The 261,750-nt window shown below is 43.5% G+C and overlaps 2 protein-coding genes and 1 pseudogene across 4 annotated transcripts; 1 reads left to right on the plus strand and 2 right to left on the minus strand.

The window, feature by feature from the left end:
* Positions 1-25,545: 25,545 nt before the first annotated feature.
* Positions 25,546-26,060, minus strand: LOC147367639 (large ribosomal subunit protein uL23 pseudogene; annotated as a pseudogene).
* Positions 26,061-37,643: 11,583 nt separating this feature from the next.
* On the plus strand, positions 37,644-220,850 carry SHC3 (SHC adaptor protein 3). Of its 2 annotated transcripts, XM_086414508.1 has the most exons (14): positions 37,723-38,330; positions 91,922-91,992; positions 97,340-97,430; positions 97,777-97,856; positions 143,653-143,716; positions 146,186-146,305; positions 149,799-149,852; positions 158,885-158,936; positions 174,281-174,407; positions 191,924-192,074; positions 193,062-193,161; positions 195,600-195,758; positions 199,712-200,007; positions 220,506-220,850. In XM_086414508.1, the coding sequence occupies exons 1-14, from the start codon at positions 37,875-37,877 to the stop codon at positions 220,632-220,634; spliced, it is 1,950 nt and encodes a 649-aa protein (XP_086270634.1). In that variant the 5' UTR covers positions 37,723-37,874; the 3' UTR covers positions 220,635-220,850. The 2 variants fall into 2 exon arrangements, with proteins under 2 accessions (XP_086270633.1, XP_086270634.1); XM_086414507.1 differs by lacking the exons at positions 97,340-97,430; positions 97,777-97,856 and having other exon boundaries at positions 37,644-38,330.
* A 9,259-nt stretch (positions 220,851-230,109) lies between these two features.
* On the minus strand, positions 230,110-243,453 carry S1PR3 (sphingosine-1-phosphate receptor 3). Of its 2 annotated transcripts, none has more exons than XM_086414510.1 (2): positions 243,300-243,453; positions 230,110-233,794 (listed from the first exon to the last, which is right to left on the minus strand). In XM_086414510.1, the coding sequence occupies exon 2, from the start codon at positions 233,649-233,651 to the stop codon at positions 232,515-232,517; it is 1,137 nt and encodes a 378-aa protein (XP_086270636.1). In that variant the 5' UTR covers positions 233,652-233,794; positions 243,300-243,453; the 3' UTR covers positions 230,110-232,514. The 2 variants fall into 2 exon arrangements, with proteins under 2 accessions (XP_086270636.1, XP_086270635.1); XM_086414509.1 differs by lacking the exon at positions 243,300-243,453 and adding an exon at positions 242,786-243,106.
* Positions 243,454-261,750: the final 18,297 nt, after the last annotated feature.

The following is a 261,750-nucleotide window of genomic DNA, read 5'->3' on the forward strand; positions in this document are numbered from 1 at the left end:
CAGTCAATTGTCTGGTTTCTTTTTCCACACTTGACCAGCCCTAAGACTCTCCCCGGGGTGTGCAACTTTTTCCAAGATGGATTCCAGCACAGGGGCATATGGGATGGCCTTGGCATCACATATTATAGGGTGATGCCCACTACTTTTTACCCCCAAGGAATGCTTTTGCACATGTGAAATGTCTGCCTTTCCCCAAGGATGGAAAATACATGATGTCTTGATCTTTTACTCAAGCAGCGTTTAGCCCTTCTGTTTCTCCCATGACTATTATCTTAAAGTGTCCTCAGGAGACAAAGCCTGGTTATCTACCCCATTTCTACTGTTACTTCTTTTTCAAAGTGCAAATAGTAGGTTGTAAACATCTAACCTGGAGCCCACCTATCTCTTGTCTCAGGAAATGCAAACAGGAGGCAAGTTGTAAATGCCTAGCCCAGAACCCATCTATCTCCTGACTCACAAGGACATTCCAGGTGGAGGGAATGATATGATTACTATGATCTGCTTCATAATTTCAAAGGACTCATTCTGGCTGCCATTTTTGGAAAGTGAAGAATTGGAAGCGGAGAGGAGCAGTGGAGACAAAGGGATGTAGACAACCATCAGGACCCATGCTGGGATGGACGTGGAAGGTGACGGAAAGTCAGGAAGCAAGGACGCACTGGTTTTCTGCTTGCTAGTGGGTGTGATTAGTAAGATGAATGGAGTGAGCTAACCTGAGGAGATGCCACTTGGGAGTGGGCAGTGAGCATCCATGATTGTTGACATCTTATTTTTGTGGGAATCTAGGTAAAATGGGAGGCACAGCCTGGCTGCTGACTGGATGGACATACAGGTGTGTGAGTCCAGGTGTGGCATCCTGCCAGGGTGACATAGGGCACAGAACTGCCATGGAAATAGCTGATCAGAGGTCTGAACCTGATGTCCTTGTGTAACAGAGTATCCGACGTTAACAGCACCTTAAAGCTGTTCTTCCTGGGAAGGGTCTTGGCTCTGCTTTGCCTCCCTGGGTTTCCACCCAAGCCTGGTCCTAAAGCCCAGATACCACCATCTGCTCAAGTGATCCAGAATCACTGTGTGTGCTTGGTAACCAGAGAGGCTAATTGTATTAGTTTTTTTGTGGTTGCTATAATAAATTACCTTAAGCCAGGTGGTTTAAAACAATTAAAACTTATCTTCTTATAACTCTGGAGACCAGAAGTCTGAAATCAAGGTGTCAGCAGGACCACACTCCATCAGAAGGCCCTAGGGGGAGCCCTGTACTTTGCCCCTCCCAGCTTCTGCAGGCTGCTGAGTCTCCTTGACTTGTGGACACATCACTCTGGGCTTAGCTTTCCTCTTCCCATGGCTTCTTCTTCTATGTGTCTCTCCTCTGTGTGTCTCTTATAAGGACACTTGACATTGGAGGGCACCGGATAATCCAGGATGATCTCACTTCAGGATCCTTAACGTTATACATTTTCCAAGACTCCTTTTTCCAAACAAAGTCACGTTCTCAGGTTCCAGAAATGTGACATAGACATGTCTTTTGGGGGAACACAATTCAACCCACAGGAGTTGAACTTTGGCCCTGTTAAGTGTGAGATGCATATGGCATGTGTGAGTGGAGATGACCTAGTGAGCCAATGGAAGTGTATGTCTGGACCAAAAAAGGAAAGATCATCATCACAGGAATGGGATTTTAGGAAATGGAGCTGGATAGGCTCACCATAGGGAGAGTATGGCTGGAGATAGGGCTTGGGGTGAAGCCCTGAGCAGCAACTGCCCATTGGGCAGGATTCCCAGGTTGCACTGCTGCATAACAAATCATTATAAAACTCAGTGACTTAAAACAACAGTTTATTATTATTATCTTTCTTGATTCTGAGGTTCAGGAATTTGGACAGGGCACAGAGGGTATGCTTCATCCCCATTCCACCAATTGGGAACCTCAATTGAGAAGACTCAAGTGCTGGGGCTTGGGGACTTCCCTGGCAGTCCAGTGGCTAAGAACCTGTCTTCCAATGCAGGGGACTTAGGCTTGATCCCTGGTTGGGGAAGTAAGATCTCACATACCTCAGAACAAATAAGCCCACACCCTATAACTATGAGAAAGCGTGGAGGAACAAAATATCCCACATGCCACAACTAAGAGCAGATGCAGCTAAATAAATAAATAAAAATACTGGGGCTTGACTGGGCCTCTTTCTTTTCTCTCTCTATCCACACATTGTCTCTACAAGGTTAACTTGAGCTTCCCTATGATATGGTGGCTTCCAGGTGGTCAGACCAATGGATGGTGACACAGAACACTAGAGATCAAGGCAGAAGCTGCAAGTCCAGTTGCAGAACTGGCATGGCACCATTTTTACCATATTTGATAGGTTAAAGCCAGCCCACTGTTGAGAGGGGAGGAGGGACCAAGGAGTAAAGGAAGACTTGCAGCCATCTTTACTCTGCTTCAGGCAGATTAAGAGAGTTGGAGGAAAACCCATCCTGGCCTTGTGTGTGTGTGTATGTGTGTGTGTGTGCACTCAATCACCCAGTCATGTCTGACTCTTTGTGACCCCATGGACTGTAGCCTGCTGTGTCCATAGCATTTCCCAGGCAAGAATACTGGAGTGGGTTGCCATTTCCTCCTCCAGGGGATCTTTCCAACCCAGGGGTCAAAGCTGTATGTCCAGTGTCTCCTGCATTGGCAGGCAGATTCTTTGCCACTACACACCTGGGAAGCCTTGCTGCTACTGCTGCTGCTAAGTTGCTTCAGTCGTGTCCGACTCCGCACGACCCCATAGACGGCAGCCCACCAGGCTCCTCCGTCCCTGGGACTCTCCAGGCAAGAACACTGGAGTGGGTTGCCATTTCCTTCTCCAATGCATGAAAGTGAAAAGTGAAAGTGAAGTCGTTCAGTCGTGCCCGACTCTTAGTGACCTCGTGGACTGGAGCCTACCAGGCTCCTCCATCCATGGGATTTTCCAGGCAAGAGTACTGGAGCGGGGTGCCATTGCCCTTACAGCAAAATTTGGGAAGAGCCTCTACAGCTCCCCAGTAATAATCTTCCTAGAATCTGGCTTATCTGAGACTGGGTGGTCTATCTGTACCATCCTGAGGATTGTGTTGGGGCAGAACTTTCTTCTGAAACTCCACCCTCTCGTTGAATATGTCTACATTGTTCAGAGGCAGGAATCCCAGAAATCCCATTTCAAGGTATGCATGGTGTGTGTGTGTGTGTGGTGTGGTGTCTGTGCAGTATGTGTGTGTGATGCACACAGCTTTGTGACTCACTTTATGAAGTTGTTTCTAGATTTAGGCTGGGGTCCTAGGTTGTTTCTTTAGGCAGGGCAGGTGAGTAGTGTGAATGTGGACTGGTTGGGTGACAGTGAGTGCTTGTTGTCTTTATGTTCTCTGAATATTGATGGAAATGGCATCATGCGTCATGACCCTCTCTCTAGTCCAGGTCAGCACTCCAGAGCTTTCGGCCTTTCAAGAGCTGACATATTCATTTTGAGGTAGTTACCCCGAGGGTGACTTCTGGGTTCAGGAACCTCCCTCAGAGCAAGAGTTAAAGTCAAGGAGCCTGATTTCACATGTTGGCCTCACTCACTAGGTGCTCCGCAGCTAGACCATGAAATGGGGGTAACAACTTGAAAACATTTTCCTTTCACATGTGAAAGGGCCATTGAATTACAGGGGAAGCACATGGGCAGTCCATTCTCACTCATTTATAAAATCCGTGCTGTGTCCTGAGGTGATGCCTCGAGTGGAACAGAAGGGACAGCAGAGCTGGGAAGGGAGCTTGGCTGATGGCACAGTTGACAGTTCCTCCAGGCATGCATTCACCAGCAGGAAAACTGGAGGTGTGTCCAGAAGGAACGGAGACTCAGAGCAGACTGGGATGGTTGGTCACTGTAAGGGCAGATGCCCTGACAAAGTTGCTTCTCTTTTCCAAACCCTCTTTACCTGTCAAATGTTGAGAGTGTTAGTATGGGTCCTGCCATGGACTGAGGGTCTGTGTTCCCCAAATTAATGTGTTGAAGGCCTAACCCATAATGAGATGATGTCTGGCCTTTGGAAGGTAATTAGGTTTAGATGAAATCATTAGAGCGGGACCCCTGTATGGGATTGTTGTTGTTCGGTCACTAAGTTATGTCAGCTCTTTGTGACCCCATGGACTGCAGCATGCTAGGCTTCCCTGTCCTTTACCATCTCCTGAAGTTTGCGCAAATTCATGTCCTCTGAGTGGGTGATGCTGTCTAACCATCTCATCCTCTGTCACCTTCCTTCCTTCTGCCCTCAGTCTTTCCCAGCATCAGGTTTTTTTTTCCCAATGAGTCAGCTCTTACATCAGGTAGCCACAGTATTGGAGCTTCAGCTTCAGTCCTTCCAATGAATATTCAGGATTAATTTCCTTTAATATTGATGTGTTTGATCTCCTTGCTGTCTAAGGGACTCTCAAGAGTCTCCTCCAGCACCACAGTTTGAAAGCATCAGTTTTTAAGTGTTCAGCCTTCCTTATGGTCCAACTCTCACATTAGTACATGAATACTGGAAAAACCACAGCTTTGACTAGATAGACCTTTGTTGGCAGAGTGATGTCTCTGCTTTTTAGTATGTTGTCTAGGTTTGTCATAGCTTTTCTTCCAAGCAGCAAGCGTCTTTTGGTTTCATGGCTGCAGTCACTGTCTGCAGTGATTTTGGAGCCCGCTCACGCCCTTATAAGAAGAAACACCACAGATCTTGTTCCCCTTTTCTATACCATGTGGGAACAGTGCGAAGATGGCTGTCTGTGAGCCCAGGAGGGTTTTCCTGGATCCCCACCCATGCTGGCCTCCAGAACGCATCTTCCTCTATCATTTAGCAAGTGGTGGAGAGTAGAGGCTGAGGTTCAGCATGATTGTTCCCATGTACTGAGGGCCCGGCAGCCAGGACTCCTTTCCATCTCTCCCGTTCACTCTGGGCCAGGAGTTACATCATGTTCTCAGTCCCTGTTTTGGCCAAGGACAACCACCTCGTTGCCATAAGAAAGGTCCTCCTTCATGCAAAGCTCAGGAGCTGAAAAAATGGAATCAGGAAACTTGGGCCACTTTAAGGAATTATCACTTACAACAATAAAACTTATCCCCAACAAAGAAAACATTTAATAAAAATTGGCTTGATGGAAGATGCTGGATTTCAATCAGGATTCTGATGAAATGTTACAATCTGTTTGCCAAAATATGATTTTCAAAGACATTGAAAGGGAAACTTCAAAAATATTTTGATTTGCTTCATTTGGGGCTTTCTAAATATTTAATGTCTAAAACCTTTCAGATTATTGATTCAAAATGATGTTTATTTCCAACAACTTATGTTTAGTTTTTGCCATTTATAAACATTCAACAAAATTAGCCTCATGTGGTATTTAATATTGTTGGTAATTGCTGTGAGTGTTTTTTCCTTAGAATTCTAGCATTAAGTCATAAGAGGATGATGAAAAGGAAGGCTAATGTAATCCAAAGGGCGTAAAACCTCAGAGTTGATCCTAGGAAGTTTTTATACTTCTTCCTCCCATGGGGAAGCCCTCTAACAGTTTCTGCTGAATTCATTGTGAAGCTATGGAGGGGAATGAACCTAAATTCAATCTCAGTATTCCATCCAGCCTGGCCGCTCAGGCTAACAGCATCTCAAAGTGCAGATAACACGCTGATGCTCATGGGTCCCCCTTAGCAACAGGATTACCATGGAAACACATTGTAACTCACTGAGAGGAAACAAGCAAGAGTAGGAGGGGTGAGGAATTTCTCATTGAAATAATTACAGTGGGCCTCAGTGTGTTTAAGAAATGAATACACAATGACTTTTCAAAAAGAATTTCCTTTTCATAGCATGTTTGTGACAAGTCTTGCTTCCAAACAGTTTAGCTCAAATGCTTACTATGTTAAATCTAAATAATACTATATTTATGAAAAACATGTTTGGAGAGCTCTTGGTGGTAGATTATCTCTTTTAGGATACGGAGTGTCACGTGCATTTAGAAGTTTGTCCAGGCATGAACTTCCTATGAAGGGGACTGGTTATCTAAGTAAGAGGCAGAAAAGATGTATGTGAAATCTATTTTTTACAGAATTGAGGATTTGATAGGATTTTATATTAATTGAATGTGTGCTGTTTATGCTTTTTATTCAATATTCTTTATAACGAATTATCACTTTTTTGAGTTGGATTATATCAGCACTGTAACTAGCTCTGAGCCTTCTGAATATCTGATCATTTGAGATGTTCTTGGACTGCTATGAAAGATTTTGTTTCTATTTAGAAAACATTACATGCTTCTCTGAATCATAACTAAAAGAATAAGAAATGTATTTAATAAATCTTCCTAAAGATTCTTTGTAGTGAAGACCTGATTTTTATTTTAAAAATTAGCCTTTTATTCTGGTGAAAAATGTGTATGTGTTCATGGTAAAACTTTTAGAAATTATTTAATAGCACAAAGACAAAGATGAAGATTTCCCAGAAATCTCCTAGTAAGAGACACTCATCCTTAAGGTTAAGCACTCTTCCTTGAATTCTTTATTTTTAGGTGTATGCATTTTTTATTTTAATAATTGTGGTCAGGACAGTACTTAGGAGAACTGCATTTAACATACAAAGCATTCATGGGAAGTTCTTCAGCTAAGGAAAACTAAAGCACAAAGCATGCAGATTGTTTGACATACAGAGAGGTTAATTCTTCTCTCAAGAAAGATGATACTCCATGGAGAAATTAATTAACGTGCTCACTATGGAAACTTCGTTTTAAAATTGATTCTGGCTGTGATGTTAACTTCTGAAGGTGATTTTCCAAGGATCCTGCACCTGGGGAGGTGCTTGCAGGTTGGAACTGCTCAGTTGGCTGGGGCAGGTTTTCCACTCTGCTAACCTGGGTGAGCACTGAATTAGGTGCCCTGATACATCTCTATTATTGTCTATTGAGTTGTAGTTTTCATCTATTTTGATGTAACAATGTCCGGAGTTTTCTAAGACCCAGGACCTTAGAACCAATACATTATATTAAGACAGTAATGAGGAAAACATCTAGCAATATAACTCTCTGAAATAATAACATTGTTTACATACTGTGAAGAAAATACAGTGAAATCTAAATCCTTCCACGTCTAGGGATCCTGGATGTGGGCTTTTTTTGTTGTTGTTGTTCTTCACTGCATTAACCACAGCAATGCTTTAGTAGAGCGGAGAACCACGAGAGGGGGCATTCTGGAGGCCCCAGGGTGCCATGCCCATGGCTTCTGGGAGCTTCTACGAGCTGTCATCAGAATATAGAATACTGAGACCTCAATCTAGAAACTAAGGGCTGGGCTAGAGTCTGCAAATCAGGTAGTGATGGAATTTTCACTAGATTAATCGGTGGTTGGATTCCTTTTTCTTTGAAAAGAATTTGGAAGCAGGTTGCATTATTATAGACATTTTATAGGAGACGAAAATTACTCGAATATCACTATGTGTAGCAAAGAAAGTGCTTGAGGCAATTTATTCTCCCCCCGTGTTTGCCAGCAACAAGGCAAAGGAGCACTTTTTCCAGAAACCTTTTTACTGTGGTAAAATACACCTAGCACAAAGTTTGTCATTTTAACCATTTTTAAGTGTACAATGAAGTGGCAGTAAGTATATTCACAATGTTCTCTACAGATCACCACCATCCATTTATAGAACATTTTTATCACCCAAACCTAACCTCCAACCCATTAATCATTAACTCTTCGTTCCCCTCCTCCTAGGCTCTGGTGGCCACCATTCTAATCTTTGTCTCTGGGAATTCGACTACTCTCAGTACCTCATTTAAGTGAAATCATAGAATATTTGTCCTTTTTGTGACTGGTTTATTTTACTTAAAGGAGTGTCTTTAAGGTTCATCCATATTGTAGTATGTGTTAAAGTTTCTTTCCTTCTTAAGGTTGCATAATATTTCATTTTATAGATATACTGTATTTTGTTTATCCATTTATCCATTAATGCTCATATGGTTGCTTCTACCCTTTGGCTATAATGATACTATTGTGAACACAGGTGTACAAATATCAGTTCAAACTTCAGCTTTTATTTATTTTTATTTTTTGGCATATACCCAGGAGTGGAATTGCTGCACCATATGTAGTTCTGTACTGTGCTTAGTCACTCAGTCCTGTCCAACCCTTTGCAACCCCATGGACTGTAGCCCGCCAGGTTCCTCTGTCCAGGGGGATTCTCCAGGCAAGAATACTGGAGTGTGTTGCTATGCCCTCCTCCAGGTGATTTCCCCAACCCAGGGGTCAAACCCAGGTCTCCTGCATTGCAGGGCAGATTCTTTACTGACTGAGCCACTGGGAAACCCAAGAATACTGGAGTGGGTAGCTTATCCCTTCTGCATGGTATCTTCCTGATCCATAGAACTGGGATCTCCTGCATTGCAGGTGGGTTCTTTACCAGTTGAGCTACCAGGGAAGCCCCATATAGAGTTGTTCTGTTGAATTTTTTGAGGAGCCAAGCTACTTATTCCCAAAGCAGCTGTACCATTTTTATTCCCACCAGCAATGCATAAGGGTTCCAATTTCTCCACATCCCTGTCAACAATTGCTATGTTCTCTTTTTTGTTTTTGATAGTAGCCATCCTAATGGGTGTGCAGTGGAGGATGGATGTAGTTTAAGAGAAGGTGGTGGGAGCTGGGGCAGAGAAACAATCACCAGTGTGACTTTGCTCCCAGGACCAGCTCTTGCTCCTTCTCCTGGGAACTGTGCTCCCTGGAGGGTGATGACAGCTGCTGCTCTGAGGATGCGGGTCCCTCCCACCCTACCCTCAGTGCCTTGGAAAAGACATCCCACCTTCTCTTTGTGAACTTCCCCTTGACCTTCACACGTTATTGTCCTGAATCAGAGAGAGCAGGGCAGCAAATTGCAGTTTGCGACTAGGTTAATCCGCACAGTGAATTAATAATTTAAAAAAAAAAGCGTTTGTATAGAAAAATGTAACTTTCAGGGAAAAAGAAAGTGAAAAGCCTAAATCAAGTGGGCGTACCCTCTGCAAGAGAATTCCAGAAAAACATCTATTTCTGTTTTATTGACTATGCCAAAGCCTTTGACTGGATCACAAGAAACTGTGGGAAACTCTGAAAGAGATGGGAATACCAGACCACCTGACCTGCCTCTTGAGAAACCTGTATGCAGGTCAGGAAGCATCAGTTAGAACTGGACATGGAACAACAGACTGGTTCCAAATAGGAAAAGGAGTACGTCAAGGCTGTATATCATCACCTTGCTTATTTAACTTATATGCAGAGTACATCATGAGAAACACTTGGCTGGAGGAAGCACAAGCTAGAATCAAAATTGCCAGGAGAAATATCAATAATCTCAGATATGCAGATGATACCACCCTTATGGCAGAATGTAAAGAACTAAAGAGCCTCTTGATGAAAGTGAAAGAGAAGAGTGAAAAAGTTGGTTTAAAGCTCAACATTCAGAAAACTAAGACCATGGCATCTGGTCCAATCACTTCATGGGAAATAGACGGGGAAGCAGTGGAAACAGTGGCAGACTTTATTTTTAGGGGGCTCCAAAATCACTGCAGATGGTGATTGCAGCCATGAAATTAAAAGACGCTTGCTCCTTGGAAGGAAAGTTATGACCAACCTAGACAGCATATTAAAACAGAGACATTACTTTGCCAACAAAGATCCGTCTAGTCAAGGCTATGGTTTTTCTAGTAGTCATGTATGGATGTGAGATTTGGACTGTGAAGAAGGCTGAGCGCTGAGGAATTGATGCTTTTGAACTGTGGTGTTGGAGAAGATTCTTGAGAGTCCCTTGGACTGCAAGGAGATCCAACCAGTCCATTCTAAAGGAGATCAGTCCTGGGTGTTCATTGGAAGGACTGATGCTGAAGCTGAAACTCCAATACTTGATCACCTGATGCAAAGAACTGACTCCTTTGAAAAGACCCTGATGCTGGGAAAGATTGAGGGCAGGAGGAGAAGGGGACGACAGAGGATGAGATGGTTGGACGGCATCATCGACTCAACGGACATGAGTTTGGGTGAACTCAGGGAGTTGGTGATGGACAGGGAGGCTGGTGTGCTGCTGTTCATGGGTTCGCAAAGAGTCAAGCATGACAGAGTGACTGAACTGAACTGAACCCTCTGGAGTGTACCTAGGTGGAAACTTCCACCATCCCAGCTCCTGCCAGATTCCCCCACTGTTGCCATCTGCTCCTATTAACCCCAAAGACCCAGGACTAATGCTTAGGGACTAACAAGAGTGGTGACTTAGTTCCTGAGTCTTTTTCCAGGACCTTGGTCAGTGTAGGTCATTTCATTTCTAATATCATAATCGTTTAAAGGAAAGAATCCCTTGGAATCTTTCCATAAAGCTATTTGTAGTCCAGTTCAGATGCCACCCACTGGATCTGTCACAACCTTCCTGACTTTCTGCAAGTTCTGGGCTGCAAATCAACTGTTCTGCTTTAGAGAATGGAAATTGATCACTGTGGGAGTCATTATGGAACATCCAGGTCTTTGCTGGTCTGGGCTGAGAGGGGAAAGCTCTGACTAAAAGTGCTGTCCTGGGGTCGGCAGAATTATTATTTGATTTGATTTCAGAAATTATTCATCCTGCATAACAGACTTTGTACCCTTTGACCAACATCTCCACATTTCTCCTACCCGCAAGCCTCTGGAAACCATCAATTCACTCTTTTTCTATGAGTTTCATTATATAGATTTCATGTATAAGTGAGATCTCACACTAATTGTCTTTTTGCCTTTGGCTTATTTCACTTAGCATAATGTCCTACTGGTTTACCTGTGTTGTTACAAATGGCATGGTTTTCTTCTTTATCCATTCTTCTGTTAGTGGACACTAAGATTGTTTCCATATCTTGGCTATTGGGATCATACTGCAGTGACTATGAGAGTATAGATATCTCTTTGAGATCCTGATTTCATTTCCTTTGAGTATATACTGAGAAGTAGAATTTCTGGGTTATATGGTCCTCCAATTTTTTAAAATTCTTTTTAAAAAACATTGTTATTTTTATTTATTTATTTTTGGTTGCGCTGGGTCTTCATTGCTGCACATGGGCTTTCTCTTGTTGTAGCAAGTGGGACTATTCTTGGTTAACATTTTTGAGGGGCTGCTCCCTTTGGTGGAAATAATCTGATTGGGAGCAACTGTGTACTTGTGAACAAGTGGAGATCTTACCTCTCTAGAGCAACATGGGGGTGGTCACATGGGGAAAATTTGGTAGCCTAGTGGCTGTGGATCCCACTTCCTAGAGTGGATTCAGGCTTGCCCCACCACTTGGCCTTAAGGCCAGAGGATCTAATTAGTGACTCCTAGTGAGCATTCAGCTCATGTCTGCAAAGAACCCAGGAAATGGAAAGAGGGCTGTAGACTTTCCTGTGCTTTTGTATTGGTCTTCCCTGGTTGCCGGGGACCAGCCCCGGCTGATCCAGGGTATTCGAAGCGGGGACGGCGTCGGCGACCTATTTATTTAAATATTTTATCAAAGATATAAACAGTAATAGGATGAGGATGGCTCAGTAGGAAAATTCAGTGGAGAAAAGAGGCTGAGTAGCTTGGTTTACGCGGGAGACCAATAAAACTTCAAGACAAGAAGTTTGCACCACTTACGTAGGCCGCAGGCATCCTTCCATTCTCCCGAAGGAGAGGAGACACTGAGGCCTCCCCGGTTGGATCTTAGAAGCCCAGGCATAATTAGCAAGCATGGCAGGTTCCGCGCTCCAGATGGAGACTCAGCCAGAATTTGGGAGAGAGAGCGACATGGGGAGACCAAGTTTCGGTGAACAAGGCCCGCACTTTATTTTCCAAAGTAGTTTTTATACCTTAAGTTGTGCATAGAGGATAATGGGGGAAGGGGTGGAGTCATGCAAGGACAGCAGTTCCTGGTCCTAATCGAAGCCAGGCTTTCAAACTTATCATATGCAAAAGTTCAGGTGAATTACATCATCTTCTGGCCAGGAGGCCTGTTAACATTTTAAGAAACTTATCTTTCTCTAAAGGTGATTATTCCAAAGTCAGGCACCAGCCTCCAAAAAAGCATTGGACAAAGCTGCATTCCTATAGGGCAAAGGTGAGGTGGGCTCAATCAAGAAAAGAATTAACTCAAGGGTCCAAGGTTACAAACATTGAGGCTACTACTTACATTTCTATACACCCATTATATCAATCAATACACTGCCAAGGACACAGTGGGTAAGGAGTATGGAGACTTAGCAGCAAACATTGGCCCAATAAGTGAAAAACCCTTCACCAATACAATTTCTAATCAATCTTTTAACTACTCAAAGGAATCTGTGTTTAGACAGTTTAGAACATCTCCTGCCTCTCACAGTTGGGAGGCTCTGAACAATCACATGTGACCGGAAAAACCTATTCAGGCAGGCTAGAGGATTTCCAAAGGAGTCTGTAGGTTAAACACTGTCACACCCAGGAATTATTAACTGGAGCTGTAAGCTAACTCTTTTTTCAGAGAGAGGTAGTGGGAGACAGCCCCCCGTAAAGTCAGAGGTGTAGGTGAAAGCACAAAGCAGAAAGTAGGCAGACTCTGGTTTTGGGGGTAGATGCTCAAGAATTTCCAGGGAGACTCCTGAGGCTTGATTCCACCTTTGCGTATGCCAAGCCTCCTTCCTCATGACCTTTGCCACGGGCAGAGCTCGCTCCCCGCACCTGGTGGCTCAGACTGTAAAGAATCTGCCTGTAATGCAGGTGACCCGGGTTCAATCCCTGGGCCTGGAAGAACATAGCTTGCCTTGACTTTCCTCGTGAAGGAATGGGCACAAATTTGACAATCTTTGATTTAAATTTAAAACCAAGGGTATGAACACTGAAAAGAGAGAAAGAAAGAAAGAAAGAAAGGAAGTTGAAATGAAATTTCTGGTACCACAAGACATAGGAAGGCAGGGATATTCTTGCATATATTAAGAACTAGGGTGTGAGGGTATAAAGAATGCAGATATTTGCCTATTGTTATGTAATTTATTGTGTGCCTGCTTAGTCATGTCCGACTCTTTCTCAACCCCATGGACTGTAGCCCACCAGGCTCCTCTGTCCATGGGATTCCTCGGGCAAGAATATTGGAATGGATTGCCATTCCCTTTTCCAAGGCGTCTTCCTGACCCAGGGATTGAACCCAGGTCTCCTGCATGGCAGGTGGATTTTTTTTTTTACCATCTGAGCCAACAAGGAAGCCACTTTCACATTCACTGTTCTCACTTAGAAAAAATGATTTTTTTGGGTATGAATTATGATTCCTATTTTGTGAATAGAGGACAAATAATTGGAATGGTGAAGAAACTGACAAACCCACCTGGGAAGTAGCAGATGGGCATCAGGATGGGGCTAAATCTTTAACAATTAGCTTTCTGGAACACAACGAACAAATAAACCTTGATCAATGTTTGCCGATTTCTATGGTGTCAGTGCTCCATCATGGCCAATTTTAAATTACTAAAGACTTCACATCAGGCTCACAAAATCAGGCTTAAAATATCAGGCTCTGGTGGTCAGATGGTAAAGAATCTGCCTGCAATGCAGGAGACCTGGGTTCGATTCCTGGGTCAGAAAAATCCCCTGGAGGGGTAAATGGCAACTTGCTCCAGTATTATTACCTAGAAAATCCCAAGGACGGAGGAGCCTGGTAGGCTACAGTCCCTGGGGCCACAAAGAATCAGGCAGGACTGAGTGACTCTTTATTTCTAACAAGCTCTTGTGAGCTGGCACCAGCTGGCTCTGCTTGGTAAAGAAACTGAGTGCATGGCCATCTTTTTACTGATCCTGAGTACTTCCTTGCTTCCAGGGGATATTTAGGAATAATAATTTGCCTCTGCAGGAAGCAATAGGACAGGAAATTTTGCATTAAATATAATACTGCATGGATGAGTATGTCTTGAGGCTAGACACACTAGATCCTACTTCCTACTGACATCCTAAAAAGGTCATTTCCTTGAGTTGTGTTTTTCCTGCCAATAATACTTCTACTAGCTTTTGTGGTAGAGACTTGCAGTCTAACTCTCTGTATCAAATTTCTGTAAGTCCCCCTGCAGTCCTGGGAGGTGAAGGAAAATGGCTGGACCTCTTAGAGGAGCCCTCGGGCACTGAGCTGAGCTGCTGTCTGTCCCTGTTTGAGGTCTATGGGCTGCGTGGGGAGCATGTTATTAGGGAGACAGGGCCAACCTGAGGGGAGGCAGTGGGAAGCCTTTTGCAGAATCTTGGAGCTGGAGCTGGTTGCCGTTCCTGTGACTAGAGGGTCTTCTGCCCACGGTGTTGCAGTGGGAGCTACCGGGCCGCCTGACGGATGAGTGACTGCCATGACTTTGTCAGCCCTGCTGCACTGATGACATAAGACCTTCCCTGAATGCTCTGTCAGGGCACCAGTGTGGGAGATACAGTGTGGCATCTCTCAGGATTTGGCCTTCATCACTTATTTTAAAGCCATTCTCAACCTGCCTCTGCCATTTTTATTTTATTTTTGGCTGTTGCACCTGGCTTGGGGGGATCTTAGTTCCCTGATCAGAGATGGAACCTGAGGCCCCTGCAGTGGAAGCCTGGAGTCTTTACAGCTGGATCCTCAGGGAAGTCCCCCATCTCTTCCATTTTAAGAAGAACATACAGGGGCTTCATTGCTGTGCATCACTGACATTTCCAGTTAACTTGCATGCAGAGTTTGGCTTCCTGACTCGTTATACATCTGCAGGGTTTCTTTAGAAAAAAGAAAGTGTTGTTTCAGGCTTTCTCTCTGACACCACAGAACAGGACTGAGTCCCAGAGTCAGCACTGCAGGAACGCAGTGGTCCTGAGTTTCACCACTCCCCGCCCTCCACTCCAACCTCCCCATTCCATCATTGCTTCTGGGATGCCTAATTTCTCTCTTTTCATTTCTGCATCTTCCCAGGTGGCGCTAGTAGTAAAGAACCCGTATGCCAATTCAGGAGACTTAAGAGACATGGGTCTGATCCCTGGGTTGGGAAGATCCCCTAGAGAAGGGCATAAAAAGAGAAAAGTACAGACAATACTTCTAATCTTGTAGGACTTTGGTGTAAAAATTAATGAATTACTCCAAAGAAAATATTTCTCATGGTTCCTGTCTTCTAGAAGCATTGTGTAAATGCGGGTGCAGCCTCCCAACCAAATTGCCAGTAGCTGTTTGCCAGTAGCTGTCAGCTTGTGTAGATTCGCTGTTAAGGATCCAATCCCCACACACTCGTCCTCATCTTTTGTCAAATTGATCCATCCCACGTGTCTCTCTCTCCTGCCTCTCTACCCTAGGGATCCCAGCCCAATCTTTCTGCAACATTTCAATTGATTAAAATCCATCGTTCGTCTACATGATGATACATTTTAAAAAACTGAAATGAAAACTTCCAGTTATAAAATAAATAAGTCGTGGGAATGCAATGTTCATCATAGTGATTATAGTTAACATAACTATACTGTATATTTCAAAGCTGCTAAGACAGTAGATCTTCAAAGATCTCATCCAAGAAAAAAGAATTGTGACTGTATGTGGTGACGGATGTTAACAAGACTTATTGTGATGATTATTTCGCAAGGTAGACATATGTCAAATCACTACATTGTACACCTGAACCTAATGTGCTATATGTCAATCATATCTCAAAACTTAAAAAAACTCAAGTTATTTAAATTGATTTCATTTGCGAATTTGACAATTTTTGAAGCCTCGTTGGAAAAACTTAGAGGCATGTCAGACTATGCAGATACAATTGTCAGTGCAACTTGAAGAACAATGTTACTCTGGACAAAACATAGACTAACTATATCAGAGCAATTACTAATGCACAACCACACTGTCATCTGAGGAAGAGAAACATGAGGAGCCCATCCCCGGGACATGAAGAACCCTCGTTGGCCTTTGGATTGAGTTTGGAAGACAATGTTTTAAGGACCAGTCTCCAGTGCAGTGGCACTGTTTTGATAAACTCACATGGCAAGCTAGTATTCCAGGTCACCAAGAAGATTGTCACTTGGAAGAGATAGTATTGCTAGGACAAAATTTGCTCTACTTGGCAGTATCCTGCATGTTTGCCCAAGTAATCGTCAATTATTAGAGGTATAAAACAAGTTTCAAGTGTGTCTCTGTTCTTGGCCTGGGACACAGAGGAGGGTCAGTTCATGCTGGCACACTGAGTGTGTGCCACTGACTGTGGAGACCTCCAACTGCATGGGAGTAGGGAGGCATGCTTTTGTTCTTTATGCGCTCACAAAAGTGGGCCTGAGGCAGGAGGTAGATGGGTTCCACCATCTACTAGGGTAAAGCAATTGCAGATTCATTTCCTGTGGACCGAAACTCCAAAATATCCATAGCAGGACAATTGAGAGAGGAGGCTGGGCCCTGCCTCAGAAGAAGATAAGAGACCCTATGTTCTCCTTTTGAAGTCAGGAGACCTCCAGACCACACATGTGCACAAAGGCTCCATGGAGATCAAAGGGGAGTGATGCTAAGTGATGCTAACTACCCATAAGCCTTTGCAGTAGAATTCATCTAGACTAAGAAATCCTGAGGAGGATCTCTTGGGAGATCACACACTTGGGAGGATCCTGAGGTACACTAAGTATGGACTCTGAACCAGGCAGATCAAAATGATTGGTCAAAAGCAAGCCAGAAGAAATGTCCCATGAAAGTAATTCAAACTATCACAAGTCGCAACTCAGCAGTTCCCTTCCTGAGTTTGCTTGTGTATCTATCCACATGTACTGTACTTGTTTTTCCTCCTAATAAATTCTTGTTTCACTACTTTCCATCTTTGTGGCAGTTCTTTTTCTGCAAAACCAAAAGGCCAAGGCCTTGTCACTGACCACTGGTCTAGTGACTAGGATTCCGTGCTCTCACTTCCGTGACCTGGCCTCAATTTGGCCAGGGAACTGAAGGCCTGCTTCAAACCACTGCAGGCTGAAGCCACCCGAGATCAGGCCCTAGAAAGGGGCTCAAAGACAAGCTGAGCATCCATATGGGAAAGCACAGAACTCAGCACAGGTTCGAGGGTGTCACAGCAGGTTTTTGTGAACCTTCATTCTGAGCTCTTCATTTAGCTGGCTGGTTTCCTGACTCAGCCATACTCTCCTTGGTTCAGATTTTTTGAGAGAGCATCTGATTGGCCATAGGGCATTGGGTCGCCTGTGGATTGGTTCCCTCTGGTCTAGTCATCTGTTGCCGGGTGGAGTGGTAGTGTGGGGAATGAGGAACGAACATCTTGCTGGTATCGCTCTGTCCTCCCAGAACTGCTCACTGCAAATACCTCAGCTGTTCTGGTTGCCCTTGAAATGAGGTCATGCTCCTTCACCTGCTTTGCAAGGTCTTTCTAGACCTGTTCACTCCCCACTCACTGGCTTCATCACACACATTCTCCCTCCAGAGTTGGCCGCAAAATGTGTGAGCCCAGATCACAGTGAAAATATGGGATCCCTTGTTAAAGAAGCAGGGGAAAATATGCCTTAAAGATATTTTGAAAGCCTTTATTTTCCTCATGCATGTTCCTTCTTCACTTCTAGTGGTGTTTTTTTCTTTTATATTTAATGATCTAAAGAAAAAGAATTAAGTTATCATGAAGTCTATTGTTCATCTTTATACTGTGCAATGCCAATTTTAAGTGCAAACAGTAGAGCATTTGACTTGCATGCAGCCACTGAAATGACACAGTTCATGTTTCCTGGCTGGTCCTGAGAGGTTTCTTCAAGGTGGCTGGCAGAATCAGGCTCGGAGACTTGCTCAAGAAGGGAAGGAGGGGGACAGGACTCCAGGCACAAAACTGGCTCAGGGAGTGCTCCTAGCTGAGGGCTGTTCACAAATACCTGGGGACCCTGACTGTGACCTGGGGTATCCTGGCATTGGCTCGACCATAGTGCTGCTGGGATCCCCCTTGCCAGTGTCAGAACAGATGTGCTGTGCTCCAGGTTAGGGAAGCAGAGCCTCCCATATTCTCATGGGACCATTCTGTGTGGGCTGACACCCCATTGCCTGGGTCAGGAATGGGCCAGAGCCTTGCCCCCAGCTAATAGGTGATCTTCCACTGGCTATCTCCAGGTGTGCAGTGTGGAGCTGGGGAAGCTGGATGGGTCCAGGTCATCCCACCTTAGATGCTTCAGGCATGCCTACCTGAGCCTGGGCCTCTGATGAGGGAGGAGGACAGCAGAGGTCACAGCATGGGGACAGGGAAACATGAGCCAGACCCGGGCAAAGGGAAGTCAGAAGCAAGCAGCTGATAACTCATCCTGGGAGAAGGATGAGAGAATGAAGTGGGACCACATGAGCCAGCCTCCTGGGACATGCTCCACCATTCCACCATCTCTGCTTACAAAATGCAAATCAAAGATAAAATCACAGTATTAAGAATTTTGAGATGGTGATGGTGGACCACAGATTTGGTCTCTATCAGAAGGTGGGCCCCGCCTCCCTCCTTAAAAAAAATTTTTATCGAAATATTAAGAACATATAGCTTATATCTTTAAAAAATTAATTTTTTTATTTGGCTGTGCTGTCTTAGCTGCTGCGCAAAGGATATTCACTCTTCATTACAGCAAAATCTTTTAATTGCAACATATGGGATCCAGTTCTCTGACCAGGGATTGAACCCGGACCTCCTGCATTGAAATCATGGAGTCTTAGCTGCTGGGCCACAAAGGAAGTCTCCCCCCTCCTTGTTGCTCCTTCTGTGGACAGGCCTCACCTCAGCTCCCAGCTGTCATACATGCCTACCCTCTACTTGGGGGAAACCTCCTGCAGCCCCTTTGCCACCTTCTGGTTCTTGCTAAAATGTCACTTTGTGCGGGAGTCTCTCCCTGCCCCACCCAGGCTAAAGCAGGGGCTCCTCAGACCCCTAGATCCCTGAGACATGGATGATGTAATTGCTCGTTTCCTGAGTGGTGTACAGGGTCTGTTTCTGGCTTCCTGATCACTGTGTGCCAGTAAGTCACAGGCACACATGAACACCCAATAGATACTTGCTGAATGAATAAATGAGTGAATGAATGAAGGAGCTATCAGAGGATGAAATATGCCCTTTATGTCTGCATTTCTTTTTTATTTTTTAAAAAAGTATTTATTTGACTGCAATGGGTCTCAGTTGCTTGTTATGGACTTAGTAGTTATGGGCATTAATTGTAGTTTTATGCAGTAGTTATGCAGCTTAATTGCCCTGTGGCATGTGGGATCTTACTTCCTGAACCAGGGATCGAACCCATGTCCCCTGCATTGGAAGGCGGAGTCTTAACCACTGGACTATCAGGGAAATCCCCTGCCTCTATGGCTGGAATGGTCTGGAAGTAGATATAGGAAAGTGAATCTGAAGAAATGGCTCACTGTCCTTGACATTCCAGGAATGTGGGGTCCATGACCCTCTGATTGACCCATAACCCATGGAAACAAATTATCAAAACGTTTTCTTTTCTGCTTGGGGTGATGAACTCCTCTATGCTATTAGTGAATAAGAATATTGTATCTTTATCTTTGGGAAACCACTGATATCTAAACACTTTAAATTATTAGGAAACATCAAGAGCTTGGGCAAAGTGCGTTTATGTCGAAATGGTAACAGAAAGTCCAAGAAGTTGGATTCTGTGGTGGTGTTTTTGATGTTCTGTACATCGCTTAAATCTTTACTTATTAACTTTTCATTATGGAAAATTTCAAACCACAAAAACGCAGAAAGAACCATATAATGACCCCCTTGCCTTCCCATGGCACATTCCTGCTTATCGGCATTTTGCCAGTCTTGTTTCCTGTATCCCTCAGCTTTTTTTTTTTTCCTGGAGCATTTTAAAGTAAATCTCAGAAATATCTGTAAGACCACTGCTCTCTGCCCCTGCACCTGGAATATTGAGTGCCATTCTAGTGATGGCACTTTGGGGATGTCACAGAAGCACAGATGAAGCAATAAGGAGGAGGGGAGGCTGGGTTGCTAGCAGTAGCATTGAAAAGCCTCTGTTCAGTCTGAAACAGACAAAGGCAGGAGGGAAGGGACCTTGCTCCAGGAAACATGAGTGGCATGAAAAGGAACACCACCAGCTGCTGCCACGCCTAGGACTGGAAAAACTGCTTAAAACGGGGGGTAAGAGAGGACTGTGTAGCTGACAGAGAGAACTGCAACTTGCATGCCCTCCAGTGTGGAGTTCCCTGGCTCAACAACTCCTCTTCCTGTAGGAAAACAGCACAGCTATCCACATGGTGAGAAGAACATGATGGGTGACCTGGGCAGTGAGGGGAGCCCCATGGCCCATGGCAGAGGCTCTGGAAACAGACATATCCAGGAAGATAGCTCAGGGTCCTGGGTCTAGGGTTTCCAGATAAAATACAGGACACCAAGGTAAACTTGAATCTCAGATAAACAACAAATGATTTGGGGGTGTAATTATGACTCAAATATTACATGGGATATACTTATGCTGAAAAATAAAAAATGACTTATGCAAGGTTCAGATTTAAGTGGGTGTCCTAAATATTTTTCTTTTTCTCCTGAATATGGTCCCGCTACTTTGCTGTTGTTTAGTTGCTAAGTCATGTCTGGCTCTTTGGGACCCCATGAACTGTAGCCCACCAGGCTCCTCTATCCATGGTATTTCCCAGGCAAGAATACTGGAAATGGGTAACCATTTCCTTCTCCAGGAGATCTTCCCCACCCAGAGATCAAACTGGCATCTCCTGCATTGGCAGGAGGATTCTTTACCACTGAGCCACCTGGGCCACTTCACACCTAACTCCTTTTTCTGTTCTTCTATAAAGGCTCCTTGTTTTAGTGGGCATATAGTGAAAAAAAAATTTTTTTTAAGTTTATTTTTGGAGCAGGTTTAGGTTTACAGCAAAAAACTGAAAGAAAAGTACAGAGGTTTCCCATATGCCCCTTGCCCTCACATACACATAACCTCTCCTATTATCAATATGGCCCCTCACAGTTGTGCATTTGTAACAACTGAGGTCATATAGTTTTTTTTTTTTTTAATATTTATTTGTTAAACACTGTGATAAAATACACATAACATAAAATTTACCCTTTTAATCATTTTTTAGTGTATTTTTCGGTAATGCTGCTGCTGCTGCTAAGTCGCTTCAGTCGTGTCTGACTCTGTGCGACCCCAGAGATGGCAGCCCACCAGGCTCCCCCATCCCTGGGATTCTCCAGCCAAGAACACTGGAGTGGGTTGCCATTTCCTTCTCCAATGCATGCAAGTGAAAAGTGAAAGTGAAGTCGCTCAGTCGTGTCCGACCCTCAGCGACCCCATGGACCCTCAGCGACCCCATGGACTGCAGCCTTCCAGGCTTCTCCATCCATGGGATTTTCCAGGCAAGAGTACTGGAGTGGGGTGCCATCGCCTTCTCCCTCGGTAATGTTAATTACATTCAAATTTTTGGACACTCACCCTCCAGAGTTTCTTTCATCTTATAAGGCCAAAACTTAGTACCCATTAAACAAAGTGTCCCATTTCTCCCTCCCCTGGCCCCTGGCAACCTCCAATCTCTTTTCTGTCTCTATGAATCTAACTACTCTAGCGACTTCACATGAGCAAAATCACACAGTGCTTATCCTCTTGTGACTGGTTTATTTCACTTAGCAGAATGTCCTCAAGATTCATGCTGTTTTAGTACATGGGGGAAGGGAGAATTAGGGAGTTTGCGATGGATATGTACACACTGCTATATTTTAATTGGGTAACTAACAAGGACCTACTATATAGCACATGGAACTCCGCTCGCTGTTGTGTGGCAGCCTGGATGGGAAAGTTGTTCACTACTCATTTCTCCACTCTCTCCAGGAAGACTGAATAGCATCATCATGTACAACCCAGGCATGGCCCCGTGACTTACCCTGGCCAGTGAAATGTAAGCAGAGTTACGGTGTCACTTTTGGAGAGAAATTTGAAATGTGATCATTGCCAGCAGTGTTCTGTCTGCACAGGACCGTGGACACAAGAGGCTGCTCTGCTAGCTACGTCCCCAAGAAAAGACAACAGGGAGCAAAGAACAGCTGACTCAGGGTTGATGTGGAGATAAAGTAATAAATGTGCCACAAGATGCTGGGTCTTCTGTTACCACAGTATAGTCACATCTATCCTGTCAGTACTGTACCAATCATGCAGATCTACATAGTAACAGAGGCAAAATCTCCGAGTCTTCTGGAACTAACAATTTCATTTATTTTTCTTGGTCTTGACCTGACTTTCTGATGGAACTGGCCTGATATGCCTAAATACACAAACTCCTTTTATTAAGGTGTAACTATCGCTCAGATGTCTAATTCAAGACATTATAGTGTTTTGAATTTTATATGTTCTATGCTCCAGTCAATTAACATTACTGTTATAGGAGGTGTGAATGCTTAGCATCAAATAATGGTTACTCTTAACTCTCATTTGGAAAATCTAAATTTGAAAAGCTATTTCCTCTTGACCACACCTCTAAGTAAGTAATTCAATAGGGAAATACAGGGAAAAGCTAACCTATAATCACAAGTAAATAGTACAGAATGGTGGCTGGTAGACTCAGGGTAAGGAAATAGTCACATATAGTATTGTAAATTATTATACATTATTCACGTGTTATTATTCATTTATAGTAGTATACATTATATAACATTAAAGATTATTATCAGTCAGTCCTCCAATATTCTCTATCCTTGAAAGGGAGGTATTAGGCCAAGCTAGAGGTAGTCATATTCCTTCTAAGTCCATGCTAACTCTTTAAACCTAGTATGCTTTGATGGTTTGATAAAAACTGCAAAGAAAGCCAAATGGAAGCAATAAAACTTGCAGTTTTGAAAGGTTCACACAATAATAATCCAACTTTTAAAACAAAATTTTAAAAAGTGACTCAGTAGTAGATCATAGTAGATTAATATTGGGCACCAGCTTTCACTAGCTGCTGATAGGATTATTTTACTGTATACATTTGTGAGTATCATTTCAGATTTACATCAGCACTCTCTCTGGATGGGACCCAGTACCATCACCCTGTGGTGGTGGTGGTTTAGTTACTCAGTCCTGTCAACTCTTGCGATCCCATGTACTGTAGCCCACCAGGCTCCTCTGTCCATGGGATTTCCCAGGCAAGAATACTGGAGTGGGTTGCCATTTCCTTCTCCAGAGGATCTTCCTGACCCAGGGGTTAAGGCTGGATCTTCTGCATTGCAGGCAGATTCTTTACCAACTGAGCCACCAAGGAAGCATCTTTGATTAGCAGTTCATGTTGAAAAGTGCCCTAAGAGAAGATCTTCTACTTCAAAATGTAATGTCATAGGCATACAACTCCTCAGAGAAAATTCAAATATAGTGCACCCACATTTTAAAAGCTGAAAAATATTATCTCACTTTGACTATAATTGAAGATCCTTTATTTTGCTAGATATGTCTCTCTTCATCTCATCCCATCCTGCCCTAAGCATCTTTGCTGTTGGTGAGGTGCAGAGCAGTTGACTTCATGTAACATCTTGTATAAGAAGTACAGGATCTGAAGGAAGGCTTAAGCTGTAATATCACTAGGTGAATCAGAATGGAAATGGTTTTACACAAAATACTGTCTTAGTTTTCATTTTTTTAAATAAAGAAGTATTTCCAAATATTTTTCTTAAAACAAATTTTTTTTGTATACCATAAAATCCACCCATTCAAAAATTAATTAATTTTTAGTAAATTGTCTTTATGATTTAGTAATTTTTAGTAAATTTACAGGATTTTATAAGCATCACTACAATGTAGTTCTAAAATGTTTCTAGCACCTTAAAAAACTTCAAACTTCCTTGTGAGATTTCCCTGGTGATCCAGTGGCTAAAACTCTGAGCTCCCAAAGTAGGGGGTCCAGATTCGATCCCTGGTCAGGGAACTGGATCCCACATGTTACAACTAACATTTTGCATGCTGCGACTAAAGATCTTGCATGCCAGAATGAAGGTTGGAGATCCCACGTGCCACAACTAAGAACCATCACAGTCCAACAAATAGATAAATGTTTTAAAAAATCATTAAAAAATAAATAAAAATATTCCTTGTGCCCATTGGAGTTAATCCCCGGTCCTTGCTGCTTTCCCCACAGGCATCAACTGATCTGCTTTCTTTCTCAATAGATTTGCTTTGTCTGAACATTTCATATAAATAGGACCATGCCACCAGAGAAGACCCAAAATAGAATCATACTGGTGGTCTACTGTGTCTGGCTTCTTTCTCACAGCACGACAATTTTGGGTTCATCTATGTTGTAGTGTGTATCAATAGTTTGTTCCTTCAGAGTAGTCTTGCATTCACCAGGTGATGGACATCTCCATTGTTTCCGCTCCCTGGCTATGATGAGTAATGATGTTATGGACATTTGTGTACAAGTCTTTTGTGGACGTATATTTTCCTTTCTCTTGGGTAGATTCTAAGGAGTAGATTTGCTGGGTGGATGAATAAGTCTATGTCTAAACTTTTAAGAATCTGCCAAACTGCTTTCCAAAGTGGTGGCACTGTTTTGCATTCCCACTAGATTAGATTTTTATAAAAAGTGCGCTTCATGCCCTCATAGCAAATGGTGACACCCTGCCCTGAGGATAGATGAATCTTTGAGGCCCCCAGCAGGAGTGGCCCAAAGATCAGCCAAACTGTAGGTCACATGACTGGCAGAACCACTTAGTATGAATTTCTATAAAATAAGCCATCCGTCTTGGCAGTCTCTCACCATGCATCCTGACAACCATAAGAACCTTCACCCAATGCATCAATTCACTTAGACTTGTAGAAATATACTTTACAGCCAGTTCCTCCTGGCAAGACCACTAAGACACAAAACTGCCAAAATCAGAGGCTTAAGGGAGAACAGTTTTTTTTCCTGGTTGGGTATCGGATCATAGTACTTGATCTACAAACCTCCGGTCTAAAGTTATGTATGCACGTCATCTGCATGGTCCATCTGCTGTATAAGACATGTTGGGAGAAATGGCAGCCCTCATCCATTGTTTTCCCAGCAGTAACGAGTTTCCATTATTTCTTGGAATCAATTGGTTATTCAAAATTTATAAAACATTCACACCATAAATTCACTTCCCAGACCACAATTCTCCCTGTACAAATACAGTGTATTTTGACTAGATTAACATTCAGTATTTACATTATTTTGAACATGGGAATATTACTGAGAACTGAGCCATGTATTACATGGCAATTATTTTTCCTTTTCTGCACCAATTTCTTACATTCCTTGGAGTTGAAAGGTTGCCTTTTTAATTTGTTTCAGATTCTTTGTACTTATCATGAGTAGTATCCCAAGTTCCATCAGGAGTCTGAACTGCCTCTCTCTGTGTCCAGTTTTGCATTCCTGAAACATGCTTTCCTGTCACCCTCTGCCTGCTCTTGCAAGGCCATCTTGGAAGTCCCCTCATTATCACCCCTGAATTTCCCTTCCCCTCTGTCTGGGATTGGGTCCCATTTCTTGCATCCTATGGCTTCCTCTTTTAAATATTTGCCCTGATGGGTAAGGGGAAGTACATCTCATAGTAGCTGCCTGAGGAAAAATGCAGAATTTTTTTTGAGATTTTTTTTTTTTTTATGCATAGTGAAAACTTTTATATTTGGAATTAGCCAGCTAGACTCAGTTTAGATGATCCCAGTTTTGTTGGTAATGTCCGAAGCATCATAGTCAGGAGCCAGTCGTACATATACCTTCTTCTCTCCATCAGGCCTGATCAGAGTATTGACCTGACATGTCAATGGGATAGAGGTTCTTCACAGCCTGTTTAATTTGGTGCTTGTTGGCCTTGACATCCACAATGAATACCAGTGTGTTATTATCTTCTGTTTTCTTCATGGCTGACTCGGTGGTGAGGGGGAGTTTGATGATGGCATAGTGGTCAAGTCTGTTTCTCCTAGGGGTGCTCTTCCGAGGATATTTGGGCTGCCTCCTGAGCCACAGTGTTTAGGGCCGCCAGGAAGTGGGTGACGTCCAGATTTTTTGTGTGTATGTGGGTGTGGGCGCCTTTCAACACTACTTTCTTGGCCTTCAAAGCCTTTGCTTTGGCTTTGGCTTTAGGAGGGGCAGGGGCTTCCTTCTTTGCCTTCAGTGCCATCTTCATGAAAAGGCTTTTTTGAGACTTGGAATATCTAAAACTGTCTTTGTTCTACCTTCACCTTTGTTGATTATTTGGCTGGGTATAAAACTCTAATCAGAAATAATTACCCCCTCATTATTTTGAGGGCATGGCTCTAGGGACGTCTGCTTTCCAGTGTTTCTGATCCTGATTCTTTATATGTGACCTGCTTTTCTTTTTCTGTCTCTCTCTGTGTGTCTCCCACTGAGGCTTTTCAACATAGAAAGATCTCATTGTGCCCCAATCTTGGTCAATCTCAGTATTCATGTGCTTCAGTTCAAGGAAATTTTGCTATTATTTTATTATTTCCTCTTCTCATTTTCCATCCCTTCCTTATCTCCTTTCCTTTCTCCCTCCCCTCCCACCTCTATCTTTATTTTTTCTTCCTGCAATTCCTACAATTTGCTTGATGAATTTTCTGATATGGTGTTCTAATTTCATCTTTTCTTCTTTCCATCTTTTTGTAATTTTGTTCAGCTTTCTAGATATCCTCAAAAATTTCTGTTGGGTTTTAATTATCAGAAAGGAAGAGCAGGGGCCCTTTGTGGTGGATTTACTGTGGCAACATTTGCCAGCCCAGCCTCTCCCTGGCGGTGCTTACTCTTGTCTGCATGGGGTGTGTCAGGACAGATGCCTCCATCCCACTTTCTCCAAAGCAAAAACAACTTATCTTCAGCAGGGTGGGCAGGAAGCTACAGCCTGGATGTGGATGGTTGGGGAAAGACTTTGGAAACTACCTCTAAACAGACTTTCAAGTAAGCCTGCTTACTTCAGCTCTTACTCTTTACATGCTAGTCCCCAGGTACCTGGTGTTGCTAACTCCTAAGACTGTAGGTCAGTCAACAGCCTGGTTGACCAGAGCTGCCAAAGCCAAGGCCTGGCTCTAGCTTGTGACTGTGAACCATTATTTAAGCTCTCTGTGCCTCAGTTTCTCCATCTATAAAACAAAGACAGTGTGGTGTATATGTAATTTGGGAATTTGCAAAAATGAAAGACCATTTAGAGTACTTAGAAAAGTATTTGGCACATCTTTTTCACTATTATTATTTTGGAGGTTCTTGGTTTAAATTTCTGGTTTCTTTGACAAGGAAGTTCTCGAGATTTCCAATGTGCAGCCAGCATTGGGAACTCTGTTGCAGAGGAATTTCACATTGTGAAGTTCACCAAGAGTTCTACTGAACTCCTTGAAGATGCTGTGTAAGGAATTTGCCAAGATTTTGTCTTATCGGGCTTCTCAAGGTTGACCACCTTGATGTCCTGAGATGTTGGCAGGTGGAACCATTTCAGTCTGTTGGGTACTGTGTGGCTGGAACATATCCAGGGGGTGTGCTTTCAGTTTGGGATCACTGACCTGATTTGCACATTTACTGTGTGGTCAATGGACATTGTTCATGTGGGAAGTAATTGGGTAGCATAACTGGGAACCATCAACATCTACTAAATCCAGGAATGCCAGGTGATGCCAGCCTTCTTCATGGTGACATATCCACCAGGGAATCCTTGTCTGAGAACCATGACAACACAGAGGGGCTGCTGGTGGCTGCAGTGGGAAAACATACAGAATTTTTATTCTCAGTCTTACTAAGTGCATCAAAGACAGTGAAGTCCTTTCTAGTGTACCAGTGTCAGCATATTGATGCCCCAGCATTGTTGCTTCTGACTCCACACATGAAGAATAAATAATATGTATAATTAATATACATAAATATTATGTTGACAAAGATTGTATAAGTAGGTCAGTATATATGCATGCATGCTTAGTCACTCAGTTGTGTCCAACTCTTTGTGAACCCCATGGACTGCAGCTGGCTAAAATTCTGCCCATGGAATTTTCCAGGCAAGAATATTGAAATGGGTTTTCATTTCCTTCTCCAGGGGATCTTCCTGATCCAGGAATTGAACCTGTGTCTTCTATATTGGCAGGTGGATTCTTTATCACTGAGCTACCTGGGAAGCTCCTATGTTGGTATGTATTTTTTCTTTCTAAGTCACTTCAGTCATGTCCGACTCTGTGTGACCCCATAGACAGCAGCCCACCAGCCTCCCCCGTCCCTGGGATTCTCCAGGCAAGAACACTGGAGTGGGTTGCCGTTTCCTTCTCCAGTGCATGAAAGTGAAAAGTGAAAGTGAAGTCACTCAGTCGTGTCTGACTCTTTGAGACCCCATGGACTGCAGCCTACCAGGCTCCTCTGTCCATGGGATTTTCCAGGCAAGAGTACTGGAGTAGGGTGCCATCACCTTCTCCAGAAAGTATGTATAATTATGTGTAAATCATAAGACATAATACATGCATATGAAAGAGCAATAATACATATAATTAATACACATAAAGATGTATAAATGTAGGTTATATAAGTATATTAATATATATGGCTGTGTATTATAGAAATCATAACACATATTCATATGAAAGAGAAATAATACTTTAATATTAATATATAGGTATATTAATATACAAAATTATGTGTAAATAATAATGCATAATATATAATCTGTAAACAATTATATAACAATGTAACTATATTATACATAATTATATATATAATAAAATATTTTTTGAAAAAGCTAAAAGTGATAAACATTTGACTATAGGGAGAACCCACACAGAGTCTAGAAGAAATAATCTAAATTAGAAATAGCCAAAACAATGCTGTGAGTCCAGAAAGATAAGTGTGAGATTCAAAACAGGCCCTCTGTTTGATGGAAAGATGTAGGTAAGGGTCTGTACAAGTTCAAGTCCACAGGTAGACCGGTTCCCACCACCCTACTTCCTTATCCAAATCTGGGCAAATCTTGTTAATTTTGGTTTGGAGCCAACCAGTTCCTATGAAGGCAGAGTTATGGCATCCCTTCCACCAATCAAGAGCCCAGACTCGAATAACCATCTTGAAAACTATTAAATAAGAAAAAGAATTTGTTACTATGAAAACCAGAAAAACAACAAAAACCCAAAACTGGTGAGGTTGCAGAAACACAGGTCTACCGATTGCTGTCAGAAGTGAAAACATAAAGAATTTCAGGAAAGGCACTTGGCAATGGCAATCAAGAGGTATGGAAGTTTGTTTTTCCCTGTGATTTATACTGAGAGATTACCCAATGATACAGAGGAAGCTGGGTGTGTGAAGTCTCTCCTTATGTCACTGTTTATGGCGTTGATAAATTAGAAACAACCAGTGGCCAGTGATGGGGAAAGCCTAAAGGAATTGTGTTTTCTCAATTCCATGAAACATGAAATGTATTTGTGGAGATTATATTATTAACTAGAACATCCCTGAAAATAGATTCTTTAGAGGAGAATGAGGAACACGAAATTGTTTCTACATAAAACTAAACACGCATATGATCAAGGAATTGATGGGAATATAGAATTCACTAAATTGTTTTCTGAATAAATTAATTCTTCAGTAAAAGCTATAATTTATTTTACAAAGGAATATAAGGAAAATTATGACACTGATGAAAGAAATTGAAGATGACACAACAGATGGAAAGATACACAGTCTTCACAGATAGGCAGAATTTATATTGTTAAAATGACCATACTACCCAAGAGACTCAGTGCAATCCCTATCAAAATACCAATGGCATTTTTACAGAACTGGAACAAATAATTCTAAAATTTGTATAGAAATATCAATACAAAAGTCCCCAGATGGCCAAACAATTTTGAGAAAGAAGAAGAAGGCTGGAGGTATGACGCTACCTGATTTCAAACTATATTGCAAAGCTATAGTGATCAAAATAATATGGTATGGCACAAAAACGGACACATTGATTAATGACACGGAATAGAAGGCCCAGAAATTAACCCACATATAGATGAACAATCAACACATATATATCTGTGTGTGTTTGTATGTACGTGTGTGTGTGTGTATAGGAATATTACTCAGCCATGAAAACAAATAATATTTTGCCATTTGCAACAACATGGATAGATCTGGAGGGTATTATGTTAAGTGAAATAAGACAGAGAGAAAGACAAATACTGTATGTTATCACTTATATGTGGAATCTAAAAAGTAAAACAAACCAGCAAATATAACAAAAATGAAACAGAGTCACAGATATGCAGAACAAATTTGTGGTTACAAGCTGGGAGAGGAAAGGGAGTGTGGAGTAAGATAAGAATAGGGGATTAAGAGAATCAAACTACTATGTATAAAATAAATAAGATACAAAGATATATTGTACAGCACAGGGAACATAAGCCAAGATTTTATAATAAGTAGAAATGGAATATGATTCTAAAAATTGTGAATCACTCAGTTGTACACCTGAAACTTTTGTAATATTGTTAATCAGCTATACCTCAATTTAAAAATTAAATTAAAAAAAAAAAAACTGTTGGGGCTTTCCTGGTGCTCTAGTGCTTAAGAATCTGCCTGCCAGTGCAGGGGACACAGGTTCAATCCCCGGTCTGGGAAGATGACACATACCACAGGGCAACTAAGCCCACGCACTGCGACCACTGAGCTTGCGCTCTAGAGCCTGTGCTTTGCAAGAGAAGCCACCACAATGAGAAATCCCCACACCTCAACGGAGAGTGGTGCTGGCTCACTATGCCTAGGGAAAGTACTTGTGTGGCAATGAAGACCCAGAGTAGCTAAAAATAAGTTAATCTTTAAAAAAAAAAATAGAAAAAATAAAAAGGATGTCCCTGATGCTGAACTGTTAGGCACACCCAGTTTTCAGCAGCCAGGTTTGTCGCCCCCGGGTGACTTGTTACAGAGGATTCCTGTACCACAGACAGTCCTACCTTCAGGCACCTTAGGAGCCCTACAGAGAAGACATCTGCCCACCTCAGTCTGGGAACCTCTCTCCACGGTCAGGTCTGGGTTTGCCTCACATTTCTTCCTGTCTAAACACCCTGTATTCTCGTGCTGTCTTCCCTAGTGCCCATCCCTTCCCACCTTGTGGGAAATGAGTTTTCTTTTGTTCCCCAGCCTGCCCCCAGGATGACTCGAACCTCTGGTTTTAGTGAACCTGTCACCCCTGACCCTGCTTTGCCCTCCTGTGAGGCAGCTCCTATGCTTCAGGGGCATAGTTAAGGGCTTTCTGCTCCCTCCCACCTCCCTTGGATATGCATCCCAAAGGATCCAAGCAGCCACCTCCCCAGTGCTTCTCCTCGATACCACTGTGCTGCACTTGCTGCTGCTTCCACAGCCACTTCCATCTCTGTGCTTCTTCTCCCCACTGCCCATCTCCCGCTCCTGCTAGTCTGCCTTCTCTCCTTCCCGCCTCTACCTGCATCCTCGAATGAACCTTCTACCTAATGATATGCTATCTTCCAGCTCATATGTCAGCAGATGAACCTTTAGAAAATCACACCTCTGCCCTCATATAGTTATGGTGGATTCATAATGCAGAACAGGAACATCTTTGCTTTTCCTCATTTGTCAGCAGCATCATCTCTTTTCCTCAGCAGGCTCTGTACGCGTTCATCCTCACTTCAGTTTTCTTACTTAAATGGACTACCTTAACTTTTTAAGTACAATCTTGGTCTTTGTGTTACAGAGATCAGGTATAACTCCACATTAGGCATCAAAGTCTTTTGGCTTCCTACCATGAGCGCAGATAGATTTATCTGCGGACACAGTCACGGTGACAGCCGCGGTCCACCTCCCTTTACTCTTCCTTGCCTGCTACGTTCCTGGGAGGCTGGTCCCTCACTCCCCACCACCAAGTTCCCTGAACCTCTGGCTTCTTGTGAATTTGGCTAATGGAAGGTGCTAACAGGAGTCAGAGACTGGGAAGAGAGAAGCTGGGGTATTTATTCTCTGTTTCCTCCCATCATTGGTTCTACTTCTCCATCAGTAACTGTATTCCTTTAAAACTACAGCTCCTCCCAGTGGCCCTACCTCTAAAATTCCCTCTGAAACTCCACTGGTTCTAGAAATTCAGTTGTTTTCCCATTCCTTCAGCCCTAAAGGTGGGAATGACTTTTGGCTCTTAGGAATCCCTGGTGTGTCACATTGACCGAAGAAAAGTGTACAACCTAAATTTGCAAGTTAAGATTTATTTGGGAATCTTTTTGAGGACTATACTGGACTTAGCAGGAGGTGCTAGTGATAAAGAACCCACCTGCCAATGCAGGAGACGTAAGAAAAACGAGTTTGATCTGAGTTGGGAAGATCCCCTGGAGAAGGGTATGGCAACTCACTCCAGTATTCTTGCCTGGAGAATCCCCATGGACAGAGGAGCCTGGCGGGCTACAGTCCATAGGGCACACAGAGTTGGACACGACTGAAGCAACTTAGAATGTATGCACTGAGGACTGTACTCAGGAGACAGCCTCTCAGGTTGCTCTGAATGAACTGTTCTGAAGAAGTAAGGGAAGAGACAGGATATACACAAGTTTCTTTTGCTGGGGGGGGAAAAAAACATGTAGTTGAACATCATAAGATTACTGCTAATCACAAAAATCCAGACATCTCAACTTAATGATTTCAGTGCTTTTCTGTATGTATAAGAAGATGCAAGAATCTGAGTCCAATGAAATTATTCCTTGATATATGTGTCTTACGGGCTTCCCTGGTAGCTCAGCTAGTAAAGAATCTGCCTGCAATGCAGGAGACTCTGGTTTGATTCCTGGGTTGGTAAGTGCCCCTGGAGAAGGGATAGGCTACCCACTCCAGTATTCTTGAGCTTCATGGGTGGCTCAGATGGTAAAGAATCCACCTGCAATACAAGAGACCTTGTTCAATCCCTGGGTGGAAAAGATCCCCTAGAGGAGGGTGTGGCAATCCACTCCAGTTCTTGCCTGGAGAATTCGCAGGGACAGAGGAGCCTGGTGGGCTACCGTCCACGGAGTCATAAAGAGTGGGACATGACTGAGCGACTAAGCATATATATGTCTTACCTATTTAGGGCCAATATCCAAAGCACAGAATATTTTCTGTTTTCCTCCATCCTGAATTCCCTTCAGGGTGCACTGTTGGGCAGTTACAGTGGCTAATGACTTGATGCTAATAGAACTGGTATATTCCTTGTTTACAGTCACTATCCTTTGGAATTTCTTAACCTCTTCTCTGAAAACGGGTCTCCTCCTTGGAACCACCTATTTCCTGCTCAACCCCAAATGACCTGCTCCCCAGTTCCTCCATCTCTCCCACTGTCCTTTCTAGGGTGATAGCTCCACCTATCCTCTTGACCCCCACCTCTTTCCTGGATCTCCATTTCTTCCATTCTGATCTAATCTAAAGCCCTCACCTGTATTCTTTTTTTTTTTGTTTTTGCACAAGGTGGGATGTAGGATCTTAGTTCCTTGACCAGGGATAGAAACCCCAGCCCCATGCATTGGAAGGCAGAGTCTTAGCCACTGGGCCGTCAGGGAAGTCCTGCCCTCATCTTTCTTCTAAACATACCCCCAACTCTTCTATTATCTGTTCTAAACTCCCTGCTGTACCTCCAGCCATTGCCCTATATTCTCCCTTTCATGGCAATTAGTCTTCTGGAAAGTATGACTGCTTTCATCCATTTCATCATCTCTCATTCAGTTGGCACCACCCCGTGACCTAAATGACAGTCCCTCTGTTACACTGCAAAGGTGTTGTCTTGGGGAACCACCACCTCCATAGTTGATTCTCAGTAGGTCCTTACTCAAGCTTGCTGAGGCCGTGGTCATGAACATAGATTTGGAGTCAGACAGAATGGCCAGTTCCTAACCCTGTGTGTCCTGGGCAGATCTCATAACCCCTCTGATCCTGTTTCTTTCTGTGCAGAATGGAGTCTCTGCTGTTTGGCTGGAGGCCATTACTCCTGGGGCAGCTGAGGGAGTGAGTAGTGAAGGAGAAAGGAAAGCCCACCAGGCCCCAGGGGGACCCTCAGTGGGGAGCCCACCAGGCTGGGGTATGTGTGGCTTCACAAAGGCCCACTTCTCCCTCTGCCCATACCTCTAGCCTCCTCCTGCCTCCCATGGAGTTTGGTCCTTAACAAGCATCTTGCACCCCAAACTCCATCTCAGCTTTGCCTCCAGATAAGCCAACCTGGCCCACTTTTTCTCACCCATCTTTGTCATCCAGGTCATTTTATTGTCTCTTGTTCAGCCCACTGCTTTGGTCTTCCTTCAAGACTCCATCACTTTTCATTTGTTCTGTAAACAACTCAAGGCCACCCCACCTCACTGTCAAGGTGCCCACATAAAATATAGACCTGACTGTGTCACCTCTCTCAAGCCACTGCAAACCTGCTCAAGCATCTCAAGGAAGTCATTGGTTATTCCTAGATGCTCTGGGTCAGGCCATCTTAGTGGCTTGGCTTCCCAATACTATGCATCAGCCCAACCAATCTACACAGGATTCTGGAAGTCTTGAACTCGCTCAAGACTTGAGCTGTTCCCTACCCAGCATCTCCTCTCGAGGTACCTTTTTTCCTCAGCCTATCTGGAAGATCCCAGTAGTGCCTCAAATATTTTCTTGGGGGGTCATCTGCCTGCTGAAGTCAACCCTGACATCCTTAGTTCACGCTACTTCCGTATGGTACCCTATGGATACGTTTTGTATATCACACATACTACAGCATTCACATAGCATACTGCATAGTAATATTAATTTTCAATTTTCTGCCTCTCTATTTGGAATGAAATCTATGGGCAAAGCCACGCTCCCCAGGGTCCAACTTATGGCCCATTCTCAGGAGCACAGGTTCAGACAGCCTCTGGAAGCAGGAGAAGGCACAGAGAAGGCAATTCTTCTCTAGAAATCCCAGAGGAATGAGCCTTGCTCACACCTTCACTTAATCTGCTTGTGAGCCATTTTGGACTTCTGATCTACAGCACTGGGAGATAAATTTGCATTGCTTTAAACCACTGATTTTGTGGTTATGGCAGCAATAGGAAATCAATACACTTTTAAATGAACAGATTTAAAAAGAAAAGCAGATATTCTGGAAAGGCCCTAGGCTGCCTGGCTTTCTTGAGGCTGACTTAATAATGGTTTCATTTTTTCTGTTTTGTTGTTGTTGTTGTCTGTGTCACCAGACTATGAAAATTTCATCCATTATCCATCTTTATATTGTCACAGGCTGATAAATCTGATACTTGGGCTTCTGGGATAATGTTTAAAATAAGCAATAACAGCCCCCAGTGAGGGCCCACAGGGCTGTCCTGGGAAGGAAGGTGGAGGCGGGGAGTGCTTCTTGGCTGGGTTGCAGCTTCTATTTTGGTGCTGAGAAAGCTTTGGGATCCTCTTTTTGCTTTTCTCCTAAGTCCCCAAATGCTAATACCATCTCCCTGATAAGTGAGGTTTTACTGTCCTATTGTATTCTTAAAATATTAATCTCCCTCTTAGATTATATCTTCTTCACATGTAGTACATTTATATTGCTATTTACTTTTTTAAAGTGGTCAATTTCCCTTTACTTGCCTCATTATAACAAAAGAAACGAATGTCTCCTGTTGGCTAAAGGGTTAACGTTGTAGCTTCGGGTTTTTTCCCTCTCCTTGGGGACTCAGAACGTGCATGCCTGTTCTATATTCCTTTCACAAAAAGGATCAAGGGCGAGGAGCCTGGGTATTGAATGTGCATTCACTGTACATTCATAATAAATGCTGAACAGAATGGCACATTCATGATTGCTCTTGATGTAAATGAATGGCTGAATGAAAGTTTTAGGGCATAGCTCACCTCCAAGAGGGCAGTCCTATTCGCACTCATACCTGTCCAGTGGATCTTGAATTTCCTTGGAAAAACTAGTTTTTCCTCTCATCATAACAGCCGTCTCCTTCCTCCCTACATCTTTGTAATCAGGCTTTTTTTTTTTTTTTTCCCACACTGCTGTTGGATGAAAGATCCCGCCTTTGATTGAAATGGAATCTTCCACTATTGAGCAAGCTTTTGTTGAATGAGTCATCGGGGCGGCTGCTCATTGGCTGAGGCCGCTGGAACCAGGGGATTGCCTGGCGCCGGCTGCAAGGCCCGGCTTCATTCACAGAAACGCTGGCTCGCTCGCTAGCCCTTTCATTCACACAAACAGCATTTCATTCACATTTTGCTGTTTTTGTCTGCTTCTAATGAAGATCACGGTTTGGGAATGATAGGGAAGTTTTGCTTTAGATCTGGGGGGACTTGGATACCCATCACCACCATCTCTGGAGTGTGCATTTGCTGTTGCTATGCCAGCAAGGGGAAGAAAAAAAATGAGTGCCATGCGGCTGCTCGGCTAGGCCTGCGGCCCTGGGAGGGGAGCTGCCGCTTCTCCACGCTCCTGCGTCCCCGCAGCGGGCCTCACCTGGCCCACCTTGAGTGGCACTCGTCACACCCTGTTCCATAAAGCTTTTCAAGGCTGGGTGCCTCAAGTGTCACATGTCTAGCAGTGGGTGTGAGAAGACTAAGGCTAATCTGATAACGTGCTAGAGGTAAATTCATTTTTTGCATAGAAGTAGACGGGAAACTTGGACAGGGAGCGAAAGCGTTCCACTGTGAAGGGCAGCTTCTCTCAATAGACCGATGAAGACCGATGAAGACCGGCAGAGCCCGTGGTGACAGGGGTCAGTGGGTTTGCGTCTCCGCAGACCTTCTGGGGTGGGGTGGAGGGGGTCAGTGCTCTGTTCCGCGGACAGCAAGGAGGCCTGTGTGTTTCACTTGCAGCCGGTGTCTGACTCCTGAAAACAAGGCATCTTTCGGCGGGCTTGATCAGTGTACTGACAGCAGCTGCATTTTTTCTCTTTCTTTCTGCAGGGTTGCAAGCAGCAACCAAAGGGATATTGAAATGTATCTGTAGCGTTTCTTAGGCATTTCTCCAGAGCTTGAACACATTCAGTTGGAATAAAGCTTCAAGCACAGCCCCCCTTTTGGAATGGATTTCTGGAGCTTGTTGCCATTCATCAAAAGAAACACTCTTCTTTTTCAGAAGTAGGTTTTCAGCTTAACCCTGGCTGAGAAAGACTGCTGTAAATTATCAGGGAAGAGACCCTCAGTGGCTCTGGGCAGAAGTTCATACGCAGATTTTTTTTTTTCCTGGGAGGGGGAGGAACTGCATCGCCACAAAGACTCTTGTCATGGCTGCTCTGTTGACTTGAAAAAAACCTTGGAGATTGATATTTTATGTTCACCTGGGAATGAATATTTTCTTTTTGGCTATTTAAGAATTCCTGCTGCTTTCCAAATCAAAATTCATGAGGATCCGCTGAAGATCTTATTCTTAAAAATCCTTCGTCACATTTTAACGCTGCACCGTCAGACACTTTTCTAGGCTCACAGATGGGCTGAACAGGGAAGAAAAAACCCTAGCTTAGAATAATGGGTTTCAGAAAGTTCATTTGAAAGAACAGTATTTACCTCTGGCATAGATGCTGAGAGGGGGCAGGGAAAGGGGAGGTGAAAAACCAAAGGTTGGAAGGAAATGTCTGGGAAGGTAGAGAAAGGAAATTTGAGAATTGATTGGCTCTAGTGTGCTGTCAGTGGGTGTATGTGGTTTTTTTTCTTCTTCTTTTTTTTTTTTTTTGCTACAGGAAGTGATTTGCAGTGCTCACCGAGCCTTTGTTGAGAAGGGTCTCCTCTCGGAGTGAGTCATGCTTTTGCTGTGAGCAGCCCCAAGCAGCTGGGCGCGCAGCAGAGGAAACTATGACTTTTGCAAAGCGAACGTACCGCCCTCAGCAGCCGAGTCCGGGGCCGGGGCTGCGCGGCCGCGGCCGTGCGGGGTGTTAGCGGTGGGAGGCCGGCGCCGCTGCTCGCGCCCCCCAGCCTGCTGTCCCGGCCGCTCCGTCCCGCCCCGGGGACCGCGGCTCGCCTGCTATGCGCGGCAGCCTGCGCCGGGGCCGGCACCTGCAGCGCCCGGGCGGATGCGGCGAGCCCACGGAGGGGCATGCTTCCACGCACCAAGTACAACCGCTTCAGGAATGACTCGGTGACATCGGTCGATGACCTTCTGCACAACCTGTCGGTGAGCGGCGGTGGCAAGGTCTCGGCGGCGCGCGCGGCCCCGGCGGCGGCCCCCTACCTGGTGTCCGGAGAAGCGCTGCGCAGGGCGCCCGACGATGGGCCGGGCAGCCTGGGCCACCTGCTCCACAAGGTGTCCCACCTGAAACTCTCCAGCTCGGGCCTCCGCGGCCTGTCGGCGGCCAGGGAGCGGGCGGGCGCGCGGCTCTCGGGCAGCTGCAGCGCGCCCAGCCTGGCCGCCCCGGACGGCAGCGCGCCCCCCGGCCCCCGCGCCCCGGCCATGCGCGCCGCCAGGAAGGGCCGACCCGGCGACGAGCCGCCGCCCCGCGCCCCGCACGCCAACGACCAGGTGCTGGGGGCAGGAGTCACCTACGTCGTCAAGGTGGGTGCGGGCGCCGGCCGCCGGGTGGGAAAGCCCGGGCGCAGAGGCGTCCGGCACAGTGGGTCGCCTTGGAGGCCCGGGGGTGCGCACTTTTTCGCAGCCAGTTCGTTTGGCAGAGGGGACCCAGCTCAGAAAACGCACCCATTGCGCATCCAGTGGGAGAAGCTTTGAAATTGGTGACCTCACTGTCCTGGTTTCCCCTGGCTCCGCTCCTTTGGCATGCCTTTGCCACCGAGCTTTGCCATGTGTCCGGCCAGTACCCCTCTCGGCATGGCCCACTCTCCCTGGGAACTGTGCATCAGGTCTGCCTAGGGTACACACTTGGAAGAACTGGGCAGTCCCTGCGATGAGAAAGGCAGGTGGAGTCACTACTTCTGTGTTTGCCCCAGGCGGCAGGGTAGATGGTTTCATTTCTTCCCTCAGCAAGAATTTCCAGCTTCTTGCAGTGCAGCCCAAGTACTGTCTTTTATACGAGATAGGTAGCAATTTCTTAGCCAGCAAGGTTTTCTTTGGTTTCTGCCTTTCCTTCTATACCTCCTTTGGTTTACAGCAGCAGAAGGAAATTTGGGACTGTTTTTCCCTGGGGACTGGCCTTCCCTTTAAATAGGCTAAAGGAAGCTGAGCCACAGGCTGGAAAGTAGATTTTTTTTTTCCTCCAACACAGAGAATTATACAACCATGCCTGATGTAGTCCACAAAATTCTTCTCTTATGCAAGTATTCTATGATATTTAAAGAACAAATACTTGGCAGTATTCCACTGGCCTGCCACATGCTTATCACATCCTTCTGGTCGTTGGGCAGCAGAGGATCACCACAGTGCTCTTCCAGCTGGGCAGACAGCCTCCAGACAGTGGAAAGGGGCCAAAATGACATTATTTCAGACTGGTCACTCCAAGACATGACTTTTTGTTTTAAGAGAAATGAAATGCACACTGTCCCCACGGTGCTGTCAATCACACTGAGAAACCTGCAGGCTCTTAGTGGATATTAATACTTACTGGCTACAGATCCAGTTTCAAAATTCTACAGACCACATCCCCTGGCAAAATATATCTTGATAATTTTGAACCAAATATTAAAGGAAACAGTTGACTTTGTGGATTATCTTTAACTATCTCAAAAGTACTAACAAAAGGAATGAGATCATCAGCATTAAAAATGGACCTGTTCTCCTTTTGAGTCTCCTTTTTAATTTAATCTTCATTCTTAGCTTCTGAGAGTGAATTAATCATGTATATTACAAAAGGGATGAAGATCAACATACAGTATGCACAGCTGGTTGAGTTTATTGTAAAAGAAAAGGAATATTCCTCTTGTATGCCTTCTTTAAGTTATATAACCAGGAGCCGAAAACAAAAGGAAAAAAGAAGAAACAAAACCAAACAAGAAAACCCCTGACAACGCTGAGGTTAAGAAGTGATGCCAGAGTATATTACTTGTGGCATGTGTAATATAGTATAATTGCTATCTGAAGAAAAAAAAGAACCATGTTAGACAGATGTTGGCAAAGGTTTTTATACCTGTCATGTTGAACATAGAGGGTAGTTTCCAAATGGAGGGAGAATTTTAGAAACTTAAGTCTCTAAAGTTTCCTTTAAAAAAATAACTTGCTTTGCTTAGGGCTTTACTCTTGCTTTTTGAAGGATGAAGGCTGACATCCAGTTCTAAATGTCAGTTGTGGCCGAAGAAAACTAGTCTACTGTGCTGGGCTATTAGGTTGTGACATCCGGTTCCCTCAACCCCAAAGCAAGAGCAGCACTCAAATAAGTGAAAGGCTGGGTCTGCCTAGAGCCTTCTGGATTTGGGGTCATTTTGCTGTGCCAAAGGATTGTAGTGACCTGGGGGCACATAGCATGCCTGGTTAGTGCTCCTTGCTGTCGCCTGGTCCATCTTCAGTGGTGAATGGTGGCGTCACAGGAATATAAGCTCAGGTTTCCCTGGAGAAGTTTGAAATCACACAGCAAAGGAGTCCAGACACTAAAGGACAGTTTCTTCTGCGCACGTTTGATTCACAGCATCACATGGCCTTCTGTCAGTGCACATTTCTGAATTGCCCTTGTTGAGTTTAGAACCGTGAGTTTATTTTCTTGAAAGATCACAAAACTAAAAAAAGAAAAGAAAGAAAGAAACCTGGTATTATTGGCTGATTTGCAAATAGTTTTATTGGTGTCCTTACTTTGAAAGATCTCTGGTAGATAGAAAAGAGGTAGTCTTTATAACTTGCTTGTACATCAACAGCAGAATCGAAAGGCTTGGAGTTTGGGAGAGAACTTGTTATTATTCTCTTTGATTTAAATGTATGTCTAAATTAAGGAAAACCCCAAATGTTTTCTAGTTTCCTGGAAGACTCATCTGCTGTATAATTATAGATTTCCTGCCTCACAGACATATCTACCTAAAGACAATATTAGGATATTGCACACAGATTTATTCTTTAAAAACATTTCAATGTAATCTACTTACATAAAAATGGACATTGTAAAATATAGATGTCTGGTGTATCAATTAGGAAACACCAAATTGTTTGAAGAGCAGGTTGTAATATTAATTAATGAAGGATTTGAAATTTAAAAATAGTAATACCTGAGCAGCAGTAGAATTCCAGGCTCAGAGCACGTTTAATTTGTCCTTCGTGCCTTCACTTGAATCTGATGTTAATAACAGCATGAGATTATGCAAATGAGCAAGGGTTCAGGTTTGTGTTTGTTTACTTCAGGACACCCATTGGTGGTACCTTTGTACCTGCCTAAGTATGCCTGACACTGGGTTTTGTTTTGTGTGTGTGTGTGTGTGTGTGTGTGTGTGTTTCTTTTTTGGTGACACAAAAGGAAAAGAACAAGAAAGTATGTCCTTGAGATAAAGGAAAATCATAACAGCAAAGAGCAATGGATATTTTCATTATAATTCTATTTTAAAACTATTTTACATTTGGGCTTAAAAGGCCTAGAGACAAGTATGGAGGACACTGCTGCCCACTTTCAAATTCTATTGCCTAGAAATCCAAGCTGGCGAGGAGCCTGAGTGCCCGTGGGGGCTGCTACTGATGTTTAGCAGGTCCCAAAGGCAATATTGGGATGCTCTACACACAGATCCGCAGGGCGAACAGTTTAGGAAGGAAAGATAGCCAAGAACAGTTGGGGGTCAGTTCTTTAAAATAGCCACTGGCTGTTGTGAAAGAGTCATTTGAAGCAAGCTTGTCTTGAGGTTCAGCCTCGACCACCCCTGATGGAAGGCAATACTGTGTGGGCTACACCTGAGTTAGCTGTTGTCCCTCAGTGGGAGGGTTCTGTAGAAGAAGAGTTCGCTTTACAGCACATGACACCACAGGCTCAAAACAGGATCAGGATAAGAAGTGGCCACATTCAGGGCTGACCCGAGTGCCCACAGCAAGAATCAGGAGGTCAAGATGCTTGCTGATCACCAGCAACCCAGTGAGAATGTAGGTTGTACTTCGTCACTCAGTCATGTCCAACTGTTTGCAACCCCACGGACTGTAGCCCGCCAGACTCCTTTGTCCATGGGATTCTCCAGGCAAGAATACTGGAGTGGATTGCCATGCCCTCTGACAAGGGAACTTCCCAACCCAGGAATCGAACCCAGGTCTCCTGTATTGCAAGCAGATTCTTTACCGACTGAGCCAATAGGAAAGCCACCAGAGAAAGTAGGTTATTCACCCTTAAATCCTGTGACAGCCCCCTCAGACAGCCAAGGTTTTGGTCTGCAAAGAGTGGTGCTGGGTCTTTACTGACAATAGCTTCACATTATGAGCTGTTTATAGGAGATTTTAATAATCAGAGAACTGCTGAATTATTTCCTGAAGTGCTGGATTGTTTTTCTTTTGGGATGAAGCCTTGTTTTTACAGAAGCTCTTTAAAAATTATTTTGTTTCTCCCATTTGTGACTCTGATGATATTTAGGGTGTATGAATTATTCATTTTATTTATAAATGTTCTATTGCTTTTTATAGGTGGTCTTTATTAACTGTTCTTACTCTAAAATTTATTCTTAATTGGTATTTTTTTCTCACTTGCCTCACTGTCTTTAAAAGTATTTTAAATTTATTCTTAGAAAAAGTATCTACAATCTTTTTTCTTTTATTAGCACTGTATTCTTTTGATAACTATGAGCTAAGTAAGGTCATATTAAACAGTCACCAACAAAGTTATTTCATGTATAGCCATGATATAGTATTGTGGTGGGATTGATCGAATTTTGTTTTAATTCTAGATTAGTAAGTTGTTCCTTGATATAGAACACAATTTTAAAAGTTGATTTTTTTCTTAAAATTGTTGAAAAATCTCATGAATGCATGGCTTATATGTAAACTGTCAAAATGATTTGAAAAACAGTTTAAGAAATTTTTGTGAGATTAGACAAAATTATTTATTTGATCTGGAAAGCATGACACCTCTTTTTTTTTTTATGTGACACAAGTATAGCAGATGTGTGAAATGTGTGTATGTATACACACACCACATCACACATAAACACATATACACATATCCCACACCACACACACATACACACACATACACACATACTGAGTAGACAACTTGTAATGACTTCAGACAGGGTCATTAGAAAATAGTAAATGTTATATTTCCAGAAATGCCTGATTATTTCATTCATTACTTTTACATTCACATTTAAGAGAAAATAATTCTGAAAGATAAGCTTTTGGTGAAACTTAAATCTTACAAAGAGTGGACTTCTTGCTCCTTTACGTTCCCACTCGGTTTTATTTTTGAATATATGTCATATTTGTCATATATGAGAAATATCTTTTAAGGAAAGTTGTGATAATGGGACACTTGGGCAACAGACATGTAAGACATGTAAGAGGCTGATTTTCCAGCCAACTGGCTTGTTCTGAAGGGTGTGTGAAGCCTGCCGCCCCTCACTTGGTTGTGGTGTCTCCGAGCAGGAACATGGCCTGGATGTGGAGAATCTGCAGGGTGCCTGGACACCAGGACCCCAGATCCATTTGGCCACCTCAGAGTGTGGGGCTCAAGAGGTCAGCCTGTCATGGCTGGGGCAGGTCTTTGCTCCTGAACCTCGTGCATTTGGAAGAAAGGGGCCTCCGGCTTGCACCATGGTGTCGGGCTGTGCTTCCCCAGGTCACGTGCCTTCTGGGTGGCTGCGGCCAAGACCAGACCCCATGGTGCTACTGCCCAGAAAGTTGCATAGGGTTCAGGGGGAAGAACAGTGAGGATTCAACACTTCAAACGAAAATACCCAAAGACAAATAAAGTTACATGGAATTAATTCAGAAAAAGATAGTTTCAGATGAAATGCAAAAAAATGATCAATTGGGCATATTTCCTGGGTAAAGGACAAGAAAAAAATTGAATTTAACATAAAAAATTTACAATGTGTAGTGGATGAAGAATGTCTTTATGGTGGGAGGAATTAAGTGTAAGAATGTCCTGCTGAGTGGGTGGATGTTGGCTTTGTGTGTGTGTGTGTGTGTGTGTGTGTGCACATGCAGCTGCGCAAGTTGCTTTTGGTCCTGCAAATTCATAAGCATTGATTTTCAGTTGAGGTTAAAAAAAAAACCACCAAAAAACAACAAATCATTCTGTCCCCATGTGGTTTAGCCACTTCCCTAACCACCACCAGCGTGGAGACAATAACCCGTTGATATGTGTCAGTCTGGGGTTCCCACGTGGCTCAACGGTAAAGGCTCAGCAATAAAGAATCTGCCTGCCAGTACAGGAGACACAGGAGATACGGGTTCAGTCCCTGGATTGGGAAGATCCCCTGAAGGAGGAAATGGCAACCCAATCCAGTATTCTTGCCTGGAAAATCCCATGGACAGAGCAGTCTGGTGGGCTCTCGACCATGGAGTTGCAAAGAGTCAGACATGACTGAGCAACTAATCACACACAAATACAGACACACACACACAGACACACATAGACACACACACACACACACACACACACACACACACACACACACACACACACAGAGGCATCAGTCTGTGCCTCCCAGCGCTAGGATTGGTGCTGTTTTCCTAAAATAAACAGAAAGACACTAGTTAAACTTGGAGGGCCAGGGCCAGGAATCTCCACGAGAACCACTGAATTCCAACAAGATGCTGGGTCAAAGGCTGAGTTTCCATGGTTCACGCAGGGCTGTTCTCTTCACCTTGGTGGGGAGAAGGTGCCATGCATACCTGTGATGCACTTGGGAGGAGAGGACCAGTTGCTGCTGTCCTTGGGGAACTGGTTTCCTCGAGCATCTTCTTGACTCTGCAGTGCCTCAGGCTGGGATCAGCCTCTGCCCTTGCTCTGGTAGGTGATAGCAACTCAGGGCATCCTTGGTCTTTGGCCCTCAGACTCTGGGCTCACACTTGCCTTGCCTCTCGATAAGAGAGGTCTGGCAAGTTCCACCACCTTCCAGCTGAGATCTCCATTTCTAGCCACGGTCTCATCTCCTGCAGGAGCTGTCGGGAAACCTGGGTGCCGGAAGAGAAGCTGCAGAAATGGGAGAGTTGAAGGGGAGGAGACTCACCTTATTACTGGTGTTTCTGACGCTCAGCAGCTTCAAAGTACCTGAAACCTTCCAAGCCATGACTTTCTGAGGAAGAATGTTCAAAGAGCTTGTTGTTATGATGCTCCTTGCTTTCTATATTTATTTATTGGCCACACCACCTGGCATGAAGGGTCTTACTTCCCTGACCAGGGATTGAACTATCGTCCCCTGCAGTGGAAGTGTAGAATCTTAATCAGGGAGGTCCCAGCTGCTTACTTTCAAGCTGACTTGAAGCCATCCTAGTTTTTCTGAAATGTGTTGTTTTGCTAAAGTAAAAGCCCCTCAGAAGAACCTTTCCTCACTTCTGTCTATTGAATGGGCAAAAAATCTGCAAAGATTTGATTTCAAATTTTAAGAAATTTAAATTTGTACCAACTCCACAGACTCAGTGGGACTTAGCCTTCACCCAGCCTCTCTGCTGGGACCCTTCTGACAAACTTTATTTTATCAAATTCCATTAAGCATAATTGTTTGGCAGTCTAAACAGCCTCACAGACCAGGTTCAATCCTATTGCATTTGCAAATATTCAGCATTTCTAATACCGCTTGCCCATATAAAAATCTTCTGTTTAAAATTTTTTTGAAAAACCACAGCACAGCTCTAGCTCTGTTGAGGGAAAACTAGCCCCTAACCTGTTTTCAGCAGAAACACTATAAAATCAGGGTCTCTTATGCTCTCCCCCAAAGAGGGAGAAACAACGTTTTTATCTCTGGTGATGAAACCATGAAAAGGTGACTGTTTTTTGAGTGTTCTTCATGGTGAAGAACCAGCCCTTTCATTGGCCCTCCTGGAGGTGGACTCAGTGTGTATGCACAGTTCGGGTTCTGCTGCGACCACTGTGCTGCACCAGGTCAGATCCTGAAGACCCCTTTCCCTCCTAGGACTTGGCACATACTCCTTACTTCCTTTCCCTCCGGGCCTCGGTTTGGACACTGATGTTACCGAGCAGAGACCTGTTCAAGCAGAAGTCCCCACAGCCTGCTCAGCAGGAGAGGACCTTTGCCCTCCCCCAACCCCGGGGAGGAGGGCGTATGGGGGGAGAGATGGTTGTCCCCTAATGCTGAATCTGTAAGGCAGCAATAATGAGAAAGGCAGCCTCTGGGGCCTGGAACCCATTATCTGATGGGTCCCAGGGCCCGCAGAGAAACACGGTCATGGACTCTAAGCCCAGACACTGATGGGCCACTTTCTGTTGCTGGCAGTCCTGCAGCCTTGTGATGTCTCTCACCTGCTTCTTTTGTACACCTTTCTTTTTTTTTTTTCTAAATGTATGTTATTACTGTTTGGCTGCTCCCAGGTCTTATTTGCAGCATGTGGGATCTTTAGCTGTAGCATTCGGACTTTCAGTTGTCATAAGTGGAACCTGATTTCCTGACCAGGGACTGAACCCAGTCCCCCTGCACTGGGAGGGTAGAGTCTTAGAAGTCCCATCAACCTTTCTTTATAAAATGTAAACATGTGCTGTGGAGATTTTCAAACACACACTGAGCATACAAAACATCAACATAAAAAAAAGAGAGGATGGTCTGATGAGCCCTCAGGTACCCGAGTCAGCTTCTCCAGCTGCCAGCTCATGGCCTCCCCCACTTCCTGAATGGTGCAGGGCTGGGGCGCTCAGACAGAACTCGAGGTTCTGATGAATAAGTTGCAGGATTGGGTTTCATTGTGCTTCCACATCTGGCGGAGCATGTTCAGGGTCACAGGCCCTGGGACACCCTTGCATTCGACTCTGCGGTCCCCAGCACAGAGACAGTAGGGCAGCCCTTGTGGTTTCTTCTTTAAAGGTGCTGACTTTGGGCTCCAAGAGGCACTGCTGATGGGCACCCCCAGGGGATGGGGTGGGAGCTGTACCTCGCTACCGACCCTGCTCGGGCTCCCCTGGACCACCCCTCTTCTGACTCTTTAGTAACCAGATGACCGTTTGAGGAACGGGTTTTCTCCCAAACTGTTTTTATAGCAGTGTATTAGTCCAGGGTCTCCAGAGATAGAGAACCAGTAGGATGTACGTATAGGAGGAGATTTGTGACAAGACATTGGCGTATGTGATTACTGAGAAGTCCGCAGGGTGAGTCAGCAGGCTTATGACCCAGGAAGAGACAATGTTTCAGTGTGAGTCCAAAGGCGGGAGAAAGCCATTATCCCAGTTTGAAGGCCCTCAGGTGGGAGGAATTACCTCTTATCCTAGGGGAGTGTCTGTCTTTTGTTCTATTCAGGCCTTCAGTTGATTGGATGAGACGCACCCACATTGGGAAAGGCAGTCTGCTTTACTCAGTCTATCCATTTAAATGTTAAAGTCATCCATAAACACCTTCACAGAAACACCCAGAATCACTGTTGGTCCCTCTTTGGGCACCCGGTGGCCTAGCCAAGTTAACACACAAATTCACCATCACAGGCATAGCCACAAACTTTTGGAGTCTCATCTAGGATGGCCATTAGTTCACCCAAACAGTTAGAGAGATTCATGTGCCCTGGAAGAATGGAGATGAAAGATAAGAAACACCTAAGTAAATCTCCTGGAAGAATCTCAGGTTTTCTTACCATTTCTCTGGGCACCAAATGGAGACACCTTTAAAAATTCCTCAAGCAGGACCTCAAACCAAAACCCTGGAGTATTAGACAGATGAACTATGACCCCTGCACACCAGGAGAGCTGTGGAACTTTTGAGACCAGTGGCAAGAGTGTGTCTGTGGTTTGACACTTGCTCAGAGTGGAGGCCGGATACGTGAGGTGTCACACCTAACATTATCACCAGAGGCCAGAACAAGTTCACTGGTGGAAATACAGCCCCCTTGTGTGTCTGTGTACAGGCTCTCAACCAGGGACAGACGCTCTAGGAGGGAAACAGGTGTTTCTAGATCCGTGCGTTATTGTTGTTGTATAGTCACTAAGTCATGTCCAGTTCCTTTTGTGACCCCATGGTCTGAAGTCTGCTAGGCTCCTCTGTCCATTGGATTCTCCAGGCAAGAGTACTGGAGTGGGTTGCCATTTCCTTCTCCAGGGGATCTTTCTGACTCAGGGATCAAACTCATGTCTCCTGCGTCTCCCGCCTTGGCAAGTGGATTCTTTACCGGTGAGCCACTTGGGAAGCCCCACTGGGAGTCATTACTAAAATGGAAAAACTGTGCATTTTCTTTATGATTTGCAAATAATAATAGTAATTTATAGGCCTAGTTTTCTCAATTTAAGAGTTGCTCTCATAGATTTTTAAAAAGTCGTTTCATGTGAGCTTCTGTTTGTAGCCTTGAGCAAATTAGAGAATGAAGAGTATATATTACCAGACAGTGGAAGTAGCTAGGGCTGGTCCCTTTCAGAAACTGGGCTTTGTGTGAAAAGCTGATTATCACATGAGCAAGCTGGCCTGAGTCCTGGGCCAGAGGAAGCACTGTTAGACACTTGGGACTTTCCTGAGCTCACGTTCTGAGAAGCTCCTATCTTTTGTCCATGTTCTTGTAACTGATGGAAGCTGGGGCACAGTCTAGAAGTCCTGATTCTCGCACGTGTCAGCCTTGTTTGTCCTTGTCTGGTTCTGCTGGCTTCAGTCCTTCAGGAGCCCCTCCTTTAGACTCTCCTCCTGGTCTCTGGGCTAGAGACATTGTTTTAAAATTTTTAAATTATTATTATTATTTTGGGGCCTCACAGTGTGGCATGCAGGATCTTCCCTGACCAGGGATAGAACCTGTGTCCCCGGCACTGAAGTCCGGAGTCTTAACCACTGGACCACCAGGGGAGTCCAAACACTGCTTTTTAAAAAGTTGTCTTATTTATTTATTTGGCTGCACCCAGTCGTAGTTGCAGCACTCAGCATCTTGAATCTTCATACAGCACAAGAACTCTTATTTGCAACATGTGGGATCTAGTTCCCTGACCAGGGATCGAACCAGGACCCCCTGCATTGGGAACATGGAGTCTTAGGCACTAAACCACAGAGAAGTCCCCAAACACTGCTTTTTTTTTAAGGATGGTTATTTGTGAGGTGGTGGTGGCTGCACTCTCTAAAGGACTGAGCTGTGAATTTGTTCACTGGAAGTAGCAACTCCTATAATAGATAATAATCTTGTTTGCAGAGTGACTTAGTTACTTATTCACTAACATGGGAGAAGAAAATAAAAATCATCAAATGATGGCTAAGAGGAGGGGGGTTCCGATGTTCCAGTGTGATCCACAAACTCCTGTCCTTTAATTGCATTCCCCATTTCTGTTGCACCCTGCCGCCCACCCCACCCTCTCTCACTCCTGCACTATCTGTTGGTTAAGACTCCCAGGGCAGGGATTTGCTGAGAAAAGTTAACACCTGGCTTTCTGGACAAAAGCATGATTTATGTGCTGTGTATGTTCGTGCATGTTCAGTTGTGTCCAACTTTTTGAGATCCCATGAACTGTAGCCCACTAAGCTTCTCTGTCCATGGATTTTTCAGTTAAGAATACTGGAGTGGCTTGCCATTTCCTGCTCCAGGGGATCTTCCCAGAGTTTGCCAATTCTTGGGGTGTAAATAGTTATGGGATGTGGGAAAAGATGTGTAGTAACACAGCTTTGCAGACTCTTAACTTTAAGGGTGTGGATGATATTGACATGTCATACAATACTTAGAAGTGCTGAGTTTTGAGTATTACTTTTTATAAAATATAACTGATTGGACCTCCTCCTTAGGCTGTGCCATGCTTAGTCACTCAGTCATATCTGACTCTTTGCGACTCCAGGGACTATAGCTCTCTGGGCTCCTCTGTCCATGGGATTCTCCAGGCAAGAATACTGGAGTGGGTTACCATGTCCTCCTCCCTCCTTAGGCTGCTTGCACCTAAAACAAATTCCCCTCCAAGTATCCCTTCTTCCCTTGCTACTCCACCTTCCTCATTTCACTTTCTTTCACCTAATTCATGCCAACATGAGACAATTGACTTCTTCTGACCTGTGGACAGTGTCTGGAAAAGGTTCCTGGATGACCCCCTAATTATAAAATCAAAAACCCACTTCATCTGGTGCTGACACCTCACAGCCTGTCTCCCAGATTCCTGGCATCTGGTGTGAAGGTTCTTCTTCTTTGCTTTTTCTCCTCATTTTTATTCCTGGATTATTTATAAACAGTCTTACCCTCTCTGTTCCTCTTCTCATTCATTAACTCCTCCATCAATCTACTAACCAATTGTTTTATTCAGTTCAGTTCAGTTCAGTCATCCAGTCGTGTCTGACTCTTTGCAACCCCACGAATCTCAGGACGCCAGGCCTCCCTCTCCATCACCAACTCCCAGAGTTCACTGAGACTCACGTCCATCGAGTCGGTGATGCCATCCAGCCATCTCATCCTCTGTCGTCCCCTTCTCCTCCTGCCCCGAATCCCTCCCAGCATCAGAGTCTCTTCCAATGAGTCAACTCTTTGAATGAGGTGGCCAAAGTACTGGAGTTTCAGCTTTAGCATCATTCCTTCCAAAGAACACCCAGGACTGATCCCCTTTAGAATGGACTGGTTGGATCTCCTTGCAGTCCAAGGGACTCTCAAGAGTCTTCTCCAACTAAGTTCCCATCCTGGGGTAATGTGTTGGGGATAAAGAGGTGATTGCTGCTGCTGCTGCTAAGTTGCTTCAGTCGTGTCCGACTCTGTGCGACCCCATAGATGGCAGCCCACCAGGCTCCCCTGTCCCTGGTATTCTCCAAGCAAGAACACTGGACTGGGTTGCCATTTCCTTCTCCAATGCATGAAAGTAAAAAGCGAAAGTGAAGTCTCTCAGTCATGTCCAACTCTTAGCGATCCCATGGACTGCAGCCTACCAGGCTCCTCTGTCCGTGGGATTTTCCAGGCATGAGTACTGGAGTGGGGTGCCATTGCCTTCTCCAAAAGAGGGGATTAAATAAGCATAATTCCTGCTCTTTTGGTGCCAGTGGTGGAGACAGAGGAGAGAAAGTACCAGGAGATCACATTGGTGGTGAGGATGTGGAGATCAAGGGTGGCTTCTCAGAGGAGGTGATATGGAAGTGGAGCCCTAGATATCCAGGAAGATGGATGGAATTGGTATGCAGATGTGTTCAAGCATGAGTGAGTGTGTGTGTGCATGCATGTTCCATTCTAGGAGGAGATGGAAACTGACAGTAGCCAATGTAATTAGTGTATTGAGTCAGGGGAGGGTCCCTAGGGGCTGGCCAGCACTAGGCAAGTACAGTGGGAAACCACTGGAGATTTTCTGAAAGACTATTCTATCTTCTGTGTGGAGAACAGATTGGAAAGTCAGGAATAAAAGTAGAGACAGTTGAGAGGTAATAAGGAGGAGTGATGGTGGCTTGGACCCGTGTCATAGGTCAAAGGCCAGTGGCATATGTTGGGCGCAGGTCCGTATTGTTCACTGTCCATGTAACATGCACATCCTCTCTTTCAGGGCCCCTTAAATGAAACAAATCTCAAACTGAATTCATAACCTTTCCCACCTCAGTTAAGGGTTTCATTGCTCACGTGCTTCTCAAATTCAAGACCTCAAAGCCATCCTTGAATGCCTCCTTTTCCTAAACTCATTGTATCCGTTCAAACACTGAGCTATCATTTCTATTCCACAGGGTTTCAAATCTTTTTTTCTTTTCCTTTTGCCCTGATTCATACCCTCATCATTTCTTGCTGTGACTATTACAATGTACTAACCAGTCTTCGATGATTGCTTTGGGAAGGACTCTTCTTTTTTAAATTAAATAAAAAAGATGATATAGTCTTACTTAGATGTTTCAGAGTGTCCTCTCAACAGCCTTCCCTTCAAATTTTCTTCCTTTCATAGATAATCACCATCACCTGTTTGCTATTTGTGTTTCCAGACACACATATGCACACTTTTTTACCTTCCTTTCTTGTATCTTTTCTTTTCCCTTTCTGTTTCACAAAGCAAAATATCCTACATACACTTTTCTGTGACTTGCTTTTTTAAAAAATTTAATATGCCTTGGAAATCGTTCAGCATTAGTATTTATAATTCTGCTTCCTTCTTTTTGGCATTTGCTTAACATTCATGCACATGTTACATGCACAGTATACCTGCATGCATGTATGTGTGCATGCGTGTGTGCTAAGTCGCTTCAGTCGTGTCTGACTCTTTGCGACCCCATGGGCTGTAGCCCACCAGGCTTCTCTGTCCATGGGATAATCCAGGCAAGAGCACTGGAATAGGTTGCCATATTCTCCAGGGGATTTTCTCTACTCAGGGACTGAATCCATGTTTCTTATGTCTCATGCATTGGCAGGCAGTTCTTTACTACTAAGCCACCTGGGAAGCCAAATATCCACCTGAGAGGCCAAATATTCATGTATATGGAGGTGCTAATACTTATTTAGTCAGTTCTCTATTGTTAGACTGGAGAAGGCAATGGCACCCCACTCCGTACTCTTGCCTGGAAAATCCCATGGATGGAGGAGCCTGGTAGGCTGCAGTCCATGGGGTCGCGAAGAATCGGATACAACTGAGTGACTTCACTTTCACTTTTCACTTTCATGCGTTGGAGAAGGAAATGGCAACTCCGTCCAGTGTTCTTGCCTGGAGAATCCCAGGGACTGGGGAGCCTTGTGGGCTGCCGTCTCTGGGCTTGCACAGATTCGGACATGACTGAAGAGACTTAGCAGCAGCAGCAGCTATTGTTAGACATGTAGATATTTTCCAATTTATCCCAGTAAAATAATGAACATTCTTCTACACACGTGTTTCCATTTGGGCAAATATTTTTGCCTGTGAGTACAGTAAGTTTTAGCTAATATTAATCTTTTCCTATGATACATGTGGGACCTAGAGAACAGTGATCAATTCTATTGATGAAGGTGACTTTTTCACTCCTGGCTACAAAGTGAGTCCTCTTACTTAACTATAAAGGAGGACATTTACTGTCATATACCCTTTTACAAGTTAAGAAACATTTCTTATAATCTTAGTTTCAAAAACTTTCAAGTTAGTTTCCAGCATCTAGTGAGTAAATATATATTTTTTGTATTCTTCTCTTAATGTGGTGAGTCATTTATCTTTGTAAAATGCATATCTCATCTTCTTAATTAAAATCTCTCTGTCGCTTGATTTGGCTTATGGAATTTAATCCAAATGAATTCCATATGACACCCAGACTTTTACAATTTGGCTTCAGTTTAGTTCTTGAGCTTCAACTCTTGCCCCTCCAGTTTCCAGCCTCATAAAACAACTTGTTTTCCTCAAACAAGTTGCAACTCTGGCCTTAGTTCCAAGGCCATTTTCCCACTCTGGGCCTCCTCTGTCCACTCCATCTTGGCCTGGAATAACTCGGTTGTTGTTCAGTCGCTCAGTTGTGCCTGACTCTGTGACTCCATGGACTGCAACATGCCAGGCTACTCTGTCCTCCACTGTCTCCTAGAGTTTTCTCAAAATCATATCCCTTGAGATGGAGAGTCCATTAACTCTGCTAGCTTTCAAGAGCTTCGGGCAGCTGTTCCCTCCTGTCTCTCTGGTGAGGCAGAGTTAGTGTCACTCCTCAGGGTCTCCACAGCCCTGTAGGCCTGTCTTTGTGTTCATCAGTTCAATCCATGCTGAGTGAGAACCTGCCAGATTCATGTTGCTGGAGCTCCTGCAAACCTAACATGAATTCAATGGTCCCTGCTTTCAAGAAATCACTCTCCAGAGAAGGTTTACATGGCCATGCACTGTGGAAAAGGAGGTCAGCTGGCTCTCCCCAAAATGTCCCTGGGTAAAGAGCCTGTGACAAACATTTATTATGTGAAAATGGAGGAATCAAGGTGGCTGGAGGCCACTGGGGTGTATGACAGAGCAACAGAGACTGGTTAGGAGGGTGACCTGTGGTCCTGTCATATATGGTTGGTGATTAAGAATGTGACTTAAGAGAGGCACATTTTGAACTCTGTTCTGTTTAAAAGTCCCTTGATGATTGTTCTTTCTGTGAACTGGCATGTATGAAATAGCCCATCCAAAGTCTTTACAGGGTGTTCCCTAGATCAGAGGGACCCATGAATTCTGTTTTATATTGCTTTTTCTCTAACACTAATTGCAGAAAGATTTCAATAAGAGAATCAACTTTAATGAGAGCCATGAATAATTATTATTAAGTTAAAATATTGTATAACCAAATGTCACCAGGACATTTCCAAACAGAAAGCTAAACTGAACACTTCCACATGCTCCCACCTCTAATTAAAGCAAGTGGATTTATGAAAAAGAATGAGGGAAAATGAATGTATCAACAAGTATTTTCTGAGGACTCAATTACTTGCCTTGTCCTGTGGAAGGTATTGTGGATTGTGAAAGAGGTACAGGGTGATTTTACAAAAGGAACTTGTGATCCAGTTGAGAAGGAAAAGCAGCTTCATTTTAAAAAGAAAGAAAAAAAAAATCATGTTCAATAAGGTTCTAATGGCATAGTGAGAGATTAGTGGTGGCTGGAGTTATCAAGAAAGGCTTCACAGAAGGTGTGGGATTTTTTTTTTCTGAGTCCTGAAAGACTGTCCAGATCTGGGTAGGTGGAAGAGTGGAGGGTGTTCAAGCAAGAGAGCCAGGGTGAGAAACACTTTAAAGGTGGGAGGAGGCATGGTGTTTGACTAGGGGTTGGCCAGAGTCAGAGGGACGGTGAGAGGTCAGCTGCCATCTCTAGCCTCTTAGAGTCAGGATGCCCCCTATTTAATGGAGGGACCATTCTAACGCTGGTCCTTGTTGGATTACACTGGATGGCTTCCCCCCATGTGGTTGACGTTTGCAGGTCTGATCTTCATTATTAGGTTACAGAGCCTGAGAGAGCTGGAGGAATGTTTCCCTTACTTTCTTCTCTCCAAGTTAAACATTTCTCACTCAATCAACAGTCCCAATCTCATGATATCCTGGATTCTATTTGTTTATGTATTAGTTTGTTAATTACTTTTGAGAGACGTTGCTCGTGTGAAAAATTTGGTGGAATTGTTTGGATTAGTGTATATTATATTTTTAGAGTTTTGTCCTGTTCTCATCTCACATGCTAGTAAAGTAATGCTCAAAATTCTCCAAGTCAGGCTTCAGCAATATGTGAACCGTGAACTTCCTGATGTTCAAGCTGGTTTTAGAAAAGGAAGAGGAACCAGAGATCAAATTGCCAACATCCGCTGGATCATGGAAAAAGCAAGAGAGTTCCAGAAAAGCATCTATTTCTGCTTTATTGACTATGCCAAAGCCTTTGACTGTGTGGATCACAAGAAACTGTGGAAAATTCTTCAAGAGATGGGAATACCAGACCACCTGATCTGCCTCCTGAGAAATCTGTATGCGGGTCAGGAAGCAACAGTTAGAACTGGACATGGAACAACAGACTGGTTCCAAATAGGAAAAGGAGTACCGCAAGGCAGTATATTGTCACCCTGTTTATTTAACTTATGTGCAGAGTACATCATGAGAAACGCTGGACTGGAAGAAACACAAGCTGGAATCAAGATTGCCGGGAGAAATATCAATAACCTCAGATATGCAGATGACACCACCCTTATGGCAGAAAGTGAAGAGGAACTCAAAAGCCTCTTGATGAAAGTGAAAGAGGAGAGTGAAAAAGTTGGCTTAAAGCTCAACATTCAGAAAATGAAGATCATGGCATCCGGTCCCACCACTTCATGGGAAATAGATGGGGAAACAGTGGAAACAGTGTCAGACTTTATTTTTCTGGGCTCCAAAATCACTACAGATGGTGACTGCAGCCATGAAATTAAAAGACGCTTACTCCTTGGAAGGAAAGTTATGACCAACCTAGATAGGACATTCAAAAGCAGAGACATTACTTTGCCAACAAAGGTTCATCTAGTCAAGGCTATGGTTTTTCCAGTGGTCATGTATGGATGTGAGAGTTGGACTGTGAAGAAGCCTGAGCACCGAAGAATTGATGCTTTTGAACTGTGGTGTTGGAGAAGACTCTTGAGAGTCCCTTGGATGACAAGGAGATCCAACCAGTCCATTCTGAAGGAGATCAGCCCTGGGATTTCTTTGGAAGGAATGATGCTAAAGCTGGAATTCCAGTACTTTGGCCACCTCATGCGAAGAGTTGACTCCTTGGAAAAGACTCTAATGCTGGGAGGGATTGGGGGCAAGAGGAGAAGGGGACGACAGAGGATGAGATGGCTGGATGGCATCACTGACTCGATGGACGTGAGTCTCAGTGAACTCTGGGAGTTGGTGATGGACAGGGAGGTCTGGTGTGCTGCGATTCATGGGGTCGCAAAGAGTCGGACACGACTGAGCAACTGATCTGATCTGATCTGATCTGAAGGATAATTTAGAAGTGGATACCTGTGGCGGATTCATGTTGATATATGGCAAAACCAATACAATATTGTAAAGTTAAAAAAGTAAAATAAAATATTAAAAAAATAAAGAAGTGGACATTTAGAACTGGATAAGTTAGAACTAGAAATGAAACAACAGACTGGTTCCAAATCAGGAAAGGAGTACGTTAAGGCTGTATATTGTCACTCTGCTTATTTAACTTACATGCAGAGTACATCATGAGAAATGCTGGACTGGATGAAGCACAAGCTGGAATCAAGATTGATGGGAGAAATATCAATAACCTCAGATATGCAGATGACACCACCCTTATGGCAGAAAGTGAAGAACTAAAGAGCCTCTGGATGAAAGTGAAAGAAGAGAGTGAAAAAGTTGGCTTAAAATTCAATATTCAGAAAACTAAAATCATGGCATCCAGTCCCATCACTTCATGGCAAATAGATGGCGAAACCATGGAAATGGTGACAGACTTTATTTTTGGGGCTCCAAAATCACTGCAGATGGTGATTGCAGCCATGAAATTAAAAGACGCTTGGTTCTTAGAAGAAAAGTTATGACCAACCTAGATAGCTCATTAAAAAGCAAAGACATTACTTTGCCAACAAAGGTCCATCTAGTCAAAGCTATGGTTTTTCCAGTGGTCATGTATGGGTGTGAGAGTTGGACTATAAAGAAAGCTGAGCACCAAAGAATGGATACTTCTGAGCTGGTGTTGGAGAAGACTCTTGAGAGTCCCTTGGACAGCGAAGACACCCAACCAGTCCATTCTAAAGGAAATCAGTCCTGATTATTCATTGGAAGGACTGATGCTGAAGCTGAAAGTCCAATACTTTGGCCACCTGATTTAAAGAATTTTCTCATTGGAAAAGATCCTGATGCTGGGAAAGATTGAAGGCGGGAGGAGAAGGGGACAACAGAGGATGAGATGGTTTATGGCATCATTGACTCAATGGACATGAATTTGAGTAGACTCCGGGAGTTGGTGATGGACAGGGAGGTCTGGAGCGCTGCAGTCCATGGGGTTGCAAAGAATCAGACATGACTGAGCGACTGAACTGAACTGAAGGATAATTTGGGCCTTAGTTCATATGCTGCCATGACAGAGGTAAATTCACATTTGTCTAAGATACAGCTGCTCTGTTTTCCAAGAAAGGATGATAGGGCTTTCTTTGTGGATTATTCATTATAATCTACAAACAGATGATTTTCAGAGTCACAGTTCCTTTTATCAAAAGACTCAGTTCAGATTCATCTGTGCCCTCTTATCCTCCTCCTATAGGCCATACAACTACTGTGAACTTCCAACCATCAACCTCGGTCATCAAAACTCAGAATCACAATTAAGAAGGACAGCGGAATCATCACTGAAAATAACGCTACCCATAAAATAAAGCAAATGTCCCCCAGCAGAATGGTGGAATAAGTTGTGGTGTATTAACACCACACAGTAACATGCAGACGTTTAAAACAGTGAGTTAGAGTTTTATAGTTGATTGGATTTCACAAGGCATTGTTGGATGAGAAGAGCATAGTTTAGCTACATGTGTATTATGAATTAATTCTTGTAACAGAAGCAAGTACAGGAATGCTTGTATATACCTACAGTTATAGATGGAGGTTTCTACAGCTCACCCCAAGCAATGGATAGGTTACTGTGCTGAAAATCAGCTGCTGCAGCTGCTGCTAAGTCACTTCAATAAATGGTGCTGGGAAAACTGGACAGCTACATGTAAAAGAATGAAATTAGAACTCTTCCTAACAGCATGCTGCTGCTGCTGCTGCTGCTAAGTCACTTCAGTCATGTCTGACTCTGTACGACCCCAGAGACGGCAGTCCACCAGGCTCCCCGTCCCTGGGATTCTCCAGGCAAGAACACTGGAGTGGGTTACCATTTCCTTCTCCAGTGCATGAAAGTGAAAAGTGAAATTGAAGTCTCTCAGTCATGTCCAACTCTTCTCGACCCCATGGACTGCAGCCTACCAGGCTCCTCCATCCATGAGATTTATCAGGCAAGAGTACTAGAGTGGGGTGCCATTGCCTTCTGCAGAAAATCAGCAAAGATATACACAACTGAGCAACATAATCAACTATAGGGGCGGATAGACATCTGTAGAGTCCTCTATGAAACCACAACAAACTAAACATTCTTATCAAGTACTCATGGAATATCTACTAAGATAGACCACAGTTCAAGCCATAAAGCAAGCAAACCTAACCAAGTTTAAAATAATTGAAATTATACAAAGTATGTTCTCTGACCACAATGAATTCAAGTTAGAAATTGATAAGGAAAGACAACAGAAAAATATACAAACACTTGAAAATTAAGCAATATGCCTATAAATAATCCCTGGACAAAGGACAAATTGCAAAGGAAGTTCAAAAATACATAGAAGGGAATGAAAATGAAACTACATCATATCAAAATATGTGGGACACAGCTAGAATAGTACCAAGAGGGAAATTTATAGCAACAAATGCTTACTTTGGAAAAGAGAAAATTTCTCCAAGCAGTGACCCAAGTATCTAGCTCAAGACACTAAAAAAGAACAAAATAAAGCCAAATCAAGTAGCAGGAAGGAAATAACAAAGATAAAAGCAGAAATCAATGTAATGAAAAACAAAATCAATAGAAAAAAAAATCATGAAACAAAAATCTGATTCTGTGGAAAAAATAATAAGATGGATAAGCCTAACAAGACTGACAAGTATCAAAAGAAAGAAGATACAAGTCACCATCCCTAGGAATGTGAAGGGGCTGATTCAAGAGATCCGGTTGCCATGACAAGGCTTCTAAGATAGCTTGGCCAGGTTCTCAGTTGTCAGCGTCCAGATGCTGGGCTGGCAGCCGCTCACTAAGAGCCAGGACAGTGAGGCAGGCTCTAGGCAAAAGGGAGTGTGGCAAGGAATGGAAGACAAAGCCAGGCATCAAGATACAGTCTGATTCAATAGTACGGAGGCCCAGTGCTGAGATTGGAGCTCAAGGCCCAGTGGGTCCACAGAAGAAGCCTGGCTGGGCTGAGAATGTGGCTGTTGACACTACACCTATAAAGGTTCAACTACACAGAGAGGAGCTAAGGAGACTTCAGGGGCCATCTTGTCCAATAATCTTTTTATTTATTTTTTTCAGGTGGGGTTGGGAAGTAAAGAAAACCAATTCTACAGGCAAGAGAATGTATCTTCTGAGACCAAACAGCTAGTTCAGTGTCAGAGTGAATGGAGTCTTTGTAGGCTAAAGAGGGCCGGTCAGCTTCGCCTCCTTCATACATTAGCTATAACGTGGCTTTAGCTGTCACACCCATAGGTATTTTGGGAATATTTCTTCCCTCTTTTCCTTTGGCTTTGAATAGCAGATGTGGCCTATTGCGTTGCCTGTGATTTTCAGATGAAATGAAGCACAGTGGTTTACTTTTAACCAAACCCCAGTCATACTTCCTCTCTCTGACTCAGCTTCCTCGTCGTAAATGAGATGGATGACACACGCCACCAGCTAACATTTACAAAGACATCCTGGCTTTTTTTTTTTTTTTTGATGAAAGCCTATATGGCATTTGTATTAATATAATTTTCTCTGTTAGATGAAAGATTAAACGAGAATTGTCACACTAGCTAAGGAAACGTAGACGTAGGATGCCTATGGAACCAAATGGCTAATTTCTTCCTTGTGTAGGAGCTGAAAAAAATCTAATAAAGAAAACAGGGAGACTGAAAGTGGGTCATCACCTCTCTCAACACTCAACCCTTTCATTCCCACCAGACCGTCCTGCAGCGTGCTCCTCTTCATGTGCACTTTTTTTTTTTTTAACTGCACCGGAAACATATTTTCTGGCTTTATTCTTAACAACAGATACCCTGAGTTCTCTGGACTTAACAACAGGTACCCCCGGTGGCTCAGATGGTGAAGAAACTGCCTGCAATACAGGAGACCTGGGTTCAATCCCTGGGTCAGGAAGATCCCCTAAAGAAGGAAATGGCAACCCATTCCAGTATTCTTGCCTAGAGAATTCCATAGACAGAGAAGCCTGGTGGGCTACAATCCATGGGGTCGCAAAGAGTCAGACACGACTGAGTGACTAAACTAACATTTTCACTTGCACTTTATTACTCCAAGTTCTCTGAACAGGTGACAACTTTACTTAACTCTTAGTTGTCCATTCCCCAGGGTGATGCCCACCAGGAGGAGGTGCATCAGAGCCTCAAGTCTGAAGTGGGGATGACTACAGCACCATCTCATAGGGCTGGTCAGAAAGAGTGCAGTCAATGAACATTAGTAGGGCAATTGGCTCAGCGCCTAGCAGGTGATAGAGGCTTCCTGAAAGCTTGCTATTTGAGCCATCCGTGTCCCTATTATTGAATCCGGAGCTCACCTCTCCAAAGTTTTATGAGTCAGGGACGACCTCTGTCTTCAGTCAAAGAGATTGATTATTCATTTACTTTATTCAAGAAAGAGTACTGTCATATCACAAGATTGTGACTCCAGCTCTGTGTCAGCTCAGCCTCCTAACTCATGTGGATCTGTTCCAGGAGGCAGATGTGATGGTACAGTGCTGTTCTACATGCCCCTGAGGGGAGCTGAGGTTGAGATTTGATGGGATGAAAGCTGGGGAGTGATCACTTGCTCTTCCTGGTCCCCATTTTGGGTTGTCAGCTTCCCAACTTCTGCAGATTTTCTTTGGGGCTACAATATGAACAGCATGGGTTTGTCATGGAGGGTGAGTAGCAAGGTAATTACCAGCAACTGGTTTTTGCTCCTGGAAAGAAGCAGTGTGGATATTGGAAACAGGTTTCATTGTGGGTGAGTGATGTCTATGTGGCTGCAGTGCCCAGCACCAGTGTTGAAGTTGATAGGTGTTGGTACAGAACTTGCTAGCTGCCCTATAAGCCAGTACACAGAAGCTGAGTTGTCATAGGGCTTCAGACAACACGTATCATAATGCCAAGTTATTTTGGTGGGTGGATTAGAAATGATTTTCATTTTTTGATGCTTGTCTGTATTTTCCAAATTTTGCTACAAGGAACTTACATTGTCAGAAGAAAATGAGCATTAAAAATAAAGTGATTTGAGGATTTTTTTTAAAAAGCAATGATCTTTTGTTCTTTTTATTGACCACATAGTAGACTATGTGACCTTGAGTGTTTAGCTCAACGAACATCATATATATATAGAAACACATTACACCTACAGAGCACCTGACAAAGATCTAAAGGACATTCCCAGGCTTTCTGTGTCCCAGCCAGTCAGGAACCTCCCAAATGTACCCATTCTTCTGACTTCTGCCACCATTGATTAGTTTATGTCCATAAACTTTTTTTCCCAACCTTGAAACTTCTTATTTTGTATTGGGGTATAGCTGATTAATGGAAAAGGCAATGGCACCCCACTCCAGTACTCTTGCCTGGAAAATCCCATGGACGGAGAAGTCTGGTAGGCTGCAGTCCATGGGGTCACGAAGAGTTGGACACGACTGAGCGACTTCACTTTCACTTTTCACTTTCATACATTGGAGAAGGAAATGGCAACCCACTCCAGTGTTCTTGCCTGGAGAATCCCAGGGACGGGGGAGCCTGGTGGGCTGCCGTCTATGGGGTCGCACAGAGTCGGACATGACTGAAGTGACTTAGCATAGCATAGCATAGCTGATTAACAATGTTGTGGTAGTTTCAGATGAACTGCAAAGGGCCTTAGCCATAAAAATACATGTATCCTTTCTCCCCCCCCAAAGCCCCCTTCCATCCAGGCTGGCGCATAATATTGAACAGAGTTCCAGTGTTATAAACAGGTCTTTGTTATCCATTTAAAATATAGCAGTGTGTACATGACCTTCCCAAAGTTCCTAGCTATCCCTTCTTTCCCAGCAGCAATAAGTTCATTTTCTAAGTCTATGTGTCTCTTTCTGTTTTGTAAGTTCATTTCTATCATTTCTTTTTAGATTCGGCATATGAGGGATGTCATATGCTATTTCTCCTTCTCTGTCTGAGTTCACTCAGTATGACCCTCTCTAGGTCCATCCATGTTGCTGCAAATGGCACTATTTCATTCTTTTTAACGGCTGAGTAATATTCCGTTGTATATGCACCACACCTTTATCCATTCCTCTGTTGATGTACATTTAGGTTGCTTCCATGTCTTGACTATTGTAAGCAGTGCTGCAATGAACATTAGGGTGCATGTATCCTTTCCGGTCATGTTTTTCTCTGGTTACATGCCCAGCAGTAAGATTGTTGGCTCATATGTAGCTCTAGTTTTAGCTTTTGAAGGAACCTCCATACCGTTTTACACAGTGGCTGTACCAATTTACATTCCCATCAACAGTAAGAGGGTCCCCTTTTCTTCACACTGTCTGCAGATTTGTTCTTTGTAGAGAAGTTACTCTTGAACACAAATGTTTGTGGTTGATTTGGTAAGATGGTTGGGCCACAGCTAACTTCAGCAATTCTAAAGAATTTTTCAAACCTAAAATTTCTGGAACAGAATTTTGCTTGAATTTAAAGTTGTCACACATTCTGTAAGTCTGTGACATTTGAATTCTAATTGATTGTAGGTGTGTAGTGAAGTGACCTGGAATATTAGGCACTCAGTCACTTTCGACTCTTTGCAGTCCCATGGACTATAGCCCACCAGGCTCCTCCATCCACAGAGTTCTCCAGGCAAGAGTACTGGAATGGGTTGCCATGCCCTTCTCCAGGGGATCTTCTTCACCCAGGGATTGAACCTGGGTCTCCTGCATTGCAGGCAGCTTCTTTACCATGTGAGCCACCAGGGAAGCCAGTTGGTTAGCCCTTGTCTGTGCTCAGGTGCAATGGTCACCACTGGGGATTTGGATGAAAGAGATGAAGTTCACAGCCTGCCCTGGGCCTTTGGGTTCCCACAGGTTATCGAGTGATGGTTGACCAGGTCACAGATGAGACTCAGGCAGGAGCTTGTTTATAGTATATCTTATATGCCTCACATCTTTAACTCGAATTTCCCAGAGAACACATCAAAAGTGCCAGTTTCCCTATAGAACCTGAAACCCTTTAAGTCACTAGCGATCTGTACCACTAACAACTAAAATCTTAAAAACAGAACCATTGACTATTATTGCAAATCTGAAAGTCTATAGACAACCTTACCAAATATGGATACTTTTAGTTAATAATGTTATCTTTCTCTTATGAAGGCAATGCAAGAAAATTGCAGGAAAAGTAGAAACTAAGGTATAAAGAAGAAAATTAAAATTACCTGTAATCACAATTTTCCATAATAATTGCTATTAAGATTTCCATGATTGTTTTAGCCCTTATTTTCACTTATGCAGAATTGAGATCGAGTTCAATGATTCTCTGAATTATTAAATATTCTTAGAAGGCATTTGTTTTTTTTGTTTTTTTTTTTTTTGGCCATGCCATGCCATGCAGTTTGCAGGATCTTATTTCCCTGATCAGGGATTGAACCCAGGAGTTTGGCATTGGAAGGGAGCCTTAACCACTGAACTGCCAAGGAATTCCCTAGAAAATATGTTTTGCTTTTGGCTGTGCTGTGGGGCTTGTGGGATCTTAGTTTCCTGCTCAGGGATAGAATCTGGGGCCCTGCCAGTGAAAGCACCAAGTCCCAACCCCTGGATCACCAGGGAATTCCTGAAGATATGGTTTTTAATGATTGCATAATATTCTATCTCATTAATTCATTATAACTTAAACACTTTCTTATTTTTTAATATTTATGCTATTTCCAATATTTTTTTGCTATAAAAACTTGGATATTCAATCATTCATTCATTTACTCAATAAATCACACTGAGTTTACACTCGGGCCCTGTACAGGTGCCAAGGGTAGAAACTGGGAATTAAAGAAAAGTAGATGTGGTCTCTTACTTCATAGAGCTTACATTTCAGTGAGGAATCAGAAACTAATACAATAAACAAGCTAACAAAATAGAGAATTTAAAAATTAATTAAATAATTTAAAAATGCAATCATGCTCAGAAGAGCCAAAATGGTCTTGATAGGAAAAAGTTAGAAGACTCAAAGTTTTTGATTTCAAGACAGTATGATACTGGCCTAAGTGTAGACATATAGATCAATGAATATAGATCATACAGAATTGAGAATCCATACATTTATGGCCAATTTATTTTTGATAAGGATTCCAACACTGTGTCTTTTTAGCAGATGGTGCTCAGACAACTGGATATCCACAGGCAAAGAATGAAGTTGGACCCCCTCCCACATCATATATCAAAATAAATTCACAGTGAATCAAAAACTTAAATATAAGGGCTAAAACCATGCAATGCATAGAGAACACATTGCGGTACATTTTTGTGACCCTGGATCAGGCAATGGTCTCTTAGCTGTATTACCAAAAGCACAAACAACAAAAGAAAAGTGGGTAAATTTAGCTTCATTAAAATGAAAGAACTTTGTGCTTCAAAGGACACTGTCAAAAAAGTGAAAAGACAACCACAGAATGGGAGAAAATATTTGTGAATCATGTCTGATAAGGGACTGACATCTAGAATACATAAGGAATTATTATAATTCAATAATAGAGATGAAAATAACTCAATTTAAAAAAATGAGCAAAGGATTTGAACAGACATTTCTCCAGAAAAGACATACAGATGGTCAGTAATCACATGAAGAGATGCTCAACATCTTTAGTCATTCAGTTCAGTTCAGTTGCTCAGTCGTGGCCGACTCTTTGCGACCCCATGAATTGCAGCACACCAGGCCTCCCTGTCCATCACCAACTCCTGGAGTCTACCCAAACACATATCCATTGAGTCGATGATGCCATCCAACCATCTTGTCCTCTGTCATCCCCTTCTCCTCCTGCCCTCAATTTTTCCCAGCATCAGGGTCTTTTCCAATGAGTCAGCTCCTCACATCAGGTGGCCAAAGTATTGGAGTTTCAGCCTCAACATCAGTCCTTCCAATGAACACTCAGGACTGATCTCCTTTAGGATGGACTGGTTGGATCTCCTTGCAGTCCAAGGAACTCTCAACAACACTACAGTTCAAAAGCATTAATTCTTTGGTGCTCAGCTTTCTTTATAGTCCAACTCTCACATCCATACATGACCACTGGAAAAACCATAGCCTTGACTACACAGACCTATGTTGGCAAAGTAATGTCTCTGCTTTTTAATATGCTGTCTAGGTTGGTCATAACTTTCCTTCCAAGGAGTAAGCATCTTTTAATTTCATGGCTGCAGTCACCATCTGCAGTGATTTCGGAGCCCAGAAAAACAAAGTCAGCCACTGTTTACATTGTTTCCCCATCTATCTGCCATGAAGTGATGGGACCAGATGCTATGATCTTAGTTTTCTGAATGTTGAGCTTTAAGCCAACTTTTTCATTCTCCTCTTTCACTTTCATCAAGAGGCTCTTTAGTTCTTCTTCACTTTCTGCCATAAGGGTGGTGTCATCTGCATATCTGAGGTTATTGATATTTCTCCCAGCAATCTTGATTCCAGCTTGTGCTTCCTCCAGCCCAGCGTTTCTCATGATGTACTCTGCATACAACTTAAATAAGGGAAATACAAATCAAAAATCACAATAAGATATCACTTTATGCCCACTAGAATAGCTGAAATAAAAAAGACAGACAATAAGAAGTGTTGTTGGTCAGGATGTGGAGGAATTGAAACTCATGTTGCTGATGGGAATGTAAAATGCTATACCTGCTTTGGAAAAAGTTTTGGTGGTTCTTCAAAATGTTAAATATAGAGTTACCACGTGGCCCAGCAATTCCACTCCTAGGTATACGCCCAGGAGAACTGAAATCATATGTTCATGTGAAAACTTGTACATGAATGTTCATGGTAGTTTTCTTCATAATAGCCCCAAAGTGGAAATAACCCAAATACCCATCAACTGCTGAGTGGATGGATTCAGCTGTAAAAATGAATGAAATACTGACACGTGCTATAACTTGGAAGAGCCTTGAAAACATGCTAAGTGAAAGAACCCAGGCACAAAAGGGCACATATTGTATAATTCCATTTTTATGGAATGTCCAGAATTGGTCATTTTTAGAAATAAAAATTAGATTAGTGGTTGCCAAGAGGTGTGGTGGGGAGAAGGTAGAGACTGCTAATGAGTCCCTTACCCAGATTTATTTTGGGAATGATGAAAGTGTTCTGGAATTAAATAGTGGGGATGGTTGTACAATATAGTGCATATACTAAAAATGACTGAACTGTAAATATTGACAGGATGGATGACTTTTCATAGCAGGTGAATTTTTTTTTTAGACAAGGCTTCAACTTCTTTCTTTTAAAAGCTATGTATGTATTTATTTGGTTGTGCTGGGTCTTTGTTGCACGAGGGCTTTCTCTAGTTGCAGTGAGTGGGGGGCTGCTTTTCCTTGCAGTGCTCAGGCTTCTCACTGTGGTGGCACCCCCGTTGCGGAACACAAGCTCTAAGCCCATGGGCTTCTGTAGTTCTGGCCCTTGGGCTCAGTAGTTGCAGCTTTCTGGCTCCAGAGTGCAGACTGACACATGGACATTGCAGTTGCCTCGCAGCATATGGGATATTCCTGGAGCAGGGATTGAACCCGCATATCCTGAACTGGCAGGCAGATTCTTAACCACTGGACCACCAAGGAAGCCCACATCTCACTTCTGAAACAATAAAATTCATTGTAAAAATTATTTTTCAGGTAAATAACAAAATGAAGATAAATCACAGCCTGCAGACGTGGCAAAGAGGAAGGGGAAGGGTGCTCTCACATACCATGAATGGATGTATAAATCGGTACAAGTTTATGAAAAGCCAATTGAAATCCTTATCACAGGAGCCTGATGTGGATGAATCGTCAGTATTCTGAGTATAGTACATGTAGCTTTCACAGCTTAATTAATGCCACTCTTCTACAACCTGTGCTGTCTGGTGTATTTTTCACAGTAATTCCATTTTATAGATGAGAAAAAATAAACTCAGAAAGGCCTGCAGCAAAAAAGTTTGCTGCAGTTCACACAGCCACAAGGTGGGTCTGTGACGTAGGGCTGTGTGAGTCCAAAGTCTGCTCTTGTCTGACTATCAAGATGAATGCAGGAATATATGCAGGTTTTGCAGGGCTTTGTCATTTGCCATTCAGCAAAAGTGATATGTCGACAAAGGTCCCTCTAGTCAAAGCTATGGTTTTTCCAGTAGTTGTGCATGGATGTGAGAATTGGACCATAAAGAAAGCTGAGCACTAAAGAATGGATGCTTTTGAACTGTGGTGTTGGAGAAGACTCTTGAGAGTCCCTTGGACTGCAAGGAGATCAAACCAGTCCATCCTAAAGGAAATCAATCCTGGATATTCATTGGAAGGACTGATGCTGAAGCTGAAGCTCCAGCTCTGGCCGCCTGATACGAAGACCTGACTCATCAGAAAAGACCCTGGTGCTGGGAAAGATTGAAGGCAGGAGGAGATGGGGACAACAGAGGATAAGATGGTTGGATGGCATCCCTGACTCGATGGACATAAATTTTGAGCTAGCTCTGGGAGTTGGTGATGGACAGGGAAGCCTGGCATGCTGCAGTCCATGGGGTCTCAGAATCAGATAAGACTGAATGACTGAACTGAACTAACAGGTGGCGCTAGTGGTAAAGAACCCACCTGCAGTGCAGGAGCCACAGAGATGTGGGTTGATCCCTGGGTCGGGAAGATGCCCTGGAGAAGGAAATCACAACCACTCTGGTATTCTTGCCTGGAGAATCCCATGGACAGAGGAGCCTGGTGGGCTATAGTCCATAGGGTCGCAAAGAGTCAGATACGACTGAAGTGACTTAGAACAATACATAAAAGTGATTTGCCTTTTGTAGAACAGTCTTCTTATGCTTTTAAAAGAACAGAAGACAGAGGAGTGAAATTTGAGATCAATGATTTTTCTTGTTCATTTTTGTATTGTAGTGGTTGGCATATAGAAACATTAAATACTTGTTGAATTGTGTAATTATGGCATACTCAACAGAAAAACACACATGCCAGTTAACATATAGACTTAGAGAGAAGGTAGTTGACTCATAGAAAATGTATTTATTTAAAAATTATAATTAGTCACTGGGAAACTCTAAGCATGTAATTCATTTGGAAAACTACCAACTACTGACCTTTTAGAAAATGCACCTGTTATACCAAATGAATGTTACCTGTATCAATTTCCAGGATACTGCTCCATATGGGGAAAAACTGGCACGGAGGTAAACTGAGAGAAAATGTTGAAGTTTATAGCAATAGTGTTATAGTCTGCTTTTTTCTATTCCTGAATTTTTAAGCATCTTTTTATTTTGAAATAATTACAGAATATTGTTGCAAATATTTATTGTGCTTTTTACTCTTCTCCTCCTTTGCTAGGATCAGCATTCCCATCTCCTACTGTGTTTTCCTTATTGTTCTTTAACTTAAAATACACACTCTCAGACACTCACTTGGATTAATATAGCTAAGTGAAAAGGCCTATTTAACAGTTAAATATCTAAATTCCAGAATAATTTCAGGGAAACACAATCAGAGAATGTTTGAGTATGTTACATATCACAAACCAGGGTAAATTGCTGCTAATAAGTGAAATAAAAAGTTAATGAAAAAATTATGATTCATGAGATTCCCACATTATCAAATGAAGTGTTATAAGCTTTCTGGGTCTATTGCTGGAGAGATGCTGAAAGCATCTTTAACTTCATTAGCCTTTAGTGAATATATTCACCAAATGTTTACTTTGTACCCATTTCATTGAGGCATTAGGAATGCAAAGAGGAATAAAGACACAGGCCTGTGGATTCTTCCAGCTGACAAAGTGTGTGAGTGGGTGCTGGAGCCTGCACTGGGTTTGGGGATGAGGGTGCAGGGCGAAAACGGGATATTTTGGAGACAAGCTGAGATATTGGGGAATTGAGAGGGAGGGAGGGCATGGAAATGTCAGAGAAACTTAAAGGTTTAAATTTTCTTCATTTTGAATTTTGGCAGCATCACTTTGTTACATTCTCTGTGTAAAGCATCATGCCACACTAAAATGGTGAAAAAGGATCATGCAAACAGGCAGAGGTCATGGCTGCAGAACACAAGAAGTGCTCTTGCAAGATAAGGGATATTACCACTTGAGGAGGGAGGGCACTTTCTGGGTGTCTGATATTTGACACAAATCATGAAGGATTGGAAGTCATCTGAGAAGGGGAAGTGGGGAGGGAGGAAAGGAAAGAAGGAGTTGCAGGGAGGAGGATATTGCCTCTATGGACACAAGAGGTGTGACGAGATGGGATGCACGAGGTAGAGATGAAAGATTTGGTTTGGTAGGAGTATGGGTGTGGAGGTGGTGTGTGAAACCCAAAAGGCAGGCGAAGGATAAAATCATGCTTTATTTATATGTATTACCTACTTTCCTGACTAGCATGGACCTTCAGTCAGAGCATGCTCTCGTCTATGCTGTTCGCTGGTGTCCTTTCATCTGTCTAGACCAGTTCTGGCACAGAGTAGGGGCTCCATCAACATTTACGGAATGAATGATGTGTTGGAAGGATCTCCTTTTTCAATTACAGAGAGAAGCTATTGCATATCGTTGAGGTTCTTCCAATTTTCACTGCTGCATCATCACCTTGTTTTGTGAATATACTGCTATGTATTATTAATTACACCATTGATGAGTATTTGGTTTTCCTTCAGTTAGGGACTACTATGCATAGTGCTACTGTGAATATTTTCATACATTTATTTTGGTGGGCAGATGGATTTATTTCTCTTGGAGTGGAATTGCTGTATCACAGGGTATGAACATATTCAGTTTCAGAAGAAAATGCCAGTTTTCCCAAGTGTTTTCCACAATTTATATACCTACCAGCAGTGCAAGAGTTCCTGTTGCTCCACCCCCTACTCTTGATATTGTATTTTCCACTTTACCAACCAGGTGGGTGTGTAGTGTGTGCACTGTGGTTCAATGAGCAGTTACCTGATGACTAATGAAACTGATCACCTTTTGTTCATGTATTTGCCACTTGAAGTTACCTTAAAATGTAATGCACAATTTAAACTGGTATATTTCTAATACCAGCTTTAGTATCTGATGTTAGTATTCTAGTCCAAAGGAGACAAGAGCCTCACTATCTTATCTTTCATTTCTCTTCATTCCCTATCTTCCCTCTGCTATGCTCCTTCTATCTTCCATGTCATTGTAGAACCTTCAGTTCAGTTCAGTTCAGTTTCTCAGTCGTGTCCCACTCTTTGCCACCCCATGAATTGCAGCACACCGGGCCTCCCTGTCCATCACCAACTCCCAGAGTTCAGCCAAACTCATGTCCATCAAGTCAGTGATGCCTTCCAGCCGTATCATCCTCTGTCGTCCCCTTCTCCTCCTGCCCCCAATCCCTCCCAGCATCAGGGTCTTTTCCAATGAATCAACTCTTTGCATGAGGTGGCCAAAGTATTGGAGTTTGAAACTTTAGCATCAGTCCTTCCAAAGAACACCCAGGACTGATCTCCTTTAGAATGGACTGGTTGGATCTCCTTGTCGTCCAAGGGACTCTCAAGAGTCTTCTCCAACACCACAGTTCAAAAGCATCAATTCTTCGGCGCTCACCCTTCTTCACAGTCCAACTCTCACATCCATACATGACCACTGGAAAAACCATAGCCTTGACTAGACGGACCTTTGTTGGCAAAGTAATGTCTCTGCTTTTTAATATGCTGTCTAGATTGGTCATAACTTTCCTTCCAAGGAGTAAGCGTCTTTTAATTTCATGGCTGCAATCACCATCTGCAGTGATTTTGGAGCCCAGAAAAATAAAGTCTGACACTGTTTCCACTGTTTCCCCATCTATCTGCCATGAAGTGATGGGACCAGATGCTATGATCTTAGTTTTCTGAATGTTGAGCTTTAAGCCAACTTTTTCACTCTCCTCTTTCACTTTCATCAAGAGGCTTTTGAGTTCCTCTTCACTTTATTTGCATATCTGAGGTTATTGATATTTCTCCCAGCAATCTTGATTCCAGCTTGTGCTTCCTACAGCCCAGCGTTTCTCATGATGTACTCTGCATATAACTTAAATAAGCAGGGTGACAATATACAGCCTTGATGTACTCCTTTTCCTATTTGGAACCACTCTGTTGTTCCATGTCCAGTTCTAACTGTTGCTTCCTGACCTGCATATAGGTTTCTCAAGAGGCAAGTCAGGTGGTCTGGTATTCCCATCTCTTTCAGAATTTTCCACAGTTTATTGTGATCCACACAGTCAAAGGCTTTCGCATAGTCAATAATGCAGAAATAGATGTTTTTCTGCAATTCTCTTGCTTTTTCTATGAGCCAGTGGATGTTGGCAATTTGATCTCTGGCTCCTCTGCCTTTTCTAAAACCAGCTTGAACATCAGGAAGTTCACGGTTCTCGTATTGCTGAAGCCTGGTTTGGAGAATTTTGAGCATTACTTTACTAGCGTGAGATGAGTGCAATTGTGTGGTAATTTGAGCATTCTTTGGCATTGCCTTTCTTTGGGATTGGAATGAAAACTGACCTTTTCCAGTCCTGTGGCCACTGCTGAGTTTTCCAAATTTGCTGGCATATTGAGTGCAGCACTTTCACAGCATCATCTTTCAGGATTTGAAATAGCTCAACCGGAATTCCATCACCTCCACTAGCTTTGTTCCTAGTGATGCTTTCTAAGGCCTACTTGACTTCACATTCCAGGATGTCTGTCTCTAGGTCAGTGATCACACCATTGTTGATTATCTTGGTCATGAAGCTCTTTTTTGTACAGTTCTTCTGTGTATTCTTGCCATCTCTTCTTAATATCTTCTGCTTCTGTTAGGTCCATACCATTTCTGTCCTTTATCGAGCCCATCTTAGAACCTTAGTTCCAGATTATTGTTATTATATTAAGACACAACCACAAGACATTTAGACTTAACAGTTAATTTCATTGATTATTAAATATTGTGTTTTATTTACCATTTCTTTTTCTAGGATTTAATTCTCACTGAATGCAACATCAGGTAATTCTTTCAGAGAGTTTCCATACAGTAAACTTTCTGAATCTATGTGTATCTGCAAATGTTTTCGACCTGTTCCCCTGCACAGTATAGTTTAGCTGGGTGTTGAAGTCTATGTTCAAAAATTATCTTCCTTCAGAATTTTGAAGATGTTGCTCTATTATCTTTTTTTGTGTCTGAAGTTGCTGGTGAGAGGTTGCTATCCATATGCTTGTTCTTTTATCTATGTATTTATGTATGTATGTATATTAAATTGTGCTAAAATATATACAAACATAAAATTCCCCATTTTAACCATTTTAAGTATATAGTTCAGAGGCATCAAGTACATTCACATTTTTTGTGTTTAACTCTTTTTTTTTTTTTTTTTAAAGTAACTGAATACTCTTATCCAACACCCAAACTTTTGAGGATTTCTTCTTTCATTGTTCTGACATTTTATCAAGACATGGGAGCTTTTGTTCATTTGTTCTTTTAATCTTTTTTTGATTGCACTGTACAGCTTGTAAGATCTTAATTTGCCGACCCAGGATTGAACCTGTGCCCCCTGCAGTGGAAGTGAGGAATCCTAACCAACTGGACCACCAGAGAATTCCCTGTTCTTGGTGGAACATTTCAAAGGAGAAATTGGATCTTCTCTATTATCTTTTCTCTATATTCTTATGCCTGCATCTTATATTTGATGGGTACTGAAATATCTGAATCTATCTTCAATGTCTATATTCAATGTCTTTTAAATTTTCTTTTACTCATCCCAATTCTTTGTTCTTTTATGGTGTTTAGTATGGTTGATCCCAGTCTCCTTTTGCTCTTTTCATGTGTGTAGCCGCAGTGGGTTTTAGGAATTGTGTCCATCTCTAGGTGTGGTCTTGAATACGCTGTCAATCATTGTAATCGCATCCTCCTGTAAGCACTTAGTTCAGGAACCAGGATGAAGCCTCAGCAAGGCATTCTCTTGGCAACATCCTCTTGATGCTGTCTGCGCATCAGTGCTCCAGCGTCAGTCCCATGCTTCATGCATGACTGTGACTTCCTTCTTCAGCCCTACTCTGATCGGCTTTCCTCTTTCAGGGATGCCTTAATGTGGCCGGTCCGCTGATACACCCCTTCTTCTGCTTCCCATTGTAATTAGGGATTCACCTATTCTTTCTAACTCTTCTGCCAGTACTGGGGATTTAAGTGGAAGTGAGAGGCTGCAGTGTGCATGCAAACAGCCAACATCATCCAAAGACTTTATCAATTTTTAAACAGAAAAGTTTTTCCCTCATTCATAGTATGAATGCATTTCCTTTTTAACTTCCCTAGTTTCATTAAGCCTAGTTGTATTTTGGGGTGATGCCCACTGTTAGGGAAAGGATATGTGTTGCCAGCTCTGTACTTGTCTCCCACCCTGGAGAGCTAAGTCCTGCTTGGAGCTCAGCTCAGGTTCACACCAGGAAGTCCCTGCCTCAGGCAGATGCTTTACTGAGCAAAGGGTATGTTATGTTATTACATAACAAAGTTATGTAATTTTTAAAAATTTACCAAAGCATTGCATACTTATGAACTTTGGAAAATGCAGAAAATACAGTTTAAGGATTTTCAAGATGAGTTGATATTATACTTAAACGTCCAATAAGTATATTTTAAAAAATAGTCAAAAAACAAATCCTCTTTAATCCCACCACACAAAGAAGATAACTCTGGGCAGCAGGTGGTTGAGGTCAAGATTTAGGGTCTGATATGAGGTGGCTGGGGTTCAAATTTGGACTCCTCCTGTGATCCTGTAAGCTCAGCATTTCACCTTTCTAAGGACTGAGTGTGGCTTCTTCCAAGTGTGACTTCTGACCAGATATTCGCATCAGGCCCCTTACAGACCACTGAGTCAAACTCTGGGGTGGAGAGGGCTTAGCACTCTGGGCTCAACAAGGCCTTCGGGTGCTTCTGATGTGTGCTCAATTTTAAGAGCCATTATTCTAAGCATGGTTTCCTTCATGTGCCTTTTAAAGTGAAAGTGAAGTCACTCAGTTGTGTCCGACTCTTTGCAACCCCATGGACTGTAGCCTACCACGCTCCTCTGTCCATGGGGTTTTCCAGGCAAGAGTACTGGAATGGGTTGCCATTTCCTTCCCCAGAGGATCCTCCTAACCCAGGGATTGAACCTGAGTCTCCCGCATTGTAGGTAGACGCTTTACCATCTGAGCCAGCAGGGAAGTCCTCATGTGCCCTTAGCTATTAATTATTTGTAATTGCATAAGTAATATGTGGGTACATTCTTGTTGAAAAACATCATGTCACACAGAATGAAAAAGCAGAAGTCTCTCTTCATTACCGTCAGGTATTGAATTCCTTTCCACCGGTCACTGCAGCTACCAGTTTGCTGCCTGTTCTTGTAGATTTTTTTTTTTTCCTGTGGATATATTTGTATCTTTGCAGACATATATGTCACTAGGAATAAGTAGTTTTGTGGGTTTTTTTTTTTTGCTTTTAATTTAAATGGTATCATAGCATGCATACTTTCCCAAAGTTAGCTTTATTATTGTTATTTATTTGCTTGCCTTGAAAAAAGTTTCAAAAACAGAGCCATATTTTTTTTTTAATTACTGCTTGATCAACCATGATTAAATTTCTTTCTGATATAAGCACACAGTAAAAATCTTTGCATGTGCCCCCTCTTAAAATGTATGAGAATCTCCACAAGTACTTTCTCATGGGAGAAGTTTTGGGTCAAAAGGGAGAAGTGCTTTTAAATTAAAAAAATTTAAATTTTTGAGCCACTCTCTGAAATGCTTGTATCAGTTGTGGTTCCACCAGTAGTAAATACAGACTTTCATCTCATCTCCAGCAACACTGATGTGGCTGAATTTTTCAAAATTTTTCCCCCAATTTTCAATTTCTCATTTTGCTCTAACTACATAGGTTTGCGTGCTAATGAAATTACATAGGTTTGATCACTGCTCATAATGGTCAGCACCATGTCTGTCACATAGTGATTGTTTAATAAAAGTTAGCTTTTAACGATTAACATTTTGGTATAGTCCTTCTGATTTTTTATATATAGCTTTTGAAAGACCTAGTTATTATCATACTATAGATAGTTTGAAAAAACTGACTGCACTGCATTCCTTTTTACTAACTTATTTATTTTAAAAATATTTAAATATTTATTTATTTGGCTATGTCGGGTCTTATTTGCAGCACATGGGCTTCTCTCCAGCTGTGGCTTGTATAGCACAGGGTTAGTTGCCCCACAGCTTGTGGGAGCTTAGTTCTCTGACCAGTGATTGAAACCATGTCCCTTGCAGATTCTAATAAGGCAGGTTCTTAACCACTAGACCACCAGGGAAGTCCCTATTGCATTCTTTCCTCAGTATTTATGTAGTCTTTATAAATATGTAATGATGACATAACTCCTCTGATAGCTTCGCCACACTGACCCTCATCTCCTGAGGAGCACTTAGTTTGTGTCTTTGTTGTTTTTGTAACAAATAATAGTTGATAGGGCTTCCCAGGGGGCTCAGTGGGAAAGAATCCACCTGCCAATGCGGGAGACACAGTTTCAATCCCTGCAAAGATCTCCTGGAGGAGGAAATAGCAAACCACTCCAGTATTCTTGCCTGGAGAATCCCATGGATAGAGGAGCTTGGTGGGCTACAGTCCATGGGGTTGAAAAGTGTTGGACATGACTGAACAACAAAACAACACAACTAAACAGCAAGAGGATCTTTATGCATAATGGCTTTTTTAAGAGTAGGGATCATTAAGATCCATTCCTTATGTTAAAATTTCAGAGATGGAATTTCTGGAACAAAAGAACAGTGTTGAGCCTCTTATATGTGTAGAAAAAATATTTTCTGTGTGGTTATATAAATTAAAAATATTTTTATTACGAGTAATGCATTTACTCTTATTGCACTTATTACACACACACGTGAAAATCCAACAGTCCTAATGTGTGAAATCAAAATGCGAGGGTACTTCTCTCCCTCAGCATACTCCTGGTGGCATACCAAGTATATATCTTGTCAGATATCCTTTATCTATATAAACACACACACAGAAATGTGGATATATGTTTGATTAGGCAGAGAAAACTTGAGAAAAAAGAATGCATTTGTTCAGATTATAATGATTATTTTAAATAAAAGACAATATTGCCCTGCTTTTTTTTTTTTAGCATTTGCAGATGTCTTTTATTGTGATTTGTGTTGGGAAGATCCCCTGGAGAAGGGAAAGGTTACCCACTCCAGTATTCTGGCCTGGAAATTCCATACACTGTATAGTCTATGGGGTTGTGAAGAGTTGGACACGGCTGAGCGACTTTCGCATTTCACTTTCATGCTTCCATTTCTTAGGTTCGTGGAATTTCAAGCTAAACTTTATCTTTCTTTAAATATGATCCATTGCAGATGGATCCTCAAGGTGAAAACTCAGATCTGGTCTGAAGAGCAAGCACTAAGGGCTCAGGACACAACCCTAGAGCCTGCTGAAGGCCCAAGAAGGGGCCTTTGGAAGTGTGGATATTTCTCCATGCCCTGAGAGTGGGCACATAATTATTTTCTCTCCATGAAGAGAGAGGTTGGAAGAAAAGTTATGACCAACCTAGACAGCATATTAAAAAGCAGAGACATTACTTTGCCAACAAAAGTCCATCTAGTCAAGGCTATGGTTTTTCCAGTGGTCATGTATGGATGTGAGAGTTGGACTGTGAAGAAGGCTGAGCACCTAAGAATTGATGCTTTTGAATTGTGGTGTTGGAGAAGACTCTTGAGAGTCCCTTGGACAGCAAAGAGATCTAACCAGTCCATCCTAAAGGAAATCAGTCCTGAATATTCATTGGAAGGACTGATGCTGAAGCTGAAACTCCAATACTTTGGCCATCTCATGCGAAGAACTGACTCATTTGAAGAGACCCTGATGCTGGGAATAATTGAAGGTGGGAGGAGAAGGGGACAACACAAGATGAGATGATTGGATGGCATCACCAACTCAATGGACGTGAGTTTGAGTAAGCTCTGGGAGTTGGTGATGGACAGGGAAGCCTGGCATACTGCAGTCCATGGAGTTGCAAAGAGTCAGACATGACTGTGCCACTGAACTAAACTGAACTGCAGAGTGAAGGGCGTGTTTGTAGCTCAAGTTTTGCTTGCCAGTTTGTGAAGCCCACCGACACTAACTAACCATATAAGAGGCCCTACCCCTCAGGTTCTGGAGGGTCCAAGCAGCTGGCAAGAGTGGAATGAATTTGGGGGCCTGGGAGTTATTGGTTCAAGGTGGCAGGTTTCAGTGAGCACTGTAAACCTTTCCTGGCATCCCGGCCCTCCTGTGAGTCCTGAGCTCCTGGCAGTTTTTGGTTGTTCTAGGACCTGAGTCTCTCTGTCCGTGAATTCCTGCATCCCATGGGGAACTTTTAAGGGCTTCCCTGATGGCTCAAATGGTAAAGAATCCACCTGCAATGCAGGAGACCTGGGTTCAATCCCTGGGTTGGGAAGATCCCCTGGAGAATGGAATGGCTATCCACTCCAGTATTCTTGCCTGGTGAATTCCATGGACAGAGGAGCCTGGCGGGCTACAGTCCATGGGGTTGCAAAGAGTTGGCCACGACTGAGCAACTAACACACACACGTTGGGGAACTTTTACAATTCTGGCTCCAGCAATATGTCCCTGACCCCCAGTCTCCTTCACTTCCTAAAACACTTGGTGGGGCAGGGGAAAACGCAGCTACTAAGATAATTCTGACGTCACCTTCATCCTCAGGCACTCAGGGCCAGTGCTGTATCTCCAGGTAGACTTCTGAGATGGCAGTCCCAGTCCTTGGGGTGAAGCGAGAGTCGGTGGAGGGTGACAGATCTGTGGCTAATCTTTTCCCAACCTTTTTTTTTTTTTGGCTCCCTGCCCTTTCCATTCATTTGTAACTGGCTCAGGCACACAGCTGCTGAGAAACGTCTTTATCAAGACCCTCTTTTACAAAATGATGACTTCTGTCTTAGTGCTATTGGCGGTTATCGCTCTTTTCTTCTGTATTGAAGGAACATTTCCCCTTATTTTCCTCCTGCTCTGGATGAATTGTTTTCTTTCAGAATCATTGTAAGTTGCAGTTGTTTTTCTAAGGGCTCTGGATTCTTGCCTACACACCCTATTATTTCTTTGAATCCTTTAAAAATTTTTCTTTGAATTCTTGAACAAGCTGGCTCAGTTTATTCTCACTGACACTCACTTCTGTTACAGGAACTCTGTCTCCAACCCCAGATGTTTTTGCTTTGAACGCTTCTCATCCAGAAAGCTGATTTTATTCTGTGCCCTTGAGTTATTATTTTTAATAATAGTGTTGTTTGCCTGTATTCCTCTGTTTCCTGAAGAAAGTCTTCGGACACAATTGGAAATTCTTTATTTTAATATCATGAACTTGGGTTTTCACAGAGTCCATTTACCAATGTTATGCCATCAGTTTCCCAAGATTTGGCATGTTTGGACGCCCTACCTGGGGGCTATTACCAGGTTTACTTCAGAAAGCAGGAGAAGCCAAAAGCTACAAAACTCTGAAACACCCAAGGTTAGCTGGAGAATGAAAAAAAAATAAAACACACGGAAACATATGCCATTTTTAACTAAATATAAACTGTAGTTGAACCCTCAGCCACATTCTTATGAAGATACCCTTAGGAACTTGGCCTGAAGTGTACAAAATAATAATATTACTGGTATCTTAAGCCATGTATATGCCAGGAGTTATGTGAAATATTTTACAGGTGAGTTTTATACTCACAGCAAATCCAGGAGACATGTTATCACCACTGTTCTGATTTAAGGAAAGTAAGGCTGTAGCTGTGCACTTGTATGCTCGCTCAGTCGCTCAGTCCTATCTGAGTCTTTGTGACCCCATGGACTGTAGCACTCCAGGCTCCTCTGTCCATGGAATTTCCCAGGCAAGGATACTGGAGTGGGTTGCCATGCCCTCCTCCAGGGGATCTTCCTGATCCAGGGATCAAACCTGCGACTCTTACACTTCCTGCATTGGCAGGCAGATTCTTTACTACTGTGCCACGTGGGAAGCCCAAGGCTCTGGGAGAATTAACTAAAAAGCAAGCAAACCTAGGTTTCAAGTATTAAATGGAAAAACCAATATTTGAACTTGCATAGCCTTAGACACGGAGAAGGCAATGGCACCCCACTCTAGTACTCTTGCCTGGAAAATCCCATGGACAGAGGAGCCTGGTAGTCTGCAGTCCATGGGGTCTCAAAGAGTCGGACACGACTGAGCAACTTCACTTTCACTTTTCACTTTCATGCACTGGAGAAGGAAATGGCAACCCACTCCAGTATTCTTGCTTGGAGAATCCCAGGGACAGAGGAGCCTGTTGGGCTGCCGTCTATGGGGTTGCACAGAGTCGGACACGACTGATGCGACTTAGCAGCAGCAGCAGCAACAGCCTTTGTACAACATTGATCAGATAAAGAAAGGTTGGAATGTTAAATCAGTACTATATAGACAAATCTCAGACTTGAGTGGACATCAGAATCCCTGGAGAGCTTGCAGGACTTTCTAACAGGTTCTGAGATGCTGCTGCTGGCCAGGGGACCGCACTTTGAAATTCACTGCCTCGTATACATAGTACATTTGGACATTGCTTCATGGTCTCTTCTTTGATTTCCCAACAATTTGTCTTTCATCCTGGTTCTGACACATTTCTTTTGCTGCCCCATGATGTAGCTGTCAAAGAATGACCAGTAAACTGTGAGTTCTTCAAAGGCATGATGCCTGTTCAAGTTCTTTCTATGTGAGCCTCCTAACAGGTGCAGATAAGTGTTCATTAACACTTATGATGAGAATGGTGTAGGGTCTTCTTACATGTAGTTAGTAAACAATGGGCTTCCCAGACGTGTTAGTGGTAAAGAACCTGCCTGCCAATGCAGGAGATATAAGAGATGCAGGTTCGATCCCTGGGTCAGGAAGATCCCCTGGAGAAGCAATTCACTTAGAATTTAAGTAAATAGCAATTCACAATAGCAATTCACTTCAGTATTCTTGCCTGGAGAATCCCATGGGCAGAGGAGCCTAGCAAGCTACAGTGCATAGGGTTGCACAGAGTCAGACATGATTGAAGTGACTTAGCACATATGCAGTAAGCAAATGCTTATATTCAGTTCAGTTCAGTTGCTCAGTCTTGTCCAACTCTTTGTGACCCCATGAGCTGCAGCACTCCAGGCCTCCCTGTCCAACAGCAACTCCTGGAGCCTGCCCAAACTCATGTCCATTGAGTCGGTGGTGCCATCCAACCATCTTATCCTTTGTCATCCCCTTCTCCTCCTGCCCCCAATCTTTCCCAGCATCAGGGTCTTTTCAAATGAGTCAGCTCTTTGCATCAGGTGGCCAAAGTATTGGCATTTCAGCTTCAACTTCAGACCTTCCAATGAACACCCAGGACTGATCTCCTTTAGGATGGACTGGTTGGATCTCCTTGCCGTCCAAGGGACTCTCAAAAGTCTTCTCCAACACCACAGTTCAAAAGCATCAATTCTTCAGCGCTCAGGCCTCTTCACGGTCCAACTCTCACATCCATACGTGACTACTGGAAAAACCATAGCCTTGACTAGATGGACTTTGTTGGCAAAGTAATGTCTCTGCTTTTTAATATGCTGTCTAGGTTGGTCATAACTTTCCTTCCAAGGAGTAAGCGTCTTTTAATTTCATGGCTGCAATCATCATCTGCAGTGATTTTGGAGCCCAGAAAAATAAGTTCTCACACTGTTTCCACTGTTTCCCCATCTATTTGCCATGAAGTGATGGGACCAGATGCCATGATCTTTGTTTTCTGAATGCTGAGCTTTAAGCCAACTTTTTCACTCTCCTCTTTCACTTTCATCAAGAGGCTCTTTAGTTCTTCTTCACTTTCTGCCATAAGGGTGGTGTCATCCGCATATCTGAGGTTATTGACATTTCTCATGGCAATCTTGATTCCAGCTTGTGCTTCATCCAGCTCAGCGTTTTTCATGATGTACTTACTCTGCATATAAGTTAAATAAGCAGGGTGACAATATACAGTCTTGAGGTACTCCTCTTCCTATTTGGAACCAGTCTGTTGTTCCATGTCAAGTTCTAATTGTTGCTTCCTGACCTGCATACAGGTTTCTCTAGAGGCAGGTCAGGTTGTCTGGTATTCCCATCTCTTGAAGAATTTTCCAAAGTTTGTTGTGATCCACACAGTCAAACACTTTGGCATAGTCAATGAAACAGAAGTAGATGTTTTTCTGGAACTCTCTTGCTTTTTTGATGATCCAACAGATGTTGGCAGTTTGATCTCTGATTCCTTGCCTTTTCTAAATCCAGCTTGAACATCTGGAAGTTTAAGATTTGCATATTGTTGAAGCCTGGCTTGGAGAATTTTGAGCATTACTTTACTAGCGTGTGAGATGAGTGCAATTGGGTGGAGTTTGAGCATTCTTGGAGAAGGCAATGGCACCCCACTCCAGTACTCTTGCTTGGAAAATCCCATGGATGGAGGAGCCTGTTAGGCTGCAATCCATGGGGTTGCTAAGAGTCGGACACGACTGAACGACTTCACTTTCACTTTTCACTTTCATGCGTTGGAGATGGAAATGGCAACCCACTCCAGTGTCTTGCCTGGAGAATCCCAGGGACAGGGGAGCCTGGTGGGCTGCTGTCTATGGGGTCGCACAGAGTCGGACACGACTGAAGTGACTTAGCATAGCATAGCATTGAGCATTCTTTGGCATTGCCTTTCTTTGGGATTGGAATGAAAACTGACCCTTTCCAATCCTATGGCCATTGCTGAGTTTTCCAAATTTGCTGGCATACTGAGTGCAGCACTTTCACAGCATCATCTTTTAGGATTTGAAATAGCTTAACTGAAATTCCATCACTTCCACTAGCTTTGTTTGTAGTGATGCTTCCTAAGGCCCACTTGACTTGACATTCCAAGATGTCTGGCTCTAGGTGAATGATCACACCATGATGATTATTTGGATCATTATGATCTTTTTTGTATAGTTCTTCTGTGTATTCTTGCCACCTCTTCTTAATATCTTCTGCTGCTGTTAGGTCCATACCGTTTCTGTCCTTTATTGTGCCCATCTTTACATGAAATGGTCCCTTGGTATCTCTAATTTTCTTGAAGAGAGCTCTAGTTTTTCCCATTCTATTGTTTTCCTCTATTTCTTTGCATTGATTACTGAGAAAGGTTTTTTTTTTAAATCTCTCCTTGCTATTCTTTAGAACTCTGCATTCAAATGGGTATACATTTCCTTTTCTCCTTTGCCTTTCACTTTTCTTCTTTTCTCAGCTATTTGTAAGGCCTCCTCAGACAACCATTTTGTCTTTTTGCATTTGTTTTTCTTGGGAATGGTCTTGATCACTGTCTCCTGTACAATGTCACGAATCTTTGTTCATAGTTCTTCAGGCACTCTATCAGATCTAATCCCTTGGATCTATTTGTCACTTCCACTGTATAATCATAAGGTTTTGATTTAGGTCATACCTGAATGGTCTAGTGATTTTCCCTACTTTATTTGATTTAAATCTGAATTTTGCAATAAGGAGTTCATGCAACATGGATGACATTCCCATTTAGGGGCCATGCTTGAAAATTATAAGCCTAGGTTTACCATCATTCCAAATGAAATTGGAATGGGGCCTCTTATAGGCAATGAAGCTAGAAGTCACCAGGGTTAGTTATTCATAAACTCTTCTAACCTCTGGAAGTAAAGGTATGGGGACTGAGGAACAGTTATTAATTGGACGGAAGAGCCTGGCGGGCTATAGTCCATGGGGTCACAAGAGTTGGACATGACTTAGTGAGTAAACCACCACCACCACAGCTCTCAGAAGCTGCTCTGGTCCAGACAGTTCCACCAAAACCCCCAGGACTCTGACTTGTTGGCCTGGATGGGATCACACACACATCCTTGACCAACTCTGAGGCTGGAGTTCAAAGACACCCATCATAGAAGTAGCTTACCTGAGAGGTGTGGCTGGTTTCATGGATCACTTCCCTCACTATTGCATCATCAGAACAAGGTAGCTCTCTAGAAGTTCTGGGAGGGCTGCTTAAGATCCTTTGTCATTTGAGACACCAAGATGACCTTAATAACTTTTTGGTCCATCTGCATCTTGGCTTGGAGGTCCAATTTTATTAAGCATGGTCTGTTTCTTTTGGTGGAAAATATTTTTCATTTTTCCTCATTTTGTAATTGTATGAGTAATAAACGAACATGTTCTTGCTATGTAAAATGTCTATAAACAACACAGAAGGATTCAGAGCTAATACTCCTTCTGAATCATTCCTCCTCCCACTCTTCTTCCCAGCAATACCCACACTGTCTGTGTCTCCTCTCTGTGCCCCAGGTCTCTGAAGGTCGACCCAGTGAACTAAGCATCCTCATGTTCATACGCTTATGTGGTCCAGTCTTCTTTAGCAAGTTTCCCTTATCCTCCTCAACCACTTTTTTTCTTTGTCCCCTACCAGCCATACTGAGATCATCTGAGATTTCAGTTTCCCGTCAGTATAAAAAAAAACTTAGAGTTATGCATCAATAATTGCTTAGGTATAAAGTGTACCTGTAAATTTTGTTGATTCTTTTCTTATCATTGTTTCTTGCAGCCCACATCCTTCTCTTTTTTGTAGTCCTTCTTTTCCTGAAATGCTTCTTTCATAGAACGTCTGTGGGTGGTTAACTTTCTGAGTCTTTGCTTTGCCCTCCTATTTGAATGCTAGTTTGGGTGGATATAAGATTCTTGGCTAAATACTCTTCTTCATCCTTTCTATGGTATTTGTTTTCATATATCTGGTGCGGAAAGAGAACTTTCCCTCTACTTTTTTCTTTTATTTTCCTGGAATTCCCATGAAGCTAATGTGGAAACTTCTGCATCTAAATTTCATGACTTTACACTGTGTTTTATGTTTCAGTCTCTTTGGTGGTAGGAGGTTGTCTTCAATTTTGGGAGGTTTTCTGGGCTCCATTGTCCAGGTTTGCACAGTTCTTCAATTTTGTACATCTCTGGAGCCCAGTGATTGAATTTTCTATGTAGTAAAAACCAGGTAGACACATGATGGAAAAATCAAACTCTCATTCCTTGTGGTTACCAAAATTTATACAAAAATGCCTTCAGTTCAGTCACTCAGTCATGTCTGAATCTTTGCGACACCATGAACCACAGAATGCCAGGCCTCCCTGTCCATTACCAACTCCTGGAGTTTATTCAAACTCATGTCCATTGAGTCCCTGATGCCATCTAACCATCTAATTCTCTGTTGCCCCTCCTCCCACCCTTAATCTTTCCCAGCATCAGGGTCTTTTCCAATGAATCAGGTCTTTGCATCAGGTGGCCAAAGTTTTGGAACTTCAGCTTCAACATCAGTCCTTCCAGTGAACACCCAGGACTGATCTCCTTTAGGATGGACTGGTGGGATCTCCTTGTAGTCCAAGGGACTCTCAAGAGTCTTCTCCAAAACCACAGTTGAAAAGCATCAATTCTTCTGTGCTCAGCTTTCTTTATAGTCCAACTCTCACATCCATACATGACTACTGGAAAAACCATAGCCCTGACTAGATGGACCTTTGCTGACAATGTAATGTCTCTGCTTTTTAATATGCTATCTAGGTTGGTCATAACTTTCCTTTCAAGGAGTAAGCAACTTTTAATTTCATGGCTGCAATCACCATCGGCAGTGATTTTGGAGCCCAAAAATGCCTTGGAATACACCAAAGAAAAGTATGAGATTTATATAATAAAAACTGCAAAGTCTTATTAAAGACAGTAAATAATATCTGAATTTGAGACAACTCTCATGTTTGTGGATAAAAAACTTAATAATAAATGTAAATTCTTTTCAAGGTAGCATATGAAATTTCAATGGAATTCTAATGGTTTTTTAGATGTGGGAGAATGTCATTAAATAATCTTAAAGTTCTTAAGGAAAAATATGCACAAGAGACTCATAAATTGACCAATGACATATAAGAGAGTTCAGATAAAGGTCCATACAGAAATAGGAATTTAACATACCACAAAGTTGGCACATTAATCCAGCAAGACATGAATGAATGATTAAATCAGTGATATTCATATAAATTCTTACTTAAGTACTTGTATAAGCCTTACAAATAGCTTAGAAGAGAAGAGAAAGGCTAAGAAGAAAGGGAAAGATATACCCAACTGAATGCAGAGTTCCAGAGAATAGTAAGGAGAGATAAGAACACTTTCTTAGGTGAACAATGCAAAGAAATAGAGGAAAAAAATAGAATGGGAAAGATGAGAGATCTCTTCAAGAAATTTGAGATACCAAGGGAACATTTCATACAAAGTTGGGCACAATAAAGGACAGAAATGGCATGGACCTACCAGAAGCAGAAGATAATAAGAAGTGGCAAGAATACACAGAAGAACTATACACAAAAGCTCTTAATGACCTGAGTAATCATAATGGTGTGGTCACTAACCTAGAGCCAGACATCCTGGAGTGTGAAGCCGAGTGGACCTTAGGAAACTTTACTACAAAAAAGCTAGTGGAGGTGATGGAATTCCTGCTGAGCTATTTCAAATCCTGAAAGATGATGCTGTTAGGATCAAGTGCTACACTCAATATCCCAGCAAATTTGGAAAACTCAGCAATGGCCACAGGACTGGAAAAGGCTAGCTTTTGTTCTAATTCCAAAGAAAGGCAGTGCTGAAGAATATTCAAACTACTGCACAATTTCACTCATTTCACATTCTAGCAAGGTCGTGCTCAAAATCCTTCGAGCTAGGCTTTTACAGTACATGAACCAAGAACTTCCAGATGTACAAGCTGGATTTAGAAGAGGTAGAGGAGCTAGAGATCAAATTGTCAACATCTGTTGGGTCATAGAGAAAGCAAAGGAATTCTGAAAACCTCTACTTCTGCTTCACTGACTATGCTAAAACCTTTGACTGTGTGAAGTGAGTGAAAGTCGCTCAGTCATGTCCAACTGTTTGTGACCCCATGGACTGTAGTCCATGGAATTCTCCAGGCCAGACTACTGGAGTAGTTAGCCTTTCACTTCTCCAGGGGATCTTCCCAACCCAGGGATTGAACCCAGGTCTCCCGCATTGCAGGTGGATTCTTTACCGGCTGAGCCACCAGGGAAGCCCAAGAATACTGGAGTGGGTAGCCTGTCCCTTCTCCTGTGGATCTTTCCAACCCAGGAATTGAACTGGGGTCTCCTGCTTTGCAGGCAGATTCTTTACCAATTGAGCTATCCTGTGTGGATCACAACAAACTGTGGAAAATTCTTAAAGAGATGGGAATATTAGAGTACTTTACCTGTCTCCTGAGAAACCTGTATGCAGGTCAAGAAGCAGAGCTAGAACTGGACATGAATCAACTGGCTGGTTCAAAATTGGGAAAGGTGTACATCAAGGCTGTATATTGTCACCCTGCTTATTTAACTTATATGTAGGGAGAAAAGTGAAAGTTAGTCCCTCAGTTGTGTCCCAGTCTTTGCAACCCTATGGACTATAGCCTGCCAGGCTCCTCTGTCCATGAAATTCTCCAGGCAAGAATAGCAGAGTGTGTAGCCATTCTGTTCTCCGGGGGATCTTTCCCACCCAAGGATTGAACCTGGGTCTCCTGCATTGCAGGTGGATTCTTTACCATCTGAGTCACTAGGGAAGCCCCAGAGTCATTATGTGAAATGCTGGGCTGGATGGCTCACAAGCTGAAATCAAGATTGCCGGGAGAAATATCAACAACCTCAGATATGCAGATGATTCCACTCTAATGGCAAAAAGCAAAGAAGAAATAAAGAGCCTCTTTATAGGTGAAAGAGGAGAGTGAAAAAGCTGGCTTGAAACTCAGCTTTCTAAAAACTAAGATCATGGTATCTAGTCCCATCACTTCATGGCAAACAGATAGGGAAAAAGTGGAAACAGTGGAAGATTTTATTCTCTTTGGCTCCAAAATCAATGTGGATGGTGACTGCAGAGATGAAATTAAAAGATGCTTTCTCCTTGGAAGAAAAGCTATGGAAAACCTAGACAGCATATTCAAAAGCAGAGAAATCACTTTTCCGATCAAGGTCTGTATAGTCAAAGCTGTTGTTTTTCTGGTAATCATTTATTATGGATGTGAGAGTTGAACCATAAAGCAGGCTGATGCTGAAGAATTGATGCTTTCAAACTGTGGTGCCGGAGAAGACTCTTGAGAGCCTCTTGGACAGCAAGGAGATCAAATCAGTCAATCCCAAAGGAAATCAACCATGGATATTCATTGGGAGGACTGCTGCTGAAGTTGAAGCTCCAAAACTTTGGCTACCTGATGCAAAGAGCTGACTCATTGGAAAAGACCTGATGCTGGGAAAGACTGAGGGCAGGAGGAGAAGGGGAACACAGAGGATGAGATGATTGGATGCCATCACTGACTCAGTGGACATGCGTTTGAGGAAACTCTCAGAGATAGTGAAAGACAGGGTAGCCTGGCATGCTGTATTCCATGGGGTTGCAAAGATTTGGACATGACTTAGCAACTGAACAACAACAACTCATATAAGTAGTAGTCCATTTGGAGGCTAGCATTATAATTCATGCCATAGCCTATATAGACAAATAAATCCCAAATAGATTTAAAAGCTAAATGAAAACCATTAAATAAAGTGAAAGCATAGATAGGTAAATAATAAATAAATATTCTTAAAATAAAATTTGGAAGATTATTATGAAGACCTGTGGACACAAGATCTTCTCATGCAAGATAAGGCATTCCAAAGCCACACCAGAAAGGATAGGCATGTAATCACAGGAATTATTACTATATTACTATGGTAACAAGTTCTTTTAGGTAAAATGTAGAAACTGACCATCAAAAGATTAACATCACATTAATCTAGAAGAAAAAGATGAAGAACCTAATAGAAAACTGGACCAAAGATATGAACAGTCAGTTAACAGAAAAAGAAGTGCAAATAGCCAATAAACAATAGAAAACTACACAATCTAATTAGATGACAGGGAGATTCAAATGAAAACAACAACAGAAAAGAAATACTTTTGCCCACGAGAGGCAAAGTTTCAAAAGATTGATGTTGTCCACTGTTATGTATGGATGTGAGAGCTGGACTGTGAAGAAAGCTGAGCGCCAAAGAATTGATGCTTTTGAACTGTGGTGTTGGAGAAGACTCTTGAGAGTCCCTTGGACTGCAAGGAGATCCAACCAGTCCATTCTGAAGGAGATCAGCCCTGGGATTTCTTTGGAAGGAATGATGCTAAAGCTGAAACTCCAGTACTTTGGCCACCTCATGCGAAGAGTTGACTCATTGGAAAAGACTCTAATGCTGGGAGGGATTGGGGGCAGGAGGAGAAGGGGCCGACAGAGGATGAGATGGCTGGATGGCATCACTGACTCGATGGACGTGAGTCTGAGTGAACTCTGGGAGTTGGTGATGGACAGGGAGGCCTGGCGTGCTGCGATTCATGGGGTCGCAAAGAGTCGAACACGACTGAGTGACTGAACTGAACTGAACTGTTACAAAGGGTAGAGAAGTAAACTTGCTTAGACATTGGTGGGGACAGGACAAATTGCTACAGACCCTCGGGAGGGTAATTCCACTTGGCAGTGTTGGTGGTGATGTTTATGTAGTGCCGCGAGTGTGGCAGTGTTTGTCATCTTATATGATTCCCTGAAGTTGGACATGGTCTTCATATAACTGTGACAGCAGTGGAGGTACTGGCATACCTGTGAAGGTTGTGGTGGTGGTAATAACAACTCTGAGAAGTTAGTCTACATGTTATTCTGCACATTCGTCAAGGAATTCACATAGCTTTGCATTAGTGTTGGTGGTGGTATTCACAAGAATCTGTGATGTTGGTTGTGGTCATATTCATATAACTGCAGAGTTGGTGGCTGTGGTATTCATGTGACTGTGCAAGGATCTAAGTGGTAGTGTTCATCTACCTCTGTAGTGGTGAGCATGTTATGGGTTTTTCTGTGGAATGGGTGTAGACGGTCTTCATATAAATCTGCTGTGGGGGACATGATATTCATATATCTGCAGTGTTGCTGATAGCACTGAAATGATGTTGGATGTTGTTTATGGTGTTTACACAACCTGTGGTGTTGGTTGTGGTAATCACATAACTCAGTGGTTGTGTTGGTGATAGTCTTCTCATAACCTCACCATTGGCTGTCTGTTCCCATAGCTCCCACGGCTCCCATAGCTGTGATGTTGGTCATGGTATCCACACAGCCCTATCATGGTGGTGGTATTTGCATACACATAATGTGCCACCATGATAGGTGCATTCATATGACTTTATGATGTTGCTGATGTTATTTCCATGGCCTTTTGAGGTTGGCCAGGTGTTTGCATTTCACATATCATCATTGTCAGGGCAGAGGTGGTGGATGATCCGGCCACCCAGGATGGCTGTTTTCTTGCTCTCTGTACATCCCCTGCTTGACCAGTGCCAGCTATACCTACACCCTACTCACATGACTGACCTTCCCACATCCTTGCCCCCGGCCCCAGCCAGTGATCATTCTAAGCTTTGGTTTAGAGCATCTCCACCATGATACCTTATCAAATGGGCCATTATGGACATGCTCACTTGCTGGTTTTCCCTGGTAACTGATAGCCAACCTGATGTCAGTTCCCCCTATAACTGGTAACCTCCCTCTCCCCCTAGGAGCGAAGACTACTGCCCTGTTCTGCCCGCTGTCTGCTGCACATGGTGGGTTGTTGCTCCGGGACCTTGCTTCAGACATGTGAGATTCCCCCCATCCATTAAGCCATTGATATCTCTGTTGCTGACACCAGCTCTTTCTTGGGTCTTGAAGCGGGGCAAATGCAGGGCTTGCAGGCCTGTAGGGTTCAGCCCAACAGGTGATATTCAAATAACTGTGTGGCAGAGGTCTTGTATTCACATGACCCCGCATCACTGGGGAAGGTTGTGTTCATAGACACTGCAGTTCATCACAGTATTCATAATCCTAAGATGTTATTTTGTCATGGCATAATTGTGTGGCATTGATATTGTTATTCACAGATCTTGTGAGGTTGGTGATGGTGTAATTCAGATAACATCAGGACTTGGGCGTGGAATTCACACAGCTCTACAATGATGGTCGTGTTGGCATTAGCATGGCACTGTGGGGTAGTGATATTCCCATAACTGAGAGAGCATTCACAGAATTCACATTTTGCTATGGTTGTGTGGGTGGTATCATATAATTCTGCAGTGTTATAAAATGGTCTTCAATAGCTCTCTGATGATGGGCATAGTAACTATCTGACCTGCAGTGATTATGTCATATTCACACATCTGCAGTGGTGGGCATGGAGGTTTCCATAACTGCAGTGGTGGTAGGAATGGTCGTCACACATTTTAGAGTTATTGACCAACTTTGCCACTTTGGTTGAAGTAATTACTTCACTTTGTAATGTTGCTGGTGATGGTGTTCACATACCTCTGGGATGTGGTTGTGATGTTCACATAACTGTGACAGTGCTGGTCTTGACAATCCTGTAACTCAGCAAAGGGGGTCGTGGTCTGCACATATCTTAGTGACAGTGGTCATCATCTAACCCTGCTGTGGCGATGATGGCATCCACACAAGTCTATAATAGCGATAGTGGTAGTCACGTGATCATGCACTGTTGTTTACTGTTTTCCTGTGACTTGCGACCTCGTTGTAGTATACATAACTCTGCAATGTTGGTCATGGTACTCATGTACGTTTGTGATAATGGATGTGGTATTCGCGTAAGTCTTCGACTTTGGTGGTGGAGGAGGTAGTTATATAATCCTGTGATGCTGGTCTCAGCATTCACGTGATTCTGTGATATTGTCCCTTTAATCATATGACTCTGCAGGGTTGGTGGTCATCTTATTCATATGTCTCTGTGACCGTTCATGGTACCCACTTAACTGATGGAGGTGGTGGTATTTAAATAACTCTGTGACTGTGCAGTGGTTGGAGTAATAGTCACATTTCAGAGAAGTTTGAAGTTTTGCTTGAGGTTATGTAAGATGATATGACAGAGCCAGGCTCAAATTCAGTTTTTCTGTATAATTTAAATGCAGTCTTTCTGTACTACACCATGAGGTCCCTTCCTGCTATGTCTAAATTTAAAGTCATTAGTATAAAACATCTGTACCTTCAAACTCCCCCAAGGGCTTTGGAACACGAATATTCTATCTCTTCCATTCTAGTTGTTTGTCTGTAGCTTTAACTGTGGCCATATATTCACATGTACACATACATTCTCATGTATAAAACTGATAAACAAATGTAGCTACAAATTTAGATGTTAAGTTGAAATTCTGGAAATTTATGTTAAATAATTCAGAAGAGGTCTTTCTGGTAAACCAAAATAAAACACCGTTGGGGATACTCTGTAGTTTGTTCAAAGCCCAAAATGTATTTACTAAATAGTGAAGTGTAAAGTTGGCCAAAATGTTGGTATTATAGTGTTTTCATTCTTTCTTTAAATATTATAAACTTCTGGAAATTTAGTAAAGGACTGGAAATGGGATGCTGGGATGTTGGGTGGTGGTTACATGACAGGTGCATGTTTAAATGATCATTGAGTTGTACATTTATGATTTCTGCATTTTATGACATACAAGTTATACCTCAACAAAAGCTTTTGAAGGTGTATTGCTAAAGAAAGTGAACATCCTTATGGGTTTCGTGAAAGTTAAGTATAGTGCCAAATGTAAGCACTCAGGATATTTTCTGATGGGTGTGAGTTATTACTTCTATAGAAACAGAACGAAGTGTCACCATGAATAAAAAGTTACAATGTGGTTGAAAAATTGTGTATGGCTTCCCCAAATGACTTTGCTTTGGTTAGGAATCATCTCTTCATCTTAGTTTTCTGACTCATGACTTACATTTTCTCTCCTTGCAGTATCTGGGGTGCATTGAAGTTCTTCGCTCCATGAGGTCTCTTGACTTCAGTACAAGGACGCAAATTACCAGGTAAGCCCTCTTGAAAATGGACTCCTGTGATTTTACTTGAGAAAGGAATGATTTCTGAAGTAAACCACTAGAAATTTCCAGAGGGAAAGTCTGCCCCTTGAGTGCTGGTGACCAGGGACAGGGAGTCAGGACTCACTGTCTCAAGTCTCCTGAGTGTTCTATGTTTGTGACATGTATGTCTTGACACAAGCCTCCTGAAGAACACTCCTCACTTCCAAACTCTTTTTATAATTAAGTTGCAGACAAATGGAGTGTTTATGTTTGTTTCTTTAATAAAAGAAACTCTTAGACCAGACTGATATTTTAAATCTCTGTTATTTCTTTTTTTTTTTAAAATCAAGATGTCAAGAGAGAATTTCCAATGGTATACACAGAAATTAAAATGCACAGAGTTGGAAGTAGAAATCTTAATGGGAGTAATAATTTAGAAAGCAGACTGATTCTTTTAAGGCTTCAGTGATTTTGAGCAGGTTTATATGTTTTAAACCAGATTTTAAACTTGAGGGCCAATTCTGTTTTTAAGCATGTTTTTATAAAATTCATAGCCTAGTAGAACTTGTATCTTTAGAAAAATGCCAATTTCAAGTCATCTTGAAGAAGAGAACCAGAAAGCTAGGACTAGGTCTGTGAAATAGCTACATTTCAGAAGGCGATGAGCTTATATTGCTTTGGCAGTAGTGGCATTGTTTAATTTAAACAGTGACCTCAGAAAATGCCTCAATTTTATTTCGTTCAAATTTGTCTATTGGATATCTTTGCATTAGCAAGCCAAAAACTAAAGATTGAGCTTTAGAAAGCAATTATTTATGGTAATTAGCTGCTCAGTAATTTACATACCTCAGTTCTACGTTTTAAGCATCACAATGAAACCTCTTCTTGCTCATTGAAGAAATTCATGTTCAAAAGAGTTGATGTCTTCCTTCTCTCTCAAGCAACTCAAGACACACTTATTGTGAACACAGTAGTAATCTACGCCAAGGGGAGAATCCATCTCCACATATTTGTAGAAAATGGTTTATGGATATTGCCAAGGCAAAAGAATGGTATTTTGAAGTGAGAGCAGTTAGAATAAAAGTCTGAGTGTTTAGTCAATCACTCATTCATCCCAGCTGTGAGAAGGCAGTGCTGTGTAGGGGGTGTGGGCAGAATGCTTAACCATGGACCTAGGGACACTGGAACCCCTGACTCTGGTCACCTGCTCATGGGGGGTGGTAGTTGTTGTGTTTTTTTAACTTCAAAACCCTGAAGTATATTTGATTTACAATGTTGTGTATGGTGCCGTTGTTTTTTAAAGAGAATTGTCAGCCATTTCTATTGAATTTTCTTTATAGGTCCTAGAACTTCCGAGATAATTTATGTCATTTTAATTCTTCTGATATATTTTTTGAGTCTTTACCATGGCTGCTGTCCTGCTTTGCCAGACCCCCTGTTTTGGGGGAGAAAGACACACATGCAAATGGCCAAGTCCTGCTTTTCAGGAATGGAGGTGGGCAGGACGGCCAGTAGCAATCCCGGTGTGCCTTTGGATCAAGGTCTGGGCATTCTTTGGGTGCCAAATGGCCAGATAAAATCATGGTAGTGGTAGAAAAAAGCTGTGGAGCAGACATCCGATTCCACTCTATTTAGATTCTAGCAGCGGTGCAGCATTGTAATGGGCCAAGTGAAGTGCCATTCCTTGACTCAGGAAACTCGGTGTTGTACTTTGATTATATCAGAATTGCCTTGGGTTTATTAGACTTAAAAAATATCAATATATTTATTTTAATTGAAATATAGTTGATTTATGATATCATGTTAACTTCTGTTGTACTGCAAAGTGATTCAGTTATACATACATATATATATATGTATACATTGTTCTCGATTTATTAGACTTTTTGAAAACTGTTTGCTTTTCTCTGTGATGCTTTTTGTCTTTTGCCTCATTTTTATCATGTGACCTGTTTCTTATTTTGTTATGAGCCAGACAGCACTTGTAGGAAACGGTTTGACAAATCAACATCAGAAAGCAGCCTTCACACCCAGGACAAGAATGCTCAATGGTGTCCTGTGGATGTGGCACGATTTCAAGTCTGTGTGGCAGCTGAGTGTTAAACATACCTGTGATTAAATTCTCCCATCTTGATGTGCTTTATATGCTAAAGGCATTCTTGAAAGGTTGTAGGGAAACCTAATGCTGTAGTTAAGTTCTATTGTTGATGTTGTCTCTAAGTCATGTCCAACTCTTGCAACCTTATGGATTGTAGCCCGCCAGGCTCCTCTGTCCATGGGGATCTCCAGGCAAGAAGGGTGTAAGTGCATTGGCATTTCCTTCTTCAGGGGGTCTTCCTGACCCAGGGATTGAACCTGTGTCTCCTGTATTGGCAGGGAGATTCTTTACCATTGAGCCACCTAGGAAGCCCAGCTATATAGTACTATACTGTAAAAAATTTAAAATACTTTTCATACAAATAATATATAAAAAAGCAAACAAAAAATAAATAAAACATTTTTAATCTTACAGGATAGTACCTTGAAAAGTACAGGAGTACCTGCTACATCACTGCTGCTGTAATGCTTGCTTCCAGGCATCCTGAACTTGAAATAAAGATACTGTACCTCTATACTCTAGACAATACTGTAGTAAAGTACCCAAAAGCACAACCCCTGGAAGAGGGTGCACCCATGTGACAGTGTGTGCCACACGTGTGAACTCATTTATGTGATTTGGACATGTGAACCATGTTCACATCTTAGCAAGTTTGCAACTTGAAGGCTTGGGCTTCCCTGATGGCTCAGCAGTAGAGAATCTGCCTGCAGTGCAGGAGATGCATGAGACCTGAGTTTGATTCCTGGGTTGGGAAGATCCCCTGGAGAAGGGCATGGCAACCCACTCCAGTATTCTTGCTTGCAGAATCCCATGGACAGAGGAGCCTAGCAGGCTACAGTCCACGGGGTCACAGAGTCAGACATGACTGAAGCGACTGAGCGTGCACGCGAGCGTGCGCGCACACACACACACACACAACTTGAAGGATCATATGTGGGGACTTACTGTATTTATGAAAGTCTGCTCAGGGGACAGAGACGCTTGACAGATGAAGAAAAAACTTTTGCAGAAGAACTAGTTGGTGGTGGACAGGGAAGCCTGTTGTGCTGCAGTCCATGGGGTCGTAAAGAGTCGGACACAACTGAGCGACTGAACTGAACTGAACTGAGAAGAACTAGCTTCCCAATGTTCCCCTGGTCCCTGCACCTGCATGGCCTTGAAGAGGGTGACTCCCTTTAGTTCCGACCCCACAACGTGACCCCTGTCAGCACGCCTCCCCACACCCTTATAACTCAGCACTATTAAGGCCATACAGGAACCCCACAGCAGAAGCTGGGCCACTCAAGAGCTTGAGGAAACTGCCTTCTGTTGTCTCCCCCATCACCAGCGCCACCTCATGGTCTGTGAAACCTGAAACCCACGTGGGGAACCAACTTTCTCCCTGCATGGATTTCCCTGTGCTGTGCAGCCCCGGAGGACTGTGGGGAGGGTCTCAGCTTGGTGTCACCCTGAGGAAGGTGGGGGCTTGAAGCAGGGAGGACCCAGCTCCCCAGCTGGAAGTCAAATCAGAGACCTACGCTTTCATCTGCGTTAAGCTACTGGGTCTTCACATGAGGAGACTGTGGCAGAATGCTGATGGCCACTGCTGTGGCTTCCTGCCACTCTGCCCATGGGGACCACACCCTGTGCCTCGGGGGATGGTTTGGACTGAGTTACTGTACTTCCTGTCAGAGCATGACGTGCCTCATTAGATGGGGTGGACTGGGATAGGGTAGCGAGTGTGCTTTTGGTCTGACTCGGCGAGCAGCCTGTCAGGCCACCCTGCAGGGTGACAGGAAGCGCCCATGTGCCATGGTCACGGGAAAAGCAAGGCCTTACTTTCTTTCCCCTTCCCATCTGCTAATTTGATTTGCCGTGTTCAATTTGATTTATTATTGGAAATCACCTTAAGCTGTTTTTATGGCATGGAAGGCTATAAATATATATGCGGTTAGACCCAGAGCACTCAGCAAGCTGGTCCTTCTCCAACAGTAACTGAGATGGTCTGACGTGTATTTTTGGTTCTAAGCGACCCCAGCTGACCTCCTGCAGTGCTTGGATTCATCCAATAACCATCAAGTTTGCTTTCCACTCAGCCTCGCATAGACACATGAGCTCAATGTGCATGGCTTTGCTACACTTTCTGTAAATGAAGGTGAGGGTGAATTCCTGTAAATGTACAAAATGTTGAGCAGAGACCAACACAAACTTGCTTTTTTCAAACTGTAGAGAGAAAACAGTTGAATCTAGTTTAGGTTTTTCGTCTCCCTTATTTTATTAACCATGCTCTAACCAACTGAGCTAACTGGCCCCTTTCCCTTATTTTAAAGCTGTCATAGTTTCAATGGGCCCTGAAGATGCAGGTTTAGCCCAGACCTTGACCAGCACGGCCCATGGACGAGATTGCTCCCTAGCACTCCACTTAGCATCCACTTGCTGGAGGGTTCTGCTTCAGAGTCCAGGTGTTTTGAAAATTCCCCAGGAACATGTATGAAATATTTTTGGTTTGAAACCAAACTCAAAGTTTGTGTAAGGACAACATCCTTCTTTGAGGAAGGCATTTCCTTTTGTTCTTTTAAAAAATATATTTCATTTATTTGGCTGCACCAAGTTATAGTTGCAGTACACCAACCACCAGCTCTTAGTCGTGGCATGTGGGATCTAGTTCCCTGACTAGGGATCGAACCCCGTCCCCCTGCATTGGGAACACCGAGTCTTAGCTGGACCACTAAGGAAGTCCCTCCTTGTGTTCTGATTCAACCTATCAATGGGGGTCTCTGAAGACTTGTATCATGGATGCTAGCATGAGTTGAAGTTCAGAGTCACCTGGCCACAACTTTCTCACATTACTACAGCCTGAGGGGGCAGAGTGTAATGGACACAGAATCCGCCATGAGCTGGTGAGTCAGACTGAACGTTGTGATGCTGGGATCTTTTATGTCCAACGTTTCCCTCAGGGAGTTTGGTTAGATGGTAGATGTGTGACTGTGTGGAATGGGTCTGACAGTGCTGGGCACTGTGATGGCTACAGGGCCATGATTTTGAACAAAATAACCAGCACGCCCTGGCGGCCAGAAGGAGAAGGGAACCCGCAGACGAGGTGTTAAAGATCTATCGCAGATGCTCCTGATACAGCCTGATACAGCGAGAATGGCGGCCTGGCTTGCGGGGGTCTATTGCCAGTTAGGAGCATGGAGGGGTCAATCCTCAGCCTGAAAGACGGCTAGCTGGATGGCCTAAGTCCAGTTTCTTCTCTCCATCCACCCTCTCTTCCCCGAGTCGACCTGGCAGCCTTGGTAACGCTCACTTGTCCAGTCACTTCTGGCTTCCAACATTCTCTCAGTGCTCTCAAAAAAAGAAAAAGGCCAAGGTAAAACCTTTCACCACATAGTCCTTCAGTTCCATCGACTCCCCCAGCATCCTCATCTGTGTGCATCCATCCCAGCTGTGGTGTCTCTCCTCACGTGCATGAAGGCCTCCCGCCACCGCGTGCCCTCGTTGGACTTCCCGCGAGAGAGGGACCGACCAGGCTGCGGGGCTAGGCACCCTGGCCTCCTCCACCCCCGCGACGTCCACCACAGCCCTTTGCCATCTCACATCAAACTTCTGTGACACGTGGCCATTTCATCACCAGCTCATGGGGGAGTGGATCAGTGCCCGGGCTGAGGTTTGGGGTAAGGCCACATTTACTAATGAGCTATTTGTGTTGTTTGTAGAAGATTTCCCATCCTCAGGGTGGCGTTCAGCCTGTGAGGAGCTGTGGGGAGAGGAGATGGACGCAGAGGAAGAAGGGCAGGTAAGGCGCTGTGCAGCTCTGCCTCTGGGAGAACTGTACACGGTCTGGGGATGACCTGGGGTCTGATCACATATCCTGACCAGGAGGAAGCTGGAAACACCCAGGCAGGGAGGGGCTCTGAACATCTTCTGTTCAGCTTTGAGGTGATCGCTTCCTCTTGGACCATGGCATGGATTCCACATGCTGCACGAAATGGGCAGGACTTTGATTCTGTAGCTTTCTCACCTAGCAGATCCAGAGGATGAATTTGGAAGGGCCCTGGCTTCCCTGGTAGCTCAGCTGGTCAAGAATCTACCTGCAATGCAGGAGACCCCGGTTCAATTCCTGGGTAGGGAAGATCCCCTGGAGAAGGGATAGGCTACCCACTCCAGTTTTTTGGGGCTTCCCTGATGGCTCAGACGGTAAAGAATCTGCCTGCAATGTGGGAAATCTGGGTTCAATCACTGGGTTGGGAAGTCCCTGGAAGAGGGAATGGGCTACCCACTCCAGTATTCTGGCCTGGAGAATTCCGTGGACAGAGGAGCCTGGCAGGCTACAGTCCATGAGGTCCTAAAGCATGGGACACGACTGAGTGACTTTCACTCTTATTTATCTGCAAACCCATTGTATCAAAGGTGTTAAGATGTGTGCTTGATACTTGGCAGGTGACATGAAAAACGAGACTGACTTTTGGTCAGGTGCCTTCAGGCTCCAGGATCTTATCTCGCCAATTAGACTCCTCCCCAATCATATTGGAGAATTCCTTTTTCGCTACAAAAGAAACACGGCTAATGTCGATTTAAGTTCAACACGCCAGGAAAAGGAAGAAATCTGTAAAAATCTTTCCCGAGGCTGGTTGACTCTCAGAATTAGAAAGGGGAGCAGTGGGTGTGAACAGCCTGCCTGCCCATCCCTGTGTACATCCTGCCGGCACAGGATGGCTAACTTATGATTTCAGCCTTACGGCTCGCTCTAAATTTATTTGTTCGGAACACGTTTCTCAGGCTGAGCCTTTCGAAGACTTCCACCCCCAGAGGGGCGAGGCCTGGCAGGGAGGGAGTTAGTGTTTTCTCAGTTTAGAATTCTTTTTGAAAACACCAGCTTGCCTGCGTGCAAACGCATCCGGGCTTTGGATGTAGCGGGCTGAGTCCTTCCGCTTTCCTTCTACGTTGTTACTCAGGGCTTACCACCAACCGAAGTAGTTTTGTGCTTTGCGCTTCATTCGTCATTATTTGCGTGCGAGAATGTGATAGATGGGGGTGTGTGCATCACAGGTGCCCAAAAAGCCACGACTAGGGAAAGAGGGCCAGAGTCACGAGGCAGTGGGTCAGGTGACAGCAAGCGCATAAAAAGTACCACAGGAAAACGGAAGAGGCTTGGACGAATCTGGGAGGACTTCCTGGGGAAGGAAGCGTTTAACCCTGGGGTGAATTTCCCTGACCACGTGGCAGACCGGAAGAAAGCAAGAAACTGAGGCAGCTGCTCCCACTTGGGCCTCTCAAGGTTTCTACCTGTCTGCCTCTGGGCAGTAATGCTAATACCCGCCAGAGGCTGGGGCCTGATTCGGATGAAGGAACACAGGCACACCCTGTACCTGTCTGAGTCCTGGGCCCAAGCCCGGCTGCCTTTAGGACAGAAAAAGAGTTCTGGGGCTGAGGGATATAGGCATCTGCTTTCTGATTGGCCGCAGTTTGGTGTTCCATCTCATCTTGCTAATATATGTTGATGCATTCACCCACTTTGTGAGGAATAAATGAGAGGTTACATCATCTGGCACAAGCTGTGTACAGGTAAAGTCTCAAGGCCATTCCATTGACCAGACCCACACATGTGCATTCATCTGTCCCCTAGAGGACCCTGAGACTTAGTGTGAGGAGCCTACTGGGGAGCGTGTTGCAGGGAGCAGAGGGTGGGAATGGGGCCACTGGTGCTGGTGAAGCCCCTATCAGAGCAATGGAGGCCAGACTCTGGCCCTGGAGGGAGCATAGCCATTTTTATGGGGATGTCCATGGAGCCCAGGGTGGACTAGGGGCTGCAAAATGACAGCTCTAGCTGAAGGCTCACAGCATGACTTGGTCTCCAGGCTTGTCTCTGTGAATCCTCTCCAAATCAAATTTTTCTCTTGGGGCTCTCTGAGCAGCCGTCCTAGCCTGATCTTTGGACAGCAATCTCCTGACCCAAGCAGCAGAGCCTTATTTACAGGTGGGGTTCCTAACCTAGCAGGTGAGTAAAGGGATCCATAGGTACCAGCTCATAATTACCTCTCACCAGAGAGGAGCATCCTAGGTTCTCATTACTTCTCAGGGTTGGCTCCTCACCTGTGGAATAGGGATGGAATCCCTACAAATGGCTTGTTTAGAGTCTTAAACCTACAAAGTGCTGGGGCTGCACCTGGTTTGCCAGGTTACACATAGTATGTGTTCAGCAAATCTGGATAGGGTCTTTATCATGGATTTAATTTTGCAGTTCACTCACTCTTTCCAAATTTCTGTATATGATAATATCGACTGTTGATTGACATTATTCTAATTATCAATATCAACCAGTTCCATTCAGGACAGGTTTTCTAGCTGAAAAGAAACACTGGTTTGATGCAACAAACTAAAGTTACTGAAAATTGAAATTTATGGTAATGTAGCATTGATTTTCACTTACGCCAATATTATCTGGTATTTCATTCTATCTTCTTGCTTTGCTAATTGCAGCTGTTGCTGATAATAATAATGATGATAATAATAATACCAACACTATTATTGAATACTTGCTATATTGCTCTAAACATGTCATTCATTCATTCAACAAATTTTTATTGATCACATGTCGTGTTCAGTCACTATTTAGATATTAGGAACAGGACACTAAATAAAAACTAAACTTCTATTGCAGGGAGAGAGAATAAGCACATAGACATATCAAAAGAAGGATGAACTTATAGTTTTCTTAGTTGACAATAGTCAATTTTCAGCAGTTTCATGTTATTTGGCATAATAATTTCAGATAGCGATGAGAGCATGTGGTTTCTTGTCTCAGAATCCCTGGGAGGTGGACTGTGTACATTTTGGAGATGAGGAAACCAAGGATCAGAATGTTTACAAAAACTGTCAAAGATCACAGTGCCAGGAAGTGGTGAAGTTGAGACTGGAACCAGAGCAAGTCTGAATCTAGAGTCAGGAGTCACCCACTGCTACTTGAACAAGAGGGTTGCATCCTTAGGGAAGCCACAAATGCTGGCAAACTCCAGACACACACTGGGCAGGGGGGCACCATTGGCAGATGGAAATTCCTTGTTAATTAACAATTCCTTTCCCAAACACAGTGACATGATGGCCTTGAGCAGGCCATGGAGAAAATGAGGCACTTGCAGTCTGGTTGGGATGAATGGGGCAAATACACATAAGGAAAAGGGTCAGCTGTGGGGCAGAGTGGGCTCTTCAAAGACTGTGCTGCTTGCCTTCTACTTGCTTTATTCATCCTGGGAGTGCTTGTCCTGTGCTTCAGCAACTCTTCATTGAATGTCACTAAATTATAGAAGTAAATATAATACAAGTGTTTTTTTTTTTTTTTAACTTTTCATGTAAATAGTTTGTAGAAAGGATGAGACTCTTGCCACCTTAACTAGCTCAAAGTGAGTAGGGTAGGTTAGAATGGGGAGAGGTGGGGTGGAAAGGGGGTGATTGAGAGGTGATAGGATAGATGAGTTGAGGAAGGGTGGCTAGGTGGGGGTTTTGGAATGGGAAACGCTGAGTAGGGGTGGGGAGGGATAGGGCGGGCTGGGTAAGGTGGAGGGGGCTGGGAGGAAAGGATGAGATGCCATCTTTCTCTCCAAAGGGTTTTAAGTGAGTCGTCTTTTCTCACCTTGACCATTGGGATAAACTAGAATCAAAATTGCTGGGAGAAATATCAATCACCTCAGATATGCAGATGACACCACCCTTATGGCAGAAAGTGAAGAAGAACTAAAGAGCCTTTTGATGAAAGTGAAAGAGGAGAGTGAAAAAGTTGGCTTAAAGCTCAACATTCAGAAAACAAAGATCATGGCATCCGGTCCCATCACTTCATGGCAAATAGATGGAGAAACAGTGGAAACAGTAGCAGACTCTTTTTTTTGGCTCCAAAATCACTGCAGATGGTGACTGCAGCCATGAAATTAAAAGACGCTTACTCCTTGGAAGAAAAGTTACAACCAACCTAGACAGCATATTAAAAAGCAGAGACATTACTTTGCCAACAAAGGTCCATCTAGTCAAGGCTATGGTTTTTCCAGTAGTCATGTATGGATGTGAGAGTTGGACTATAAGGAAAGCTGAGTGTCGAATAATTGATGCTTTTGAACTGTGGTGTTGGAGAAGACTCTTGAGAGTCCCTTGGACTGCAAGGAGACCCAACCAGTCCATCCTAAAGGAAATCAGTCCTGAATGTTCGTTGGAAGGACTGATTTTGAAGCTGAAACTCTAATACTTTGGCCACCTGATGCGAAGAACTGACTCATTTGAAAAAACCCTGATGCTGGGCAAGATTGAAGGTGAGAGAAGGGGACAACAGAGAATGAGATGGTTGGATGGTATCACTGACTCGATGGACATGAGTTTGAGTAAACTTCGTAAGTTTGTGATGGAGAGGGAGGCCTGGCGTGTTGCAGCCCATGGGGTCGCAAAGACTCAGACACGACTGAGCTACTGAACTGAACTGAACTGAGTCTGATTCTTGGTGTTTTTTTTCCCCCCCCAACTGGAAAATATGACATTATTCTACTTCCTCATTTCTACTTTCATTTCAGACAGTGGTCAACACGTTGTCAGGATGACCTTATCACCGTAATTTTCTGACAAGATGCTTAGGAGATCAGCTTCAAGATAAGTAGCTGTCTCTCCCAGTGAGGGCATAGTGCCCAAGAGCATGTAAACCTCCAACCATGGGACCTGTTCCTGGGAACCTGGGTGGAGAGATCTTTCTACTGACAGTCTGCTGGGTGGGAGTGTCAGTGTCCGCTGGACTTGCATGGCATGGGCTTGGACAGCCAGTTGGCTGCACACATGAGCCAGGATCTCATGGGATGTGGGGCTAGGAAGGGTGAGTGGCTAGAATAAGTTCAGATGTCACTGAAACACAGAGAAAGGGGTTAGACACAATGTCTAAGAGTTTAATGCTGAACTAGTTGAGGACTTGGCAGAGCCTCACTTTCCAAGCCTCGAGTTTTTTTTTTTTTTTTTTTTTGGTTACTTATTTACTTCTTTAGCAACTAGCTCTGTCTCCTAGCGAAACGTTTGTTTAGTAAAGACATATCACTCTTTGAAGGGAAGACAGAGAAAACAGGAAAATTGTCAATTACCATAATCTCCTCCCATGGAGAGAATTCTGCTGCAGTTGGCTGGGGCGAGGCCTGGGTGATTCCCAGGGTGGCCTGATAATATCTCTGGATGACAGCAATAGGAACGGAAGATCTTTTTCTCTTCTTTACCATATTACACCACCTGGAAAGGACTCTTCACCTAACCCGGGCTCCACTGTACTCTGGATTTCTTGAAGAATCTAGCAAGCTGGAATACAGGGGCCCCACAGATATGTTCTGACCTGGGACAGGGTCCCCAGAGATTTAATGACACATACACATATCATCTCATTTTCTAGAGTGGTTCTCAAACTCAAACATACATCAAAATTACCTGGAAAGTTTTGTTACAACAGATGGTGGGACCTCACCCTCAGAGTTTCTGATGCAATAGGTCTGGGGTAGGGGCTGAAAATGTGTATTTCTACCAAGTTTTCAGAGGCGGATGCTGAGGCTGCCAACTCAGGTACCACATTTTGAGAAGCAACATTCCAGAGTTCTATTTTTCACTTCTGAACCATTTGCAACTACCATATATGAAACCACAGCTTTGAAAATAGGTCTATTTATTTTTTTTCCAGTGTTTCCACTCATCCAACAATTACAAAAATGGAGAGCATTCTCGAGTTCATGGTTTAGAATGGTTTAAATAGAATCCATAAGATGAATGTGTGGCATTCATTCCATACTCTCCTTAAGGACCATCTGGTATAGTGTATATTTATAATCCTCATGCCAGAAGCACGTTTGTGTAAGAATGTACCCCCCTGATTGCTCCTTTTCTGTCTCTTTCTCTGAGTTCACTTACCCCCAAGTATATCATTCCATAAGGAACTTTTTGCTCTTGCAGAGAGACACTAGTGTTGGAGGTTCTGGAGTCAGATTTGGCTTCTATTAGGCTGAGTAACTTTCCAGCTTGTGATCTTGTGCAAATAGCTTATGTTCTCTGTGTCTCAGTTTCTCTGTCTTTAAAATGGGAATCATCATGGTGCCTCTTTCATAGGACTGAGAAGAAATTGCGTTGATATCTGGAAAGCACTTAACGTGTTGTCTTGTACACGGAAGGGCTTAAGGCATGTGAATATCATACTGATATTTTCATTTTTATTATATCCCCTCTTTGTTGGTAATCTCACTGCCTTAAATAACACTTCTAGGTGTATAAGCCACAAATCTGTATCTGTACCTCTGGATCTTCTCTTAGGTACAGCCCTGTATTTTTAGCAACTGATGGACCTGTGTCTTCTTGCTCAGTAAGTTGCCAAGTCCTAAGCAACCTATCTCTGACTCTCTGTTCTGTTTATGTCTCTCCATTCTCATCTCTATTACCATAGTTGGGTCCAGCTCACAACTCGCTGAATGTTTGTCACAACTACAACCCACACATTCTCTCAAAGTAGGAACCAGGGAGTCAGTCTAATATCATCTCTCTTCCCTGTACAGTTACCAATGCTGTGGTACCAATGCTTATCCTTTGGAAGCCTCCCTAGTAATTTCTCTCCTTTTTTCTAGTCTCTCTTGCCTTCAGTTTTATTTGTATTTGCTAATCCATTAATGTGCCTAAAACATATTACTTCCTATTAAGTTTCATTGTCTTACCCACTACCTGCAGAATACAATGAAAAAAAATTTAACTTAATATTCAATGTTCTATTTGAGCTGCCCCAGCATACCTTTCCAAATATATTTCTTATACTCCCCATTATGCTTCCTTTGCACAACCACACCAACCTACACACTGCTCCATTCTCCTGGTCCACTGTGACACCTTGAAGTGGAATATTCAGCCATAAGAAGTATTCATTTTTAGCCTGAGCTATAAGACCACTTTGTCTGAATTGCTTTGTAGGCTTTTACCTTATGCACATTGTATTAGACTTTTAAAGACACAGGCCATATTTCATCTATTCAAATATCATCTATATATAAAACACTTCTTTTTTTTATAACCACTAAAAAAGTCACTGTCAATATATGACGCAATGCTTTCACATCACTTAGATTCAATTTACATATATTGAAAAAGCTATTTGGATATTTTGCAGACACAGATTTATATCATTGTAATACTTGTACATTTGTTAGAAGGAAAATATAAGTAATATGAAAAAAGATGTTCCTAGAAATTTCTTCTAATTCAGAGTCTGAATAAGGTGAATCATTTTTTTTTGACTCCAAGTCTTGTTGTCTATGTTTTTCTAAATTTTATTGTCCTTTAGGTTATTTCAAGAGCATTAGAAGGCAATAAAATTAGAATCAGGAAAAGAATAGAAAACAAGTTTGAAACTGAAAAGGTAGTTTTTTAAAAGGCACTAAAACTGATAAACTACTTCCTAGATTGGTCAAGGAAAGAGAGAGAAAATTCAGTTTACCAATAACAGGAAGGAAGAAGGGAACATTACTATAGATACTACAGACACTGCCACGATAGGAAGGGAATATTATGGACAATTTATGTCGACAAATTGAATAACTTAGATAAAATGGTACAACTGCCAAAGTGGCTTAAGGGAAAAATAGATAAACATAATAGGTCTGTATCTATTAAAGAAATTAAATACATGGTAAAAGCAATAAGCAAATCTTTCCATAGAGAAAACTCCAGGGACACATGATTCCATTGGTAAATTCTACCAAACATTAATGTTTAAACAATAAATATAGTTTATTGTTATCTTTTTGATACATTGTACATATATGATACATATATGATACATTGGAGGGGTTATCTAAGGCTTGTAAGGTTGGTTCAACATTTAAAAAAATCCATGTAATTACACATATCAGCAGACTGAAAAAGAAAAAGAAATATGAAAATCTCAATAGAGGAAGAAAAGCCTTTGATGAAATTTAAGACACATTTGTGATAAAAACTCTCAGCACACTACCAATAGAAGGAAACTTCCTTAATCTGATAAGACATCCACAAAAACCCGATAGCCCATACCACAATTAGTGATGAAAAATTAAATATTTTCCCTCTAATATCAGGAACAAGACAGGAATATCTACTTTCACAACTCATATAACATTGTACTAGAGATTTTAGTAAGATAATAAAAAAGGAAAAGGAAAAATCATACAAATTAGGAAGAAATAAAGCTGCCTTTATTTGCAGATTATATAATCATTCATAAAAATTCCTGAAGACTCTATACATAGAAGCTACTAGAACTAATAAATGAGTTTAGCAAATTTGCAGAATACAATTGATATAAATATCAGTTGTATCCTGTATTTTTACATACTAACAAGAATTAGTTGAAAACTGAAATTTAAAAAGAACCATTTACAATAGCACAAGACATGAAATAGTGTTAAATTAGGAAAATATGTTAGATTTATATGCAAAAACTTTTAAACATTGATGAGAGAAATTTTAAAAGATCTAAATAAGAGGAGAAATGTACTGGGTTCATGGTTTGGAAGACAGAATGCTTAAAATACCACATCTTTATATGTAGTCGCTTGATATATTTTAATACAATTCTAATCAAAGTCTCATTAAGCTTTTTGTAGAGAGCAACAAGCTGATTCTTCAGTATATATAGGATAATCAAAGACCTAGAATAGTCAAAACAATTTTGAAAAAGCCATACAAAGAGAACTTGCACAAATTTGCAGTAACCAATATAGCACAATGTTAGCATAAGGACACAAGGACAGACATGTAGAGTTCAGAAACATATGCACACATATGGTCAATTTGTTTTTGACAAAGGTGTCAAGGTAACTCAATGGAGAAAGGATGGTCTTTTCAATAATGCTGCTGAGACAACTGCATATCTACATGCAAAAACCAAGAACAACACAAACAACAATGGCCTTCTATCACCACTTACAACAAACTCCCTCACACATATACAAAAATTAACTTGGAAACACAAAAGGTGAAATGCCTTGTAGTCCTAAATCCAAATGCTAAAACCACATAACTTCTGGAATGAAACAGTTGAAATAGTCTTTGTAATCTTGGATTAGGGAAAGACTTCTTAGAACATGAAAAACACAAATCACAAAAAGGATAAATTTGCTTCATCAAATTAAAAATTTTCTCTTTGAAAAACATAGTTAAAAGAATGAAAGACAAACCACTGACTGGGCAAAAATATTTACAAAACATGTATCTGGTAAAGATGTGTATCTGCAACACAGGAAGAAGTTTTGCAACAAACCAGTTTTTAAAAATGAGCAGGTGATGTGACTAGCACTTCACCAAAGAAGAAATATGGAAGACAAATAAACACATGGAAAGATGGTCAACATTGTTAGTCATTGGTAGTGGTGGTTTAGTCGCTAAGTTGTGTCCAACTTCTGAGACCAGGCCTGATGGACTGTGGCCTGCCAGACTTCTTTATCCATGGGATTCTCCAGGCAGGAATACCTGGGGTGGATAGCTATTTTCTGCTCCAGGGGATCTTCTCCATCCAGGAATTGAACCCAGGTCTCCTGCATTGCAGGCTGATTGTTTACCCACTGAGCAATGAGGGAATTAGCGAAATGCAAATTGGGGCTTCCCCAGTGGCTCAACACTAAAGAATCCACCAGCAATGCAGGATCTGCCAGAGATGCACGTTCGATGCCTGGGTCAGGAAGATCCCCTGGAGGAGGGCATGGCAACCCACTCCAGAATTCTTGCCTGGAGAATCCTGTGGACAGAGGAGCCTAGCGGGCTGTAGTCCATAGGGTCACAAAGAGTTGGACACAACTGAATTGACTTAACATGCACACAAATGCAAGTTAAAAATGTGTTGAGTTACCACTACACACCTACTGAAATACCAAACAACTCAAAACAAAACAAAGCACCCTGACAATACCAAGGGCTGGCTACGATACGGAGGAGCAGCTGTAACTTTCAACAGGGCTGCTGGGCATGCAAAGTATTGTTACTTTGGGAAAAAGTATGGCAACTTCTTATACAGTTAGTCACTTACCATATGACCCCGCAATCCCACTTCTTTTTATTTTAAAGAGAAGTGAAAGCATATCCATGTAACACACAAAACCCTGTATGAAGGTTTATAACAACTTTATTTGCAATTGTCTCAAATTGGGAAAAGCTCAAATATCTATCTACTGGATAATGGGCAGACCAAATTGTATGTCAACATAATGGAATGAAAGTGAAAGTCGCTCAGTCATGTCCCACGATACAGTCCATGGAATTCTCTAGGCCAGAATACTGGAGTGGGTGGCTTTTCGCTTCTCCAGGGGATCTTCCCAACCCAGGGTTAGAACCGAGGTATCTCACATAATGGAATACTACTGAGTGATAAAGAGGAACAAAATCTTAAAAAATTTTATAGTCAGCATGCTGTACATTGTATCCCCAGAACTTAGTTACAGCTACAAGTTTGTATCTTTTGACTGCTTTCACCTATTTCCCTCAACCTCTCCCCTCACTTCTGGCCACCACCAATCTGTTCCCTGTTTTTATGAGTTTAATTTTTTAGATATTACAAATAAGTAATATTATAGAATATTTGTCTTTCTCTGTCTGACTTATTCAGTTAGCATGATGCCCTCAAGATCCATCCATGTTGTCATAAATGGCAGGATTTCCTTTTTTTTATGGCTGAATAATGTTTGATTGGATATATGTCCCCTGTTTTTTTAATCCATTCATTTATTGATGGACATTTAGGTTGTTTCCAAGTCTTGGCTGTTGTAAATAATGCTACAGTGAATAAGGGGGTACAGATGGCTCTTTGAGATAGTTATTTTATTGTCTTTGGATATATACTCATAAGTGGAATTATTGAATCACATAGTAGTTCTCACAGTCATGTCCATTGAGTCAATGATGCCATCCAATCATCTCATCAGACTCCGGGAGATAGTGGAGAACAGGTAAGCCTGATGTGCTGCAGTCAACGTGGTCTCAAAGAGTCAGACACGACTGAGCAACTGAACAATAACAACATGCTAGTCTATTTTTAATTTTTTGAGGAATCGCCACACTGGTTTCCATAGTGACTGAACTAATTTACATTTCCAGCAACAGTGCACGAGGATTCCCTTTGTCCACATTCTCAAAAACTCTTACCTTTTCTGTTTCTGATAAGAGCCACTCTAACAGGTTGGCACCTGATATCTTACTATGGTTTTGATTTGCGCTGCTGTAATGATTAGTACTGTTGATCACCTTTTGATGTCCCTATTGGCCACTTGTATGTCTTCTTTGAAAAATGTCCATTCAGTTCCTCTGTCCATTTTTTAATCGTATTGGGTTTTTCTTTGGCTATTGAGTTGTGTGAGTGCTTTATATATTTTAGATACTAACCTTTTATCAGATAGATGATTTGCAAATACTTTCTCCGATTCTGTATTCTGCTTTTTCATTTCGTTGATGGTTTCTTTTGCTGTGCAGAAGCTTTTTAGTTTGAGGAAGTCCCACTTGTTTACTTTTGCTTTTGTTACCTTTTATTTTGGTGTCAAACCCAAAAAATCATTGACAAGACCTATGTCAAGGAGCTTATCCTCTGTTTTTTTTCTTTTAGAAAATTCAGGTCTTACGCTCAAATCTTCAATCCATTTGAGTTTATTTTTGTGTATTGTGTGAGATGGTCCAATTTCTTTTACATGTGACTGTCCAGTTTTCCCAACACCATTTATTGAATATGTTTTCCTTATTGTATATTCTTGGCTCGTTTGTTGTAAATCAGTTGACTATATATGAATGGGTTCATTTCTATGCTATCCATTCCATTTTTATGACTATGGCTTAGAAGTCAGGAAACATTGTTTCCAGCTTTGTTCTTTCTTAAGATTGCTCTGGAAACTCTGGGTGTGTCATGGTTCCATACAAAGTTTAAGATTGTCTGTTCTTTTTCTGTGAGAAATGCTCCTGGAATTTTGATAGAAATTGCATTGAATCTGTATAATGCTTTCGATAGTACAGATATTTTAATAGTATTAATTCCTTCAGTCCATGAGCATGGAATATCTTCTTTTATTTGTGTCTTTGATTACTTTCATCAGTGTCTTACAGTTTTCAGTGTACAGATCTTGCACCTTCTTGGTTAAATTTATTCATACCTATTTTATTCTTTTTGATGCAATTGTAAATGGGATTGTTTTCTTAATTTCTTTCTGATAGTTCGTTGTGCTTTTTGTGTATTGATTTTGTTTCCTGCAGCTTTACTGAATCTGTTTATCAGTTCTAACAGTTGTTTTTTCTTTTTTTTGGTGGAGTCTTTAGAGTTTTCTATACATAATATGTATGTATTTAGAGTTTTCTATACATAATATGTATGTATATTTCGGACATATACATAATATGTCACTTGCAAATAGAGACAGTTTTAGTTCTTCCTTTCCAATCCAATTCGGATGCTTTTTATATCCTTTTCTTGCCTAATTGCTCTGGTTACAGCTTCCAGTACTCCGTGGTATAAAAGTAGTGAGAATGGGCATCCTTGTCTTGTTCCTGATCTTGGAGCTTCAGGCTTTTGCAATTAAGTATGATGTTAGCTGTGGGCTTGTTACATATGTCTTTTATTATGTTGAGGTATTTTAATTTTTTTGGTGAGAATTTGTTGAGGGTTTTTGTCATAATTGGATACTGAATATTGTCAAGGTTTTTTCTATGTCTACTGATATGAACATTACAATTTTTATCATTCTTTTTCTTAATGTGTATCACATTGATTGATTTGCAGATGTTGCTGCTGCTAAGTCGCCTCAATCGTGTCCGACTCTGTGCGACCCCATAGACGGCAGCCCACAGGCTCCCCCGTCCCTGGGATTCTCCAGGCAAGAACACTGGAGTGGGTTGCCATTTCCTTCTCCAATGCCTGAAAGTGAAAAGTGAAAGTGAAGCCACTCAGTCGTGTCCGACTCTGATCGACCCCATGGACTGCAGCCCACCAGGCTCTTCCGTCCATGGGATTTTCCAGGCAAGAGTACTGGAGTGGGGTGCCATTGCCGTTGAACCATCCTTATATCTCTAGAGTAACTCCAACTTGATCATGGTGTATATCCTTCTTTTAATGGTTGTTGAATTTAGTTTGCTAATATCATGTTGAGGATTTTTGCATCTATGTTCATCAGGGGTACTGGCCTAGGCTTGCTTTTCTTATGTTGTCCTGGTCTGGTTTTGGTGTCTGGATAATGCTAGCCTCATAAGATGAGTTTGAAACTTTCCCCTCCTCTCCTGATTTTTTGGAAAACTTTGAAAAGAATTAGTTTTAATTCTTCTTTAAATATTTTAAAGCTGATTCATTACATCTAAGAGTTGAAATGTGGTATTTTAAAATATTTAACAATGTTGAGTTTATGGGTAGGAGTTTACACTGCTTCTATACACTCCAATGAAGCCATTTGATCCTGGGATTTTCTATATTACAAGTTTTTGTTTTTTTAATTTTTATTGGAGTGTAGTTGCTTTGTTGTGTTAGTTTCTGCTGTACAGCAAAGTGAATCAGCTATATGTATCCATATATCCCCTCTTTTTCAGATTTTCTTCCCATTTAGGTCACCACAGAGCACTGAGTACGGTCCCCTGTGCTAGACAGTAGATTCTCATTAGTTACCTATTTCATACACAGTAGTGTATCTATGTCAATCCCAATCTCCCAATTCATTTCATCTTTCTTCCCCCTTTGGTGTGTTGGGAAGTTTTAAATTACTGATTCTATATTACTAATGGTCTGATCAAGAAAATCTTCTTACATGCAATAATAGAGATAAATCTCAAAAGCACTGTGCTGAGTGAAAGAAGTCAGACACAAAAGGCTACATGCTGTATGATTGATTTATATGATAATCTGGAAAAGGTGAAGTTAAAAGCAGAGTTCAGCTCCCTAGTTGCCAAGGTCTGGAGGAGGGAGAAAAGGAATGACCACAGAAGGGACATATGGACCCCTTTCAGGGATAATGAAAATAGTCTCTCTCTTGATTTTATTATGGTTACGTAAGTGTACATACTTTTCAAAATCCATAAAACTGAACATCTAAAAGAGTGAATTTTACCTTATGTAAATTTTATTTCAAGAGATCTGTCTTTCCACTATTGTCTTAAAATTTTTTTTGTCTTGAAATTGTTTTTTTTTTTTCAAACTAATGATACTTATTCTGCAAATTATGATGCGTATATGCAGGAAATGGTAACTACATCATAAATGCTGCCTGGCCCACAGAAGTTTTGGAAACATTAAAATATGAAAAAAATATGCCTTTTAGAATCAATGCATTGGGATTCCTTCTCTTCCCTAGGGAAGGGAACACTTGAAGCTTCTAAGACCCTTCATGGCATCTTTGGAGACTGGCTTTTCCTTACACTTCACAATCTTTGGTTAATAATTATTGAGTCATTTAATGCTTTTTACATTAGAGAGGCTTCTTAAACCTGAACTAATAGGTAGGGAATTTTGTGCCTTTGGAGACAAAGAGAATGCACAAATAATAATCAGGCATAAGATTTTCATGAAATAGCTCTATTCTGTGGATCAAAATGTATTCTTTTTTCTGAGTATAAAAATAACACCCCAAATTAATGTATGTCTATTGGTACAACATTGGAATGCATAGAAGCAGTATAACCTCCTACCCATACACCCAACACCGTTAAATATTTTAAAATACCACATTTCAACTCTCAGATGCACTCTTTTCACATATTAACATCTCTGAAATCTGGATACATTTATACTGAGTCATATCTGAACCTCTTTCAGTTCAGTGGACTGAAGTTGTATCAGTTCAGTTCAGTTGCTCAATCGTGTCTGACTCTTTGCAATCCCATGGACAGCAGCATGCGAGGCCTCCCTGTCCATCAGCAACTCCCGGAGTTTATTCAAATTCATGTCCATTGAATCAGTGATGCCATCCAACCATCTCATCCTCTGTCGTCCCTTTCTCCTCCCACCTTCAATCTTTCCCAGCATCATGGTCTTTTCCAATGAGTCTGTTCTTCGCATCAGGTGGCCAAAATAGTGGAGTTTCAGCTTCAGCATCAGTCCTTCCAATGAATATTCAGGACTGATTTCCTTTAGGATGGACTGGTTGGATCTCTTTGCTGTCCAAGGGACTCTCAAGAGTCTTCTCCAATACCACAGTTCAAAAGCATCAATTCTTTGACACTCAGCTTTCTTTATAGTCTAAATCTCACATCCATACACGACTACTGGAAAAACCATAGCCTTGACTAGAGGGACCTTTGTTGGCAGATTAATGCCTCTGCTTTTTAATATGCTGTCTAGGTTGGTAATAACTTTTCTTCCAAGGAGTGTTTTTTAATTTCATGGCTGTAATCACCATCTGCAGTGATTTTGGAGCCCTCCAAAATAAAATCTGTCACTGTTTCCATTGTCTCTCCATCTATTTGCCACGAAGTGATGGGACCAGATGCCATGATCTTAGTTTTCTGAATGTTGAGTTTTAAACCAACATTTTCACTCTCCTCTTTCACTTTCATCAAGAGGCTCTTTAGTTCTTCACTTTCTGCCATAAGGGTAGTGTCATCTGCATATCTGAGGTTATTGATATTTCTCCTGTGAATCTTGATTTAAGCTTGTGCTTCATCCAGTCCAGCATTTCTCATGATGCACCCTGCATATAAGTTAAATAAGCAGAGTGACAATATACAGCCTTGATGTACTCCTTTCCCTATTTGGAACCAGTCTGTTGTTCCATGTCCAGTTCTAATTGTTGCTTCCTGACCTGCATACAGATTTCTCAAGAGGCAGATCATGTGGTCTGGTATTCCCATCGTTTTCAGAATTTTCCAAAGTTTGTTGCGATCCACACAGTCAAAGGCTTCACACAGTCAAAGGCTTTGGCATAGTCAATGAAGCAGAAATAGATGTTTCTCTGGAACCCTCTTGTTTTATGATCCAGCAAATGTTGGCAGTTTGATCTCTGGTTCCTCTGCCTTTTCTAAATCTAGCTTAAACATCTGGAAGCTCACCGTTCACATATTGTTGAAGCTGGCTTGGAGAATTTTGAGTAGTATTTTACTAGCGTGTGAGACGAGTGCAGTTGTGTGGTAGATTGAACATTCTTTGGCATTGCCTTTCTTTGGGATTGGAATGAAAACTGAGCTTTTCCAGTCCTGTGGCCACTGCCGAGTTTTCCAAATTTGCTGGCATATTGAGTGCAGCACTTTCACAGCATCATCTTTTAGGATTTGAAATAGCTCAACTGGAATTCCGTCATGTCCACTAGCTTTGTTCGTAGTGATGTTTCCGAAGACCCATTTGATTTCACATTCCAGGATGTCTGGCTCTAGGTGAGTGATCACACCATTGTGATTATCTGGGTCATGAACATCTTTTTGTATAGTTCTTCTGTGTATTCTTGCCACCTCTTCTTAATATCTTCTTCTGTTAGGTCCATACCATTTCTGTCCTTTATTGTGCCCGTCTATACATGAAATGTTTCCTTTGAATCTCTAATTTTCTTGAAGAGATCTTTAGTCTTTCCCATTCTATTGCTTTCCTCTATTTCTTTGCATTGATCACTGAGGAAGGCTTTCTTATCTCTCCTTGCTATTCTTTGGAACTCTGCATTCAAATGGGTGTACCTTTCCTTTCTGCTTTGCTTTTCACTTCTCTTCTTTTCACAGCTATTTGTAAGGCCTCCTCAGGCAGCCATTTTGCTTTTTTGCATTTCTTTTTCTTGGGGATGGTCTTGATCCCTGTCTCCTGAACAATGTTACAAACCTCTGTCCATAGTTCTTCAGGCACTCTATCAGATCTAATCCCTTGATTGTATTTGTCCGTTCCACTGTATAATCGTAAGTGATTTGATTTAGGTCCTACCTGAATGGTCCAGTGGTTTTCCCTACTTTCTTCAATTTAAATCTGAATTTCGCAATAAGAAGTTCATGATCTGAGCCATAGTCAGCTCCCCATCTTGTTTTTACTGACTGTATAGAGTTTCTTCATCTTTGGCTGCAAAGAATATAATCAATCTGATTTTGGTATTGACCATCTGGTGATGTCCATGTGTAGAGTCTTCTCTTGTGTTGTTGGAAGAGGGTGTTTCTTATGACCAGTGCATTCTCTTGGCACAACTCAGTTAGCCTTTGTCCTGCTTCATTCTGTACTCCAAGGTCAAATTTGCCTGGTACTCCAGGTATCTCTCGACTTCTTACTTTTGCATTCCAGTCCCCTATAATGAAAAGAACATCTTTTTGGGTGTTCGTTCTAGAAGGTCTTAAAGGTCTTCATAGAACCATTCAACCTAAGCTTCTTCAGCATTACTGGTTGGGGCATAGACTTGGATTACTGTGATATTGAATGATTTGCCTTGGAAACCAACAGAGATCATTCTGTCATTTTTGAGACTGATTCCAAGTACTACATCTCAGACTCTTTCATTGACTATGATGGCTACTCCATTTCTTCTAAGGGATTCTTGCCCACAGTAGTAGATATAATGGTCATCTGAGTTAAATTCACCCATTCCAGTTCATTTTAATTCACTGATTCCTAAAATGATGTTCACTCTTGCCATCCTGTTTGACCACTTCCAGTTTGCCTTGATTCATGGACCTAACATTCCAGGTTCCTATGCAATATTGCTCTTACAGCGTCGGACTTAGCTCCCATCACCAGTCACATCCACAACTGGGTGTTGTTTTTGCCTTGGCTCTGTCTTTTCATTCTTTCTGGAGTTATTTCTCCACTGATCTCCAGTAGCATATTGGGCAGCTACCAACCTGTGGAGTTCATCTTTCAGTATCTTACTTTTTGCCTTTTCATAGTGTTCATGAGGTTCTCAAGGCAAGAATACTGAAGTGGTTTGCCATTCCCTTCTCCCATGCGTCACATTTTCTCAGAACTCTCCACCATGACCCGTCTGTCTTGAGTGGCCCTACACAGCGTGGCTCATAGTTTCATTGAGCTAGACAAGGCTGTGGTCCATGTGATCAGATTGGTTAGTTTTCTGTGATTGTGGTTTTCAGTCTGTGCTCTCTGCTGGAGAATGATAAAAGGCTTATGGAATCTTCTTGATGACAGAGACTGACTGAGGGGGAAACTGGGTCTTGTTCTGATGGGCCGGGCCATGCTCAGTAAATCTTTAATCCAGTTTTCCGTTGATGGTTGGAGCTGTGTTCCATCCCCATTATTTACCTGGGGCCAAACTAAGTGGAGGCAATGAAGATAATGGTGACCTCCTTCAAAAGGTCCCATGCATGCACTGCTACACTCAGTGCCCCCAACCCTGCAGCAGGCCACCACCGACCCATGCCTCCACTGGAGACTCCTAGACACTCCTGGGCAAGTCTTGGTCAGTGTCTTATGGGTCACTGCTCCTTTCTTCTGGTCCTGGTGCTCACAAGGTTTGTGTGAGCCCTCTGAGCATCTCTGGTGGGAATGGGGTTTGATTCTAAATGCAAATTCGCCCCTCCTAGCGTCTTGCAGGGGCTTCTCCTTTGCCCTTGCTGTCATTGCTGAGCATGTGAATATCTGCTGATTGCTCATGTCAGCTCAAGTAGACAACTTTGACCCTCGATGGTCAGTTCACCAACCATTCAAGGGAATGTAAGTCTTCAAAATGGGTCAAAATCCTTCCCCTAAGACCTTTTGGAAAGGCCAAGCATTAACTCTTGCATAATAGGCCTCAGTGGCTTGGAAGAAAATACCAAAATAGTAACAGAGCATTCATTTAAAAATTGCTGTCTCACCTGCATTCTGGATGGCTCAGAGGATGATGTTGCATAGAAATGCACAGATACCAACAACTGAATCATAACATGATTCAGAAGTGTTGAAACCACAATGGCAACCCACTCCAGTGTTCTTGCCTGGAGAATCCCAGGGATGGGGGAGCCTGGTGGGCTGCTGTCTATGGGGTCACAGAGAGTCGGACACGACTGAAGTGACTTAGCAGTAGCATGCATCAATAAGTCTAAAAAAGTTCTCTAAAAGTATGAAAGACAAATTCTAAGGGATGAAGTATTGTGTCACAGTTTTCTCTTTAGTTGTGGGACATACAATGAGCATTTTTTATTTCTGAGACATACCATGTGATGTCTTTTGCAATTGGGTTCATCTTCAATTTGACTAAGGATAACATTTCCTTCATCTTTTCTGTGCATTTTAAAACATTTTTGTTTGTGATTTTAAGCAGAAAATGTGTAAGAATAGGACAAAAGATCCCTGCCAATCTTTAATTTTTTTTTCTGAACCATTCAAAGCTACATAAGAGTGTCTTTCCTCAGGACGATAACATTTCCTTACATACCTGGAGTACAGTGATCAAATCTGGAACTGTAACACTGATAGGACAGCCCATCTAATCTACAGCCCATCTCCGCATTTCATCAATTGTCCCAGTAATGTCTTCCACAGCTGTTTTTGCCCAGTCTAGAATTCCATCCAGGATCTCACATTATATTTAGTCATCATGTTTCTTTGGACTCTTTTAATTTGGAACAGTTACCTAGCCTTTCTTTGTCTTTATTGACGCTGACATTTATTAAGAGTACATGCCAGTTACTTTGTAGAATTTACCACACTTTTAATTTTCCTGTTGCTTTCCCATGATTCATTTTGGGTTATATTTGGCAGCGAACAGTACGAATTATTGTTTCCTTCTCAGTGCATGACCTTAGGAGATACATGATGTAACTTTTTCCATATTGGTGACATCAACTTTGATGAGTTAGTTTGATACAACTATGATGGTTTACTTTTCTTATACATTGTTGATAGAGTAGTGTTCAGACTGTATATGAAAGGTTTGTTCATCTTTCCTCCCTTAGAATCATAAACATATGTCATTATTAAAAACTCTCAGTGTATGTTATTATGCAAAAAGAACAAAGTCTAAAATGCCTGAATGCAGTCAGGGTTGAGCCAAGTTATCTTGGAAGTTGGGTTTGAGTTTCCTTGATGAGTTCACAGGGAGGCATTTTCATGGCCCACAAAGCCAGCAGACTGTCCCTAGTAGAGACTTAGGCCCTGAGCCAGTACATGCTGCTGCTGCTGCTAAGTCGCTTCAGTCGTGTCCGACTCTGTGCGACCCCATAGATGGCAGCCCACCAGGCTCTCCCATTCCTGGGATTCTCCAGGCAAGAACACTGGAGTGGGTTGCCATGTCCTTCTCCAATGCATGAAAGTGAAAAGTGAAAGTGAAGTCGCCCAGTCCTGTCTGACTCTTCGCGACCCCATGGACTGCAGCCTACCAGGCTCCTCCTTCCATGGGATTTTCCAGGCAAGAGCACTGGAGTGGGGTGCCATTGCCTTACATAGTAGGTGCTCAATCAATGTCAGTTGAAATCTTAAGTTTTCACGAATCCTGGGAAATAACTACAAATGAAGCATCGGATAAAAGCAAATTGCAGATAGTGGCAGCCCATCTGAAGATGTGATTAATAAGACAAACTCTGAGTAGAAAGAGTGATTTAAATTTTTTCCTTCCTTTTGCCCCCAGGACCTTTTCTGTGAAAATGAGTACAGCTACATCTGCTGAGCAGAATGGAAGTCACTTATTTTTAGAAGACCAGGCTTCCTTTGTTTGAATATAATATTGTGGGATAGTGTCCTTTCTCTTCACATTTTCATTTTCTACTTATGACCTGGAAAAATGAAGACTTGTTGGATAATTTCCAGATTAGCAGCTTATAGCTCCTTTTGTAGTAAAGCCTTTAAGCACTGGGAAGTGAATTCAATTAGCTAATCTGTTATTTCCTGTAATTTAGTTTAATGCACTTTAATACCTAAAATATCTATTGGAGGTAGACATATTGTTGAGCGGTGAGTCTGATCCTGACTTCTCTGGGGGACACGACAGGGTCTGTGGTTGGTTGTTCTTTTAAGCGAATGAGCTCCTCATACTGCTTGCTGGAACCTGGCCTGGGAAGCATCTACTCTGGTGCATTCCATCCAGCATCCAGGGTCTCTACAGCGCCCCCTCTGGTGGAACTTCTAACTCCGCTTGTCACCTGGTCTGGGGGCACCTGTCCTAGAGGGCTCCCCCAGAAGGGCTGGGGTGACTGGTTCCTGCTGCCTAATGCAGTTTCCTCCACTCTCTTACTGGGCCCTGGTCGCTCCTTGTGCTGTCTTTTGTTTCAGCAAAGCAATCTTCACTTCCTCAGACCCTGAGTTTCGCAGGACCAGCCTCGCATAGGTGGCTGCTGAACTTGTCCACTCCACTCTGTCCAGAGCCCAAGACCCCTCACCCTGGGGAAGGCAGCTGGCAGGCAGATCCTGGGGGTCTGGTTTTCAGACCCTTGAAGGAGCATCTGAAGCACTATCAAACTCTGCCTGCTGCCTGTGAACATCAAAGGCCCCGGCTGTCCTCACCCTTGTTCCCTCTTGACCTGCAGGTACCTGCAGGACAGCCAGGTGATGGTGAAGATGAAGGTGCTGCAGCCTGCACACTGGGTCACCCCTGAGTGTGCACCGGGAGGGTGGGGGCAGCCCTTTCAGTGGCTTTCATACTGAGTCTACCTTCCTTGGACATCTTTCTCTCCTGTAAAAGGGGCATCCATGAACTCCTCCTGGGAGAACACACACATACACACACACACACAAGCACAGCTGGTACTGCTGCTGGCCTGGGGAGTGGGATCCAGGGCACTGTGATCCCTTACGGAAAACAAAAACTAGGCTTCATCCCAGGGTTTCTCAGCCTCGGCATCCTTTAATTTTGGAGTCAGATCACGCTTTGTTGGGGGGACTGTTGTGTGTATTTTAGGACATTTAAAAGCCCCTCTGAGCTCTACCTACTAGACAACCCCTCCCACAATGTCCAAACTGTCTTCAGACTCTGCCCAATGTCCCTTGGATTAAAACTGCTGCTTTATACTAACCTACACGCATGCTAAGTAGCTTCAGTCGTGTCCGACTCTGTGCGACCCTATGGACTGTACCCCTTAGGCTCCTCTGTCCACGGGAATCTCCAGGCGAGAATACTGCAGTGGGTTGCTGTGTCCTCCTCCAGGGAATCTTCCTGACCCAGGGATTGAACTCACATCTCTTAATTCTCCTGCACTGGCAGGTGGATTCTTTACCGCTAGCGCCACCTGCCTACCTTAAAACTAAATTTGATTTCATCATAAAATTACATATACATGCCCACCAGAAAAATTTTAGAAAACAAAGAAACGTACCCCCCAAAAGAAGGGGGATGTTTTCCTGTAATCTTTCACATTTGTTCAATCACACTATGCAAAGTTCTGTGCCCTTCATTTTTTTGTCCAATATAACATTAAGTAACATCAGGTTCAGATTATTAATTTAATCTTATGTTATGTACATATATTATCTCCAGCTCACTCCCTCCAGTCTACTCACTTAGTCTAGATGGAAATTAACTCAGCCCTTCATGCCTGGTGGGAGGTGAGTCTGAGTGCAAACCTCACTTGGGGGTGGATGGGATCAAGTCTGCCCCACAGTCTCCATCCAGCTTCCTGAATCCAGGACACAAGCAAATACTGATGCCCTGGTTCTCGGGGGATCAAGAATCATTTCATGCCCATTTATTAGCCAGTAACATTTTATGTGTTTGACAGAATTCTTGTTTTTATCTGACTGTGATTCTCTTATCCATCCATATTCAACATTAGTGTGTGTAGTAGAGTAGACCCTGATCCTCTGAAATGTATGTGCCTAAATATACGTTATTTATTATTTTTTAGCTGTGGTTTGTTTGTATCTGAGGCAGTGCTTTCTGACATGTGGCCAGACGCCCACAAAGCCTTTTAATAGCTGCAGAGCACAGGCTGTGCCGAAGGATGTCCCACGAGAAGCATATTATCATTTAAGTTTGAAAAGGCCTTACTTAGTTCAATTATTTATAGCCTCAGGCAGGAATTCTATCTTTATGGGCATAAAAATATATTGAAGAATGATGATGCATTTGACAGGAAATGCTGAAGGTTTAATTATACCCAAGATGAAGGACACGGTTAAAATCGATGAATATCGGTCAGTGGCCTGTGGCCCCGTGGGTTAGCCTGTAGGTGTGAGACATACTACGCTTTTATGCCAGGCTGCTGTCATGGCCCTCGTGGGGGTACACACGGCCCTTGGTGTCTGGCTCTGACAGCAGTGATTGTTTTTTATTTTTATTTTGGTTAAACATAAAATTCACCGTTTTAACCATTAGCCATTTTTAACTGGTTAAGTGACATCAAGTACTTTTACCTTGTAGTGTAGCCATCACCACCGTCCATCTGTAGGTAGATTCTGTCTTCCCAAATGCAATTCTTCCCCATTAAATCATCACTTCCTATTCCTTTCTCCTCCTAGCCCCTGGCAACTTCCATCCTACTTTCTGTCTCTCTGAGTTTCACTTCTCCTCCATATAGGAGGCATCATGCAGTGTTTGTCTTTTTATAGACTGGCTGATTTCACTTAGCAGAATGCCCTCCAAGTTCATCCATGTTGTAGCATGTGTCAAATTCCTGCTTTTTAAGGGCCAAGTAGTATTCCACTTGGAGAAGGAAATGGCAACCCACTCCAGTACTCTTGCCTGGAGAATCCCAGGGACAGAGGAGCCTGGTGGGCTGCAGTCTATGGGGTCCCACAGAGCTGGACACGACTGAAGCAACTTAGCAGCAGCAGCAGCAGCAGCATTCCATTTAGGTATATTTCACATTGGTGTATCCATTTGCCTGATCAATGGATACTTGAGTTGTTACCACCTTTTGGATATTGTGAATAATGCTGCTATGAATATGGGTGTACAAATATGTGAATCCCTACATATGATATATATATATATGTATTTGTACACACACACACACACACACACACACATATATATATATATATATATATATATATACATCCTGGAATGTGAAGTCAAGTGGGCCTTAGAAAGCATCACTACAAACAAAGCTAGTGGAGGTGATGGAATTCCAGTTGAGCTATTCCAAATCTTGAAAGATGATGCTGTGAAAGTACTGCACTCAATATGCCCACAAATTTGGAAAACTCAGCAGTGGCCACAGGACTGGAAAAGGTCAATTTTCATTCCGATCCCAAAGAAAGGCAATGCCAAAGAATGCTCAAACTACCACACAATTGCACTCATCTCACATGCTAGTAAAGTAATGCTCAAAATTCTCCAAGCCAGGCTTCAGCAATATGTGAACTGTGAACTTCCTGATGTTCAAGCTGGTTTTAGAAAAGGCAGAAGAACCAGAGATCAAATTGCCAACATCCGCTGGATCATGGAAAAAGCAAGAGAGTTCCAGAAAATCATCTATTTCTGCTTTATTGACTATGCCAAAGCCTTTGACTGTGTGGATCACAAGAAACTGTGGAAAATTCTTCAAGAGATGGGAATACCAGACCACCTGATCTGCCTCTTGAGAAATTTGTATGCAGGTCAGGAAGCAACAGTTAGAACTGGACATGGAACAACAGACTGGTTCCAAATAGGAAAAGGAGTTCGTCAAGGCTGTATATTGTCATCCTGTTTATTTAACTTATATGCAGAGTACATCATGAGAAACACTGGACTGGAAGAAACACAAGCTGGAATCAAGATTGCTGGGAGAAATATCAATAACCTCAGATATGCAGATGACACCACCCTTATGGCAGAAAGTGAAGAAGAACTCAAAAGCCTCTTGATGAAAGTGAAAGTGGAGAGTGAAAAAGTGGGCTTAAAGCTCAACATTCAGAAAACGAAGATCATGGCATCCAGTCCCACCACTTCATGGGAAATAGATGGGGAAACAGTGGAAACAGTGTCAGACTATTTTTCTGGGCTCCAAATTCGCTACAGATGGTGACTGCAGCCATGAAATTAAAAGACACTTACTCCTTGGAAGGAAAGTCATGACCAACCTAGATAGCATATTCAAAAGCAGAGACATTACTTTGCCAACAAAGGTCCGTCTAGTCAAGGCTATGGTTTTTCCTGTGGTCATGTATGGATGTGAGAGTTGGACTGTGAAGAAGGCTGAGCACCGAAGAATTGATGCTTTTGAACTGTGGTGTTAGAGAAGACTCTTGAGAGTCCCTTGGACTGCAAGGAGATCCAACCAGTCCATTCTGAAGGAGATCAGCCCTGGGATTTCTTTGGAAGGAATGATGCTAAAGCTGAAATTCCAGTACTTTGGCCACCTCATGCGAAGAGTTGATTCATTGGAAAAGACCCTGATGCTGGGAGGGATTGGGGGCAGGAGGAGAAGGGGACGACAGAGGATGAGATGGCTGGATGACATCACTGACTCGATGGACGTGAGTCTGAGTGAACTCCGGGAGTTGGTGATGGACAGGGAGGCCTGGCGTGCTGCGATTCATGGGGTCGTAAAGAGTCGGACACGACTGAGCGACTGAACTGAACTGATCTGATATATATGTGTGTGTGTGTGTGTGTGTGTATATATATATGTGTGTGTGTGTGTGTGTGTGTATAATTTTTTGGATATACACCCAAAAATGGAATTGCTGTATCATATGGTCAGTTTTAGGTGTTCTCGGTGGCTCAGATGGTAAAGAATCTTCCTGCAATGCAGGAGACCCAGAGCATCCCCTGGAGAAGGAAATGGCAGCCCACTCCAGCATTCTGGCTTGGAAAATCCCATGGACAGAGGACCCTGATGGGCTAGAGTCCATGGGGTCGCAAAGAATCAGACATGATTGAGCGATTAACATTTTCACAGTTTTCATGGTCAGTCTGTGCTTAATTTTTTGAGGAACTTTCATGCCACTTCCCACCGCAGCACCATTTTACTTTCCTACCAGCAATGAACAAGTGTTCCAGTTTCTCCACATCTTTGCCAACACTTACTATTTTCAGTTTACTTAAAATTTTTATTTTAATCATAGTCATCTTGATAGGTATGACTTGGCATCTCATTGTGGCTTCTCTATTTCTTTTTTTTTATTGGAGGACAATTGCTTTACAATATTGTGTTGGCCTCCGCCATACAATAACATCACTGTGGCTTTAACAGAAATGATTATTTACAGTGTTTTGCTTTTTTATCTCAAAGTCCTTTCGCATGTGAGTTCACCTTTGATCCCTTCATAGGTAATGGATGTTCACTGTGACTCTGAATGCCAGGTGCCCCAGTCTGAACTTGTCAAATTTCTTCCCACATCCAGGGCTTATGATGCAAACTAGATCCATTCCCCACCGCCACCTCCCAGTTGTGTGACCTCAGATGGGCCATTTAACCTCTCTGGTCTTAGGTTCTCACCTGTAGAATGGGAATCATAATATTAAAATATTCATATGCTCAAAATAAATAGAACAGGGCCAGTCACTGAACAAACACTCCATAAGTATTAGTTGTGGATATTATTACTTTTTCAATCTTCCTACCTTGATAATAACATTACCCTGTCACCAGACTCAGAGTCAGTGTCTTCAGCCTGTGTGTGCTCTGCTTGAAAACACCTCTTATATTCTCACTTTCCTTTCATCCCACCTCAGCTCTCCCCAGGATTCTTTAGCCGCAGAGACTCACTTTCACATTTGACCCCTAAATATTTGCCCAGCAACACTTCCTCCTCCAATTTCTCCTTTAAAAAGATCACATCCCTGTTCCAAAATTTTCATCACTTTTTTCTCTGGCTTCAAAAGCTACAGTGGGTCCTAATGACAGTGGGTCCTAATGTAGCAGAATACATTCCAGTCCTGCTGACTGGTTTTGTTGTTTGAATTTTCATTTTTGTTGGTGTTTAACAATGAATTCATTGAGATATTAATATAACATTCCTCCTGTAGAGTGTCCAAATATTCAGCGTATAACTCACTGGAATTTTACACACGCATACACTGAACAGCTGACACCCAGATCAAGACTTAGAACGTTCCCAGACCCCAGAACTCCCTCTGTGGCTTCCCAAGCCAGTAAACCCCGACCCTGTTCTTGAACTTCTTATAAATGGAAGCATATACCCTGTCCTTGTGCCAGTCTTTTTCCTTTCTCTCATCGTTTCCTGTTTCCTCTTCGACGTTCATTCTTGCTGTTTGTTGTTTTCTACTGATGAATGGTACCCAGGGACTGTGATGCCACAGGCTGCTATGCATGGCTTCGTGCATCTCTTCCAGGGAACGTACGCATGCGTTTCTCTTGGATATGCACCTTAGTGTGCACCAAGTGTAGGCCATGTTTCTTATTTCATTAGAAATTTTTGTTGTTATAAATGTTCCCCTTGGTTCATTGAGGTCTGACTTACACAGATAGAATCCACCTATTGTAAGTGTACAGTTTGAGGAGTGATGGCAGTTGTATACAGTCATTTAATTGCAGAAGATTTTTGTCCCCTCTTCCAAATTCCCTATGCTTTTTGTAGTTGATAGCCATCCCCAAGTCTGCCCCACGCAACTATAGTACTTTCTGGTCCTTTAATGTTGCCTTTTCTAGAATTTCACGTGAACGAAATCATGCCGAATGAGGTTTTCTGTGTCTGCCTTCCTCCATTCCCCACAATGCTTTGAGGGCCCCAGCAACGTGATTGTGTCATTGCTGTTAAGGATGCAAAATGGCACAACACTTTGGAAAGTAGCTGAACAGTTTCTTTTCTAAAAAGTTATTTAAATGTATTTATTTTATTTATTTGGCTGTACCAGGTCTTAGTTGCAGCACTCAAGATCTGTAGTTGCAGCATGTGGGATCTAATTTCCTGACCAGGGATCAAACCTGACCAGAGGCCCCCTGCATTGGGAGTGTGAAATCCTGGCCATGAACTACTAAGGAAGTTCTTGGACAGTTTTTAAAATGAAATTGATATAAACTTACCAGATAAGCCAGCAAAACATATATGCACAGCAGGTGGATGTTCACAGGATTATAATTCATAATAGACCCAAGCTAGAAACAGCCCAACCCCATTGATCAGCCAGTAAATAAATAAACAAATTCTGGTATGTACCTGCTATAAATACCATTTAGCAGTAAAAAAGAGGAATTACTGATGTATGTGACCACATAGACTGATTTCTTGTTCTATTAAACATGTTTTTCTTTAAAAATTTCATTAATACAGTAGGTGCTTATTATAATGAGTTAAAAAGGATAGAAGTACAGAAAGAAAAGGTAAAGTTTCTCTGCTCCAGTCATAGCCACTTGAGGTGAGGTAACAGGTAATCACATTTTCTTTTTTGCACTCACACACTGCACACACATGCACGCACCACACATCACACACCACATATATATAGCACACACACACACACATGCATGCACCACACATCACACACCACATATATATAGCACACATACACACACACGCATGCACCACACATCACACACCACATATATATAGCACACACACACACACACACAAGCATGCACCACACATCACACACCACATATATATAGCACACATACACACACGCATAGTAACTCCCCACTCTTTTTGTTAAAAATAAATTGATACTACACTGATTTCCACAATTTGCCTTCTTCATGAACAAATCAGTAGATTTGGGTCTGACTCCTTCATTTTTTAATGGCTGCAAGTCATTATGGCTATGGGCCAATTTAGTCAGCTCCTCCCGTATCTGTTGTTTTCTGGACAAAGCCACCCTGTAAGGTCACAGGGAACTCTGTCCTTGGTGCTGAAGCTCAGGTTTTCATAGGATTCCTTGACATGGGGCTGCTGCAGGGTCGCTTCTCAAGTTCACACCATTTTGAGCAATTTATAAATACAGCCCCCACTCATTTTTTTTTTTATACATTTGAGCACTGAGTCTTAATGTTAATTTTACCAGTTTTATGGTCAAAACAATGTTGCTTTTGTTTTCCTTTAAGGTTTTTGTGCACCAGAAAGGTGGCACCTTCTCACACATATTTGCCAGCTGGTTTCCTTTCCTTTTTAATGAATCACTTTTACATCACCTGCCTATTTTTCTGTTGGGTTCTTTTTCATTTTCTTGTCAATTTGGGGGAGCTTTTTGCACACACAATTGTAGTTTGCAACACAATGTTTCCCTCACTGTAAGATCACACTAATGATTATTAATATTTTACTTTATTTTTTGCATCTGGATTTTTTAGTTCACCTCTCATAAGGTACAAGTGCCCAAACGGCATCTCAAGCTGAGTTGAATTCCACCTTGTGTGTATGTGCTTAGTCGCTTAGTTGTGTCCAACTCTTTTGAACTGTGGTGTTGCAGAAGACTCTTGAGAGTCCCTTGGACTGCAAGGAAATCCAACCAGTCCATCCTAAAGGAGATCAGTCCTGAGTGTTCATTGGAAGGACTGATGTTGAAGCTGAAACTCCAATACTTTGGCCACCTGATGCGAAGGGCTGACTCATTTGAAAAGACCCTGATGCTGGGAAAGATTGAGGGTGGGAAGAGAAGGGGATGACAGATGATGAGATGGTTGGATGGCATCACCGACTTGATGAGATGAGTTTGAGTAAACTCTGGGAGCTGGTGATGGACAGGGAGGCCTGGCATGCTGTGGTCCATGGGGTCGTGAAGAGTCGGACATGACTGATGAACTGAATTGAACTGAACTGTGTCCAACTCTTTGCGACACCATGGACAGTAGCCCACCAAGTTCCTCTGTCCATGGGATTCTCCAGGCAAAATTACTGGAGTGGGTTGCCATTCCCTTCTTCAGGGGATCTTCCTGACCCAGGGATTAAACCCACATCTCCTGCACTGGCAGGCGGATTCTTTACCACTGAGCCACCAGGAAAGCCCAAATTCCACTTTTTCATCTACTAAATTCCCTATACCCTTGGCTCTGTTTCTGTGTCCTATATTAGTCTACTTACAGATTTGTCTTCTGTGTACCAATAACCTACAGTTCTTGATCTTGGTGGTGGTATAGCCATGTTCCTGATCTTGTAGGAGGCATTGCTCCTCATTAGTCTTTCTTGTTGTTTAAAGCCTTTTCTTCTCAAGTTTTGAACTTTCTTGTGCATTCTAACATCATACTGTTGAGTACAAAAAGATCTCATTAGGATACAATTATAATCAAATTAATTTGTTGTATTGGGGAGAAGTTGCATGTCTATGATGTCTTTGTATCTGGGGACATTCATTCAGACCTCGTTATGTCCTGTGATGACGTTTTATGTTTGTCTTCATACAGGTGCTGCCCCACGTGTTACACTCCACCCTGTGTCTTGTCATCCATATGTGTAGGGCTCCCCACCCTTCACCCCACCATTCCCCTTTCTATATGCTCACTGCTATCAGAACGAAGAGTCTTTCTTATTTGTCTCTACATTACCAGACTTTCATCTTTCTTCCCAGTAATTTTTCCTTTACATCTCTTCAACAACATAATTTCTCCCATGATGTTCACAACACCACCCTTGTGGGTAACTTGCCTGTTTCTTTGTTTCCTGTCCAAGGTCCCACTCCAGACCAGCCCTCTGGGCTCTGTAGCTGCCTTCCAGGCTCCTCCTGGTCCACTAGGGCCCACCCTCCCTTCTCTCTATTTCTACATCTTTGCTTGTCCTCCCCTTTCCTGCATGGCATTTGGCACCCTTCTCAACAGAGAGCCCACCAAAACCCCTAGAGGGTCAGCCTGTGCCCAGTAGCAAAGGACTTCCCTGCTCTGACCCTGCACTTGAAGGCCCATGGTCTTTCCTTTCTCTGAGGCCTTTGTCATGTCACACAGTGTGAGGTTGGATGTGGCCCTTCCTCCTCCACACTCCACGCGTTTGGTCTCACTTCTTGTATCAGCTCTGAATAGATCCCACGCAGGTGGCTCTTCTTTGTTTCTGTCCCCACTGCCCACTGGGTCTGGCTACTCTGCACACGCTCCACCCTCAAGTGGGAAGGGCTGGTCCAGGCCTACCCTAGTGCCAGTGCTGGCCTTGTGGTCTCACATGATCTGCTTGGTCTCCCCACACCCCAAGAGGAGAGTGAAATGAACAGGAGTTTGAATGTCTGCCCCCCTGCCTCTTGTGATCTAAGTGAGATGCTGGGTCTAAAGGTTCTCTTCTTACCTGACCTGGCTCATCAATGCTGAGTGCCCACCCATTGTGTGGGTTCCTGGGATTGTGTGTGGACCCAATGGTGTGCTTGAGTAGCTTTTGAAGTGCAGAGCTCAACTCTGGAATGCTGAGCATCCTTGCAAGAGATGAAAGCTTGGAACTCTGGGGCCATGCTCAGCCTCACCTAGCAGTGCTACATACCCAGTGGTGTTGCCTCTGGTCATTGTGGGCTGTGGCGACGGGGCAGGATCTCACACCAGAGCCGGGGGTCCCGTCTTCCTGTGTGACCATGGAGGTGCCTGTTTCCTTGCTCACAGTGGCTGATGGCAGGCAGTCCCTGGGTCACTGAGTGCATCAGGTGAATTAAGGTGGCCAGGGCTTCCCCACCATCACCTCTAAGGAGGCTCAGGGCTGTGGAGCCCCAAGGATCTAATTCAGATTTTGACTCTTCTAATATAATGTGATTCTGGGAAGAATTAAGTACCTTCTCTGAACTGAATTCATTTTGAAAGTGAAAATGAAAGTCATTCAGTCGTGTCTGACTCTTTGAGACCCCATGGACTGTGGCCTGCCAGGCTCCTCTGTCCATGGAATTCTCCAGGCAGGAATACTGGAGTGGGTAGCTATTCCCTTCTCCAGGGGACCTTCCCAACCTCGGGATCGAACCCAGGTCTCCCAAATAGCATTCAGATTCTTTACCGTCTGAGCCACAGGGAAGCCCAAGAAAACTGGAGTGGGTAGCCTATCCCTTCCCCAGTGGGTCTTCCAGACCCAGGAATTGAACTGGGGTCTCCTGCTTTGCAGGTGGATTCTTTACCAGCTGAGCTCCCAGGGAATTCGTTTTATCTTAGTTCATTTTTCCCAAAGGGGAAAGATGCTGGATACATCTCAGGGGTGGTAACTCAGGGAGATGAGGGGTGTGAAGGCACACAGCAGAGGCCAATTTCCTTACTCTTGGGGTGCTGGCTCCCATGGAATGAGCATATATGTGTATGTGTGTGTGTGTGTGTTCGTGTGAGGCCCCCTCCTACAGCTTAGAGTCCTTGTTTGCAGGGAGCCTGAAGATCTACCCTCTGGGTCCCAGGCCCCCAGTCCACTCTCGCTCTGCCCCTTAAATTGAGAATTACCTCCACACACAGGCAGCTGCTCAAGCATATTTTTTTGAAAGTTTATTTATTGTTTTCTAATGTTTCCCTCAAGCCCCATCTCCTTCCCTCTTCCTTTCTTTTCTGCAAAATCAATCAGAGGGACTTGTTTTCACACTACATAGAAACAGCCAAATACAGACAGAAAGTCAGACAAGAGGGCTAAGAAGGGAACTCTCTCCAAATGGAACAGCCTGTGATGCACAGAGTTTGTTGAATGATCAGAGAAGGGAAATGTCGCTTGTTTAAATAAACACCCACATGATGGGTACCTCCCATAGGAAGGGGTGAGATTAACACCATTTGTACATGAGGAAGAATCAAACCAGATTTTCTCTCTTGCTTTCCAGATGTACTGTCTGTCTGAAAGGCACTTTCTGAGGACTTGCGGAGGGGGACCTTCACACCCTTGGAGCGCCCTGGCCACCTTGGGTCTAGCCAGGTGCTGTATCCTGAGCTCTGAATTCTCTGTTCTCCACAGTGAGGCTCCTGCCCTGCCCACTCCCCTAATCCTGCACTTCCCCACCTCTCTGGGGTCTCCGCCTCCTTACCCACAGGGCGCTGTAATCACCCTTTTGATTGACCGCCTTGTAGTTCTTGCCTGATATTAAACATCTTTTTGAGAAAAACAACCCATTGTGTCTATGTGGTCTTTATTTCTAGGAATTTGTACTTTGGCTTCCTATATTCCATGCTGCTCATCTTCTGGAGTTTGTTTATATAAGAATCTGTTGCTGTTCTATTATTAATAAAATGGTGACAGAAAGGATGTTTGGGGACCAATGAAGTAGGTCCTCGAAAGAGACGGGAGCGTGGGGAGTTGCTTGCCTCTCCCTCCCCTCCCCTTCTCTGACCCCTGGGCTCCCCAGGGCTCCTCCTCACTCCTCCTTCGACCTCCAGTGGCTGCTCTGAAAGGGGGAGCTCACTGTGGTGGCCCCCACAAGAGAAGAGAAGAGGAGGTGTTCAGACTGAGACAGCGCCTGAGTTTCTGTGAGGCTGGCATGAGCTCCCCCCGCCCTGATGTCAGGAGGCACAGGAGGGAGCAGGAGGCAGAGGCCAGGAGGGAAGAGGTTTAGGCCAGAGTATCTGCTCGGGTTTCCATGGGAAAGGCAAGACAGGGCGGTGTGTGCAGTCCAGCCTAGCTAGCTTGAATAACTCCTGTGGGTTCTGAGCTATAGCAGTCGCCTGGCACCCAGTCCGGTGATGAGAGAGGCAGAGGAATGCTGCCTCTGGGGTGCAGGGGCCTGAGAGAGGAGGCCTGGCTCTGAATTTGTTCATTGGCATGTCACTGGTGCTCCACTGGCCCCTTTTCTGTCTCTAAAGAATCAGCTAATCCCAGAGGAGTGGTCTGTCCCCAGCTAGAAAGTTTCTTTAAGATGTCAAAATGTCATGATGTACAGAAAATAATGACAGAGGACATGTCTGTGCGAGGCTCAGGACTGTTAAATAGGGCTGCATTGGAGATCCTCCTGTTGGCTAAACCTATTTTTAGCTGCTGCCTCTGAGAACTGCATCCATCCACCCACAGGATCCTAAAGGGTAAGATCTCATTGGGCAATGGCTTCTGGGTCTGCAGTGCAGTACAGAGCACAGCACGGGAGCCAGCCCAGCCTAGTGTCTGAGCTGTCTGGCCAAAGGGACACCCACAATGCTGTAGCTGCCATTTTACAAAGGAAAGTGAACGCAGAGGACGGAGTGAAGGAAGAGCAGGTGTCTGTTCCAGGTTTAGGCAGTGCAGCCAAGACTAGAGCCACAGAGAGGCTTGATGATGGAAACCTGTCCTGACTTGACCAGACGTGGTTGGGAATCTTGGACTCAGGCTTCTCCCAGGGAGTATGGGAACAGGCTCGTTCCTCCTGTGGTCTCCCAGTCACACACAGAGCACCATCACATATAGATTGGTGTACATTTCCTGGAATTTTTATATATGTGGAATCAGGTAGCACTTACTCTCTTTTGTCTGACCTCCCTCATGCATATAACTTTGTTCACACTCATTCATGTTCTGTGTGGATCTGTAGTCTGCTCTTTTTCACTTCTGGCACAATTTTACTCAAATATGGTTTATTTATCCATTCCATAGGTTTTGGATATTATGGCACCTGTTTTTTTTACTCACAGCCCTCATCTTTCCCACCACTCAAGGTCCCCAGTGGGTTAGAAATGGTGTTGAGGACTTCCAAGGCCTTATGTAGTTCTGAGGTGGTGAGGATGCTAAGATTCTGAGTCAGTTGCTGGTGACCTTGCTGAGGAACATGTGGGTGGGCTCTCCCGAGGTCCAGAGAGAGACAGATTCAAAATATGCACCATCTCTGTGGATGTGATCTGGTCTTGGAGCTGAGGGTTCAGTCCCAGGACTCCAAGCAGGCTCAAAAGCTTGCTGGCTGTGTGATCTCAGACACTTTGCTTAACTACTCTGTGTCTTCATCTCCTCAACTATAAAACCAGAATCAGTGGTCCTATCTGCCAAGGATGTGTGAGGATTAAATGATGCCATACCTTGAAAGAGACGCGGATTCGGTCCTTGGGTCAGGAAGATCCCCTGGAGAAGGAAATGGCATCCCACTCCAGTATTCTTGCCTGGAGAATCCCCATGGACAGAGGAGCCTGGCAGGCTATGGTCCATAGGGTTGCAAAGAGTCAGACATGACTGAAGTGACTGAGCACGCACACATACCTTGAAAGCATGTAGAACAGAGCCTGGAAAATGTCAGGTCTCCTTTTGCTTTTGGTGGCTGTTCAGTTGCTCAGTCGTGTCTGATTCTTTGTGACCCTGTGGATTGCAGCACACCAGGCCTCCTTGTCCTTCACTCTCTCCCCGAGTTTGCCCAAGTTCATGTCCACTGAATCAGTGATGCCTTCCAACCATCTCATCCTCTGTCACCCTCTTCTCCTTTTGCCTTTAATCTTTCCCAGCATCAGGGTTTTCTCTGATGAGTTAGCTGTTCATGTCAGGTGGCCAAAGTACTAGAGTTTCAACCTTGGCAATAGTACTTCCAATTGAATATGCAGGGTTGATTTCCTTTAGAATTGACTGGTTTGCTTTTGGTATGTGTATCCAAAGGGTCAGAGATTTTGAGGTCAGGTTTGCTTGCTTCTTCTATATTTCTGCTGTGCTATAAGGGAGCAGGTTTCAGTGGCATTGGGTTCTTTAGAGCCTGTGGTATTTGATCTCAGAAGATGAATCTCTCTTAAAAGCTGGCATTAAAGATAGATATAGGCAGGGTTTCCAAGGTCTGTGGATTCCACGCTTCTTTGGGCAGCCCCATTTAATCTCCTGGTGGCTGGCATTCAGAGGGAAGTGGGACTGCCTTGCCTGTAGCACAGTGTGGGTCGTGGACTCATCCTGATTACCTGAGAATTTGGCTTTTTATAAACTTGTGCCTGTCCAAAAAGAGCAATTATGAGGTATACCTTTCTCTTTGATTGGCTTATTAGCATCTTGAAACAGTTGAATTGGGAGCACTTTTTCTAACCCACCAATGAGAATGTTAAAGGGGAAAAGAAAATGCAGTGGAAGTACTCATAAGAATAAATAAGGCAAGGGTTTGAACTCTCAGCCAGAGATGTCTGTGACCACCACAGACCACCACACATCTTGAGCAGACATTAGTTATTTAAACCATTAGGAATATTAGGTTTAATATTGTCTCAGGGAGCTTTCTCTTTGGTTCAGACATTTTTAGCAATCTCAAGGGTTTATGTTTCACTTGGGGATATCAAGATGCTTAAGGAATGTCTTTTCTACTTTTCTGTTGGGCTTTTATTTTAAATGAGAAATTATAGGATACTAGTTTTTGTATCTGTTTAGTAATCAGCAACCAGTATTTATTGACACCTACTGTGTACATGTGTCTGGGGCAAATCACAAACATTGGGAATGTTGGGATAACAATGGCAGAGTTGACAGTAAAATTGTGACAGTTGGGAACTTGCTTTGGTATCTTACTGATTCTTCAAGTGGTACAGAGATTTCAAAATCCATGGCTCTGTTTCTGCTTGCAACATACCTATTGTTGGAAAACTTAAGTGGTTTTGACTTGTTATGGTGAAATTCCTTTTGACAAATTAAATTTGAGGTATTTTTGATGCCTAAAATTGTATTTAATCCTGTATGATGCTTTAGATTGTAGGTGTTGGGAAATTTCCATCCATCTGCATGGATGAAGCTGGGAAGAAGCCATCTGCTCTAAGTCCTCCTCCTGGCATGTTGAGCATCCATGTCCCCTCTGACCCTGACTGGCAGCCTCCTGGCCCCATCCTTGCTGGGTGTTGGCTCTCATACCTTGCCTGCCTGTCTCATGGCTTCACGATGGAGATAATGGGCCACTTTCGAGCATCTTTGGGGGAAGATAGAGGCCATCCTAATAGTGAGAGTGAGCTGTCTATGGCCCCACTCTTAGCTCTACTCACCACTATCAGGCAGGCCTGTTGAGTTTTCTTCTCCAAATGCGCCTCTTTTTCTTGTCATTTTCACCACAGAAGTCTGGGCTGGTCTCCCTGCCTGCTGTTTCTCAGTCCTCTCTGTCTGGCATACTGCTGCTAGGTAATGTCCATTCAATTTTATTTCTATCATATCAACCCTATTTCTTTAATGTTGAGTTAGTTTCTATTGTACAGGAAAATGAATCTGCTGCTGCTGCTGCTAAGTCGCTTCAGTCGTGTCCGACTCTGTGTGACCCCATAGACAGCAGCCCACTAGGCTCTGGGATTCTCCAGGCAAGAACACTGGAGTGGGGTGCCATTGCCTTCGCCACGAATCAGCTCTACATATACATATATCCCCTCTTTTTTGGATTTTCTTCCCATTTAGGTCACCACAGAGCATTGAGTAGAGTTACCTAAGCTGTACAATAGGTTCTCATTAGTTATCTATTTTATGCTATGCTATGCTAAGTCAGTTCAGTCGTGTCCGACTCTGTGCGACCCCATAGACGGCAGCCCACCAGGCTTCCCTGTCCCTGGGATTCTCCAGGCAAGAACACTGGAGTGGGTTGCCATTTCCTTCTCCAATGCATGAAAGTGAAAAGTGAAAGTGAAGTCGCTCAGTCGTGTACGACCCTCAGCGACCCCATGGACTGCAGCCTTCCAGGCTCCTCCATCCATGGGATTTTCCAGGCAAGAGTACTGGAGTGGGGTGCCATTGCCTTCTCCTATCTATTTTATACATAGTATCAATAGTATATGTATGGAAGTTCCAATCTCCCAATTTATCCCACCCTTTCCTTCCTGCTTTAGTGTCCATATGTTTGTTCTTTACGTCTGTGTCTTTATTTCTGTTTTTCAAATAAGATCATCATGCCATTTTTCTAGATTCCACATATACTTGTTAATACACAATATTTGTTTTTCTCTTTCTGACTTATCCCACTCTGTACAACAGTCTCAAGGTCCATCCATGTTTCTACAAATGACCCAATTTCATTCCTATTTTAGGTGGAGTAATACTCCATCGTATATGTACTACAGTTTCTTATTCCATTTCTCTGCTGATGGACTCTTAGGTTGCTCCCATGTACCTGCTATTGTAAATAGTGCTGCAATGAACATTGGGATGCATGTATCTTTCTAAATTATGGTTTCTCTGGTTATATGCCCCGTAGTGGGATTTCTGGGTCATATGGTAGCTCTCCATACTGTTCTCCATAGTGGCTGTATCAATTTACATTCCCACCAAAAGTGCAAGGGGGTTCCCATTTCTCCACACCCTCTCCAGCATTTATTGTTTGTAGATTTTTTGATAATGGCCAATATCAGCCCTATTTAAAAGGCCTCTGTTTGTCACTCCTCAGAGCACCTCTGAATACTTCTTGGATCTCGGTCTGAATTTTAAACCCATCTGTTTCTTTCTCCCTGCCCTCTGCAAATCTGACCCAGTCTGCTGTTTCCAGACCATCCATTGCTCCCTGAGGCTGCTCCTTATACTTCCATCATGTCATGCTTCTCTGATCCCATTTCCAGTCTGTATTTTCTCCTGAGATCTTCTACCACCCCTGGCCTCCAGCTCCTTTAGCACGGAGGCCTCTCTGTGGACAAAATGTACCTGCCTTTTTGCTTCTCTCAAAGACAGAATTGCCTTCTGGTAGTTGACAGTGCACGCGCTCTGGCTACTGCTTTCTCTAGAGTATTCCGTGAGTCGCTGGTCTCCTCCTCTGCTCTGTAGGTTTCTTGAGAGCGTAGACTGTCTTGCTTCTCCACGGTGGTCAGAGCTCTGATGGATTTGGTGTGATGGATTTGGTGATCCTCCCATGAGTGGCATGGGAGGGTCAAGGACAGCTCCTGGGTGTGGGGTGGGGGTAGCTCTCTGGACCATGGTCCTGTTTTCTACCATGGGAAGACCAGGGAAGGAATGCTTTTGGTAGGGACAATCAAGGCTTTGTTTGAAAACAAGTCTGAGAAAACTTTAGACAATGAGCTGGAGATAGCAACTGGATGTGGTAATTGTCTATAAAATCCTGGTACCGACATCCTGGGAAAGACTGAAGCTGGGGATGAAGACAAATGAGGCATTTGGAGCTAGAGATAATAAGACACCTTAGGACAGAAATAGGTAGAGGTAACCACAGAGTAAAATTGGACTCTGCCTTTGTTTAGCAGAGGTGCAGGCAGGGCATGGCTCCAGCACTCCTGGAGGGCTAAGGTGTGGGATCACCACAGATGGGTGTGGAACCTACTTTGCTGTTGTTTTCCCAATACTCACCCGGAAGGCATAATGAATTGATGTTGGGAATTATGGAGACGATTTCTCTGGCTAGAGTCTTGTGTCTTGTGGTCTCTACCCTGCTAATGTGGGAGGGGCCAGATGGTTTCCTCTTGCTTCAGACACAGTGATGGGCTTTGAGAAAATGACACAGACTTTGGCATGTGTCACCGGGAGCTTGGGCAGCCTAGTGGATCAACAGAATTGCAACATTGAGACCTTAAGCAGGAGGAAATGTGTTTGGAGAGAAACTACCTATAGCTGATAGAAGGTGCTGTGCACAGGAGGCACCCTAATGGGTCATGAGCCCACTGAATCCATGCTAGAAAGCATTTAGCTAAAGAATGAGGTTGTGTCAGCAGCAACAGGCTAGAGCTACTCCATGGGTGTGATGCTAGGAGGGGCAGGTGTGTGGGTAGATGAAGGATGGACGTTATCTATTTCATAGCACAGGCACCCAACTATTCTTGGGAGAGGGGGAAGGAGCTGTCAAAGAAGCAAGTTCAGACCCTCAGTCATGTCCAACCCTTTGTGACCCCATGGACTGCAGCATGTCAGGCCTCCCTGTCCATCACCCTCTCTGAGTTTACTCAAACTCATGTCCATTGAGTCGGTGATGCCATCCAACCATCTCATCCTCTGCCATCCCCTTCTCCTCCCTCCTTCAATCTTTCCCAGCATCAGGGTCTTTTCCAATGAGTCAGTTCTTCGCATCAGGTGACCAAAGTATTGGAGTTTTAGCTTCACCATCAGTCCTTCCAATGAATATTCAGGACTGATTTCCTTTAGGATGGACTGGTTGGATCTCCTTGCAGTCCAAGGGACTCTCAAGAGTCTTCTCCAACACCACATTTCAAAAGCACTAATTCTTTGGTGCTCAGCCTGCTTTATGGTTCAACTTTCACATCCATACATGACCACTGGAAAAACCATAGCTTTGACTAGACGGACCTTTGTTGGCAAGGTAATGTCTCTGCTTTTTAATATGCTGTCTAAGTTGGTCATAGCTTTTTTTCCAAGGGGAAAGTGTCTTTTAATTTCATGGCTGCAGTCACCATCTGCAGTGATTTTGGAGCCCCCAAAAATAAAGTCTGTCACTGTTTCCACTGTTTCCTCTTCTATTTACCATAAAGTGATGGACCAGATGCCATGATCTTAGTTTTCTGAATGTTGAGTTTTAAGCCAACTTTTTCACTCTCCCCTTTCACTTTCATCAAGAGGCTCTTTAGTTCTTCTTCACTTTCTGCCATAGGGGTGGTGTCATCTGCATATCTGAAATTATTGATATTTCTCCTGGCAATCTTGATCCCAGCTTGTGCTTCATCCAGTCCAGCATTTCTCGTGATGTATTCTGCATAAGAAGCAATGAGAGTGCCTATTAGAGGAGTCTGCTGCAAACCTCAGTCCTGGCCTGAGGGCCCAGACCCAGGGCTGGCAGTGTCCCTCAGTGCTCCCTGACTTCTTTGTATGCATCCCCAGACCTCTATCCCAGCTGTGTCCAGAGGATGGAAGACACCTCCTTCCTTGGCCACCAGGAGGTTTTGGGCTCCAGACACTGCTAACAGAGGAGAAGAGCTCTAACTTTAAATGATGTTCCAGGCTTTAACTATTACACTGGTACTAAACATTTTAAATCACTGAAAATAGGAAAATGGAGTCATTTGTAAGTGATTGAGGACATTTTCTTGTCCAGAAGTGAGTTGACCAGATGTAGGGTGTGCCCAAGGGCTTCATCCAGAGCCAGGGAGGAGCTGGCTCCCTGAGTGGATTTAGACAGAAGATGTTTGGGCAGTAAATTTGTTCTCAGATTGCACCATCTACTTGTCCAGGTTATACAGAGGACAGAGAGGAGTTGGGCTGAATAGATCCCTGGGGCTCTCTACAATTTAGAGATAGAGTCATGGAGAAGGTGAGAAATTGACCAGAAACACTCAGGAGGGTGGAGCTTGTCAGAAGAGTGTGGAAGCAAGAAGTCAAGAAAAGTAAGTATGTCAAGGAAGTGAGGACAGGAGATCATGGGTCAATTTGGTGCCAGGGAGGGTGTTGGCGACTTTGCAGGGACAGTTAGTGTGAACAAGAGTGACTTGGAGAAAGCTGAGGGGGAAAAGGGAGGTGAGAGTGGAGAGGGCACCATCAACAATGCTATTGATAGTTCATTTAATGGAGGTACCGTAAGTTGTTGAACTGGTCCCATGATAGACATTGTTTCCCATCTGCATGTTAAAGACTTTGCTGCAATCAGTGGTGCTGTATGTAAGTCTTTTATCTTGTTTCTGAGTGTATTTAGAGGATGCATTTCTGAAGGTAGAACTGCTGGATGAAAGGGTCTATGCGTCTTTCATTCTGTCAGGGATATGACCAGTCTGCTCCCATAGAGGCTATACCAACTTACACATTCTCACTGATGTAGGTACTTTACCTACAAAGTCTTATCAAGCTTAAATCTTTGGCTGTGAAAGTTGATTTTTAGTATAAGCTTTAATTTGTATTCTTACTATGGTAAAGCTGAGAATCTTGTCATATTTTCAAGAGCCATTTATTTCCTGTGTGAACTCTTTGTTCATATCTTTTACCCATTTTCCATTGGGTTTTTGATGTTTTCTTTATTGACTTATATTAGGACAGTTATCTCTTTGATTGTGAAATGTTGCCATTTTTTCTTGTGCATGAAGTTTTATGATATTGTGTCAATATTTTCTTTTCTGGCTTCTGTATCATTTTAAGAGATTTTTAAAAAGTCTTCCAAGTTTTCTTTTAGTACTCTTATGGTTTCATCACAAACAAATTAAATTTGTGATCCATCTAGGATCTATTTGCATACTTGTATAAATATAAGATAGGAACTCAACTTACTTTTTCCTAGATGGTTACCCAGGCACTTAAATGACCTCACTGGGTAACTTTTCCCCTCAACTGATATACATTACGACATTTATTCTGTAGGGGAGGAAAAAACTTTTGTGCCCTACCCTCCTGTGTTCTTTGCCTGGGACCCTAAAATAAAGACGAACAGAAGACAGAGTAATGAGAGAAAGATGAACTGTTGATTAAAGCATGCAGTGCATATACACACAGTGAAACTCAGCAATGAGTAACACAAAGAAGTGGTTAGAACTTGGGCTTATATCTTAATTGAAGGATACATCTGTACAGAATTGACAAGGCACAAGGAAAAAGACTGAGTTTCTAGGAGTGACAAATTGTGGGAAGATAAAATGCATGAGGAAGCTAATGGAAGATAATAGTTAGGAACAAGGTTTGCTATGCAGATTCCGCTGGTGCCTTTCTTAGCTGATCAAGGTCTAGCATTGTCTCCGGCTTCCCTGGTGGCTCAGAGGGTGTAGAATCTGCCTGCAATGCAGGAGACCCAGGTTCGATCCCTGAGTCAGGAAGATCCCGGGAAGAGGAAATCGCAACCCACTCCAATATTCTTGCCTGGAGAATTCCATGGTCAGGCCATCAGCTACAGTCCATTGGGTCACAAAGAGTAAGACATGACTGAGCAACTAACACACACACACAGCATTGTCTCCAGTTGTCCTTCCAGGTACAGAGGAGAAAGAAATGCCTTTGAAAATTCATGTCCTAATTGTAGGCAAATAGGGGAAGTGCAGGGTGCTTTTCTTATATCTGCTTCTTCTCAATTGCCTTCAGCTCAAAATGATCCTTAGACCAGAGAGGCATATTTGAGGGTGGCAAGTTCTACTTATCTACACATTCTACATACCTCTACTTTTTGTTTCTTCATGAAGTTGATTGCAATTTGTGATTATATGTGTGTGTTTGTTGCACACCCAACCCACTAGAATATGAGTGATAAGTGTAGAAATAACCCAGATGTCCTGTTTTTCTTCTTTTTATTGTTTTAGTCTATAAAATATGTGTGTGTGTGTGTGTGTGTTTGGGGAGATAAGGTAGGCAGCAATGAGATTGTGAGTAGGGAATAAGGTGATGCTGCATGATTTCAAAGGATCTAGTACTGTATTCCAATGAAAAAGCTATTAAATCTCAAGGGTACTGGCTCTAACGATAAGAATTTTAGACTGAAAAAAGGACGATGGTGAAATCATGAGAAAGTAAAGATTAGCATATAGGGCTGGCTATTGAAGCCAGTAATTGTACTCTCAGATGACTCTGGAGGTGCCAAACATTCCATTTTCATATTAACTGAACTCCAAGGTCATGGTTGACTTACCAAAATGGGATCTCACTGGACAGAATGTTAGGATGCAATTTCCATGATTAAAAACAGGGCAAAAGCACAACTGGAGGCTCGAACTAGGATTAAATGGACTTATACAAAGGCTAAATAATGATTGCTAAATGAACCAGTTGAAATAATACTCATCACCAAGAGGCACTCTGCTAGGGAGTAAGGAGGAACAATAAAAATTGTTACAGTTAAATTAGACTTTGAAGTTCAAGCTAATTTCAGTCATCTAACTATTGTGCTTATTAATAGTTATGTCACATTTCTATTTCAAACAGAAATGAATACCATCAACCTGATTGAAATGAGAATTCACACTCCTGAGGAATACGGTCATTAGAAACAAGTTTCTGCCAATGATGAAAGGAGAGCATTTTTTCTGAAAAGTAGCTTGGTTTGCAAACCTCCTTGGGGATTCTAAAGACTGGCTCACAAGGGGGATCCCTAGGACTTCCCTGAGTCCCTGAGCTCTGAGACATTTCTAGAAGGTCTTACATTTGCAAAGTTTAAGGCCAAAAGATTGAGTCTCTGAACATGCCCTGAGATGGCTGCTTATCTGTCTATGGGAGGGATAGAGATAATGGGATTTGTTTGATAGACCATGTTTACTATTTGCAACATTTTCACCACAATCCCATTCTTAATGCTCACTGGTCTTTCCCAACTCCCTAAGTGGTACATAGTAGCAAGGCCTGTTGCCCAAGCTTCGTGGCTTGACTACGTAGGGCATTTGATGATGTGTAAAAGCTACATACTAAAGTAGACATTTGACATTTCTTTCTTGAAGCCTGTCATCCAAGACCAGTTTTTTTCCTCTTGCATATTGGTGGAAGGGAAAAGAAATCTGATGCTTACTAGGGGTATTTAAAAAATGACTAACTGGAAATTTTCCACCAAATAATGTCTTTCTAGCCTGCTGGGACTATCAGAGACTGAACTGCTTTGCTCAGCTAAATATATCATTTAATATAACACACACAGTGCAGACAGGCATCAAACTTTTAAAAAATTAAACAGATACAATATAGTAACTTTTTAAAAAATGCATGCTTCTCTAGAGAAATGACTCGACTCTATTCAATAAGGCGTTTACCTTTAGAAAATACTTTGGATGATCATTTTGAGAGAACCACTTTTAGAATAATAGTATTTTAAAATAAATGACTAAGGATAAACATAAAAAAATTTGTTTCTTTCAAATAAACTTTTTCTGCGTCATGATGATTCATTGTCTACAGTTTTTATGGCATCTGAACTTTTAGAATAGTATTTCTTTCTCTTTTCTCTACAATGAGTTGAATGGCAAATGTAAAGCTTATCTTAATAGTCTCTTGCTTAATTTGACAAGGTCATATTTCTCTTAAAAGCATTCTATTGTGACAGTAATAATGTTTAGATGATAGAAATAATTGCAAGAAGTATTCAGCTGAAAAAGTTTTGAAATTTTACCGAGGACCCATTATCTTCTTTATTATTCAATGTGTCTCCAATTCCTATTTATTATTTTTTTTAATGTTCTTTTACTATTTTGTCCTTTTCCATGTGGGAGTTAGAAGTTAACCCAGCTCTTTTCGGGGCTCCTGACTTTGAGGCCTCACTTGGCATATCACTTATCATGTCTCACTGAGGCTGAGTCACAAAACTGTGCTACACATACATTCAAGCACCCACCAGAGCCACGTTCTGCCCAGCTTCCAGCATCTGGACTATAGCAGCCTCCACCTGGTCTTACTTTTGTACCCACCCACTGCTCCTGTGGGTGCCCGGGGCGGCTCAGTGGTAAAGAATCTGTCTGCAATACAGGAGACGCACGTTCGATCCCCGGATCAGGAAGATCCCCTGGAGGAGGGCATGGCAATCCACTCTAGTATTCCTGCCTGGAAAATCCTATGGACAGAGGAATGTGGCAGGCTACAGTCCACAGGGATGCAAAGAATTGGACATGACTGAGCATGCATGCACTGCTTCATGCCTCCTGCCCCGGACAGGCCTGTGGGTCAGACACTCTGCAGCTGGTCCTCCTGTCAGTCCCCCTTGGTACCTACATTCCTTGTCTCCTTCCTCAAGACTGTGCCCAGCACATTGTAGCTACTCTAGAAATGCCTGCACAGAGCCTCATTTCTGGCTCATTTGTATACCCCCGGAGTTCCTCTCCTCTTTCAAAACTCTCTTGATTTTATGATATTTAGTAACTGCAGAAGCTGGGAATAACACTCAGAGGACTGAATTTCTTTTAATTACATTCTGACTCACTTCAGAAGGATCTTGATCAATAGCAGTGCTTGATTAGGATTGGGCCTTGTGCCATGACCACAGCAATGGAGAGAACATCCAGAAAAGTACACTTTAGCGCTTCATGGCACTGATTTTCTAAAATGGAATCTTAACCAAATGTTGAAAAAGAAAAAAGCAAGTGTGGCATTGATACATCTCACAGCCTTAGGAAATGGTCATTGCAACAGATAGAACTATGATACTGGCAGTCAGAGGTTCTAAGATACACTGCTTGTGGATTTTTTATTTTGTTTTTTGTACATGTAGACAATCTGGGTTATGTAATCCTGATGGATGTGATAAAATGGATCTCTCTTCCTGTCCTCTTAGGGAAGCCATCAGCCGGGTTTGTGAAGCTGTCCCTGGATCCAAGGGAGCCTTCAGGAAGAGAAAGGTACCGTCCTCTCAGCTCTATGTCTGCCTGTGTCTCCTTCGCTTTTCCCCACTTCTGTCACCACACAGCATCTTTAATCACATGCCTTGTTCAGTTTCTCTTTCCCATGGCTTGGCTGTTGTCACTTTTTTTTTTTGGCTGAGCAGTGGGGAACCAAGAGTCATCTGTTGGTTTAAAGAGGGTAACTTACAGTGACAATGACTTTTGTCACTTTTAAAAACAAAAAGAGCTTAGTTTCCCTCTTTGCCATATGGTCGATGAGGACAGTTAGCTCTCAAGGCTAACTGATAGGGTTGCCAAAGTCAACACCCCAGGTCTACACTTAAAGCCCTGTAAACCAGGGCCAGATGCTCTTCTCAGCTTTTCTGTACATTAATTAATTTCATTAGAGCAACTCTTTGTGGTTGATGCCCTCAGGGATGTACTGGTAAAAGTTGAGCAACAGGCTCTTGAAGCTGGAGATGGAGACTGAGAAGCACTAAATTGGTCTTGTTTGCCAGTTTCCATGGTGTAAATGCTCCACTATGGCCAATTTCAAGCTCTAACCTGATATCCCTAAAGGGGAGTTGGGAAGAAGTATGTTTTAGGTCACTGTTACACAACATCCCTGCCACATGTCATGGACATAAGTAACCTGAAGAGCACGGGCATGCATACTCAAGTCTCTTGGTCACGTCCGACTCTTTGTGACCCCATGCCCTGTAGCCTGCCAGGCTCCTCTGTCCGTGGAATTTTCCAGGCAAGGATACTGCAGTGGGGTGCCATTTCCTTCTCTAGGGGATCTTTCTGACTCAGGGATCGAACCCAAGTCTTCTGCATCTCCTGTACTGGTAGGTGGATGCTTTACCACTGAGTCACCAACCTGAACAGCATAGCTAATACATAATGTAGCAACAATTAGGAAGTGATGAGTTTTGAGTATTTATTGCTTGTTTTACAAATGTAATTGATTTAATTGTAAGTCTACATAAATTAATTTTAGGTAGCAGCTCCTTTTAATGCCCAGCTCATGTTGTTGTTCAGTCACTCAGTCATGTCCAACTCTTTGTCACCAGCTCATAAAACTCCTAAAAAATTAATAATTGGCTTTCTTTAGCTAGAACAAACCAGCTCTAGAATACCACTGGCTATCCCCATTTTACAGATGATAGAAACTGAGGTACAGGGATGGGAACTTACAGTGTGAGAAGGTGGTGGAGCTTCTCAAGCTCAGGCCGCCTGGCTTCAGGGGTTGCACTTTTAATTCCTTGACCTTTTCATCCTGAAGGTGGTTGGACCAGAAAGGAAAAAAAAAAAAAAACTTGGTTAAGAGAAAACATAGAAAAACTCCTTCCTTAAGTGTCTAGTATATATGTAATTAAATACCCACCATCTGGACTTTTCTAAGCCTGGACTGAATGGTGGGGAGTTCGTGCATCCCTGTCTTCGAGTCTGTCCCAAGGCTGAGGTTCTGGGGCAGGTTGTGTCATTGCCTCCGCTGCTTCCAAGGCTGTGGGTCAGCTCTGTTTTCATAGCTTGCAGACATTTGTGAACCCACAGAGTAACTGGATTTCAGGCAGATATTTTGGATGAAGGCTCAACTTGATGTGCTAGCCTGTGTTTCAATCAGCCCAGGGCAGACATAGAGGACCAGGCAGGCTCCAAAATTTTGCAAACAGGAATGCTTTTATAGTCACATGGTACTTGACCAGCAGTTCTCAGGGTTCCCTCACGATCCTCTTGACAAAAGTGGGGGAAGCAATTTCTATTTTGAGGCTCCACTCTGGTATACTTAATCAGAATCTCCTGGGTGGGCCTCAGGCATCTCTGTTTTTAAATAGCTCTGGCAGGGGATTCAAAAATAGTGCCTGCCTGGTTAAGAACTAGTATGCATTGGCATCTTAGAAGAGGGCATGTTCTAATCTGAAAAGGAAGGATGGTGGGGCAGTTGGTCCCTGTGCCAAGGACAATTCTGGAGGACTGTTTAATGCACCAGTTGGAGCAGAACTGGGTCTGTCCGTCCTTGTGCTGGCCCCAGACCCAACAGTTTTAACTGGACCATTTGATTGTTCATCAGCCCCATGAGCTGGCCCATTTAGTCTAGTCCTGAGTAGTTTCCTGGTGGGATGAAACCAGTTTCTGAGGCTGCAAAACTTGTGGCCCGTGATGCTTTTCTGAGGCTTATGAGTGACCCCCATGAGACTGCATCCCAGACGAGCTGCCTGGTGTACTGACACCTCTGACCTTCCTGCAGGGTCCTCATCTCAGTGTGTGCATGTTAGGTGTTTTAGTTTGCATACTGCATACTCTAGAATTGATGTGTTAGGGTCAGATCTCACCCTCCCAGCTCATTTCTGTGACATTGCCTTCATGGGCCTGATGAGAGGGGATGGTGGAGGTTGGAGGTGTGGCGGATAGAACAGCGTGGGGGCCCTGACAGTGTGGCCTCCCTAGAATGGAAAGCTAAAATAATGCTTCTTCATTTCACAGCCTCCGAGCAAAATGTTGTCTAGCATCTTGGGCAAGAGCAACCTCCAGTTTGCAGGCATGAGCATTTCCCTGACCATTTCCACCGCCAGCCTGAACCTGCGGACGCCGGACTCCAAACAGGTCTGTAGGTGCCCAGGCCCTGCCGTGCCCAGAACCTCCAAACCATGGCTGCTTGAAAGGGCTTCCCATTTCCAGCTTTATCGGGTCCCTGTGAAACATATTTGTATAAACTTTCACCAGTCTACAAACTCTGGCCACTTTTAAAGTTCATCAAGTGAGTGATAGCTGGAATTGGGTCTTTTGAATTCTGATATAAACCTTTTTTTGTTGGGGGAGGAAAGGAAAATGCATGAAATCAGTGATATACTTAGAGTTAAAAAGAGGTGTATTTGTATATGCAGAAGTTTCCTATCAATGTCCCTTTGCCCCGTTTTGTTTTCTCTTATGCTGTATTTTGTTGGTTCTACAGCCCACATTTAATTTTCACATTTATCGTCTTTGAAATGGTCACATGCTGTGGTTTTATTGATAGCATTTTAAATTTCTTAGTGGGTCATTATTTTGGAGGCTCTCGTGGTTGAGACTGTCATGGAGTTGACGTGACATGGTGCATCTGTGGCATGCCCAGTGTGGAGGGGTCCTGGCTGACTGAGGTGGGGGTGATGAAGCTTACTGAGGCAAACTCTGTTAAGATAGTTGGGTTTTTCCACATTGTCTGTCATTTAAGTTTCTTTGACTGTTAGTTCCTTCAGCTGGGAAAATGGGTGTATGAGTAGCTATCCTGGAACCAAGAGAACTTTGGTTCTGAAGGCCAAAGGAAGTAAAGGAGGTGAACACGCTCAGCTCAGTCTGGGGTTCTGTTGGCAGCAGTGTAAGCTGGGATTCAGGTGTGTCTCCTGAATGGAGGAGGCTGGGCAATCCACAGACCTCTGAGTGACATACTTCCCCACTCTGCAGTGTGTTACCAGGGATGCCCAGGGTTACCTTCATCTTGCTAAACATAGTCATATTTATTGATTTCCACACCCTCAAGTAAGCAAGCAGCATGCCCAGCTTCATTTAGGATGAATAGGACACCACCTCCAACCCCAGATGCTGAAGTAAATTCTAGATCTGGCATAGAAACGAGAGGCAATGCTTAGGCTGTGCTTTGGCATACTGCATGCCACTTCTCCCTCCATTCCTTTGTTCTCACTCAACTGATGGATAATTCCTTCTCACCGGCCCTTCTGAGGGATGGGTAACCAGTCCTCTGGTGGTAGATTAGAAACATGCAATGGGCTCAGCCTTTCTCTGGAGCTGCCTCTAGCTGAGCACTGTGGTGACTTGGGGTGTAGCACGCTTGAGCATGAAAACTAATGAGATAGGTTTCCTCAGGGTTTCCCTCACATGCCCACTTTCATTCTTTTTTTTCAAATTGAAGTATAGTTGATTTACAATGTTTTGTAAATTTCTATTGTACAGCAAAGTGATTCAGTTATATATGTATTTATATATGTATATTCTTTAAAAAATTCTTTTCCATTGTGATTTATCACATGATATTGAATATATTTCCCTGTGCCATAGTGTAGGACCTTGTTGTTTATTCATTCTCTATATAATGGTTTACATTTGCTAATCCCCGACTCTCAGTGTTTCCCTCCTGCCCTCTCTCCCCTTGGCAACTGCAATCTGTTCTCTTCCATTTTTATTGCATGTGACTGTTGCATCTCTTGTTTCTAGGAATCCTCAGGCCATGGTCCTCAATTCTGTGAGATCATTGTAATTCCACATTATACTTCATGTCCCACCTCAAAAAATAAAAAGAGAGAGAGAGGCAGACTCTCAGAGCAGAAAGGATGAGGTCACAGTGGTTGGCCTTCCCCATCCTGGGGTAGGGGGCTGGTTGGGTATGTCCTGGTCTCATCGTCCTGCCCTTGGGAGGGTGTGCTAGGCTCAAGAGTCCTGGGAGATGCCAGTACAGATGACATGAGCACAGTCTGAGGGAGATTTGGCAGGAGCCAGAGCCCACATTCCTCAGCCTTTCCCAAGTTTAGGCCTGGCTGTAGCAAATTGAGAAGGAGCTTGAGTGGGCCTGCCCTTCCCAATCCAGAGAGACAACAGAAGTGCAGTGCTAGCTCTCCTCTGCAGAGCTTGCAAGGAGGAGAAACCAGATGAAACACCCTCAGAGCAAAACACATCCTTTAGTTAATTAGCTCTCATTTTCTTACTCTCCTTTTCAATTTCTACTCTACCCAAAGGGACAACATAAAATGACACAGTAATGGTCATGTTGACCAAATGTGATGTCCATTTTATTCTGACATCTTTGATTTCCAAATCTCAGCTTTAGGGCTGCTTTGGAATAAAAAATTAAAACACTTAACAAGCAGAAATGAACAACTATAGGAGTCACCGTTTGTCATCATTGGGGGACTGCTATGTCCTCATCGCTGTCCTGGGAGCCCCCTACCCCTAGACTAGAGGCAGGAAATAGCTGCAAAAGGCAACCATTAGTTTGATCCAGCTGGGTTTGAGTACAGGCTACAGAGCTGGACTCACTGTTTTTATTCATGTATATGCTCAGGATTTTTCTAGATTATGAGTAGTTTTGTGAGTGCCAACAACTGAAGTAGGCATTTAAAAATATCTCATTTTATCTTGTAATTCAGTTATAGCTTTGCTTTGAGTTTTACTGGCGCACGATCAGAAAAATCCCTTGGATGGTAGGATTACGGCTCTGTGAATTCTGCCTGCCTGCCTGCTGGCGAGGGCCCGAGGGGGCTGTGCAGAAACAAACTTGGTTATGCTGGGCTGGAGGCAAGAGTACTGTTCCCACCCCCGAAAATTTACCTCAGTGTCACTGCATTGTCTTTGGAAAGATAAAAATAGCAGGGAAGACTTATGTAGCTTTTTAAATTTAGGGCAGCTTCTAATTTGCTCAGTGTCTACTGGATTCCTCTGTATGCTGCAGTTGATAATGCTAATGGAAATTTCCCATTTTAAAATTAACTTGGAACATTCTTGCTGGTTTTTAAATTGATCAATGACAAGAGTGCTGGAGAGGGCATGGATTGTGATCTTGGATGTAAGCTAATTCGTGTGCTCATGATACAAACCAGATGAAGCTGGGGACAACCACATTTCCCTCCCCTCCAGCTATGGGGTCTTTAGACCCATTGTCTTTGGAAACAAACTGCACAGTTTTGGTGTGTAGGTGAGACGTTTTCCTTCTCAAAGAGGCATGGTTATTAAGACCCTCTGTGTTCAGGTCTCAGCTCTGCCTTTTATTAGCTATAGAGCTTTGAGCCAACTGCTTGCTTAGCCCCTGGGGGCCTCAGGCTCTTCATCTGCAAAATGGGATTGCAATAGTTACATACCTCCCAGGGCTGCTGTGAGACATAAATTAGATAATTCTGGCAAAGTAGTTAAATGAACAGCTGATATGCTGTGAAAGTTCACTCGAGGGTATCTATTATTATTACTTTTATAATTGTTCTTTTCATTGGGTACCAATTTTACCAGTTTCCAGGACACCTTATTGATTTGTATCGTCTGTCAACAGTTTGTTCTCCAAGACGTGGGAAGGGTAATAACGGTGCATCTTGGTTTCTTGTTTTCGGCCTGGCAGATTATAGCGAATCATCATATGCAGTCCATCTCCTTCGCCTCCGGGGGAGACCCGGTAAGTACCCCTCGTGTTGTTTTTGCTTGTTTTCGTCAGAGTTGCTGAGAAGGGACCCTGCTTCAAAAGCATGCCTCTTCGAGCCCTGTAAGGAAATTTAACTGTGATACCAGCTATTTCTGCTCCCATTCCATAAGCTCTTCCTATAGTTTTTTTTAGGGGTGACCCATGGCAGCGACCTACTATTAGATTTCATTTCATTAGTCAAAAGCTGTCAGAAGTCTCCGAAGCAGCGGCTTTCTTAAGGGACAGTGACATAGCTCCCTAGTTTTCAAAGTGGCCGCTGTGTGCCTGACTCTGCCGGTCCTGCTTCATGTACGTTTTTCTCTTGGCTCTCCCCCGGAGTTCTCCATTTGGGGATTTTAAGTTTATTCAAAGGCTGTGAATTTACTTACTCTGACTTATTCATGAATATTTGAAACTGGTATTTTTCTCTCCAAATTTAACACTGTCGTCTTTTAATGATTTGTTTTGCCAACAGGGAAGGAGTTGTGGAGAGAGAGGATAGAGAATAGGAGAATGTTCCAGTTTTTGTTGCTTCTTTTATTAAGAAGGTGGCATGACCAGGGAATTTGCTCTCCACATATGGTCAGGAAATCTACAATACAAGGCTAGCATTCAGTTTCAGGGTCAGGAAAACCATTCCTTCCTCAGGCAGGACAGTATTTTTGTTATCCTTATTGTTGTTTGTATTATTTTATCAAATTGTTGGTAGCCAGTGTTCAGATTTTATGTAAGGCTTACTGGTCCAAGATAGCCTGAGTAATCAATGCATTATATTAATTACTTCTTATCCCAAGGCCAGGGACCTTGTCTATTTCTAGCTGGGAAAGGGGATTTTTCCCAGACTCCATGTTTAACTCATATACCTTTCTTCCACACTCCTAGCTGGGTAGCCTGATTGTAAAACTGCTGTTGGCACATTGAAAGCTAAATCAAGGGAGTGATTTCTTCTGCTGGTTCCAGTCTCACATTTCCAAAGGACAGTGTAATCATGACATTGAATATATTCGCTATAGGAAAGCCTGTGCTTGCTGTTCTCTCGCCCACCTGCTGCAGCCTCCATGGAGGTATCACTCCCATCTCCCCAGCATCACTCAGATGCTCCTGCTGGGGAGATACAGGCTGTGTCTTAAGGGTCTGAGACAGAGAGATGCCTGAACCAAGGCCACTGGCAGGAGAGGGACTTGGCCACCCTGCAGATGGCTCTTTGCCCTTAAACCTCTGCTAAAGTGTCACCCTTATGGCAGATAGTGAAGAAGAACTAAAGAGCCTCTTGATGGAAATGAAAGAGGAGAATGAAAAAGTTGGCTTAAAACTCAACATTCAGAAAACTAAGATCATGGCATCTGGTCCCATCACTTCATGGCAAATAGACAGGGAAACAGTGAGAGACTATTTTTGGGGGCTCCAAAATCACTGCAGATGGTGACTGCATCCATGATATTAAAAGACGCTTACTCCTTGGGAGAAAAGTTACAACCAAAGTTACCTAGACAGCATATTAAAAAGCAGAGACATTACTTTCCCAACAAAGTTACGTCTAGTCAAAGCTATGGTTTTTCCCATAGTCATGTATGGATATGAGAGTTGGACTATAAAGAAAGCTGAGCACCGAAGAATTGATGCTTTTGAAATGTGGTGTTGGAGAAGACTCTTGTGAGTCCTTTGAACAGCAAGGAGATCCAACCAGTCCATCCTAAAGGAGATAAGTCCTGAATATTCATTGGAAGGACTGATGCTGAAGCTGAAACTGCAATACTTTAGCCACCTGATGTGAAGAATAGACTCACTTGAAAAGACCCTGATGCTGGGAAACATTGAAGGCGGGAGGAGAAGGGGATGACAGAGGATGAGATGGTTGGATGTCATCATCGACTCAATGGACATGAGTTTGAGTAAATTCCAGGAGTTGGTGATGGACAGGGAGGCTTGGCGTGCTGTGATCCATGAGGTCGCAAAGTGTCGGACACAACTGAGTGAATGAACTGAACTGAAATTGTCACAGAATGACCAAAGCATTATTTCAACATCTTATTCAGTGCGTTTCACTGGCTTTAGCCCTATTTCATTCTTAGGGTCTAATTTTCAGAAGTCTTCCAGGATGCTTTCCTCTTCTTTTTTCCTTTCCTTTCCTTCCTTTATTTTCTTTTCAATCCTTTGATTTTTTACCATTCACTGCAAAATGAAATACCTCATTGAGATGTACGTTTAGAAAGTGGAAGTCTTCCATAATCAAGCCCATCCAAGGAGCACTTCTGAAGATTATATCAAGACATGATTACACACTTATCCTCTACCTGTGCTACACATATACTAGACATATACACATGTCTATACTTACATCTGTAGCCAGGTTTAATTATTTTGCACACATATCTATACTTACATATGTTCGGTTCAGTTCAGTTCAGTTGCTCAGTCGTGTCCGACTCTTTGCAACCCCATGAATCTCAGCACGCCAGGCCTCCCTGTCCATCACCAACTCCTGGAGTTCACTCAAACTCACTGTCCATCGACTCAGTGATGCCATCCAGCCATCTCATCCTCTGTCGTCCCCTTCTCCTCCTGCCCCCAATCCCTCCCAGCATCAGAGTCTTTTCCAATGAGTCAACTCTTCGCATGAGGTGGCCAAGGTACTGGAGTTTCAGCTTTAGCATCAGTCCTTCCAAAGAACACCCAGGACTGATCTCCTTCAGAATGGGCTGGTTGGATCTCCTTGCAGTCCAAGGGACTCTCAAGAGTCTTCTCCAACACCACAGTTCAAAAGCATCAATTCTTTGGCACTCAGCTTTCTTCACAGTCCAATTCTCACATCCATACACGACCACTGGAAAAACCATAGCCTTGACTAGATGGATATTTGTCAGCAAAGTAATGTCTCTGCTTTTGAATATGCATTCTAGGTTGGTCATAACTTTCCTTCCAAGGAGGAAGCGTCTTTTAATTTCATGGCTGCAATGACCATCTGCAGTGATTGTGGAGCCCCAAGAATAAAGTCTGACATTGTTTCTACTGTTTCCCCATCTATTTCCCATGAAGTGATGGGACCAGATGCCATCCATGATCTTCGTTTTCTGAATGTTGAGCTTGAAGCTAACTTTTTCACTCTCTACTTTCACTTTCATCAAGAGGCTTTTGAGTTCCTCTTCACTTTCTGCCATAAGGGTGGTGTCATCTGCATATCTGAGGTTATTGATATTTCTCCCAGCAATCTTGATTCCAGCTTGTGCTTCTTCCAGCCCAGCATTTCTCATGATGTACTCTGCATAGAAATTAAATAAGCAGGGTGACAATATACAGCCTTGATGTACTCCTTTTCCTATTTGGAACCAGTCTGTTGTTCCATGTCCAGTTCTAACTGTTGCTTCCTGACCTGCATACAAATTTCTCAAGAGGCAGGTCAGGTGGTCTGGTATTCCCATCTCTTTCAGAATTTTCCAAAGTTTATTGTGACCCACACTTACATCTGTAACCAGGTCTAATTATTCTGCACTGGCTGTCTACTTGCCTAATGTAATGCTTGGAACCAGTTTCTTAAATTTGGAAGTTGACCCAGTTTGAAAAACAAGAAGCAGAAACACTGAATACCTGCATCAACATCTCCTTTCAAGAACTTGTCTCAAACCTCATCTTCTTTTTTTTTTTTAATTTTATTTTATTTAACTTTACAATATTGTGTTTGTTTTGCCATATATCAAAATGAATCTGCCACAGGTATACATGTGTTTCCCATCCTGAACCCTCCTCTCACCTCTCTCCCCATACCATCCCTCTGGGTCGTCCCAGTACACCAGCCCCAAGCATCCAGTATCGTGCATCAAACCTGGACTGGCGACTCATTTCATATATGATATTATACATGTTTCAATGCCATTCTCCCAAATCATCCCAGCCTCTTCCTCTCCCACAGAGTCCAAAAGACTGTTCTATACATCAGTGTCTCTTTTGCTGTCTCGTATACAGGGTTATTGCTACCATCGTTCTAAATTCCATATATATGCGTTAGTATACTGTATTGGTGTCAAACCTCATCTTCATGATGATATTATGAGAGGAGGTGCAAAGATATGGGAAATGGAAAGTCAAATGCGTTGTCCTTATCCAGGATGCACTAAGATCTGTGAACTATTTTCAATTTTCATCATCAGATCAGATCAGTCACTCAGTCGTGTCCTACTCTTTGCCACCCCATGAATCACAGCACGCCAGGCCTCCCTGTCCATCACCAACTCCCGGAGTTCACTGAGACTCATGTCCATCGAGTCAGTGATGCCATCCAGCCATCTCATTCTCTGTCGTCCCCTTCTCCTCTTGCCCCCAATCCATCATCACCTCTTCTTAAAAAGGGAAACATTTTAGTGACCCCTAAAGTAATTCATAACTTTTAATGTTTTTTCTGATACAAAAAAATGTTATGATTCTAGGGGATAGGAAACCTAGTTACTTTTTAATTTTAAGCAATTCAAATGCATATCACCTTGTGCCTGAGTTCCCATTCCAAATTTACTTGTAACCATTACAGTTGGTCAGATCAGATCAGATCAGATCAGTCGCTCAGTCGTGTCCGACTCTTTGCAACCCAATGAATCGCAGCACACCAGGCCTCCCTGTCCAACACTAACTCCCAGAGTTCACTCAGACTCACAATTCTTATTTCTCTTCCTTGTTCTAATGCTAAGTATGTGTCAAATTTTTGCTTTGTGCCTCAGTTTACTGGGTAAGAATATGGTGTTTTGAAATGTCAAATAAGACAGACTGGAATAGGACAGTATTTGTCTTATTATTATTCATTATAATTGTCTTATTCTTATTCATTATAAGAATAAGATGAATAAGACATACTGTTAATCCTTACAATAAATAGGCATACTACAATTATTATCTACTATTATTAGCAGTTTTAAAAGATCACTAAAAGAATGTCAGAATAATGGTTGGGCTCAGAAAAGCTTGGGAGTGAGAAGACACATGTATAAATACAGAATAAGCACTTGGCAGCTCCATCTTTGGAACTTAGAGTGCTCACGGTATGACTGGGTGATGTCAATGGCATTGTTCGGAATAGCAATACATTTCCCTGCTGTGCCAGAAGTGCATCGTTTTTGGCATCAGAAAGACTGTGTCCTTGGCTTAACCGCTGACCAGCTGAGTGGCAGGGGCACATCAGGTCTCTTGCCTAGTCTTCCTTCCCTAGCTTGGATCCAGCACAGCATTTCTCAGACTGGAGTAAGGATTGAAATAGAAGAATTTCCTTGTATATGCCAGAAGTGTGGACTCTAATTTTGTTATCAAAATATGTGCAAAAATAAATTATGGGTAGACTCCTTTTGTTTACATCTTTTATTGAACTGTAAATCCCAATCAAACTTGGAAGTGCAAATAAACACAGTAAGACTCGACAACATTCAAAGTAAAATTAATTTACTGTGATGCATAAAGTTTTGCTGAAACTAAATCTCTGCTCCCAATGTGACTCTAAAACCGGCCACCATGGTGCTTTTGAGGGCAGCAACTGTACTATCACAGGCATCGGATGACTCACTCTTTCCACTAATTTCTTCTATTCAAGTAAACACTTCAGTCATACATCATTGCGTACAAAAGTGACATTAAATTGCTTCAGGTGGGGCAAAGCCATCTAGTCTGCTTGTTCTTTTCTCTCTAATTCTTTAAAAAATGTGGCACCCAGAAGGTTGGAAACCCCACTGAAAATCTTGGCACTGAAATTGCATGCAGAGCTTGATGACACAGTTGTTGTTCGAATGATCCTGCATTTTCTTGTATTAACTTTTAAGATTCTTATGGAAAGGAAACCATACAAGAGATTCTGGTGATATCTCAAAAGCTGGAGAATATACCTGCCCAAACCCAGCGTTCCATGGATCTCAGATTGAGAAACACTAGTGCTTTCTAGGGTCACTTCTGACATTCACATCTCTTGCACCCAGAAAGGGTGTCTATGATTACAAGCTACAATCCTTATTTTTGCCAAATAGCTTCAGATTCTGAGCAGATCTTCCCTGATGAAACAATAGGAAGCTGTGTTGACTGTTGGTCTCCCACTCCAATTCCCTGGTCAGTCTGTGAATATACCAAAGGAGAGTGGTCTGGGCAGGAAGAGGAAACAGCTTAGCCAGGCTGCATGCTGGAGAATGACCCCAGGCTAGCAGTCCAATATATCAAGAGCTGCTGGAAGCTCTCTCCTTTTTTAGTGAATGGTTGTGAGTTCTGGAGAGTGATTTTTGGAAAAATACCTTGAACCATGAACTCCCTGCCATGGATGATCATACCATGGCATCCTCCACCCCCACCCCCACTCTCCCCCTTTCCCCCTCACATTGGAGGGTTTTCTGGAGTGCTGTAGGGAGAGAAGGGGTTGTCGTCTCTGCCCACAGAGAATCACAATGAAGGAACTCATGACAGTCTTGCAAATGCTGAAAAAAAAAAACAAAAAAACAAATAACCTTGGAGTCCTCTGAAACCATCACATTGGGGAAATACTGGCAACCATGGGGAGAACTTTACCAGTTGCCCCCCTGCCTTGAGAATTTTTTGAATGTTGAAAATATCAACTGTGCAGCAAAGTCTTTCTTTTGCTTTGAAGAATTCAGAGATGGGATTTCCTTGGTGGTCTATTTCAGTTCAGTTCAGTCACTCAGGTATGTCCAACTCTTTGCGACACCATTGACTGCAGCGTGCCAGGCATCCCTGTCCATCACCAACCCCAGAGTTTACTCAAACTCATGTCCATTGAGTCAGTGATGCCATCCAACCATCTCATCCTCTGTCGTCCCCTTCTCCTCCGGTCTTCAATCTTTTCCAGAATCAGGGTCTTTTCAAATAAGTAGCTCTTCGCATCAGGTGGCCAAAGTATTGAAGTTTCAGCTTCAGCATCAGTCCTTCCAATGAATATTCAGGACTGATCTCCTTTAGGATGGACTGGTTGGATCTCCTTGCAGTCCAAGGGACTCTCGAGAGTCTTCTTCAACATCACAGTTCAAAAGCATCAATTCTTCAGTGCTCAGCTTTCTTTATAGTCCACCTCTCACATCCATACATGACCACTGGAAGAACCATAGCCTTGACTAGATGGACCTTTGTGGACAAAGTAATGTCTCTGCTTTTGAATATGCTGTCTAGGTTGGTCATAACTTTTCTCCCAAGGAGTAAGCGTCTTTTAATTTCATGGCTGTAGTCACCATCTGCAGTGATTTTGGAGCCCAGAAATAAAGTCTGCCACTGTTTCCATTGTTTCTCCATCTTGCCATGAAGTGATGAGACCAGATGCCATGATCTTTGTTTTCTGAATGTTGAGCTTTAAGCCAAATTTTTCACTCTCCTCTTTCACTTTCATCAAGAGGCTCTTTAGTTCTTCTTCACTTTCTGCCATAATGGTGGTATCATCTGCATATCTGAGGTTATTAATATTTCTCCCGGCAATCTTGATTTTTCTCATGATGTTCCCTGCATATAAGTTAAATAAGTAGAGTGACAATACACAGCCTTGACGTACTCCTTTGCCTATTTGGAACCAGTCTGTTGTTCCATGCCCAGTTCTAATTGTTGCTTCCTGACCTGCATACAGATTTCTCAAGAGGCAGGTCAAGTGGTCTGGTATTCCCATCTCTTTCAGAATTTCCCACAGCTTATTGTGATCCACACAGTCAAAGGCTTTGGCATAGTCAATAAAGCAGAAATGGATGTTTTTCTGGAACTCTCTTGCTTTTTCGATGATCCAGCAGATGTTGGCAATTTGATCTCTGGTTCCTCTGCCTTTTCTAAATCCAGCTTGAACATCTGGAAGTTCACAGTTCACATATTGTTGAAGCCTGGCTTGGAGAAATGTGAGCATTACTTTACTAGTGTGTGAGATGAGTGCAATTGTGCGGTAGTTTGAGCATTCTTTGGCATTGCTTTTCTTAGGGATTAGGATGAAAACTGACCTTTTCCAGTCCTGTGGGCACTGCTGGTGGTCCAGTGGTTGAGAATTGGCCTGCCAATTCAGGCTTGATCCCTGGTCTGGCAATTGAGCTCATAGGCTTCAGGGCAACTAAGCCCATGTGCTCTAGAGCCTATGCTCCACAACAAGAGAAGCTCCCTTAATGAGAAGCCTGGGGACAGCTAGCGAGTAGCCCTTGCTTGCAGCAACTATAGAAAGCCCACGTGCAGCAATGAAGACCCAGTACAACCAAAAAAAAAAAAAAAGAATTCAGAGAATTGTTGGTTCCTCTGTTTAGAAACTAAAATCCACATGATTGCCTAGGCCACTTCTGAGATCATCAACTACTCTGTGTGCCAAGTAGGTGAATCAGGAAGGGGACTTTATATTTCATGTGTAAGGGGGAGACTTCTCAATAGAATTCAAACTTTGGAAACATCTCAAAAGCATTAAAATCAGTCATTAAGTCATCATATCTCACCCACCCATTAGGGGTATTTGTAACCGATCTTTGAACATCCACTTCTGGTTTTCTGAATGTGGCCCCCAGATCAGCAGCAGCAGCAGCTGCCTGGACGCTTGTCAGAAATGTACATTTTGGGCCCTCAGCTCGGACCTGCACAGCTGGAGACCCTGGGGTGGGGCCCAGCAGTCTGCGCTGTAACAAGCCTTGCGGGGAACTCTTGACATCAGCTCAGATTTGAGCGCCATTGTTGGAGAGCTGATGGCAGTGTTTCTCAGCCCTGGTCCATAATAGAATTATCTGTTTTGCTTTTAAAAATTCTGATGCCCGGGGCCCACATCCACTCTGGTTATATCAGATTATCTGGGAGCTGGGACTCAGCGATCAGTGTTTTTACAACTCCTTGGGTGATCCAACATGTTGAGTACCTGGGCCTTCCAGGTCCTTGCTGCTCGCAGTGTGAGAGCTGTCTGCCGATCTCTGGTGATCCCTGCCCTGCGTACAGTTCGAGATGTGTCCTTTAGCTGGTCTGTCGTTTGGGCTGCTCTTGGTATCTGAGCTGCTGTGTACACGATGCATCTGCTTCCCCCGCAATCAGTGATGTGACATCTCCTTTCTCTTTCACAGGACACAACAGACTATGTTGCGTATGTTGCTAAGGACCCTGTTAATCGCAGAGGTAAGCCGTGTGTGACCTTTGTCATTTCTCATTCACGTGCAGTTGGGCTTAACACTGGATACAAGTTGGTCTTCATGATCTCAGCCCTCTTCACCTGCACGAACAAGTGTTCTCTCGTACTGTCAGTGATAATTGAGTTTTACAGGCAGTGAAGTGTGGCGGCACACCTGGCTGGGTTAGGAGACACTGGATATCTGAGAGTCTGAACCACACATCTGTATAGGAGACGCTGGATATCTGAGAGCCTGAAACACACACCTGTATCCAGACGGCTAGCACTTGGTACACCTGACCTGTGCAAGGCAGCTCCCACTTAGACTCTGAAGGTGGACTCAGTTACACCTGAAGGCTTTACAAGCCGCTGGCCTCCCACCCGACACTGTCTCCTCATTTGTCCACTGTTTCACACTGCTCTGCATGGCCCCGGAGGCCAGTGTCCAAGCTCAGGGCTCTCCTCTTAAACCCTGCAAAAAATGCTAGACACGGGCCTCAGACACAGGCTAGGTAGGGGATTCGAAGGATCAAGTACGTCCCATCCTCATGGACCCTTTATTCCTAGACCTTCCCTTCGTACCCACCATCCCATCTGTTACAAACAGTGGCCCCATCCCTCCTGTGTTAGGCTTGGGCCAGTGGGCTGAGTGAGGAGGGTGCTACGCTTGAATTCCAGGCAGCCGCCAGGTGGCGCACGACTCCAATTGAGAATCATCCATGACACCAGTGGGGCTTGTAACAACGCAAAATGGCCCTTCCCTTCACCACCCATTGGTTCCCCTCCTCCTCCCACCCTCTACCCCAGAAACCAAATAAAATTTCCTAGTTGGCTTTGCAAAATTTTTGTCTGTACACACACACACACACACACACACACACACACACAAACACACTTCTTTTAAAATTTCAACACAGATGTGATTTTGGAATGCTGTTTTCCCACTAACCTTGGGGGAGGAGGATGTGGCAGGCTGCACCACATTCCAGAGTTATACTGGTTGAAGTTCTTCTTTTATTTTTGTTTGTTCCAAGTTAACCTCAAGTAATCCTAGACTTTCTTTTGATATGTTAAATGGTTTCTAAGTCAATGGTTCTTAAAATGAGCTATATTTTAAATCACCTCAGTTCAATTCAGTTCACTTGCTCAGTCGTGTCCGACTCTTTGTGACCCCATGAATCGCAGCACGCCAGGCCTCCCTGTCCATCACCAACTCCTGGAGTTCACCCAGACTCACGTCCATCGAGTCAGTGATGCCATCCAGCCATCTCATCCTCTGTCGGCCCCTTCTCCTCCTGCCCCCAATCCCTCCCAGCATTAGAGTCTTTTCCAATGAGTCAACTCTTCGAATGAGGTGGCCAAAGTACTGGAGTTTCAGCTTTAGCATCATTCCTTCCAAAGAAATCCCAGGGCTGATCTCCTTCAGAATTGCCTGGTTGGATCTCCTTGCAGTCCAAGGGACTCTCAAGAGTCTTCTCCAACACCACAGTTCAAAATCATCAATTCTTTGGCACTCAGCTTTCTTCACAGTCCAATTCTCACATCCATACACGACCACTGGAAAAACCATAGCCTTGACTAGATGGACCTTTCTTGGCAAAGTAATGTTGCTGCTTTTGAATATGCATTCTATTTTCTTCCAAGGAGTAAGCGTCTTTTAATTTCATGGCTGCAATCACCATCTGCAGTGATTTTGAAGCCCCCCAAAATAAAGTCTGACACTGTTTCCACTGTTTCCCCATCTATTTCCCATGAAGTGATGGGACCAGATGCCATGATCTTCGTTTTCTGAATGTTGAGCTTTAAGCCAACTCTTTCACTGTCCACTTTCACTTTCATCAAGAGGCTTTTGAGTTCCTCTTCACTTTCTGCCATAAGGGTGGTGTCATCTGCATATCTGAGGTTATTGATATTTCTCCCAGCAATCTTGATTCCAGCTTGTGCTTCTTCCAGCCCAGCATTTCTCATGATGTACTCTGCATAGAAGTTAAATAAGCAGGGTGACAATATACAGCCTTGATGTACTCCTTTTCCTATTTGGAACCAGTCTGTTGTTCCATGTCCAGTTCTAACTGTTGCTTCCTGACCTGCATATAGGTTTCTCAAGAGGCAGGTCAGGTGGTCTGGTATTCCCATCTCTTTCAGAATTTTCCACAGTTTATTGTGATCCACAGTCAAAGGCTTTGGCATAGTCAATAAAGCAGAAATAGATGTTTTTCTGGAACTCTCTTGCTTTTTCAACGATCCAGCAGATGTTGGCAATTTGATCTCTGGTTCCTCTGCCTTTTCTAAAACTAGCTTGAACATCTGGAAGCTCACGGTTCACATATTGCTGAAGCCTGGCTTGAAGAATTTTGAGCATTATTTTACTAGAGTGTGAGATGAGTGCAATTGTGCAGTTGTTTGAGAATTCTTTGGCATTGCCTTTCTTTGGGATTGGAATGAAAACTGACCTTTTCCAGTCCTGTGGCCACTGCTGAGTTTTCCAAATTTGCTGGCATATTGAGTGCAGCACTTTCACAGCATCATCTTTCAGGATTTGAAATAGCTCAACTGGAATTCCATCACCTCCACTAGCTTTGTTCGTAGTGATGCTTTCTAAGGCCCACTGGACTTCACATTCCAGGATGTCTGGTTCTAGGTGAGTGATCACACCATTGTGATTATCTGGGTCGTGAAGATCTTTTTTGTACAGTTCTTCTGTGTATTCTTGCCACCTCTTCTTAATATCTTCTGCTTCTGTTAAGTCCATACCATTTCTGTCCTTTATCGAGCCCATCTTTGCATGAAATTTTCCCTTGGTATCTCTGATTTTCTTGAAGAGATCTCTCGTCTTTCCCATTCTAGTTGTTTTCCTCTATTTCTTTGCATTGATCGCTGAAGAAGGCTTTCTTATCTCTTCTTGCTATTCTTTGGAACTCTGCATTCAGGTGTTTATATCTTTCCTTTTCTCCTTTGCTTTTCGCTTCTCTTCTTTCCTCAGCTATTTGTAAGGCCTCCTCAGACAGCCATTTAGCTTTTTTGCATTTCTTTTCCACGGGGATGGTCTTGATCCCTGTCTCCTGTACAATGTCACGAACCTCATTCCATAGTTCATCAGGCACTCTATCTATCAGATCTAGTCCCTTAAATCTATTTCTCACTTCCACTGTATAATCATAAGGGATTTGATTTAAGTCATACCTGAAGGGTCTAGTGGTTTTCCCTACTTTCTTCAATTTAAGTCTGAATTTGGCAATAAGGAGTTCATGATCTGAGCCACAGTCAGCTTCTGGTCTTGTTTTTGTTGACTGTATAGAGCTTCTCCATCTTTGGCTGCAAAGAATATAATCAATCTGATTTCAGTGCTGACCATCACCTAGGGAGTTTTAAAAATCCCAGTGCTCAGACCTCAAAGCAGTGGTGCCCATGCTCAGTCAAGGCTGTGAAATCAGGCTCTAGGGACAGACCCTGAAGGAATATAACCCCATGCAATTTGACTTAGGGCCATAGACACATACAAGCTATTGTCTTGTTTCACAGGCAGAAACCAGCAGTGCCTTCTGCCCACAGTGCCTTTTCAAAGTCATGGAAATCAGGATATATTTCACATGCGTGTTGGTTTCTAGACCAGCTCCCCCATGGGACCCATGTGCAGTGCTAGTGTGAAGACAGATGCCAGACCTCTGTGCTATGCTGCTGGTGCTTTGATGGTACCATCAGCCAAGTGGTCCTTTGATGCTTTGTGGGAGATGTTCACTCTTTCTTTCCAGTTATTTGTTGTCTGTAATACAGCTTTGTGGGTTAAAGACCATCATTTTAAAAGTATTTTTTGATATACTGTGTCACGAGTCCAGGCAGGGCTCAGTTGGCCAATTTTTCTGCTCTATGTGGCATCAGTGGGGTCTTGGGTGGTCTTTGGCTGGTAGCTGGCCTGGTCTAGAAGGGCCAGATTGATTTCACGTCCATGCCTCATACGTTGGCAGGAAGGACTAGAAGTCTAAGCCAGCAGGGTCCTCCTCTCTCTGCATGGAGTCTCAGGGTCCCTCCAGATGGTTCCTCCATCAGAGAAGTAGGACGTCCCATGTAGCAACTCTGGGCTCCATGATGCCAATGTGGACACATCCAGTGGAAGGCCAGGCATGGCTCCACCTCTGTCATAGTTTACCAGTCAAAGCAGTCCTAGCCAGCTCAGATTCAGGGGACAAGGGAACCAGACCTGCCCTCTGACAGGAATTTGTGGCTTTCTTTATCCATCACATCTCTGTCCCCACCCCTGCCACCCCTGCGAACACACACATACAGGGAGCTACAGCCTTCTGTGAAGCAGTAAGTGAAGGCAGGAGGGCTGCATGAGCCCAGCTATGAACAGTATCTCAGAGTCGGCTTTGCCTTCATCCCATGTATGTCCACCCCACCACTACCTCCTTGCATAAGATGCTGGTGGAGGGCTCCTCTTGTTGCCCTGTTCTTCTTCCTCCTCCTGGAATTTAACTTCCAGTAAGAGAGTTTAATTTAGTAAGAATGGCCTCTGACATGCAGGAGTCGTATTAGCAAGGTATTCTGGGAGTAAGTGTTCTTATTTGGACTCTTAGATAGCCAACTCCTCACACAGTGGCCCCAGTCGATATGCTAGGGGAAGCCTTGTAGCCTTGTGGTTCCCTGGCTGCCGGCAGAGCTCCTTAGAATGAACAGACATCTGGTTCCACATCTGGAACTCAGAAAGTCTTCTGTCAAAATCCTACAGAGATGAATCAGAATCCCTCACCATTATCATTCATCTTTTCCACATTGATTCCTGCTTATACATTCCTGTGTGTGTTTTCGTTAATCTAGAAGTATTTATGGACCAGCATCTATATTTTTCTCTTGAGTATCAAGAGTCCATGGCTTATCTAATTAATCTGGTGGAAGAGCAAAGGATCTCTGACCCAAGTCATTAAGTTCTATGGTAACCACCACTACCATCTCGAGGAGATAAGCATTGCAAATGAGCAAGTTTCACGAAGTCGGAAACTTACCTTTGAAAGGCAAAGCCAACCAGGAAGGAGGCCTGGAAGGTAACTCCTGATATATGTAGGATCAAACTCTCAACAAAGCAGGCTTTGCAGGATCCTAACATACCATTTTCACAATGGAATTTGGATTATGACACAATGACTCCCATCCCCTGCAACCTAATGTCTTTTGGTTCAGGATGGACTGTCTGGGTCACAAAAGTAGCTAAAAGATAATGTTCTGCTTAGACATATGGCTGCCTGCAGGTGGCTTGTATTCCTATAACCTATAAGCACAGAAGCATCCCTGTTCAGGCACCTGCTAGAGCTCCTGAACTTGCTGTAGAATGTCCTGTGGTGTTGACCTGATGGCAGAGAGCCCTCTGTTCAGCTTGTATAGCTTCTAATCCCAGGGTTAGAGGTTGCTTTTCCCCCAGGGTTTCCTGAATAAGGGGAAATGTGGTGAATGGGCTCGAGAGGGAAGTCCCCCGTGGACTGCTGCTCACACAACCACACTTCCTTCTTCAGGCTGCTCTATTAGCTCACGGTCATTTCAACCCTGAATTTAGGGTTCCTCTGGCTTTGGACCAGAGGCCCCAGAAGGTAACTTTGTAGGTTACCTTAACTTTGTAGGTCCCAGAAAGTAACTTTCTGGTAGAACCTCACAGAGTATGTACTCCTTAAATAATAGAGCACTTCCTTCGACTTTTCCTTCCCTAGAAGCAAAACCTCATCACCTCATTTTAGGTGAAAGCAATGATTTGATTTGTTTAAGCCAGGAGGTTAAATTTCATCAAATAACTCTGTGGTGGGAGGTTAATTTTCCTGTGGGAGAATGATTAGGTTGTTGTTTCCCTTATCTGGCTATTGTCAACAGTGTTTTTTTTTTACAAACAAGCCAACCTCTGGGCTTTAAATATGCTGTGCAGAAGACCCTGAATATTTCTGCCTAGCCCAGAAAGTCAGACTTTCAGACTCTGGCTGAAAGTCAGACTTGTACCAGCCTGTTGCGCATCTCTGCTCACAAGTCTCCTAGGCCCCCCGCTGTGATAAGCCATGAGCTAAGTCTTTCCTCCCTCCATAGAGCTTTTCTCACTCGTCACGATGTGAGCTGATCCTGGTCTATCTGCTGTCTTGTTTCCTATGATTTTCTCCCACCTCCACTCCAGCTCCACTCCTTTATGGCTCATCCTTGAACCTGCCTCAGGGCCTTTGCACCTGTTAACCCCATGCCTGTGACATTGTTACACTAGACCTTCCCATGGTTCACTCCCTGACTTCCTCTGGGCTTCTTCTGTGACATCACCTCCTAGGTCACCTTCCCTGGTCATCCTATATTTTATCCTATACTTCTGCTGCTGCTAAGTCACTTTAGTCGTGTCCAACTCTGTATGACCCCATAGACGGCAGCCCACCAGGCTCCCCCATCCCTGGGATTCTCCAGGCAAGAACACTGGAGTGGGTTACCATTTTGTTCTCCAATGCATGAAAGTGAAAAGTAAAGTGAAGTCGCTCAGTCGTGTCTGACTCATAGCGACCCCATGGACTGCAGCCTACCAGGCGCCTCCGTCCATGAGATTTTCCAGGCAAGAGTACTGGAGTGGGGTGCCATTGCCTTCTCCATTATCCTATACTGTCATCCTTAATTTACATTTACATTATTGTCTTTATGGTTGTATTGGTTTTCTGTGACTGTGCTGTGCTTAGTCGCTCGGTTGTGTCCAACTCTTTGTGGCCCCATGGATTGTAGCCCGTCACATGGACTGTAGCCTGCTAGGCTCCTCTGTCCATGGGATTCTCCAGGCAAGAATACTGGAGTGGATTGCCATTTCCTCCTCCAGACGATCTTCCCAACCCAGGGATGAAACCCAGGTCTCCTGCATTGTAGACAGATTCTTTACCATCTGTGCCACCAGGGAAGCCCAGAAATACTGGAGTGGGTAGCCTGTCCCTTCTCCAGGGAATCTTCCTGACCCAGGAATTGAAATGGGGTCTCCTGCATTACAGGTGGATTCTTTACCAGCTGAGTTACCAGGGGAGCCCTGTGACCACTGGAACAAATTACCACTAACTTTGTGACTTAAAGACAACAAAAGTTGCTCTCTCATAGTTCTGGAGGCTCAGGGTCTAAAATCAAGATGTGGGCAGGGCTATGCTTCCTCCATAGGTTCCGGGGAGGAGCCTTCCTGCCTCGTCCAGCGTCTGGTGGCTCCAGGAGCCCTTGGCTTGTGGTTGCATCACTCTAGTCTTGGCATCCATCTTCACATCATCTCCCCCTCCTCTGTGTCTGTGTCGTCTCCTCTTCTGTCCCTTATAATAAGAAACTTGTCATTGGATTTAGGGCCCATCCTAATCCAGAATGATCTCATCTCGAGGTCCTTAACTTAAGGACATCTGCAAAGACCCTTTTACACAGGTTCAAGAGGTCAGGATGCAGACAGGGCTTTGTGCAGGGGCACCGTTCAATCCATGCAAATGGTGTATTTTTCCTTTCTTGTTTTCAGTGTCTACCCTCTCGACTGTCAGCTTCAGGAGAGCAGGACTCCGTTTTGTTTCTTGCTGTATCTGTAGAGTATAGGCTAGGGCATGGTACACACTTTATGTTCAACAAGTGTCTACTGAGTGAAGTCTCCAGTAGAGATTTTGTACATTTGCCCGTGCTCACGTGCAAGAATGTTCTTAGGGATTATACCTCTGCGACAAATCACTGTTTTGGGACATCTTCAACTTAAAAAAAAATGGTTATTTCACTTTGTAATTCCATAAGTGGCACAGGAGGACTCCTTGGCTTCTTCAACACTTGGCATTTTCAGGTTTTTAGATTCCTGCCAGTCTGAGGGGTGCAAAATTATCTCCTTATAATTTTAGTTTGCTGCTCTAGGGCTAGAACACATATTAAACTCAATTTTTAAATTTTCATTATTTTTTGTTGGAATATAGTTGCTTTACAATGTTATGTTTGTTTCTGTTGTACAGCAGTGAATGAGCTGAGCATATACATACATCCCCTCTTTCTTGGATTTCCATCCCATTTAGGTCATCACGGAGCATTGAGTAGAGTTCCCTGTGCTATGTGTTAGGTTCTCATTGGTTATTTATTTTATACACAGTAGCATACATACGCTACTTCTGTTGATGGACATTTAGGTTGCTTCCATGTCCTGACTATTGTAAATAGTGCTGCAGTGAGCATTGGGGTGCATGTATCTTTTTGTTTATTTCTTATTGGGGTACAGTTACTTTATGATATCGTGCTAGCGTCTGTTGTACAACGAAGTGAATCAGCTACATGAACACATCTAGCCCGCCCTCTTGCGTCTCTCTCCCACCCCTCCACATGACTGCCGAGCACTGAGCTGAGCTCCCTGTGCCATACAGCGGCTTCCCACCAGCTGTCTATTCGACACACGGTGGTGCAGCTGTGTCAGTCCTCACTTTCCAATTCATTTCACGCTCCTTTCCCACCCTGTGCCCCCATGTCTGTTCTCTATGTTTGAGTCTCTATTCCTGCCCTGGAAATAGGTTCATCTGTACCATTTTTCTAGATTCCACATATATATGTGTTAATATGAATTATGGTCTTCTCAGAGTATATGCCCAGGAGTGGGATTTCTGGGTCATATGGTAGCTCTACTTTTAGTGTTTTTAAGGAACCTCCATACTGTTCTTCACAGTGGCAGTATCAATTGACATTTCCACCAATAATGTAAAAGAATTCCCCTTTCTCCACACCCTCTCCAGCACTTACTGTTTGTAGATTTTTTGATGATGGCCAGTCTGACTGGTGTGAGGTGATGCCTCACTGTGGTTTTAGTTTGCATTTCTCTAATAATTAGTGATGTTGAAAACAACTCTTAATTAAGAGCATAGGAGCTGAGTTTTGACATTCTTACCTGTCTTGGATTAAAAAATCTGAAACAACGAGGAGCATGTGAATAAGTGATCACACTAGAGTTAACTGAAAACTATGCTTGAGTTTGTAGCCTCCAGCTCTCTGCTAAGAATTCATTGGTGTTCAGTGTTCCCCTTAAGGGGTGAGAGTTATCAGCCCACTAGGAGAAAGAGAGAGCAGTCATTGTTTGGTAGGGTCTTTTTCTGATTGGCCAGTGATTCCAGGTGTCTCTGAGATTCCCTGTGTCAGTCACCAGTTGGTAGAGAATGTGGCTGTGAACTTGAACTCTTGGAGAGTCTGTGAGTCTAGATATGAGGACAGGAGGAGAGTCCAAGATGGGACCACTGCAAGGGCTGGGTTGCCTTGGGGAGGCTGGATGGCTGTGAAGTGTGAGTTGGGAGTGGTGTCGGTGTGGGTGTGGGTGTGGGTGGAAGGGGTCATGACTTCCTGAAAGAGCAGCACAGATCCTGAGAGGTTTTCTGCCCACACGTGCAGAGTCCACCCGCCCCCCCCCCCGACATGGAACTAGTGCCCACCAAGGTGGGGTGGCCCATCCCACAGGGTACTGACATGGCCACTGTGGTGGGAGACACACGCTGGAGCCTCTGTCTATAGTCGCCGCTGATCTGAGATAGAGGGGGTACTACCTTGTAATCATGCATAAAAGGTGCAGTGAACCAGTGACATCCTTTCTGTGTGTCAGTGGCTCCAGGACCAAAGAGGGGGTATGGGAAGTGGGGTCTTACTTTCACAAACACACACACACAATAATCAGATAAGGAATCAACCCATCCAAACTCTAAATGATTAAGAAAAGTTTTCCAGAGATGGAAAGATGAATTTTTATCCATCTAAGTATAAATATCTCACTCAAAATATTTATCTTGCTTTGAGATAATAACTGACAGTGTGATGCTTTCAGAGTCAACAAGAGATCTTGAACTTTTGTTTATCTTTGTTGCGTCATTTTTGAAAGGTAAAAAGAGTGTCAGTCGTGTCCGACTCTTTGTGACCCCATGGACTGTAGCCTGCAAGGCTCCTCTGCCCATGGGATTCTCCAGGCAGAAATACTGGAGTGGGTTGTCATTCCCTTCTCCAGGGGATCTTCCCTACCCAGGGATCAAACCAGTGTCTCCTGCATTGCAGACAGGTTCTTTACTGTCTGAGCCACCAGAGAAGCCCTACGTGTTTTAAAAGATATTTTTATAATATACATACCATTATATTGAGCTTCTCAAGAGGCTAGTGATAAAGAATTCACCTGTCAATGCAGCAGACACAGAAGATGCAGGTTTGATTCCTGGATCCAGAAAAACCCTGGAGTAGGAAATGGCAACTCGCTCCAGTATTCTTGCCTGGAAAATTCCATTGACAGAGGAGCCTGGCAGGTTACAGTTCATGGGATCGCAAAGAGTTGGACATGATTGAGCACACGAAAGAAGGAACTAGTATATTATGTTCATAATTTATAAATAAGTTAACATCTATTTGGGACATATGCTCAGTATAGTGAAGAGTTCTTTCCTGGTAAGCACGAACAAACTTTGACAACTTCTTATTTACAGAAGTAAAGCCATTTGGGTGTTTGGTGCACGTGATAAGCATTGCTAGTGCTCACTTATGTCTTGACCTCCTTCCTCCCGAGCTCCCAGGGGACAGTACTGCCAGCCTTTCCTGGGTAGAGGAGGAGCCAGGTGACAGTTCTGTGTGAGAGCAGAATGCATAGGTGCTGGTACAAGGCCCTGCTGTCTCTTTCTTCTCTGGCTTGTGGAGGAGGCCTTGTACTGAAACTCAGGATTGAAAGATCAAAGCAGCCTGGCTCATGGTGTCGCCACCTGGTTGAGGAGAGTTGAGGTGATTGAGTAGAGTTGCCCAGGAATGAGCAGACAAGAATGGAGTTGTCTTGTCACCAAGATGCTGGGGCTCTTTCTTATTTCAGCATCACTTGTTTGTGCCAACTAACAGAGCAGCTGTCCCAGGCAGGGCTCAGAGAGCAAGCTCAGATAAATGGAGATCCCGGTGGCCTGCAGTCCGCTCATCAGTTGGATGGCCGGGGCAGCCTTGAACACCAGTGGACAGGTGCGGCCACTGGCCTCTGGACTTGTTTGGAGCCATGGGGAGACTGAACCAGCATCTTACATAGTAACTTCTGCCCTGCCAGTGTCTACCTTGCGTGGAAGATGTGTGGTTGCCACGTGAGTAAAGACGTCACATCTCAGTTCTATCTGATGTGATTACAAGGGCCTCAGCACATGCTGCTCTCAACTGGCTCATCCCAGGTTGGGAGAGGCCTTTGTGGCGAAGCCCGATGAGGCCCCTTGCTAGTGTCAGGGCTGAGGTGGCTGCTGTGTGGTCTGAGTGAGCTCCTGGAGAGTGATGCCAGCCTTGCTTTTGGTCAAGAGGAGAGACCAGCTGGGCAAACAAGCGCCTCTGGTCCTCACCCCGTCTGTACACTACTGTTCATCCTTGTTCACCCCCAGTGGTACACTGCTGTGCCGCTACAAAAGAGCCAGTTTCCCCCAAAAGGGACGGATTGAGGAACCTCAATTTTTGCTCATTTTGAGGTTTCTCAAAATGAGGAACCTCATTTTGCTGCTCCTGTGTTTGTTTGGGGGCCACATTTTAGGTTTTACAATGTCATTTTGAGTCTTGACTCTGGGCCCCACCACTCTGTATGTACTTTTTATCCAGAGCTTCTCCTTCTCACTCATGAATGACAGACACCTCCAGCCCCCTGTTTGCATTGTGGGATGTAATGTAAGCAGCTCTGGTGGTCACCTTTGGGGAGGCCCTCATACTCCTCCCACAAGCGAGGCTAGATGATAGTGGCTTTTAAGCTAAAAACCATTGCAACACCAAGAGAAAATCCCAGGCCCAGAGAGACTGTCAGCCCAGGTTGGTTTTAGATTTGGAGTGAGTTTCTGGAGCACAGAGAAGTCATTCTACAGAAGGATCCTCAGACCCAACTAACAGATGATCCTTACTCAGTCCACTGAGGACAGAGCCGGCCCCAGAGCCTGGAGTCATGATTTAATTCTGCATCTGCAGGTTCTGTCACCCTCTTGTATCCAAATACTAGGGCTCCACTGTCACCAAGTGAGGGTGCTTCCACCCAGAGCCCTGCATCTTCCAAATGTCCCAGGAACTGACTTAAAGAAGACCTATTTCAGGCCTGGACTTCTTTGGTGTGTAGAAGGTGAGAGAGCTGCGTGGACCTCAGCAGAAACCTTATTCTTCATTCACTGTGTTAAAGCCTAGGGAGCTGCTCTTCTCCTTAGAAGAAAGACAAGCTTCACTTTCTTGACTCATCCCCAGTTGTTATTCTGGTTCTCCAAAGTTCTAGCCAGCTGGTTCCCTCGGCTGGTGCTGATGCTGAGTGGAGGGGACAGGTATGGCTGGAAACACAGGGTAGGAGGGGGAGCCAGGTGTCTTTCCCTCAATCCATCCTAGACTCCTATTTCCTTATTGGCTAGAAAGACACCTCCAATCCTGTCTGTTAATGAACAACCACACGACTACAACAGCTGCTTAATATGGGCTTGCTTTATGCTTACCTGGGTTAATAATAAATACTAATACCAATAATAACATAAAACAATATCATTATTGGCTCACAGAAATACAGCTGGGACATCTGTCTCCTGGAACAAATCTCTTGGCCATATCTGTGCTAGGGCTAGTGTATCCAAGTGATAGGGCTTCCCTGGTGGTTCAGTGGTAAAGTATCCACCTGCCAGTGTAGGAGATGAGGAGACATGGGTTTGATTCCTGGATCGGGAAGATCCCCTGGAGAAGGAAATGACAGCTCGCTCCAGTATACTTGCCTGGGAAAGCCTATGGACAGAGGAGCCTGGCAGGCTGCAGTCCATAGGGTCACAAGAGTTGGACATGACTAAGCAACTGAGCATGGGCACGAGACCCAAGGGGACTGCACTGCAGCCTGAAGCAGCGATCCAGTTACACTTGGTCTTCCCAGAAAATTCTTGTTTCTGTGTCCTCAGAGGCATGCTCCTTCCTTGAGCCTGTGAGGAGGAGAAACCTCAGGCTCCCCAGCCCAGCAGCCACCATCAGGGTGGGCTGTGCAGTGCCTGGCTGGCATTGTGCATAGAGAAGGCGGCATCGTGATGGAAGAGCGGCCAAACTGTGGAGGTGGTGATGTCTCTGCTCCTTCCCTCGCAGCTTCCCATCTTAATGAGTCCTCTCTTTGCTGACTTCCCCTGCAGTGGCAGGGCTTCTGCATCTCCCTAATCACTGCCCCAGGGAACAGCTCACTGCTGTAGCAATGCCTCTCCTCACTGCTGGGCATCCACCATGCTCCTGGAGGAACCTCCTTGAAACACAGTTGTGTCCTAACTGGTGGCAAGAAAAAGATGGAGTGTGACACACACATCTGTCATTTTCTCCAGGGAGAATGTCTTTATCTCATTAGTAGCAGAACATGTTCCACTGGTCAGGATGCCACGTGGAGGGGCTGAGATGCTTCTGTGGGATGCCATGGACATGTGTCTGGGGAGGAGACAGTTCTACTTGTAGAGCAAAGGGGGCCTTCTCTGGCACCTTCCTCCATTTGACCCTTTATTCTCTGAAGGTTCCGCATGGATTATGCCACAGCCTGGCCACCAGGAAGGCAGACACCCCAGTGGGTTAAGGGTTGCTCCAGGTCCCTGAGGGGCCCTCATCTGACTGCCAACACCCCTTTGATGAGAACCAGCATGAATGTCCAGCCTCTTCTGGTGTATATGCAGATGGCATGTGGTGGGTCGGTCATACTGGCTAATTAGTATCTCTTTAAATGTATCTTAAAAGTTAAGATACTTTGAGTTGAGTCTTAGTGCTTAGAATTGCCACATTTGGTGATGACACTTTACTCGCCCTAGGAAATAAACAAACAACTTGTTCCAAGGCCATAGGATACCTCAAGATTCATTCAGTAAGACTCTGTTTAACTACAATGATGTATCTCCTCACACTGTTTAGAATGTCCATCATCAAAAAAAAAGTCTACAATCAGTAAATACTGGAGAAAAGGGAACCTTCTTGCACAATTGGTGGGAATGTAAATTGATACAGTTCACTATGGAGAACAGATTTCTTGAAAAATCTAGGAATAAAACTACCATATGAGCCAGCAATCCCACAATTAGGCATATACCCTAAGAAAAACCATGATTCTAAAAGACGCATGTACCCCAATGTTCATTGCAGCACTATTTACAATAGACGGGACATGGAAACAGCCTAGATGTCCTTCGACAGATGAATGGATAAAGAAGTTGTTGTACAAATATACAATGGAATATTACTCTGTCATAAAAGGAATGAGTTTGAGTCAGTTCTAGTGAGGTGGATGAAACTAGAACCTATTATACAGAGTGAAGTAAGTCAGAAAGAAAAAACAAATATCGCATATTAACGCATATACATGAAATCTAGAAAAATGGTACCGATGAACCTATTTGCAGGGCAGCAATAGAGACACAGACAGAGAACAGACTTGTGGACCCAGCAAGGAAGGGACAGGGTGGGATGAATTGAGAGAGCAGCGCTGAAGCTTATACACTACCACATGTAAAACAGATAGCCAGTGGGAACTTGCTGTATGATGCAGGCAGCTCAACTCACAGCTCTGTGACAACCTAGAGGGGGTGGGAGGGAGGGAGATGTGGGGAGGGAGGTTCAGGAGGGAGGGGACATACGTGTACCTAAGGCCGATTCATGCTGATGTATGGCAGAAACCAACACAACATTGTGAAGCAGTTATCCTCCAATTAAAAATAAATACATTTTAAAAAGAGTCAGTTTAAGTCCATTTTTAAGGCTCATGGGGTCTTAGAGGGATCCCTTTGTCATGTTAAGATTTCCCTCCAAATTCTATTTCCCAATTGAGTTCAAAGTTGATATTTTATAGACTCTCAAGCAATTGAAAAGCCATCAATTTAAAAAACTTAAAATGGACTTACAAATAGAACCTTTACTTTTGCAGGAGAATAAGCTATTAAGATGGAGAAGGCAATGGCACCCCACTCCAGTACTCTTGCCTGGAAAATCCCATGGACGGAAGAGCCTGGTAGGCTGCAGTCCATGGGGTCGCTAAGAGTCGGACACAACTGAGCGACTTCACTTTCACTTTTCACTTTCATGCATTGGAGAAGGAAATGGCAACCCGCTCCAGTGTTCTTGCCTGGAGAATCCCAGGGACGGAGGAGCCTGATGGGCTGCCGTCTATGGGGTCGCAGAGAGTTCGACATGACTGAAGTGACTTAGCAGCAGCAGCAAGCTATTAAGAAATGGATCCCTGTGGTGAAGCTGTGTGTCTGGGGGCTCCTGGGATTAAACTGCAGACAGAGCTGCCAGGACATGTTATGAAAGCCACCTCCTTGGCCCCCTCTTCTTCCCTAGGCTGGGGGGGTTTACCCTCAGGAAGAAGGAGCCTGGGTAGCTCCAGTGTCTGCCTCTAATGGGCCTGTGTCCCTTGCTCCCACAGCTTGTCACATTCTGGAGTGTTGTGATGGGCTGGCCCAGGATGTCATCGGCTCCATCGGACAAGCCTTTGAGCTCCGGTTTAAGCAGTATTTGCAGTGTCCTTCCAAGATCGCGGCTCTTCATGACCGGTGAGTAGTGCTGTGACACCATTTGCAGTGGCCTCTCTGCATTTTCTGACCCTTCCTCTTAAAATGACTTAAAAGGAGAAAAACCACAAAACAGCTCCCTGAGGAGTGCTCTGAACAGACAGTTAATCACAGGGCTTCCTGGGCCTGGAGACACCTGGCCGGTGCTGGGCTGGGGCTCAGAAAACCGACAGATGGAAGCTGACATATGGGTGATGCTCCCAATGTTTAGAAAAACATTTTCTTGAAACTATAGTGACAGTAGCTAAGGTTACCAAAAAAACAGTGTAATATGTTTTTATTCTGTTTTCTCTGCAAGCATGTGATGTCTCCATATGTTGTCTTCTTGGGTCGGTGTCACCCCGGGTTCTACCTGTGCTGTTGTCCTCGTCATCAGGGTTAGACAGAGTCCTGGTTCGGAGGCTTCTGTCATGAGGCGCTGTGCTTGGGATGGCCAGCATGGTTCTGCTTCATTGGACTTTGTAGCTTTCAGGCGCAATGGCTGTAGGGTCCTGATCTTTGTCTCAGCAGTTTTCTTTCTGTAGGGAGAAGACTCTTGAGAGTCCCTAGGACTGCAAGGAGATCAAACCAGTCAATACTAAAGGAAATCAACCATGAAAATTCATTGGAAGGATTGACACTGAAGCTGGAGCTCCAATCCTTTGGCCATTTGATGCTATGAGCTGACTCATTGGAAAAGACCCCGAAGCTGGGAAAGATTGAGAGCAAGGGGAGAAAAAGTGGGTGACAGAGGATGAGATGGTGGGTGGCATCACCAACTCAATGGAAATGAGTTTGAGCCAACTCCAGGAGACAGTGAAGGGCAGGGAAGCATGGCGGGCTGCAGTGCCTGGGCATCACAAAGAGTTGGACACAACTTACTGATTGAACAATAAGTTTCCTCTGTAAAATAGGAATAATAGAAGCTTGCAATATTTTAAACATTAAGTTCAGTTCAGTTCAGCTCAGTTGCTCAGTCATGTCTGACCCTTTGTGACCCTATGGACTGCAGCATGCTAAGCTTCCCCGTCCATCACCAACTCCTGGAGCTTGCTCAAACTCAGGTCCATCGAGTTGGTGATGCCATCCAACCATCTCATCCTCTGTCATCCTGTTCTTCTCCTGCCTTCAATCTTTCCCAGCATCATGGTGTTTTCCAATGAGTCAGTTCTTCCCATCAGGTGGCCAAAGTATTGGAGTTTCAGCTTCAGCATCAGTCTTTCCAATGAATATTCAGGACTGATTTCCTTTAGGATGGATTGGTTGGATCTCCTTGCAGTCCAAGGCGCTCTCAAGAGTCTTCTCCAACACCACAGTTTAAAAGCATCAATTCTTTGGTGCTCAGCTTTCTTTATAGTCCAACTGTCACATCCATATATGACTACTGGAAAAAACATAGCTTTGACTGTATGAAACTTTGTTGGCAAAGTAATATCTCTGCTTTTTAATATGCTGTCTGGGTTGGTCATAGCTTTTCTTCCAAGGAGCAAATGTCTTTTAATTTCATGGCTGCAGTCACCATCTGCAGTGATTTTGGAGCCCAAGAAATTGAAGTCTGTCATTGTTTCCACTGTTTCCCTATATATTTGCCATGAAGTGATGGGACTGGATGCCATGATCTTAGTTTTTTGAATGTTGAGTTTTAAGGCAGCTTTTTCACTGTCTTCTTTCACCTTCATCAAGAGGCTCTTTAGTTTCTCTTCATTTTCTGCCATAAGGGTGGTGTCATCTGCATATCTGAGGTTATTGATATTTCTCCCAGCAATCTTGATTCCAGCTTGTGCTTCATCCAGCCTGGCATTTTGCATTATGTACTCTGCATATAAGATAAATTAGCAAGGTGACAATATACAGCTTTGATGTACTCCTTACCCAATTTGGAATCAGTCTGTTGTTCCATGTCCAGTTCTAACTGTTGCTTCCTGACCTGCATACAGATTTCTCAGGAGGCAGGTAAGGTCATCTGGTATTCCCATCTCTTTAAGAATTTTTCACAGTTTGTAATGATTCACACAGTGAAAGGCTTTAGCATAGTGAATGAAATAAATGTAGATGTTTTTCTGGAACTCTCTTGCTTTTTTGATGATCCAGTGGATGTTAGCAATTTGATCTCTGGTTCCTCTGCCTTTTCTAAATCCACCTTGAACATCTGGAGGTTCTCAGTTCACATGCTGTTAAAGCCTAGCTTGGAGAATTTTGAGTATTACTTTGCTAGCCTGTGAGATGAGTGCAATTGTGTGGTAGTTTGAGCATTCTTTGGCATTGCCTTTCTTTGGGACTGGAATGGAAACTGACCTTTTCCAGTCCTGTGGCCACTGCTGAGTTTTCCAAATTTGTTGGCATATTGAGTGCATCACTTTCACAGCATCATCTTTTAGGATTTGAAATAGCTTAGCTGGAATTCCATCACCTCCACTAGTTTTGTTCATACTGATGCTTCCTAAGGCTCACTTGACTTCTCACTCCAGGATGTCTGGTTCTAGGTGAGTGATCACACCATCATAGTTATCTGGGTCATGAAGATATTTTTTGTATAGTTCTTCTGTGTATTCTTGCCACCTCTTCTTAATATCTTCTTCTTCTGTTAGGTCTATACATTTCTGTCCTTTATTGAGCCCATCTTTGCATGAAATGTTCCCTTGGTATCTCTGATTTTCTTGAAGAGATCTCTAGTCTTTCCCATTCTGTTGTTTTCCTCTATTTCTTTGCATTGATCGCTGAGGAAGGCTTTCTTAGTTCTCCTTGCTGTTCTTTGGAACTCTGCATTCAGATGGATATATCTTTCCTTTTCTCCTTTGCCTTTCACTTCTCTTCTTTCCTCAGCTATTTGTAAGGCCTCCTCAGATAACCATTTTGCCTTTTTGCATTTCTTCTTCTTGGGGATGGTTTTGATCACTGCCTCCAGTACAATGTTACAAACCTCTGTCCATAGTTCTTCAGGCACTCTATCTATCAGATCTAATCCCTTGAATCTATTTGTCACTTTCACTGTATAATTGTAAGGGATTTATTTAATTTAGGTCATACCTGAATGGTCTAGTGTTTTTTCCCTACTTTTTTCAATTTAAGTCTGCATTTGGCAATAAGGAGTTCATGATCTGAGCCACAGTCAGCTCCTGGTTTTGTTTTTGCTGACTGTATAGAGCTTCTCCATCTTTGTCTGCAAAGACTATAAGCAATCTGGTTTTGGTTTTGAACACCTGGTGATGTCCATGTATAGCGTTGTCCCTTGTGTTGTTGGAAGAAGGTGTTTGCTATGACCAGTATGCTGTCTTGGCAAAACTTTCTTAGCCTTTTCCCTGCTTCATTTTGTACTCCAAGCCCAAACTTGCCTGTTACTCCAGGTATCTCTTGACTTCCTACTTTTGCGTTCCAGTCCCCTATGATGAAAATAAACTCTTTTTTTGGTGTGTTCTAGAAGGTCTAGATCTGAGGTTAAATGTTTCATTTAAACATTAAATGAAATAGTAAATGTAAACAGGAATTGTGAGATGTTTAGTTTTTATAAAAAATGTTCAGTGTCTACTCTTGAGTTTCCTTAGGAGATAAGAATATTCCATGCAGCACTAAAAAGAAAGTAATGAGGCATATTGGTCATTCAGTCACTTCTACTGAAAGCTTATTACAATGGTGTGTTAACTGTCAATAAAGGTTAATTTCTCCTGAATTTACTTTTCCTCCAACTTCTATGGCCATATTCCAGACTTAGTTGTAAAGGCATTATACTCCTCTGTCTTCATTATCTCTCTGAAGTCTTCATCTTTCTTGAAAGAGATTTTAAATTTTTTTTCATCCACTGGAAAATTTCTTTTAAGGTATTCATTCTGGGGGTGCCTATGAAAGCCCCATTTTTCCTGGTTGACAAGGACTTCTGCAAACTCATATAAGCCGTTTGGAAAGGAGTTAGAAAGTAGTGGGGACCCTATAGCCTTTGGCAGGACAGTGGGTGAACAAAGTTCTAAATTTTATACTATAATGGAATATAGTCATTAAACAGAATTCATCAGTATATGTGTATTATAAAAATGAATCTCAACATTTTAAATGAAGTGAAAAAGGATAGGAACCATTTATGAAAATTTTAAAAACACATAAATGACTGTACATGTAGCTTATGGATAAATGCATGTGTATAAAGAGTATAAAAACATGCAAGAATATTACATACCAACTCTAGGACATTTGAGGATGACAGGGACATGTATGCATGCATGTTCAGTCATGTCCAACTCTTTGCAACCCCATGGGCTGTAGCCCACCAGGCTCCTCTGTCCATGGAGTTTCCCAGGGAAGAATACTGGAGTGATTTGCCATTTCCTACTCTAGATGATCTTTCTGACCCACGGATTGAACCCATGTCTCTTGCATCTCCTGCATTGGCAAGCAGATTATTTACCACTGTGTCACCTGGGAAGCCCTAATTTTTGTACATAGGATCTAGGTGCATGCGTGCTAAGTCGTGTCCCACTCTTTGTGACCCCATAGACTGTAGACCACCAGGCTCCTCTGTCCATGGGATTCTCCAGGCCAGAAGACTGAAGTGGGTTGCCATTTCCTCCTTCAGGGGGTCTTCCCGACTCAGGGACTGAACTCACGTCACCTATGTATCCTATATTGACAGGCAGATTATTTACTACTAAGCCACCTGGGAAACTGACAGGGGCTTAGGGTGGGCTATGACTGGTTTTGTTAAGTGTATCTCTTCCCTAACATTTTATAAGAACAGTATTCCAGTATGTAAGAAGAATTTTGCAGTGAACACCTGTACAACCAACCACCTAGATTCTACTATTAACATTTTACTGTTAATATCACATACTTATTCATCCAATGTGAGTCTGACAAATTTTATTTCTTTGAAAAGAAAGGAATCAAATATAGCAAAATGTTCACACTTGTTTAATCTCAGTGGTGGATGTGTAGGTGTCTTTTATATTAATTTAGCTTTTCTGTACTTTCAAAATGTTACATAAAAGTCAAATAAATACTATTAAATGAGTATGTACAAAAATGAGTGGGGAGAGTTAATTGAACTACATGCTTCTCTGGGCATATACTTAAGGTATGAAGTCCTTACATGTTTCTATATAATAAAATTTGAAGAAGTTTTGGGGAAAGAAAATGAAGTAGAGAGATCTTATTTATTGAGAAAACTTTGAATCCAATATGCAAGTAATGGTATAAAATTTATAAAGCAGAGCATCAACCAGGGGTCCTGTGTTCCTTGGCATCATTCTCATCTGGTCTGACAAGCTGCTTGTGTCCACTGAGCCGGTCTGAGACCCATCAGGTGAGAATGTGCCACCTTCTGGCCCTGCTGGGGCCATGAGAGAGCACATCTTGCCTCCAGCTGCCACACTCTTTGCCCCCTCCCCACCCTTTTCCAGAGACCTTGGACTGCAGAAGTCACTGGCCCATTTTCCTTCTAGATTTCCCAGAGGCCAGCAAGACAGGAGGTTCTGTTTGTGAGCAGTTCTCCTTGGGTTTACTTCTCGCTTGCTCAGGCCATCTCTCTTCAAATTGGGAATGAGCTGCAAGTGTGAGAATTTGGTATAATCAGCTTCTTTGTCCACATTCCTTAGAGTAGAGTTGGGGACAGATGAGTGTGGAGTGAGTGTGGAGTGAGTGTGGTGGCGTTAGGGCCCAGTACGCTGCCCCAGCATCTCAAAGTTTCAGGTTGGTGCACATGGCTTCCTCTCTCTTCTCTTGCTGCTGGTGGTTGGATGACTTTACTATTATTCATGAATTATTTTTTGCTCATCGTATTAATTATTGGGAGACAGACTCTGTATCTGGAATCATCACCCATCTCCAACTGGAAATCAAAAATAGTACTTTTAAATGAATGGAATTTTTGGTATGGTCTGATTTTCCTTAGAAGATTTTTCCTCTGATTTTTCTTGCCAAAATCCAGGGTCATTTTCAACAGAAAACCAGAGAAGACAATGAAAAAGAATTCAAATGTAGTCAAATCTCTTTTTATTATTAAAAAAAGTTTTGATATATAATTTATGATGAAAATTCATTCCTTTTGGAATATATAGTTCTGTAGTATTTAGTACTGTCAGAGACTGTATAATTATTGTTCCTAAATAATTCCAGAACATTTTCATCACCCCAGCAAGAAACTCCATACTTATTAGCAGTTAATTCCCCAACTTGCAATCCTCTCTCCCCAGACAATCATTGCTCTACTTTCTGTCTTCATTGATTTGCCAGTTCTGGATATTTTATATGAATGGAATCATACAATATATGCTTGAGTTCTTTCACTTATTGGATTGTTTTCAAGGTTAAGCTATGTTGTAGCATGTATGAGTATGGCATTTTTAGGTTTGAATAATATTCTTTTGCATACATTTGTTACCTTTTGTTTATTCATTCCTTGGTTTATGGATATTAGGGTTGTTTTTACCTTTTAGTTCTCATGAATTGTGCTGCTGTGAACATGTGTACAAATTCTTGTGAACAGATGTTTCAATACTCTTGGGTATATAACTAGGAATAGAATTGCCTAGTCATATGGTAACTCTGTGCTAAAGTTTTAGAAACTGCCAAACTGATTTCCAAAGGGGTTGTACCATTTTATATTTTCACCAGAATGTACGAGTTTCAGTTTCACTGATATTTGTTATTGTCCATCATTTTGATTTTAGCTATCCTAGTGAGTACAAAGTGGTTTCTGTGATTTTGATTTGCATTTTCTTGATGACTATTGATGTCAAGCATCTTTCCATGTGCTTATTGGCTATTTGTATATCTTATTTGGAGAGATGTCTGCTCAAATCCATAGACTATTTTAAAAATTATAGTTGATTTACAGTGCCGTGTTACTTTCTGCTATACAACAATGTGAGTCAGTTATATATATATATATAAAACATATATATATGTATATATCTCCACTTCTTTTTAGATTTTCTTTCCATATAGGTCATTATAGAGTACTGAATAGAGTTCCCTGAGCTATACAGTAGGTTCTTGTTAGTTATCTATTTCATATACAGTAGTGTGTATATGTTAATTTCAATCTTACAGTTTATCCCTCCCTCCCTTTTTCCCCCCGGTAACCGTAAGAACGTTTTCTGCATCTGTGACAATTTGTTTCATAAATAGGTTAATTTGTACCATTTTGGGAATCTAACAAATCCCATCCTATGATATTTATCTTTCTGTGTCTGACTTACTTTACTCAGTGCAGAGTAATATTCCATTGCATATATGTGCCACATCTTATTTATCCATTCTTCTGTCGATGGACATTTAGGTTGATCCCGTGTCCTGGCTATTGTAAATAGTGCTGTAATGAACATTGGGGTGCATGTATTATTTCAAATTATGATTTTTCTCTGGATCTATGCCTATCAGTAAGATTGCTGGATCACATAGTAGCTCTATTTTTAGTAAGGAATATCCATAGTGTTCTCCATTGTGGCTGTACCAATTTACATTCCTACCAGTGGTGGAGGAGAGTTCCCTTTTCTGCACACCCTCTCCAGCATTTATTGTTTGAAGATTTTTTGATGATGGCCATTTTGACTAGTGTGAGGTAATACCTCATTGTAGTTTTGATTTGTATTTCTCTAATAATTAGTGATATTGAGCATCTTTTTGTGTGATTTTTGACCATCTGGATGTCTTCTTTGGAGAAATGTCTTTTTAGATCTTCTGCCCATTTTTGATTGGGTTGTTTGTTCTTTATAATGAGCTGCATGAGCTGTTTACATATTTTAGATTAATCTCTTGTTGGTTGCTGTGTTTGAAAATATTTTCTCCAATTCTATGGGTTTTCTTTTCATTTTGTTGATGATGTCTTTTGCTGTGCAAAAGCTTTTAAGTTTATTTAGGTTCCATTTGTTTATTTTTATTTTTGTTAATCTTGGAGATTAACCAAAAAAGATCTTGCTGTGATTTATGTCAGAAAGTGTTCTGCCGATGTTTTCCTGTAAGCATTTTATAGTGTCCGGTCTTTCATGTAGGTCTTTAATCCATTTTGAATTTGTATATGAGCATGTTCTAATTTCATCCTTTTACATGTAGTTGTCCGGTTTTCCCAGCTCACTTATTGAGGACACTGTCTTTTCTTCATTATATATTCTTCCCTCCTTGGTCACAGAATAGGTGACCATAGGTGTCTAAGTTTATCTCTGGACTTTCTTTCCTGTTCCACTGATTTATATTTCTGTTTTTGTTTTGCTTACTGTAGCTTGGTAGTATAGTCTGAAGTCAGAGAGACTCATTCCCCCAGCTCTATTTTTTCTTTCTCAAGATTGTCTTGGCTCTTCAGTGTCTTTTGTGTTTCCATACAAATTGTAAAATTTTTCTTGCTGTAATTCTGTGAAAAATGTTATTGGTAATTTGATAGAAGTTTCATTGAATCTGCTGATTACTTTGGGTAGTATAGTCATTTTGACAATGTTGATTCTTCCAATCTAAGAATGTGGTATATTTCTCCTTCTGTTTACATTATCTTTAATTTCTTTCATCAGTATCTTATAGTTCTCTGAGTATAGGTCTTTTGCCTCCTTAAGGTTTATTCCTAGGTATTTTATTCTTTCTGATACAGTGGTAAATGGGGTTGTTTCCTTAGTTTCTCTCATCTTTTGTTGTTAGTGTATTGGAATGCAAGAGATTTTTGTATATTAATTTTGTATCCTGCAACTTTACCAAATTCTGTTCTGGTAACATCTTTAGGACTTTCTATGTATAGTATCATGTCATTTGCAAACAGTGACAAATTTACTTCTTGTTTTCCAGTTTGAATTCTTTAATTTCTCTTTTTTTTCCCTCTGATTGCTGTGGCTAGGACTCACAAAACTGTGTTGAATAAAAGTGGCAAGACTGCACATCCTTGTCTTATTCCTGATCTTAGAGAAAATCCTTTCAAATTTTTCACTGTTGAGAATGATATTTGCTGTGGGTTTTCATATATGGCCTTTATTATGTTATATTATCTTTATGATTACTTTCTGGAGAGTTTTTCTCATAAATGGTGTTGAATTTTGTCAAAAGCTTTCTCTGCCTCTGTTAAGATGATCATATAGTTTTTATTCTTCAGTTCATTAGTATGGTGTATTATATTGGTTGATTTACATATGTTGAAGAATCCTTGCATCCCCAGGATAAATACCACTTAATCATGTGTATGATCCTTTTAATGTACTGTTGGATTCAGTTTCTAAGTATTTTGTTGAGGATTTTTGTGTCTTTGTTCATCAATGATATTGGCCTGTAAATTTCCTTTTTGTGTGTGGGATCTTTGTTGAGTTTTGGTATCAGGGAGATAGTAGCCTTGTAGAATGGCCACTTGTAGAGTGGCCTTGAGAGTATTCCTTCCTCTATAATTTTTTGGAATAGTTTGAGAAGGATAGGTTTTAACTCTTTTCTAGATGTTTGATAGAATTCATCTGTGAAGCCATCTGGCTCTGGACTTTTGTTTGTTTGAAGTTTTAAAATCACAGTTTCAATTTCAGTGATTCATGTGTTCATATTCTCTATTTCTACATGTTTCAGTCTTTGAAAGTTGTCCCTTTCTAAGAATTTGTCCATTTCTCTCAGATTGTCCATTTTACTGGCAAATAGTTGCTTGCAGTAGTTGCTTATGGGCCTTTGTGTGTCTGTGGTGTCTGTTGTAACTTCTCCTTTTTTCATTTCTAATTTTATTGATTTGAGTCCTCTCCCTGTTTTTCTTGATGAGTCTAGCTAAAGGTTTATCAACATTATCTTCTCAAAGAACCAGCTTTTAGTTTCATTGATCTTTGCTATTGTTTTCTTTGTCTCTGTATCATTTATTCCTATTTTGATCTTTATGACTTCTTTCCTTCTTGAGGACTGTGGAGATTTTGTTTGTTCTTCTCTCTCTGGTTGCTTTCTTCTCTCTCTAGTTGTGTAAATTTAGGTTGTTTACTTGAGATTTTTCTCATTTCTTGAGGTAAGATTGTATTGCTATAAAGATCCCTCTTAGAACTGCTTTTGCTGTGTCTCACAGATTTTGGATTGTCATGTTTTTGGTGCCATTTGTCTCTAGATGTTTCTTGATTTCCTCTTTGATTTCTTCAGAGATCTGTTGATTGTTTAGTAACATATTGTTTAATTTCCATGTGTTTCTTTTTAACAAATTTTTTTTTTACTGTAATTGATTTCTAATCTCATAGCATTGTGGTCAGAAAAGATGATTAATATGATTCAAATTTTCTTAAATTTACCAAGTCTTGATTTGTGGTCCAAAATGTTATCTATCCTGGAGAATGTTCCATGTGCACTTGAGAAGAAAGTGTATTCTGCTGCTTTTGGATGGAATTTCTTATAGATATCAATTAAGTCTATCTGATCTAACGTGTCACTTGAGGCTTGTATTTCTTTATTACTTTTCTCTCTGCATGATCTGTCCATTGGTGTATGCAGGTGTTAAAGTTCCCCAGTATTATTGTGTTACTGTTGATTTCCCCTTTCATGTCTGTTAGCATTTGCTTTATATATTGAGGTGCTCCTATGTTGGGTACATACATATACATTTATAATTGTTATATCTTCTTGGATTGATCCATTGATCATTATGTAATGACCTTTGTCTTTTGTAACAGTCTTTATTTTAATGTCTATTTTGACTGATGTAAGTATTTCTACTCCAGCTTTCTTTTGATTTCCATTTGCAAGGAATGTCTTTTTCCATTCCCTCAATTTCAGCCTGTATGTGTTTCTAGGTCTGAAGTGAGTCTCTTGTAGACAGCACATATATTGGTCTTGCTTTTGTATCCATTCAGCCAGTTTATGTCTTTTGGTTGAAGCATTTGATCCATTTACATTTGATGTAATTATTGATATGCATGTTCCTATAGCCATTTTCTTAACTGCTTTGGGTTTGTTTTTGTAGTTCTTTTTTCTTCACATCTTCTTTTGTTCTCTTCTCTTGTGGTTTGGTGACCATCTTTAGTGTTGTGTTTGAGTTGCTTTTTCTTTTTTGTATATGTATCTATTGTAGTTTTTGTTTGCTGTCATCAGTTCTGATCTAGCAGTCTACATATGTACAAAGTCTCTATATGTACAAAGTCTCATGTTTTAGGTTGCTGGTCTCGTTCTACCTAGAGAAGTTTGTTAGCATTTGTTGTAAAGCTGGTTTAGTGGTGCTGAATTTTCTTAGATTTTGTTTGTCTGTAAAGCTTTAGATTCCTCCACCAAATCTAAATGATATCCTTTCTGGATAGAGTATTCTTGGTTGTTGGTTTTTCCCTTTCATCACTTGAAATACATCATGCCACTCCCTTCTGGTGTAGAGTTATGGGAATTCTTTGTATATTACTTGTTGCTTTTCCCTTGTTACTTTTCATATTTTTTCTTTGTCTTTAACTTTTGTCAGTTTGATGAATATGTGTCTTGGTTTGTTCCTCCATGGTTTCACCCTGTATGGGATTCTCTGCACTTCCTGGACTTGAGTGAGTGTTTCCTTTCTCATGTTAAGGAAGTTTTTGACTATAATATCTTCAATTATTTTCTCCAGCCCTTTCTCTTTCTGTTCTCCATCTGGGACCCCTATAGTGTGAATGTCGGTGCATTTAATACTGTCCCAGAGGTCTCTGAGGGTACCTTCATTTCTTTTCATTCTTTTTTCTTTGTTCTCTGACAGTGGTTTCCATCACTCTGTCTTCCAGCTCACTTACTTGTTCTTCTGCCTCAGTTATTCTGCTACTGATTCTGTCTAGTCTATTATTAATTTCAGTTGTTGTATTATTCACCTCTGTTCATTTGTTCTTTAAGTCTTCTAGCTCTTTATTGAACATTTTATATATATTCTTCATCTGTACCTCCACTCTTTTTCAGAGATTTTTGGATCATCTTTACTATCATTACTATGAATTCTTTTTCAGGTAGATTGCCTATCTCCTCTTCAGTTAGTTGTTCTTGTGGGTTTCTATCTTGTTCCTTTGTTTGCAACGTATTTCTCTGTCATCTCATTTTGTATAATTTCCTGTGTTTGTGGTCTCCTTTCCACAGGCTTCAGTATTGTATTTCCTCTTGCTTCTGGCATCTTCCCACTATTAGATGAGATTTGTCTAAGGGCTTGTGTAGGCTTCCTGGTGGAAGGGACTGGTGCCTACCCTCTTGTGGGTGGAGCTGGTCTTGAACCTCTGATGGGCAGGGTCCTTAGCCCATTTTTAAGATTGCATTATTTGTCTTTTTATTGTTGACTTGTAGAAGTTCTTTATATATTCTGGATACAAGTCTCTTTCCAGGCATACAATTAGCAAATATTTTCTCTTATTTTTTGTGTTGTCTTGCATTTTCTTAATAATGTCCTTTGAAGGACCATAGTTTTTAACTTTGATGAAGTCCAAGTAATTTACTTATTTTCTCTTTGGTTGCTTTTGCGTTTGGTGTCATGTGTAAGAAACCATTGCCTAATCCAAGATCATGAGGATTTACATCTATGTTTTCTTCTAAGTTTTAGCTCTTACATTTTGATCTTTAATCCATTTGAATTAATTTTTGTATATGGTGTGACTTAAGGGTCCAACTTTCACAAACGACTATCCAGTCATCATAGCACCATTTGCTGAAAAGACTGTTCTTTTACATAGTAAATTGTTTGGGCATCCTTGTTGAAATCGATTGACTCTAAATGTATGGGTTTATTTATGGACTCTTAATTCTGTTCCATTGATTTATTTATGTGTCTATCCTTATGCCAATACCATATAGTCTTGAATAGTATAGCTTTATAGTTAGTTTGAAGTGAGGTAGTATGTGTCTTCCAAAGACATTCTTCTTTAATAACGTTTGACCCTGTTCACTATTCTGGGCCTCTTGCAATTTCAAAGGAATGGCATAGCTTGTTTATTTTTACCAAAGAAGACAATTGTGATTTTGATAGAAATTATCTTGAATCTATAGACCTATTTGGGGAGTACTTCCATCTTAACAGTATTACATCTTTCAATTCATAAATGCAGGATGTCTTTCCACTTATTTAGAATTCCTTAATTTCTTTCAACAATGTTTTGTAATTTTCCGTTATGAGTCTTACACTTGTTTTGATAATTTTTACTACCAAAAGAATAAATCTTTTATTCTTTTTGATACTATAATAAGTGAAATTTCTTGTTAATTTTGTTTTTATTGTTAATATATAAAAATACAATTGACTTTATACACTGATTGTGTATTGTGGAAACTTGCTGAATTCATTTATTTTTTATTATTCACTTAGCTCTAATAATTTGGGTGTGTATGTGTATTCCTTAGTATTTATTATATACAAGATCATGTCCTGTGCAAGAAAATATAGTTTTATTTTGACTTACTAATCTGAATACCTTTTCTTTCTTTTTATTATATAATTGTCCTGGCTAGAATCTCTAGTACAATGAATAGAGGTGTAAAGATGGGACAAACTTATTATGTTCCTGATCTTAGGAGGAAAATATTCAGAATTTTCCCATTAATCATGTTCTTAGCTGTGGACTTTTCATAGATTCTCTTTTTCATGTTGAGAAAAATGCCTTTTAATTCCAAGATTTTTAAGGGTTTTTTATCATGGAAAACTGTCAGATTTTCTCAAATGATTTTTCTGTGTCTAGATGTGAGTATTTGGCTTTTTTTTTTTATTTTATTGGTATGATATATTACATTAGTTGATTTTGAATGTTTAAACAACCTTGCATTACCAGAGAAATATCACTTAGTCATGGTGCATGATTTTTTTGTATTTTGCTGGAGGATTTTTGGCTTGCTAGTATTTTGTTGAGGATTTTTCCATTCATATTCATAAAAGATATTGGTCTGCAGTTTTTTTTTTCTTGCACTGTCTTTGGTTTTGGCATCTGGATAATTCTGTCATCATAAATTTAGTTTGAAAACTTCCCTCCTCTTCTATTTTTTGGAGGAGTTATGAAAAATTGCTATTAATTCTCCTTCAGATATTAGATAGAATTCACCAGGAAGCCGTATGATTCTGGGCTTTTCTTGGGATGCAAGATTTTGATTACTAATTTAGTCTCGTTGTTACAGTTATCTTCAGATTTTCTATTTCTTCTTGAGTTATTTTTTGATAGATTGAGTCTTCATAGGAATTTTCCCATTTCATCTAGATTATCTAGTTTGTTGGTATATAATTTTTAATAGTTTCTCTTATAATCCTTTTAATTCATGTATGGCTGGTAGCAGTTTTTCCTCTTTTCTTCCTAATTTTGGTAATTTGAGTCTGCTCTCTTCTTTCTTAGTCAGTCTAGCTAAAGATTTGTCAATACTGTTGATCTTTCTAAGAACCAACTCTTGGTTTCATTGCTTTTCTCTACTGATTTTCTATTTTTATTTCTACCTTAATCTTTATTGTTTTTCCTTCTGCTTGCTTTGGGTTTAACTCTTATTTTCTGATTTATTAAGGCAGAAATTCAGGTTGTTGATTTGATATTGTCTATTATTATATAGGCATTTATATCTCATAAAGTTCTGTGTAAACACAGACTTTCCCTGTAAGTCTTAAACCCCTCGAAGTCATCCACGAGGGTTGAAACTAACTTCTTCCAAACTTCTATTAATGTTGAATGAAGATTTTACCTCTTTCCATGAATCATGAGTGTTTTTGATGGCATCTAGGATGCTTAGCAGAGAAGGCAATGGCACCCCACTCCAGTACTCTTGCCTGGAAAATCCCATGGATGGAGGAGCCTGGAAGGCTGCAGTCCATGGGGTCGCTAAGGGTCGGACATGACTGAGTGACTTCACTTTCACTTTTCACTTTCATGCATTGGAGAAGGAAATGGCAACCCACTCCAGTGTTCTTGCCTGGAGAATCCCAGGGACGGGGGAGCCTAGTGGGCTGCTGTCTATGGGGTTGCACGACTGAAGCGACTTAGCAGCAGCAGCAGCAGCAGCAGCAGCAGCAGAATGCTCAGTCCTTTCTAGAAGGCTTTCAATTGACTTTGCTCAGGTCAATCAGAGGAATCACTATTTGTGGCAGCTATAGGCTTATGAAATGTATTTCTTATAAGACTTGAAAATTGAAATTACTCCTTGATTCAGGGGTTGCAGGATGAATGTTGTGTTAGCAAGCATGAAGACCACATCAATCTCAATTAGAACTCTTGGGTGACCAGGTGCATTGTCAATGAGTAGTAATATTTTGAAAGGAATTGTTTTCCAAGCAATAGGTCTCAACATTGGGCTTAAAATATTCAGTAAACCAAGCTATAAATAGATATGCTGTTGTCCAGACTTTGCTGATCCATTTATAGAGCATAGACAGAGTAGATTTAGCATAATTCCTAAGGGCCCTAAAATTTTCAGAATGGTAAATGAGTACTGGCTTCAACTTAAAGTCACCGACTGCATTAGCCCCTAGCAAGAGTCAGTTTGTTCTTTGAAGCTTTGAAGCTGGGCATTGGCTTTCTCTAGCTCTGAAATTCCTAGATGGTGTCTTCCAGTATGAAGCTATTTTGTTTACACTGAAAGTCTGTTGTTTAGTGTAGCCACCTCCATTATCTTAGTGAGATACTCCAAGTAACTTACAATTGTTTCTATCAATACAGGAGCATTTGCTGCTTTGCCTTGCACTTTGATGTTATGGAAATAGCTTCTTTCCTTAAATCTCATGAACAAACCTCTGCTAGATTCAAGCTTTTCTTCTGCAGCGTCCTCATCTCTCATAAATTGAAAATAGGATTCACTTGCTCTGGATTAGGCCTTGCTGCTGCTAAGTCGCTTCAGTCGTGTCCGACTCTGTGTGACCCCAGAGACAGCAGCCCACCAGGCTCCCCTGTCCCTGGGGTTCTCCTCCTCCAATGCATGAAAGTGAAAAGTGAAAGTGAAGTCGAGCAGTCGTGTCCGACTCTTAGCGACCCCATGGACTGCAGCCCACCAGGCTCCTCCGTTCATGAGATTTCCAGTCAAGAGTACTGGAGTGGGGTGCCATTGCCTTCTCTGTTAAGGTAATGTTGAGGCTGGTTTTATCCTCTATCTAGATCGCTCATAAGGTCTCCATATAAACAATATGACTGTTTACTTTCTTATTACTTCTGTGTTCACTGGAGTAGCTGTTGTTGCTGTTTGTTGTGGTTGTTTGTTTTAATGATTTTCCTAAACCAACTTGGTCAAGTCTATATTTTGTTACATATGACCACTGACAACTCTGCTCAGTTCACTTATTAGACAGCTAATGATCAAAGAGAGATTTAAATGTCTGAAACCACTAAGTCCCCCAGTTTTTGCTGAGGTGCTCTGTGTGAATCTTGGGGAACTCCTTCAACACTTGGCTAGGCAGTTGACAACTCTGCTTTAGCTTTGACTTTCTGCTTGTGCAAAACTTCAAGGTCAGTGCAGATGAGAACTAATGCCTTTTTACATCTTTTCTGAGCAGGCACACAACCCGGATGTGAAAATAGTTCTATACATGTAGATGCCTAGATTCCTAGAAATATGTCAAAATTTATAATTTCCTAGCTTTTTCTTTTAAGCTTTTTGACTAGCTTACTCTTTCGCCAAATGTTATCTATTGTTTCAGGGAGTCATAGTGTTAAATAATTGCTTCTAATTGTTTTTGACAAATGACCTTATGGAAGAAGCTGTTTTCCATAGACAAGCTCTGAATCAGGTCATATAAAGACAGTTTTGGGAGTGGAGTCTTATAGAGAATGAACAGAAAGGTCATAATGACTGTTTTCTGGGAATAGGAATTTACAGGAACCTAAATGCTTTTTTGCCTCCTCCCATGTCTAGCTATTTAAGCTGCTGGTTTTCACTGTCACTACTGGATTTTGGCTTTTAAGTCTACACTGGAGATGGCAACAGAGCAAGTTAAAATGCAACAAAGCTCTTGTCCTGACAGCTATTTATGTCTTTTTTGTTTGTTTGTTTAATAAACACTCTCTGCTGCTGCTGCTGCTGCTAAGTCACTTCAGTCATGTCTGACTCTGTGCGACCCCATGGACTGCAGCCTGCCAGGCTCCTCCATCCATGGGATTTTCCAGGCAAGAGTACTGGAGTGGGGTGCCATTGCCTTCTCCAAAACACTCTCTAGATTGGTACAAACTTCTGATTAATTTCCAGAGTTCTAAAAATGTTGATCATGAAAACATTTTTTGCTAGCTTTCTTGTTGTCATTACAGAGGAAAGAATAATTCAGAGGTCCTTACTCTGTCATTTTCCTTGATGTCACTAAATCTCCATTAAAGTTAATTTTGTTTTGGGTAAATTTCATGATATACTAAAATGTGTGTCTATACCTCAAGAAGATGATTATCATTACCTATAAACTATGTCTTTTCTTATTAAAATGTACTTTTAATAAAGGAGTTATTTTCTGTTTCAAATAAGACTGGAATTTTCTAAAGGGTAGCACTGTGAATAAGGCGGGGATATTTGGCTGAACCATTCATCTGCTGTTTATATGTGCCTGAGACCTAGATCGTTGAAGGGGGAGTGACTAAACTCTGCTTTCTGGGTCTGTAGTTACTAACATTAGATTTTTTTGTTTTGACAGTAAGCTCAAATTTTGGATAAAGTTCTCGAAAATCCTCTTTTAACAGAATGCAGAGTCTAGATGAACCATGGACTGAAGAGGAGAGTGATGGCTCAGACCACCCGTATTACAACAGCATTCCAAGCAAGACACCTCCTCCAGGGGGGTTTGCCGATGCTCGCCTGAAAGCCAGACCCCACGGTCCTGACACAGCCCAGGTGAGTCTTATTTCTTTCCCTGAATGGTAGCTAACTGGACTTCATTTCCTATTGCTTTCTTCAACTCTATTTTCAGGCTGATGTTCTATCCAGACAGAAAAACTCACAAACTTCCTCCCCTTGAATTTCATAAAGCAGACAGTAGGGGAAGCTTTTGCTTTAACATCACAAGGTTTAGTCAAATGCCTTGGAACTCCATTGTGATTCCTGAGATACAAGTCTGCAAGTTCCCTCTTCATCCTAGGACAAATCCCATTGTATTGTGAACTTAATGAGGAAAAGAGAGAGTTCAAGACTTTTGAAAGCCTGGGGTTCTTTGAGTTCTCTGGAAATAGAAAGAATGTAAGCCTTTAACATAAGGTTTTTTTTGTTTGTTTGTTTTGAAGTTTTCTGTTTTACTTATCTCCCTGATTTTCCCTCTAATTCAAAATTCTAGTAAGGCATTCTCTTTCTAGAGTTATGGTATCTCTATGATATCTTTTTGTTAAAGGGAATTTTTTGATGTCATTTACCTTATGTGGATGACAATAAAAGCAGTAAATAACACTGAAGCCAAATGTCAATAGCTCTATAAGAAGGAATCGACAAGGTGGATTTGCCCAGGAATGAATGGTTATAGGTGTATATGCTGGGAACTATGTTCTGACACATAGATAGTCTCTAACTGAAATCTATTTTAAGGCATGTTGGTGATGTGGCTGTATGTAGAGAATTCAATTTATGGTCACACTTAGGGAAGGGAGGTGGCGGGGTGGGTACTGAAAGCAGGGAACATCTGTAGTTTTAATGAGATGTAGCCTCTTTTTCACACCCATGCAGACTAACTTCCCAAATCATGCCAACTGTGAGGCATGAAGGGAAAACTGAGTACAACAGGGATGCAATCCACTGGCCACTGAAGTCCCTTCTTCTGTATTATGGCTTTCAAAAGTGGAGACGCAAGAAGAGGAGGACTTTTTCTTGTTTTGTATTTACATATGTCTATAGTTTGCAGGAAAAGAGCAAACTTACTACCAGGGAAGACACTTAGGAGACCCGTTTGGTGAAGACTGGCAGCAAACACCTGTCAGGCAAGGGGAGCGGCAAGGTAAGGTGGACAAGAAACATAAAAAATACTTTTCAAAAGCTCCTGTCCTGTGGAGTGGCAGAATGGCTGACTGGAAATAACTGCTGTGGGTGGGGCTACAGTTTCCCAACCGGATCACAGAAATAGAAAGAATGGCTGTCAGGGATGTTGGAGGGCACGCATCAGATAACCCATCCCTGGGCACCAGGACCAGCTCACTCTTCATGCCTCCCAGTTCTTCCTGTTCTCCTGCACAGAGACTGTGCATCTAAGGCCCTTTTCTGGCAAGAGGGCTTGCCCCTCCAGAGACTGAGGAATTCACCTCCCCAGGGCCAACTCCATACCCAGTTCGAACGAGGCTAAGGTGGGAGACTCTGGAGTCAATATTGAATCCTTGTAGCTTCTAATGGCAGCTTGTAGTTTTCCCCTCCTTTCCTCTGCCCCACCTTCCCCTTCTATGGTCACCTTTAGGAAGAATGGAGTGACACCAGCCCTGGCAGAGATGGCACCTGGAATACGAGTCTGTCACAGGGCCTGGGTCCTTTTAGAGGACACTTCATTTCTTATCAAACCTATAAGCATGCACCTACATCCCACATTAAAAATAGTGTGACTAATTAAGCACTATTTAGTTTAATTGCTAACATTAGTCTCTATTCTCTAGACAGTTATTTTTAGACAAGCATACACATGTATGTATCTATACGTTTTAAAGGTTTCTTTTAATTTTAAGCATTTTACCTCCTCAAACATTTTGAGAACTTTTGATGGTTCCAGGGTCCTGGCTACAGGGTCTGAAGGAGATGGAGTGATAAATGAATGAAGATCCGATGTATGCTTCTATGTATATATTTTAACCATTTTTTGGTTTAACATTAAGGTTTTCACCTACATTATTGCCATTTGTGCCAGTGGGCAAATGACAATATATTTTTAAAATGTTTCGCCCGTGAAATAATTTTATGTCTTACCTGCCCCAGCTGAAAGATGACCCGTTTGTGCTGCCCAGTTAATAATCCATAAAAGAGTCAACAGACTACTTGACTGTACCTCAGAATAGGATGGAAATAGCAAATTAAAGTTATAACTTTGCCAGAGGCACTTTTTTACATTTTCAATTTTGTTCTGTATACATTTAAAGCATTTTATACAACAATCATGTACTTAGACATAGAATAACTATTAAAGACTAAGACACATTACATACATTAGATATTGACTCTACTGAAAAATTTGTTAGATTTATTTGAAAATGAGGTCTTTTTTATATCCAGGTTATTCCAGCCAGATCAAGAACAGACAATGTAAGAAATTCACCAGAGAAAAAAAATGAGCCTTATATAAGTTCTTGGCCTGGAACTTGAGACTCATAACTCTTAATGAATTTCAAGTTCGTATTGGAAACCAATAAATACCTTGTCCGTAAATAAACCCCTATTAATCTGCTAGCAGCCATTTCCCCTAAATGAAACTGAACTCTGGGTACCACCACCAGGGAGTGTATATCTCCCTGCCCTGTACTCAGCACTTGCAATCATCTGAAGTTGATGACTTTCTCAGGACACTTGCATTCTCAGGCTTGTAGGCAGAGACAGTGGTCTGCCAAAAGTCCTTCAGTGGGCTCTTGAGAAAGCTTCTTAAAGAGTCCTGAACCCACTCTTGCTGGTTGAATTGAGCCAACTCTCATGCCCCACCACCTGGAGAGGTGATCTCTCTCCAGGTCCAAGGTGGTCTTGAGAGTGTCTGTGGAAGTTTGTTAGAAATAGTGACCTGTACAAAGAACCAGATGGTGACCGGAGCAGGGCCACACCCTTCATTCACCTTGGTTGACAATAGCAGTGACCGCCCCAGTCGAGCCTCAGCAGTCTTGGTTCAGTTGGGAAGTCTGATGATGGCACAAGCCTGATTCTGTTTTATAAGGAAAGTGTCTCAATTCACTAGGAAGCAAATGGGGTAAATATTGCTTTATTTCTAAAAATGGGGCCAAAGCATTGGAAATGCATTGCATTTCTTTGGAGTTAATATATGAAGCATTCACCTATACTTAAAAAAAGAGCAGTGAAAATAAGGCTCATTGTTCTTCTGCTCAGTTATTTTGATCTCAGTCCTTCGCAGAGGGAATGAGGAGGCTGGGGGAGCTTCTGTAGCAGGTGTAGTTCCCCTGCCCCTCCCGCCCACCCGGCCTGAGTCAGATGGGCCTAGGGTCTTGACAAGGCTCCTAACCTTCATGGTGTCCATCATCCTGGGATGGCAGGTCCCATTTTGACAGGCAGGAGTGGAGAGTATCCTAGCCGAAGCACAGCAGGGTAAGAGAGTCAGAGAAGAGAGTTAATAGACGGGCATCTGAAAGAAGGATTTTCTTATGAATGGACTGAAGGAACTTCTCTGTGAAACATTGGGTGGCTTAACATGAATAGCATTATGATCAGAAGAGAAAGAGGTCTATTTTCTTGTTGCAGGATCCTTGGACATCTACAGCATGCCTGAAGGGAAATCACATGTGGCTCCTACGGGAGAAGCCCCCACCTATGTCAATACCCAGCGTATCCCCCAGCAGACAGGGCCGGCCACGGGCAGCAGTGCAGAGAGCAGTCCGCGGAAAGACCTCTTTGACATGAGTGTGTTTCCATTTGCTATTGTTTTTTTCTTTTTTAAGGCTGTGTGTTTTTTTTTTTAAACTTTGTCTTTTGTTTGAAATCTGTGCAATTACTGAATTTTCTTCCAGTGTAGTTTTGATTAAGGATGCTGATTAGCTGTTTTTTTCCTGGGTTATGACTGAGTTTTTCAAGGCTTTGAACTTGGCTGACCCCTGCTGTCATATTACAACCTTCTCTGCAGTTCTCTGCAAAAGACAAAGCAACTTCCCCTCCTCTTTTTATAATTAATTTTGTTCTTGACAATCACATTGAGACAAATGATATACATAAGTGAATGCATTCATTTATTTCTTCACTTAGGTATTAATTGGATATTGTGTGCCTAAAATACTGTATCAGTTTTAAGGATGCTGAAATGCCTTGGCCCCTATTTTCACAGAGCTCTTAATCTGCTGAACAAAGCTAACATGTAAGCAAGAAATTGTAATATACCCATCTGTTTGCATATACACACCCACTTTCCTTCTCCCCTTCTTCCTCTCCACTGAACACCTCAGGTATCAAATACTATTCTATTTACTGGGGATATACAGGAAAACAAAACAGACAAAGTCCCTCCTCTCATGGAGTTTAAATAACCACCATGTGTTACAGGTAGTGACAAATGCTCTGATGAAAAATAAAATGGGACGAGAAGAGTGACCCCAAACTACTGTTGCTTGCACTCTAGTGTAATGTGTGTCAGGGACCTCTGTTTGTCATACAGATTGGGAAAAATAAATCATCTGTGAACTGGTTAATGAAAGTGTAAATTGTAGTTAAAGAATTCTGAAAGAGATGGGAATACCAGACCACCTGACCTGCCTCTTGAGAAACCTGTATGCAGGTCAGGAAGCAACAGTTAGAACTGGACATGGAACAACAGACTGGTTCCAAATAGGAAAAGGAGTACATCAAGGCTGTATATTGTCACCCTGCTTATTTAACTTATATGCAGAGTACATTATGAGAAACACTGGGCTGGAAGAAGCACAAGCTGGAATCAAGATTGCCAGGAGAACTATCAATAACCTCAGATATGCAGATGACACCTCCCTTATGGCAGAAAGTGAAGAGGAACTCAAAAGCCTCTTGATGAAAGTGAAAGTGGAGAGTGAAAAAGTTGGCTTAAAGCTCAACATTCAGAAAACGAAGATCATGGCATCTGGTCCCATCACTTCATGGGAAATAGATGGGGAAACAGTGGAAACAATGTCAGACTTTATTTTTCTGGGCTCCAAAATCACTGCAGATGGTGACTGCAGCCATGAAATTAAAAGATGCTTACTCCTTGGAAGGAAAGTTACAACCAACCTAGATAGCATATTGAAAGGCAGAGACATTACTTTGCTAACAAAGGTCCATCTAGTCAAGGCTATGGTTTTTCCTGTGGTCATGTATGGATGTGAGAGTTGGACTGTGAAGAAAGCTGAGCGCCGAAGAATTGATGCTTTTGAATTGTGGTATTGTAGAAGGCTCTTGAGAGTCCCTTGGACTACAAGGAGATCCAACCAGTCCATTCTGAAGGAGATCAGCTCTGGGATTTTTTTGGAAGGAATGATGCTAAAGCTGAAACTCCCATACTTTGACCACCTCATGTGAAGAGTTGACTCATTGGAAAAGACTCTGATACAGGAGGGATTGAGGGGCAAGAGGAAAAGGGGATGACAGAGGATGAGATGGCTGGATGGTATCACTGACTCGATGGACGTGAGTCTGAGTGAACTCTGGGAGTTGGTGATGGACAGGGAGGCCTGGTGTGCTGCAATTCATGGGGTCACAAAAAGTTGGACATGACTGAGTGACTGCACCATGACAACAATAGTCTATTTCTCCCAAGATGACAGGCAAAAATTCACCAGAGCCAGAAGAACTGCAGATCATCCAATCCAATCTCTTCATTTTAAAAATATGTGGAAATAGCCTAGGAGATATGAAGCAACTTTGCAAAATTTAGAACCAACTGTTAGCTCCTTGACCCTCTGCTCCAGTTTTAACAATGTCTCCCAACTTCACTTTAGTAGTTGAATTTATGGCAGACCATTTTCACTGCTTAACTTAGTCAAGTTGCCAGTGAATTCTGGCCCCAGAGCCTGAGGAGAGTTAGATTAGGCTGGGGTTTGAGATGGAAAAATGAAAGTCCAAGTTACCCTTTTCAAATCCCTCAATTTCCACTCCTACTCCCAAAACTAGAGAAGGGGAGAGAGAAAGTAGATAGAGCCCTGGAGAAGCTAATATCTATTGAAAAGTATTAGAGAAGTAGACCTAGTGCTCTGTTTATCTTGAACCCCAAGTCCAAGTGTTAGTCATTCAGTCGTGTCTAACTCTTTGTGACCCCATGGACTGTAGCCTGCCAGGCTCCTCTGTCCATGGAATTTCCCAGGCAAGAATACTGGCATGGGTTGCCATTCCCTTCTCCAGGGGATCTTCCTGATGCAGGGATCGAATCCAGGTGTCCTGGTTTGCAGGCAGATTGCTTACCGTCTGAGCTACCAGCGAAGCATTATCTTGAACCAGTATATCTAAATAACAATAGTGCTAATGGTGCTGATTGTTCTGGTAATGGTGCTGATGGTGGTGGTGGTGATGATACTGACGGTCATGAAGGTGACGATAATGATGAAATGGTGATAGTGGTGTTGGTGATGATGATGTTAATAGTGATAGTGATGCTGGTGCTCATGGGTCTGAGATGATGGTGATGATGATGGTGATGTTGTGGTGATGGTGATGGTATAGAAATAGAATACAAATTTTCAACTACTCCCAGTAATCAGGGGAAAAAGTAGAATGAAAAAAGAAAATACACAAACAATTTTAGCCCATAGTTTTAACCTCTTCTTTTTTTGGGGAGGGTGGGCACCCAAATCTGTAAATAATTTAGTAAGTTGTCAAAATGTCTTAGTTTTGGTTTCATTTATTCACTTCACTTCTGCCCATTCTCTGCTAACATTTAACAAACGGGTCTGATTTTACAGCACTCCCTGAATGTTTACAGGGTACAAACTATGACCCAGGAGCAGTGTTGGTCTCTGGGGATGCAGCTATGCCCAGGAGAGAAGCCTTCCTGGTCTTGTGGTGTTTGCATTGTAGCATGTTGGCAGTGTGGCCCTCAATAAACATTGCAACACCTTACTTTTGTGTAGCACTGTGTGCATTTTTCAGAGTGCTGTTGTACGTATTGCTTTGTTTGAAAATCCAACATTGAGATTTAATTAGATGTGCCTGTCGACTTCTCTCACTGCTGATATTTGTTGCTGTTTAGAGCAATGCCCCGCAGTGAGAAGTGTGTTCTGAAGGGCATGGAGTCAAGCTCAATCTCAAACATTCATACAAGAGCCTTTTTCCCCAGGGAAGCAAGTGAAGGTCAAGGGGAGGTAGAGCTCCTAGCCTGGGGCAAGTCACACAAAGGGCTGCTAATAAATGTTGGTTTTCTTCTCTTTTAAAAATGCACCTATTTTGAAAGAAACATTTGTTGGGCTGGGTTTCGGTTTTGCAAAACCTTGCAATTTGTCTTTTCCTCTGTGTATTTTCTTTGGTATTGACAGATTTTTATTCAGAAGAGAGCACATTTGTTGAAGAGGCTAGCCAATGTACCAGAGAAAGTAGATGGCATGTAGTATGCCTGGCCTCTTGCAGCATGCAAAAACGAAGTCATACCAGTGAGACAAAGGGTGTGCTTGAATCGTTGGCACAAGACACAATGCCCAGCTGTCTTGGGAAAGCAGACTCATCAGAGAGAGTCATGCCAAGGTTTGGGCTGTGTTTTCAGATGCCATTACGGTGAATCTTGTTATCTTACCAGCCAGTCCGTTTTCTCTACTTTACTTTTTTTTTCTGGTCGAAGTTGCCTTTGCATTGCCAACCCTCACATTGTGTTGTTTATCTTTTGCTCTCCTTGGAATTGACGTGTTGCTGGCACATGTTGTTGGCAGAGCCTTTTGAAGATGCTCTCAAGATTCAGTCCTTGGGGCCTGTGTTGAGCAAGGCAGCCTCCATGGAATGCATCAGCCCCGTCTCACCCAGAGCACCAGATGCCAAGATGCTGGAAGAACTGAAAGCAGAGCCTTGGTACCAAGGGGAGATGAGCAGGAAGGAGGCAGAGGGGCTGCTAAAGAGAGATGGAGACTTCTTGGTCAGGAAGAGTACCACCAACCCGGGATCCTTCGTCCTCACTGGCATGCACAACGGCCAGGCCAAACACTTGCTGCTCGTGGACCCAGAAGGCACGGTGAGCACAGGGCGGAGTACGGCCTGCACTGGCCACCCTTCCTCCAACAGTCTCCCCTAGGTCACTGCACTGGGACCACTTTCCCTTCTCTACCCACATATGTCTGCTGAGTCCTGACAGTCACTCCTCTGGGACCCTGGAGACCAGGCCCAGAGGACTTACTTTCAGGCCAGAGTCAGATTACTGGAGCCTGTGGTTAGAGCCCCATGCAACTTATAAGACTTGGAAATTCACCAGAACCCAGGTGGAAAGCCTTAATTCTCGTGTTCTTTAAAGTGAATACAATAACTGCGAGAGTTTCCCTTCCAAACACATTCATTGTGAATCTTTGTTCCCAAGTGCAGGGTTTCTGGGCTTTTGATACGCACCCCAAATTTCTCTACAAGTTGAACCACAAGATTTTATTTGCAGGTTGTAAAATGTGACGGAGCAGTAGGTAAGCCTCCTATTAATTGTCTCTTGCTTTCCCATCCAGAGAAGTAATAGCTCATGACAGTGAGTTTGGCTTTTTGGCTCTTCCTAGCAGAATGTGTCTGAATAATTCTGTAGGGTTGACTGAATACCCCATCTTCCAGTAAGTAAACAAAATTTGACTTCACCCTGGCATAGTCCAAGAATTACTAAGTTTAATAAATGTAGTTACACTAACCTAACCATTGAGTAAATTCCAGGATTGTTGTTTAAAATCTTTTATCCAGTGAGAACAATGCAGCAGGTAGAGTTATCTCAATAGTAAAGGATATTGTATTTTTAAAAATTTTGTTGAAGTATAGTTGATTTATAATGTGTTAATTTTTGCTGTACAGAAAAGTGACTCAGTTATACTTACAGACATATATATATATGTACATGTATATATATATATTCTTTTGCATTGTGGCTTATCACAGGACATTGGATATAGTTCCCTGTGTATATAGTAGAACCTTGTTGTTATCCTACCTCTGTATAATAGTTTGCATCTGCTAATCCCAAACTCTCAGTCCTTCCCTCCCCCATCCCCTCCCTCCCTTTGCAACCACAAGTCTGTTCTCTATGACAGATATTGCATTTTTTGATTGACAGGTAGGGATGTAGACAGTCTTCAGTTGAATTTGGACACAACTGAACTGTGTGTGTTAGAGATGATGCTTTGCCTCAGGTGTCTGGACTTAGCTGCCTGCCTATCTTGGCTCCCTAGACTTCTGCATCTCCTCTTTCCCTTCCACCTGGGCAACCATGCCCCATAAATGTAATTTATAGCCTTCCAATCCACTTTCCTCAGAGAAGGCAATGGCACCCCACTCCAGTACTCTTGCCTGGAAAATTCCATGGACAGAGGAGCCTGGTGGGCTGCAGTCTATGAGGTCACTAAGAGTCGGACACGACTGAGTGACTTCACTTTCACTTTTCACTTTCATGCATTGGAGAAGGAAATGGCAACCCACTCCAGTATTCTTGCCTGGAGAATCCCAGGGACGAGGGAGCCTGGTGGGCTGCTGTCTATGGGGTCGCACAGAGTCGGACACGACTGAAGCGACTTAGCAGCAGCAGCAGCAATCCACTTTCCTTAGCTGTATGGATTTTTTTCTCACATATATACATACCAGGGAAAATACATATTTTGTACTTCTGTGTTTTAGAAATTCACAAACATGATATTGTTCTGCAAATCATTTCTTTCTTTTCCCCTTCGGTACATGTTTTTGAGATCTGTCAGTGGTGCCTCTGCGTGATGAACTGTTTCTTGGGTGGGCCATCTGGGGCTCACTGGATCCACAGTCTACACATCACTTCCTGAGCTCTTTTGTGAAGGATTAAAACCCTGAAGGCGCTGCAAACCTTGTGCTTGTTTCCCCCTGCACCTGGTACGGCCTCTCTTGGGCATATCCCAAGATAGGAATTTTTGATCGCAGAATGTATATACATTTAATGTCACTGTGGGGTTGCATTTACTTCCAGAATGGCTAGGGTTACCGACATGCACAGTGGCAGAGGATGAAGGTCCCTCATCTGCCTCTTCTCTCTCTAATTATGCTAATATGACTGGGGTGGGGAGTGAAAAGATGTCTTATTGTTTGCCATGCAATTCTTTGATTGCACTTTAACAGGTTTCTCCGTAAATTTTGTATTCCTATCTTTCCCCCATATTTCCCCTTTAATTTTCTTATTGGGCTTTCTTGAGTTTTCTCCAGTCATAGAATGTCCATTTGTACTCTCCCATGTCTTCACCTCTCAGATAATTTTGTCTGTGACCTTCATCAAATAAAAGTCTTTTTTTCTGAGAATATAGCTAAATCCATTAATTTTCCCCTTTATGGTTTATAGTTTTTAGTTTTAAAAGATTTCTCACCTACCAATCACAGGTATACTGCATCTTCCTTCCGTATTTTCTCCTATTAGCTTCATGGTTTTATCTTTCACATCTACCTTTCAAGCCCAACTGAAGTTACTTTAGAAGATGATATAAGAGAAGGACCCAACATCTAAAAAATCGCCACGTATTGAGTCCATTTTCCCATCACTATTTACCGAAGAATTCGTCTTTTCTCTGTGGTGGTGACGCTCCTTCTAACACACACTAAGTTCTCTGTGTCGTGGGTCCGTTTCTGGACTCTCAGTTCTGTTCTGTTGGTTTGATGCTCTGTTCTTTGTCCGTGTTCCATACCGCTTTAGTCATTACTGCTTTAAACTATCCTAATATCTGGTGGTGAGTCCTTCCTCTTGAATCTCCTTTTCATAAGTTGTCTTAGATATTCTCAGACCTTTATTCTTTGTTCTGAGTTTAGATTCAGTTTACCAAGTCACCAAAACTATATGCTGGGATTTTGAGAGGACTTGTGCTTAATTTGTAGATTAATTTGAGGACAGCTGACATTTTTTTTAATAGTAAATCATCACCTCCATGAACATGGCATGTCCCCACTTATTTAGTGTTAAGATATCTTTTGTTAGAATTTTAAAATTCTCTCCAGAAAGTTCTCCTGTTTCCTTTATCAGGTTACTTCCTTGGGTGCCTAGTTTTAGTGCCTGTTTTAAGTGATATGTTATTTTTGATTACTTCTTTTCAGTAGTTATTGCTTCAGGGAGAGGAAAGTAGTGTGATCTGGATTCTGGAAATTTTTCTGACTGTTGTAGTTTTACTGGACCAGCGGTCATGCTATTGCAAACACTGGCAGTTTTTCCCTCCTGTCCTCCAAATCCCAGACCTCACAGGGTACTGCTGAGCTGACCAGGGCATCTTTGAGCATTGGCCAGGAGGGGGCGCCCTTGTGCAGTTTCCAACCTGAAAAGGAATGGCCTCTCAATTTTCTTGCGGGCTTTTGTGGTGGCTCAGACAGTGAAGAATCTGCCTGCAATGCATAAGACCCGGGTTTAATCCCTGGGATGGGAAGATCCCCTGGAGAAGGGAACAGCTTCCCACTCCAGTATTCTTGCCTGGAGAATTTCATGGACAGGGGAGCCTGGTGGTCTACAGTCCATGGGGTCGCAAAGAATCAGACAAGACTGAGTGTCTTTCACTTTCTCCCTTAAGGATGATGAAAGCTTTTATAGATGTTCTAATCAGCCTAAAGGACTTCATTCATTCATTCATTCTTCACTCAACAAATGTGTACTGAAGGACTACTAATCCAGATATTGATTTTGGCACCTGGTGTATGTCTATGACCAGTTGGAAGGATAATCTCTGCTCTCATTAACATATATATTAATTACCCAATTACTTTTATCATGTATAGGTATTGAACTTTATCAAATGTTTCTTCAACAGCTTTTGAGATAATACCATGATTTGTTTCCCCTAAAGTCCATTTGTCTGGGGAATTACACAGGTAGATTTTTCTGATGTTTCATCCTGGCATAAACTCTGCTTGGTCTATGACATAGTAATCATGGATTTGGATTTGGAGTCTGAATATTTTCTTTAGAATTTTTTCAGGTGCTGTTCATAAGAGAAATCTGTCTTCATTGTCTTTGCTTCCTTTGGTTGTGTGTTCATCAAGCGATGTCAAGATTATGGGGTTATAATCACCTCTTACAATGATCTACCGCTGCTGCTGCTGCTAAGTCGCTTCAGTCTTGTCCGACTCTGTGCGACCCCATAGACGGCAACCCACCAGGCTCCCCGGTCCCCGGGATTCTCCAGGCAAGAACACTGGAGTGGGTTGCCATTGCCTTCTCCTACAATGATCTAGGTTTACTCCAAATCAGAGAAACCTCCTCCCCCCACCATTTTATCTCTTAGAGAATACTTTGTATAACTGCTACTTCTTTACCCTGATTTATTCTTACCCTTAAGCACTTATCACAAACAAGCACTCTTTTATTTGCTAATTTATCATTTAGCTTCCCCAACTAGACAACAGGGCTTCCCTAGTGGCTCAGCAGTAAAGAATCTGCCTGCCAATGCAGGAGACGTGAGTTCAGTCAGTTCAGTCCCTGTGTTGGGAAGATCCCCTGGAGAAGGAAACGGCAACCTACTCCAGTATTCTTGCCTTGGAAATCCCATGAGCAGAGGAGCCTGGTGGGCTACAGTTCACAGGGTCATGAAATAGTTGGACACGACTTAGAGACTAAACAACAACAACTAGACTATAATCCCCATGAGGGTAGCAGTCTTGTTCAGTGTTGTTATTTCCCACCATCTAGAATAGGTCCTGGCACATAAGTGGTGTTCAATAAGCAATGGTTAACTGAATACATAAAGCAACCTCAGACTTTTGCAGGTTGGGAACTGAGGACCCAAGAAGACAGCCTGGGTTCACAAATAAGTTTTCTACATAGACTCAGTCCAGAGTTCTTTCTGTCCACATTGACTACCTATGAAATTTGTTGTAGTTATCTCTAAGTAAATAGGAGAGAAAATATCTAAGCAATTCTATGAGAATATAAATATTTTGGTTGAAAATTTTAGGTATTTTTTAAAAATTTAAAATTTAGCTAAATTATACCCTCTTATAGATCAAAGATGATTAGTATTTTTTTTTGGTCACTCAGTCCTTATAGACAAAAGGATGATTTATGAAAAGATATGTACTACTAATATATTATACATTCACAAGCCAGTATAGAAATAATGTAGAAGGTAAGAAGGAGATGAAGTTAGACCAGATGTCTGAGCAAGCCCCGAGCACCCCGCACTGTGTTGTCTCTACAACTTTAATTTTGGAGCAGAAATTTGCAGTATGGTTGGGAAAATGTGTGAATCACACCTACTAATAACTGTTCTTTTGGGGGGCTTTTCACTGGATCTGATTATCTAGCTTAATTGATCCTATGGAGGACAGCTTTAGTTGAAAGGGAAAATGGAAATCAAAGACTTAATTAAAAATATAATGTTGCTTGCTTGCTGTGAGGACACGAAAATAGACGATGAACACATTCTCTTCAATATTTATTCATCTGATTTTCATGGTAATTGGTTGGTCCCAGACTATAAAGGGGAAAACTTGGCAGAACAGATTACTCAGAAAAATAAGGATGCAAAACAGTTCTGCGTCTAAATTTACCCCCGAGTATATCAACCTATGTGCGTTCCCACTGTGCACTGATTGTTCAAGGCTCCTGAGGGCACTGATAACGGGTAACGGGGATGGCTGTGGCTGGGCTTCTGAGCTCCTGGGGAGTTGCTGAAGCTATCAACCCTTGAAAATACCAGCTGGAAATAGGCCCATGAGTTGGTCTGTAGGAACAGCCTCAGAGATGGCATCTGGTGCATTTTTTTTTTAATCTTTTCAACATCTTTCAGAAACATTTAGTCAGCGCTCTGTGTCTAAAATTATTCCCTGAGTCATTTATCACTGATTCATCACTTTGGCCCTGAAGGGCCAGCAAAGTGTGGTGGGCAGCGAGCGTGCTTGCATTTGAACAAGCTGCTGTCACACATGGCTGGGTGTTCCGTGGGCTTCATTAATGTGACCTCAGGTTGTTTGTTAATGTCGTCTCAGGTTGTGACAGGTTTGAGAGCACATAGGGGCTTTTGCTTTCATAAAATCACCAAACCACAACAGCCATCCAACATTCACATTTATTAGATTGTTACTTTCTTCTTAGTGTAATTAAGAAAACACAAAGCCTTCCCCCAATCCCTCCACTTAATAAAGCCATGTTATTATTTTTAAATTCCCTTTTTACCAGTCAGTCTAGACTGTGCTGCCTTAATAAATAAAAGGTGAATTCTGGTTAAAAATGATTAAATCCAGCAGAGCTTCTGTTCCCACTCACGCCAAGCTGGTGTTTGTGGCTCCCTAGCCTCTCCGGTCCTTGCTTGGGTGGCTCAGGGATGCAGGCTCGTCCATCTCCTGGGTCTGCCTTGTCACCGTGGAGAAGAGAGGGATGGAGGAAGATCAGTGGCCTCACTGGGGAAGTGACACATGTCACGTACCTCATGGTTCATTAGTCCCCTCCTGGCTCCAAGAGGGGTGGAGAAATGTAAGGAAGCATGAAAAGTGCTTGACTGACAAGGTCATCTCAACAATCTGTCTTTTAACTTTCTGTCAATATAGTGTCCCCAGATATGAACAAAAAGACAGAAAGGGTTTAATGAAAACTGATAGGCCCCCTCCTTCCTCCCTACCCTATTTCTGATTCCAAGAGAGACAGGCTCTGCCAACGGATTCTCTTTAAAGTTCTTTGAAGAGTGCTTGATTCATTAATTTAAAATTTCCAGACATTGTTTCTTGATGTTCCCTGCGAACACTCTTTAGTCTACCTCATTTTTGCTACCTCTTTAATTTTTTGACAAGTATTTTAGTTTTTCTAGTGCTTGTTTTTGTGCCTTGCGATCTACCGCGGCTCTCTCCAGTTCCATCAGTGTAAGGACCGGTGTCTCACAACTTCGTCCCCTGCCCCAGGCAGAGTGGGCACCGGGCAGGTCCTTTCTTTCCTCCCCCTTCTTCCTCCATCTGTCTTGTGTCAGCACTGGCTTTACATTTTTCTTTAATGCACTGGAGCAAAGAAAGTGGTCTAATGGATTCCCAAGTACTTATTAATGGCTGCAAAAATGACCAATATTGTTCTAATATCATTTCACCTGTATCTCACCCCATTCATTTTTTTTGGAGTATCTTTTGGAAGCACAGTATACAAAAACTTTCTTCTCTGGAATCATTTGAGAGTCAACTGCTCAGATATTCCATCACCCCCTTGAGTACTGGAGTATGAATTCCTGCTAACAATTCTCCTGCCTAACCATGGTACAGACACCCGAATGAATCAGACCTTTATCCTGCTGCATCACCACCAGCTCATCCCAAGAGTGTCCTTTGTCCTGAAAGGATCCAGTTCAGAATCATGTGCTGCATTCAGTGGTGATGTCTATTTGGCCTCCTTCAACCTACAACAGTTCTCAGTTCAGGTTCCTCTGATGTTTCCTCATTATTGGAGTCAGCTTACACATCTTGGCTGAACTATCATAGGAACACTGCTCGCTGTATGTGTATAGGAACACATCTCCCTGCTGGGGAGATGCTGACTGCTGGTGAGTGTTCACCTGGACGGCTTCACTGGGGAGGTGTTGGCATCCTTCCCCATAGCAGACCCTCTCCTTTCCCTTGAATTAACATTTGGGGGAGGTGCTTTGAAAATTACATAACTTCCCTCTTCATAGATCAAACTTTCCATCTAATCACTTATTTTTGCTGTTGTAGATTTCTAGTTTCCTGTTTTATTCAGTGGGCTATTTGTTGTTGTTGCTCAGTCGCTTAGTCGTGTCTGACTCTGCAACCCCATGGACTGCAGCACATCAGGCTTCCCTATCCTTCACTATCTCCTGGAGCTTGCTCAAACTCATGTCCATTGAGTTGGTGATGCCATCCAACAGGTTATACTTAGTTATTGTATTCATTTTGATGCTCCTTCAAGCTGGCTTCTATGTCCTTTTGACATGTCTTTATCTTTCAGCATCTTCTTTCTTCTGATGCAAAATGATAAAACTCGGCCACCTGGCCAAGTCCTGCAGTTACCCACTTCTCCAAATGAACTGTGGTCTGGTTCCTTCAGAGACCAAGATCTGGGCATTGCACATGCTCATTGCTGGTGGGGTGTTGCTGCTACCAGACGCTCTAAATGGACAGACACTGTACACACACACACACACACACACACATTTATTTCCATGTCTATTTCTATATCTATCTGTGAAAGTGAAGCTTTGCTTGCTCAGTTGTGTTTGACTCTTTGCGACCATGTGGACTGTAGCCACCTGGCTCCTCTGTCCATGGGATTCTCCAGGCAAGAACGCTTGAGTGGGTAGCCATCCCTTCTCCAGGAGATCTTCTCCACCCCAGGGCTGAACCCGAGTCTCCTGCATTGCAGGCAGATTCTTTGCCGTCTGAGCCACCAGAGAACTGGAAACCAGGTGTTCACAAAAATTCTTCTAATTTCAAGCTACAATCACAGGGTTCATTTTTACTTTTTTCCTTTTCTCTGTCTACAACTCCCTTCTCCAACAAGAAACTTGACTCCCATTATTCTTAACAATTTAACCTATTTGATGAACTCCTTTTTATGTGATACATCACCCATCACGGCTGCTGCCCCTACTCTGTGTGGAAACCTTCCTCACCCAGCCTTGACTTGGACTGCCCGGCCCAACCCTTCTCCATGCGATTCCCTCCTCACCTTGTTCATGCTCCGATGTCTGTGCCACTCTACCCTCCTACATACACACCCCCCCCACTCCTTGGCTCTGACCACCATACTGCACTGCCCAACCTTCTCCCTGGCATGGATGTCTCTGAAACCCTGTGCCAGTCCATCCAGCCATCCCATGGGCATTTCCACTCTGCTAACACTCCAGGATGCCATGTGGGGCCATTGTGACTACATGACCCTCATAGCACCGAGACCTATCTTCTTGGCTTTTGGACTGATTGTTCTTTTAGGAAGGAAAAGGAAAAGAAAGGAAGGGGAAGGAGGAAATTTTCAAAGTAATTCATAGCAGATTCTGGGCTTCCTGTCATTTTTCCTGTAACTTCTGCAGGGATCTCTACCAATAAGGACATTGCAACAATAACATACCATCATTATACCAACAAAACCAAAAATAATTATGGAACATATTGAAATTTTCCTGATTATCTTAAAGATGTTCTTTTTATAGGAAGTTTGTTGGAATCAGAATTGATAGATGATCCGCATAATGCATTTTGTTATGTCTCCTATGGCTCTCACTCTGTTGCAACTTTCTTTCTGCCTCTCTCTTGACTTATTTGAGGAACTAAATCCCCCTTGATTTATTTGAGGAATTAGACATTTGTCTGTAAAATATCCTGCATTATGATTTGGGTACATTATGATTTGGGTCCTTGTTTCCTTGTGGCGTTATTTAACTTTTTTCTTGCCTCCTATATTTTCTATGAACTGGTAGACATAGAGATCTTTAAAAACAGCTTTATTGGGATATAATTTACATAATACCCATTTAAAGTGTACGATTCAGTGGTTTTTAGTATATTCACAGATATGTGCATCCATCATCACAGTCCGTTTTGTAATTTCATGCTGTACCATTTAGCTATCACCCTCCTAGTCTCCCATTCTCCAGCATTAGGAACCACTCAGCAGTTTTCTGTCTCTGCAGATTATACCATTCTAGACTTTCATATGAACAGAATCATATAACATGTACACTTTCGTGACTAATTTTTTTCACTTAGCATAATGTTTTAAAGGCTTATCTATGCTGTAACATGTGTTAGCACTTCTTTTTTATGGATGAATAATACTCAGTTTATGGATATACAACATTTTATTTATGATTAATCTGTTGATGGGCAGTTGGCAATTGTGAATAATGCCACTGTAAACATTATATAAAAGTTTCTGAAAGGACATATATTTCATTTACCTTGGATATATACCTAGGAGTTGAATTAGTATGTCAAATGGTAACTTTATAAATAGTCACTTGAAATGCCAGACAATTTTCCAAAGCAGCTGCATCATTAAGCAGTGTATAAGGGTTCTAATTTCTCTGTGTCATCACCAACACTTGTTATTATCTGACTTTTAAATTTGAGAATACTAGTGGATATAAAGTGGCATACCATTGTAGTTTTGATTTGCATTTTCCTTGATGACTCTTGATGTTGAGCACCCTTTCATGTGCTTATTGGCCATTTGGGTATCTTCTTTGGAGAAATATCTGTTCAGATCTTTTGCTCATTTTTTCCCCTTCTTTTTATTTTTTCCCTTCATTTTTTTTTATTGTAGTAAAATATATATAGTATAAAATTTACCATCTTAACCATTTTTGAGTGTACAGTGATATTAAGTATGTTCATATAGATATGCAACCATCACCACCATCCACCTCCAGAAATCTTTTTGTCTTGCAACACTGAAACTTTATACTTGTTAAGCAATAACTCCTGCCTGCAATGCAGGAGACCTGGGTTTGATCCCTGGGTTTGGAAGATCCCCTGGTGAAGGGAAAGGCTACTCACTCCAGTATTCTGGCCTGGAGAATTCCATGGACTGTATAGTCCATGGGGTCACAAAGAGTCAGACACGACTGAGCGACATTCACTCACTCACTCATTCCCATCTCACAGCCCCTGGCCTTCACCAGTTTACTTCCTCTGTCAATGATTTTGACTACTCCAGGTACCTCATGGGCTTCTCCAGTGACTCAGTGGAAAGAACCCATCTGCAATTCAGGAGACATGGCAGGAACTTCGGGTTTAATTCCTGGGTCAGGAAGATCCCCTGGAGAAGGAAATGGCAACCCAACCCAGTATTCTTGTCTGGAAAATCCCACAGACAGTCCATGGGGTCTCAAAAGAGTTGGGTATGACTTAGCAACTAAACAACAAGTACCTCATATACTTGGATTCATATAGTATTTGTCTTTTTATGTTTGGTTTCTTTCACTTAATATAATGCCCTCAAGTTTTATTCATACTGTAGCATGTGTACTAATTACCTTCCTTTTTAAAGCTAACTAATATTCCATTGTATGTATGAGTTCCAGCTTCCACACATCTTTGCCAACATTTCCTATTTTCTGTTGTTTTTTTTTTTTTAAATAATAGCCATCACAATGGCTATGAGATGTACGTCATTATACTTTGGTCTTAGATCCATTTTCAGTTAGTTTTTGTATGTTGCGTCAGTTAAGGGTGCGGCTTTATTTTTTTGCACGTGGATATCCAGTTTTCCCAGAGACATTTGTTGAAAAAACTGTCCTTTCTCTAGTGAAAGGCCTTGGCTTCCCAGTCAAAAAAATTTGCCCACATGTTGTGGGCGTTTTGTTTTCTGGGCTCTCTATTCTATTCCCTTGGTCTATATGCCTATCTTTAAACCAATATCTTATTGTTTTGATTACTGTAACTTTGTAGTGAGTTTTGAAATCAGGAAGTGTGAGTCTTCTAACTTAGTTCTTTTTTTTTTTTCAAGACTTTTTGGTTATTCATGTCCCTTGAAAGCAGAGATATTACTTTGCCAACAAAGGTCCACCTAGTCAAGGCTATGGTTTTTCCAGTGGTCATGTATGGATGTGAGAGTTGGACTGTGAAGAAGGCTGAGCACCGAAGAATTGATGCTTTTGAACTGTGGTGTTGGAGAAGACTCTTGAGAGTCCCTTGGACTGCAAGGAGATCCAACCAGTCCATCCTAAAGGACATCAGTCCTGGGTATTCATTGGAAGGACTGATGTTGAGGCTGAAACTCCAATACTTTGGCCACCTAATGTGAAGAGCTGACTCATTTGAAGAGAACCTGATGCTGGGAAAGATTGAGGGCAGGAGGAGAAGGGGACGACAGAGGATGAGATGGTTGGATGGCATCACCGACTCAATGGACTTGGGTTTGGATGGACTCCGGGAGTTGGTGATGGACACGGAGGCCTGGCGTGCTGCAATTCATGGGGTCGCAAAGAGTCAGACACGATTGAGCAACTAAACTGAACTGAACTGAATATAAATAGTATTTTAAATTTCAAATTCAGCTTGTTCATTGCTTACATATAGAAAAGCAATTGACTTTTGTATATTAACCTCTTATCCTGAAACCTTGATGCAATCACTTATTCATTCCAGGAAAGTTTTTTTTTTGTTGTTGTTGTTGCTGTTGACTTTTTTGAGTTTTATTCATAGATAATCATATTATCTGTGAGCAAGCGCGGTTTTATTTTTTCCTTCTCAAGTATTTCCTTTCTTGACTTATTGTATTAGCTAGCACTTCCATTTTGGTGTTGAGAAAGAGTAATGTAATGGGACATCCTTGCTTTGTTTCTAGTTATAGTGGGAAAGCATCATTACTTATAATATTCCTTTATTTTCCTTTTAATGTTCATGAGATCTGTAGTGATGACCCTTCTTTCACTTCTGATATGAGTAATTTGTGTCTTCTTTCTTTTTCTCTTAGGTAGCCTGGTTAGAGGCTTACTGATTTTAACTTTTAAGAGAACTAGCTTTTGGACTCATTGATTTTCTATACTGATTTCCTATTTCAATTTCATTGATTTCTGCTCTAATTTTTATTATTTCTCTCTCTTACTTTGAACTTAAATTGCTGTTGCTTTTCTAGTTTCCTATGGTGGAAGTTTACATGATTGACTTCAGATCTTTCTTCTTTTATAATACATGCATATTTTAGTCTATCCTCCTTGTTCAGTCACTAAGTCATGTCCAACTCTTTGCCACCCCATGAAATGCAGCATGCCAGGCTTCCCTGTCCTTCATTATCTCCTGGAGTTTGCTCAAACTCATGCTCATGGTGATGCCATCCAACTGTCTCATCCTCTGCCGCACATAGTTTTCTAGGGTTAACATTCCTTGTGTCATTTTTGTAGCAAAGTCCTTTATGCATCTGGAGGAGTTTGTCCTAAGTTTATCTGGGTTGCTGGGCTTTTAAAATCAGCCTTTGACATTTCCAACACATGGCAGGTCAGCCCCACAGATAGCTCTGTGGGCTGCAAGTTCTCTGGGCAGAATCCAGATGGGCTTGCAGCATGTATTTATGGAAGTGAAGTAAACTATTTCTTTATATTTCTTACTCCTTCTGTGTGCCTTTGTTTCCATGTGTGCATGTTTATACTGGCCATCCTATGCACTACAAAAACATTGACAAGTGGTCCTCAGCTTGGGCAGAATGCTGCAGTCATGGAGGGAATATGAAACATGCCAGTGGCCAGGCCTCACCCCAAGCTCCTGGTGGAGCTGGCCTGGGCATGGAATTCTGGAAAGCAACTCAGGTGATGCCAATGTGAGTCTAGGTTCAGACCATTGTCCCAGACACCTCCCCATCATAAATCCTGCATCTGCCCTATTGCCGTAGAACAGAAATGAATGTTAATCCTTGCTGCTGCTACTGCTGCTAAGTCGCTTCAGTCGTGTCCGACTCTGTGTGACCCCATAGATGGCAGCCCACCAGGCTCCGCCGTCCCTGGGATTCTCCAGGCAAGAACGCTGGAGTGGGTTGCCATTTCCTTCTCCAATGCATGAAAGTGAAAAGTGAAAGGGAAGTTGCTCAGTCGTATCCGACTCTTAGTGACCCCATGGACTACAGCCTACCAGGCTCCTCAGCCCATGGGATTTTCCAAGCAAGAGTACTGGAGTGGAGTGCCATTGTCTTCTCCATATTAATCCTTAAGAAGTGGGAATAAGGAATCAATGTAAAGGCAACACCCTGACAGTACTAGGCTCAAGCTGACTTCCTGGATGCCTTCATCCTCCTAAAAGGGGCCTGCTATGGCACTCAGGGGTCTTTCTGGATGGGGAATTCTACGGAGCTCCAGGAGGATTAAACAACCTTGATGCAAAGATGCCAGAAAGTCTTGCATAAGGTGTTTTTTTGTTTTTTGTTTTTTTTCCTGAATGTGCCCATCAGATTACATCCTTACTGAGGCTTAATGCCCAAGAGTCAGGGGACCTGACTGGGAAGTTTCTTCCCCTTCAGTACTTACAGAGGTGGGTGGAGAGGGGCCTCATAGCAGACTTGGATCCCAGGAGAGGAAAACATCCTCATTTAAAAAAGTTTAAAACCCGAAGCAGATGGCTTCTGATATCCACATCTGGAGCATAGAGTTAGTGGAAGAGTGGGATATGGGACTAAAGGCCCAGAGATACAGGACCGAAAGACATCCCATGTCTTTGGGGTTGATGGAAGGGGAGGGATAAGAGTGACCACATTATGGCAGGGGAGTGAGACTAAGAACTTGGGGAAAGATGAATGGACCTAGAGATTGTCACATTGAGTGAAGTATCAGACAAAGAAAGAAAAATATCATATGATATCACTTACATGTGCTTATAAAAAAATGGTTCAAATGAACTTATTTACAAAACAGAAATAGAGTCACAGATGTAGAAAACCAACTTATGGTTACCAGGGAAGAAAGTGGGAAGGGATAAATTGGGAGGGTGAGGTTGACATATACACACTACTATATATAAAATAGATAATGAATAAGAACATAGTGTATATCATATATGAAATGAGTCACCAGTCCAGGTTCGATGCACGATACTGGATGCTTGGGGCCGGTGCAATGGGACGACCCAGAGGGATGGTATGGGGAGGGAGGAGGGAGGACGGTTCAGGATGGGGAACACATGTATACCTGTGGCGGATTCATTTTGATATATGGCAAAACCAATACAATATTGTAAAGTTTATAAATAAAATAAAATTAAAAAAAAAAAACATAGTGTATAGCACAGGGAACTCTGTGCTGTAATGGCCTATACAGGAAAACAATCTAAAAAAGAGTGGATATATGTAATATTGGACAAGGAAATGGCAACCCACTTCAGTATCCTTGTCTGGACAATCCCATGGACAGAGTAGCCTGGCGGGCTACAGTCCACGGGGTCACAAAGAGTTGGATATGACTGAGCGACTAACAACACACACACACACACACACACACACACACACACGTATATGTATGGGATTCTACATGGCACTAGTGGTAAAGAACCCGCCTGCTAATGCAGGAGATATAAGAGACACAGGTTTGATCTTTGGATAGGGGAGATCCCCTGGAAGAGGGCATGACAACCCACCCCAGTATTCTTGCCTGGAATATTCTGGTACTTGCCTCTAGTATTCTTGCCTCCATGGACAGAGGAGCCTGGAAGACTACAGTCCAGTTCAGTTCAGTCACTCAGTTGTGTCTGACTCTTTGTGACCTCCTGGACTGCAGCACGCCAGGCCTCCCTGTCCATCATCAACTCCCAGAGTTTACTCAAACTCATGTCCATTGAGTCGGTGATGCCATCCAACCATCTCATCCTCTGTCTTCCTCTTCTCCTCCTGCCTTCAATCTTTCCCAGCATCAGGGTCTTTTCAAATGAGTCAGTGTTTCATATCAGGTGGCCAAAGTATTGGAGTTTCAGCTTCACCATCAGTCCTTTCAATGAATATTCAGGACTGATTTCCTGATGGACAGGTTTGATCTCCTTGCACCTGAGGGACTCTCAAGAGTCTCTTCCAAGACCTCAGTTCAAAAACATCAATTCTTTAATGCTCAGCTTTCTTTATAATCCAACTCTCACATCCATACATGACTACTAAAAAAACCCATAGCTTTGACTAGATGGACCTTTGTTAGCAAAGTAATGTCTCTGTTTTTTCATATGCTGTCTAGATTGGCCATAACTTTTCCTCCAATAGCAAGCGTCTTTAGTTTTATGGCTGAAGTCACCATCTGCAGTGATTTTGGAGCCCACCAAAATAAAGTCTGTCAATGTTTCCACTGTTTCCCTTGTTCCCCATCTATTTGCCATGAAGTGATGGGACCAGATGCTATGATCTTAGTTTTCTGAATGTTGAGTTTTAAGCCAACTTTTTCACTCTCCTCTTTCACTTTCATCAAGAGGCTCTTTAGTTCTTCACTTTCTGCCATAAAGGTGGTATCATCTGCATATCTGAGGTTACTGATATTTCTCCCAGCAATCTTGATTCCAGCTTGAGCTTCATCCAGTCCAGCATTTCTCATGATATACCCTGCATAAGTTAAATAAGCAGAGTGACAATATACTTGCCTTGACATACTCCTTTCCTGATTTGGAACCATTCTGTTGTTCCATGTCCAGTTCCAACTGTTGCTTCCTGACCTGCATACAGATTTCTCAGGAGGCAGGTCAGGTGGTCTGGCATTTCCATCTCTTGAAGAATTTACCACAGTTTGTTGTGATCCACACAGTCAAAGGCTTTGGCATAGTCAATAAAGCAGAAGTAGATGTCTTTCTGGAACTCTCTTGCTTTTCCGATGATCCAATAGATGTTGGCAATTTGATCTCTGTTTCCTCTGCCTTTTCTAAATCCAGCTTGAACATCTGGAAGTTCAACATGTACTGTTGAAGCCTGGCTTGGAGAATTTTCAGCATAACTTCGCTAGCATGAGATGAGTGCAATTGTGCAGTAGTTTGAACACTCTTTGGCATTGCCTTTCTTTGGGATTGGAATGAAAACTGACCTTTTCCAGTCCTGTGGCCACTGCTGAGTTTTCCAAATTTGCTGGCATATTGAGTGCAGTGCTTTCACCGCATCATCTTTTAGGATTTGAAATAGCTCAACTGGAATTCCATCACCTCCACTAGCTTTGTTTGTAGTGATGCTTCCTAAGGCCCACTTGACTTCACATTCCAGGATGTCTGGCTCTAGGTAAGTTATCATACCATCATGATTAGCTGGGTCAGGAAGATCTGTTTTGTACAGTCTTTCTGTGTATTCTTGCAACCTCTTCTTAATATCTTCTGCTTCTGTTAGGTGCATACCATTTCTGTCCTTAATTGTGCCCATATTTGCATGAAATGTTCCCTTGGTATCTTTAATTTTCTTGAAGAGATCTCTAGTCTTTCCCATTCTATTATTTTCCTCTATTTCTTTGCACTGATCACTGAGGAAGGCTTTCTTATCTCTCCTTGCTATTCTTTGGAACTCTGCATTCAAATAGGTATATCTTTCCTTTTCTCCTTTGCCTTTAACTTCTCTTCTTTTCACAGATATTTGCAAGGCCTCCCCAGACAACCATTTTGCCTTTTTGCATTTCTTTTTCTTGGAGATGGTCTTGATCCCTGCCTCCTGTACAATGTCATGAACCTCTGTCCATAGTTCTTCAGGCACTCTGTCTGTCAGATCTAGTCCCTTGAATCTATTTCTTGCTTCCACTGTATAATTGTAAGGGATTTGATTTAGGTAGGTCAAACCTGAATGGTGTAGTGGTTTTCCCTACTTTCTTCAATTTAAGTCTGAATTTTGCCATAAGGTGTTCATGATCTGAGCCAGAGCCAGCTCCTGGTCTTGTGTTTGCTGACTGTATAAAGCTTCTCCATCTTTGGCTGCAAAGAATATAATCAGCCTGATTTTGGTATTGACCATCTGGTGGTGTACATGTGAGGAGTCTTCTCTTGTGTTGTTGGAAGAGGGTGTTTGCTATGACCAGTGTGTTCTCTTGGCAAAACTCTCTTAGCCTTTGCCCTGCTTCATTCCAAGGCCAAATTTGCCTGTTACTCCAGGTATTTCTTGACTTCCTACTTTTGCATTCCAGTCCCCTATAATGAAAAGGACATCTTTTTTGGGGGGTGTTAATTCTAGAAGGTCTTGTAGGTCTTCACAGAACCGTTCAACTTCAGCTTCTTCAGTGTTACTGGTTGGGGCATAGACTTGGATTACGGTGATATTGAATGGCTTGCCTTTCAATATCACAGTATTTCTGTAAAGGAACAGAAATTATTCTGTCATTTTTGATATTGCAGCCAAGGACATGGAACAACAGACTGGTTCCAAATAGGAAAAGGAGTACGTCAAGGCTGTATATTGTCACCCTGCTTATTTAACTTATATGCAGAGTACATCATGAGAAACGCTACACTGGAGGAAGCACAAGCTGGAATCAAGATTGCTGGGAGAAATATCAATAACCTCAGATATGCAGATGACACCACCCTTATGGCAGCAAGTGAAGAAGAACTAAAGAGCCTCTTGATGAAAGTGAAAGAGGAGAGTGAAAACGTTGGCTTAAAGCTCAACATTCAGAAAACTAAGATCATGGCATCCAATCCCATCACTTCGTGGCAAGTAGATGGGGAAACAGTGGATACAGTGGCTGACTTAATTTTTCTGGGCTCCAAAATCACTGCAGATGGTGATTGCAGCCATGAAATTAAAAGACGCTTACTCCTTGGAAGGAAAGTCATGACTAACCTAGACAGCATATTAAAAAGCAGAGACATTTCTTTGTCAACAAATATCCATCTAGTCAAGGCTATGGTTTTTCCATAGCCTTGTGTATGGATGTGAGAGTTGGACTATAAAGAATGCTGAGCGCTGAAGAATTGATTCTTTTGAACTGTGATGTTGGAGAAGACTCTTGAGAGTCCCTTGGACTACAAAGAGATCCAACCAGTCCATCCTAAAGGAGATCAGTCCTGGGTGTTCATTGGAAGGACTGATGCTGAGGCTGAAACTCCAATACTTTGGGCACCAGATGCGAAGAGCTGACTCATTTGAGAAGACCCTGATGCTGGGCAAGATTGAGGGCAGGAGGAGAAGGGGATGACAGAGGATGAGATGGTTGGATGGCATCACCGACTCCATGGACATGGGTTTGGGTGGACTCCGGGAGTTGATGATGGACAGGGAGGCCTGGTGTGCTGCAGTTCATGGGGTCACAAAGAGTCAGACATGACAGAGTGACTGAACTGAACTGCATCTCGGACTCTTTTGTTGACTATGATGGCTATTCCATTTCTTCTAAGGGATTCTTGCCCCCAATAGTAGATATAATGGTCATCTAAGTTAAATTCACCCATTCCAGTCCATTTTAATTTGCTGATTCCTAAAATGTTGATGTTCACTCTTGCCATCTCCTGTTTGACAACTTCTAATTTGCCTTGATTCATGGACCTAACATTCCAGGTTCCTATGCAATATTGCTCTTTATAGTATCAGACTTTACTTCCATCACCAGTCACATCCACAACTGGGTATTGTTTTTGCTTTGGCTCTGTCTCTTCATTCTTTCTGGAGTTATTTCTCCACTGATCTCCAGTAGCATATTAATAGGGCACCTACCGACCTGGGAAGTTCATCTTTCAGTGTCCTATCTTTTTGCCTTTTCATACTGTTCATGGGGTTCTCAAGGCAAGAATACTGAAGTGGTTTGCCATTCCTTTTTCCAGTGGAACACATTTTGTCAGAACTCTCCACCATGACCTGTCCTTTTTGGGTGGCCCTACATAGCATGGCTCATAGTTTCATTGAGTTAGACAAGACTACAGTCTATAGGTTTGCAAAGCATCCAACACAACTGAAGTGACTTAGCACACAATGCATGCATGTGTGTGTATAACTGACACACTTTGCTGTACAGCAGAAACTAACACAATACTTTAAATCAACTATTTGTATTGATACTACAACTATTTATATTGGAATATATTTCACTCCAATATAATAAAATAAAAAGGAACTTGGGGAAAGAATATTGAGACAATTAAGGAGAATGGATGCATCTTCAGGTCCCCAAGGTAGGAATGGGAGATATCTGGTTGCTCTGGGAGGGATAAGTTCTGAGCAATGAGGCTGGAAAGAGAGTGGAGTACCCAGGCATCCCAGATACATTGTGAGGGCCAACTACGGGCTTGGAGCATCTGTGGATGTAGTGAGGTGCCTACTCCCTGCCCCACCTCCCCTCCCTCTCAAAGGAGCAGGCCCCCGGGGCTCTATCCAAAACAAGAGAGACTGCTCCTGGCCAGACTTCATACTGCCTCTTTCAAGTGTGGTCTCTCCTATGAGTGTACTGACTCAGGGTGGTGGGTGGGACTGGTGGCCTCCAGGGACCAGAGCACAGGCCCAGTGAGCAGAGCAAAGAGACAGAGTTCCTCCTGGGACCCTCACCCCATCTCAGGCCCTCATCTGTTCAGGAGGAGTTCATGGACAGGCACCATACCTGGCTCCAGAACTGAGTGACCAGGAACTGCAGCACTGCCCCTCTATCGCAGCTAGAGTCACCCTCCAGTGGAAACTTGGAGCCACTCCTCACAGCTGTGGACTCCTTCCTGGCAGGCAGGCAGGATGCTGGTGGGTGGCCTGGGGAGAGATGGTATGGAAGGAAGGAACCCGAGAGTGCTGAGCTGGAGGCTGAGTTGGGTTTCCAGGTGGAAGAAGCACAGTCTGGACAAGGGACCACTGTCCAAAGGCCCAAAGGTCGCAGGGGCTCTGGAGCCTGTAGACACTGCTGGGTGGTGTGGGACAGAGGTTTCTGGGTCCCAGGAGGGCAGGAGGGGAGCAGGAGAGAGGAGACTGGCACCAGGTGAGCGAGCTCACCAGTCCCTGGTTGCTAAAGGCAGGGGAGGGCATGGTTCAGTCCCAGAGGGGTGGACAAATGAGCTGACTAAATTGACTGGCCAGTGACAGTGGTCAGGGGCTTGGCAGACACCATCTCTGGAAGGGTGATCCTGGGTGCCTAAGGAGCCTGCCCTTCCAGTTTCGACTGCCGGTGAGGAGGGATGTTCTCTGTCCTCTGACTGCGGGTGGTGCTAACCTTCCTTGTGCATCCCTCCCAGATCCGGACAAAGGACAGGATCTTTGACAGTATCAGCCACCTCATCAACCACCACCTGGAAAACAGCCTGCCCATCGTCTCCGCCGGGAGCGAGCTCTGCCTGCAGCAGCCAGTGGAGAGGAACCCGTGACCCGTCAGCTGCCCTGTCCGACACTGCACCTGTGGTCAGGAGGGCTTGGTTCTTCCCAGTAGATGGGTATCGGGGCCCGGGAATGTGAGCCGCTGTCCATTGGCTCAGAGCTTTGTTCAGAAGCCCCAGGAGGAAGGCTTCCCTAACATGCAAGTTTCATAAACTTGTTCAGAATTCTCATTAGCATATTAAAGGTGTACATACCTATACATCCTGTACAAATTATCCCTCTATATTTATATTTTTTAAGACTAAGAAAGATGTAAGACTAATGTTCTGTGCTGTATGTTTTTAATGAAAACTAAGTTTGACTGTAGTTGTCCAGGCAAAATGTTAATTCAGCTGACCCATTCCACTGGGAAATTCCACTGGGAAAGTGTTACCTATTAAGCACAATACAGGGAATAGAAGCAGCAGGAGGGTCAGTACTAAACACTTGGGATGTAACAGAGTAAGACAAGATGCAGCCGGTGCTCTGCATGCAAAGCACCGTGAAGTGCTGGTCCTTAGGGCCGTCCCTTCTCATTGGTGATGCCTCCCGGGCTGCCTGCACCACACCCATGGGGTTTCCAGCACCAGAGTTTGGGGTGCTGTGCTAAAAGCAGATGTCATTCCAGCTGTTTCAGGTAGTACTGAGCACAGGCATGCTTCTCCCATGACCCTGGTTGTCCAGGGGTTCTTGGGGTTTCACTTCACTGCCAAATGGGGCACAAAATAAGCCTCATGGATCAAGATCTTGACAGGTAAATGCTTCCTTTGTTTTTATCAGTATAATGGCAAAACGAGGGTGTGTGCAGGGATATTGGGTAGCCGGGGATGTGTACATCCCCTCAGCCAATGGGCTGCTGCCATACCTGCTAGTGAAATCCTGTCCCCTTTATATTCAGTAGAGGAGGAAGCATGCGTTCAACCTGCGCAGAATTTGGGTGCAAACACGTGTGCTCAGAGACGTTCCTTCGGTCATGGATGATTAAGGTTTGCCTAAACCTAGGGACCAGCCCACTCCAGTGTTCTTGCCTGGAGAATCCCAGGGACGGGAGAGCCTGGTTGGCTGCCGTCTATGGGGTCACACAGAGTCGGACACGACTGAAGCGACTTAGCAGCAGCAGCAGCAGCAAACCTAGGGACCAGGCTCAGGAGCGTTGGGAATCAGTTTGAAGTCCTGCTTCTGGAGAGATGGGTGGATCTAGTGTCTGGTTTGTTTCCACAATAGGTTTCCCAACTGCTCCATGAAGAGGGTACCTGCCCCAGGCAGCATTTTGTCCCAGCTCCTTCCTTCAGGATCAAATGCTCTGATCTCCTACTGGGTCTTCTGGTTTTAGGAAATTGACAATGTTTTTAAATGTCTGGCTTGAGATTTCCATGGGATTTAACAGGTGTTGACTTTTAAAAGATAGAAAGATTCATTCATTCACCGGCACCTTCCCACTAGTGCCACAACATTGGCTCTTGCCCAGTTGAAACCCCCTCTTGGGCAGCCCCCCTTCATCAGTGCAACAGAAAGACCCTCCACACACACTTAGCCTTTAATAGTAATAAATTTGATGCTTCCAGAATGAGGAGCAAAAAGTAGATTTTTGAAAACACTGACGAGCACTAATTCCACAAAGTTCTAATGCTCAGTGTGTGAACCCTATTTCTACTTTGAGGGGGTGTGCTTGGCCAGGATGGGAGAATGGGGTAGAGCTGACAGTTGAGGATGGGTTGGGGAAGGTCCAAAGCTTCATATTAGCATTCTGTGGAATTTTACCCCGTGAATCCAAGCTGACAGTTGTTTTAATCTTCTAGAATGTTCTGCCGTGAATGGGAACTCTGTGGGGAGTCTGACACTAATCTAGAACCAACCCCCTCCCCACCCCTGCCTCCTCCTGGACTGGTTCTGATTTCAGGTGCAACTGGGATACCTGTTCCAGCTCATCCAGAGGCAGTAGGGGCTGAATGGGGATGGGCTGAGTAGCTGGGTTGGGCCTCTCCCCTGTGACAATGTAGATTTGGGGTGGCTGTGAGAATTGCCCTGCATTCTTTATGTATATCTGCATCCTGGAGATGTCCATAAAGGTCTGACCTCTGTGTGGAGGCATGATCCTTCTCTGAATGTGAGTGTACACACATATTCATGGATCAAACGACTTCTTTCAACAGTCTTGCACTCTCTGCTGCATAAGGCCAAAACATTAATGTTTAGGGCAGAATAGAGAAGGAAACAAGAGCGAAGACCTGAGAGCCCCTGAACACTTGATCTGTGTCTTCTTTTCTCTCCGGTGTGCAAGAAATGCTAATCAGTTTTAGTAGCTCTCTGCTCTGAAGTTAGTCTTTATCTCAGTGGTGATAAGCAATATATGTTTTTTTTTTTTTTTGCATGAGAATCAATTTAGAAAATTGAAAGTATGGGGGGATCAAATATCATTTCAGTGTTACTTAAAATATGTATTTTTAAGTTCAGATTATACCTTGCCTCCCATGGGGCAGTGGGACAAACCGGCACTCTTGTAGCCACTGGAGAGGATTTGAGACACAGCAAATGGCAGTGATTTTCTAGTCTTTGTTTTCTCCCGTTTGTAAAGCATGTAAGAGCTCACCAGGCCATCTCATCTCTTCCTTCAAGCGCCATGTGCCGGGTATCACGGAGCCTCACACACGGATGGCGAAACTGAGGCTCAGGTGGTGCCCACTTGCTCAAGTCCACGCGGTCGGCGGCAGCGAGCTGTTTCCCGCTCCTCTAGGCGCTTCCTGAGCTCCGCTGCGCTGGAAGCTCCGGTTTCCTAAGCAAACTCCCGCCCGCGCGACCATGCGCTCCAGGGCCTCCGACTCCCAGGGCGTGGTCCCTACGCACTGTGAGGGCCACCTGGGCCCCCGGAGCGTACTAGGACCTGCTGCCCGTCTCGTGGGACCCCTGCCACTTTACCCAGGCCCCTGTGTCTGCTGGGAAGACCTGGCGAGTCCAAAATGGACCCTTTTGCTAAGTGGCCCTGGAGACGGCTCCTCCGTCCCCCATCATCTTGAGGGAATTAGCTGTGCCTTCTAGCGATTCCCACCTACTGAGAGTCTGCAGGGCTTCCTGTGGGGCTGCTGGTCACTGGTTTCAGCCAGCTTTGAGGCCTGACTCTTACGGATACTCTGAAAGGCTCACAGTAGAAGCAGGGGGAGAATTCCCTGGGGGGTCCGTGTGTGAAGGGAGAGGCCTAGTTTCAGGCAGGGAGGGTGGATGGAGCAGCACTTGGTGAGGCCCCATTCCCCACAAAGAGCCCTGTGCTCCAGGACAGTGTTGACTCCTGGCTCCATGTCCAGCCCTGTGTCCTGAAGTGCCCCCTTCCTGTAGTGGAGCTCTCCTTTCACGTAGCACTGAAGCATTATGTAAGTAATGCTTACATAACGGAACGAACGTCCTGGTCCTCAATTCCCTGAAGCGGTCACCCCGTGGAGGCCAGTCACAGGATCCCAGGCTCCCATGGCAGCCCACCTCAGCTCCTGCATGCAGAACCACGTGGCCTTGCGCTGGCTGCTGGGTTTCTCTGAGCCCCACCCGCCGCCTGCACCACAGGGCAGTACCTGACCTTGAGAGGGTGTGGGGGTTGATGACTGTGTGTGAGCACCAAAGACAGTTGTTTTCTGGGATGTTTCACTCTCAAAGTGTGCATCTGTGCTCTATTGCTGTCCAAGCACATATGGACAGCAGCCATAAATACTTTTCTGTGAATGGTGGTGTGCGTGCGTGCTAAGTCGCTTCAGTCGTGTCTGACTCTGCGGGACCCCATGGACTGTAGCCTGCCAGGTTCCTCTGTCCATGGGATCAGATACTGGAATGGGTTGCCATGTCCTCCTTTGGGGGATCTTCCTGACCCAGGGATTGAACCTGCATTTCTTATGTCTTCTGCATTGGCAGGCAGATTCTTTACCACTAAAGAATCTTCCACCACTAGGTGGAAGCCTAGTGGAAAATGGGAAGGAGACTGGAAAGATTACCAATAGATAACTATAGGACACAGACAGTCTTGACCTTGTGTGTGCGCTCAGTCGTGTCCTACTCTTTGTGACCCCGAGGACATAGCCTGCCGGGCTCCTCTGTCTGTGGGATTCTCCAGGCAAGAATACTGGAGTGAGTTGCCATGCCCTCCTCCATGGAATCTTCCCAACTCAGGTGTGGAACCCACGTCTTTTATGTCTCCTGCATTGGCAGGTGGGCGGGTTCTTTACCACTAGTGCCACCTGGGAACTGCAGGACACAGACAAATCTTGACCTTGGGTTTCAGAAAAACACTCTTGGGTTCTGTAGTAAAACTTCAAGTTGGTGTTAATAAAGAGAAGTGGAAAAATGACTTTACTGGCACATGTCATAAACCTGGAACTGTCCCTGCTTCTCAGAGGACAGCAAACGAGGGAGCGTCTTCAGATAGCACAGCTGGAAGGATCCCTTTTTCAGTGGGGATATTAGAGCTGATTGATTTCCTAGAAGGTGGTGACAGTCAGTGGCTGAATCTAGGACAGAATGCAGGACTTATTAGGGTCCTTCAGGGTTTCTACGTAAAGTTCAGCCCCTGGTGGAAAATGGCAAGTAGTACTTCCCTCCTTGACTGTATCTTTATGTTCTTCCCCACCCCCCTCCCCAAATGCATAAAAGCATGAGCCATTTACGGACAAGGAAGTGTTTCTCTTCCTTTGTTTAGTTTGTGTGTCCGACCCTTTGTGATCCTATGTAGCTGGGCCCCTCTGTCCATGGGATTCTCCAGGCAAGAATACTGGAGTGGGTTGCCATTTCTTTCTCCAGGGATCTTCCTGACCCAGGAATTGAACCCATGTCTCCTGCATTGGCAGGCAAGTTCTTTACCACTAGCACCACCTGGGAAGCCCCAAATTTTCATTTTTTATATTGGAGCATAGTTGATTTCCCAATATTTTTGCCTAGGAAATCCCACGGACAGAGGATCCTGGTAGGCTACAGTTCATAGGGTCGCACAAAGTCAGACATGACTTAGCGACTAAACAGTAAGGTAGGTGACTAACAGTGATGTGTCCGTGATCGATGTCTGGCAAAGTGATTCAGTTATGCCCATAGTGTGAATATTAGAGTGGGTTTCCGCGCCCCTCTCCAGGGGCTCTTCCTGATCCAGGTGTCAAACCCGCCTCTCTTATACGTCCTTCATTGGCAAGCAGGTTCTTTACCACTAGTGCCACCTGGGAAGCCCCAGTTTAGTTTGGGGTCCCACAGAAGCAGACCCTGAGAAAGGCTCTGAGTATATACAGACTCAGGGTTGGGGAAGGAAGCTGATGAGGAAGGCATGATCAAGCAAATCACCAAGATGTAGATAACTAATTGCACTGGGGACTGAGAGAGGCAGGGCTGGACAGACCTAAGAGCTAACCCACCGGGGCAGGGATTGAGCCAGACATTTACCCAAACAGCCCAGAGCTGGTGGAAGGCTGTTTCTGGCCACAGTGTCCTGGCTGGTCCTTCACACACCAAACCGAGGAGTCCTTGGGTGGAGAGACAGCCCTTCATAAGCAGACTTGGGGTGAAAGGCAGGCATCAGAGCCTTCGGGGATCCTCCCCAGAGTTCCTGACTCGGTAGTTCTGGATGGGGCCAGAGAATTTGCATTTTTAGTAAATTGCAGTTGATGCTGGCAGGCGGTCTTGACTTTCAGAACCATCATCAGGTATGAATTGCTAGCCCTTACCTGTCTCAATGACTGTTTTTCCCCTCTAACATATGGTTGTTTTCATGCCACTTCATGTTATAGATCCCAGAGTCCAAACTGTGAGTTCAAAAGTGGAGGATTAATAAGCATTTATAACTCCATGCAATCACTACTGGCAGATAAAATGCCATCTGCCAGACACAATTTATTTATAATGGGGTTTATACATATTTATAAGTTTGCAAGCAACAAATGCACAGTTTTAAAACTGGCATATTTTATAGCAGCCAGAAAAATTGCCACTTTATACCAGGACTTGTGAATATCAACTGCATATGTGTATATATATATATATAAATACACACACATACGTATACCTACTAATTATGACAGATGTTTGTCTCCGTCTGTCTGTACATACATATATACACATGCATATACCTACATTGATTATGACGGACACACATCTCTGTCTACATGTGTGCACATGCAGGTTGGTACCTTGGGACTCCTCCCTGGATTTTGGTATTTTAATTAACATGGACAATTAGAAAATTACACACATGTTGAGAGTTTGGGGACCGATACGTCCTGGCATCTGCACATGGTCCTGGATGCTGGTCTTGGGAGGATGGTCTTGGATGCTGCAGGAACAAGACAAGAGTGCCATGAGGGGGCCACTGTGGGAAGTGACAAAGGGACATCGGGAAGAGAAGCCAGTGGGGGGAGACAGGAAAGGAGAGGCTGGGAGAACAGAGAAGGAAAAAGAAAAAAGGTAGGGGCCAGCAAGTCCAGACCTACATCCTGTGTTCATCCAGCAGTGTGTAAAGATAAGCAGGGGCGGGTGTCGGGGAGGCTGCCCAGGCAGGTGTGCCTAGGGGCTGAGCGTTGTCTTCCGGGTGCGGCTACACTGCTTGTTGCCTCCACTAACCAGCCTCCTCTTGGCCTTGTCTCACGTTTGTTCACGTGAGGCAAGCACTGTGTTGCGCTTCTATGATCATGCAAAGGTTCTGCCTGTCCACAGTTACAATTCAGTAGAAAATACACACACAGAGGGTATGGGGCCGCGACAAGCCTGATGTGTGTCCCACTTCATAGGACCCTGGAGGGTGGGGCTCCTGGGTGGGTCTGGGGATTCTGAAGGCTTTGCAGACAGGCTGCAGACCGGATGGAGAAGGTTAGAACAGGCAGACACAGTGTGGATGGCCCAGGAGGAGGCAGAGACACCCTCATGCATGAACAGTGGTCAGGGTTGGGAGGGATGTTGGAGGCATCCCTGGGGTGCTCCTGCCTCATTCTTGCCTCCTTGTCACAACCACAGATGACCAGAATAATGACCCCCTTAGGCCCAAACACACGGGGCTCCCTCCTGAGGGCTAAGGTATGGAAGAGGCATTCTCATTGAAGAAAGCATGAGAAATGAAATTCCATCCAATTTCCAGTTTCTATTTTGTTGTTTCACCTTGAAATGCTGTAGGCAGAAACACACACATGTGGGGACACATGCTGTGGCCGTGGGTGACTGAAGTCATGAATTCACACTCATCTGGGACGTTTTTACCACAACCAAAGTTTCTAACCACGGAATCAAGGGATGATTAAAGCAGAAATCAATAGACAAATCCATTTTTGAACACTGAATAAACTTTTTTGTAACAATTATATGTTGGTTGCAAGTGGAATGTTCTCTGTTCCTTTGACTTTTGAATATAACTTGTTCCAGAGTAAATCTTGTAAAATTAAGGACATGAATGTTTCTTTGTATCCAGAACTAAATAAGAATTAAAATTTGATGCTTAAATCCAAGGATTAGGAGAGAACTCCGTCCGGTGTACATCTAATGTGTAACAATGAGGTATTTATTACTTTTAAAAAAGCATTTGGATGGGAAATTATACCTGTTGGTAAATATTAGAAAATTTCGTGTTTATTTTCCATTAACTTTTGTGAAACAAAAAAGAATTACTGTGAAGATCTCTGGTTTATTGCCAATTTATCACTTTCTATGTTGCTACTGGATAAGAAGTGGTGTTGGAGATCTCTGAGGAGTGGAAACACAAAACCAACTTCAAGTTTTCTAAATTCTGTTCTTTGAAAGGTAATAAAACTGAAATTATTTGGCCAACATCTGGGAGATTTGACAACACAATGGGTTAAGAGAATTGGCTTAAATTCCCTCCTCATGCTCAGTGATTCCACTTTACTCCTTCAGTAAATGATGTGGTTTCCTGTTGTGAGCTCTGCTGCCATGCCAGGCACGTCCCTGAGCTTCTAGGGCAGCCAGTTGGAGGTGCCACGTGGCATTTCTGTGTGTCACCACCATGGCCCAGGAGCAGAGGTTGTCACTCCCACTTAGGCGCGACTGCACTCCTTGTCACTGGTTATCGGAAAATGTGCCTTCATTTTCAGAATAGTGGTGTGTGCGTTTCTGATTATGTAGCAAACCCTTTGATATTTGACTTAGATACTAAAAACATTTGAGTGTGGAGGTTTTGCACTCGTAGATACATTTAAAAGCATGGAATTGGTAATTTAACTACAAGTTTTCTATAACATACACCTCGTTAATAATGCATTTCTGTGAAAGGCTCTTTTCCAGTGTAGATGAACCATGGGTCAAGGGTGGAGAGAAACAACTGTTCTCTAAATAGTCTGATGTTAACTGACTGTCAGTGTGAGTCTGTGGGCAATAAAGAATATTGTGAAAAGTCTCTCATTTGGATGGTGGATCTTGTATTGCCTCATGAAGGAGAGGAGGGGAGTTGGAAGCCTTTCCATAGAAAGCAGATATTCTCAATTATTCCCCAAGAGACCTCCTAAAATACAATCACAGCAGAGTCCTGGTGGGGACACCAAAGGTGTGGGATGGAAATGGCAGTTTGACAAAAGCCTTCCTGATGGTATTTAGGTAAACTTCTGCCAACTTGGCCTTGGGCAGTATCAAAGGGGGCAGTTGGTTGTGGTCTTTATTACATAATGGTACCACACTCTGCAGCTTGCGCATGTATCAGTGGCAGACATTTGAAATCCAAGTGCTCTGTAACACAGAAATGATGAATTTCTGTGTACACTCACAGTTCCTTTTGGGGGCAGATTGCTTCAGGAATGTCACTACCAACTGGTGATGCCAAACACTGGCTCCTTTCTATGTAAAAATGCAGGGTGGAGAGGTAAAAACTTACCATCTGTGATGGAGAAAGCTAGAGAAAGGGCTGGTTTATCAAGTCTCTCCTGTTGCCTCCATTGCACCAAATGGAGCAGAACCCATAGCCCCATCTCTTTTGGCTGCACTTTGGCTGCCGTGACTCTTAAAATTTCTCCCCATTGAAAGCGTAGTCTATTAACCTCCTTCCCTATTGACCTACCAAAATTGGTGGAAAGTAAAAGTGTTAGTTGCTCAGTCATATCTGACTCTTTGCAACCCCATGGACTATAACCTGCCAGGCTCCCCTGTCCATGGAATTCTCCAGCAAGAATACTGGAGTGGGTTGCCATTCTCTTCTCCAGGGAATCTTCCTGACCCAGGGATTGAACCTGGGTCTCCTGCATTGCAGGTGGATTCTTTACCATCTGAGCCACTTCCCACAAGCAGAGCTGGTATTTTCGGAACCTTTGGTGTATTGGGTGCTATTCCACCAATTTTGGCACCCAATACACCGAAGTTTCCTAAAATACCAGTTCTGCTTTTGGGAAGTATAGGGGAAATGCAACTAGAGTTCTCAGAGTGGTTTAATTCCTGGAGGAACAGCTAGCAGCAGGAGAGAGTTCATGATGTCACTCTGCATATCATCAGGGGTGGCCTTAGAGTACACAGCTCCCCACATGGACTCCCAACAACCAGTTTATACAAAGGCTTTCAATTTTATTTTATTTTATTTTTAACAAACATACATGGGACTCGATAAAGGCTATTAACTGAATGAGCTCTAACAGACAGGTTCTCTCTGGCTTTGACACACTCAACTTCTAGATGATCAGCTAGCTAGTTAGGATTGTACACTTGATACTTTTTGTTGTTGTTCAGTCACTCAATCGTGTCCAGCTCTTTGCTGCCTCATGGACTGTAGCCCACAAGGCTCCTCTGTCCATGGGATTTCCCAGGCAAGATTATGGGAGTGGGTTGCCATTTCCTTCTCCAACACTTGGTACTAAATTTGATTATTATTACTTTTTGCATATATCAAATAGACACAATGTCTGTTTTGGGGTATTTTTCATTCAAATTGATTGAAAGTGTTGTGCTACCTCAAAAAAAGTTGAGGTTATGGTGCAGTGTTATATTTTTAGTGCCAGAGAGCTGGAGCCCCCAAGCAACTCAGAACTAATATATAAAGTTCTTAAGTCATTTCTCCACTGAAGACAAAATGCAATACTCAGTATTCTGGCTCTTGGAGGCAATTTTGTTGTTATTTTCTTAACCCAGGATCTTAATGCTTAACTTTTCTATAAATGCTCTTGGTTTTCTCAGGCTGTTTGACAAGAGAATAAGCTCCTTTTCAGTGATGTAATGAAAACAACTAAAATGCCACTGATGAGCATGTCCTTGCAAATAGGATTTATCTCCATCAGCAACAAAAATTAAGAAAGATGTTGGGTGGTATATGGTCACCCAGGACCCATGAAAATGTTCCTTTATAAAGAGGAGCTGGCACGAGATAACAAAGAGGAATCACTTTTTCTCTGAAAAGTTACTCATGTATTAAGACTACTCTTTTAGTCTTTACTCAGGCAAAATTCCCACTGAACCTAAAAACTTCAGGGGTTCTGAAGTGAGGCTTACGCAGATAAGAATCCTTTTGAAGGTTCCTTTTTATCTTTTTAAAAAACGAAGGACTCAGTACATCAACTATATACTTATGACAACTCTGCAAATTTGTATATTTTTCATCCATTTGTACTTCATGAAGAATCCTTGGGGATGACTGTGTACAAAAATGCCTTCTACGTAATTCCTTCTAAAGGTAAAGAGTAGTACAGGGTCAACCTGTGTTAAAATGAAAGATTACAGTATTACTACATCTTTTTGAAGAAAGCACAAACTGCCAGATCACAATTAAACTGCTCTAATGGTCGCGGTCAGGGTCAGCTTTCAGGAATCCACAAGGCTGTTGACGGCCCCAGCTGCTCAGCCGTAACAGCACAGGGGGGTTACTAACTTGGTGCTTTTCTGATACGGATTCTAACTCAACACAGGATCACAGTGCTGTCCTGTAAGCATCTTCGAATTCAACGGAAACTCCCCATTACGTTGGAAAGGTGAAATGGGCCAGGGGTCTGTCCTCTGCTTCTCCCTCTTGGATTCTTTTCTTGATGGGTGTGGGGCACAGGCTCCTGGAATACCTTGACTGGCTTTTCTAGGATTTGGAGAAACCCCAAACAACCGGGTAATTTGGCTAATTTGACTTTTGGATGAGCTTAAGACTCCTCAGGGAGAAATGACGGAAGACAAGCAGGGGTCCCCTTGGGGGACGTACATCCACAGAACTCACTTGTTCTCTCCTGAATCCTCCAGACGCTGTCAAGGGCATCTCAGGACAGTTGGGGGTCAGATGCATACATCTGAGACCAGCCTCGGACAAGCCCTTTTAGAGGGGTTGCGCTTTCAAAATCTGCTTAACATAACACTTTGTGTCAGTCAGAGGAGACTGGGACTGACCTGTTCACCTAGTTCTCAGTCACATCCTCATACTTGGGGGTTCAGCCAGAACTTACTTGTACTCCCTGTTACATAACGACACCATGTACTGCAGCTGACACATGTACCAGTGGCAGACATGTGAAACGCAAGTGCTCTGTAACAGAAATGATGACTATAGCATCCTTCTGTGCACAGTCGATGTAGTGTACAGTCACAGAACATCATCCTGGGATGATGAGGTTCCTGGGAAACACATTGCACAGTGTGTGTGGTCCGACACCTTCCCTCTCCAGACAGAGGCCAGAGGGGAGGGAGGATTCAGGAGAAGGCGGCTGCTGACATCAGCAGCTTGGTACATTTGGAAGACCCTAGAGCCTAAATGGACAAGGCATGGTGTCTGCATTGAAATGCATCAGCAATTCCTTGGGTCCCCTCCTTAAGAGACATCCACACCAGGCCAGGCTGTTGGCAGAACAGCTTTCTCAAGTCCCAGATCTGGAAATACCCCCATGGGTGAGGCATGCGATCCAGAAGAACGTGGCTGCAGGGTTGGCTGCCACTCTTCCTGTGGCGATGCAAGGACCCCAGGTTCCTTGAGGCCCGCACCCTCACTTGTAGATGACTCCATTCTGCAGGGTTTTGTTTCTGTCGGTGATGCAGGGTGAGGCGGCCGTTTGGGGGAGGTCTTCCTTGCTTTTGGGGGAGGGGCTGCTGTTGTTGCTGCCGCTGGATTTGCTTCTGCTTGGGTCGAGAGCGGGCTGGATGGGTGAAGAGTGGGCTCCCCGGCCCCTAACCAGGCAGGTGCAGACAAGTCGGAAGAAGGCCCGCCGCATCTCCTTGCTGGCCAGCGTGTAGATGATGGGGTTCATGGCGGAGTTGAGCACAGCCAGCACAATGAACCACTGGGCCTTGAACAGGACAGCGCACTCCTTGACCTTGCAGGCCACGTCCACAAGGAAAAGGATGAAGAGGGGGGACCAACAGGCGATGAACACGCTCACTACGATCACCACGGTCCGCAGCAGGGCCATGGACCGCTCTGAGTTGTGCGGGCTGGCCACCCTGCGGCTGCTGGACTTCACCAGGAAGTAGATGCGTGCGTACAGGATCACGATGGTCACCAGGATGGCCATGAAGATGCTGATGCAGAATGCGATGTACTTCTTGGAGTAGAGAGGCAGGATGGTTGAGCAGTCGGGGAGGTTGTGCAGGCAGTTCCAGCCCAGGATGGGTAAGGCGCCCAGCGAGAAGGCGATGAGCCAGCACATCCCGATCAGAAGAAACACGCGGTGCTTCTTGTTGGCATCGTACGGCCTCATTTTGATCATGGTCAAGTGTCTCTCGATAGCAATGGCCAGCAGGCTACAGGTGGACGCCCCAAGGGCCACAAACATGCTGCCTTCCCGTAGGAACCAGACCGTCAGGGAGAGGCTCAGTGTCCTCTTGCCCGACATCAGAATGTTGACCTTGTAGGCGATGCCAGCCAGCAGGTCGCAGAGGGCCAGGTTACCAATGAAAAAGTACATGCGGTTGTGGAATTTATTGTTTTTCCAGATGGCAATCAAGACCATCAGGTTCTCCAAAACAATGAAGCTGCAGATGATCAAGAACAGCACGGTGGTGAGTGTGCTGCCCTCGGGGGCGTCCTTCAGCCTGCCTTCCAACTTGCCCACGTAGCTGTAATGTTCGTGCAGGGTTTCGTTGGAGGTGTAAGGTCTGGGGCGTGGCGTGAGAATCATCGCCATCACTTGGAACTCACAATCAGTTAGCTCCTGAATCCACCAGAGGGCGCCCTGAGAACGTCCATTTCCAGGGAAAACACCGCTTTCTGCTTAGGCTGCAACAGGGATCCAGGCGAGACACCGGCTAGGGTGTTGAGAATAGGCTCCTATGAAAAGACAAAAGGAGAGAGAGCCCAGTGATAAAGTAACAGCACCTAAGAACAACAGCAGCAACAGAGTTGGAGAAAGGCACTAAAAATGCTGAAGCATTTGGGTGGCTGGTCCATAAGGGCCCAAAGAGGGCCTTTAACCCAGGCTAACTTCCTATGTGACTATGGAGCCCAGAAGAAGCAATTCTGTGTCTACAGTTGCCAAGGAGGGAAATTCTGTCATTGGGCACTGCCACCATTCAATCATGTAATCCAAACACACGGATTTAAACCCAAAGAACACTTCCACCTGGAAATCTCAAGGCACTTAAAATGCTAACCAGTTCATACTCATCTACTGTGCATGTGTGCATGCTAAGTCACTTCAATCATGTCCAACTCTGTGTGACCCTATGGACTCTAGCCTGCCAGGCCCCTCTGTCCACGGGATTCTCCAGGCAAGAATACTGGAGTGGGTTGCCATGCCCTCCTCCAGGGAATCTTCCCAATCCAGGAATCAAACCTGCATCTCTGTGTCTCCTGCATGGGCAAGTGGATTCTTTACCACTAGCACCACCTGAGCAGCCCCATCTCCTGCACAGGAGCTGGTAAACCCTTATTCCCAGTTACTGAGAGAGAAACAGAGATTATGTCAGGCCCAAAAAATAGGATGGAATTCAGAATAAGACCCACTGATTTCTGAAACCTCCTTGGTGGGCTTTGGAGCAGTGTTGTAGGAAGTAGTCACACTTCCCTGGAATCCCTGGGACCAAGGCCAAGACCAGAAATCAAATCTAGATGGCCCCCAAGTCTGCCCCCCAGAGAGCTCAGAGACAAACCATCTGGTCACCAAAGGAGGAACAGCACAGCCCACACATGGCCCACAGGGCCACTCCCTGAGCGAGCAGCTAATCGTGGAGCCAGGGGAAGAAAGAGTATAAACCTGTAAAAGTGGAATCAACTGCTACTGAGACTAAAGGAAGAAGAGCAAGGACAAACAAGTGGATTTTTGAGTTTGGCTTAAAATTCAGAGTTTAGATACAACTGTCGAAACCGCCAAAACTCAATCGGTGTGTGTGATGGAAAGAAACAACCAACCTGGGAGCACTGGTGACGGTGGGGCAGAGAGCCCAAGAGCCAGGCTTCCAACAGCCCTTCGCCCTCCGGACCTCTATGCACCCCCCAGCCCTACGTGGCTTTATCCAAAGGCTTCTTGTGATGTCCAAGGCAGAGCAGACCCAAGTACCAAGGTAGAAATGGTTTTCGCTAAATGCACTGATTCTAAATCAAAACTATTTGAATATTTAAATATATAATTAAACTCAAACAAGGTCAATTTACATCAGCCTACTGTGTGGATCCGCTGAAGTTTTTCAACTTTTATAAGTTTAAGTCGCAGCCCTCAGTTTGGCTTGGTGGCACATGGACCACTCTCCACAGAAATGGGGCTCTGCATTTTGGGGTGCAGTGGAATCTGAAGGCCTGGTACAACTGCTGAGCTCATTCCAGAGAAGGCCTCAGTGGCAGGCGGACCCTGGGGCTCAGCCTGGGTAGCTGCTCTGTGAGTGAGAAGCAGAGGAGGCTCCAGACAGAGCTCCCTGACCAAGGGCCCTCCAGGCGGATGCTCTCCTGCCACTTGGGTGCTGGTTCCAGGGCCCCGAGGATGTTGTCAAGCCTCCACTCCCTTAATCTGGGTGAGCCTGGTTTTCTGACATGGGGCAACAATGATCCCACTGCTTCTTTGCAGAGATTTCTTCTGTGTCCTGGAGGTTTGTGTGTGGCTTATTGTGGAAACCACATGAGCCCCTGGTGTCTCAGTGCAGTTTGAGGTCACGGAGGGCTGGGAGTCAGCTTTACCACCAAATGTTGGGGCCTGCCAAGGTCTCCACATCGCTGATGAGCCTCGGAGGCAGCATCCGACCCTGGGGCTGTCTCCCCTCACCCAGGGGCACTGTGAGGCCTCATGCAGGAGGCAGACTCCCCAGCCAGCTCTGGTCCCCGCTGCTTGGTCTGTGATAAGGGGCCTGGTCTCCCAGAGACAGAAGCAGGGATGGTGGGGGTCAGCTCGTGGGCCACTCCCCCCCAACAGCTTACCTCTTTTCCATTTTTATTTAAATCGTGCCCATCCTTAAGGCTCCAGGTCAACTTCTACCAGCTCTATAGCGTTTTCTGGAATCATCCTGCCCCAGCACACCACTTTTTAAAACAAACTGCAAAGTGTTTTTTAAGGATAGAGACAGGAGCAGCAGCTGACACTCTCAGAGCACTTTCCTGGAGCCCCTTATTTCATCCTCTCCATCTCCTCTCACACCACCACGTACATTAACGGTGCCCAGTAAATGCATGTGCCCCTCGTTGCTGTTCATCTAAGTGCTCTCGTCTGTGGGCGCTGAATGGAGTCTCTGTGCTCCCACTTTGCTGACCCTTCCTGGCTGTTGTAGGAAACCAGGCACAGGAGAACCTAGTCGCCTGGTTATCTTTCCAACACCTCCCACCCCAGAGCACAACCCTGAGAGAGTGCTTGGCATTCCTGCATGGATACCCTGTCACGGCACCACGTGTGTCCTTGTTCACAGAAAAGGCACGACCCAAAGGTAGGGCAGAGGAACACACGGGCTGCTCCAGTGAGAGTCACAAAGCGGCAGCATCCTGAGAGGGGCTGTTTTTCCTTTGGTGGCAGTGGGGTCATATAGCTGGCCGGAGGGCCCTCCAACACTCCCTGTCCCCACGCTCGCCCTTGCCCCCACCACTCCAGGCCACCGGCTGCCATGTCCAGGTGGCCGCCCCTCCATCCCAGGACCTGATACTGGTGAGCATAACGTGAGGAGTTATGATGGTGACTTAGCACCAGAAGAGCCTGAATGATAAAAATATACAAACATTACAGAAAAGGAGAACAATGGGAATTGTATCGTAATTCCCCCTCACACTGGGGCGAAACAGCTCCAGGAAACTGCATCTGAAAGCCTTTTGAAAACAGGTATGTCCAAAGTTTCTCTCCTGTACCCTAGTTTGCCTGTGATAACTCCATGGCCTTAAATACCTCATGGCCTCCTTGAGACAGTCTCTGCCCCTCCGACTGTGCTCTACAGTACAGAGAGCAGGGCTGCAAGTCCCTTTAAAATTGCTGGATGTGGACTTCTCTTGGGAATAAAGGGCGGAGGAAGTACACGGCAGGCTCCACAGACTCACATTCATTTTTTTCCCCTTCAATACGTAGAGTTTTGATAAACTTGAGTAGAAGGTACGAAAGGAAACAACAAAAACGAATACCCAGCAAGAAAATAACCAAAATAACAATACTTTAAGATGTGCCAGAAACCCATCAAAACCATGAATCCTGAGGGTGAACACATCTTCCCATTAATGCTCGATTAATGATTTCCCTTAATTAAATATGTATCACTCAAGGAGCATATTTTCTCAGAACATTTTTTGTTATAAAATACCAATCTCCACACTTTGCGTAACTGGAAGATACCCATCTCTCTTTGGAACCCAAAAGCTTATTTTCTTTAGATTAACAATATTAAAAAGCTGATCCCATCTGAGAGTTTTGTGCCAGGCCAAAGATAAGATTGATTTTGGATAGATCTGAATGCCACTACGCATGGCCAAAACCGTCTCATGGGCGAATTCCTGCCTCCATCCGGAGGGACGCAACACAGACTCCAAGTCTGCGGGGAGAACGCTCTGTCCCCTCCCTGGTCCCCGAATCTTTGAGAGTCAGCTGGCTCTGCTCATGGAGAGGTGGGCATCGGCCCTCTGTGGCTCACCCACCCTGCTGCTGCCAGTCACTGCAGGAGTGCTGGGCACTGCGGGCCCCCGGGCCCCTGGGAGACCCAACCTTTCCTATCCCTCATGGCCTCTTGTAGTCACTAACCACTAGAATGGAGCACTCTCTGGACTTCTTATCCCTTAGAGTAATTTAGCCTGTGTCTGACCCTCACATAAATGGAGTCATGAAGCTGTGCCTGGCATCTTCTTCTCAATGTGATGTTCCTGTGAGCTTCCTGCTCAAGGTGAGTCATGCAGAGAGATGCAGGTAACTCCTTCCCATTGCTCCCGCTGGGTGGACGGATACATTCTGGGCTGTGGACGTGGAGTGGTTTCCCTGTGCTGTTGTCCTCAGCAGTGCTGTTAGGATGAGTTGAGGATGTCCCCCATGGCCTGTGTCCCAAGGGGTACCGTGGACTTCCTACTGCTGATGCCTAGGCTGGGTTTTGATGGAGGGTCCCCACAGAGGCTTACGGGTCTCAGCCAGTGGTCCTGAGAACTGTCTTTGTGGGTAGCTGGAGAAGTCCCCAGCGAGGGTGAGAGTTACACGTTACAAATGCTCACACTTTATTTTAAAAGATAAGTGTCCAGGGCTGGTAGTGACCTGACCAGTATCTGCCTTTCCATTGTAAAAACTGGATCACTGCTTAATTTCCACCTGAATACTGAAAAATACAGCCTAATGCTGAAAATGTGGCTGGGTGCCAGCTAGTCATGTACATATTCAGAAAACCTGGCCAGTTATAGAAGACATGTGGGTGCTCCTGCTCATGCGCAGTGGCCTTCCAACAAACCCAGATTCCGACAGAGCTGTGCCTGAGAGCTGGCCTTACTTATATCCGTAAGCAGAGCTCTCCTCCCAAACTGTGCTCAGGTCATCCAGACCCCCGCAGACTTCTCCCCTCACCCACTCTGAGTGAGGATTTGACTGCCTGCATCTCACTGTGAAGGTAAAGATAGTACACTGCCCACTCCTGGGCTTGCCTTCCATCTATTCAACAAAGATCTGCTACCTGAGTTTTCACTCCATCCTCATTCAGGTGGGGTCTTCGAGTCTACCTCAAGGCATTCCAACACCAAGGCTTTTCTTTCTGCAGAGAAGGAATATGACACCTTCTAGAAGGTGGTTCATAGGGGTGTCACCCCATCCCCCTCCCTCCATTCCAAGGAAGAGCATGTGTGGGGGGAGGGGGAGGGAGCCAGGCAGGGCCCAATGGATTCCAGATGTGTTTTCCACGCTGGAGAGTCACTTTCTCTACTCACATCACTTTGAAAAATAAACAAACTATAAAAAGAAGGAAAAGGGAAAAAAAAACAGAGGAAAATATTTCACCAGTCTGGGGTCTGTCTCTTTCTCTTTGTAATGGCCAAAAAAAAAAAAAGGCACAATAAGATTGTGAGACATTGATTTCTCCTGGTAAGATGCAAGGCATTATATTTTTAAAATGCTATATTCTCCCATTTCATCCCATAAACTGAATTAAAACACAAAGCATTTGTCCACAAGTAAAATTTCTTGGAAAGCAAGATATTTTTTCCCCCCACTTAGAAGAATTTAGAAAGGAAATAATGAGTTGGCCGTTTCATGGCCCCAACAAAATTCCTTTGCTAATGAGTATTTCCCGTCACTCAGGGGTTTCTTAGGTGACCTCACTCTGCTCTCAGAGATGGTTCATGACAAGAGGTGTTACATACTCAGCCTTGCATGCCTGCATGTTGCTCTGGACCTATTAGTGGAGCGCCTGGTGAGAAAGGCTGTTACAGATGAACCACATCAGGATTCTACATCTTCCCCTTTCTTCTCCAGATTGCGGAAGCGAGTTTGTCACTGGTCGGATTTCCTACTTTTATGCAGCTTCTCCAAAGGTTATTCTCTCAGCAAACAAGGCTCAGATGCTAACAGAGATCTGACAGCAGTCCAAGGAGTCCCATGTATGCAGGTTGTGCCCACAATCAAGTCCAGCTTGAACATCTGCCTCTCTGCATATTCTCCTGGGCATCCAGGCTCATCAGTCTGAGGGCAAATGCTTTTGATGCAAGAGGTCTTTATCTTCATTGCTTTTCTGCCAGGTTTCTCAAACTTTCTCTTGTCTGTTTTTTCTAAGGAAGGGTACAGGACTGAATTTCTACCAAGGCTGTCACAGCACGAATCAAAGTGTGTGGAAATGAGTTCCTCTAGGCATACGAAAATGAGAGGTGTTCTGGGCAGGAAGTGGTAACCGCGGGGCTCCCTTCATCCGTTCCCACAACAGCACTCTTGCTCGGTGGCCTGGCATGCGCACTGCGCACTGTGCCTTGCAGGCGCCATGTCTGAGCCCACCACAGCATCTGCTTCCAAATGGACACAGCGGGAAACTGAACCTGTGGCACAGTTTGGAAGAGGCTGCGCTGGGCTGGATGCCCATGTCATCGGATTCTAGTGCACCACATTAGGGATAAGCTCTTCCAGAAGCTGTTGCGCTTCCATGTGTTCCTTACCTATCTAGAGACACGGGTGTCACCAGCATACTTGGGACCGAACTACTTCTAGCTACTATGCTAGCAAAATGCTGGAATGCTGAATCTGGGGGCTTGACTGAAATATATGGAAAACTTTGACCCCAAGGAAATGGAGCAGCATCTTCAAGGCCAAAGAGCCTAAAAATGACTCAGGATTCCCACTCCAGCTTATGGTTCCAACCAGATGTTAGAACCACCTGATCAGTTCCACACTGTCCTCTGAACAACCTTGTCACTGATTTACCTGACTGGCTATTCCCTGCCCTCTCACAGATGCCACTGTGATTCCTCAAAAACAGAATAAAAATGAAACAAAAGGTAACTTTATGCCTGGTAACTATAACAACAAGTTAAAAAGTATTATTAACTAAAGCTAGACAGGATTCCACTAAGTCTAGCATATTGTCTCCAAAAGCTCATGGAATATCTCTTTTTCATTTATTTATTTTTTAATTGGAGGATAATTGCTTTACAATATTGTGCTGGTTTCTGCCATACATCAACAAGAATCAGCTATAGATGTACATATGTGCCCTCCCTCTTGAAGCTCCCTCCCACCTCCCACCCCATTCCACCCCTCTAGGTTGTCACAGAACACCTGATTTGAGTTCCCTGCTTCAAACAGCAAATCTTCACTGGTTATTTAATTTTACATATGGTAATGTGTATATTTCAATGCGCTTAAGGTAATTAACCAATTTTACAGAAAACATATGGCAAGGGAATAATACAAAATGGCTCCAAAACTGATAAGAAAGGAATCACGAAACCAAATGTGAGGAAACAGAAAGCCTTGTATAGCCCAGGGGCAGCTCAGTCTCGGCTAACTGGCCAACACAGTAGATTGCCCAAGGCTGCCATGCCAGCTGTATCAGCCCCAGAGTCATAGTCCCAAGTCCTGGCAGAGAAAAAGAGTTTCTCCAGTTGGGCAACAACAAATGTTTCAAGATTATTTTATGCTCAAATTCCCATGTCTTTGTAACAAAAATATATGCATAGACAGTAGGTCTTGAAACATTTTTAGGGAGTCGAAGAGATACCATGGAATCAAATTAGTGTCATAATTTCCTGGTAAAGGAAAATCAGTCCCTAAATTTTGAGACATAAAGTCATTAGGCCAATTCATAAGGTAGGCCTTGTACAGGAAATGGTAGCTTCAGTATCCACATACGGTAGAAAATTAGGAGAGTCATGCATTTTAATGGAATTCACAAATATAAAGAGGAAAGCAGCATTTTCAGAGATGAATATTGGTCGAGGAATCATTGCATCTGTATCTTAAGGGCTGATTTTGCGTTTCGGATCCCTGGTGTCAGGAGACTAGAGCGCCTGGACTAGCAGGCCCAAAGTGAAAGTTTTCTGACTGAGAAAACCCAATGTGTGGTTCACCTATGGTAGTAACAGTATTCAAACTGGCACTGAGCTCTGCATCAGTGAGTCCACAGCTCTTTGAGCACCACATACACACACACACCGCCCCCCCCCCGCCCAGAACCACCACCATCCTCATTAGTCATATACCCACAGATCATAATCCTGCCCTTGTACTTTCTAGGAATTAAGTTTTTCTTAACCATGCCTGTACGATTTTCATCAATGAAGAAAGGAATGTTGTAAAGATAAATCATGAAGACATAATTCTTTGGGGCTTCCCTGATGGCTCAGATGGAAAAGAATCCGCCTGCAATGGGGGTTTGGATCCCGGAGAAGGGGATGGCTATCCACTCCAGTATTTTTGCCTGGAGGATTCTATGGACAGAGGAGCCTGGTGGGCTACAGCCCATGGGGTTGTGAAGAATCAGACAGGACTGAGTGACTAACACTTTACTTTCAAGATTCTGTACAATGTCTGCAACTTCTAACTCCAGACTTTAAAAAGATGCCTAATTCTGGAAGTACCCAGAGCTCCAGAAGAGCCAGACTCATTCATGCTCTTCATCTTCAAAGTAAAGCATGTTCCCTTTAAAAATCCAACAAGAAGTCCCTCTCTTACATCTAAATATAAATACACCACAAAGAAATACGTCCTTGGCAGTGTCCAACGTCAGGAAGAGAGAAAGTAAGGAGAAGGAGGAGAGAACAATTTGGAGACTATGGTGGGGGCAGGGGGTTAAAAGTGGCAAAGTTAGCACTTTCCTGCAATCGGCTCGAAGAAGGACCAGTCCTGTCGCTTCCCCGGATTTATCCCAGATATGAGTATAACTTACTGATCTTCCCTGGGAACCTCATTACCTCATCATAGAACTTTTGTCTTCCAGACTCCTCTTCCCGCCCCCCCAACCCCGCCCCCCGCCCGGTTCCGACAGCCCTGACTGCCTTGTTTGAGAAATAGAAGGAAAACTGGAACTTTGTGGCCAAGAAAATAAAACAGAACGATTTCCCCAAGGGAACAAGAACACACACTTCCAGAGCCCCCAGGTCCGCATTCCAGGCCGTATAAACTTAATTATCCCAGGAAAAGGACCCATGGCGTGTCTCTGGGAAGAGTCACTTCTCTTTCATTCGGCGTTTAAATGCTCTAACTGTAGTTTAAAAAGGAACCATCCCCACTTCCCCTGCCCGGGTTCAGTCACCAGAATGGACGACCTGGTGGGAATGGGCGATGCTGATGTGGTGTGCTCGCCCGCCCAGGTCCACGTCGCGATGGGCTGGATGGCCTGGAAGACGGGCTGGAAATCCGTAAGAAAAGCGGACCCGGCTGCTCCCACCCAGCCCGGGGGCCCGCCGGCTCACCTCCATCCGAGAAGGGCGCTCGGACCCTCGGCATCTTGGCAGCCCTTCCTCCCCTCCCAGTGCCGGGGCGCCGGGATAGACTTGGCGCTCGGGGCTGGGGACACTGCCCGGGCCGCAGAGTCTCGCTCGGGTTCCTGCGGCCACCGCGCTGAGCGTCGGGTTCCTGTCGCGTGTCTCCCAGACCGGCTTCCTCAGCCTCTGCCCCCGCCGGCCCCTGCGCAAACTTTTCCAGCTAACCTCGGGGGCTGGGCCCGCGCCCCGCCTCCCTGCCCTGCCGTCCAGCCCTCATCTGCCCGCGTCCTTACTCCCGCCCCCGCAATACCCCTCCTACCCCGACCTCCTTCCCCACCTCCCGGCTCCCCGCCCCATCTCCCGGCCCCGCTGCATCTCCCCCGCTCCCTGCGGCTCTCCCACAGCATCTTTTCCCCCCGGCACCTTGAGTCCCCACCTTCCCGCTTCCCACGCCCCGCACCGTCCTTGGCTCCTCCCCCGTCTCCCCGCCCTCTGGCCTCACCTCGTCACTTCTCGGTCCCCACCACGTTTGTACTTCTTCCCTCAGCGTTGAGCCCCTATATCCCCATCCCTTCTCCCCTCCCCGCAGCCCCAGCACCCCACTTTCTCGCTCCCGGCTCCCGCTCTCGCTCCTCAACCCCTTTATCCTCCTCCCCGACTGCCACCCCTGGAGTGTCCCCGCCTTTCGTGTCCGCCCCCGCAGTCGAGCCTCTGGCGGGCCTCTGACATTCTCCTGTCGCCCCCGCCTCCCTCGGCAGTCCCCCTGAGCTTGGCTCGCCCCTCCGCCTCTGTCCCAGAACTGCCCTTCAGATCCTCCGCCCCGCCGAGTAGTTCAAGGCTGCTGACCCCTGCCCAGCACCCAGAGGGGAAGGTCCAAACCGGATCGGGACTAGGCGTGGACCGGGTGCATTGAGGGCGAGGGTCTGCCAATTATTGCTGTTAGTTTCATCATCGTCATCTTTGTCACGATCACGATCATTTTTGGTTGGAACTGACTGACCGCCGACTTGAGGGGAGACATCTGGCCGCATTTTGATTTGAACCCTGCGCCTACCACCTCCGTTCTGCTCTGAGCCTCCAGGGCAGAGGCTGTTTCCCGGAGGGCACACAGGCTCTGAATCCCCGGATCTACCCCTGGCACAAGAGCTCGTGGGCTTGCAGGGGCAGATCTCAGCGATTCGCCTCTCTTGTGTGTTTGAATGAGATAGTCTATGTGAAAGCTTCCTAAAGAAGAATCCCCAGGGAGGGGACGACCAACTCTATTGGACAGGGAAAGTGAAGGTCCTGAGTAAGTGAACACAGAACCAACCCTCCAAGCTTCTAGCCGGATGGAAAAAGAAAGAGATGGGCGGTTGGGCAGGGGGTGGAGGAGGGGAGGGCAGGGGAAGGGTTAGGAGGAAAAGGAGAGAGGCAGGAAGAAGGAACCAGAAGGCCTGATATCATAGCAAGGCTGTGCATTCCTGGGAAGAGGGAACTGGGACCACAGGGGTCCCTGGAGCAAGTTGGGGAGTTGCTCAGTTACCTGTCTGTGATTCACTCTTGCTTCTAGAGGAGGAACCCCAAGCATCCTTCCCCTCAAGCTGGGAACAAATGCCGATTAGGGGTGGGACTGAGCCCTGATGGGTAGGCAAGGGAATGCAAGTTGCCAGCACTTCTGCCTGCCTTTTGAATTGGTCCCTGTTGAGAAAGCCCAGCCCTGGAGAAAAAGGGGTATTGGTGTGGGTTTGCACACCTTTGGCGCTCAGTGGAGGGCTGGTGTTGCCCTCGCCTTGCTTCCACTTAATCTACTCTGAGTTCCCTCTGGTCGCCTTCCCAACTGGCTCAGAGTATCCTGTGCCAGCTCTGAGAAGCCATTTCTGCTCCAGATTACAAGGGGAACCAAGTGTGTTCTCATCTTTCCACTTCTACAACAGCAAGTCAGGAAAAGGAGACGAGAGATCACGCATTTTCAGCCAATCACCACGACCAGGGTGAAAAGAAAGAGTACTGGCCATGGTGCTTACAACTGACCAAAACAATCAGTTGGTTCATTGACAAGTCTGTTCAATTAGTTGCTTCGCGTTGTGAAAAATGCACTACTAGGTTTGTTTTGATTGGTGCCCATGTCTTCATTCACTGAATGATGTCTGAAATCTTGACATCACCAGGGCAACCTTGAGGCCTAGTGATGCCTCCAAAACCAGTGTCAGGACCTGGACTCCAGAAGCCTGAAAACTTGTGAGACTCTACTGCAGGTATCCAAGGGAGATGAGAGGATTTGACATACAGGCATATCTGAAACTCCTTTTCCGCAGATTTCCCATCCTGAGCAGCTCTATCCATACACGGTCCTCTAACTGGCCCAGTGCCCAACTCTGCTTGCTCCTCCTTCCCTTAAAGCTCAGACAGTGGACCTTGACTTGGGGGGGTGCCCTCTGTGCCCCCACACAACTCTTAGAGACCATATTCTCTCATGACTTTTCTGGAGAGAACCAGTTCTCCCTAAGAGTCTGTGGGATAAAAGTCTTCCCCTCTGCAGGGACAGCTCTCTCCAGAGGAATGATGTTTCGCAAATGCAGAACTAATGAGAGGACTGGGCTTCTCTGGTGCCTCAGTGATAAAGAATCTACTTGTGGTGCAGGAGATGTGGGTTTTGTCACAGGGTTGGGAAGATCCCCTGGAGAAGGAAAAGGCAACCCACTTCGGTATTGTTGCCTGGGAAATCCCACGGATAGAGGAGCCTGGCAGGCTATGGTCCATGGGGTGGCAAGGGAGTTGGACATGACTTAGTGACTAAACAACAGTGGGATAATTAGGAAGTTCCCAGTGTGCAGTGGTCAGTGAAATAACTGAGTTAGAGAAGGCAGTTTTATGCAGGGCCCTATGAAGATGTGGAGAGTTGGTGAAGCACAGAGCTAACTGGAAAAGGAAGAACATTCTCCACTTTCAGTGGACACATCTGGCTGTCAGGGCCTTCAGGAGGGATCAAACTTAGCGTCTCTCATATCGAATCAACCTGATACTGGATGCAGAATCCAGCACACAACATCACCAATGCTGTGTTCTTGCTAAAAATACTTAACTTGAATCAAAGTTCAAGCCTGCAGCCTTTCTGGTTTACAAGAAAGAAGGGTTTGAACAGCAAAGTAAATGACTCCAGGGAGAAAAGATCAGATAGGTGCAGAGAGCAGAACATTCTGTATCAATTTTTCTGGTCTCTTCAAAAATGTCAGTGTCAGAGAAAGAGTGGGAATGTTCTAGTACAAAATCAGCTAAAAAGGAGCAATATTCATAACAAACATGGACACTGATCAACTCCTAAGTCAACTAACCAGTGTGAAACAGTTGGAGGAAGTTTCAACATGATGATGTATTGAATGATATTGTAGAATTATTGTTCACATTGTTCGGTGTGTTAGCAAGCACACTGCTTGCTAGAATGACTTTATTTTTAGAAGATGCCTGCTTAACTATTGAAGGGTCTGGATACCTGAAACTTGATTTTAAATGATTCAGCAAAAACAGTGAAGTGAAGTGAAGAAGTGAAGTTGCTCAGTCGTGTCCGACTCTTTGAGACCCCATGGACTGTAGCCTACAAGGCTCCTCCTTCCTTGAAATTTTCCAGGCAAGAAGACTGGACTGGGTTGCCATTTCCTTCTCCAGGAGATCTTCCCAACCCAGGGATCGAACCTAGGTCTTCTGCATTGCAGGCAGACGCTTTACCGTCTGAGCTACCACAATATGTACAAATAAAGCTGATATAACAAAATGTTAGCAGTAATTTGATCTCCAGGGTGGATGGGGAGACTAGTGCTATGTGTTCCCCTTCTCTAAGAGCTTGAAATTTTTCCATGATAAAAATTTAGAGAAAAATAAAATGTGAGGTTCAGTTCAGTTCAGTCAGTTCAGTCGCTCAGTTATGTCCAACTCTTTGCGACCCCATGAATCACAGCACTCCAGGCCTCCCTGTCCATCACCAACTCCTGGAGTTTACTCAAACTCATGTCCATCGAGTCAGTGATGCCATCCAGCCATCTCATCCTCTGTCGTCCCTTTCTCCTCCTGCCCCCAATCCTGCCCAGCATCAGAGTCTTTTCCAATGAGTCAACTCTTTGCATGAGGTGGCCAAGGTACTGGAGTTTCAGCTTCAGCATTATTCCCTCCAAAGAAATCCCAGGGCTGATCTCCTTCAGAATGGACTGGTTGGATCTCCTTGCAGTCCAAGGGACTCCCAAGAGTCTTCTCCAACACCACAGTTCAAAAGCATCATTCTTCGGCGCTCAGCTTTCTTCACAGTCCAACTCTCACATCCATACATGACCACTGGAAAAACCATAGCCTTGACTAAGTAATTAAAAAAATTCTCCATCTCTGTGCTCAAACTGTCAAATGAAATCTAGGCTTATGGGGATTAAATTAAAAGATACGATCATTTATGTCTGTATACTTTTGAAAACCATGTGATCTCAGACAAATATAATTTGAGCAAATGTGTATTATCACGTGGACTTCCCAGGTGGCGCTAGTGGTAAAGAACCCACCTGCCAGTGCAGGTAAACTGAAGAGACTTGGGTTTGATCCCTGGGTTGGGAAGATCCCCTGGAGGAGGGCATGAGAACCCACTCCAGTATTCTTGCCTGGAAAATCCCATGGACAGAGCAGCCTGGCAGGCTACGGTCCATTGGGTCGCAAAGAGTAGGACTCAACTGAACATACACACACGCACACACACACACATTATATTCTTATGTGTAGTTTTTTTTTTTTTTTTAAAGAAATACACTTTATTTTTACAGCACATTAGTGCCTGAAACATGGCCTGCAGGTGCCACATGGTGAAAAGACATCCAGTTTTGAGACTCTAACCACAGGGAAGCCTTCCCCAGCAGAGCTGAGATGCTGCAGAAGTAGTTGTAGGAACAGATAAGCTGGGAAAGCCAGACACTTGTGGCTATAAATGCATTTTCTTTCCTCCCTGCTTGCCTCTGCCTCTTGGATCTCTGTCTTGCTCTTATCCTGAGTGAGTGTACATGCTACTTTTGGGGGGGTTTCAGAGGTTGATCTGTAAAGATGCAATGTGGTGTGAGTCCACACGTGTGGACAAGTGGTGGGAGCTCTGGGCAGGGGGTGGGGTAGAGTAGGTTGGCCACAGGGAAGGGTATCCAGTAGAAAAGAGTCCCTGGGGGGCCCTGGTCTTGTGGTTTCCAGCAGATCACCACAGTGGAAGTTATTTACATAGTGCTGGAGAGAAATGAAGTGAAAGTGACTCACTCATGTCTGACTCTTTGCCACCCTATGGACTATACAGTCCATGGAATTCTCCAGGCCAGAATACTGGAGTGGGTAGCCTTTCCCTTCTCCAGGGGATCTTTCCAACCCAGGGATTGAACCCAGGTGGATATTTTTACCAGCTGAGCCACAAGGGAAGCCCAAGATACTGGAGTAGGTAGCTGATCCCTTCTCCAGTGGATCTTTCCGGCCCAGGAATTGAACCGGTGTCTCCTACATCGCAGGTGGATTCTTTACCAACTGAACTATCAGGGAGAGAAATCGCTCCAAAACATCGATCTGGATTGGATCTGCAGCATGGAAATTGGCCTTTTGTACCTAATAACCCTGGCTGGGGCCAAGTGAAGCCTCTGCCTCTCTGTCAGAGCTCTTTCCCAGTGAGTTTTCTTTCTTTGACAGAGATTCCTACCAAAGCTAGCCTTCATGACTTTGTGACTTTCATAGTTATTACATCATCTGTCCCCATCTTTATGCCTCATCCATCCCCTTTCTCCACTCTTGCTCAGTGGAGAACCAACAGATTTCAGGAATTGTTCTTTTCACATTTCGTATTTTGTAAGGCTGTTTCTAATATTCAGACACCTAATTAGTGTGTGTGTTCATATAAGTGTGTAACTGTATATATGTGTGTGCATTGTGTGTGGGTGTATGAGTGTATGTGTGTATTTGTATACATGTATGTATGTGCCTGCGTGCATAAGTGTGTGCACATGTGTGTATGTGTGCATGTATACGCTGCAGAGGTAACTCCTGTGAGGGAGGTAATAGGTTTGACCCTCCCTGGAAGATAATCCCATGGATCCTGTAGTATGCTGCTGCTGCTGCTGCTACTAAGTCGCTTCAGTCCTGTCCGACTCTGTGCGACCCCATAGACGGCAACCCACCAGGCTCCCCCGTCACTGGGATTCTCCAGGCAAGAGTACTGGAGTGGGGTGCCATTGCCTTCTCCGACCCTGTAGTATAGTACAAAATAAATATTTGGTCTTTGCTCCTGATTCTTGGGGCTTCCCTGGTGGCTCAGACAGTAAAGAATCTGCCTGCCAATGCAGGAGATGCAAGAGATGCAGGTTCAGTTTCTGGGTGAGGAAGATCCCCTAGAGAAGGAAATGGCAACCCACTCCAGTATTCTTGCCTGGGAAATCCCATGGACAGAAGAGCCTGGCAGGCTAGAGTCCAGGGGGTTGCAAAGAGTTGGATACCACTGACAGAACTCCTAAAATCCTCAAATCTATTGTCTTTTGCCTGCTAATGAGATGGCTGGTGGTTGGGGCCCTGGAAAGCTTCAGGATGGGAGCTGGTTGAGAGGAACCAGCCACGTGATCACAGAGTTGGAACTTTCAGACCCATTCTGGGGAGGAGGGTGGCTGGAAATAATCACGGCCAGTGATTTAATCAATGAAGCCTACATAGTGAAACCTCCGTGGAAGCCCCTACACAACTGAGCTTCTGGGTTGGTGAACATATCTATATGCTGGGCACATGATAGACCCAGAGAGGGCATGGACTTGCCAAGGTCTTTCCCCATACCTTGCTCTGTGCATCTCTTCGGTTTGGCTATTCCTGAGCTATATCACTTATAATAAACCTGTAACATAAGTAAATTTGTAGTCTGCTGGGCAGAAGTTTCAGTGGGAGCAGATAAACAGAGAAATGTAAGCTCAGCCTGGGCTGGTGGTGAAGGTCTAGTATGTTGGTGTATTTGCCCTTGTGGCATGTTTTCAGTTAGAAGCGTGTGTTCTCTGACAGCAGGAGGAGACAGGGTGGGCTGGAAGGCACTCCAAAGGGTGGAGGCACTCCTGAGTCTCTCCATTGTTTTGTTGAGGAGACCTGTCTGAGGCTTGCGGCGATGCCTCCACTGAACCTCACAAACCGGGTAGCTCAGTCTTCGGCAGCCTGAAACTTTGAGTCGTTTGTCCCTAAAAGTGCTTTTCTTGCTGGATATTGCTTCTGGGAAATTGTGGTGGGGGCTGACTTGCTGGAGAAGAGCTTTCCATTTATGGAGGACTGTTGATATATATAGTCTGGGTTGTAATTCAGCAAAAATGCCTGGGTTGTGTTTATCCTATCATTCACATAGCCCTCAGTGAATGGGGTGGTTTTGCGCAAACCTGTCTGCACTCTGCTTAGACTGGTTCCATGTATTCCTCCCCTGCCCCTGGCTATTTGAACAAGGTCTGCAACATTATTGAATGACTTGGCTTTTCCTTGGCTGTGGAAGGGTTGTTTGGAGATGAAGGTGGAGAGAGAGGGTGACGAGATGAGGGCAAAAGTAATTGCCAATTTCCTCACTCCTGTACCATCAGAGACTGAATCTTAAGTGGAAAGGGCTGAAGGAGTTTGGATGGGGGAAGTCAGAGCAAATATCAGTACTGATTTGGTACCTACTCCTGCCAGACCTTGTTCAAAGAACTTCACACAAAGTAACTCCTTAACCCTCAGAGCAACCCTAGGAGATGGACACCAATATCATTCCATTTCTCAGAAGAGGAAAGTGAAATGCTGAGCTGATCATACATTTACCCAAAGTCACACAGTTGGCAAGCAGTGGAGTTGGGTTGCCCTGTCTATCTGGAGTATGTTGATTTACTTTAGCACTTTGGAAGTTGCAGCCCTCCTGAAAGACCTAGGCTGGCCTTTATGCATGGATGTCCACTATCCAGGTGCCTGCAAAGAGGCCCAGGGCCTGGCTCCTTTGACCTAACTTGACTGGAGCCTGAGGGCAAGAAGAGGAAGGTAGATGCCATCCACTGACCCTCACTCTTGCCAGTCCCCACATCTACTCTGGGTTGTAGACTGTGCATGGCTGGTTTTGGGGTGGAACCCGCCCAGATCCCTTATGGACAGCCTCTGCTCCAACTGGTGAGAATGGCTAGCACAGGCTGGAATGCTGTAGTGGGGAGAAGGGTGGGGAGTGTTGCTTCTACCATCATTGTTAATTAATAAAGAAACTGCCACACATCTGAGTGTCAGGGTCCACATCTAGAAAATGGCACATTGTACCCCGTTTAATGGGTACAATGCTAACTATCTGGGCATTTAAATGGATCATAGAATTTCTACAACTTTTCATAAAAAGAAAAAGCTTTTCCTTCTATATTCATTGAATTGAAACCATGCACAAGCTCTTCTTCTTGATTAAAACATTTTTTTTTTCGTGCACAGTTCTTGTTTTTTCCAACCATCTTTTCCATCAAAATCAATAGTTACCTTATTTTGGTGACATATTGATTTTAATTCATTTTATTTTTTAATTTATTTTTTTTAATTGGAGGATAATTGCTTTACAATGTTGTGTCTGTTTCTGCCGTACACCAAAGTGAATCAGTCATAACTATATATGTATATATCCCCTTCCTCGTGAGCCTCCCTCCCCCCATCACGACTCCTACAGAACACCTGCTGAACGCTGGCAGAAGACCTCAGACTTCCAAAACATGTTTTTAAAAGCTGAGATTAGAAAATAAAATAGACTCAAATCAATAGTCTAAGCTCTCACCTCAGGAAATAGGAAAAAGAAGGCCAAGCAAATCTAAAGCAAGCAGAAAGAAGGAAGCAAGAAAGATAAGAGCAGAAATTAATGAAATGAAAACAGAAAAATAATCAATGAAATAAATGGTGGTTGTTTTGAAGGTCAATAAACAGACAAAGCTCTAACAGGGTTGACACAAAATATAGCAAGATAGACATTAGCAGTATTAGGAATGAAACAGGTAATGACTACACTCCCTGCAGACATCAGAAACATACAAAAGGAAAACTAGAAACAGTTCTACACACATACATTTGACAACTTAGATGGAAAGAACCAATTCTTTGAAAAGCACAATCTACCACCACTCTCCCAATATGAAATAAAACATTTCAAATTTGGATTGCCTTATAGCTATCAAAGAAAAGGAATTAATAATTTTTAAATTCTGAAAAAATAAATCTTCAGGCCAGATGGTTTTGCTGAAAATTCTACCAAAGTGTGAAAAGAAGAATTAACAAATGCCAATTTTGCACAATTCTTTCAGAAAATAAAAGTGAGAACATCAACTCATTTTGTAAAGCAAATATTATTCTGAAAGCGAAAAAAGTACAAAAAAAAAAGACTACAGGCCCATATTCATCAATATAGTTACATAGATTCTTAAGAAAATGTTAACAAATAGAATTCAGTAATATATAAAATAATTATCAAGAGCAAGTTGGGTTTATTCTAAGGATGAATGCTGGCTTAATATTCACAAATCAAGCAATATAATCCATAATACTTACAAGCTAAAGAAGAAAAATCATATGATCCTATCAGCTGATGCAGAAAAATCATTTGACAAAAACATTATTTATGATAAAACTGTCAGATAACTAGGAATAGAGTGAACCTTCCTCAACTTGGTAAAGAACATCTGCAAAATCCCTACTGCCAACATTATATGTGATGGTGAAAGAGTTGAATGTTTTCCCCTAAGATCAGACACAAGACAAGGACACTGACACCACCTCTCTTCAGCATGCTACTGTAAGTCCTAGACAGCAAAACAGAAACAAGAAAGGAATGAAAGATATACAGGTCAGAAAGAAAGAAATAAAACAGCCCCCATTTGCAGATGGCATGAGGGTCTTCAGAAAAACCTAAGGAATCTACAGAAGACAAACAAGCAAAAAACAAACACAAAAACACCTGGAACTAATAGACAAGTGTTCAGGCTATGCGATCAATGTGCAAACATTAATTGTATTTCTACGTACTGGCGATAAATATATGAAAACTGAAACTTAAAATATAATATGACTTATAATCACTTATAATATGACTTATAAGCAAAAAGAAATTCTGAGGTGTAAATCTAATAAAATATGCACAGGTATGCTAAAAACTACAGAGTGCTGAAGAAAGAAGTCAAAGATATAAATAAGTGGAGAATATACTATGTTCATAAATTGGAGAACTTAAAGAAGTCAATTCTCCAAAACTGATATAAGGTTTAACACAATTCCCAAAAAACTTCCAGAGAAAGGGAAGATAAACCAGGCCACATGCCAGAACATGGTCATCATAACAAGTACCGGATTTCTCAACAGTAGCTTTGACAGACAGTGGAGCCTGGAATCCTACACTCAGCCAAATCATCAGCCAAGTCTGAAGGTATTATAAAGATATTTTCAGACAAAGCAAGGATTGAAACAATTCTCCTTCTATGTCCCTTTCTTAGGAAGTTACTTGAGGATGAGTTTCAGCAAAACGAGAGTAAACTAAGAAAGAGGACAGCATGCGGCCTGAACATAAGAAACCTAAGCTAGAAAGAGAAAGCAGCTCTCATGATGCCTGAGAAGGAAAGTTTCTGGATGATGGCTCTACAGGAAATTCATCCGTGATTATCTCTACCCTTCTCCCCGCTACTGTCATACCAATGGACAGTTTAAAAGGGTCAGACCTGGAGAGTAATCTTCCTTCCGTTTTCTTTGTGGCTATTTCTACTTTGTCTATAACGCCTCTGTTTATGAACCACATTAAACATTGCTGTCCCTGGGGAATGGGAAAATCTTGCAATTAGTTAAGATGGGAGCATTTGGGATAAGCAGAGGTTTACTGGGAAAGCATGACCAGATAAAGAAAGAGAGAAAAGACATCACTGTATTTTTGGTAGAAGGAGGAGGCTGGCTACCAAAGAAATGTTTTAGAAGGAACCACGTGAAATTACCACACTTGACCACTTGTAACCACTAATATGGTAATTTTATACAGTGCACTCTAAAAGAATAATGCTAAGAAACACAGAGGGGTTCTCTAGAAATGCTCTCAGACTTCTATAAACCAAGTATACAAACACGCCCTGTCCTCCTTCAACGACTCTTGCTCCCTTCTCTATTCCAAACAACAGGGAAGAAATAAAATAATCTCTCTCTCTAGTCCCTCAGTGCAGAAATCCCCTGTGAAGTCCCTTGCTTCAGGGCTGCAATCTCTTAACTAGCAATGTTAACCGAAGGACTCCAGACTCATAGTTCTGTGGGCTGTAGGATCTTGCAAAGTCAGATAAAAGCAGAGACAAATCATAAACCAGAAATAAATCCTGCCTGCAAGGCTGACCTGCTGCCTGAAGCATCCAAGTAATTGAGAGTCCTCAACAATCATTTGAAAACAGATTCCGTTACACTGGAAGGAACTGACTTTGATTCATAAAGAGTAAATTCCATTCAATAAAAGTCACAGGAAATGTTCCAGGACTACATTGGCTATAATGCTCACATAGGCATTTAAAGATAAATAAAGAGGACAAAAAGGGAAAACAAAACAAAACAAAACAACAAACTTTGGAGCATTATGCTTTTAAATGCAGAGTTTCGGGGAGAGTCAGTGGAGAGCAGTGGGTAAACCCAGGAGAAACAAAGGCCCCAACAGGGGACTGTGTGGTTATTGAGAGAGGCAATGAGTCAGAGGCAATGAGCCACTTGAGAACCCAAAGGAGGCAGCACGGAAATGGCCAGAAGCCCTGGCTCTGAGCACTTCTCCAGGTACCCAGAGAGCACGCAGCGCCATGGCCTTCCTCCAGCTTCCCCAGTCACTGTGGGATCCTGGGACTTGCTGGTTCAAAGGTTTCCAGTTCCATGCACTCCATTGCCAGAGAAGGCAATGGCACCCCACTCCAGTACTCTTGCCTGGAAAATCCCATGGACGGCGGAGCCTGGTAGGGTGCAGTCCATGGGGTTGTGAACAGTCGGACACGACTGAGCAACTTCACATTCACGCATTGGAGAAGGAAATGGTAACCCACTCCAGTGTTCTTGCCTGGAGAATCCCAGGGATGGTGGAGCCTGGTGGGCTGCCGTCTATAGGGTCGCACGGAGTCAGACACGACTGAAGTGACTTAGCAGCAGCAGCAGCACTCCATTGCACTGTCCAGAAAGGAGGCACCCCAGGAAAAAAAAAAAAAACCCACTCCACATTGAGACGACCAGCACTGGAGCAGCAGGTCCATGGGATATCTACATGGGGTCTTTCTGTCCCCTTCCCATTCTTCCTAACAGAGAGGTATTCGGTTCTTTCCCACTGGGGGTCTTCACCCCGGTTCTTGTACATATCATGAGAACATACCCTTCAGTTTTCCCACTGGAACAAGGACATCATGTGTTAAAACTTTCACAAGAAAATATAAGGACTTCCTGATTTTTCACTTATTTAAAATTTTAATTTTTGAAAGTGAAAGTATTAGTCAATCAGTAGTGTCTGACCCTTTGCGACCCCATGGACCGTAGCCCACAAGGCTCCTCCATCCATGGAATTCTCCAGGCAAGAATACTGGAGTGGGTAGCTATTTCCTTCTCCAGGGTATCTTCCTGACCCAGGGATCGACCCCAGGTCTCTTGCTTTGCAGGCAGATTCTTTACTGTCTGAGCCACCAGGAAAGTCAAAATGTTAACTTTTTATTCTAAAATAATTGTAGATGCATAGGATTCTACAAGTTACCCAGCCATGGAGAGTGTGTATGTGGTTCTGTGCCGTTTAATCACTTGTGTAGGTTCTTATAACCATCTCCTGGCTGTGCCCTGAGAGCAGGTGGGATGGGGACATGGGCTCCCAGTTGGATTCTCTTGTTTCTCCAGACCAAAGGCTTCCTGGGGTTCTCCTTGTCAGCATCCCTCCCTGCTAGCCTTCCTAAGGCAGTTTCCTCCCCTGTATCCAGGTGTTCTCTTTCCAAATTTCCATGAGTGTCTCTTTCCCCGATGTCCCCATTGCATTTCTCTTTATCCCTATTGCACAAGGGATACGGGGTTTCAGGAAGGAGATAAGGTTGTGTTTGGTTAATGTAACATGGGTTTCCCAGGTGACACTAGTGATAAAGAACTCGCCTGCCAGTGCAGGAAATCTAAGAGACACAGGGTCAATCCCTGGTGGGGAAGATCTCCTGGAGAAGGGCAAGGCAACCCATGCCAGTATTCTTGCCTGGAAAATCCCACGGGCAGAGGAGCCTGGAGGGTTACAGTTCATAGGGTGGCAAAGAGTCAGACACGACTGAAGTGACTTAGCATGCATGCACAATGTAATATATTCAGTCAGACAGCCTAAAGACAGGTTTTTAAACATTCTCATTCTAAACAATGCTAACAACAACAAAACAAGTTCCTCCTTTGATGATTTCCTCTTCCCCATGGCTATCATCTTTCGTCTCCATCCTAGAAAGTTGCTATTATCTCCCTTTCTGCTTCTCTCTTCAGTACACTCCCATTTAGCTTGTATCTGTCGCTCCAACCTTAATATCTCTTGCTAAGGTCACAAGGATCCAAATGCTGCTAAGCCCAGTATGCTTTTTCTTACACTGTGGTCCCTCAGCAGACTGTCATGTTGACACACCTCTTGGGCAGTCCTTCTTTCCTTGGCCGTCTATTTATCCTCCTCTCTGATGATCCCTTACTCTCCTTTGTGGGTAACTCTGTCTTCACTCGAGGTTAACCTTTGACTTACCTCAGGGCTGGATCTAGGCCCTCTCAACTTTAATTTCCACCGTGGTCATGCACAAACACAGCTGAGCTCACCCTAGTTCTCCTTTCCCACTGCCACCGAAAGGATCTTTTCAAAATGCACAGTGATGACCTCTCTCCTCAGCTCTAGCCCCTCCCAGCTGCTAGGAGCTTCTAGTGCTGTCCCCATCATTTCATGGCCTGATGTCCTGCATGTCCTTTCTCCAGCCCACCTCCTGCCTTGTGCCTCTTCCTTGCCGCACTGCTTCCCACCTCAGGACCTTTTGCACGTGTTGCTCTCACACCCTCCTCATCTCAGTAGATCCTCGTCACACTCTGGCTTTCAGATGAAGAGGCTCTTCTTGCAGGAAGTCCTGCTTGATGCACCTAATTGTCTCTCTGTTTCCTCTTGGCCACTAAAGAGATAATGCTCCTCTACTTCTTCCTCCCCTCACCTTTCGTCTGTATTCCACATCTGCCTCCAGACCCTAAACTCTATGAGAGCTGGGGTCTCTATTATCTTTGGAAAGCAACACTTTCTAGAGGGTTTTGCATCATTTCAGCCAGTCTCAATATAGAATGGCAGGAATTCTGTTTTCCCATGTAGCAGAAATACAATTTACATTTACTCTGCTGGCTTGCTAAGAAGTATGCACAGTTCCTCATCCTTTTTTAACGTGAAGTGAAATTTTTATTTTTTGAATTCATGTAATTAAAATATACATGTAACATAGGTTGACATTGCAGGATGTGGGAAGTACTTTTGTTCTCACACTGACATGCCACAGCCGCCCCATGCTGGGGCCTGGCTTGCTGCAGCCCCAGGAAGCACCTGGGGATCCTGATCCCCTCCAGCCAGGTGGCTGCTTACCTGGGGGTAAAACCCCCGAGGTGGCCAGGTGTGCAGAGGAGATTTCATTTAATTTACAGCCTTCCAGGGTCAAGGGGTTTTCATTCACTAAATTAAAATGTTTGACAGTTGATTGCTTAATATAAGTGGGCAGGAGGGAAATCTACACTTGGGACCAGGGCTCAGGAAAACAGACCTCCCCTTTGGACGTATTCCAAACCCAGAGACTAGAGAAATGTTGGCTCAGCAACTCTGTGGTCTAAAGTCCAGTGTGACTCTGGGAAAAGTGTGGAGTGTACGTGTGTATACGTGAGTGTCTGCATGTGTGTACGTGAGTGTCTGCATGTGTGTACGTGTGTGTCTGCATGTGTGTACGTGTGCATCTGGGCACTTGTGGGGCAGAGATCTCAGGCCCAGACAGCACTTCTCCTCAGGCTGACTTTGGAGTAGCCACCCTGTTGTCTCACTAGCTCCTCGCTTAGCAGTTGTCCTGCAGGGCTGGTGGCTCTGACAGTGACTTCTGAATTTCATGTCATTTACCACTTTGGTGTGTAGTATTCTTACTCTGTTTTCTGTTGACTACACTGAAAGACAATTTAACATGAAATTATTCTTATTTCTCTGTTATTTTCTTCCCCACACTCAACCTTATGTGACTTGGATTACAATGAGGCAACATGAACCTGTGTTCACCTTGAATTTTAAATATTCCTGCTGGTCCTTATAGCACGTTCACCTGAATGTGCAGGATAGTAACCATGCCATGAGTTTCCACCCAGTTGATTAGATCCACCCACTTAATCAGTGACTATACTCATGTCACCTTGAATTGACTCTTCTAAAGGTAGGGCACCAGCTACATTCAGTGGGCACTCTTGGTCTTGCCACATGGAGTGTAAGTTCTGAAGTCTTAAAAAGAAATAAGAAACAGGGTTTGGAGAGCTAAATACTTTCCTCTCTCCTGCCTTCTCTCCTTCCTTCTCATCTCTCATTCGTTCTTTTTTTTTTTTTTTTTTAATTTATCAACCAACAGGGCTTGCCAGGTGGCTCAGATGATAAAGAATCTGCCTGCAATGGAGGAGACTCAGGTTTGATCACTGGGTTGGGAAGATCCCCTGGAGAAGGGAATGGCTACCCAAACAACTAACACTTGTGAAGCCAGACCCAGAGTGGGCATTGGATCCTGTTCTTAAATCCCCTCTAATCCAGTAGAGTGGGAAAGACCAGAAAGTGGACAACTGCTAAGCAAGGAGCTAGTGAGACAACAGGGTGGCTACTCCAAAGTCAGCCTGAGGAGAAGTGCTGTCTGGGCCTGAGATCTCTGTCCCACAAGTGCCCAGATGCACCCTCCTGCTTTTAAGGAGGGTGGGGGTCACAGCCCAGTCTACGGAGGTGGTTAAGGCTTCCTGCAGGAGGGGCTTGCCCTCCATCTTACATCTTACAGATACAAAACATGCAGGGTCCAGCAGCGAAGGGCTGGGTGGCAGGTGCCAAGCCTGGAGAGCGTGTGCCTCCTGGGCCTTGCATCATGTTAGATGTGACTTAAGATCTGTGTGTATTGGGGTGGGAGTGGGAAGTCATGGCAAGTAAGGCCATGGGAAGGGTCTGACCTCTCAGTCATCACACCAAGAATTTCCAACTATCTTTTCAGACTAAGGCCTTTGCTGGCTTTGAAGCAATGGTGTCCTGATCCAATAGGCCTGTGAAGACACACATCAGCCTCACTTTTTACCCTCACACCTTGGTGTGCACACCGTGAGGAAGTCCTCCCTGTGCAGCCTTGAAGGAGAGGGAAGGCAGAATCCTGGGGAGGCCTGGCTGGGCAGACTTCTGGGGGATGCAAGAGCCTTCATGCTCTGAATCACTAGAGACTAGAGTTCCAGGGCAGGCAAGAGCTTGGTGGGTATGGACAACACTGTCATCACTTACTGAGAATGTCTTAGGTGACATGTGCTCCTGGTTGGTTGCTCTGTGAATACATATGTTATTTGTTAACATCCAGGCACTGCAAACCTGTCAATCCTAGAGGAAATGAACCTTGAATATTCATTGAAAGGACTGATGCTGGAGCTGAAGCTCCAATACTTTGGTCACCTGATGCAAAGAGCCAACTCATTGAAAAAAACCCTGATCCTGGGAAAGATCGAAGGCAGGAGGAGAGGGGGCAAACAGAGGATTAGGTAGTGGAATGACATCACTGACTCAATGGACATGAATTTGAGAAAGCTCCTGGAGATGGTGAAGGACAGGGAAGCCTGGTGTACTGCAGTCCATGTGGTCAGAAAGAGTCAGACGTGACTTAGCACCTGAACATCGAGGACACTTTGAGGTGAGTTCTTGCTTGCGGGTGTAAGCAATTGGACAGAAGAAAATCTTGTTAAAGAGCCCACTTTCTTTGTGGAAGCATGATGTTGGGTTTGGTGTTGCCCAGGAGCTCATCAGAAATGCAGGTACTGAGGCCCACTGTTCCTCCTGCACCAGAAAATGCATTTTAACAGACCTGCAGGCGTTTTCTGAGGCACTGAGGTGGGAGGAACTCTGAGCAACAGCAGCAGTTCCCTGTCTCCCTGCGTCAGAGGAGCCTGGTGGACTAAAGTCCATGGGCTTGCAAAGAGTTGGATGTGACTGAGTCACACACACACACACACACGCACGCACACGCACACACACACACACACACACACTGCACATTAGCATCACCAGAGATTTCACACTCCCCAGATCCAGCCATATGCCAGGCCAGCAGAGCCAGCTGCTGGTGTGCAGCTGGTGCCCTGCACAGCCAGGGCTGAGGAGCTGCTCCACCTGCTGGATCTGGCTCACCTGAGCCCACAGCTCAATCTCCCCGATGTAGAGCTGATCCTTGGTCCTTGCTTGGGTTGGTCTGAGTCTGGGACCTTCCAGTCAGGCCTCTACAGTCCTATATTCCTGGTGTTCTCACTGTCTCTCCAAGGGCTCCCCTCACTCTCCTGCACATCCTCCACGGCTCCCTTCCTACAGGATTTCTGCATTCATCTCCCGCATGTCTGTACCCTTCTTCCCCCAGGTAGGAGTTCATTGTCCATTACTATCATTGCTCCTCGGTCAAGTCCCCAACAACTTCCGCACTTCCCACCACCAGTTGAGTCTCTGCCGAAACTTTATTTAATCAAACCTGAATCTGAATCACAGCAAAATGACAGGGAGAGCTGAAGGCAAACATGATAAATGGGCGTTTGAAAATTGTCTTTTACTCTAAGAAATAAAGTGTAAGCAGTAGATGAAAAGACAGGCTTTGAGAGTGACCACAGGGCAAGGACTGGGTGGTTGTTAACAATGCAGTGGGAAGAGAGGAGCTGTGGCTTTGGGCATACCTGGCATTTCAGTTAGGGGAGACTGGGTGTGCAATTAGGGAGATGGGGTGCCCAGTAGCCTGCCATACCCTGGGATCCTGAGAGTCTTAGCTGAATATGGCTAAGGCCAGGGTCTAATCAGTGCTCCTGTGACATGGAGGCAAGTTACTTGTATAGCTACTTCTTTAATTAAATATCCAAGGAAGTTTTCACTCTAATAATAGCTCCAAATGATAGCTGGTGGTAAGAAGCCTATGGACAGTGATAAAGCCCCGATACAGGTTTCTGAGCAACTGAGGACCTTGGGATCCAGACAGGGCAAAGGGCACATGGAGCACTGCAGAGTGTGGCAGAAACGAGGACTGGGATGCTGGGCAGAGGTCAGCTTGCTGTGGGATGTGGGCTGGGTGCCTAGAGCAGGACTATGAGTGCCTCAACAGCCCCCATAAGCCTGGCAGCAATGTGATGATCCAGGACTCAGGTGGCCTCATTGGGGTAAAAACTTTGGCTCTGAGGTGGCTTATAGGCAAGTACGTCACAGGGAACTGTAGGTCCCAAGTTAAGGGGAAGGGCTTAGCCAGGCGACAGGTGGAGAAGCCCACCACAGATCAGGCTCAGGTGTGCAGAATCTGGTGACAGGACCCTGGTGGCTCCCAGGAAGGGGCAGGGGGGTCTCCAGATCCTCATCAATGGCCCCCTTTGGGGCAGAGAAAAGGAGACTGTCTCTCTACTCAGGTTCAATTGGCTTCCAGGAACTGAGATCAGAATGGCCTGAGTCAGGGCAGGATGTGGCCAGCTGTGGTGGGCAGGGTGTGTGGGAGCCAGGGCCACTGCCTCCTGCAGCTATCAGTCTTGCAGTGGCTCACAGACCCGTCAGGAGTTTCCGAAACAGGACCGTGGGAGGGAGGTGGGTGAACCCCTAGGTTGGTGATCTGGGGAAATCCATTCTTCATAATAATGATTTTTGCTTTTGTTTTTGTTACTTCGGCTTGGCCTCTTTTATTTGACATGCTGTTTTGAGATTCATTTTATGTTGTTCCACACATCAGTAGTTTGTCCCT

This window comes from Bos grunniens, chromosome 8, assembly GCF_055505025.1.
Source record: "Bos grunniens cultivar Pamir isolate PY7600 chromosome 8, Bosgru_T2T1.0, whole genome shotgun sequence".
NCBI classification, from domain to species: Eukaryota; Metazoa; Chordata; class Mammalia; order Artiodactyla; family Bovidae; genus Bos; species Bos grunniens.

Coding starts and splice junctions, on each gene's coding strand:
- S1PR3 (XM_086414510.1), bottom strand. CDS start 233,651: ATGGCGATGATTCTCACGCCACGCCCCAGACCTTACACCTCCAACGAA.
- SHC3 (XM_086414508.1), top strand. CDS start 37,875: ATGCTTCCACGCACCAAGTACAACCGCTTCAGGAATGACTCGGTGACA. Junction 97,857..143,652: donor ACGCAGAGGAAGAAGGGCAG/GTAAGGCGCTGT, acceptor CTGTCCTCTTAG/GGAAGCCATCAGCCGGGTTT. Junction 200,008..220,505: donor TCGTGGACCCAGAAGGCACG/GTGAGCACAGGG, acceptor CATCCCTCCCAG/ATCCGGACAAAGGACAGGAT.